General features: G+C 37.2%; 1 protein-coding gene across 2 annotated transcripts; it reads right to left on the bottom strand.

Annotated features, from left to right (window-relative positions):
* Nucleotides 1-54,884: 54,884 nt before the first annotated feature.
* GLRA3 (glycine receptor alpha 3) lies at nucleotides 54,885-222,472 on the bottom strand (the record flags this gene model as incomplete). Of its 2 annotated transcripts, XM_079707061.1 has the most annotated exons (10): nucleotides 54,885-55,163; nucleotides 70,670-70,714; nucleotides 73,014-73,157; nucleotides 90,111-90,325; nucleotides 92,401-92,538; nucleotides 112,639-112,721; nucleotides 124,259-124,482; nucleotides 165,832-165,899; nucleotides 190,302-190,429; nucleotides 222,396-222,472. In XM_079707061.1, 10 exons carry the CDS (start codon nucleotides 222,464-222,466, stop codon nucleotides 54,885-54,887), a joined length of 1,395 nt encoding a protein of 464 aa, XP_079563187.1. The 2 variants fall into 2 exon arrangements, with proteins under 2 accessions (XP_079563187.1, XP_079563186.1); XM_079707060.1 differs by lacking the exon at nucleotides 70,670-70,714 and having other exon boundaries at nucleotides 222,396-222,466.
* Nucleotides 222,473-288,358: the final 65,886 nt, after the last annotated feature.

Genomic DNA, 288,358 nt, shown 5'->3' with positions numbered 1-288,358 from the left:
TTCTAATCAATTCCTTCTTCGTGAGATGCTAACTAACCTCAGATCCAAACCCTGGAATGTGGAGCCATGTGTGGATTGGTTTCTGTCTGGATCACTCAGCCATCCAAGAAAGTATCGCTGTGGCAAGATAAACATAGGATTGCTCTGATTGTCTTGGAACAATCAGGGCTCACCCCTCGAGTTGGAGAGAGGATGACAAAACTCAAATCACATTGCAGCTACACAATAAAGGAAGGACAGGATGGATGCTGCGGTGGCCAACACAAGCTCCACTATAACTCGGTTATAGCCATCATTTCACGTAAGTCAGCTGAGGAAAAGGAGTATTTAAATATGGAAACTGCTGTAACTGTAGGGTACCCTACTAATACAAACAGATGAGAGATTAAACAATAAAGTCACCCACATTCTTGCTCTGCTGTCCTATTAAGAAAAAAAATCAGTCAGATTTCATTAACTGAAAGATAACCAACATATTTTCTAACATTCTTTTCATGCTGTCAAATATTCAAATTTAGATCTCCTGTATCATCATAAATGGCTGGGATAAATTTCAACAAACTCTAAAATACTTGCCTTTTGGTAAGAAAACTCTCACTAATTTGCGAGAGGATTGCTGAGAGCTTTAGTCCCTCCATATGCTCCAACAGCCTTCCCAAAGCCACTGGAAGCAAACATAAAATGTCAGTAAAGGCAATGTACTTTCTAGGCAAACATAGATCCAAGATAAATTCCCTAGTCCCTGCCTTCAAAAAGATTACTGCATGGACTCTTCTTACAAAAAAGTCTGGAATTGTGCAAAGCTGAGGGTCAGGGGTTACACGAAATGCTTTCACATACATTATCACAAACATAAATTTTAAAAAAGAAGGCTGAGGAATTGGCCCAGATCAAGGGAAGATCACGGTCCCAGAGAATGATGAGAATGGACAAATAGGAGTAGCCATGGACACTTAGCTAGGAAATTTGGTGAGGGGTGGGGAGGGAGTCACCCAAAGAGGATAAATGTCTTCTCAATTGGTTCAGAGTATTTGCAATTTTCTCATCTAGAAAGGAAAGAAAGGAGATTGAGGGACTCAGTCTCCTACAAGATACAGACTTCAGATAAATATTATTTCTAATGATAAAGATTATTTCTTTCTCTAGGGAGACAAATTTTATCTACCATAGGAGTTCTTATTGTGCTTAGGTATCCACTTACTTCGAGCCCCCCAAAAAATCTCTGCTAATTTGTATTATGAAAGCGTACCTAATAACGCAAATGTCTTTAGACTACACAAGCATTTAGATACAGATGAAGCACAGAAACATTAATATGGAAATTTGACTAAGTGTTTGCAGTCATTTGCTATGAGATTTCAGTGTAATTCTTCCCCAGATTTGGTGAGGATTTCATATACGCTCTCCTCCTTCCTATATCACACTGGTATCTGTTACTGCAAAGCCACATAAGGATGGTGGCCAGCATTCTTGTGGAAAATATCACAGGACATCCCAGAGCTTTTAAATCGGCAAGGTCCACACAGGCCAAAGTGCACTGCATTACACTCCGCCTCCCTTGAGCCAGATCTATATTGTGGAAAAGTTTGGTGCAATTTTTTTTTTTTTTTTTTTTTTTGCGGTACGCGGGCCTCTCACTGTCGTGGCCTCCCCCGTTGCGGAGCACAGGCTCTGGACGCGCAGGCTCAGCGGCCATGGCTCACGGGCCCAGGCGCTCCGCGGCATGTGGGATCTTCCCGGACCGGGGCACGAACCCGTGTCCCCTGCATCGGCAGGCGGACTCTCAACCACTGCGCCACCAGGGAAGCCCCTAACTGTAGTTTTGACTAGAATATTTTTCTATTAAGAAAAGCCTAACGGGAATCTTTCTATTCAACTAGTGACGCATAAAGGCATTTTAAGCCAACTCCGTGGACTACTGTAAATTTTCATTCCATTCATAAAGGGGAGCCCCTCTGTCGATGTAACATACACTTTGACTTGGTATTACTTTTCCCCATCTCTGCTGCAACTGAACAGAGCAGACCGCCTTCATGCCACATGAAACCTTGTCCTTGCTCTGGTGCTCAGGGTGTGCACAGGGATGGACTGGTCGTTAATTTGGACCCCTGCCCTCTATGCTGCTCCACCGATGTCAAGTCAAAAGCCAGGATGGAGCCGTTCACTGAGGCAGGGTAATACACTTTATTTTTCCTCCAGTGGTGGGATAAAATTATGAGCAAGAGTATGTTTTTTAAGGGGACGTGAGGAGGCACTGATAGGGGATTTCTTTTAAAGTTCTTGTATCTCCCCAGATATAATCAGTTCACTGTCTCATTAGACCATTTAGGTAGTATTACTATAGACACTTATTTAACCTATAGGTATAGGATTTAGATGATAACAAGAACTATTATAAGTAACTAACACTTATGTAACACTTACTGTACACCAAGCATCATCAGCTGAGTTCCTCATGTGACTCTAGGTAGGAAGCATTATGACCCCATTTTGTAGATGAGGCAATGGAGGCTCAGCTCAAAGATGTTTAAATAACCTGTTCAAGGTCACACAGAAGGTAAGTAGCAGGACTGAGATGCAAACTCAGGTAGTCAGGCTCTAACCTAACATGCTATGGTGATCAGTACTCCTTGTAGTGTGTCCCTCTGTTACAAACAGATTTTAAAATAACCTCAGTTTTTCTAGCTGCGGTTTTCAATAATTTAAAACTATGGATTTTATTTATGAGGGCTGGTTCAGCCTCTTAAACAGAAATCATGTTATGTCTGAGGATGTCTGGGAGCTGTACACTTCTCAAGAGATTATCATATCACCATATATCCTATCATCATATCATCATATCACCTCATGGGTGACTTAAGAAGCTAGTTGAAAAGAGAAAATGAAAAGGCAAGTGTGCTGTCTGACCTGAGACATAGCCCTACACAGTCAAAGGGACATTTTCCCTGGTTTCTTAGTGGAATTGTAACTGTTCATCAGAACTTGCTAAGTGCTGGGCATTGCACTAAACACTTTGAGAGTAAGGTATCATTTAATTGGTATCATTTGCAATTTATAGATGAGACAGTGGAGGCTCAGGAGAGGGTGCAATTTGCCAACTCTTACACAGCTAACGAGCGGCAAAGTTAGGATTTAAGCCCCAGACTCTTTGGGTCCAGAGCTTATACTTTAAAAAAAATTGCACCAGGGCTTCCTTGGTGGCGCAGTGGTTGAGAGTCCGCCTGCCGATGCAGGGGACACGGGTTCGTGCCCCGGTCCGGGAAGATCCCACATGCCGCGGAGCGCCTGGGCCCGTGAGCCATGGCCGCTGAGCCTGCGCGTCCAGAGCCTGTGCTCCGCAACGGGGGAGGCCACGACAGTGAGAGGCCCGCGTACCGCAAAAAAAAAAAAAAAAAAAAAAATTGCACCAAACTTTTCCACAATATAGATCTGGCTCAAGGGAGGCGGAGTGTAATGCAGTGCACTTTGGCCTGTGTGGACCTTGCCGATTTAAAAGCTCTGGGATGTCCTGTGATATTTTCCACAAGAATGCTGGCCACCATCCTTATGTGGCTTTGCAGTAACAGATACCAGTGTGATATAGGAAGGAGGAGAGCGTATATGAAATCCTCACCAAATCTGGGGAAGAATTACACTGAAATCTCATAGCAAATGACTGCAAACACTTAGTCAAATTTCCATATTAATGTTTCTGTGCTTCATCTGTATCTAAATGCTTGTGTAGTCTAAAGACATTTGCGTTATTAGGTACGCTTTCATAATACAAATTAGCAGAGATTTTTTGGGGGGCTCGAAGTAAGTGGATACCTAAGCACAATAAGAACTCCTATGGTAGATAAAATTTGTCTCCCTAGAGAAAGAAATAATCTTTATCATTAGAAATAATATTTATCTGAAGTCTGTATCTTGTAGGAGACTGAGTCCCTCAATCTCCTTTCTTTCCTTTCTAGATGAGAAAATTGCAAATACTCTGAACCAATTGAGAAGACATTTATCCTCTTTGGGTGACTCCCTCCCCACCCCTCACCAAATTTCCTAGCTAAGTGTCCATGGCTACTCCTATTTGTCCATTCTCATCATTCTCTGGGACCGTGATCTTCCCTTGATCTGGGCCAATTCCTCAGCCTTCTTTTTTAAAATTTATGTTTGTGATAATGTATGTGAAAGCATTTCGTGTAACCCCTGACCCTCAGCTTTGCACAATTCCAGACTTTTTTGTAAGAAGAGTCCATGCAGTAATCTTTTTGAAGGCAGGGACTAGGGAATTTATCTTGGATCTATGTTTGCCTAGAAAGTACATTGCCTTTACTGACATTTTATGTTTGCTTCCAGTGGCTTTGGGAAGGCTGTTGGAGCATATGGAGGGACTAAAGCTCTCAGCAATCCTCTCGCAAATTAGTGAGAGTTTTCTTACCAAAAGGCAAGTATTTTAGAGTTTGTTGAAATTTATCCCAGCCATTTATGATGATACAGGAGATCTAAATTTGAATATTTGACAGCATGAAAAGAATGTTAGAAAATATGTTGGTTATCTTTCAGTTAATGAAATCTGACTGATTTTTTTTCTTAATAGGACAGCAGAGCAAGAATGTGGGTGACTTTATTGTTTAATCTCTCATCTGTTTGTATTAGTAGGGTACCCTACAGTTACAGCAGTTTCCATATTTAAATACTCCTTTTCCTCAGCTGACTTACGTGAAATGATGGCTATAACCGAGTTATAGTGGAGCTTGTGTTGGCCACCGCAGCATCCATCCTGTCCTTCCTTTATTGTGTAGCTGCAATGTGATTTGAGTTTTGTCATCCTCTCTCCAACTCGAGGGGTGAGCCCTGATTGTTCCAAGACAATCAGAGCAATCCTATGTTTATCTTGCCACAGCGATACTTTCTTGGATGGCTGAGTGATCCAGACAGAAACCAATCCACACATGGCTCCACATTCCAGGGTTTGGATCTGAGGTTAGTTAGCATCTCACGAAGAAGGAATTGATTAGAATCAAACTTGGAACTTTTTTGATGACTGCAAGAAAAGAAGAGATGAAAATGTGGTAGAATATACCCAGCAGTGCCATATTCTTCCAGGATGAAGCCGGCACACCAGGAAGTACAGAGCCTAGAGAATCAATCACAAGGAAATAGCATGTGAACCTTGATCAAGTCATGCCTAAAGTTTGTCCTCCTGGGCTCTCAGGTTCATAAATTAATAAACTACTTGGATTGATTTTTGTTTTTATTATTTTCAAACAAAATGCATCATAGGGGCTTCGCTGGTGGCGCAGTGGTTGAGAATCCGCCTGCTAATGCTGGGGACACGGGTTCGAGCCCTGGTCTGGGAGGATCCCACATGCCGTGGAGCAACTAGGCCTGTGAGCCACAACTACTGAGCCTGCGCGTCTGAAGCCTGTGCTCCGCAACAAGAGAGGCCGCGATAGTGAGAGGCCCGTGCACCGCGATGAAGAGTGGCCCCCACTTGCCACAACTAGAGAAAGCCCTCGCATAGAAACAAAGACCCAACCCAGCAAAAATAAATATTAATAAATTAATAAACTCCTACCCCCAACATCTTCAAAAAAAAAAAAGATTAGGAAACTGAAGTACAGATAGAGATTAAATCATGAGAAAAAAAAAAAGCATCATAGCTGTTATAAGAGGGTATATAGCCAGTGCCATTTTGGTGTACTTTCATAAGAATAACAGTGATATCTTATCTTGGGTGAGGAACTTTGGGATTTGTTTTCAAGAATTTACCTGTTTCTTCATTAATATTTACAGTGGTTGGTGCACAGCAGTCCACAGTTTTGTGATTATCCTTGCTTCAAAAAGAAATTGTGATGCAGAGAAATTAAGCACTTTCTTGCAATTTAATCTATAATTATGTAGAATTAAGAAATTAGAGAAGAGATGTACAGGAAAATAGAGGGGAAGATTTGAAACACACCCAGTAATTTAAATGGGAAAAAAAAAAAGCTTCTCTTGTTACCAAATTAAAGAAAAGCATCTGGGTTAGATCTTAAAGTTGGAAAGAGAACATTTATGTCTTTAGTCTTGTTTTAATACCTTGAACTCCACAGTAATTAAGTCCTTTCAAAGCTTAATATATTGAAGTGAGAAGGAACACACAGAGTCCTAGATGAAAGCTGGATGCAAAGGAGGATTACCAGTAGAATGATAAGATGATAAGCTTATTATTAGTATCTTTTATATTATTCCAATTTTTGGGATTTGTCATGTTCATGTACTATGAATCAATAAGAATGAACCGTACTTTTTTTTTTTTCTAGTAATCAGTTATCTTATTGTAAGTTATTTAAGGAATCCTGGCACCCAGTGGCTTTCCTGCCCAGTTTGGGGGTCTAATCCAGGGGTCTGTTTCTCTAGGATAAACCTGGACCAGGGACTATAGCTACCACCTACCACCAGGTCAGCTTCTAGTTTTTATTTTCAGCGCATGACTAGAGGCACAAAGCTGTGCAGGGTGAATCATTAGCTGATGGTCATTCTGTTGCTAGAATTTTCCATCCTGCAAAAGTCAAAATTAGAGTGCTTGAGAGTCCCAAGAGATTTCAGAATGAGTTTCCAATCAAAGCTCAGCATCTATGTGGATTAACAAGAAGGGAGGTACTCTCCAGAGTACTAAAACATGGGCAGTTTGAGACAAGCAGACATGTGGCATTGTTGGTCTTTTTTCTTAGTTACAAAATGTTGAGCATCTGTTTGCAGCTGACATCATATTGCCTCCTTACTAAGTCTAGCCCTTTATATTATTTGCTCATTTATATTAAGCAGCCTTGTATTTTATGGTTGGTTGTTCAGATTTTCATGAGACAAACTGGGTTATTTAAGGTATTTTTCTTCACTTTAGTACCTCTAAAGTAGAAGGCATTAAAATTTTAAAGACATTAAGACCTTTCATGTTTGGTTATATGTAATATTGAATCGTCATACTAATATTGATTAAACATAGTTTCCAGACAAAGTACTAAGTCATCTATTGCATTCAATGACATTTACCACCTATATAATTTAAGCCCTGAAAGAGACTGGTATTTACATATAAAAGCTTGTGATCAAATTCCTGTATTATTCTCCAAATTATGCCGACACTGTAACTCTTATTTCTGACCTTTACCAAAAAGATTTCATTGTTTTATTCCTCAAGACTGTAGAAGTATTCTGGCGTCTGGTTTTCCTTAATTCAACCTTTTTTTTTTAAATTGAAGTATAGTTGATTTACAATTTTCAAGATATACAGCAAAGTGATTTAGTTATACAAATATATGTATATATTGTATATTTATATATGTATATATATTAATATATAGACAGATATTTTTCAGATTTTAAAAAATTTTATTTCATCTTGGGGTATAATTGGTTTACAATGTTGTGTTAGTTGCAGGTATACAGCAAATTGATTCAGTTATACATATGCAAGTATCTATTCTTTTTCAAATTCTTTTCCCATTCAGGTTATTACAGAATATTGAGCAGAGTTACCTGTGCTATACAGTAGGTCCTTGTAGATTATCTATTTTATATATAGTAGTGTGTATATGTTAATCCCAAACTCCTAATTTCTCACCCCCTTTCTGCTTGGGTAACCATAAATTTGTTTTCTAAGTCTGTGTATTTTATTTTTTAAATTGAGGTATAGTTGAATTATAATATTATATTAGTCTCAAGTATACAACATAGTGATTCAAAGTTTTTATAGATATACTCTATTTCTAGTTATTATTAAAAATGTACATTTCTTTTCATCCAGCAATCTCATTGTAAGCAATTTTTCTTGTGCACATACATGGAGACATTTTCCAATGCACATGTACAAGATATTTATTGAACATAGCTTGTTAAAGAAAGCAATAAAGATGATAAATAGAAATGTCCATCAGTGGGTGAATGGGAAAATAAATTTAATTAATACACCTGTAGAATCCTTTCTAAACATTAAGAAAAAAAGTAGATCTATATGTACTTAAAATACACAAATAAATATTCAGAATATGTATATATATATATATATATATATATATATGTTTTTTGTTTGTTTTGTTTTGTTTTTTGGTGGAGTGAGTGCTGCAACTACTGCTTAAGAATAAAAGAGAAGAGAGGGCAGACAACAGAAGCAAGAAGAACTACAAGCCTGTGGAAAAAAACCCACATTCATAGAAAGATAGACAAGATGAAAAGGCAGAGGGCTATGTACCAGATGAAGGAACAAGATAAAACCACAGAAAAACAACTAAATGAAGTGGAGATAGGCAACCTTCCAGAAAAAGAATTCAGAATAATGATAGTGAAGATGATCCAGGACCTCGGAAAAAGAATGGAGGCAAAGACTGAGAAGATGCAAGAAATGTTTAACAAAGACCTAGAAGCATTAAAGATCAAACAAACAGAGATGAACAATACATTAATCGAAATGAAAAATACACTAGAAAGAATCAACGGCAAAATAACTGAGGCAGAAGAACAGATAAGTGGCCTGGCAGACAGAATGGTGGAATTCACTGCTGTGGAACAGAATAAAGAAAAAAAGAATGAAAAGAAATGAAGACAGCCTAAGAGACCTCTGGGACAACATTAAATGCAAAAACACTTGCATTATAGGGGTCACAGAAGGAGAAGAGAGAGAGAAAAGACCCAAGAAAATATTTGAAGAGATTATACTCGAAAACTTCCCTAACATAGGAAAGGAAATAGCCACCCAAGTCCAGAAAGCGCAGCGAGTCCCATACAGGATAAACCCAAGGAGAAACACGCCAAGACACATAGTAATCAAATTGGCAAAAATTAAAGAAAAAGAAAAATTATTGAAAGCAGCAAGGGAAAAACGGCAAAAAACATACAAGGGAACTCCCATAAGGTTAACAGCTGATTTCTCAGCAGAAACTCTACAAGCCAGAAGGGAGTGGCATGATATACTTAAAGTGATGAAAGGGAAAAACCTACAACCAAGATTACTCTACCCGGCAAAGATCTCATTCAGATTCAATGGAGAAATCAAAAGCTTTAGAGACAGGGCTTCCCTGGTGGTGCAGTGGTTGAGAGTCCGCCTGCCAGTGCAGGGGACACGGGTTCGTGCCCTGGTCCAGGAAGATCCCACATGCTGCGGAGCGGCTAGTCCTGTGAGCCATGGCCACTGAGCCTGCACGTCTGGAGCCTGTGCTCTGCAACAGGAGAGGACACAACAGTGAGAGGCCCGCGTACTGCAAAAAAAACAACAAAAAAAGCTTTACAGACAAGCAAAAACTAAGAGAACTCAGCACCACCAAACCAACTCTACAACATTTGCTAAAGGAACTTCTCTAAGTGGGAAACAAAAGAGAAGAAAAGGACCTACAAAAACAAACCCAAAACAATTAAGAAAATGGTCATAGGAAAATACATATTGATAATTACCTTAAACTTGAATGGATTAAATGCTCCAACCAAAGACACAGGCTTGCTGAATGGACACAAAAACAAGACCCATATATATGCTATCTACAAGAGACCCACTTCAGACCTAGGGACACCTACAGACTGAAAGTGAGGGGACGACGATCCAAAACCTATGGAATGTGGCAAAAGCAGTTCTAAGAGGGGAGTTTATAGCTATACAAGCCTACCTCAAGAAACAAGAAAAATCTCAAATAAACAATCTAACCTTACACCTAAAGGAACTAGAGAAAGAAGAACAAACAAAACCCAAAGTTAGCAGAAGGAAAGAAATCATAAAGATCAGAGCAGAAATAAATGAAATAGAAACAAAGAAAACAATAGCAAAGATCAATAAAACTAAAAGCTGGTTCTTTGAGAAGATAAACAAAACTGGTAAACCATTAGCCAGACTCATCAAGAAAAAGAGGGAGAGGACTCAAATCAATAAAATTAGAAATGAAAAAGGAGAAATTATAACAGACACTGCAGAAATACAAAGCATCCTAAGAGACTACTACAAGCAACTCTATGCCAATAAAATGGACAACCTGGAAGAAATGGACAAATTCTTAGAAAGGTATAACCTCCCAAGACTGAACCAGGAAGAAATAGAAACTATGAACAGACCAGTCACAAGTAATGAAATTGAGACTGTGACTAAAAATCTTTCAACAAACAGAAGTCTAGGACCAGATGGCTTCACAGTTGAATTCTATCAAACATTTAGAGAAGAGCTAACACCCATCCTTCTCAAACTCTTCCAAAAAATTGCAGAGAAAGGAACACTTCCAAACTCATTCTATGAGGCCACCATCACCCTGATACCAAAACCAGACAGATACTACAGAAAAAGAAAATTACAGACCAATATCACTGATGAATATAGATGCAAAAATCCTCAACAAAATACTAGCAAACAGAATCCAACAACACATTAAAAGAATCATACACCATGACCAAGTGGGATTTATCCCAGGGATGCAAGGATTCTTCAATATATGCAGATCAATCAATGTGATACATCATATTAACAAACTGAAGAAGAAAAACCATATGATCATCTCAATAGATGCAGAAAAAGCTTTTGACAAATTTCAACACCCATTTATGATAAAAACTCTCCAGAAAGTGGGCATAGAGGGAACCTACCTCAACATAATAAAGGCCATATACAACAAACCCACAGCAAACATCATTCTCAATGGTGAAAAACTGAAAGCATTTCCTCTAAGATCAGGAACAAGACAAGGATGTCCACTCTCACCACTATTATTCAACATAGTTTTGGAAGTTTTAGCCACGGCAATCAGAGAAGAAAAAGAAATAAAAGGAATACAAATTGGAAAAGAAGTAAAACCGTCACTGTTTGCAGATGACATGTTACTATACATAGAAAATCCTAAAGATGCCACTAGAAAACTACTAGAGCTAATCAACAAATTTGGTAAAGTTGCAGGATACAAAATTTTGCACAGAAATCTCTTACATTCCTATACACTAATGATGAAAAATCTGAAAGAGAAATCAAGAACACACTCCCATTTACCATTGCAACAAAAAGAATAAAATACCTAGGAATAAACCTCCCTAAGGAGACAAAAGACCTGTATGCAGAAAACTATAAGACACTGATGAAAGAAATTAAAGATACCAACAGATGGAGAAATACACCATGTTCTTGGATTGGAAGAATCAATATTGTGAAAATGACTATACTCCCCAAAGCAATCTACAGATTCAATGAAATCCCTATCAAATTACCAATGGCATTTTTTTTACAGAACTAGAACAAAAACTCTTAAAATTTGTATGGAGACACAAAAGGCCCTGAATAGCTAAAGCAGTCTTGAGGAAATAAAACAGAGCTGGAGGAATCAGACTCCCTGACTTCAGACTATACTACAGAACTACAGTAATCAAGACAATATGGTACTGGCACAAAAAACAGAAACATAGATGAATGGAACAAGATAGAAAGCCCAGAGATAAACCCATGCACCTATGGTCAACTAATCTATGACAAAGGAGGCAAGGATATACAACGGAGAAAAGACAGTCTCTTCAATAAGTGGTGCTGGAAAAACTGGACAGCTACATGTTAAAGAATGAAATTAGAACACTCCTTAACACCATACACAAAAATAAACTCAAAATGGATTAGAGACCTAAATGTAAGATGGGACACTATAAAACTCGCAGAGGAAAACATAGGAAGAACACTTGATGTAAATCACAGCAGGATCTTTTTTGATCCACCTCCTAGGGTAATGGAAATAAAAACAAAAATAAACAAATGGGACCTATTGAAACTTAAAACCTTTTGAACAACAAAGGAAACCATAAACAAGACAAAAATACAACCCACAAAATGGGAGAAAATATTTGCAAATGAATCAACGGACAAAGGATTAATCTCCAAAATATATAAACAGCTCATGCAGCTCAATATTAAAGAAACAAACAACCCAATGCAAAAATGGGCAGAAGACCTAAATAGACATTTCTCCAAAGAAGATATACAGATGGCCAAGAAGCACATGAAAAGCTGCTCAACATCACTAATTATTAGAGAAATGCAAATCAAAACTACAATGAGGTATCACCTCACACCAGTTAGAATGGGCATCATCAGAAAATCTACAAACAACAAATGCTGGAGAGGGTGTGGAGAAAAGAGGAACCTCTTTCACTGTTGGTGAGAATGTGAATTGATACAGCCACTATAGAGAACAGTATGGAGGTTCCTCAAAAAACTAAAAATAGAACTACCATACGACCCAGCAATCCCACTACTGAGCATATACCCAGAGAAAACCATAATTCAAAAAGACACATGCACCCCAATGTTCATTGCAGCACTGTTTACAATAGGTCATGGAAGCAACCTAAACGCCCATCGACAGACAAATGGATAAAGAAGATGTGGTACATATATACAATGTAATATTACTCAGCCATAAAAAGGAACGAAATTGGGTCATTTGTAGAGACATGGATGGATCTACAGACTGTCAGACAGAGTGAAGTAAGTCAGAAAGAGAAAAACAAATATCGTATATTAACACATATATTTGGAACCTAGAAAAATGGTACAGATGAACCGGTTTGCAGGGCAGAAATTGAGACACAGAGGTAGAGAACAAATGTATGGACACCAAGGGGGGAATGCGGTGGGTGGTGGTGGTGGTGGTGTGATGAATTGGGTGATTGGGATTGACATGTATACACTGATGTGTATAAAATGGATGACTAGGGGCTTCCCTGGTGGTGCAGTGGTTGAGAGTCCGCCTGCCGATGCAGGGGACATGGGTTCATGCCCCGGTCCGGGAAGATCCCACATGCCGTGGAACGGCTGGGCCCGTGAGCCATGGCCACTGAGCCTGCGCGTCCAGAGCCTGTGCTCTACAACGCGAGAGGCCACAGCAGTGAGAAGCCCGTGTACCGCAAAAAAAAAAAAAAAAAAAAAAAAGATGACTAATAAGAACCTGCTGTATAAAAAAATAAATAAAATTAAATTTAAAAAAAGGATAAAAGGGAAGTTGCCAATTGATGAGCATTTTTCGCCGAAGTCACCACTTTTCCTGGCCAATCTTTGCTGTAAATATCCTGGATTTAGTGGGCCATGTTGCTGTTCCACCCAGATTTCTGGGATACCCTTCTCTGTCTTCTATGTGGGTTGGTAGCGTGCCCTGAGATCTTTCAGTGGCTGGGGTCCCTCTTCAGAGAACTGCCCTGGAGCCTCTGGAGCTGATTTACCAGCAGACGCAGTGAGCAGAAGTGCCTGGAAGCTTCCTACTCTTCGCCCTGACTGCAGGTAAATGATGGCTGTTGAGGAGAGTTTACGAAAGCCCGGCTTCCTTACCTGTGGTTGGAACACCTCTGAGGTGTCACTTTCATTCCCATTGGATGATGGAATCAGGCTGAAGCCTACCCAGCAGTGGGGCTCATATCTGTGGTCCCCTCAATGCTTGGCTTCCCCTTTTTACTTTGACCTGCTTCCCCCACCTCCTTACCCATCTCCCCCAGGAGTCCCTCCTTAAGGAATCACTTGCAAGTGAATCCTGGTCTCAGCATGTGCTTCTGGGGAACCAGACCTAAGGCACTATCCGCTCACATGCTGGTGTCATTCAAGTGCTCCGTACTGCTGTTCTGCCTTCTCTAAAATATGGCAAGACCTTGGGCAATCCCAGATTTCTCTCTTAAATTATTTAATATGAGAAAACACAAGTAGTCAATTCATAGGAGACAGTCAGTGCAACTCTATCTTTAAAGATATATGAACATTATTACCTACCAAGACAAGTTCCAACTTTAGATGTTGGCTTTTTCATGATATAATGCCAAGTTCCCATGAAACGATAATACGATAGGACTGCTCAGACCAGGATATTGGCCTCATGCCTTCCTTTCTTGAATTGCTCAGCCAGTGTATCTAAGATGTAAATGCCTTAGGCCCTTTCTTTGGGCTTTCTCAGCTTTCTCTGCCAAATATGCTTTGGTTGTGTACTGTGCACCATTGTTTATCAGGAACAAATTGAGAACATTTAGTATCAAACAAGTGCCAACCAAACTAAAGTGGATAATGGAATTTGAGGCCCTGTCCCAGCACCTCCTCTTCTCTCCCCATGGATGAGAGATGCATAAATAAGAAGAATCAATTTCGTGAGTCATTTCTGAGCTCTGTCTGATGACTTTTAGTAGTCACAAGTTGAAAGCATGAAATGAGATTAGATCTTAGGAAAAACAATTTTTGCTGCAGCAAACTTAGTGGTCTCTGCTGATGTTCCTTTCATGATTCCAAACATCCTTATCGTAACCATATTTGATAGAATACAAACTAGCACAAGAGCTTGCTGCCTATAAAACATGCTTGAGACTAAGTCAAATACATAATTAAAGTATTTCCATTCTATGGGATTTCCATTCTATGGAAAATTTCTTTTCCATGGAATTTGTGATTTGGGGTGTTTTATGTTCACTACAGAAATTGTAGTGTACACATATTGTACACTGTAACACTGATTGTCATTTCCCACCTATTTTTTCAAGAGAATTCCTTCTCTTCAGGAAAAGAATTTCCCCAAAGGTTAAAGTATGCAATCTTAGGAGTTTTGAAAAAGGCTTACACTCCTGCAACCATAACCTTATCAAGATAAGATGGTACTATTTCTGGAAAATTCCCCCACTCCTCTTCTCTAAGAGTTACCATCCCTCCTCACAACCAGAGGCCACCAATGTTATGTTTGTTTGTTTGTTTGTTTTGCTTGTTGTTTCTACCACTAATTCGTTTATCCTGTTCCAGAACTGCAAATCAATGGACTTCTAGTCCCTTTTGTGTCTAGTATTCGCTTAGCATAATCTCTGGGAGAGCCGTCTATGCTGTTGAATGCAGCAGTAGTTTGTTTCTTTTTATTGTTGAGAAATTTTCCATTGAATGAATCTAGTAACATTTGTTGATTCGACGTGTTGTTGATGGGCATCGGGCTGTAAAGAGCGTTTGGCTATCATGAATAAGGCTGCTATGAACAGTTATTGTGCATGTGTGTTTTCATTTCTCTTGGGTAAACATGTAGGGATGCAATTGCTGGGTCACATTGTAAGTGCATATTTAATTGTATAAGAAATGTCCAAGTCTTTCTCCAAGTTGATTCTACCATTTTACATTCCTACCAGCCATGTATAAAAGTTCTGGTTGCTCCCAAAATAGCATAAGATGTTGTCAGGATTTCCATTTTAGCAATTCTCATCAGTGCGTGGTGGTATTTCACTGTGGTTTTAATTTGTGTTTCTCTGATAACTAATGATTTTGAGTCCTTCCTAAGTGCCTTTTAGCTATTCATACATAGTATTCTTTTTGAAATATGTTAGCCCACTTAAAAATGGAATTTTTTGTCTTCTTAATTATTGGGTTGTAGGAGTTCTTTATATAGATTAGATATATTTTTTTCAGTTTGGGTTTTTATAAATATGTTTACGCATTCTGTGGCTTGCTGGTTCATTTTGTTAATAGAATCTTTTGATGAAAAGATTTTAATTTTGATAAAGTCTATTAATCATTTTTTGCTTGGTGGTTATTACTTCTTATGCCATACTTAAGAAATCTGCATGTACCCACAGATCAAAAAGACATTCTCCTGTGGTTTCTTCCAGATTTGTCCAAGCTGGCTAACCACTGGGAGGAGGGAAACTGAGGCAAGAGGCAGATACCTGGGTCTGGAGAGGGATAGGTTTAGCCCAGTCCCAAAACACCCCTACTCCAAGCTATGAAGCCTTCCTCCTGCAGGGTTGAGGTGTGCAGTGGACAAGAGCCAAGTGGCCTGGAGTGGACACAGCCCATGCCCCTTCCAGGGCGTTGCTCTTTCCCCCCATATTGTGAGGACCCCCTTCTGCCTGAGAGTTTGCTCTTTGGACAGTGCTGGGCCCAAAGTGGCCATGGTCAAGTCAAGTGCTCCTGCCCACTGGCCTAGTTACAGGGACCTTGCTTGGGGGGAGGAGAGCCATGCCCCTCTGGATTTGTTACTATTTTACATTCTTAGCACCTGCCAATAAAGGCCATCTACCCTGGAAAAAGGCATTAAAACAAATGTTTTAATACTGTCCTTAGTATTTACTCTTTGGAGTACTTTTTGCATATCTTATTTCCTAATTTTCCATTGGCTCTTGTCTCATGTTAATACAATATATGTTACGTTATATTTTCTGAGAAAAGAATTAGTGTTACTCTGTTGTGCTTTATGGAAACAGGAGAAGAATATATGTCATGATTGTTGCCGAAACTCGGCCCCTGTTCACCGGTGCCGAATAGAAACTCAGAGACAGAGTTTTGGGTGAAGTAGAAAAGAGCAGCTTTTATTGCTTTGCCAGACACAGGGGGCCACAGCGGGCTAATGTCCTCAAGACTGTATGACCCACCCTGGAGGGGGTGGTGAGGAGTTTTATAGTGTTCAAGGAGCAGGGCGTGATCAGCTCGTGGACCATTCTCGGATTGGTTGGCATCAAGGTGAAGTTTCAAGCATCATCAACCTTCTGGTTCCAACCAGTCTAAGGTCAATGTGCTTGTGGTCAGCAGTTTTCATCTGGTGGGTCGGCTTCCTGTACAAACAACTGAGGAATGGATGTCAGGCCTTTATCTATGTCTTTCATAGATAATGAGCACAATATGGAATTTGCTATCTTCCTCCAAAGTGGTCTCCAGGGTCTAGCATCCCCATGCCAATTCACAGCTGCAACAATTACCCCAAGCTAGTAATTTTCAGCCTCTGTTCAATATTTCCCTCAGGATTACCCTTCACTGGGCCTGGAGTGAAGCCTATTAACATGAGTGACATGGTGCGGAGCGAAGCGAGGAGATGTCAGATGTGGGAGTTGATACCTGCTTGGATCCTGCCCAATTTAGCACTGACTCCTTAAAAATCTCTCTTGGAGGGGGGATCAATATCTGACTTCATTTAGTTGCCAAATATAGTTGACAGTTAGTGAAGGACTGTGTTTAATAGTAAATTGGAAAAAACTTATTAACGAAGAAGAAAATCTCTAAATTCTCTTCTGATCTGTGGGTTTGTTACCGGACAAAACTTGGGTCTGCTCAGCCCATGCACAGTAAAGCCAATCTACCGACACTGGGTTGTGATGAAGGAAAGTGCAGTGTTTATTTTAAGGCACCAGGCAGGGAGTCCAGGACCACTGCTGCTCAAAAAGCCCAAACTCCCCGATGGGTTTTCAGCAAAGCATTTTTCAAGGCCGGGTGAGGGAGGGGAGTCCCAGGGTGTGGGCTCAGCTTGTGCACAAGTCTCTGATTGGTTGGTGGTGAGGTAACAGGGTGGTGTCACAGGGGTTAACAATCCTTAGGCTCCAGTAGGTCTGGGGGCTATGTGCTCATGGTCACCAAGTAGTTAATTTTTTTTTTTTTTTTGAAGATGTTGGGGGTAGGAGTTTAGTAATTTATTTATTTATTTTGGCTGTGTTGGGTCTTCGTTTCTGTGCAAGGGCTTTCTCCAGTTATGGCAAGCAGGGGTCACTCTTCATCACGGTGCGCGGGCCTCTGACTATCGCGACCTCTCTTGTTGCAGAGCACAGGCTCCAGATGCGCAGGCTCAGTAGTTGCGGCTCACGGGCCTAGTTGCTCCGCAGCATGTGGGATCCTCCCAGACCAGGGCTCGAACCCGTGTCCCCTGCATTAGCAGGCGGATTCTCAACCACTGCGCCACCAGGGAAGCCCAAGTAGTTAATTTCTTCCATTTGGTGGAGGGTTTAGCATCTGTAAAACAACTCAGGAAATGTACATCATATACTGTTACCTGGGCCCTTCAGAGAGGACCTACAGCAGAACCTATGGGGAAGGGTCTGTCCTGGGAAATCCCCATAGGGTCCTGGACTGTCTTTTTCAGTTTCCTCTCACCTGATGATGGAGTCCTCTCATCCTGAGGACCATAGCTTCTTTCCTAAAACTGCTGAAATCTGGCCGTCCCTTCAAGGCTTACGCAACTTTGTCAAGAAGCCTTACTGAATTATTCAAATCTTCCCTAGGACTTCTATGCCACAAGACATCTCTACACTTAAAAGGCACCTATCATACACCACTTCTTATTCAAGTTATTAGGAAACATTCTTGGACATTAGGCTCCTGAATGCAGGGTTATGACATGTGTACTCTGGGTACCCCGTAGCTGCAGAAAAATAATTTACACAAAATAAGAATTTATTCAAGGAACTGAGCAGTTTTGTTTTTGTGTTTTTCCAGGGATGGCTGGATGGTTTTTGTTTCACTGTTGTTATAGCCTCTTTATCCTTGCATATTCCTTTCCTGGATTCTGGCCTGGAGTTATCTGTTGGGTAGCTTGCAAGATGAGTGCCACAGAGCAGAGGGAAGCTGACAGACACAGGATCTAAAACTGGACCTTAGCCTAATGGTCTGTCCTCAAACAGATGGAGCTGTGGGGTCATAGTTAAGAGAACTGTGACAAAAATTCTCTCCTTGACCAAACTCTCATATGACTTCTGGAAGCCGAAGACTGTGTCCCTGGGATGACCCACCCCCCTCGAGCTCCTGTCTGGAAAAGCTCAAGGCCACCAAAACAATTTATGGGTTGTTCCAGCTCACACCTGAGGAAGCCTCCTCCACATCTCTGTCTTAGAGCACTTATTAACAAAAACAAACAAACTTATGATTGTAAATTCTTCCTCTGTCCCTTTGGGATGTATATGTATCCCCTACAACCAAGGGTGTCTTTTACAGGGAATTGAAAGCCATTCCTGTGAAATGTAATCAGCAGGAAGGATGGGGCCCCTGTCTCCTATTCTCTGTGGGAGGACAGAACCTTAACTTCAATAAGTGCTAGCTGGAAGGCACAGCTGGCCTCGGCAGCCTTGACCTTGACCTCTTACCCCGTTTTTTGTAATGTTTCACTTCCCTGGCTGTGCTTGGGCCTCTGCTCACCATGCCCTCCACTCCCCCACTCTGCCTTTAAAGCCCCCAGTCACCCCCTCACCAATCCAAAGAGGGCTAAGCTTACTCTGCCCTCTCTCGTACTACAGGAAGTATCACTAAACAAAACGCTTTTACCACCTTGAACTAGTATCCAGCTTTATCTCTGACAGACAGCTGTTGTGTCGTGGAAATCATTTTGCTGAATTGCTGTGTAGGGTTAACGGTAGGGTCCACTGAGAGAGAGCGCCTCCGTTTTGCCCTCTAGTTATTTCATGGTCCTTTGCATATACAAGTGTCTACGATTACCACAGTTTTAAATCTGTTCTGTCATCCAGACATTACTGGTCTAGTTAAAGTTTCTAGTTATGGATTTGCAGAACTCTGAACTGTTGGATGTAAAAATGCTTTCTCTCCCATTTGGTGATCAGCAGGACTCCCGACTGACATTATGTATCAAGTTGTTCTGCACATGGTTTTAAGTTCTGTAAATACTTCCTAGTTTTGAAGCCAATTGTTTAAATGTTCAGACTGTGCAGGTCATTTATTGTACTTACAGGGTAGTTAGGCTGACTATTTCATCTCTAAAACCCAATGAGAAACTATTGCTAAATGTAATAAACTGAGATTTGTTCGGCCAACATATAAATACATCGTTTTGCAATTTTTAATAATATGATCCAAGCAGAATATTTATGTAGTATGTATGTAAGTCTTCACATTTGAGTGTGTTTTGTTTTGGTAAGGAGGTAAGCAGAATAGAACTTTTAAGTTTTAGGATTTACCGTAATAACAGATATTATTTATTATTTACATATTGAGTCAGAAACTTTATGTAGTTTATATTTAATCGTTACAACAGAACTGCAGGGTAGGCAATACTTTTCCAACTTCAAAATGAAGGAAGTGAGACTCAGAAAGCCTTTGTAATATGGAATGTAAACGTCAATCTGTGTTATTCCTAAATCTGTGCTCTTTCTACTATACCATGCTCCCTCCAGACTCACACACAGTTGATAGTTTGGAAAAGAAAGAAGTTTTTGCTGAACTATTGTCACGAATTTGCTCCAGAGTCAACAACACTGCAAAACTGTAAAGGGAAATCCCTGACTGAAACTTGGAGACCAAAGAAATGAGAATTTATGGGCTGTTGCTTAACAAATAGAACCAAAATAATTTAACTGTGTTCTATGATGACTTTTGTTTACTCCAAATTTAGAGTTCCAGGGGACCATGGAGAAAGGTGAAAACTTGGTTGTTTTGCAAACTTAGAATGAATACGTTGTATATATATATTTTTAATGTTGCAAAGAACTTTCCTAGGAGGTGTGTTAAAATTATACAAAGGAAAAAGCTGTGCAAAAGGAAATTGGAGAGAAAATACAATAAAAACAAAAATATCCTCCATAAGTAGAAGTTAAATATTCCACTTGTTAAATTTTACCTCTTTCATGGTTTGTAATTTAATTTATTTTCTTCTCAGACATGGTGCTAGAGTAGAAATAGCTCTCTGCCTTTTTATCTTTCTAGTGTGTTATTACTCATTTTTGCTTCTGCTCCAACTGGCAACCCTCTGTGGTTAAAATGCACTAATATGTTGAGAGAAATTATGACAATAAAATCAGTTTGCCTATTTGATATAAGTGGTCCCTATCCAAAGAATTTCTAGCCTTATGAATAAAATAAGTATTATATCAGGGTTTGCTATAACTCTATAAGGCTAAGTGTGACATAAGCATTTTTTCAATCAGGAACTGAATTTCATATCACTGAAGGCTTCTAAATTACCACTAGACAGGGCTTAATTTTAAGGATCAGATTAAATTTAGAATCCATAGTATGAACTCTTTTAGACTTTAGAATTAAACATAATTCTACACAATTGTGGAATTTCTCATTTTGGCTTTGTTTTTCCTCTACCCATCTTGGGTTCGTTGCCTGGAGCCCTATACATTAAACTGGCAAAAAACAGATTACCAAGAAAAAACATGAACACAATTTTATTAACGTTCATCACGCATGTACACATGAGAGAACTCAGTGATGAGTAACACAAAGGGGTGGTTAGAAGTTGGGTTTATACACCATCCAAGGCTACAGAAAGGGAAAGGTTCTGAGGGTTGGGGATTCTGAGTGAGGAACACAAGTTATAGGCATGTGCCCAGGAAAAGTATGGTAAACAAGGGTTGTTTAGCATTTTTAAGGCAGATTTAAGTCAGAGATTTCTCCACTGATGAGTTAAGAGTCCTCTTCTTCCTGGTACAGGAGAGGGATACACCTTTACAAATGGAAATTTCCTTTACAAAAGGAAACCTTGTGCCCCATTTTTAGAGGTTTTCCCGGATTTGCTGATTCTCATTGGCTTTTAGCTCAAAATAATCTATATGCTAAAGAGGCATATTTTGCAGTGGCATATTCTGGTACCCTTTATGGTAATATCTTTAAATCTCCCTTTTGTCTTTCAACATTTGGTCCACAGAATGCTCTTAGTATCCCCAACTATTTAAGAATAAATCCTTAAATCGTTATTATTATGATTTTTCATTTGGACCCAACAGTAGAATTTCACAATCTCAGAAACAAAAAAAAATTATTTTTGGTTGTTAGGGAATAATCTCTTTAAATAATCCAGAAAATCCAAATTAGTTGTTGTGTTTTCTTTCTGTGCATAAAGGATGGGGCTAATGAGAGGGTCTTTTACCCATCAATGTTTTTTATGGTATTGGATTCACGGGGCGTCATGGCAGCTTGGATTTGGACGTGTAGCTTTGGTTTGAGACAAAAAATACAACTGCGATGTTTTTGCTTCTTTTTCAATAAAAAATTTTCCACTTTATTGTTAATAAAAAGCTTCTGCTTAGTTTCAGCATTCTTCATCTAATGCTTTTTTAGTTTCTCATGCTTTATATCTTCTTATTGTATTTTCTAATCAACCTTTAAAGTGAAATTGTATGGTTAATGCTAAAAAGACCCAAAAAGCTTAAATAATTTTCACTGCCAAGAAGGTTGTTTTTTTCAGTCTTGTTTTCTCCCTCTTACTCTCTCTCCCTCTGTGTCTCCATTCTTCTTTTGCTCACTTCTTTCCTTCTTTGCTTCATTCCTTCTGCCATCTTGACACTTTTTAAAATATATTTCAAATACATTGACTATTAGCATCTTGTGGGCTTTTGACTTCCCCCACCCCGCCCCCTGCCTAAGGAATCTAGTTTCTTTCTGAAGACTTCTCCCAGTTGTCCTATTTCTCATTGCTCTGTTATTCAGCACACGTTATAACTAAAAGAAGTCAGAATTAGAATTGTATGTGATGTAAATCAGCTAGGTCCTCTAATTTGATTACTTAAAATATTCTAGTTTATCTCTGCCCTTGAAATCTTTTCCCTCCTGCCCTTGACCCTATTCTACTCTTCTTGCCTTATGAAGTTGGATATAAACACAATTTAAAGAAGACAACTAGGTGTTACTGAAATCCAAATTAGGAAGCACAGATATTTTTGATAAACTTTCTCATTGTTGTGGTTTTTCAAACATGGAAACAAGCCCTGGTCTGAAAGCCCCAGTTTGGCAGTGTTGGGGGCAGCAGGCCTCTGGGACTCTGGGCTACAGTTTCCATGGGAATGTATGCCCATCAATTCCTAGTCTATCCATTTCAGACTGTGACTTCTTACACTTAATACAACAGAAAAAGTAATTAGAGATGAGCAGGAGTGGGAAAAGAGGGCACTGATAAGAGAGATCAGGGTTAAATCAGGTCTTGAGGGAGGACACTGTGTGGAGGTCAATAGGTTGAACTCTGTTTATCAGAATTCTATGAACATTTTCTACCTTTCTTATTTCTTCTTTCTGAGCCTTTGAGGAATGATGTCATTTGTTTCCAGTGTGTTATATAAGTCTTCTTCACATACATATTTCATTTCTTCTTTTTTCCGATACTTATTTTTGGATTTTATTTGAATATAAATATTTGACTTTATGTTTTCATACTTCATATAAATACAGTTTTATAAACCACAAAGGAATAAATTTTAGTCATATCAAGTGACTATGCAGGTGGGAAACACCTAGACACCTAACTGGGGCCTTTAAGGACCTTCAAAATCTGATCTACACCAACCTGGTCATCTTCCCAATTCCCTTACAGAGAAACTTACTATCTGTTTGAGGAGACAGATATAAATACAAATAGAAGATAAAGATTAATTTAACTCAGACTGACTAAGAAAAAGAAGTGATACTTGAATTGGGCTTTAAGGGATGACTGAAATTTCAGTACGTCTTGGTGGATTAGTACTATCCCAGGAGTAAAAAACAATATGAACAAATTTCTGTATGATGTTTTGGCAAGTTTCCTGGTATGATATCAAGTTTCCTGGTATGATTCGTCTCCAGGGTTGTTGTAGTGGTTGGTAAAGAGAAGTATTTATTATTTTGGGTTAGTCATAGAGAGCCTTGAAAACATGCTCAGAGGTTAAGACATTATTCCATTGCTTCCAGAAGAATCATAAGGTATCTGGAGTGAGGAGAATGATAAGATTAAATCTGTACTTTAAAAAAAAATTGTTTTTTTCTTAAGCCGTACCACCTTCTAAAAGACTATGCAATTTATTTATGTACTAAGTTTATTATTTACTATCTATTTTCAAGTCCACAAGAACAGGATATTTGGTTTGACTTTTAAAAATAAGGCTTCCAAATGGCTAGTATGTGTATGGTTCAGAGAAGATACTCAGTAAATATGTGGTGAATGAAAGAACAGATACACTTTGGGAAGTTAATTCTTGTGATAATGAGAAGGGCATGCACGTTGTCCGGTGATCCTGCTTTTATTCAGTCTCCAACTTGACTGGTTCACTTACTCACTCCTTTTTTTTTTTTCTTTTTCTTCCCCCCCCCCCTTTTTTTTTTTTTAACATCGTTATTGGAGTATAATTGCTTTACAATGGTGTGTTAATTTCTGCTTTATAACAAAGTGAATCAGCTATATGTATACATATGTTCCCATATCTCTTCCCTCTTGCGTCTCCCTCCCTCCTACCCTCCCTATCCCATCCCCTCTAGGTGGTCACAAACCACCGAGCTGATCTCCCTGTGCTATGTGGCTTCTTCTCACTAGCTATCTATTTTACGTTTGGTAGTGTGTATATGTCCATGCCAAAACCATAATTCAAAAAGAGTCATGCACCACAATGTTCATTGCAGCTCTGTTTACAATAGCCAAGACATGGAAGCAACCTAAGTGTCCATCATCGGATGAATGGATAAAGAATATGTGGCACAGATATACAATGGAATGTTACTCACTTACTCACTCTTAAAGTCATATCCTGTATTTCCTTCTTGCTAATCCTCTCCCTTTTACCTGTAGGGTATTTTCTGTGGCCCAACCCTTCTGTTCACCTACTTGAATCTCACCCACGAAAAGGAATAGAGGGAACATTGTACATCTGGCTCCAAACTTTTTTTTTTTTTTTTTTTTTGCTTCCTTAGGGCTGTTACCTCACCTACGTGTAAAATGTGCATAAAAATACTGCTTCAGAGAATTGCTATGAGACTAAAATGAGAAGACTTATAAAATTCCTAGGAAAGTAACCGATATATTATAGAGGCTCACTAAACGTTAGTTTCCTTAACTTTCCGTTCTTCAAGAACTCAAGTTTCGGGCTTCCCTGGTGGCGCAGTGGTTGAGAGTCCGCCTGCCGATGGAGGGGACACGGGTTCGTGCCCCGGTCCGGGGGGATCCCACATGCCGCGGAGCGGCTGAGCCCGTGAACCATGGCCGCTGAGCCTGCGCGTCCGGAGCCTGTGCTCCGCAACGGGAGAGGCCCGCGTACCGCAAAAAAAAAAAAAGCTCAAGTTTCTATCAGATCCTTAAAGTCCTTTCTGACCACCAGAGATCATGGCACCGGCTGTCAGTGCTGAAATACATTCTTCCTCACACACTCGGTGATGATGTCACTTGGTTAGCATCTGGACTCTCTTTTTGACGCAGAGCCCTGCACGGCCATGTATTCTAGCTGTTTCTGAATGTACGTGGCTTCAAAGTGTTACCACATCTGATTATTCTTTGTTGTCAACTAGAGCTACTAGCACATAACCTCATGTACAATGAACCTTCATATTTTTGTGTTTGCCTGCATTGCACTACTTTGTATTTAATCTTCCCCACATTTTATTCTTTCAGTATTATTTACTGAGACCCTGTTGTCTAGGCAATGGAGATAAAACATTTTCTTTACCTCACAAAATTTACAATATCATAGAATAAAGTTTTATTTTATAACAAGTTACTCCTACTAATAAAGTAACTGCTTTGTATTATTTGCAAAGGAGTCTCTGGAGTGCATGCCATGAAATTTCAATAAACCTGAACCTTACTGGGTTTTAATCTGAAGGACAGCATAGGAGAGTTGGGTTGTGCTCTTATCAATTTTTCTTGCATCTATTTGCTGCCATACCATAAGTTCATTCTCTAAGTCTGTGAGTCTGTTTGTAAATAAGTTCATTTGTATCATTTATTTTTTGGTTTCCACATGTAAGCTATATCATATGATATTTGTCCTTCTCTGTCTGACTTACTTCACTCAGTATGACAATCTCTAGGTCCTTCCATGTTGCTGCAAATGGCATTAGTTCATTCTTTCTAATGGCTGAGTAATATTCCATTGTATATATGTACCACATCTTCTTTATCCATTCGTCCCTTGATGGACATTTAAGTTGCTTCCATTATTGGAATATTAATAGTCAATTTGCCCAGAAACTGGGCTTTGCTGTATTTTGGGGAGATTAAAGTGTTTAGAAAATCCTTCTTTTGGCAAAGCTATTTATTTAAGTCTATAGGTTTATTGGGGTCTCAAAAATCTTAAATCTCAACATCTGAATATTGACAACACTTTCTTTACATTTTCTTTTTTTATCACCAATCCTGAGCCACCTTGAGGCAAAACCATGCCTTTGGTAGAATGGAGATGAGGTTGGTAGAAGGAAACGCAAAGGAGAAAAGGCACATTCATCCCGTCCTATACATATGACCAAGCTGTGCTGGGGAGGCGGCCGTGCTGCGAGGGAAGGGGCAAGGTCCCAGGGTCTTCATCTTTTGATAATAGAGGTGAAAGTTCACTGGGGAGCTCTAGGGTGGAACTTTTAGCAGGAAAAACTTCAGAACCAGGAAGGGCTTGGTGCTGCCATAAAGCAGAGCAAGAAAGTCAACTATGAAAAGGAAGCATTAAATCCAACTGAGAAGGGAAGGAAGTGCAATGTCACAGCAGAAGTACTGAAGGCACCCAAGACTTCCCTGAATATTTTAGCTTCCTCTACAACCAGTGACATTACTCATGTGTTTCTCTATGTTGCATCTGCAGAGGGACTTATGAGAGAGAATAATTAGATGTATGGTATTCCTTAAGGATGGTAGGACACTAGGTATACATTGCTAGTTGGTATGATGTTTCTTGTGGTCTTTATATAAAGAAAGTAGGTCAAGAAAATTTAGATTAGGTCTTGAAACCTATAGAATGAAAGCAAACCAAATGATCTAAGTCTTGGGCTTTTGAGCCTAATAGCCTATGCTGAAATTTACAATCAAAAGTCAAAAGATTAAATCCATGGGGAGAAGGTATAATGATGAACACTAGATGACTGTGTTGAAAACTTTCATTTGAATACAGATCATCTGGGGATTTTGATTCTGGTTTGGTCGGTCTGGGCAGGGGCTGAGATTCTGCATTTCTCACAAGCCCCTGGGACAGTTGGTGGCCTTAGTCATGGACCACCTTTGAACAAGACGCTAAAGAAGAGCTCTCAGAGAGACTTGGTTGGCCTACTTGGGTGTCAAAATTGTCCTGGGGGTCCTTGGACTTGTATTTTTCCAAATGAATTTTAGAATTCTCTTATGTAGTTAAGGGTGGCAGAAAATGCCACCCCAAAATATACCACTTGGCATCAGGATTATTTTGAGTTAAAGGCACTTGAAAAACAGCAGATACCAAAGGGACACTCTGCTTGCCTGCTTTCTGCCTGAAAGCGGGAGATAAAACTCCATGAGAGATTCGCCTTCTCTGTACTAGGAGAAAAGAAACATTCTTATCACCAGAGATGCCGAGTTGAGCCTGAGAAAAATCTGTACAAACAGACTTTGAAAAATAGCTCTTATCTTCCGTTAGCCTCCCTCTATGTTTTAGTTACTTTTCTTCGGCTGCCACTCTTTGTTCAGTCTACTAGATAAACATTTGGGTCCTGCTGCTGCTTCTTTGGGTCTTTATTTTCCTATGGGGCTGTGAGGTACATGGAAATATCTGTATGCTTTTCTTCTGTGAATCTGTCGTCTCAGGCCCAAACACAGACCCTAGGAGAGTCCAGGTAAAGCTTTGCACCCCTTACAATAGCTTCATGAAAAATTCCCTGGATATTTTGGTTGAAATTACATTAGATTTGCAGATAAATTTGAGGAGAAACTGAGATACACGTAACATTGAATCTTCCCACTCAGTATTAATGTCTTTCTCCAGTTATATAAATTTTAGTTATATCCATCTATGAAATTTTATAATTTTTCTGTATAGCAGTTTTACTTTCCTTTTATTAATTTTGTTCCTAGAAGCACCATGTTTGTTGCTGCTATCCCCATGTTTGTTCTTATGTTAGTGCTTTTTCTTTTCTTTTTTTTTCTTTTGGCCACACTGCACGGCATGTGGGATCTTAGTTCCCTGACCAGGGATCAAACCCCCGCCCCCTGCATTGGAAGCTCAGAGTTTTAACCACTGGACCGCCAGGGAAGTCCCATTAGTGCTGGTGTGTAAAGACACCACTCACTTCTCCATATTGATCTTTACCCCAGATTTCATGCAGAACCCTCTTATTTGTTCTAACAGGTTGTCTATATATTTTTTTAAATTTTTTCCTGTGAAGGCAGATGTTTACAGATGACAGTTCTGTCTCTTCCTTTCTTCCCTGCTGTCTCTTATTTCTGATACTTCTTTCTTTTTTTGGCAAGGGATTCCAATATGATGTTGATTTTTGTCAATCACAATAGACATTGTTGTGTGTTCTTCTCTTAATGAGTGATACAGCTATTTGTTCTCAGAAAAATTAAAATTATTTCCTACCTCAGGAAACTTTCACCTACCCTTTCCTCTGCCAGAGATGCTGTTTTGTCCATATTCTTCCCAACTCTTTCCTTTAGGTCACTCATGCCAAAGCTGAAATCTCATCTGTGAATAATTCATGATTATATCATGAGTAATGGTACAGGAACCAATGACAAGCTAAGTAACTTAAGCAATTTAGGGGCAATGCATTGGCCTCAAACTGAAACATGCGGAGGTGATTGTGGCTTTAGTCACAGTCGGGATTGGAATTGAGGGCTTCCTCTTTTTCTCTTTCACTTCTTAGACAAATTCCCTGTAGGTTGTAAATGTGACTGAGGCCAGCTTTTTAAAAGTTTAGCAACTCCACGAGATGGGAATGTTTTTCTCTGTTAAAGTATCAGATTCTGACTGCCCTCCTTTGGGTCATGTGCTCATCCCCAAACCAATCCCTGTTATAGAGGAAAAGACACAAGCTTATCTCCACGGTAGGTGGACTAGGCACCTTGGCCAACGGTCTGTCCAAAATTTCTCAGAGCCGAGAATGAATAGCTCACAGATCAGGCTGGATAGACCAAAACATCTGAAGTCCCCCAAAGTCGCTCAGAGGTATTCTTCCTGACACCCGCCCGCATCCTTTAATTCTCTCCCTAAGCCCTTTGTAACCTGTCTATCTCTGATCCTGATTTGGAATTATTTCATTTAGGCATATTTCCTGAACTAGAATATAAGCTCCACAATGGATGGGACACCAGATTATTTGTTCACCGTTGCGTCTCCAGGGTATAGGCTGATGGGGGCCACATGGGAGGAATTCAATAAATATTTTGCTAAAAAGAATGGCTAAACTTTAACTGTAAATATCAGGAATCTGTACTTGAGAAGGATAACCTTCTAATATTTATTGAGGTGACAATACTCAATATTATAGTCTTCTTCACTTTTTTTGAAAAAAGTTGACAAGAGAAAGTGGAACATTAGCTTTTTGCTTCTCATTTTTAAGGAGGTCTGTTGCCAGTTAGATGCCTACTTACGGCCAAGCAGAGCTATGACTCTCACCGTGAACTTGAATGAATGAAAGGCCGATCTACATGAACAATTTATAAGTTCTCTATTTTTCAGAACTACACCTTGCTTTTTACACGTATTGATTATCAGTATGTTATTATATGTGTTCTTGTTATGTTATCTCAGTCATCTTACTTAACTTCTCTAAAAGCCTTCATTATTATGTCTGTAAAACTGGAGTCAATACCTATCTCACAGGATATCAGGAAGATTAAATGAGAAGATATATTTTTGAAAACTAAGTACAATACTTTGCAATAGTGGGAACTAAAAAATGATCATTCTTATTGTAATTGTTTCTGGCCTTCTGGTATAGAGTGTCTTTTTGGGGCAGAATTCTTGTCAACCGCGTTAGAGCTGGCTGGATTCCCTTATAAGCCATCTTTCACATAAAATCTTTGGCAAATATAGCATATACATAGTATTCCTAGTACAGTCCTCTGTCTCTAGGCTAACTGTTTCTTTCAATTCTCTAAAAATCATATGGCAATTTCAGTATTTGTGCCGCCAAAGCAAGCACTAAAAATCGTATTGCAGAGGACACAGTGATTAAGTAGTAAAGAGAAAAGACATCACTGACATCATTTTCTCATTAAACGTCAGTGCTCATGGCAGGCACCTAGGCCTCAGGAACTCACCGATGTTCACGTGGGTGGTGGAGGAGTGGGAGGACGGGACGCTGGGAACTGAACTTCCTGTTTCCCACTGACTATCCTAAGGTCATTCCATCTATGTGGCTTATAAAATGTTTCCTAGGGTTATTACAGATTAATGTAGTAGATGGGTTTTTCATTAAAGACATTGGCTTCCACGTAAAGTCATCTAAAACATACCAAGTAAAAAATGTAGAAACAAGTGCAAATTGTTTCGAGAAGCAGCGTTAGGCTGAACTGTCCAGATATGCTTGATGGACACTTTCCTTCTGGAAGGTCCACTCCTTCACCTGAGCCAGGTGCATTCACATTCTTGTTCCCAGATTCATGACTTAGTTTGCCCTTCTAGAACTTTCCCAGTGAAGACACTAGAAGCAGTTGGGAAGGAGTGCTCAGCCAGAAGGGGCTGTGGGAACTCGATTTTGCAGGGAGACCTTCCTGGAATGTGAAAGCCCTACAGGAAGGTGAAAGATACCTGGAACCACAGGGCCAGAGAGGCCAACAGTATTGAAAGCCTGCATTCAGAGCCAAGACCTGCAGGACAAAGGAGACAATAAGAGAAGCAGGTTAAGGTGTTCCAGTCGATTCCTTGAAACAGGTTTTGTTGTTTCATTACTTCCTCTTATGGGTAAGCCTTGGTGGTGGTGGTGGTGGTGGTGGTGGGGTGTGTGTGTGTGTGTGTGTGTGTGTGTTTGGCTGTGAGGCTGTTTGGATGTGGGTGTGTGCATTACAAGAACCTGGACGAGATAGACACTTATCCCAGCAGTAAGCAAATAGTAAGTCAGACTGAAACATATAGGGAACTACCAGTCATTAAAACCTCAGTCATTGATGCTGGATGCACTTGCTGTCTGATTTTCCAAAGTTTTGTAGATTTCCTATTTTTCTGTTTATTTATTTATTTACTTTTCCCTTTATTTCTCTATATCTGCTCGGATACTTTCCTACTGCATGTTTGAGTGTTTGACGTATCTTCCAGGGACCAATTTCATTTCGCATGTATTTTCTCTTGGTTTCTTCTTGTCCGTTCATATTATTGCCTGCTTTTCAGTTTAGTTATTTTTCTCATTTTCTTTTGTTCCCATGTTTATCCAGATATCGATTTTCTGTTCTTTCTGACCTTCGATGCTCGTAAGTTTTGCCTGTGTGATGACTCACTTCCTGGATCGTGGGACACGGATGGGTGGATTTTTCAAGCCCTGCCGTGGGCAGCCCAAAGAAACCAAGAAGTAGTGTGCGTGGTCCCTGGGGTGAATGAAGAAGGAGAGGCGTCTGCTAAAGGGAGAAGGTAACTGCTTCCCCACACCTTTGGCCCTTACATACTTTTATCCAAATCTAGCCTGGCTGATCATAATTTGTTTGAATTTGTGTACTATCCTCCCATGTGACCTTTCTGTCGCCAGTCTTTGTAGCTCATCTGTCTATCACAAAGAAGCCCTGATGATTCTTTCTTAAAACAAAGCAAGTATGTTCTTTTTTTTTCCCCCTGTGCTATACAGTAGGTCCTCACCAGCCATCTACTTCATGCATAGTAGTATACATATGTCAGTCCCAATCTCCCAATCCATCCCACCCCCTTCCCACCCCTGGTGTCCATACGTTTGTTCTCTATGTCTGTGTCTCTATTTCTGCTGTGGGGAGTGGAGTGGAGAGGGGGAATGGAGAGTTAGTGTTTAAAGGGGACAGAGTTTCAGTTTAGGAAGGTGAAAAATTTGGGAGAGAGATGATGGTGAGAGTTGTACAACAATGGGAATGTACTTAGTGCCACTGAGCTGCACAGTTAAATATGGTTAAAATAGTATGTTTTATATTGAGTCTTTTACCACAAGAAAAAAAACATTTAAAAAAAAGTATGGTTCTCCTCCAATAGCACTTTTTTCTTGCTTTCCATTATCTAAGAGAAAACCCTCTTATCTCTACGAAGTCCAAGCTCGATTATCAGGATCTTCACGGCTTTGCTCCAACACCATCATTCAAGCCTCACCGCCCACTACCCATCACTCTGGTTTCCACCCTGTGGACCTAGACTTCCATCTAACAGTACTTCTTCAAACCATTTGTGTTATTTTCTGATTTTTCAACATTACCTATATTCCCTCGGCCCAGGATAGTTTTCTTTTGTTTCTTCACCTCATCTTTTACAGCTCACTTTCAAAGATCGCCTCTCCTTCCCACACTGACTTTCTGAAATGCTCACTCACGTTTCATGCATTTTCTTTATACCTCCTTTGATAGTTGCTCTTACCCTCCCTCTCCTCCCTTCCACCCTTCTCTTCTTTTCCCTTTACTTCTTTCAACTGTAGACAGAAATAATAAACAATCTATAATACGAATAGAAAAGAGTTTTATGTGAGCCGAATTGAGGACTGTAGCCCAGAAGACAGCATCTCAGATAACACTGAGGAATTGCTCCAGAGAAGCATGGTTTTCAGCACAGTGTTATATCTTGTCAGAACAAAGAATCTCAAACAAGTCAGGTGTACATTTCTTCAAGGTTTCAAAAAAACAGAACAGAACAGGTCAGCACATACACAGCAAGTCAGTGCGGCTTTGGCACCTGGGAAGGAAGTCTTATCACTGAAGGAGTACAAGCTTTGGTGTCAAAAATAAAGTTTGACCTCAAAGAACTCAGTAAATTTGGGAAGATGGTCAAGATAAAGAATAATAACATAGAGAATAGCTGTTTTAATAGATGTATACACAGAGTATTTTGGAAGTCAAGAAAAAGTGTCTCAAAGGAAAGCCTGAGTTTACTATATTCAACATGCTTCTATAATCTACTTGATACTGTTTTCCGAGTATTGTAAGATGATGACATGATATTAACTGCACATATTAGAATACCAAACTCAGAGAACAACAGGTATAAAGGTGCCCCTGACATATGGTAATATTTAGAAATTTTTCAGTAATTTAATATATTTGCAGCATAAGATATATGTAGGTCCCAGCTGAGGGATACAGCTGGAGTAGTGGGATTTCCAGACTGCAAAAGACTATCCAAGTCAGTGATAGAGTTCCACTAGAGAATTTTAAGCAGTGATGTGACATGATCAAAAGTGTATCTTTCTTTTTAGAATTAGCCTTTTGGACTGGTTGAGGATGACTAAAACCTGCAGTATGGAAATTGTTTGGAATCCATATGAGAAAAGATTAAGATCTGAACTATAATAATGGCAGAGGGAACAGATACAAAATTACCAGAACACATAGAGACCAGTAAATCAAAGGGTGGATGGTGAGAGCAAGACATTTCAGATAACTTGAAAGTCTAGGGCAAAACCTAATGATGCTTCTGAGAGACAGAACACAGGAAGTTGTGGTTTAGTTAAGTCTAGCATTAGAAATGAGTTTAATGAATTTGGAACCCAGGTCAGTGAACTGGGCTGTTGATATTGACCTGAGAGTAGTTATCACACGGGTGATAGTTGAAGCTTTTTGTTTGGATGAAATTGTCTGAGAATCGCACAAAGTGTGAGATGAAAAGAGAGCTGGGCATATACCCTGAGAAAACCATAATTCAACAAGAGTCATGGACCACAATGTTCACTGCAGCTCTATTTACAATAGCCAGGACATGGAAGCAACCTAAGTGCCCATCGACAGATGAATGGATAAAGAAGATGTGGCCCATATATACAATGGAATATTACTCAGCCATAAAAAGAAACGAAATGGAGTTATTTGTAGTGAGGTGGATGGACCTAGAGTCTGTCATACAAAGTGTAATAAGTCAGAAAGAGAAAAACAAATACCTTATGCTAACACATATATATGGAATCTAAAAAATATGGTCATGAAGAACCTAGGGGCAGGACGGCAATAAACATGCAGACCTACTAGAGAATGAATGGACTTGAGGACACGGGGAGGGGGAAGGGTAAGCTGGGAGGAAGTGAGAGAGTGGCATGGGCATATATACACTACCAAATGTAAAACCAATAGCTAGTGGGAAGCAGCCATATAGCACAGGGAGATCAGCTCGTTGCTTTGTGACCACCTAGAGGGGTGGGATAGGGAGGGGTGGGAGGGAGACCAAGAGGGAGGGGATATGGGGATATATGTATATGTATAGCTGATTCACTTTGTTATAAAGCAGAAACTAACACACCATTGTAAAGCAATTATACTCCAATAAAGATTTTTTTTAAAAAAGAGAGAGAGCTAAAATTGAAGACAGCTGCTGTTGAGAAGCCCATGAAAATCAAGGCATAGAAGTGTCCATTAGGGTTGACCATATTAAGGTTGCCTTTAGGAGATAAATTTAGTTAGAATATGTGGGGTCAGAGCCAGACATAAGTGTGATATAGATAATAATAATGTATTGACATGTGACAATCATTTTAAAAAATCTTTTATTTTAAGGGAATACAATGCCATTTTGATAAATGAGTAAATTATATGAATAAATATGACAATGATATTGTTTTATGTCTTAGAGATCACCCAATCATTCTCCATGTAAATAACTGAATGACTCTCAAAAACATATGAGTCATATGGGGACAAGAAGTTTTCCAAACGTAAATCAGTATATGAGTGGTGAACTCATATTGGCTGATTTGAGAAGTGACAAAGAACGCTATTTTGGAGATACTCTATATTACAGAAAGAGGACTTACTTCAAAATCCAAGAGTTCTCATAATGATTTGGGTGGAAGAGGTCTCTGCTCCAAAAGAAGTAAAAATTTCCCAGAAGAACAGCAAGTTTCATCAGCTTTCCTGACCAATGAAAAAGTTAATAGATTTTCAAGTGGATGAGGCATTTTTTTTCTTTCCAGTCATAGAATTGGAGTGGAGGGCTTCCCTGGTGGTGCAGTGGTTAAGAATCCACCTGCCAATTCAGGGGACACGCGTTCGAGCCCTGGTCCAGAAAGATCCCACATGCCGCGGAGCAACTAAGCCTGTGCGCCACAACTACTGAGCCTGCGCTCTAGAGCCCGCAAGCAACAACTACTGAGCCTGTGTGCCACAACTGCTGAAGCCCGCATGCCTAGAGCCCATGCTCCGCAACAAGAGAAGCCACCGCAATGAGAGGCCCACGCACCACAAGGAAGAGTAGCCCCCGCTCACCGCAACTAGAGAAAGCCTGCATGCAGCAACGAAGACCCAATGCAGCCAAAACTAAATAAATTAAGAAAAATAAATTTATTTTTTAAAAAAAAGAATTTGAGTGGAATTGCTGGTTGTGTTTCTTGAGTTCTGCTCTTGTTTCTCTTCATGAAACATCCGAGAGCAATAACTATGTTCAAAGTCTCTAATTCATTCCATTTTTTTCTGTTGTCTTAATTCTTTGTTCTAAGCATTTTTTTTTTATTTTTTTATTGGCAGGCGGACTCTCAACCACTGTGCCACCAGGGAAGCCCTAAGCATATCTTTCTTAGTTGACTTTCACATCTGTTTTCATGGAAACTTTTATTTTCTCACGGAATGTCCTGTACACTTAGAACCTTCCGTCATTTATTTGTTCTGCTTTTTCTGATTTTGGATATTATACTGGAACAGATACATGGAACAAATTTCTCAAAGAAAAAAATCTTTGTAGTTACCGTAGTCACCATATCATGAGTAGCATGGCAAGAAAGGGCAAGGTGATTAAAAATAAATTAAAAGATTGAATCCAAAAAACTTAAAGTATAAAGTTTATAAATAGCCTAAGGTAACCTGTAACCAAGTAATAAGAAGACTTAATTGATGGGATATAATTGGATTTACTTTTCTGGACTGATGTTCAAGAGGAAAAATAAATTAAGCATTTATATCTGTGACCTGTATCCTTCTGTATCTCTCTCTAAGCACAACAGAAGTTGTACTTGGAATAATTGCTTTTCAATATTTAATTTCTCATATTTTCAAACAACATAATTTTACTTTCTTACTATATTATACTTACTACAGGAGAAAAGTAAATTACCAAGTTTTGGAAAATTTTTCAGTAGCATTACTCAAATTGAATAGGTTCTTACATTAATACTCAATTTTTAAAAGTCAGATAACAAGAACATTCATCCTCCAAGCATATAGATTGATTACAATTTAACTATGATGTGTATATAGAATACTTGCTTAGTAAATTATGTAATAATTTTAATACATGACAATCATATGTCACTGCCTTAGAATGGTCATATCAAGTAGCAGTGGATATATTTACATCATGGACAAAGTCTAGTACATCTCCAGGAATTAATAAATATGTTTTTAAAAAGTTGAAATGTTACAATCTTGTAATTTGACTAATAATGCAGATAAAACTCAATCCCAAAGAATCTGAGGCGCTTGATGACTGAAGTATGTCCAGATCACAACTGGGAAGACATGTGAGATCCACAGTATCTTAGATTGTTGTCTTATCAACTAAAAGGCTCTGTTTAACAAGGAAAATAAAACAGAACACAATTTTCAAAAATATGAGGAGGTTAAGAATCAACTATTACTGCAGATCTTAGCTTTTGAAGACATCATACCCATTTTGAATGCATTTCTGAGATGTGTGCTCAGTTGAATCAAATTTTGAGCTGCTATTTTTGGAGTCTTGTTAACTGAATTGACTGACCTTTTTAGCCCAAACAGTTGAGCCATGTTTGCTTGTAGATGGCATTTTTACCAGCTATTCTTGGACTGAAAAGTGCTGTGTACTATGTGGTCTCTGCAATTCTGTTCATTGTATTTCTAAATGCTCTTAACAAAAAATCAAAAAGAACTGTTATATTCATAAAATGAACTATCATTCTTCCATAAAAAGGAGTAAAATGTTGATTCATGCTACAACATGATGAGCACGAGAAAAGCCAGATACCAAAGGTCAGATATTGTAAGATTTAATTTATACGAAATGTTTAGAAGAGGCAAATCTATAGAGATAGGTCAGTGGTTGCCGACAGGTAGGGGAGGGATAGGGGGAATGGGGGAGTGACTGGTAACAGGTATGGGATTTCTTCTTAGGGCAATGAAATGTTCTGGAATTAGATACTGATGGTGGTGACATAACCATGAATATACTAAAAGCCACTGAATTGTACTGTTTAATTTGTGGTATGTGAATGATATTTCAATTCAAATTTATAAAAATTAGCTAGATCTTTAAGTCTTCACCTTTTGACTACTAAGCATGGATTAATTTTAAGTGTATTTTTAGCCTGTTTTGCAATTTATTCTTAAAAATGTATTTTTCTTAAAGGTAAATATGTGATGTGATGGATGTGTTAATTAACTCGATTGTGGAAATCCTTTCACAATATATATGTGTATCAAATCATCATGTTTTACACTTTTTATACTTCAATAAAGCTGGGGGTGAGGGAAGAATCTAGTAAGACAAAAGAAAAACGAAAGGCTTAGAAAACTGGAGCTGGAGAATGGAGGATTGGGAAAATATAGATACATGAACAGTAAATAACCTGGTGAAAAGTAATATAAAGGAAATAGGAAGATTATGCGGAGATTTCTTCTATGCTTCTAAAATGCCATCTTAGTTATTAGAGCGTAGGTGTCTTTTATTTTCTCATATTAAAACTTCTCTGCTCAAATCAGAAACATCCAGGGCACTGATTTCACTTTGCTGTACACCTGAAACTAATACATTGTAAATCAACTGTATGCCCATAAAAAAAATTAAATACATGAAGAAAGGAGGAGAGCAAAAACAAACAAACGGACAAAAAAAGAGTATGTTTTTCTTGTGCTGATCGTAGCGTGAATTGTAAACCCTTTAATTAGCCTGTAATTGATGTAGCCTGAGGAAAAACTGAACTTGAGACACACCCCAGGAATGATACCTGGGGTGGTAGTTTTGGGTTAGGATGACCTGTTTCAGTAAGTGCTATTAATGATGTGATGTATGGTTAATGATTTGATTTATGTTCATGTGCAAAATAAAATAGAAGTGCTATATTGAAGTGACCATGGTGGGAGTTTTAGTAGACAAATGTATGCCATAGCTGGATTTAGTTTATGTCCCATGTCTATGTAAATACTACTCCACATTCTGCAGTTGGCTCTGCTTGAAGGACCTGCATATGTACAAGAGTGGATCAGCAAAGGAACAGCCAACCCTTGACATCTGATGCTATTTCCACAAGTTTTTACCTAGTCCCATTTTACTTTGGCGACACAACTGGTGAATAACGGGTAAGTCCTCCTAAATGGATGTTTCATTCCTCTTAAAACTACTCCTGGTGGATGTAATAATTTATAAACCACTCCTTATACTTATACGTTACATATAAGTGGTTGCGTCTCACCAATGACGCTGTTTATCATTTAGTATACTTTTGGGTTTCCCCCCTGTCCCAAGTGAAACCATAATGTTTTATGAATTTGTCTTGGATAAGACAAGTAAGCATTTTGCTGTTTATATGGTCCCTTTCCGGGAGCCTCCAAATGAATGTTATTCTTACGGTCTCCTCAAGGTTTTCTTATACACAGATTGCATGTTCTATCTTTACTATCTCTATACTAGATGACTCTCTCAACTCGACCACAACTAATGAAACCAGAAATGGTTACCTAAACCAAACTAGGTCGAGGTAATAAAGTGGGTGACAAATTAAGACCTAACAGAGATGCAAAACTCTGGCCGCCGACAGCAGACTATATTGGAACGTGAAGGGGTGGACCAGTTAAATTCTTGCTTTTGGGGTGGTTTAACTAGGAGACCAAATGAGGAAGTTGGTCGTTGGTAATGGGAGCGGAAGCTGAAAAACAGTGTGGAGATATGACAAGTCTGGGGCAGCTATTATACATGGAGAAAAAGCTAGGGGAGATTCAGTCGTTATTCATGGGGGGAGTTGAAGTAAAGCTGGAATATGTTTGAATCTCGGAGCCTTGGAATAAGTGAGCCACCGAGAGTAGGAAGCAGCGTGTGCCTGCCGTTGAGGGTGTGACCAAGTAGTGACATACAGCCTGTGTTCTGCTGTGTGTTTTGGATGGCTTCTCAAGGTCTACGAACACTGGCTTTGCAGTGCCTCATCACTATCTATTCCACAGATACTTATCAACTGCTCTATGCCAAGTGCATATTCATTAATGAACAGACGAGCCCTCACCCCTGTGGAGTTTATATTCCAGCAGCTAAGATTATTTTCATAATTTTCTCCATATCTTTATAATAAACCTTTGTCACCTGAATTAATGCAAGTGAGCCTTTTTCCCTTGTAGTCTGAAAGAGTCTAATAAAAATGCTATCTCTTTCTATTTCATTTTCACAGGCATTATTTTAAAGTGTTTTTTTTTACAAATATTAATGCATTAAACTTTCTTGATAATTCTAAAAGTATCTAAATTTTACAGAAGAGGCAATGAAGTGGAAAACAAGGTTTAAAGTTTTCACCTAAAACAAGGTTTAAAATTTTCTCCTACAGGCTTCCCTGGTGGCACAGTGGTTGAGAATCCACCTGCCGATGCAGGGGACACCGGTTCGAGCCCTGGTCTGGGAAGATTCCACATGTTGCGGGGCAACTAAGCCCACGCGCCACAACTACCATTGAGAAAGTTTTCCATAGGATTATCACCTTTGCTACATGGTAAATCTCTAAATTGTTCAGGTACAATTATTTTTTGCCTCTTCTTTAGGTACTTTTATTCTGTGGAATTATGTGAAATGGTTGAAAACATGCAGACGCTTGAAATGATTACACAACCCCGGTTGGCCTCACTCTTGACTCTGCAATTTACAGAAGTGCTGACACAGAACACAGACTGTTATGTTCACACGAAATTACTTACAAACATATTTTGAATATCATCTATCTTCTCATTTTTCTTTCAATTTATTGAATTTCGGTGTCATTCACCAAGATCCCCAAATCTACCCCAGATGTTTTTGATATACACCTAGGAGCCCCAGTGGAGCAACGTTTGTTGAAATTCAAAGTTGAACATATCCCCTTGAAATTCACTAGCGCAAAAGGCTTAAAATGTTTGAAATGCTGCAGGTGGCTTTCAGATTTATTCCCTGAGGCATGTACTGTTACCAAGGAAACCTTTGGCAAATGTTAGTAAACGTCTCACTGACCTGCTTCTTCACGTGTCCCCCGGTTTGTGCACGTGTCCCCCAGTTTGTGCACGTGCCCCCGGTTTGTGCGTGCCCTAAGCCCGTCCTGCTGAGCTCTCCTGGCAGTTTGTATCCTGTTATATTTACAAATATATTTATAAATATAATACTAAGCAGAATTGTCTAGGAGAAAATTCTCCTGGTTTTATTTTCTGTGAGAAAGCAACAAATGGAAGATCACATTGATTGGAAATAGTTTCAATGACTGAAAAACTCTGGAGTGATAGGGTAGGAGGGAACTTAGAGTAAACCAAGCAGAAACGCAAATTCGGCAACTGAAATGGTTACAATATATAAACTAAATCGTACTAAACAATATGGATAGTTGCAAACTTGACTGTTGATAATTTTGGGAACAGTGTGATTAACAGATTAAACATCAGAGTTAAAGTTGACTTTATTGTAATAATATTATTTTCTGTGACAAATAAAAGACCATTATATATATATATATATATATATATATATATATATATATATATATATATATATATATTTTCGGTATGTGGGCCTCTCACTGCTGTGGCCTCTCCCGTTGCGGAGCACAGGCTCTGGACACGCAGGCTCAGCGGCCATGGCTCACGGGCCCAGCCGCTCTGTGGCATGTGGGATCTTCCCGGACCGGGGCACGAACCCGCGTCCCCTGCATCGGCAGGTGGACTCCCAACCACTGCGCCACCAGGGAAGCCCCCATTTTAAAATTTTAAGTGATCTTTTTAATCACATTATGTTTACTATAAAAATTTGCTATTACAGTTTGTGATCCAGATTATCTTCTACCCTCAACTTCCCAAGTTCAAGGTATGTATGAGACCATAAATTCTGAATGCAAAAGATACCTGGTACACTAAAATGCCTTCTTTCATCAATTTTGAAAAGGTAATTTAACTCCATCTAATATAGAGGGACATAAGCATAAAGCAATTTAATATGCCATAGACTGGATTGGTGCTTATATATAGTCAGAATATTTATATTTAATTTTTTAAAGGAAATTATTAAGGAAGCTAGGCTAGGAGCATTCTGACAATTCATTACATGCTTCAGTTTCTATAATAACCAACATTTGGTACTTTGCTTTAGTTCATTAATTTATTTATAAAACAATCATATATTGATTGATCACTTACTAGTAAGTGCTTGATGTTGAGGTTACAAAAGTAACCTATGGTCCCTAAAGAATGCAATTCTAACGGGGACGTGTAAAGAGAGGAATTATAGTCACGTGGTATTGGACGTATGAACTGGGGAGAACATGTGTGTGTTCTATTGATCCTCATCCTCATTACTAGACTTTTAACTCCATCAACAGATTGTAAAGAATATTAGTCTTGTTATATCTGAGGAATAGCTTGCTCGTGGTTTCATGCATGGAATGACACTAGGATTAGGAAAAGGTGTAGGGAAACACATCTAATACTAGGTGGAAGGCTGTGGTTTTCAGCATTTATAACAAAGGCAAATCCACATAGTTTTGCCCTCGAGCACTCTTTTTTCACACCCATTTGTTTTTTTGTGTTTTGGGGTTTTTTTTTTTTTTTCACTAGAGAAGACTAGAGAAAATTAATCTGGCTCAGAGGTGTCTGGACTACTGCTTGGCCACCCCCAGGGTTTAGGGTGCTTTTACGTGGACCAGTGATCTCATTATTGTGGTACATATTGAGCAGGACCCTGAACCTTCTTACTCTCCCCTAAATTCTAATAGCCTGATGATGACATAGGCAGGTATAAATATCGAAGAGGCAGACAACTTATTTATTTTGAAACATTTCAATGAAACTCAACCTGACTTTATTGTAATGGTTTGTAACTTGCCAGAAGGAGTCATATAAAAAATATTTTATTCATTGAAAATTTTGTTCATTGAAAATTCAATAAAAATTGATTTATTTAAACCATAACTATGGTTTGATTTATGTGCTTGCTTTTCAGGTTTTGAAAATGGCAGCTAAGCAGAGTTTATAAACTGCAACGATATCTTAAGGAAATTTTATTAATATATGTACAGAAAGTGAGAGTAGACTCATACTTTCAATCTTACACTGACCATTAAACAAGCAATAAAAATGTCATAGATTTATTGAAGAATAAATACATACTTAAAGAAAGACATAAGGGTGAATAATAAAAAGCACAGAGACACCCAAATTAACTTTCAAACACTAGTTCAATTCAAATAATTTCATGTTTGCTTTCTTCCTCCAATGCATGCTTCTATATGTTACAATTTTAGCAGATTTAGCATAGTATTTCAAGGCTGCTCTCAATTCCTGTGTTTTTAAATTAGTCTGAAGTTGGAGTAGATTATCTGTAATTTTTCTTCTTAAATTATAATTTTACCATGTACAGTAGTGGTTGATTTACAATATATTTTATTTTTCTTTAGGATGTCATAGATAGAGCAGAGATGAATAAAGAAATTTTATCTAAATGCTTTTCAAACCCAAGGATTCATGCATGAGATGAATGTTTTTAATGTCTAATTAAAGTAGTTTTTAATTATTAAATAGAAATTGAAATTAGAAATGAAATTTATCCACGTATTGAAAGCCAGAAAGAAATAGTAAAAGGAAACATCTGAATTAACAAAGTTTTGTTTTTGTGGTTTAAGGAACAATTTAGGACACTATTGCTATTTTGAAAGTATAGATTTTAAATCATACATTGAAACAGGCAAATAACATGACTGATGGTTGGACTAAAACTTGGGCATCTCAAGACATATTTTAATTTTCCATAGATCATATCTCTTAAATATTTGTGGGGTTACATCTTCTACAGTATGAGTGGCCAGTTCACCCAGTCAGAGAAATTAAACCAGTCGTGTCAGTGTTTTAAGATGGAGGTTCTCCGTATGCTGGGATGATGGAGGGACAGAGTAAGAATCTTTGTCTTCTCTCCTTTCCTTTTCTGTCTCTACATGTAGCATTTCCAACCTTTTGGGATCCAGTCGATTGTGGAAGAGTAAGCTGACATGAAATGAAGCACAGAGAAATGGAACATGACTGCTGGGATGTAGATGATGATGACAGCCCTGCATATGTTTTCTCACTTTCAGAAATAGTATATATCCTCAGCAGTGCCGATTCTGTATTATACTTCTTAAATTAGCTCAGGAGCAACTGCACTGCTCCCAGCAAGAATCCCTGATGAAACTGGAATGGAATTAGAAACCAAAATGGGCACCATGGTAGCTTTCCCTCTATGACACTGAAATTTCTCTTCTGTTTCTCTTTCTTATTTGATACTTATTTTAACTTTATATTTCTTTCATGATATAGTTTTCTCAAACTTTATAGTGAAATTGTTCCTCTAGAAAGATGTTAATATTTTTCTTGGAACTTCTGATCCCAGCAGACCAGGGCCCTCTTACCTCAATCAAGATCAAGAACAGGGCCCACCTGAGAGGGTAGCCCTGCAATCCGAAGCATGGGGTAAAATTGCCTGTATCTTTAGGCTCCATTTCATCATTAGAAAAATGAGGGTTTTGAGTAGGTCATCCCTCAAAACTCTGTTTAATAAAGCTGTTAAAGAGTAGGATTATACTGACGTGTATAATTTGTTTTCACTTGAATACACTCTTGTATGCCAAAAGATTGCCCTAAATCATCAGTGAAATGACATTTAAAATTCCCAAACCAATGGGAGGGAGCCATCTTGTGGTTTAGGCAAGTGCAGCTTACATTTAGAAGAGAAAAGAATGTGAAACCTTTGAAAATATAATATATAACAAATATAATATTATATATAACATTATATATAATATAATAATAAATAATAAAAGATAGTTTATGAATGTGATCTAAAGTCTTAACTTACAGGTAATTTAAAAAACCCTTCAATTCTGGGTATGAGTAATTGTTCTTTAGACAATTCTGGGAACTTGTTTGAAATTAAGGGTATATAGCACATACCATGTTGTGATTTATTTTCTTATTTAATGAAGATATTTCAGTAGGTACTGAGTTAGTAGTTGTAATGCTTACTGAAGATGCCAAAGGGGTTTGGCCATCTCACTTAGGAAATAATGCAGAAGACAGAATAATGATATGAAAAAGACAATTGCATATTACCTTTATATTCTGTAATTACTTTTCTGAGTCATAAGAATCAAACATGTTGATCAATTAGAGAGTTAAACATGCTGATAATGGCAGGTGAGATCGCCATATTTTGTTGCTTAATAATACAATATATAACACATACTAAAAGGTATGCAAGTTTAGCATAAATAACACCAATGTAGCAGTTAATAAAAATATGATAATAATATTAAATACTATCACATTAATATTACTTTTTAAAGTTTCCTTTTAGAAACTAATTTATATTGTCTGTTAGGTAAATAAGTTGTATGAACATATTTTCCCTAGGTGCATTTCTTTATATAAATAAAACAACTTTTTTCATTTATCCCAATATTTTCAGTAGTTAACTTTCATAGACAATATGAAAAAAGATATTTCTAACATAACTAATTCAGCATCAGTAAATGGGTGCTGACTTTTCAGATTCAAAGTAAATTACAGAGAATATATTATTTCCATTTATTTCTCATTCTTCCTCTTTTTCATTTAACATGGATAAAAACTGAATCAATAACCTGAATTGCAAAAATATTTTAACTTGCAGGCTTCCCTGGTGGCGCAGTGGTTGAGAGTCCGCCTGCCGATGCAGGGGACATGGGTTCGTGCCCCTGTCTGGGAAGATCCCACATGCCGCGGAGTGGCTGGGCCCATGAGCCACGGCCGCTGAGCCCGCGCGTCCGGAGCCTGTGCTCCGCAACGGGAGAGGCCACAACAGTGAGAGGCTCGCGTACCACAAAAAAATAAAAATAAAAAATATTTTAACTTGCTATATGCTACACATCAATTTAAATTCCATAATTTTAGAAAAGGTTGAGTCTTGTATAGAGATTAATGATTGCTCAGAAATGGTACTCACATAAAGTGTGCATAAAATCAGCCTCTTGTCCACGATACATGGTTCCTGCAGATGTTCTTTTCTTCTTTGCTTTGCTTCTGGAGGTGTAGGAAGCTTTCCTGTTTGCTGCCCCTTGCAGGAGGGACTCAGAAAGATTTGTTGATGGTAATGATGGGAACAAAGGAAGCACCCAGAGATAATATCTCCAGGTAGACTTCTGGTGCCCATTCTGTTGTTTATTAAATATAGTGTTAATAGATTAAAACTATACTTATTTCAAGGGGTTTAATAATCCATTATCAACCTTCTATCAGCAACTTTCTGGTAACTAAAAAATATAAATCTATGCTTTTGGATTTTCTACTCTGTTTCAAATAATTTGGAAATTTGAAAAAATCCACTTTGTTTCCTATTTATATTTCATTCCTTGTTTTTTTGGTTAGTCACTTAGGAAATACAAGGCTACACTTTGAATGATCTTGCATAGAACAAGTATTTCAAGCTAGGTCAATCTGTACGAAATTACTTTTTGGAAGAAATGTAACTGTTTCAAAAAAGACCCTGTAAGTCTAGAAATACAATTATTTCTGTAACTAGTTATTTGGAAGTCATTTTATTTATTTATTTATTTATGTATGTATGTATGTATGCCAAAGAAAATCGAATCTAACATCGTCTCAAAAGATTGAAAGAATGATTTTTTTATGGATGACTTAAACACAGAGACCCATTTGGAAGACCAGGAGCCATTAGGTTACACAAGCAGATGTTGTCATTTGATTTCTAACTAGGATTCATTGTTTGGAGAACAAATCTTCAGACCCTCTTGCCTCATGTCACAGCAGGGATGATGAGTGAGCCCAGCTTCCAGTTTCCAGTGTCCTGAGTGGGCTTTTTGGAGCCACACACTGTTGGGTAAAGACCGCCTACTGAGATAACTTGATAAGACAACACATGGGGTCAAATATTATATAGGGAAAGAGAAAAGCAAAATAGCTACATATTTATAGTATACCATAGTCCAGCAACTATGGTCAAATTCCAAATTACGTTTTCCACGAATGGGTAATTAACAATGTAAATTGTACAAACTTATAAACAAGGAATATATACATAGAATATAAGTTTATCAAGGAAGAAAGCAACAGACAGCAAGAGTAAATTGGGATAAAATACCTAGAGAAAAACAACTAATTTAGTGGTATTGAAATGGTGAATAGAATGAGAATAATGAAAATATTTTAAACCATGAAAATAAACATTGATTTTTTTAAAGTTATAGTTTACCAATAAGTTATGCACATTATGCTTATTCACCTACATTTTGGTTAAGTATCTTTCACCTGTCGATAACTCTAGCACTTGTACTTGTAGATGACCTTGCCTGAGTCTAGGGCAGCATTTCAGTCTAGAGTTTCCACTGACATTATGGGATGAACCATTCAAGTGCAAATTAAGAAGCTAGTGAAGGCCAGCTCATCAAGGAAAACACAGTGCCAATTTAGCAAGGAATTTCCAAGCAATTTTCCTGAACCTTGTGCAGCCAATAAATACATAAAGACATATAAATTATAGGTACTCCAAATATGAGAAGCAAGTTATCATAGACCATACTGCAATATTTTCTTAAATTTCCTATACATTAATTTTTCTCTTATTTCTTTATCAACTATTGTACCGTCACTAAACTCCAGCCTAATTGTGTAAAGTAAAAAAAAAAGCATACCTAAATTCTAAAAAACAACAACAAAAAAAAGACCAAAATTCTATGTTGAAGTGGTCTCTATGGGCAAGTTAAATAAAAGTGGTTTATTCAATAAATAGATTTTAAGAAAAAGACTTCCAAGCAAACAAAAATTATAAAGAACGTCAAATCATTTTTCTACATAGTAACACACCTTCTCTCATTCTATTCTGAGTTGAAAAGTTCCATTCACCAGCCTCCTTGCTGTACTTTTCCTATAATGGAATGTGTATGTTAAGGCTTCTCTGGATGATATATCACTGGGTTTGTAATCTCAGTATAATCCTTTCCATCAGAACAGAAATCTATGACCTTTGTCAGGAAAACAACATAACCCCCTGATAAAATTTGATAAAATGGGACAAAAGAATTATCCATCTTCTTGAAAAGTGTTAATTTTTATTGTTTTTGATCAAATAATCTGCAGTTACATGATAGATACCATATACTATACATGAGTTAATGACTCTGACTTGAGAATTTGTCACTTGCAGAATTGAACTAAAGGTAATACAGAGAGAAACAAGTTGATAAAACCATGCATACAATTTTAAATATATTTTCAGCATAGTTTCCAGAAAAATATGACTTCATCTGGACAGGAAGACAGACAGACATCAAACTCAGGAAGATGTGTTTTAAATGTACAGAAAAATAACACCATAGAATAGCAATACTTTTTTTGGTAGTCTTTTAAACATCTTAACTCACTAATAATAAATTCCTGTTTATGACATTACCATAGTACGTTGAAAATATATGGCACATTTTCTTTTCATTTTGTTTTCCACAGCAGGTTATATAATATTCACAGACGGGCAGGCTACTTCTCTCTATTTTTCCCATATCATCATCTATCATACATTAAAATACAAACTGAAGGAAAAGCCATTGCATAATTCATAGAGATGAAAGTGAAGGCGTGCAAAATTATTCAGGCACGTTCAATACAGTCTCATGCCCGAATCCTTTCCTGGCCTTTGACCCACAGCTTCTTCCTCTTTGCTTACATTACAAGCCAGATTGGATAATGAGTCTGTAGAGGGGTTGCCGGAAGGCACCTTGGCTAAAACCACCACAGAGAAAAAGCATCTATTAAAATAAAACAACTTAAATCACTATATTTTTATTATAGCTTTACTCTAAAAATATTATGTGTGGCTGATAGTTATTTAATTCATATTACTTTGAGGGTTTTTTTAAATAATATATTCATATCATGAAATAGATTGTTAAATACTTAATTTAAAATTATTGTGTCATTATAGGAAGACATTTAAAATTACTGAACGACAGTCTCTAGGTCCATCCACATCTCTACAAATGACTAAATTTCATTCCTTTTTATGGCTGAGTAATACAGAGTGAAGTAAGTCAGAAAGAGAAAAACAAATATTGTATATTAACACATATAGGTGGAATCTAGAAAAATGGTACAGGTGAACCAATTTGCAGGGCAGAAATAGGGACACAGATGTAGAGAACAAACATATGGACACTATGGGGGGGGGAAATTGGGGGAGGGGGAGTGGTGGTGAGATGACTGGGAGATTGGGATTGACACATATACACTAATATGTATAAAATAGATAGCTAATAAGAACCTGCTATATAATAAAATAAAATCTAAAAAAGAAAAAATGTTACTGCAAATGATTTACATAAACATTTTTATTCATTTCTACTTATCGACATAGACAACTTTATATTTCATTATTTTATGAACCTGAAAACATCTCATCATTGTTTAACACAATGTGTATTGATGAGTGGCTTAAATGAGAATAAAGCTAATGATCAGGGATTGAAAAAGTGTATTGATGGAGCCTGCACACGGGCAGCAGATATGAAAAAACACACGATGAGCTGTCCTTAAGGGAATGGAGGAGACTTAGTTGGAATTTATTAAGTAATAGTCATTTCTTGATGAAGATAAACTTTTTTTTTTAATCACTTAAAGCTGTGTCACAGCAGAAGAGGCTGGCTTCAGAATAATGAGATACCTGTTGCTCTAAGAGTTTGAGGAGAATGTGGATAATTTTATATCAGGAATGTACCAGGGATGGTGAAGATTCTGACATTGGAAGGGAAGCTGAACTGAAACAGCTCAAAGGTTTATTTTTAATTTTAAGGACATAAAAGAGAAATAGTTAAAACGAATTTGAAGAAAGAAAAGATTAAAAAGCTTTCAGTGTTAAATCAAGTATTATTAGAAGAATACGTTTATGTACATTTATGTCAATTGTTCTCACTTGTGGAATTTTATCAATAATCCAGAATGTAATGCTTACTCTTGAACATACCTTATTCACTTTTCACTCAGAAAAGTGCCAGGTACCTAGAAGGTGCTTAAGGAATAGTTGTTGAATCACTGATTGAATTATAATCTCTTATGCTGAACACCAGTATGTATACATGTTTTAAAATGTGTGTAAGGGGGCTTCCCCGGGGGCTTCCCTGGTGGTGCAGTGGTTGAGAGTCCGCCTGCCAATGCAGGGGACACGGGTTCGTGCCCCGGTCTGGGAAGATCCCACATGCCGCGGAGCGGCTGGGCCCATGAGCCATTGCGGCTGAGCCTGCGCGTCCGCAGCCTGTGCTCCGCAACGGGAGAGGCCACAACAGTGAGAGGCCCGCGTACCACACACACAAAAAAAAGGGTGTAAGGGATTCTGATGTACAGGTAGGAATCAGAATCACTATTTTTTAAAATACTACTCCACCACCTTTAAAATTCTCTTATTTTGTTTATGTGTGAACCATAAAAAATACTGAGAAAACTGCCTGTTAAGTAAGACACTGTGAAATCATCCAATAGTACTAGTTATTACTGATTGTCTTTTGGAAGAACTGTTTGACAAATATTTAGTCATTCTTCAAAGACAGTCCGAGCAGTGTTTTAGAATTCTATCTTTAATAGTTGGAGAAAATTTGATCCACATAGCTTTTTTCATGAGCTGTTGCAACAAAGTATTATGGTTTCATAAATAAGGGATGGCCAAATCAAATGACTGCCCAGCTCATATTTCCCACCAGGAATCACTGATATTGCAAAACACATCACAGAATTATGGACATTTGCCCAGAAAAGTTGACTTCCTTTGAATTTCCAATTTGAAGAAATTTACCCCATGAACAATATATGATGAGAAGTGTGTGTGCACGTGTGTGTATGGGTGTGTGTGTGTATGTGTAAGAGAGGGAAAAGGAAAGAGATGAAGGCAACATAAAAAAGGTAGAAGAAAAAAATGAGTAAGAGGATCCTAGCAACTGGCTCAGGACTCTCTGTCTTTTGGGCTGATTTCTGGTAGAAGCTTCTCCAGAATATTTTCCCTGCCCTAGTTATTTTCAAATCCTAGGGGGCTCTATTTTACGCATGGGCTCTAAGCATCCTGGTTATGGAAGAATAGGCATCACTTTACTTTTTAAGTAATTAGAACAACAGCTGTCTCCCTATGGAAGTTCAGTATATTCTTATAGAGGAACGGGGGCTGGGATAAAAGTTTAAATTTAAAGTTAATTAACTTAACACAATTCCTATGGTGTGCTACGTATTTATTCACAAAGAATGTATAGAGCAATGAGGATAAAATGGGATTGTTATATTTTATCACTCTTTGTAGTACATAAACCAGAAAACAAAAATCAGTGCATCTGCTGAGGAAGACCGCTCAGGTATTATGGGTGTTTTGTTTGTATTCAACCAAGAGGGAACGTGTGTGTTCATATACACTGTATTTTCTAAAATATTTAATTTAAAACACCCCATTGTCTTACAGCCACAAACTGTAATTCATCTTATCATTTTTAGCATCCTTTAAAATGTCAAAAATGAGTTGACCTCATTTTTTAAGGTCTAAAATGTGTCTTGGAAACGAGAGATGGTGACTGTTTGCTTAGTTAAAGGTTGATATTCAGTGCTCACTGGGATGGACATGATTGTTTCTGCACTGCTATGAATGGTCCCAAGCAGAGGATACAGTAAGGAATTACGGAGGCATTGTGGAGAACAATACTTGGTTGCCATTATATTCAAAATTTCAGTCTTTTATAAAATTATAATCTTCATGGTCATACTTTTCCACTGCCCATTGTTCAGATAGGTTCAGCTAGGGAAAGTGGCGTTGTCAAAAATATTGGAAAAACTGCACCAGAAAGTCCTTTAATGTTGCTTGAGCAAGTTAGACAATTCTGCATACAGTTTTAAGAAATATTAAAATTTGTCACTTTAATAAATTGTGCAGTTTTTGCCACTAAATTCTTCTCTGAAATGCATATGACGCCAGCAAGTTTTCATAGTCTTCCAGAGCTGATGGTGCTAAAAGTTCCAATACCACTACAGTAGTGTGTAACTCAGTCCAAAAGCCAAGGCTAGGCAATAAAATTATCGAGTTCAAAAACTGAATACCCAAATGAACAAGCAAACTGTCGTTATCATAATTGTGCTTAAAAGGTAAGTATAATTCAAAAGACAAGCTTGCAATTATAAAGGTGCAAAAACTATTCTCTGATTCACTAAGACAATTTCCAACTAATCCCCTCAGTGAACCAAGATAATTATAGGTGCATAGACTATATTTCCATTGATGATATTTGCCTTGGATAGACTGTTAAAATTAAAGTGCCTTGAGGTGGAAACCATACTTATTCTCTTAATGTGTTTCAATCAAGTTCATTACTTTGCAGTCTTCACCTTGTCAGCATGAATGAATACGGACTATATAAAAGTTAGTGCTGTGTCCTAGGAGTGGTCTGCTTTTCTTTACTAGGTCAGCATCAACTAGCTGAGAAATACAGATGGTATACCCCCATAAATTTTGAGAGCTTTTGCTATTGTCTATATTTCAAGGTCTGTGAAATCTATTTTAGAGTCGGACACATGACCTCAAAGATTGTTAATGATTGATTGGTCTAAGAACTGTGGCTTATATTCCTTCTGAGTTTCAATCTGAGAGGGCTCTAAGTGGCTGTCAGGGGACACCTGTGGATGTCAGTATTGCCAGCTTCCTACTTTTAATATTGAGAGTATTTTCTATGTTTAATATTGGCAAGTCCCATATTTCCTCCAGTCCATTTCATGGAATGTGTACTTAATAGATGATAGAAAAATTTAGCTGCCAGTATAACATTCAGTCTTCCAAAGTGACTAGCAGGTGAGGTATATCATGTTAAGAATAGAAAAGTATATTTTTTAAATAGGATGAAAGACATTCAGAAAAGGGAATGTATAGTATGGAGGATACACGTATTATTCTGTTAAAATTATAACCACTTAAGTCGCACAGAGTGCTGAAGTAGTTAACATCTTGCTCTCTTCTATAAAACATGTTGGCTTATTTTTTCACATTTTTCCTTAAAATTTCCAGTATCTTCCATAAGATCCTGGGAATTTATAAACCCAGTGTATGTATCTATATTTTAGGGGTATACAGATTTAAAGCATTTATAAATCAAAATTAAAGTAAAAATTGTTAGAATATAGCCATAGACTAGGAGTTGACTGTAGGATAAGATAAGTAGTCATAACAGTCCCTTAAATGCAGCAACTGGGAGTTGGATGGGCTCTTCAGGTGAGTCACTGTTATGCAGAAACATCCAGAAAGTATGGAGAAGTTTTAAAGACCCTTGGCTTTCTTGCTTCTACAGTAACTTTCTGGAATCTCTTTTAAATAGTAAAGAAAGTTCTAGGTCTTCACTGTAATTGAACTCCAGTTCTAATAGTTGGGAAAGAAAGAGAAGGATGGCACACATATACTAAGGTACAAGGTTTCCTAAAAATTCATATGGAACCATAGATGTCAATGGTTGAGATACATAATTATAAAAAAATGAAGTAAATAGCATGTAGAAAAATTACAAACTTTCTAATGTGACTATTTCAAAATGCTTCAGAATATCCATACTAGAATTCCAGCTTATGTGTGGGTACTCGGGGTACATACACACATTTTAATTTTCTCATCATTAATTTCTGGCTGGTTTAGTTTGAAATATTAGGGTTTGACACAGGGCTTATGTAGGCAAATACCATCTCGGGATGTTAATTATAATGTCGTTTTCCCATTTTAAAGGGTCTATGAGAGTTGATTAGAGGGGACAGATTCCTTCAAACATTTTGGATTCAGCTATATTTGCAATGTCACTGTTGCCATATGAGTGAAATGTCAATGTATTTTCTTAGTGTAGTGAGACAACTGTATATACCTAAGCAATGTGTAATCCTTTTGAGATAGGGAGATTTCTACCATACCAACGCCCCTGCTGAAAAAGTTGTTGTGTGGCTAGTATTTTTATATTCCAAGTTTCCGGCTTAAAAAAGAGACATTTTTAATATTCTCAAATATGAAAACAAGTGATGTCCATGAATTTCTTTGGGAGCATAGGTCCATTGTATTTGTGTTTGCTTTTGGCATAATTCACTTGATTTAAGCAATGATGAAGAACTTTAAAAATAAGATGTGTGAAGTACAGAAAAATATATTCAAGTATTTCAGAGACACATTGAGACAATGTAGTTTATCATTAATTCAAACCGACTAGCTTACCTCAGAGAACACCAACAGCATATCTTGGTCTAATCTATCTTGAGTACAAGAATATATTTTCACGGTTTTGGTTCATACAATCCCCAATGAAGAAGGACATGTTTAACTCTGGGGTGCACAGTCCTCAAAATAAGTAAAGTACATAGCAATAACTTCTTTCAGTTGTGGCATTTGCACTTAATGTCAAACATTTTTCTTTCTTAATAGTTTTAAATTACTTATAAAGGAGGGTAATTTGGTCCTTTACTAGCAAAAATTGCTAAACATACATTATTTTTTTAAGTTATTTAAAAAAATACAATTAGATAGACCGAAGTTCAATAACGTTGAGACATTTTAGCTTTAAATGGCAGTTCTGACTTTTAGTTTGATAATGGTTAAAGGGCAGTAACTGGTACCATCTATTTCAAGAACTGGCTTTTTTTTCCCTCTTAAATCTGAGTTAATCGTTTTCTTAATGGTTAAACCTTTCTCGGTCAGTAATCTGGTACGAGTTTCCATCTAGTGAATCTGACCAGTAATTAAACATTTCTAAAAAGCATTCTAGAGCTTTTTAAAAATACAACATTAATGACAAAAATAATGCAAAACTAGCAAAACTGAAAAAGAATCAGAGTCTGGTTCAATTTAACCTAGAACTCTATCATATATTTGCACTTAATTACACTGCTCGAAATGAGTTAATGTCCCATTGTAGTTGAAATAATTCCATGGGGATGCTGATAAATTTTAAGTAAAAATTTTATTTAGAATTATTCACATCTAGTGGATGGCTTATATATTGAAATCATTAATTCAGAAATATAAAATAATCAATCCTCACTTTGTAGACATGACTTATTTATATAATTTAGAATTAAAATCTTCTGTCTTTACATTTGGAGCTAGGAGTTGGAACTCATATAACTTTGATGGGAAAACTGTTCTTATGAAAAAATCTTTCTAAATCCATATTTGTTTTCAGTAAATTCATTTTTATCAAAATGTAAATACTATAATGCCATTGAATTTTAAAGTCTCATTCTAAGCTAAAATATAAAAGTCTTACTGAACTGTATTCAATTATATCAAAACAGTAAACGTAATTACTTACAGACAATTAAGCAACTATTAAAAACCGAACAAAACAAAGATGCTGGCTTGAATTTTTCAGTGTTTGGCAATAATTAAAATTATTTTAAAAATTAAAAATACAAAGCTATAACACTTTTTAAAAACAATAATGTTTTCAGTATACCTACATTCATTCGTAGAGATATAAAGTTATGAAAAGTAGATTTTGTATATAATATGACCGCTTAGGCCATTAAAAAAATTTCCAAAGAGGGAAATTTAATATTTTAAACAACTAAATTTAGTATCTAAACAACAAAATTTTTAATTTTAATCTTCTAATTTAAATTTTTTATTCCCTAAGTTGGTTCTATAGCATGTGTATGTACAATCTTCTATCATTATTGAGTGAGTTTCCCACTGAATTATCTGATTATTTTTCTATTTTGTAACTACAGTATAAGAAAATATTTTAAAGCCTCAAACTACTGATTTTTTATCTTCAACGTTTCCCCTTTCCAAAGTTTTCTGTGCAAATTTTACTTTTGTGATATTTAATATTGAATTAAAAATCAAAGAATTCCAAAGTAGTTTTCACATGTACTATTATGTGATATCATATTAGATACAAACACATTGACAGTAATACTTCCACTTGTATGATTTACTGTGAAAAAAGAGATAATCTTAATAGGAAATAGAATCCCTATAATATATATATTTTGTATCCATTAAAGTACTCAACTGCCTCATGACTTTGCATAGAAAATCATAATAATACCCTTCCATATGCCACATATGACAAATGGTCATCATTTGTACACCACACACACATACACACACACACACACACACCCCTATGGCAAAAAACCTTCCTTCTGAGTTGACAGTCTGCACACTTGCACACCCCCAGAGACTTAATCTTGTTGTTGATGAATATCCTCATGCCTAAGAATTTTATAGATAACCCAGTAGAAAATATTAAAAATCAAGAAGGCTAATGGGAAGCAAGCTCGGGAGATGGTGTCAATCTTCCTGGCCCTGTCAATGAAGACCTTCCTCATTTCATCCAGGCTCTTTGGCATTACCTGGACAGGATGGTTTGGGCCCTTTGGAGTCACACCGTCTTTTGTTTGCAGACACGGTCCCATTCCATAGGCTGTGAAACTGAATCGGCTTCCCCTTACCTCATCATCCTGTCATAAGAAAAACATTAGAAAGCACTTTAACCCTGAGAAAACCATAATTCAAAAAGAGTCATGTACCAAAATGTTCATTGCAGCACTATTTACAATAGCCAGGACATGGAAGCAACCTAAGTGTCCATCGACAGATGAATGGATAAAGAAGATGTGGACATATATACAATGGAATATTACTCAGCAATAAAAAGAAATGAAATTGAGTTATTTATCGTGAGGTGGATGGACCTAGAGTCTGTCATACAGAGTGAAGTAAGTCAGAAAGCGAAAAACAAATACCGTATGCTAACACATATATATGGAATCTAAGAAAGAAAAAAAAAAGGTCATGAAGAACCTAGGGGCAAGACGGGAATAAAGACACAGACCTACTAGAGCATGGACTTGAGGATATGGGGAGGGGGAAGGGTAAGCTGTGACAAAGTGAGAGAGTGCCATGGACATATATACACTACCAAACGTAAAATAGATAGCTAGTGGGAAGCAGCCGCATAGCACAGGGAGATCAGCTCGGTGCTTTGTGACCACCAAGAAGGGTGGGATAGGGAGGGTCGGAGGGAGGGAGACGCAAGAGGGAAGAGATATGGGGATATATGTATACGTATAGCTGATTCACTTTGGTATACAATAGAAACTAACACACCATTGTAAAGCGATTATACTCCAATAAAGATGTTAAAAAAAAAAAGAAAGAAAGCACTTTAGTCATGGAATAGGGCATGTATATCAGGCATTTCAGAACCATAACTTAAGCTTTATCATGATAAATGATAACATTATTATAATGAAAAGGTAAAGCATATAAAGGTGAGTTGCTTTTCTTTCCTATTCAAGTTTTATTGATTTATCCTGCTGCATCATACAGACGTGTTCATTCAATGAAACACTCAAGTGTTATGTTTTAATGGAAAAATTAAATATTCTGATATTGTCTACATATTGCTAGAATATCTAAATAAATTGAGCAACAAAAAAATCTATTTGGACATTATATTATATATGTTCATGTACTAGATTTTTTTCACATCATGTGTTTAAATGTGTGCATATATGATGTCAAAGGGAAAATACTATGATCATAGTTTGAATATTTCTTTTTCATGGAGGCAAACACTTTAATGCTTGTTTCCTACAATTTCATGTTACTTCATTGGGAAATACAATCTAGATTGACAATGCTGCTTGGTTATTGTTATTCTCACTTGATGTTTTATACTAACCCATTTGGCATACTATCAGATGGCCAGATATTCTAGTTCATATACTATTACTTTTAAGGTACATTGGTTTTGTTGAAATTATGAAGGAAATCTGGCAGAAGTTTCATGTTAAAGAAAATTATAACTTATCATGGTCCTAAAAGTATTGTTATTTTTCTCTAAAATGTTGCAAATTGAGAATTCTCCATGTATATATATGAAAAAAACAAAATTTAAAGAAAAATTACTTAATAAAAACATGATAGGGCTTCCCTGGTGGCGTAGTGGTTGAGAGTTCGCCTGCCAATGCAGGGGACGCGGGTTCTAGCCCTGCTCTGGGGAGATCCCACATGCTGTGGAGCAGCTGGGCCCATGCACCACAACTACTGAGCCTGCGTTCTAGAGCCCGCCCGCTGCAACTGCTGAAGCCCGTGCACCTAGAGCCCGTGCTCCGCAACAAGAGAAGCCACCGCAGTGAGAACCCCGTGCACAACAACGAAGAGTGGCCCCTACTCGCCACAACTGGAGAAAAGCCCGGGCACAGCAACGAAGACCCAACGCAGCCAAAAATAAAATAAATAAATTTATTTAAAAAAATGATAAATGAAATGTGTTCATGATGGAAAATATGGTATTTAATCCTTTATAATGAAATTCATTAATGAATAATTTAATGCATTTGTTTAGAATGTAACTGTAGATAACTGCCAATTAATTGGATTTTTGCTACTAAAATTCAATGTTTAAAAGATGACATCTTAAAAAGTTGTTACAGCTCAATTTTTATGAAAGTACTCTGTGATGGTAACATAAGAGTTAAAAGTAATTAATTGGCTCAAACTCTTGAAAATTTATTTTAGGTCTGTGATAGTACAGGCCTAATGAACAGTATATTACAAAATATGAAAGGGAAAAATAGAAATTTAAATGGATTCTAAAATTGAGAAGATAATCAAAGTTGATGTAATAATGTATGAAATAGTTTTTTGGGGAATTAGGAAATAAGGCAATTATACCTGAAAAACAGAAACATATAATTACTGGAATATATCTCCACTGTAAGATGTATAAGCAATTGAATTTTGAGGAAACAAGCCTAAAATAAAAGCTGATAATCCAAATTACATGTAACTGTTGCAATCTTACAAAAATTGGAAATTGGTTTTCTAGTGGTCTTTAACAGGGATGTTCATTTATACTGCCAATGTTTTTAGCCACCATGGAAAAGTTAAGGCCAAGTAACTGTTTTCTTTGTATTGTCTTTATCTTTATGGGGAAATAATTGATACATCACCATATAAATTTAATATATACAGCATGATGGTTTGACTTATACATACTGTGAAATGATTACCATAATAGGTTTAGTGAACATCCATCGTCTTGTATAGATACAATAAAAAGAAAAGAAAAAAATTCTCCTTGTGATGAGAATTCTTAGGGTCTACTCTCTTCACAACTTTCCACTATATCATACATGATACATCTTACAGCAGTGCTAACTCAAGTCATCATGTTGTACATTATGTCCCTAGAACTTATTTATTTAAAACTGGAAGTTTGTACATTTTAACCACCTTCCTCCACTGTCCATCTGCTCTGGAGAATTGAATATTTTCAGACCTTTAGAGAGCCTCCCACATACACACTTGTCTCAAAACAGAGATTTGAGATTTAAGATTTAACATACATAGTGAACAACTATATTTTCTCAGTTGGATCTTTCCAGGGAACTGTGAGTAAAGGGGTAACACCAGGCCTGACTGTTGAGAACTGCAGAGAAAGACCTAGTTTTTCCAGCATGATTTCCTTGAAAAGAGGAATGTGGAGTTTTCTTCCTTTACTGTGGCACCTGCCCTGGGGGAGAAGTTCAGTGGCCTGAAGGCTGGAGGGGCCGGGGGAAGAAGCTCTTGAGTCACTGCTGGACCTCCCCATGAAATGAAGATGCTGTGTCTGGCATGTCACCTGCCTCGCATGCTCCTAGAGGACCAAGTAAACGCAATATTAGGTTAAAGCCTATCGTGTCTGGAGTGTCTGATTGACAGTTTGAACCTAAAACCTCAGTGGTGGTGACGGAAGGTGACCTGGCTTTCAGATCCTTTCAGACTCAATGCAGCCAAAGGTTCTGGGAGGGAGTTCTGATGAGAACATGACCCTGATCCTCCCTGGGTTTGAGGTTGCAAAAGCTCCACAGAAAATACTGGGGATAAACCATACTGTTGGGATATGGATGACACACACATATGCCCTATTGAACTGGCAGGTGGATGATGAGTGAGATAAAACCGAACGGAAACAGAGTCATAAAACTGAGGAGAAAGTGGCTTTGTCTCCTGTTAACTGATTATCTTTGTGCAGCTAAAACCACTTGGGGGAAAGAGAAACCAGAGCAAGCGCATCGAGCAGCTTTGCAGCCTGTGTTCACGATGAAAGCACAAGTCCAGTGGGGACTTAGAGGGACACTGCACTTTGTCTTGATGTCACTCCTCTGCCACCCCAGGCAAATGACACTGGAAACAAGTGACTACAGTGCAGCCCTGTCCAGTGGAAATATAATAGGAACCACCAACGAAAGCTACATGTGTAATTTTAAATCTAAACTTTACATTTAAATTAAAAGAAATAGGCAAAATTAATTTTAATAGTATATTTTCCTTAACTCACTACATCCTAAATATTATTCAAACATTGACTCAAGTAGAAATTAAAGGAGAAATTTTGTGTTCTTTATTGCATACTAAGTCCTTGAAATCAGTGTGCATTTTACATTTATAACACCCCTCAATTCAGACTCCATATTTCTAGGGCTCAACAGCCTCATGGGGCTAGTAGATACCACACGGGACAAAGTAAATAGGATCTGGGCCACTTTGCTGAGAAGGACCAGCAGATACCTGGGTGGTTCACACTTTCCAGGATCTTTAGGTTAATTGACATAAGAGCTGATGATTTTTCTGCATGCTGCAGCTGAAAAACAACGTTTGATGTGAATGCGAACTCCTAACTTGCTGCAATGTTGCCGTTCGGGAATTGCTGGCAGGCTAAATTCAAGGACCCTTTTGGAGTGGGTGAAGCCTGGGGTGATGTGAATCTATGCTGAGAAGGAAAGCGGCCTGTTGTCTTTCTGCTGTGTACTGGAACAGCCCTGAAGAAGACACAGCTCTCTTAAGGGATGTAGCAAACCTGGGCTGGCCATACAGCAATTTAAAAAATAATAATAATAATAATGCAAAAAGAAAAAAAATGAGCCTCCCCAAACCACATGCTCTGACCTAAACTCTGGTAGATACAGTGATTCGGGGAGTCCCCCAGGCCTGGGTTCCAGGCGGCTCTCTTTTGGGGAAGGCAGGAGAGTATATACAATTCATGGACACGATTACTCTTGCAGCTGACATGCTGGGTTTCACTGAAGGAAAAAACAAATCTGGGCCATTCAGAAGAAGGAACTTGGCCAGAGAAGACTCTCTCAGCTCTCTTTATGTGGCTTTCAAGACACAGAGTGAAAAGAGCGAAAACTGACAGGATTCCTATGAAAGATTTCCTGGCACGTTGTCGCCAGCCGGAGGGGAAGTAAATCTGTTCTAGTTCCAGCAGCTGCTTCCCTTAAGGAACCCTGTTAAATCTGGCACTTTCATCTCAGAAGTTATTCCAGTGGTGCCAATGGGAATGCAAACAAAAGGCGCTGATGCGGTGGCTGAATTGACTGCATCTGTGAAGACACAAAGAAGCCTGCCCACGAAGGCCAGGGTCTCCTTGTCCAGTTCTGAGTGGGGTCCCAGGCTGCGTGCCGTGGTTAATGGAGAATGGCCAGGGGTGGTGAACACAGCTCTTTGGGATTGTGGAAGCCAGGGCGCCATGAGCAGTAAGGCTGCTGGGAAGCGAGAAGGTGAAGTTAAGAGCAATGTTAAAAAGCTGGTGGAGGGCTTCCCTGGTGGCGCAGTGGTTGAGAGTCCGCCTGCCGATGCAGGGGACACGGGTTCGTGCCCCTGTCCGGGAAGATCCCACATGCCACGGAGCAGCTGGGCCTGTGAGCCGTGGCCGCTGAGCCTGCACGTCCAGAGCCTGTGCTCCGCAACGGGAGAGGCCACAGCAGTCAGAGGCCCGCGTACCGCAAAAAAAAAAAAAAAAAAAAAGCTGGTGGAGAAGAGAAGAAGGCAGAGTGATGCTGTGTTTGTAGGTATCATGGTTGTAGTGAAAACTGCAGATAGGAAAAGAAGGGACTAAGACGTAGCCAGTAGGTGGTATCACCTTTGGCTAAATGTATAACTGGGAAGGATGTGACCGTGGATGAAGGCCCTTGCCATTTCTGGCATGAGTCTAATCTTGGGCTGCTGTTCCTTAGCCCAGTTGTAATTGGATGTACTAAAATGGGAGCCCTTAGAACTGCCTAAACCTTCCGCTGTAGTAACTATTAAACAGCACAAGATTCCAGGGAGGTAAAGAAAACTCAGCTCTGATTAAGGACATGATGGCAGCAGGGGTGCTACCCCTCGTTCATTTTCTCTGGAATAGTCCTGATTGGACTAGGATAAAAATAAGCAGGTCTTGCAGGCTGACTGCTGACTGCGTGGGTTCACTAAGGAAGTCCCCATAACTGCCTCCACGAGGTGGACGTGGTGAAACCTCTTTAGGAGTTTCAGAACAGAGGAGGCTGGTATGCTTTGGTCCACTTGGCTACATCTTTCCTCTCCATCCCAATCTAAAAAAACCTCAAACACAGTGAGTCTTCATGTGGGGTAAACCCAACTGTCACCTTACTCTTTGTCGCTTAAGGAAACCCGACTTCTCCAACATGTGTCACAACCTGGTTGGAAGCAGTTTGGTCCAGATCATTGTCAGACTAAGTTGGCTAATGATGAATGAGAACTTTCCTCTTGGAGGAGAAAGTCGGGCAAGGTTTGGAAAGCGTAGTCGCACACATGACTAGGTAAAGCTTAAGATTCAGACTACATGCAGCCAAGAGTCAGAGACCAGTGCCATCAGTGAAGTTTCTGGAATAAACCACTAGAGACAATTCACACACAATAAAGGACACACTGCTATTCTCCTGGATCCCACTAAGAGGAAAACAGCTTGCAGCACTATTTGAAATCTGGCAGATACGTTTTGGGTTTCTGTTGGTCATGGTGTACAGAGTGACAGAAAGACAGGCTGAATTTTTTTTTTTGATGTGGACCATTTTTAAAGTTTTTATTGAATTTGTTACAATATTGCTTCTGTTTTATGTTTTGTTTTTTTTGGTCCGAGACATGTGGGATCTTAGCTCCCTGACCAGGGATCGAACCCACACCCCCTGCATTGGAAGGCAAAGGCTTAACCACTGGACTGCCCGGGAAGTCCCAAGACAGGCTGAATTCGAAAGGGGAACAAGGGCCAACTGCAAGACATCTGAGGCAGGCAACAACCCAAGCTGCCTCTCTGAGGCCTTAAAAGTCATCCACTGTAGAGGTAGCTGTTACTAAAACATGCAGACTGGAGTTTCTGGGAAAAGCTCAATAGCACCCTAAGGTGGCTGCTAGGATTCTATACCAGAAAACTCTCTAATGCCATGAGCAGATTAATCTCTTTGAATGACAGCTACTGGCATTCTCTTGGGCTCTGGTAGAGACAGTCCCTAGACTAAAGGAATCTGAAGAGTATCAGACTCTATTTAGGTCTAAGATATCTACCATGTCATGCATGATGTCAAAAAGGCATCTCCATTCAAGTTCCCTGATAAAAATGAAAATGACATATTCAGGAACAAGCTAAGAGGAGTAACTTGGGTGAAGTACATCATATGAAAATGTAGCCTTTTGACAATGGACCCATGATGGAAGCTACCGAGAGTGGTATGAACCTCACGCTTCTCTTCCCACTGAGGAAAAACAGGTCCCTTGGTTCACCAATGGAAACTCTCATATGGATGGTCAGGACCCACAGTGTATCTGCAGTGGAATGAGTAGGTAAGTCTACACAATGGGCTGATTTGAGAAGCACTGAATGTGGCAGTATCACAAGAACCGGTTCTTTATCTCAAAGCTATAGCTTTATATAGCTTTATATCTGATATTCAGGGACTCCTGGGTCCTGGCCAGTGGCCTTGCATTATGGTCAGGCAAATGAGCCCTTAATTGGGCAGTTAAGAACATCTCAAGGGGGCTTTCCTGGTGGTGCAGTGGTTAAGAATCCATCTGCCAATGCAAGGGACACGGGTTCAAGCCCTGGCCCGGGAAGATCTCACATGCTGTGGAGCAAATATGCCCATGCACCACAACTACTGAGCCTGCACTCTAGAGCCCACAAACCACAACTACTGAGCTCGCATGCCACAACTACTGAAACCTGTGTGCCTAGAGCCCATGCTCCATAACAAGAGAAGCCACCACAAGGAGAAGCCCGTGCACCGCAATGAAGAGTAGCCCCCGGTCGCCACAACTAGAGAAAGCCCATGCACAGCAACAAGACCCAACACAGCCAAAAATGAATAAATAAATGAATTTTATATTAAAAAAACAATTTCCTCTTTATAAAAAACATGAAAAAACAATTTCCTCTTGAAGAAAAGGAACATTCCAAGGTGGGAGATGCAATTCCTTATAGAAATCCCAGGGTAGAATTAATTAGGTCATGTAGTCCCCATCTAATTGCCAGCTCAGAAGGGGACTACAGCACCAAGGCACATGTCTTGGATTGGTCTTTGATGTAGTCATGGTGGTGTCCAGGCCATGCAGCAATGGACAGAACATATCCCTCTGTTGTCCAGTGAAGCCACTGATGTGGTCAGAGCTTGTCTGGAATATTAACAAGATAAAGAATTGCTTGAAAATTGCCTTTGAGTTGAATCTCCCGAGGACAAGAGCTAACACACAGCTGGCAGATAGAATGCTTGGGGTCTTTGCCCAAGCCTCTTGGAGGATTCAATGGATTTTAGCAGAAATAGGTGGTCCATATTGGGCTTGTTTACACTGTAACAGAAGCCATAGCTGAAACTACTATTAATGGCTTGGAACAGGCACTTTTATATCAGTCTGGGCCCCTGGAATAGATCCCTTTGGAGAAAGGAACACATTTACAAATGGCTAGTGTATAAAATGGCTGAAGAACACGACATAGTAAGGGCATCTCACATCCCATCAGCTCACAGAGCTGTGGTTTAAACAGAAATTGGAGTGAGCAATGCAAACATTATTACTAAAGACAGGATGGTCAGGACATGAAGGGCTGGTTGGTTCACTGGATGAGTGCACAGACCACGTGGGTATGAGCCACAGTAAGGGGGAACACCTTTACAGAGGTTTCTGGTTTCTGGTAGTGGGAGTGTCGGGGGATAGAGAGCAAGGCTGTGACTTAACTCTGTCCCACCTCACAGGTTTTTCTTTTGTATTACCTGACAGCATAGTTTTGGGTCCACGACTGCATTTGCATTGTCTAGCTGAAAGGATCGTTGCTACTTATGATACTGTATCTGTTTCTTTAGACTAGGAAGCCATGCATGCCCTCTGTAGGTGAGGGAACTAAAAGTCCTGTGTGCTTGAGAAGTTATAAGGCCTCGCACTCAGATGAAGACGCTTTATCTGCTCTCTCTCCTGCTTTTTATCCTACTGTAAAGCTGAGCAAATGACCTATGAGATTAAAGTTTATTTCTGTCGTGCAAGTAAGTTGGCCTCCTCAAACCTGTAATCAGAGCTATGGAGTTATACTGACAAAGCCACTTTACTCTGGATATGTGTTTAAATAGAAAATGACACTTTGAACAATTTAAACTTCATCATCTTCATACAGCATTCGTCCATCATAAAAGCTGGCAACAACGTGTAAAATGACCACATTCTGTGTACATGCAATAATGACAGTCCAGATGAGGACAATATTTCTCACACTGTGGTCCACGCAGCAGCTGTCTCAGCATCGCTGGGAGGGACTGCTGAGACCCAGTTTTCTGGATCTCAGTTGCGGAGATTTGTACTCATTAACATTTAGGATGTCTCAGTAATCTGCATTTCCAAGCTCTCTAGGTGATCATAACACACAATTTGTAGAAACAAAAATTTCCAAGAGGCACAATGCAGCTATCCTAGTTAGCCTGAATTCATGGTGATATAACATTTTTTGAACATCTCTAACACTTTCTAATTTAAATTTTAAGTGGTAGTTTATGAAAATAGACTCTGTAGTGACTTCTGTGTTAGTATTGAGGTATTATTTTATTTTTTAATAATTCCTGTTTTTAAGTAAGGCTGTTTCTCGGAAAGGCTATCTGTAAGGCTATTTATATGACCTGTATCTTTACTCATTTTTAAATTTATGTCAGACCTAGGAATATCTTAGGAATAGACTGTGGACAATTACATTATATAATGTGATTTGGTGCAGTGTTGTTTTTTCAAAAGCATCTGGAATATGATTTCACTAACAAATGTATCGCCAGTGGCTTTCCTGTTAATTTTGGAGGTGAAAAAATAGAAACTTTTATTTTAAGTAAAAATATTTCCCTTATTAAAATGTCTCATTCAAATATTTCTTTCCTGGCAAAGGTAATAGAAAGCAAGATGTTGAAGGACTCTTGTTCTAAAAAATGAAAATAAATTGGGTATCTGCATTATTTTTTAAAAATGTCTGTGCTATAGGAAATAGTTTTTAACTATTTTATATAGTCACACAAATATATTTGATGGTCCAAATTTAAAATCTGACTCAAGATTGACATTGAAAATGCAAATGTTTTTATCATAGTTAAGCAATTCCATGGTTTCATCATTTATTGCCAGGGGTCTGGATAGTTCCAGTTATTTAATTCCCAGATTCTTGGTTTCTTATTCTAGGAAAAGATGATTATAGCACTACATAGCAGATTTTTTTAGGGTGAGAAAAATACATACAACCCCCGATAATGTTGCTATCGTATTATCAATATTTTGTTTGTTATAATTGTATTATTATAGACATCACATAATACACAATGTGAAAGAAAAATACCACTTAAACAATTTTACCATTAGATATTGTAAATCTACAGAAACTAAGCGAGCACTAAAGTTCTGTGTAAAATAGGCCTACCAGTTGCTGACTCCCCAGATGGCCTCACACTTGTAGACTTTTCACTAAAAATTAACTGACAGCATAAAACTAGAAGGATCACTTGGCTGCCTCACTGTCTTACTGTTGTGATGGATGGGCTTTGCTCTACAACTGCTGGGATTCTTGCAAATCTAATTCCTGCAATCAAGGAGGCTTTCGTGTTGTTAGTATGTTCCATGAAACAGCACAAATATTTGGGGTGAGCCCATGGGATGAGGCCCGTGGAGTCATCTTATTTCTTCAGCAACAGGATCTCAGCTCTACTGGACCAGACCCCAGTCGCTACCCCGGAGAAAGGATGAGAGAATCAAGGACCCCTGAACTCCAAAGTGATCTTATGATTTTTTTTAAATGACTGGACTTTGGGGATCTTTTTGAAGGGCTACACTTAAAACAATAATTTTAAGCATGAATATGAAGTTTTTCTATTAGCTCATTATTAATAATAGATTGCTATACTAGAAGGTGCATTAAATTATTTTATGACTCAACTAATTTCTCTTTTTTATAAAACTCAGTCATAAAATTATCCCATGTTTATATATGTTCAGAGGTGCAGTGATATTCTTTATTACAATTAACACTCAAATATTTTTTTGAGATAATTCAATTTTCTGGTGAGGTCTTTAGCTTGGGTTTCTAATGGACTAAAGGCCACAAAAGCAAGGTTTAGACAAACATCTAAAACTTTTGACTCAGACACTGTGTTCAACGTTCATAAAATTAAGCCACTTTACAACTCAAAATATAGACAATAATAAAGATTAAATAGAATGAATTAAAATGAACCAAAGAACGTGGTTGATTAAAAAAGTAAAATTGAAGAAATAGCTTCATTTACCCACAAGTCAATCCTCTTATGCTTCAAGCAAGTTAGAAGGGTAGGCAATAAAAAATATAAAAAGCCATTTTGTTAGTGTATAATTCTTTCTACAGGAGGACCTGTTTTCACTAAATATGGAAGTGAGAAAAATGTTTCAGTAATTAAGCAACAATACCATATTGTGAAACATTCTAAGCGCTTTTTCACTTTATTTAGAGAATTATGCCAAAGACTAACTCATGTAACATGCATATTATAACTAGAATTATTACAGAAAGAAAGTCCAAGGGTAAATATAGTCATTCAGTTGAATTGCTTCATCTTTATCATCAAACATAATAAACTAACATATATATGAAACAAGAATTAATTTCCTATCCTCTTAGTCTTCAAAAATAACAATAACAAAAAATATTATTTGTTTGCAGGCTTGGTGAAAGCATGAAGATTGCTAGTGAGCGGTGACAAAACATTAATTATATAAAACAGCATGAGTGATAGTTAATTATGTGAACTGCTGTGAGATACAACAGCACTAAATATGTTACTTTCATCCTAATGTTTCTTCCCTACTGGATACATTTGAGATGTTCTTTATACAATCAAAATGCTAAGTAAATTATCCCAAAGGTTTTTTTGTGTAAATAATTTTCTGTAACTTTTCATTGTCAAGTAGGAAAATGACAAAGGAAGGAAAAGTGAATTGCTATTAATTCCCATTTATATGATTTCAAAGTGTGTAGATTTTGAAAAAATTACTAATAAACAAAACGGCTTGGTTTTGTTGAGAAAAAATCAACATCACTTAGAAAATTCTAAGGTAAGACGAAGTATGTGAATGAATTAAAAGTTATTTTTCTGAAGTAAGTATCAGCTTAAAATAAAACCCTCAGTTTAGACAACTATATACATTTCTATATCACTTAAAAATGGAAGGCTTAAAAATATATAACTATATATGAGGTTAAAAATACTTTAGACTTGCAAGTCTATTGTCAATATAAAATTCCTTGAAATCCCAGGGGAACCTTGCATTTCTTATAGATGACATGAATTAATTATGAATTAGCCAAGTTTATGCTTGGCATATTGAATTTAGATTCAGAATGGTTTGGAGATTATTGAATGGTAAAATGTAAGCTTAAAAAGATGAATATTTTAGATGAAATATTATGAAAGTAATACATATATTTTGGGGAATTGCTGAGAAGTCAATGAAATATTGTTTTTAAATCTGTACATCTATTTCTATTTAATGTGCTAGATTCTTTCATTGCCAACTCATAATTATGGGGCAAAATAAGATACTATATTACAGTGGACAGCATATATAAAAAGCAGTGTATCTTTTTTAGTTAACTTTGCAATGGAAGTCACTAAAGTGTCACTACATTAAGTAGAGATTATATTACTTTATTGAATATTATTTTCCTAAAGAGATACTTCAGAGGGGATATAGTTCTAAGAAATAGTCGTGTTTAACATAAACTCAAAATATTTGTTGGCAGGAAATAATTAAATTCTTACAATTTTTGTTTTACTTGAGAAAATGAAATTTCTAACCCCTGTGTATCAGAGTCACTCATATAGAATTTACTTTGAAATTATTGAGAACCTACTTTTTTCTCAGGTATGTATCAAAGAAATTTGTAGGAAGTTCTTACCTACTGAAAGAATATCTTCTACTCTAGAATATAGCATAAACTGACCTCAAATGGAAACTTTATTGGATAATTTAGTGTATATGGGTACCATGTTGCTTCCGAGCATGGAGCCTCATCCCTTCAACCAAAATAGTACACATATATATTTGCATTTGTCCTAAGACTGTAGAGCTGACAAAAGTACAAGGCAGAAAAATCAATTATTTGTTATTCTTAAACGTTACCTTGAGTTATTTTTGAAGTAAGATAGGATATAAATACATACATAAATGGAAGTTTTTGTACAGATAGTCAAAATGCAGTCAATTATTTAAAAAAGATAACTATCACACCTAACAAAATACAAACTTGGTAATTATTTTTTGAATCTAGAACTAGTGGTCCATTCTTATTCCATTTGTGTACACAAATAATAATTAATGTACAGTAATAAGTAGGAAGATAGAGGTACTAGAACACCGTGTGTATGTGTTTTCACTCAGCAAACCATTGCAGTATTCTACTGCAATGCAGAAGCTGCATGAAATGCATTAAAGCAATCCCATATCATCCATATTGCTCAACAAATAACATGTTCGGAAATATTTTGAAGGCTTTATAACCCTCCAGGACTCAAGTAATAATATCATACACGGGAAGAGCAACTTCTAACCAAAATACTTTCGTATCATGCATACACCCACACACACAGCCCCGGGGATAAGCATTTATGACAAGGTGCAGCGGTGGGTGATCAGCACGCAGCAGGCTACGACAGTGTGGGGTGGGGAAATTTGGATACAAGAGTGAATGTGCATCCTTTCACAGCATATAAAAGGTTCCCTGGTACCTTCATAGAGGAAAAAGTAAGGTGTAAAAGATTGTATGCAATGCCTAAGCCAATGCTGAACCAACTTAAAACTTTCCTTGGAATACCATGTACATCAGTGTACAGCCCTCTGTTGTGACCAAGCTTTCTCTAAGGGGGTGATTTTATTTATTGCCCCTTTTGCCAAACTAAAGTACTAAGAAGAACTCATGCAAGTCAGTACTCATGAAAAAGGGCGTGGCGTCCACCTTGAGCCTCCTTTTCATTATATTGATTTAAAGATTTTGATTGCTCAGACTGTTTCTAAGCAAAGTGCATAGTTTTTTTTTTTTTTTTTAAATTGAGGAATTCATTCAGCCCAGAGGGCTATTACGTTGACAAAAATCGTTTTCAAAGAGTGAAAATGATCAACCCCAAATTTGCATGATGATTAGAATATTATAAAACTAAATGGCGTGCACAGATTTCTAATCAATGTATTTGCATTTAATGTATTTTAGAGTGTGTTTGTATTTTCTTAAACGATATGGTCAAAAATCATACTGTTTCTTTTTTTAAAAATAAGTATTTATTGACTGTTAGTGAAGGAAATCTGATTTTTTTCATCAGAGCTCTTTTTGCATTGTTTTGTAAGGCAATATTTAATTGAATACATGTATTTTATACTAATGCTACTATATGTATGAACTGTTTAGTTACCGAAAATTTAAATATGTACCTTTCCCAAAGAGGCTACTATGGTCTATTATGCAAATTCAAGGCAATTAATTTTTTTTTAATTACCGTTAGGATAATCAAGGAAAAGTAATTGGATCATGTGAATTTTTTTCCACCAGGGATGAAAACTGAAGAAGTAGCTAGCTATGTTGGGAACAACTATGCAATTTTAGTAGAAAAGAAAAATAGTTCAGTGATTATTTAACTAAGGTGTGTAGTAGAATCTTCTGGGGAGGTTTTTTCGTTTTATTTTTGTTTTTTGTTTTTTGATATGGACCTTTTTTTTTTTTGAAAGTCTTTATTGAATTCGTTACAATATTGCTTCTGTCTTATGTTTTGTTTTTTTGGCCATGAGGCATAGGGGATTTTAGGTCCCCGACCAGGGATCAAACCCGCACCCCCTGCATTGGAAGGTGCAGTCTTAACCACTGGACGGACCTCCAGGGAAGTCCCTGGGGAGGTATTTTAAAATACACCGTATCCCAGAAATTTTAATTTAGTAGACTGGACTGTTTGTATATGATTTCCCAAGCTAAATTCTTGGCTTTTGGTATGTTTAAAATTTTATCACTGAGTGCTGTATTATGGATCTCCAAGTCAAGCTACTGATATGCTCTACTGTAGATTACCTTTCTAAATATTTAGCCATTATAATTGGACATGTGTCCTTGTGACCTCTTTTTAATCGAACATTTTCGAGGATGCTATCAAAACCAAAATCATTCATTTACTCTAAAGAATCTCAACATGCTTTAACATTAAGAAAGGATGCTAAAGATACACAGGCTGGACAAAGCATTTTATTTTTGCCTTATTTTTAGGTCTCTATTTTCTGGCAAGAGGGACTGTTTTCAGAACTTATTTATATAAATAAATTTCCCATTTATTTTGAAACTAATTTTGTCAAGGTATATGGTTATTTCTTCTATGGAGACTATTATAAGAGACATGTGATATTTCTGTTTAATATATATTTTAAAACCATTTTGACCAGTTTGGTTAATAGGATGAAACACAATATTTCAATATCTTTTGATTGAGTGAGGGAAGACAAAGGGAATTGTTAGAAAAACAGAGTATCCTTAGCTGAAGGGGGTTGGTGGTGGTTCAGCTTTGAGTGTGCAAGGGGCTGTGTTTCCCCACCAAACACTGCCTGAGTGCACAGTATGCTGTCTGCATTTTTACCAATGACCACATTCCTCTACTTAGAGTTAAGAAAGTGAATTTACCGTGTCTGAGAAACGGTAAAACTTCTCCAATGCAAAAGCTTCTGTCTGTGGGAAGGTAAAGTGGACCAAAAGGGATTGAGAAACCAGAGATAGATGATTAAAGTCATAGATGATTAAATATAATTGCACAATTGGTTTTAATTGCATAGATCATCTTAACATACATATGTATCAATTAATAGATTTTCACATATGCAAGGTATCCACCCCCCCAAAGTATGAAGTGAGCTTAAAAAAAAAAAAAATGGATTTTTATTTTCCTGCACTAAATCTTAATTACAATATTTGCCCCCTGAATATTTCAAGTAGTGATTAGAAAATAATCAGGAGTAACTATTTTTCCATTTTGATACTTTTCTAGAGTGCCAATCACTAGAGACATTAATCTTGCTGTCTTTCTGTGAGCCAAAGAATAAGGGGTGTCAAATATTTTTATCCCAATACACTTACAGGTGGTAAAATTGGATGAAGAGCTGCTTTGGTAAGGATTTTTTTTTTTAAGGAGAAATCAGAATTGAGTATCTAAACTTGTAGCCTGTTATGTTACCCATTAGCTACTCTGACTGCTGGATGTGTGGTGGGTGCAGAAAATGTCTGAGCTCTCAGACCTCCCTTTGGACACCACATGTGAACGACTTCCCATTTCTGGTGTTTGCAGCACGTGGCTGATCCATACCACATGTAGGAAGGAGAAGAAAGGTAGAGAAATGAAAAATAAATGTAAAAAAGTGAACCAAAATTAGAGGGGGAAATGTGTTGCTTTACTTCTGATTCATGTTAGAAGGAAAAAATAGTCTTAATCAGTCATTAATGGGAAAAAAAACGACAACAGCTTCACCCTGTGATACAGAATGCTTTGTTCTGTTACAGTGCTTCAGCCTGGGCCAGGTATCATATGAAAGAGAGGAGCAAATAGGCAGTAAGGGAGGGAGAGAGAAGGAGGAAAGAGAGAGGGGGAGGGGTGGGCAGAGTGAGAGAAGTATAAGGAAACCAGCAGACTTGGAGAGGTGGGGGGCAGGAGATAAAGAAAAGTTAATCTCTCCATGAAAATATATGTTAATGTATGAATGACGGGCTTTAATATTTATAAACATTTGATCAAATGCAAGCCCTGGCACTGTTTCTTCTGTCCACCGTGTTACCGAGAGTATTGCAATGCTGAAATTCCTTCCATGCTACAGTGAATTGGGGTATTTATTGGAGCAGGTGATGATTCTGGGGAGTCAGTTAGACATGATTGGATAAGTTACTGCCTTAGAATATGTTTAATACTGAGTAGGCTTAGCACTGGGAGATCATGGCTTATAGCTTCTTAAAACAATTTATAAAATATATAAATCACAGTCAGTCATTCAGAAACCATAAGAAATTCCTTAAAAAATTAAACCCTTAAAAATGCACACTACATATAAACCAGACTATTAATTTTAAGAATTGAGAATGTTTTGACTTAAATATTTCAGTATTTTGGATTCTGGCCACAATTTCTCCTGTAATATACAACTTTGATATTTCTCTATTGATTAAGAGACCATTTGCTTTCAAAATGTCAGCTGGCACATTCACATTAAAAGTAAACTCAAAGATATGCTGGTTGATAGAGACTCTCCCTTGCAGAAAAGGAAAGGGGTTCATTGAAATTATGTAAATATAAAGAGAGATGACATTACAAGTCTTAACAGAGGGGAGCAACGCCATCCTGTACTTACAAATCCAATTAGGAGATTACTTCTACAATTTCATGTGGTCTCCCAATGATGCTCTAAATAAAATTTCTTCTGGGTTTGACTTATCAAGTGATAGCAAGGCAAAAATACACCTTATTGTGTTTCGAATGGGGATTCAGAAGAAATGTCTTAAAAACATAAAAGTATACATAAAAAGGAGACCACAGAGTTTTACATCAACATCATAGTATTAATAAATAGGTGATATTTGATGGAAACAATTAAAGGAATTAGTTCAAAAAAAGGTACAACTTTAATAGCTGTATTTGTTGACTTATGTCAAGTAAAACCATCAGAAACACTGCAACCTTGCAAATAAGAAATGATAGATTTTGTTAGTGGAAACAAAAACTGGTGTCGTTCCAGGACGTACATTAGAAAGAAGTTGATAAAACTCTCATGTCACCAGATCTGCTGTGTAAAGTATAGTTCGATGTTACCATTTTCTCCCTGAGGCTATTTTTGACAATGTAAGTTTCAGCTGGACAAAACCAAAGGGACATCCTTTCATTTAGTCCCCGTCCCCATTTCCTCTCTGTACCTCCCTATTAAATATGCCAAATTCACTTTCCAGGGAGAATTGTATCCCAGAGAACTTAATGCATTTAATCGCCTACCCTATTCTTTCTCTTTCGTCGAAATCTCAGAAGTTCTTTATGTTGTCTCGATACAAAATTGACAGCTGCATATTCCAATAGTGCTGAAAACACGAAAAGGAGACACACTGCCATCCAAATGTCAATAGCTTTGACATACGAAACCTAGCCGGGAAAGAAACAGCGAGAAAATTGACTTGTTACTTCCATTGAGCACAAGAATGGCCATCTGAATTATACCATTTATATACCAGCTTGGAAAAAAAAAAAAAAGCAATGAAGTAACATTTCTTTTTTTTTTTACTTAAAACGTTTTTTTTACTTAAAATTTTTTCAGAAATTAATTCTGCAAGTTTTATGTTTTAGTCATACATTAAAATGTGTATTTTTTCCTAATAAGTTTTTTCAAATGAAGCGCTAGACCAAATGTATGATGAAAGAAAATAAGACGAAATGTAATTTTACCTTCAGGGTAGAATAGTATCATGCTTGGTAAGTGTGCAGTAACATTGAAATATACCTTTAGGGTAGCAGAATGCTTGAAAAAGTATGAAGTAATACTGAAACATAGATAATGCTGTTGAACTTGTAGCTCCTTATTTTCTTCATTAAAAAAGTTTTTTATTTTGAAATAATTTTAACCCTACAGACACTTTGCAAGAACAGTAAAAAGAACTCCCACGTTCTGCAGTTGTTAACATTAAGTTACATTTCTCTCCCTCCCTCCCTCCTTCTCTCCCTCTCTCGCTCCCATCTCCAACTTTATACGCTTTTCTGCCTGAATTATTTGAGTGTAATACGCAGACATGATGCCCTGAAACTTATGTGTTTTTTCTAAAAAAAAAAAAAGGACACTCTCCTACATACACCCAGTTAACCCTTCATGTCTCAAGTTAAACTTCACCCAAATCCGGTTCAGAATCCCAGGAAACCTGTGCTTACCTGAACACATTGCATTGTAATTGCTTGTTTCTTGTTCTCTTTCTGTTTAGAGTGTGAAGTCTCTGAGGACAGATGGCATTTGTTTTGTTCTCCACCACAGTGCTGTTTGACCCATGTGTGCATATTTGCTGAGTGAATGGGCAATAAATGAAGGTGTAAAATGTCAAAACACGGGGAAAAGTGAGCCACGGGTGATGATTCATATGGAAATTCACTTTCTGGAGTGACACTCTGGTAATACCTTGGAATTAATTGATTTTTTTTTCAAAAGAGGTGTCAATTTACACCACATCCAATGATGTCAACTTACATGTGAAATATGCCAACAAAGGGACCCTCTGTATCTCCTCCTGCATCTTTTTTTTTCTAACACCTTTATTGGAGTATAATTGCTTTACATTGTTGTGTTAGTTGCTGCTATATAACAAAGTGAATCAGCTATACATGTACCTATATCCCCATATCCCCTCCCTCTTGTGTCTTCCTCCCACCCTCCCTATCCCACCCCTCTAGGTGGTCACAAAGCATAAGCTGATCTCCCTGTGCTATGCAGGTGCTTCCCACTAGCTATCTATTTTACATTTGGTAGTGTATATATGTCCATGCCATTCTCTCACTTCGTTCCAGCTTACCCTTCCCCCTCCCCGTGTTAGGTCGATTCTCTATGTCTGTGTCTTTATGCCTGTCCTGCCCCTAGGTTCTTCAGAACCACTTTTGTTTTTCAGATTCCATATATATGTTTTAGCATAGGGTATTTGTTTTTCTCTTTCTGACTTACTTCACTCTGTATGACAGATTCTAGGTCCATCCACCTCACTACAAATAACTCAATTTCATTTCTTTTTATGACTGAGTAATATTCCATTGTATATATGGGCCACATCTTCTTTATCCATTCATCTGTCAATGGACACTTAACTTGCTTCCATGTCCTGACTATTGTAAATAGAGCTGCAATGAACATTGTGGTACATGACTCTTTTTGAATTATGGTTTTCTCAGGGTATATGCCCAGAAGTGGGATTTCTGGGTCATACAGTAGGTCTATTTTTACTTTTTTTAGGAACCTCCATACTGTTCTCCACAGTGGCTGTATCAATTTACATTCCCACCAACAAGGCGAGAGGGTTCCCTTTTCTCCACACCCTCTCCAGCATTTATTGTTTGTGGATTTTTTAATGATGTCCATTCTCACCAGTGTGAGGTGTTACCTCATTGTAGTTTTGATTTGCATTTCTCTAATGATTAGTGATGTTGAGCATCCTTTCATGTGTTTGTTGGCAGTCTGTACATCTTCTTTGGAGAAATGTCTATTTAGGTCTTCTGCCCAGTTTTGGATTGGGTTGTTTGTTTTTTTGATATTGAGCTGCAATGAGCTGCTTGTATATTTTGCAGATTAATTCTTTGTCAGTTGCTTTGTTGGCAAATATTTTCTCCCATTCTGAGGATTGTCTTTTCATCTTGTTTATGGATTCCTTTGCTGTGCAAAAGCTTTTAAGTTTCATTAGGTCCCATTTGTTTATTTTCATTTTTATTTCCATTTCTCTAGGAGGAGGGTCAAAAAGGATCTTGCTGTGATTTATGTCATAGAGTGTTCTGCCTATATTTTGCTCTAAGAGTTTTATAGTGTCCGGCCTTACATTTAGGTCTTTAATCCATTTTGAGTTTACTTTTGTGTATAGTGTTGGCAGTGTTCTAATTTCATTCTTTTACGTGTAGCTGTCCAATTTTCCCAGCACCACTTATTGAAGAGGCTGTCTTTTCTCCACTGTATATTCTTGCCTCCTTTGTCAAAGATATGGTGACCATATGTGCGTGGGTTTATCTCTGGGCTTTCTATCCTGTTCCATTGATCTGTATTTCTGTTTTTGTGCCAGTACAATAGTGTCTTGATTACTCCAGCTTTGTACTATAGTCTGAAGCCAGGGAGCCTGATTCCTCCAGCTCCATTTTTCTTTCTCAAGATTGCTTTGCGTTTTCGGGATCTTTTGTATTTCCATACAAATTGTGAAATTTTTTGTTCTAGTTCTGTGAAAAATGCCATTGGTAGTTTGATAGGGATTGTACTGAATCTGTAGCTTGCTTGGGTTACTACTTGGGTTACTAGTCATTTTCACAATGTTGATTCTTCCAATCCAAGAACATAGTATATCTCTCCTTCTGTTTGTATCATCTTTAATTTCTTTAATCAGTGTCTTATAGTTTTCTGCATACAGGTATTTTGTCTCCTTAGGTAGGTTTATTCCTAGGCATTTTATTCTTTTTGTTACAATGGTAAATGGAAGTGTTTCCTTAATTTCTCTTTCAGATTTTTCATAGGAATGCAAGAGATTTCTGTGCATTAATTTTGTATCCTGCTACTTTACCAATTTCATTGATTAGCTCTAGTATTTTTCTGGTAGCATCTTTAGGATTCTCTGTGTATAGTATCATATCATCTGCATACAGTGCCAGTTTTACTTCTTCTTTTCTGATTTGGATTCCTTTTATTTCTTTTTCTTCTCTGATTGCTGTGGTTAAAACTTCCAAAACTATGTTGAATAATAGTGATGAGAGTGGGCAACTTTGTCTTGTTCCTGATTTTAGTGGAAATGGTTTCAGTTTTTCACCATTGAGAATGATGTTGGCTGTGGGTTTGTCATATATGGCCTCTATTATGTTGAGGTAAGTTCCCTCTATGCCTACTTTCTGGAGAGCTTTTATCATAAATGGGTGTTGAATTTTGTCAAAAGCTTTTTCTGCATCTATTGAGTTGATCATATGGTTTTTATTCTTCAATTTGTTAATATGATGTATCACATTGATTGATTTGCATATATTGAAGAATCCTTGCATCCCTGGGATAAACCCCACTTCATCATGGTGTATGATTCTTTTAATGTGCTGCTGTATTCTGTTTGCTAGTATTTTGTTGAGGATTTTTGCATCTACGTTCATCAGTGATATTGGCGTGTAGTTTTCTTTTTTTGTAACATCTTTGTCTGGTTTTGGAATTAGGGTAATGGTGGCCTCATAGAATGAGTTTGGTAGTGTTCCTCCCTCTGCTATATTTTGGAAGAGTTTGAGAAGGATAGGTGTTAGCTCTTCTCTAAATGTTTGATAGAATTCGCCTGTGAAGCCATCTGGTGCTGGGCTTTTGTTTGTTGGAAGATTTTTAATCACAGTTTCAATTTCAGTGCTTGTGATTGGTCTGTGTATATTTTCTATTTCATCCTGGTTCAGTCTTAGAAGGTTGTGCTTTTCTATGAATTTGTCCATTTTGGATATCTTTACTATCATTACTTTGAATTCTTTTTCAGGTAGACTGCCTATTTCCTCTTCATTTCTTTGGTCTGGTGGGTTTTCACCTTGCTCTTTCATCTGCTCCATATTTCTCTGACTTCTAATTTTCCTTGCCTTACTGTGTTTGGGGCCTCCTTTTCGCAGGCTGCAGGTTCGTAGTTCCCGTTGTTTTTGGTGTCTGCCCCCAGTAGGTAAGGTTTGTTCAGTGGGTGTAGGCTTCCTGGCAGAGGGGACTGGTGCCTGTGTTCTGGTGGATGAGGCTGGATCTTGTCTTTCTCTTGGGCAGGACTGTGTCCGGTGGTGTGTTTGGGGTGTCTGTTAACTCAGTATGATTTTAGGCAGCCTCTCTGCTAATGGGTGGGGTTGTGTTCCTGTCTTACTGGTTGTTTGGCATAGGGTGTCCATCACTGTAGCTTGCTGGTTGTTGAGTGGAGCTGGGTCTTAGCGTTGAGACGGAGACCTCTCGCTGATTGATAATACATGGGGCCAGGAGGTCTCTGGTGGACCAATGTCCTGCACTCGGCTCTCCCACCTTAGAGGCTCAGGCCTGACACCCGGCCAGATCATGAAGACCTTGGCAGCCACATGGCTGGCATGACTTCGGAATTTGAGAAGCTGGCCTGCAGTGGCTGTCCTTCTGCGCTGCACATTAGAATCACCTGCTTCTTCCTTGTTTTGCCCCAAAGGCAGTGTTCCACAGAGAAGAAGATTAGCCTTGAAAATAGTCACAGCTCTGTGATGGTTTTTTTTCCTCTTTGTGCTTAGTCATGTTTCACTTGCTCACAGGGGGCCACACGCAGAGGCCTTGCACCCGGCTCTTCTGACCGGAGTTACTAGTGCGGAATGGCTGCTGCCAACAGCTCAGCTCAGGAGGGCCATGTCAGTCCTCCTGCATCTTAAGTGTGACTTCTACTGATCAGAATGACCTCTACTGAGCAAAGAGATGTATGCCTTCAATTTATTCTAGTGCTGTGCTGAGTGTCCAGCTGTTTGTAAAGTGTAGATTTAAATCTCATGAGCTCTGCAATTATATCAGAAATGTCTGGCTGCCCTCAAATACATACAGTTCTGGAAGATATAATACAGCTTTCAAAGGCACAGTCTCAAGCTACACCCTTCCTGGAAGAATATAACTCATAGAGTGTGTGTGCATTTTTTAACAACCTGGATCTATAATAACATGACCAAAGATATTAAATCAGATATTTAACTTCCAAATGAACCCGATGACTGTTTTCAATGACAACAGACCTATGCAAACATCATCTGTGCAGCCAGCCTTCTGCTGCCTGTGATCTGTACCTGAGCGTTGAGCCTGAAAAGTCTGTTTTCCTCATCCTCTCCTGACTCCCATCACCAACTTCAACTCTCTTCCTCCTCCATCGTCGCTGCCCCTCCGTGGACAGCAAGCACAGGCCCTGGGAAGTTTGGAACTCTAGCGCTAGTAACTTCAAAATAAAGCAGCAGTTCCTACGCCAACACGTTCACGATGTATTCACAACACACGACACACTCCCTCTGTGACTCAGAATATCACCTTCTGTCCACCCGCTGTCACCTCTGTCCTTTGAGGCAGTCTCACTCTAAACCAGCCCATCCCTCTGGACCACCTTGCTGAAGTCCCATCGTCCACCGCGCTGTTGGAACCCTGACTCTATTTTAAGCAACCATCTCTCCTCAGTGTGACTCCTTGGACCTATGAATATGAGAAAATGAAACCTGAATACTTGCTAATTAGATGCACCAGGCAGGAAGACTGTTCTCTTGGAAACCAATCCAAAGCCACGTGTGGAAGACCACCTCCTTCTCAAAGAACGCTCACCCTGTGGCTCCTTGACCCACATTCTCCGGGTTTTTTCCCTCCACCCCACCCGACTTGGCTCCGCGGGCCTTTCCTCCCCTTCCTGAGATCCTCAGAGACATGGCCTGTGCCCCTTCTATTCTCACACTGACACTTCTCACTTCTAGTCCTTACCTGTTTCCATGGATTCAGTCCCTCCTCTGTGCTCAGGGCCTGCAAATCTCCATTTCCTGACTGAACCCCTCTCTAACCACGTTCTTACCTGACAGTAAATTTTGGATGGCACATGCACCTCAGACTTAATCTGACTTAAAAAGAAGCTATGAATCTCTACCAGACTCAGCCAAAGGAACAGCAAACACACACAACGGCCTCTTCCTCCTGGTGAAAAGGCGGCATGCTGTTCGTGGTTGCTCACCTCCAAATCTAGGATCCTCTCATATCAAAGACCCAAGCCTGGGAATCCTACCTTTTTGCTATTTCTCAAATGTATCATTTTCTGTCCTCTCCTACTGCCATCGCATTGATCTCCACCACAATAACCTGTTTCGCAGTTTCTCCTAGTGCTGAAGTTACAGAGATGAGGACGACGGACAAGATACATCTTTAATTGAACCTACATTCAAGTGGGGGAAAACATACAGTAAAAAATAATCACATAAATAAAGATAATTTAAGAGAATTGCAAGAATGAAACTGCAATAGGGTAATGGGAAGAGAAGGACAGTACGAGGGGGGCTGTATTAGTTGGGGATGATCTGCAAAGGCCTCTCTGCAGATCTGACAGTTACCATCTCAGGCCACTTTCTTACTGGCTTACTGTGCTCTACTTTCCTTCCTTCAGTTCTGGGCACCTGAAAGCGATTGACAAGCTCCATCCTGACTCAGCAGCTTTGAGCTCCTTGCTAACTTCTGTCTGGAACATTCCTTCCTTTGTGTAACTGCTGGTTAATCCTTCAGGTCTCAGCTTAAAAACGACATTCTCAGGGAAGCCTTCTACAAATGCCCAGAACCGTACAGCCCCTTCCTGCCCTCCTACCTCTGCTTTGCTCCTAGAACCCTTGTCTCAGGTCACTCATCACAGTTGTAACGATGTTTATCCATGGGTAGTTCTTATAAGGTGACTGCTGGGTAGCATCATTTAAATGTCCCCCCTTCAGATAATGACTCTGTTCCACAATCCCTAAGGGCTATTTTCCAAAAACTTGGTTAGGAGGGTTCAAAAATGAGTATGTTCTTGAGGATTTCAAGGTGAAAGGTCTATATTGATATTTTAGCAAACTATGTGTTAATAGCAAACAACAAATAATCCATCTTATTATTGACCTGGCCCCACTGTACCAACATTATCCATTTATGTATCTTTCTCCTTTTAGGCTAATATATCTTGTGAGCTAAGACGAGGGCCAGATCTTATTTGCCTTTGTATTTCTAGGACCCAACACAGTGCTCGTCATACTATGGGCTCTCAGATAATATTCAACTGATTGAAGCATGTGAAGTGACTTGCCATCATTGGCCATTTATTATTACAGAAATAATTACAACTAACATGCCAAGAATGTTCTTAGTAGTGTCCATAAAACTACTGAGTATTCTTAGTAGTAACACTTTTAATCCCCACAATGGTTGAGGAAACTATTCCCATTTCAAAGATGAGGAGACTGAGACATGTAAAACAACTTGTCACATAGCTACTGCTATAGACTGGATGTGTCCCTTCAAAGTCCCAGTGTTGAAATATAACCCCCAAAGTGACGGTATTAGGAGGTTGGAGCTTTGAGGAGTGACTAGGTCCTGAGGGTGGAGCCCTCATGAATAGGATCAGGACCCTTAGAAAAAGGACCTCAGAGAGCTCCCTTGCCCCTTCCACCATGAAAGAACGCAGCTAGTAGATCACCAGCTATGAACCAGGAAGCAGGCCGTCACCAGACACTGGATCTGCCAGTACCTTGATCTTGAACTTCCCAGCCTCCAGAACTGTGAGAAATAAGTTTCTGTTGTCTATAAACCAGCCCTTCTATGGTATTTTGTTATAGCAGCCTGAACAGACTAAGGCAGCTACCAAGCTGCAAAGCTAGGATCTGAAGACAGCTAATCTGGCTAAAGAGCCATAAACTCAACTACTATTGTATCAATATATCACCTGGTTATTAGGCTGCTTCTATTGAAGCTACCGCCGTAAGTTAACAACTGTGAACACACTAAATAGAAATAACTCTCTGTATCTTAATATTCCAGCCTCTTCAACTTTTATCTGAGAGTTAAGAGTGAAGTCAGTACATAAAATACATGCTGTAAGGTCCTGTATGTTTGCTGGTTCTGATCCTAAAATCTAGCAATCAGCTTCCTCAAAGACAATGTAGAAAAGGAGTTATGAGCACGTAATTACCGCATAAAAACAAAATAGTTGCTCTGCAGAAGCAAAACTAGATCAGGGAAACATTTTATCCTCAGAAATACAATGAAAGTCTCTGCAGCAACATTCTCACATTAATTATAATGAAGTGTTTTTATGAGCCGGGAGACCATTGACTACTTGCTATGTGATAATCTGGGACCAGATTAGCTTGATAAATTACCATTTGAATGTGCAGAGCTGGTTTACTGCAAGGCTTTATCTTTTTCATTCTAAAAAATAAGTTTTAGGGGGGCTTCCCTGGTGGCGCAGTGGTTGAGAGTCCGCCTGCCAATGCAGGGGACACGGGTTTGAGCCCTGGTCCGGGAAGATCCCACATGCCGCAGAGCAACTAAGACCGTGCACCACAACTACTGAGCCTGCGCTCTAGAGCCCACAAGCCACAACTACTGAAGCCCGCACGCCTAGAGCCCGTGCTCCGCAACAAGAGAAGCCACCGCAATGAGAAGTCCGTGCACCGCAACGAAGAGTAGCCCCCACTCGCCTCAACTAGAGAAAGCCCGCGAGCAGCAACGAAGACCCAATGCAGCCAAAAATAAATAATTTTTTTAAAAAATAAGTTTTATAATGTAGGGAAAGGAATATAAGCATCATAGGTTCTGTAGACTTTTTTCCAGAAGAAAGATTTTTTTTTTTCCAGAAAAATCTGCATTTATCCTACTTTGCAATGTTATCATTAGAAAACAGAGAAAGTCTGCTTCTGGTGTCCTGAATATGTGTATATTGGATTTTATCATGATTAATTATCCTGGTTATAAAGATTGGAATCCAGTGCCCTTGGCCCTGGGAAGCAGTCGTGTTCAGGGAACTTGCCTAAGCATGAACTTCTTTACAAGGAAGTGGGCTTCAAGCTGTAAGGAGCTTTAGTAAGTAAGGAGGATTCAAGCTGCGATTTGATAACAGTAACAAACAGCCCCCAGATCTCACTGGCTTGAAACAGCAAAGGTCACTCTATGTCTACTTGGAGTTGAATGGTGACTCAGGACAAGTGTTGTCATTGTCATCCTCACCATGACCTCAGCTCATGGGGTGGTCACCATCTGGATCACTGGTGGTGACCACAGCAGAGGAAGACCAGGGCACAGATGGGTCTCACATTTGGTTACAAACACCCTGAGCTAGAAGTGGCACAGATCACTGTGCTCAAACTCGTTAGCCAGAACTGTTTACAGTCAGTCCGACAATAAGAGACCTGGCAGGTACAACCTCATCCTGTGCCTGGAAGGGAGAGAAAGCCAGGAGGAGGGACAGAGGGAGTGGGGGTGGGAAAGGATCTACTCTTTGTGCTTCTGGGACAAAAACAAGGATCCCTACAAGCCCAGGACTGAGGACAAGTGTGGATTATGATCTGATCACTGTGACATCTTGAAGAGAGAAGAAAAGCAGCTTTGTTAAAGGGCAAAACTCACTGCTTTATAGAAAGAAGCTGTTAATTAATGAGAGCATGACAAAGAAAAAGAAACCTCTCCTGATCTTCATCCCCAAATTTGTTCAAACCATGTCAGGTCAGAGTTCAGTAAAATCAGTTGTGAATAGGACAGGTAATAGATTATTTAGATTATAAAGATAGGCAGGCTGCAAGGCAAATTTGGGCATGAGAATGGGTTTGCTTGTACCGCACAGGATCTCAGAAAAGAAAAAGACTGTGCTTCCAAGTATGGACTGCACCTCACCAGTTACTACTCATTCCATGTCTTATTAGTTTCACCAGACCCGACTTTGTTCACTTATTTGGGCATACGTCCTCTGAAGTCATTTGATTTTGTGCTCTCTGATTCAGGAATGGATGGCTTGCATGTATCTCAGGCAATTCTTCATAAATCAATTTAATTTTATGCCAGTTTAAGGTAAGATAATTGACTAGCAACAATTTTAGATTATATTCCTTTAGAAGGTCATTGGGTGAACGATATTGTAAGTATGGCACCATATGCTATAGTTGAGAGGCTTGTCAAGATACATACCTTTATCTTACTCCACACAGAGATGGTCAAAAGGATTGCCTTAGGACAAATACTGCCCTAAACTATAGCTGGTAGATGACAATGCACTAATGGGTAAATATTTATTAGATTATAACCCAGACTACTAAATTATAGTAAATTACACTGACTAAATTATGAGTTATAACCCAGACTACTATTAATCAAGAATGTTTAGAAATAGAAATGTACAATGCATTTATAAGCAGCACAGCTTTGAAGAAGAAATTGATTAAATGAGAACCTGGAGTTTGAACCTCCAAATCTCATGCAAACCAACATGTAGGCACTCTACATGGTTAATATCCCAGGAGAGTGAGTAATTTGTCAATTCTTTTCTCAATCCAAAGTTGCTTTTTATTTGAGAAGGAGGTATAACAAAACATCACAGTGTATTGCTTTTGATTAGCTAAAACAGCCCTTTGAATTGGGTAATTTATTCTCCATTGGTGATAATCAATCCTGGTGAATTCTCCCAGTCCTCAAAATTGTCAAATAAACTGTGATGAGTAATTCTGGCTGTGGAATGGGCAAGCAGCTCAATGCCTTTTCTCTGAGTTATGCTGAAAAATTTCCTGCTTGTGTCATGGCTTTTTTCCTAGGGTCTTTCAGGTCACATTGACTATTTACCTTTGGATTTGTCAAATCCAAACTGTAGTACACTTAATCCTTCATTTCCTCCTAGTGTAAAAGCTGTATAAGAATTTTGCATTTTTTAATGCTTATAGGAAATATTATATTAGTTTCAAAATTATTTTGAGCTTCATTTAAGACTTAAAGCCAGAGAGATAAAGGAATAAGAACAAAGGAAAACAACAACCAATGTTTTAAAAACTGGTGCTAAAGTAAAATGAAGCTGATATTGAAAAGGCAAACGAGGTGTCTGCAGGACTGTTTTCTTGGAACACTAGGTAGTGGATCACACAGAGTTTTGTGAGCTTTGCCATTTATCATCCTGGAGGGCAACTCACAACCGCAGAATCCTACTGATCTCATATTCATACTGATTATGATTAGTAAATGATTGATGCTTTGAACACAATATTTATTTGCCACATAAAGTTTTTTAAGAGATGAAATGTAACAGAGAATCATAATAGCAGAACTGCATTATTTCCAAAGTGATGAACTTGATCAATCCATCCAGTCATCAGTTAAGAAAAATGCAATTAAAAAGGCTAAGGTATCTTGAAAGGTCACCCCGTTGTCTCTGACTTTTGCTTCAGTTATAGGAGCTTTACCATTGTCTTTTCTATAGGACATGATTCTTGTGTTTTAACACTTAAATGAATCTGTAAAATCTAGATGTCACTGGAAATGCTTTTTAGGTGCATGCTGTTAGTTACTGGCATTTCTTAATACAATATGTTATCTTTTTTTGACCTACTCAAGGAAAGTTGAATTATATTTGTGATTTCTCTCTTCCTTGTATTTTTGCACTGGAGGTTTTGTATTTCTATAAGATCATCTTTATTATACCCATATACCCTCCCATTCCCTTTTTTTCCAAGATCTGAGACTTTCATTTATAACTTCAAACAGGAATCAGGAAGACAGATAAAACCTGTAAGGTGTTTCCAACACTGACTTTGGGACCAAATTCTTTATTCCCGTGGCAAAGGGCGAGTTTTACATCCAATTTTATCTGTCAGGAGGTTCATGGTATGATTCTAGGATTTATATGAATATGGTAAAGGGCGTTTAAGACATTAAATAGGTAAAATTGTCTCGAAGTTGCATATACACCTTTTGTTTTTAACTTCATTTGATGTCAAAGCCACTGTATTATGTCATTTCAAAATTTTTTAAACTTTAGCATTTGATCATATACTTTCTCCAAATTGTGCCATCACATTTAAGAATCCATGCAGTGGCTCTGTCTCTATGTCAGCTACAGAGGACATACTTGATAATTATTAAATTCAGCTTAATGAGACCTAGTAAGCCTATTAATTGTAGGTACTAAGATCAAATGTAGAACCAGAGATGTCTATCAATTTCTATTCTTATTATAGGATCCACCTATGTTTAGGAATTATCTATTTACTGGAGACAGAAAAAAATACTAATAAAATTGAATAATATTCATATGCATTATATCTTTTGATTTTAAAAGAAATTTTTTATGATTCTTACATAAATGATTTTTCATTTTCTTGTGCCTTTTTTCTTTTTCTCTCTTTTCCCTAAGTGAATATAATATGGAAGAAAATTATTAACATATTCACTGAAAAGTCTTTAAATTATTACATCAAATATTGTATCATAAAGTTAAATATACTTATTAACTATTTTGTCTCATTAATGAATTAAAAATGAGCCCACTTGCATCATATTTGTACTGAACTTGATTGAAGTAATTTTAGTTAACTATACTTTGAATAGACATTAGAATCTTTTATTCAATTGGTGAGGATCAAAACATTATTTACAGTAATAGTTATCAATAGGAAAACCTGATTACTATGCAACCCCGTCGCCCCATTTAACTACAGCTGACATTTACAATTTACTCTCCTTTAAAACTGCAGGGTATTTTTTTTTTGAGAAGAATGAGAGCTAATTAGAAAAGAACACAGTAGTGAATACAAATACTTCATTTTCCTTCCCATCCTGTCTTTTCAGTGTAATGTCATGTAGACCTTTGTGTGCCCACACAATCATGGCATCCAAATATAAATATAGCTGTTAGATTTATATGTTCTAACAGCTGTAATCACTTCTATAGTTGGTGTCTTTATGAAGAATAAAAACTTAATATCAGTGCTTTGTGACCATCTAGAGGGGTGGGATAGGGACGGTGGGAGGGAGACGCAAGAGGCAGGAGATATGGGGATATATGTATACGTATAGATGATTCACTTCGTTATACAGCAGAAACTAACACACCATTGTAAAGCAATTACACAACAATAAAGATGTTAGAAAAAAAACAATGTGAAAGCTATTGTTATGTTTTCTAAGAACCAATGTTTTTATTATACTGTATGGTAGATACATGGCAATATTTAAATTCTTTTTCATTAAGTTGGTGATTCTCAGGGGAATATATGATTCTACATAAGTAAAGAGTAATTCAATTGAGTTTTTACATTCTTTTTGAGAGAGATGAAAAAATGGCATATTCTTCCTTTTCAAGTTAACTATGGAGTAAAGTTTAAAAGCTCACACTGTCTTTAAATATCTGCATGACATTTACTCAACAGACCCATATCATGTACTGATTTAGGCTCTGAGGATAAAAATATGTAAAAGATAGTTTGTCCTCTCAAAAAGCTACTCCTGGTGGGTTTCACAAACAAACTGAATGGGGAAAAATATTGCTGTATACCCAGATCTTCCCAGAGTTCCCTAAAGCAATTCTTTCTAGAATCATAGTTTACAAATTAAAATGATATTTTGTCCCTCCTATGATTTCCTCTATTCCTACCCATCCCTATACTTAATAAAAAATATAATTCCCTCAGTGCCAAGATCTTAACTGTGTATTAGTGTAAATCAAATATATACTCAAAAATAGTTCAGTGACTAATACTATCCTCTCTTTGACCCCTGACTAAAATCTAATTCTCCCAAGGAGGATTGCTTTTCACATCTAAAACAAAAACCCACAAAATGTTGGGAATCTCAACGAGTTTGGGAGAAAAGTTTTGTGGTGAGTGGGTCTAGCTTTTAACTGAGCTGTCTAACCTATTCTGCATGTGGGGGAGAGATGGCCCTAGAAGAGGAAAGGAGAGAAGGGACTTTGTATATGCAGGTCCATTTCCAACTGGAGGAGGAGGGCCAACCACAAATATATCTTCTTTCCCCCTCTTTCTGGACTTTCTTTTACTCTGAGAAGAACCATCTCTGGTCTGTTTCCCTATGCATCTGTAGTTTACTCCTTGAAGTCTGAGGCTTGGGTGTCCTTTCTGATGATTCCATGTGACCGTCATAAACATCTCAAACTTAACATGTTCAATCATAGAACTCTTACCTCCCCCAACCTTCCCCATGAGTAACTATTACCACTACTTGCCCAGTTACTCAGCCTAAGGCTACCCTTGACTCCCACCTTTCCCTTACTCTTCAAAGTCCAGTTCATAAGCAAACCCTGTCTATTTCATCTCTATTTGAGATTTTCTCCAAAAAAAATCTACCTCTTTCTAAATCCATCTGCTACTCTCCGTCTCTGCAACTACCAATCTAGCCAGACCATCCTCTGCTCTGAGCTATAGTTTTCTTGGAAGTATCTCTGCTCCCATTTTTACCTCTTCCTATTAAGATTCTTCCAAACGCCATCCAAAATAAACTTAATCCTTACCAACTTCTAAAAAACTCTCCATGATATGGCTCTATGATCACTGCCATTTTTTCTCACTCACTCTCCTGAAAATACGCAATGTTAGGGAGTGTTCCTAAGTTTTGCAACTTTGAAAAAATGCTGGCTGCGGGATGCATTGTCACCCTCTTCTGGCCACCTAATGCAGGCACTGTGGAAATGTCAGATTGCTCCAAGTTCCAAGAAATGAATCACAGGAGTCTTCTTGCTGTGGGCTATTACATGCCTGATTCATGACACCGCAGAAGCCAGTGCAACAGGAAATATCAGCGAGGAATCTCAGGTCTGTAGTTCACAAGGCGTTGGCTCAAGTATATTCTCTGAGATTTTCTACTTTGGGTCTTACTTGACCAACTTCCAAGCCCCTTCTTATCTAGAGGAGATGCATTGGCAGAGAGCCTGGACAGAACACTAAGCGGTTATCATAAATTAGTGATTTATTGTTTCTTCCTCCTGTGTCTGATAATCCCCTATTGTTTTCCTGAATTTAATTTTGTTTTCCTCCTTCCCGGATGAGAATGGTGGATGTTTCCATGGCAAGATTTTCAGGCATCTGAGGGTTCTTTTGTGAGGTTGAGAATAGCAGATCTTAAGGTACGTGGTTTCAGGCTCCTATTCCTAAATGCAAGTGTGAGCCCTCGCCCCTTGCCTTTCCAAATCGCAGAATCAAGATTGCATTTTTCAAGAGAATTCTACTCTTTTGAATGATCTCATCCAATAGTATAATTCTTGTTTATTCTGGGACTTCAGCATCTGTCATCCTGAATTCTAATGTACATAACTTCTGTACATAACTCATTCCTTAACTATCACAAAGCCTAAGATGATATAATCACCAACTCTTAAGATATCTGTTTGCTAATCAGTTCTTTAAATCTGTTATCATATTTCCAGTGTCTCTATGATCTGAGAGATGGAGAGGTTTTGTATATATCTATGTGTGTATTTGAGCTAATGATTGAAAATTTATTCCTTCCCTGAGATCACGGTGAAATTAATGCCTTTAAAAAAAACTTCTTGAGAAAAACTATGAAGTCATCTCAGACCTTTCCTTAAAAAAAAAAAACAAAAAAAACTTCCTGTCTCTGTTCCGTTTTTTTAATTTATTTCTGTTTCCTCCACCCAAACCTTCATGCTCTCCCAATTCTGCCTTCATCTCTGTATCCAGATGCCTTTTTGCTCTGCCTCACAGAAACTGTAATTTCCTTAAATGAATCACTAAGTGCCCCACTATCTGGGTAACAACTTATGGAAGGAATGAGCTTTCATTTCTGTTTAGCTCATGGAGAAAAAAATCGATGAGTAAACTGGCAATTTCATTTACAAATTGACTATGGAACTTCAACTATTACTCAGAGCCCTTGAGACATTTATCTGCATATAAAAAAGCACTTAATCTTATAAACAGATTTACAATTTTCATTTGGACGATATTTTATAAAACACTAGTTGATATAGATCATTTTGAAAATACAATTATGTGTTAATAAAAGTAAACCTTATTTTGAAAGACAACAATTAAATCTTAGCAAGGCACGGTGAGCATTGTTAAATATCAAGCTCTTCCGATAGTAAGTACATTTTTAGTGATAAAATATCCTGCCATCAACTTTTATTTATTTAGACATTTTAATTGAATAAATTGAGCCAGAGAATGCAATTCATAGTAAGGGGTAAGGAAGCCATGACAGAAGATTTATAATTTACTTGGCATGGCAGGGAGATAGCATCAAATGTACCAGGAAAGTGAATATGATTTTATTACATTAACGTACATCATTGTAATGAAAAGAATAGTGAAGCTTGTTGGAGGTCAGACAGGATTACTTAATTTAGACAGTAGAAATTTCTTTCTTAGAAATTTTTTCATTTAGAAAAAGAAAATAATTTTCTATTGCTATGTTGCTAAATGCATAAAAAGGTATTCCTATGTTTTATTTCAGCACATCTTTAAAAAACACAAAGCATATTTTATAATAAAGTGTTGACTGTCACATGTAATTTATTGAATATTGTACTGACCGTGGAAAACAGAATGGTTGTCTAGGTACAGAAGGCTTGTGAGTGTATCATTGTTTACCCTCCTGATCACGTGGCTGACGGGAACTGTAGCTGCCACTGCCCAGCATCATGAGAGCAGATACCACACATCACTGGCCCAGCAAAAGATCAAAATTCAAAACTCGAAGTGCGGTTTCTACTGAATGCCTATCACTTTCACACCATATAAAAGTCAAACAAATCATTAAGTCGAACCATGGTAAATCAGGGACCAACTGTAAATACTACTGAAAAAGATCTGGCCAAAATGGATAATGATATATATACATATTAGTGCAAATATGAGTGTGTGCCCATTTAGCACACTTACCTTTGGTAAGGAAGCTCGTGATCCTGAACTCTGTGTAGTCATAGTCAGCACGGTGGTTATGCCCAAGGCTACCCTGGCTGGAGCAGCATCCATATTGATCCAGAATGAAACCCAGGAGAGAATAACAATCAGGAGACTGGGAATGTACATCTGGATCAGATAGTAGCCCATTTGTCGTTCAAGATGGAATCGCACTTCTATACATGTAAACTTTCCTAATTGGTTGTGAAATAAATGCAGTAATTGGTAAAAAATAGGTCTTTGTTATTGCAGCAAATGTCACAATTTTGTTTTCATCATAATTTTGCCCTACACCTTTCTGTATAATTGTACAATTATAATGAAATTATATAACTATTATTTTCATATAATTATAAAGTTATAATGAAATGGGATCCCAAATCATATATGCAAATTGTTTTCTGAAAAATAGATTTCTTATTTTTCTGTTAGCACCTAGAAGCAATGTAATAGAACAGTGTACTATTTCAGGAAATAATATATAATCTTATTACTTCACATTTGATTAGCACTTCATACTTGCAAAGTACTAAAATGTCTATTATTTCACTTGATTCGTGTCTGCTTTTATACCTTCTTTTAAACACTGTACCTTGAGGTTCTAGCCAGGGTAATTAGGCAAACAATTAAATAAAAGGCATTTAGACTGAAAAGAAAGCAGTAAAACTATCTCTATAAGTAGAAGTCATTACCTTGTATTTAGAAAATCCTAAAGAATTCACTAAAAATCTACTTGAGCTGAAGAGTTCAGCAAGGTTACAGGATACACTATCAGTATACAAAAAACAATTGTGTTTCTGTACACTAGCAATGGAAAATCCAAAAATTAAATTGAGAAAACAATTCCATTTACAAGAACCAAATAAAATAAAATATTTAGAAATAAATTTAACAAAAAAGTGTAAAACTTCTACACCAAAAATTACAAAATACAGTTGAACAAAATTAAAGAAGATCAAAATAAATAGAAAGTCATTTTGTAGTCATTAATCAGAAGAGTTAATATGGTTAAGATTGCAATACTTCCCATATTGGTCTACAAATTTATTGCAATTTCTATCAAAATCCCAACTGGCTTTTATGCAGAAATTGACAGGCTGATCTTAAAATTAGTATGAAAATGCAAGGAACCTACAATAGCCAAAATAGCCTTGAGGGAAAAAAAGAACAAATTTGGTGAACTCACACTTCCCAATTTCAAGACTTGCTACAAATCTACAATAATCACAAAGTATGGTACTGTCATAAGTAAAGATATACAGATTAATGGAATAGAATTGAAAGTCAAGAACTGATCATTTATGGTCAATTGACTTCAGACAAAGGACTAAGACTATTCAACAGGGAAAGCATGGTCTCTTTAACAAATGGTACAGGGAGAACTTTGCTTTTTGGAACTTTTTGGAATTTTTTTCCCAATATGTTCAATCCCCAGTTGGTTGAATCTTTGAATGCGAGCCCATGGATATGGAGGGCTGACTATATAGTGAAAGGTCAGGTCACAATTCTGGAAATGTTGAGCCCAAGAAAAATCATAGTTACTATAAGGAAATAATAAGAGCAGCCACAGATGCTAGTGGGAGGCCACGCGCTCGCCACTTTGGAGTGATGCCTCAACTGTGGGCAGTTTAAGGGAACTTGTAGATTAGGCAATTAGAAGAGATATTATGGAAATAGCCAGTTCCAGTTGTGAGAGAAGTGAACAAATAACATGAATGTACAAGTCTTACAGTCCTTGATGTTGATGACTGTATCTGATATTTTTTCTCAAAGGTAAAAGGCTACTGTGTCAATGTGAGTAGTAGGTGCTTAGTAACAATATCTTGAAATGCATGACATTGTGGCTAAACTAAAAATTTAGGCAAGTGAAGCCTTAAAAAAAAAGCGACCTCTTTCATTTTTTAAGCAAACACAATGTTTACAGCTACAGGACAGTTAAAAAGTACATTTTATCGCTCACATAGAAATTAAAGGAACTTTTTTGGAAACATCATTACTATGTACCTATAGGCATTTCACAAAAAAAGAAATTAGTTAAATATAATTGAACACCAGGCATTTCTTGTGTTCCATACAAACCAATTATATAACAAGATGTGATGAGTCAAAGCTTCCATAAGTTTCAAAGACATCCATTCTCTGCTCTATGACTATAAAAAAAATTCAGCTATAAATTGTTAAAATAATTAACCTAGCGCTATAATTAAGAAACATCTGAATATCATAAAACCACAAGTCATAAGTGTAATGAAGAACACTCAACTCCTACCTGTGTTGTAATGTTTAGTGCAGTATCGTAAATCTTTCTCTTCTTTCAACAGAAACTGGGGCAAAGTGAGTCCTTCTGCCACTTGTACAGGTGCCTCATCTTGCCATTCAAAAATGAGATCATTCATTGTGTACCCAACTAGGCAGAACATAATAAAAATATTTAGAGCGAAAAGGGCATGCAAAGGAGTGAAATTTAAAATAATCACTTGTAGTGTTCCCATAGGATGGGAACACCAAACCGTGTCACCTTAACTCTATTGATTGAGCTACGCACGGCACAATTCCAGTCTACTGAAGTCTCTTCATACAGAATATTTTTCAAATAATGTAAGAAAATGTAGTAGGCTAATAAGTATGGCATGGCATGTAGGAACCTTAAAGAATAGGCATATACATTCTTGCCTTGGGATGGGCAGCTACTACATTAACTCAGCAATTAATTTTGGTTCCACTGCATTGGATCTCTCCTCACCTTTTCTCAAATTATTCAGGACCCTTTCAACAAAAACTGAAATCGTCACGGGTTAGGAAATGATCTAAACTATAACATCCATGGCGGGAACGAACCAGAGCTGATACCTTTCTTGGTTTACTCATTAACTATTTCAGTTTATGGCATCTGCTTCTATGTCCCGAGTCCCAAAATGGACAAAAGGATATTTTAGATAGAAATGTCTGCTGTTCAGGGAAAATCGGTATACAAAGAAAATCCACGTTTGTGGAGGGATAAAATCTTGCACATAGCATGAGTGAATTCTGACTAGAATTCACGAATATATTTTGTAATAAGCCAGCGTCTTTTAGCAAATTAAAATGTCATCTGTCTATAGGAGTGGTATCTAAGGAAAGCAGAATTTGATCTTTTTCTTCCCTCTGAATGAGAGGCTGTTGAAAGGTTCACTTGAAGGCCGTTGCAGAGAAGGAGTCAAAGGGAACGTCACCTGCGGGGAAGATTGCAGGTGGTCAGAGTTCACAGCTGCCCTGGAGGTAGGAGGAGAGGAAGCACAGTCTGGCCTCTGAACTAAGGCAAGGGGCCAGATAAAGGAAGCAGAAGCTCTAGGTGCATGAAGCAAGCGGCAAACAAGGGAAAGTGTCCCAAACAAATTCTCTGGTAGCTAATGTTGTCGACAAGGGGCTGTGTGCATGATTGGAAACAGCTGGGGCGGGCCAGGTTAGGCTGAGCAGGGCGAGGTGTCTGGAAGGGAACTGATCACCTTTCTTCCTCCCACAATACCTGGAAGACATCTCTGAAAGAGCTGAATCTGATCCAGCTGTGGTGATAGTGACTGGAGCCAGATGCCCAGCCCACCCTCCTGACCCGTGGGCACACCTCACGACATCCACTCCACTGGCTACGGGGGAAGGTGGCTTTAGCAGCAGCAGCATCCGTATGATGGCTCATTACGGAAGCAAGCGCTATTTGGTAGAGGTTGTAAAGTCCTCTAGACTGAAGGGGACATGCATGAATTCTGGTTACAGGACAGATAAGAAGACCTGCAGGACTGTCCTCTAGACTATTGGACTTAGCACAGCAAGGACTTATGTTTGACTTGCTTGCACTGGAATACATTTCATTGAACCCTGCAATTAATGATTTGGTGGCTAATAATAGAAGGCTTTCATTTTATTTGTAAGCCTTTTGGTATATCCACTGTCTATACCATTTTACCTAAAGAGGAAATAGATGCACATTTCTCAAGGATAAAAAGTAAAATAGGCACTGATTCTTATTTACTTCCAGGTAAGACAGGTACCCTATTCTTCCATATGTGCAATCCCTGAAGACAAAAATATGTGAGATATTTCCCAATTTAGACAGATAAATGGAGAAATGAACTGCAACCCTGTTTTGTTTTCATGTTGTAAGTTTTTCTTAGGGTTTTCTGTGAAAAGAAAGTAGCTCTCTGAAATTCCCTCAAAGACAAGGCTTAGTCAGTCTCTGATGCAATTTATAGACAGCATACTCAGCTTGCTCTTGTGTCAAATAATCACGCACACTAAGTGATTTAGGCATGGGCATATCCTAATCAAGCTATGCTATTTCCTTAAGGTCCATAAAATATTTAAGTTTGAAACCAGAAGGAAAATAGTGAAACGACAATTTTAGGCAGTAATGCTTTTATTCTAAGTAACTAAGTGGATGTTCAAGGAAATTAACTAAATGGTAATTTTGCCTCAATAAGCCTTCAAACATAACTTTAAAAAAAATCAGTACTTTTCTACACAGTTCACAGTATTTTAGCATCCTTATGCTTTTGGTTGGCAGAACTTTATACAATTCTGAGAATTGCCAAGGTGAAGAGACTGGCTAATGAGATTGAGGCTGTGAGCTGAATGGCCTTGTACCATAATGAGTTCCAAAACAAGGAATACTTCATTGAAGGAACAAAAGCATTAACCCTACCTTCAGCCAACAATCTCATAGGGTAGCTGCAGGGAAACGTGTAAACAAATGACTCAATGCAAGCAAACACTTGTTTCTTCAAGTATTTATTCAGCATAGACCATATGTAAGGCATCCTACTGGGTTTCAGGGGATGTGAGGTGCTATTACCAGGTAGAAAATAAGTGGCACGGGAGAGGTTCAAAGTGCTATGTATGTGCTTTCAGAAGAGGGATCTATAATAGCCATTTAAGCCTCATTTGAGTTGCACCTTGAAGAAAGGCAAGACCAGCATATAAAGAATGTGAGAGACAGTGAGGCACTCAGGCAAAGGAAATAGTATAATTGTTTGAAATAAACCACAAACTCCCAAGGTTTATAATAGGAATAGCAATAACTTTATCTAGAGCCAGTTTGCATGAAGAAGCATATGGAATGAAAAGATGAATTAATGTAAGATTATGTAAAATTTACACTCCAGGTTGCAAAGTTTGATTTTTTAAAATTCCCTGTGGGCAATGATAAACAATTGAAATCTTTTGAGCAGGGGAGTAACATGACAAAAATTGTGCTTTAGAAACATTACTCTAGGAGAATCTTCTCATGGGATTCACAAAATCCAAACTGCTTTCATATTCATAAGACATTATCTGCCTTTTTCATTGTGTTGACATTGGTCCAGATGGTGAAAACACAGTAAGTAAAACTTCTAGTGCTTTAGAATAAAAGTGGTGGCTGCAAACTGTGCTAGTGGTTATTGTATTCTTTACTGCCGTATCTTGCAGTATAAACAATGCCATTTTATTTAAGAATGTCCTCAATCCTTGATGAAACAATAACAATTATAATCTTAGTAAATTTTGACCCTTATATAAATGTCCTTTTAATATTCTGTGTATCAAAATGGGAAGTACGGATAAAGCACTTCAGCTGCACGTTGTAACACGACGGTTCTTCTAAGGGAAAGCACTGGTGTGATTGATTTGCAAGTAAGCCAGCTGGTTTTGCTTGAAACACCATTTTTACTTGAAAAAAAAATGACTGGCAAACTGCGGTTATTACGATTAGGTATATGGCCAATCATTTTCTTGAAAATAAAGGAAGTGAGTGAACCTATCGTGTTGAGGGAAACAACTGACAGTATTTGTTGTCAATGGTGGATTTTGAGCTTTCTATTTAACATTAAATTTTGGAAAAATTATTTTCCCAATACTTAAAGATTTTTTGATGAGCTCAGTGGTGATATTAACAGATGTGACTTTTCAATATTGTATAATGTCATGTGTCAATGTTTGGAATATCTGAATAACTCATTAAGCTAATGTTTTCCAAATGATCAAAGCATGATGTTAAAAATCATGCATAGGCAAAAGATCCATTTAACGTTCAAGACACAAACAGATTTTAATTTACAAGAGCATGAAGAGTTCACTGAAAAATATACAGTGAAGTGATTTAGTTATATATTCATATTTTTTTCAGATTACTTTGCTGTACTTTACTATACACCTGAAACTACCACCATATTGTAAATCAATTATACTTCAACAACAAAAAAAGAAGAGTTCATTGCTATGGTTTCCAATCTCACATTGCAACCAAGATTTAAGAAACTACCACCTTCAGAAACTAAGGGGTTTTTCCCCCCATATTACAGAATTTCCTTCTTTTTAAAGGCTGAATAGTACCCCACTGTATGTATATATTACATTTTTTGTCCATTCGTCTGTCAATGGACATATAGCTTGTTCCCACATCTTGGCTACTGTGAACAGTGCTACAATGAACACAGTAGTGCTAGTATTTCTTCAAGATCCTCGTTTCAATTCTTGTGATAAATACCCAGAAGTAGGATTACTGGATCACATGGTAGTCTTATTTTTAGTTTTTGTGGCACCATGGATGAAGCTCAAGGATATTGTGCCGAGTGAAATAAGCCAGTCACAGAAAGACACATACAGCATGACTTCACCTGTATGAGGCATCTTAAATTATCAGATTCATAGAATTAAAGAATGGAATGGTGACTGTCAGGGGCTGAGGGATGGGGAAATGAGAATACTCAACAAGCATAAAGTTTTAGTCAAACAAGATGAATAAGCTCTAGAGATCAGCTGTATCACATCATACCTACAGTCAACAATAATGTACTGTACGCCTAAAAATCTGTTAAGAAGGTAGATCTCATGCTAAGTGTTTTGAACACAATAAAATAAATTAAATTTTAAAAGGTTTATTTGCATTCTTGAGAAGGTAAAGAAAAAATTTTCATTCTTCCTCAATGGTTCTTCAGGAATATAAGGTAGAGGTAATACTTCAGTAGATCATTTTGTCAAAATTGGAAATTAATTAAATATATAGTTAAGGGAAAACAAGAAGTTAAAGAACTTTTCAAAGTTTCAAGTCTAAGTCACTGACAAGTAGCTATGCCACAGTCTTTGCTTACATGTCATGTCAGTAGAGTAACCTTCCCTGACCACCTTACAAAATACTTTTCTTCCAATGAGTCTACATTACCCTTTCCTGCTTATTTTTTTCCTTTGAACTACTCTTTACCTGCCATGGTATATAGTCATCAAGTTTTTATTTTGTTTATTTTTTATCTAGCATCCTGGAATTTAAACTTTATAAAAGCAGAGATTATTCTATTTTAGTCACTGATATATTTTTCCAGTACCTAAAATAGTATGTAACATGTACGAGGAGGTTGACTGTTTGAATTAGAAAGAGATAAAGGGAAAGGAGGAAGATGTGCTTGTGTGTTTGTATCTGATGGGTTTACTTGGGGGTACACTGATTTTAAGATGCTAGCAGGAGATGCAGGTGCTGCTAACAAGTTTGAACATTGATTTATATGTTGAAAATTGTTGAAATCACAGACCTATACATTGAAAGTGAGATCAGGATTGTAGTTATAAGTTTGAGAGTCACCTATCTAAGGATGATATTAAAATTGTAGACTATCTGAAATTATCAAGGGAGATAATATATAAAGGAAAAAAAGCTATAGGAAGGATCAGAGAATTTTCACCTTGGAAAGACAAAGGTGAAGACAGAAAAGTAACAAACAAAATAGGAAGTTCAAGAAGGCACATTTCAGCTAAATAAGTGTAAGTGAGAATGTTCTAAAAGAATTTCACAGTGGAATTGGTAAGGTAACAAGCTTCCCTCAAGCAGAGGCTAGGAAATGATCGTCAGGAATGTTATGAGACCCTTAATCATTGTGTTAGTTAAAATAGATGAACTCCAAAGCCTTTTCCAGCCCTCTGATTTTATGATATCATTGAATATAGCCTTATAAATCTAATTAAAATACACTATAAAAAAAGAATAGGACGGCTTCCCTGGTGGTGCAGTGGTTGAGAGTCCGCCTGCTGATGCAGGGGACATGGGTTCGTGTCCTGGTCCAGGAAGATCTCACATGCCGCGGAGCGGCTGGGCCCGTGAGCCATGGCTGCTGAGCCTGAGCATCCGGAGCCTGTGCTCCGCAACGGGAGAGGCCACAACAGTGAGAGGCCCGCGTACCGCAAAAAAAAAAAAAAAAGAATAGGATTAGTTACTGTTAAAGAAACAGACAGGCTGATCAAAGGAATCAAAGATAAAGTGTAGAAAGCTATCTAAGCATGTATAAACATTAAAAACTTGTGCCAATTGCCAGCGGCACTATACCTGGGGGGAGGAGGGTGTAGAACGTCAAGCGGACCATAGCAGTGTGAATATCTGTGGCGCGGGAAAGTAACACGTAGGTGTAATCTTGAGATGCAGAAAAAGCTTCTGGAGCCTGAACTTCTTGAGTGGTACCTCTGGGGCTAGTCTTGAGTGGTACCTCTGGGGCTAGTCGAGTCGCAACCCAATGTTCAGCATCTAGTAATGACATTGATGTCCATGAGGAGAAGCAGTGGCCTGGCCATAATAGCCTCATAGACTTTGGTTCAAGACTCACATAAACCCAGACACTGTTTCCTAACACTACGAAGCAGGGGGCGTCCTGAAGAATTTACGATGTTGGACTTCTCATCAACTTTGGCGAGTGGAGAGCTTGAAATGGATGCATGCAGAATTTTTTTAAATGTGTATAATTTTGTGCATGCAAATATCTTAGAAAATACACTCCTGATACATATTTAAATAATGAATCATAGCTTGAAGCACAAAAAAATGGGTTAAATGGATATGCAATTAATATGCTGTGGAAGTTTACAATATTTGAAAGAATTGTAATTTTTCCTTGAGATCTTTCCCAGTCCTCTGAAAAAAAGCATGCAAATTCCCAATTTCTCTGACATTAGATAAGAAAATAGTTTTTAAAAAACTCTAATTAAACATAAGAAATGGTAGAGGGCTTGTATAAGATATCAGGAGATATAAATTTATAATCTTTTAAAAAATTCTTGTATGTCATTAGAGAATTTCATATTAAAACAACAAGAAACCAACACACCTATAAGAATGACCAAAATCCAGAATACTGACAACACCAAATACTGATGAGGATGTGGACTAACAAGAATTCATTGCTGGTGAGAATGAAAAAATGGTACAGCCACTTTGGAAGACAGTTTGGTGGATCCTTATAAAACTAAACATACTCTTACCATATGATCTAGCAATCAAAATGAGTTGAAAACCAAATGAGTTGAAAATATGTCTACACAAAAACCTGCACATAGAAATTTATAGCAGCTTTGTACATGCCAAAACTTAGAAGCTACCAAGATATTCTTCAGCAGGTAAGGGGATAAGTAAACTGCAGTACATCCAGATGATGGAAGAGTATTCAGCACTAAAAAGAAATGAGCTATCAAGCCATGAGAAAACATGGAGGAAACTTAAATGCATCTTACTAAGGGGAAGAAGTCAATCAATCTGAAAAGGCTACAACTCCATGACATTCTAGAAAGAGCAAAACTATGGAGGCAGGAAAATGATCAGTGGTAACCAGGGATCTGGGGGGAGGGAGAAGGGAATAGGCACAGCACAGAGGATATTTAGGGCAGTGAAACTATTCTGTACGATACTACAATGGAATACATGTCATTACATATTTGTCGAAACTCAGACAATGCACACCACCAAGAGTGAACCCTAATGTAGGTCCACGGATTGTAATAAGTGCACCACTCTGGTGTGGGGTGTTGACACTAGCAGAGGATGTGCATGTGCGGGGTGGGTAGGGAAGTGTAAGGGAAATTGTCAATTTCTGATCAATTTTGTTGTGAACCTTAAACTGCTCTAAAAACTCTATTTTTAAAAAATCTCATCTCTAAAAATATTCAAATATTGCCAATAAGAAAAAATTTTATTACCAAAATGTTGCCCTGGAATTAATTTAACTAGTTCATTAATTTAATAAATAATTGTTGAGTTCCTACCCTATATAAGTACCTAGGTAAACGGCTGGCACTGTAGAATGACCTGGCTCCAGTCAAGGTGCTCGTAGAATAGTGGCAGCTGACAATAAAACAGATAAACTAACAGATTGTGAAGAGTCTGACAGAGAATAAGCAGAGGTCTATGTGAGTGCAGAAAGGGGTCTAAACTAAGCTGGAGTACAGGAGCAGAAGGAGAATCAGATAAAGTCTTCCAGAGGAAAGACTGTAACAGTTATTCGGGTGTAGCAGTGTTAAATTAAATATTTACTATTCTCAGATGTGAAAAATAGAGGGGTGTTTGTTTTCAATTATTTACAACTGTTTGTATCTTAATATGACGCCTCCATCCCATCTGATTGGGGTAGACTTAAAGATGACTCAGGGACCTCCCTGGTGGCACAGTGGTTAAGAATCCGCCTGGGGACACGGGTTTGAGCCCTGGTCCGGGAAGATCCCACACGCTGCAGGGCAACTAAGCCTGTGTGCCACAACTATTGAGCCTGAGTGCTAGACCTCAGGAGCCACAACTACTGAGCCCGCATGCCACAACTACTGAAGTCCACGTGCCTAGAGCCCGTGCTCTGTAACAACAGAAGCCACCACAATGAGAAGCCCAAGCACAGCAACGAACAAAAGCAGCCAAGATAAATAAATAAAATAAATTAATTTTTTTAAAAAGATGACTCAGGGTTTTTTTGAGAGTTTAGTGTCTTAAGAGAAAAAATATTCAGTCTTTCAGGATTTCCCTTTTTCTTCCTTTCTCTTAGTAAAGGAGTCACTTGGTTATAAGAATTCTAACCATACATCTTGGTTTGCCAAAACAGCCCTAGATTACCTTTTTTTTTTCCCCCTATCCTCTCTGACTTATCAGTTGTTCTAGATTCTTCATTTTTAGATTAGGTGTCATTATTAATCATTGTTTTAAAATACATCATTATTAGTTTGGTATCTCTTCAATTTTACTTCTAGATTCCTCCATAGTATAATAGAGTATGAAATATTAGGTTAAACCTGTAAAACAGCCCACTTCAGCAGTGGTCCTTCTCTCTTTATCAGACCCCTTCAGTAACTAACATTTCAAGGGCAGCTAACTCCTGATCGCAGCAGTGGCAGTAGTTTTCACTTTTGTTCCCCCTGCAGGGCACTTGGTGTACAAACCTGGGACATCTGTGAAGTGTCAAAGTGCCTAAGTGTCACAGAAAATTATGTTAGTTGTAACTGAAAGCTGAGTACTGCTTAGTACTACTAGCTTAGTACTGCTAAGGATCATATAGGAAGTAACCCGAATGCTTTAAAACCTACATTTATTTTATTATTTGGCAACACTCATATTTTGTAATAAACTCTCCTAGCAGCAATGGCTAAAAGAATTCAATATTTACTGAAAAAGCAAGCACCAAATTTCCATTTCACACAAAAAGTAGATGGTGAAGGTGCAACTTGAACAAAATGTTGTTTATATTTAACATTCACGAAAGGGGCTACAGGATAGCACTGTCCACATAAAAGCCACAAGACACAAATGAGCTGAAAACATATCAGCATCTATTTCAAAAGATACAGTCATTTTTGGAATACTGCCCAAAGATGATCATTTGATAAGTGTGTTTGCAGGGGGAGCATTTACGTATCACTCTATGAAAACTGAATTTTTATTTAGATCGAATGCTTATTTTTCTGAATTAATTCCACTCTTTTTTGACTTCAGGTTTTCTTGGAAAAGCACATAACAGGAAATTTGCAAGCAATTAAATGATGGCAGTTTTGTTTCAGTATCATTTCCTGATTCAAAGAGAAAATTGGTAAAAATGATTTTAAATGAGTTTGATTTTTAAATCTAATTCTTTTGGAATTACATGTGTTGAGGATGAAGTATGTGATGTCACTGTAAATTCTATTGTAAAGTCTGTTAAATTCATTTAAAAAGTTCAGCATTGAAAATAAATGTCACTTGTTTGTGATGGACTTGAATAAAATATTTGTTGGAACTCATCACCATGTTAAAAATTACGTTCTCACTAAATTGAAAAATCTATGGAGATGCAATATTCTTGAAATTAGTAACGATGCATATATGATTTATTTTACATCCATAAGCTCTGCTCCATTCCATCAATTGAAGAGAAGTTATAGTTGTTAAAGTTTACATTTTTATAGGAACGTCGAGTGAAGTGAACTATAATTCTCTGTGTGACAAAGCTGATGTTGAATTAAAAATTATATTTCATCATGGCATAACACGTTTCTCTATTTACTGCTTGCCATCAGATAATTTTTTTTTTAATTTGAACATTTGAAAGTACTTTAAAAATGAACTTATATATTCTGTAATGGTATTGAACTCTCAGTAAATAGGTTCTCTAAATTTCGGTTGCATTTGTTCAAAATCAGTTGAAAATATTTAATCAAATTATGTTATGAATGGAGCACCAGAATTTTAGATTCTGAAACTTTTTATCAGATAGGAATTATAAATATGATGTTTCTAAACAGGTACACATTGAGATTAATCCCTACAATAGTAAGGGAGAACGGTGAGATCTCAAATGCTGCACAATATTTATTTATTTATTTATTTATTTAAGAACTGTGCTTTGGAATATCTTAACTTAGGAGAAACTTATATTGATGGACTGCTTGTTTTTAATTGGATAACTTATATTGAAATTCAATGGAATTCAGAAGGCCTATTTTCCAGCGTGTGAATTAGGTGAAGAATTTTAAAAGATTCCTAAATAAAAGCAACTATTTTGACTGAGTTTTGTTCTATAAAAACATTTTTTTGATAAAAGGTACTCAAGACAAAGACAAAGACAATATCTGTAAAAATATATGGGCTGAACTAGTTACCTATTTCAATACAAAGAAAAGTAAAATTAAGCTCTAAAATTATCAAGTACTTTAGCTATCTCAACTGCATACAGATTATTTTCTTAATAAAACCATTATAGTCTATATAGCAAGATCCACTAACGGTGTCAACAATTTCAAATTTAGTACCAAAATTGCAGCTTTAAAGATGATTCCAAATTAGTTTGGTTTGATTTAGGAAGGATTATATTTAAAAACCTAGAACTATACTCATCCACTAATATAAAAATCATGTCAGTTACTAAATATATATTACAAAGATATAAAAATTTAAATACATGTGGTGCCCTTCATTTATTCTCCTAAGTGTCCCCATTTTGATGATAAATTATATGGTCACCCCTGTCATCAGCTATATTTTATACCAGGAGGAAATCGTAAAAGTAATACTTATTTAAAGAGAAAATGTGGGCTGCGCATACATTTAAGTTCAAAACAAGTTTGAGATTTATTAGTAAATTATAGATTCACATTTAGTTTTAAAAGTGAACTGGAATCATATTTGGTCCAGCTTCCTCAATTGGAAGAGAGACAGAGAAAGAGACTGGGATTTCAAATCTTGTGTTCTTAAGGAACAGGTGGAATTTAAAAAACAAAAGGAAGAAAATGCTCACACTTGGCGGGTGCTGGCTGTCCATCTCCAGGAGAGATATTACTGCAGTAAATTTTATTAACCTGACAAGGAACAACTGCCATGTCAAAATGTATTTAACTAAAACACTGTAATTTATAATTTGTGCATTTAACTTGAATAATATTACCATAAACCAGGTTGTTACATGCGGTTTCATTTAAGTTCTTAGGTCCGCTAAATTATTTTCTTAGTATTTACACTTTCTCTAAAACTCTCTGGTGTAACTAACCTATCACCATTAATCTACTAGTACTTTGGTTACATTTCTCTCTGAAGACCTAAAAGACTTTATCATAGACGGTCAGTGTAACCTTTCTCCCTCTCTCTCTCAGGATAATGGTGGAAATAAAATTTGTGACTCCTAATTGGTCTCCTCAAATGACAATCATGCTGATAACATTGTTCACATTTTTCAAAACTTCACAAAATTACCACACCTTGAATGTACAGTGTTTTAAAGTTCATGTGAGAAATCTCAACTAAAATCAGAAAAGGACCTGATCTTGAACCCATTTTAATGAGGAAAGTTTGCAACATCTAAATGTTGTCTAAAGTTTGAGTAGAGACCAGGAAGGTACTATAATAATCTTTTGATTTGTCCAAGGTTTTTTTGATGCCTGATATTTCAGTATAACTAATCCTTTACAAGAACCAAAAGCTGGGTTAGTCCTAGAGAAGTCCTACATGATATTAGCAAGAAAACTCAATTCAAAGTCTTATTTCCAGAAGGATTTGAAGAGTGTCATTACAAAATAGCAGAAATTTTAACATGACTGGATAAACACTAGAGAATAAACTTATAAATTTTTTTGTTCAATTTCTTTTCAAGGTGAAATATTATAAAATGTCTATCACTACAATACTTTCATTGAAGTAATCAAGAGAATACAATTAGCATTATGGTAATGAATAGATTTCAAACATTGAAATTCACATATCATACATAGAGCAAGAAAAACGGGATGATAGAAATGCAGATGTTGCACTTCATTATTTATTATTTTACGATTTTCCATATAAATAAACCACATTGTTCTTCTGTCTCATGGCATTTATATATTTTTTCTATTTTTAAGTATTTTTTTACTTATTTTTAAAACTTTAAACAAAGAAGAATATTACCAACTGAAGCAAAAAATAGCTGATATTTTATACACAACAAAAGCCTATATGTAAAAGGATTTCAATCTAAAATGAAATGAAATCAGATGATATGAAATGGAGAATCTCATGCACGAACCCTCTGGAAGGAGCTTAAGGACAGTAAATGCCTGATTTACAGAAATGGAGACATCTCCTGACCAGCAAACGTCCAAGAACATCTCCCTGTTCTCAAGCCAATGAACTTCCTGCTTGGACTCTGTCTGGACTTGCCCCTCTTTGCATTCCTTGCCAATAAGTAGAGTCCACCTCAGACCCTCAATGGACATGCCAGTAGCTTGCTACAGCATGCATTTCCAGAATTGCATTTCCTCTGCTATTCCGGAATAAACTCAATTTCTGGTCATTTGAGCTTCCCTCCACTTACCTCTTTATTTAGGTTGACACCTATAACGTCAAATATACCTAAGATGAAAGTGACATTTGTGCAGAAAACTATCTGAATAACGGAAAGCGAACAACTTCAAATTATTCTGTTTCACCGCAAATAAATTACGTGGCAAAATCAGCATTGACTCACAAAAGGTAAATTTATAGGAATCTTAACATACTGTGGTGAGAGTTTGCAGTAATAAAATTTCACCTAAGTTAGTATGTTTCCAAATGGGATGTCCTTTTGCTGGACTCATCAGAACAAGAAGTGTTGAGGGCTTTACTATTTGAAGTTGTGCGTGTCTTACATTGCTCATCACAAACGAACCAGAAGTTTAAAGCTCTACTCAGTTGGCATCATCTCTCTATTATTTTAGGCAATTAATATTTGTTAGATATTTAACACCATTTTGCTAAATTATTCAATTTTATTGTAATTCACACTACCAGGATATTTTTGTGTTCTAAATCACAACTTGCTAACTAAATGCTGATTATTTCAGGTAAATGTGAAAAGCGAACTCCAAGAACAGAGAGTTTTTGCATCCAGGGGATTATATCATGGCTATTTTCTAATGGAGATGACAGAAACAGTGATCATGACAGGCTGATGATGAAGGTTTGATCACAGATGAGAATCTTAACTACATCAGAGCAACTTTCAGCAGGGTCTGTGTCCAGACTACTCACAGATATATTCCATCAGTTTCAAAAGAGCAATGTTAGAAAAATTGATGAGACTTTTGTTAACTTAGGGGAAAAAAGTCACTATTCCTAGAAAATACTGTAACTTCTATTGATGGCATATTTGTATCATATTAATACATAAAGGGCATATTGCGGAAACCCCTCACATTTATGAATTCATTATAACTATTATCATTATAATTTTAAATCAACAGTTCTCCAGCAGGTCTGGGGACTGGAAATGGTATGAATCCTCCTTACTCCTGACAAATGCTCACAATTCAATAGTGGGTTTTTTGTTTTCCTTTTCGTTTTTCAGATTTGCATCTGGACTTTCCACTCGGACGCAGAACGCAGAGAAATCAACAAACTGCTAAGAACCAGCAACTACAGATGGAGGTATTTTGTGAAGCAATACAAGGTCACTTGGGATTTCAGTGATCCCAGAAATTTGACTAAGCATTCTATAAATGCCTTAAGGGGCTTTAGAATCTCCTGGAATCTGAGCAGGATACTTACGACACTAGCAAGAGTCCATTCACAGTGATCCATGACCATAGCTGCCTCAGAGGAAAAAGTGTAAATTTGTCAGCCATGGCCATTGCCATCACCACTCATAGTTCCTGGGTTTTGACCTCAATACTGTATTAAAATACTTCTGAAGCCCATCTCACCAGTTTATTCATGTCAACTCTTTAACCACGCTCTTGAGTTCCTTTAAAAAAATAAATGATTTTCTCCAAAGTTTCATTATAAATTTTTTCTTTCTTTCATATTTTCATTTTCTTGTGTTTTAGTTTGGTTTGTTTTCCTCTTGATTTTCATTACAGATAATTCATGAAATTATTTTTGTTTACTGTTTGTTTCTTTCCTTGATCCTTTTTGCAGATACACCATGGTTTCTAGATGCTGTCTATAATGTTACATGTCAGATTTATGGTCTTCTACATTTAAAGAATTTATGGAATCCTAGATTGGAGGGAACCTTTGTTGTCATCTAACATAGTTCTCTTATCTTACAAAAGAGAAAACTGAGTCTCTGAAAAAATAATAGAACAACATAGTTTATATAGTTTCGTAATAAAAGACTTAAAGTTATAATGCATTTTCTTGAATTTGTTCTCTTACATAGGTAACATCAATGCACTGCATAGTTTAAGGAATTATTGAAATTGGACACGGGGCATCCTCTCGGGAAGGGGCTACCCAAGTTCTGAAAGAGAATACTCTGGAAAGATCATTTGAAGCAGGTGGCAAATATGAGGGCTGAAGGAACTGTGGTTATTGAGGGGATTAATTAACGAAGAAGGAAAATGGTGACAGCTCTGAAGAGTAAATAACAAACAGCAGGATCCCAGAAAAACGACATCATGCTTTAAATTACAACTGATCTTGGGTGTTCTAAAAGGACTACTGACACTCACACCCATTGGGATGGCTACAACCAAAAAATGTAGATAATAACAAGTGTTGTTGAGGATGGGAGAAATTAGAACCCTTGTGCACTGTTGGTGGGAATGTACTACAGCCACTAAGGAAAATGAGAGGGGAGTTCCTCAAAAAATTAAAAATAGAATTAGCCCATGATCCAGAAATTCCACTTCTGGATATACAGCCAAAAGAATTAAAAGCACGGTATTGAAAAGATAGTTGTACACCCATGTTCATAGCAGCGCTATTTGCAATGGCCAAAAGGTGGAATCAACCCAAGTATCCATCAACAGATGAATGAATTGCATGTATATCACATGCAAAACATGGCATACAATGGAATATTATTCACGCTTAAAAAAGAAGGAAACTCTCATGCATGCTACGACATGGATGAACCGTGAGGGTATTATGTTAAGTGAAATAATGCAGTCACAAAAAGACAAATACCGCATGATTCATTTTTGTGAAGTTTCTAGTGTAGTCAAATCCATAAAATAGAAAATAGAATGGTGGTTCCCAGGGGCTGCAAGGAGGGGGAAATTTGGAGTTGTTTAATGGGTATAGAGTTTGTCTTACAAGATGAGAAAGTTCTGGAGATTGGTTGCACAACAATGCGAATATAAATATTTAACTCTACTGAACTGCACATTTGAAAATGGTTAAGATGGTAAATTTTATGTATATGTATTTTACCACAATTAAAATTAAAAGTTAAAAAAGAAAAACTACTGAAAGTCTGGGAGAGAAGAAGAATGAGGAAAGCATAGCTTACAGAAGACCTTAGTGGTATCATGGCATGAGTTGAAAGTAGAGCCTGGGAAAATACAATGAGTTAGCCTCAAGGCATCTTCCCAGTTACTGTGGGTAAAGAGGGCACTTATTCTATGGAGCAAATTGACGATGTCTTTAAAGAATACATGGTTTAAATATGATCACAGTGGGCCACATTAACTGCTCTATGTAAGATATGCACACATGGTTGACTGTAGTTAAGAGAAAGAGATTATCTTAATTTTCACCATAATTTCTGGGGATAATAAACCATAAACAGGAGAGACAATTTCTCTGTCCTTCAAGGAGGTTAGATGTAGTGCGGGGGGAGGGGTATACAATAAATATGTAAACAGAGAAATTTAAAAAATCATTTCAGTTAGTGACATGTATTATTAAGGAAATATAAAAATATAATTGGATAGGAAGCAACTGGGGAGCCGACAGCCAATTGAGAAAATGTCGTCAGAAGTGTCCTGAAGAAATGCAAAGCTGTCAAGAGATTAAAGCTGAGAATATATTCAAGTTTATTAACAGGTAGACTCTGTGCATTAAAGATAAAGGACAGGAATAAAGATGAAGACATAGAGAATGGACTTAAGGACATGGGGAGGGGGAAGGGTATGCTGGGACGAAATGAGAGAGTGGCATGGACATATATACACTATGAAATGTAAAACAGATAGCTAGTGGGAAGCAGCCGCATAGCACAGGGAGATCAGCTCAGTGCTTTGTGTCCACCTAGAGGGGTGGGATAGAGAGGGTGGGAGGGAGATGCAAGAGGGAGTAGATATGGGAATATATGTATGCCTATGGCTGATTTACTTCGTTATACAGCAGCAACTAACACAACATTGTAAAACAATTATAGTCCAATAAAGATGCTAAAAAATAAATAAATAAATAAAACAGTTTAAGAAAAACACCTTGAAGAATTTGACTTCAGTAGCCTTTACTTTGGCAGGATTTTCTTAGCATCTGCTAAAAGAGTTTAACAAACAGTATCTCTATTGTGAGCTAAATTAATTTCTAATAAGGGGGCAGGAAGTGTTTAATGACTGAAATATGAAAGGGATACTTGAGACAGTCTAACAACTCTTGATAAAGAAATTAAGAAATAAGGCGGGGTTTCCCTGGTGGCGCAGTTGTTGAGAGTCCGCCTGCCGATGCAGGGGACACGGGTTCGTGCCCCGGTCCAGGAAGATCCCACATGCCGCGGAGCGGCTGGGCCCATGAGCCATGGCTGCTGAGCCTGTGCGTCTGGAGCCTGTGCTCCGCAACGGGAGAGGCCACAAGAGTGAGAGGCCCGCGTACGGCAAAAAAAAAAAAAAAAAAAAAGAAAGAAAGAAAAAAAAGAAAGAAGGCGGAGGCAACAAGAGGCTTTGCTTTCCCGCACTGGGTTTTTGATTGATTGGAAATGTTCTGGGAAAGGCAGGAAGACGAAAGGTCTTGTTACATGAGCATGTGTGTCTGCAAAATAGTCCAGGATGCTTTCCTTATTCTAACGAAGTCCAGTGAGCCAGCTGTCCTTAGGCCCTGTACTCTCTCATCTGTAATAATGAACGTTCATGGAACTATGGATTTCACTCACTGCTACCACTTGCTCATCATGTTCCCCCTTTTTCTTAAAAGTTTTTGGAATCCAGCTTTGAGCCTCATCATTCTAATCACATTTGTCTTTATCATCAATAAAAATGACTTTTTTCAAGTACTTAAAAAAAAACCCACCATTTCACAGCACTTGATGCTCTTAAACAGATCTCCTCAGCTGCCGCTTCTCTTTTGAGATTGCATGATTGCGATTTTAATTTGCTATCTATGACAACCCCTTGACTGGAATTCCTTCCAACAACCTCGAAATGAAGGCCTTTGTTAAGCGTTGGCTCTTCTTTGTGTGTTTGTTTTTGTCTGTGCATTCTCTCTGTTAAAAATTTCGTTATGGTTGAACCACTCTGTAGATGGCTGTTAATAGTATTCAGGTCTCACTCTTCCCTTTGGCTTTATATCTAAATTTCCTGAACTTCAAATACATTAAGATTGGATTTTTCAATATTCCCTTCAACATTTACTTATTCTATGTTTTCTTTCTCTGTCAGTATTTCCAAAACGATTCTACCTACGGAAGCTCTTTAGCTCTGACTCACTCATTCCCAGAGCCTTTGCAACCACTTTGTATTGAAGTGAATGAAGAATGGTGGAATATGCGCCCCCCGAATATGCCACTTTAGCAGAAGGATTATTTTGAGCTAAAGGCACCTGAAAAACAGCAGATGCAAGAAGACCATTCTAATCTCCCCTTTTCTTCCTGAAAACTGTAGATAAAAACTCCCATGTGAAAGATGTGCTCCCCGTACCAGGAATCAAAGCCAAGAGAATTCTGTACACACAGACCTTTTTAAAATAATTCTCATCTTCCTTTAGTTTCCCCACACAGTCTAGGTACTTTTCCACAATTGCTTCTCTTTGTTCAACCTGGTATAAGAGCATTTAGGCTTGGCCACTTCCTTGACTAGTCATCTCCCTATGACAGACCCCATGTTATGTAAAACTTAACATTAAATAAACGGGTATCCTTTTCTTCTGTTAATCTGTCCTATCTCCATTTAATTTTCAGGCCCATCCTGAAGGCGTTAAAGATAACATTTTGCCTTCTCTACAGCATCAGCCTGTACTGTTCCTACCTTCCACATTGTTCCTTTTTGTCCCTACTTTTATTCTTTTTGTTGGAATATTATGAAACCTTCTTAAATAACCTTGGTTCCTCTGGCTGAGAGAATCTTGAACAGCATAATATTGACCAACTCATTTTCTTGCTCCTACATCTTGAATAGCTCCTCACTATCGGATAACATCCAGCATCCTTGGTTTAGTAATTAGGGAACCAGTGTGTCTTAGACTATTTTTCATACGATTTTTTTTTCTCGATACTCTCCCGTGTACCTAATTTTGCAACCAAGAAGCCTGTCCTCAGAATGCCTTCCTGGGGACTTCCCTGGTGGCACAGTGGTTAAGAATCCGCCTGCCAGTGCAGTGGATATGGGTTCGAGCCCTGGTACGGGAAGATCCCACATGCCACGGAGAAACCAAGCCCGTGCGCCACAACTACTGAGCCTGCACTCTAGTGCCCAAGCGCCACAACTACTGAGCCCGCGAGCCACAACTACTGAGCCTGCGTGCCACAACTGCGCCTAGATCCCGTGTTCCGCAACAAGATAAGCCCCCGCAATGAGAAGCCCACACACCGCGATGAAGAGTAGCCCCCGCTGACGGCATCTAGAGAAAGTCCGCGCGCATCAACGAAGACCCAATGCAGCCAAAAATAAACGAATTAATTAATTAATTTTTAAAAATGCCTTCCTGGAACAGTTAGAAATGCACACTGCTGGGAATCCTGTCTTGCTCCCCACCACCACCCCGCATTTTTTGCTAAATAGCTCCCCCAACTAAAACTAGATTTTTATTTTCCTTTCACTTAATTTAGTAATTTGTCCATGAGTATGATTAATATTTAAGAACTACGTATAAAAGTAACGCATTTGAATTTAACAAGAAGGCGATATTATCAGAGAAACAGGTATTTCCACTTCGTCACTTTAATAAGAATCATCAAATGTGGAGGGCGGGTTGCATCCCCCCACGACATAGGCCCGCCATCTAGTGGCAGCTCCACCGCACTACAGACCTGGCCTCTGAGGCCTGCAAGGCTGAAGAGCCACCTGCAAATTTTTTCTCAAGGAATATATCAGACATTTTTTTTCTTGATATAACATAGCATAACAAGAAAAATATTGCATAATGTTTACTTTCTGTATGGCATTAAACACTGAAAACCAATTAAGTTTGGGCTGATTCTATAGATAAGTGCAGAAAAACAGAAGGACCTTAAGTTTTCGTGTGTTAACATTTAATCCGTGATGCACACGGATCCACTTTGAAAGAAGAAATTTAAAGAAACGCCTATAAGCTTGGATAAATCTCTGATAAAGTGTGAGAAATGTCTTTTCTCCAGAGATAACACACAACACAGCCAGCAGTGTACTCTCTGAGTAAATACTGAGGGGTCAACAAAACGGTTCAGAGCAAGCATAGCCTTTGAAGCCAGATGGTTCGTTGTTACCACCTCCATAAATTGGGGCAAAATCACTCAAAGTGACCATTTGCATATGTGGAAACATGGGGATAACAACATCTTTGTTGTATGAGAAATAATATATTCAAAATGCTTGGACTACAACAGACACTCCATTAAAAAGAATGGTAGTTTGTCTTTAATGGTTATCATCCTTTTTATCTTTGATTTGTATAGAGAGAATAGCTGTTTTTCAAGCTTAAAAACTGGTATTTCTAGTCCTGAATTTACTTCTTTATCACAGTATAGAGTGCATGTGCTGATAGACATCATTCCTTTCCATACTATGTAGAGGATAACATGCCCATTTAGTAAATGTTAGACAAAAACAATGACAAAATAAATTATCTATATAACCCATCAAATATACATCTACTCTCTTTTTTTAAAGTATTCAGAAAAAGGAAGTTGTTCCTACTTACAGCTTTCCATTTGCATAGTACAGGTTTGTACATCCATTGGAAAATTCTTGAGATCCATTGGACAGGAGAGCGTTAATGTCAATCTGAAAGAATTCAAAGTAATAAATTTTAAAAGAAATTTATAATATCATATTAATATTCTATTGTTCAAGGTACAATTGGAAAACCATGTTGCTTTGGCAATGACTAACATCTACTCAAATAAAATTTGCTCCAGCTTGGGTATGTTATTTACTCAAGACAATGGTATCCTTTTAAATCAATCTGGTCTGGGGGGAAAGAAAAGCTGTATATATAAACGTGCAATCACGTTTATTTATTTATCTATTTATGTTTTCCTTCAGAGAGGACTAGAGGTGTCTGAGACCCTTAAAAAAGATAATTGAGTGTGAGTTTTATAAAACGAATACCAAAGGCCAGAGACACACTTCTCCCAAATCACTGGGACAGCACCCCTGAAGAGGGAAGGAGATCCAGGGTTTGGAGTATAAGTGTGCAAAAGGCTGGGTGCAAGGGAGCAGTTTGTCTGACAATTTTCATCGTCTTTGTAACTACACTGAAGAACTTCTCAGTGAACACCCAGAGTAAAACACTCAGAACCTGGAGGTCTCCAAAATTCTCGGTATTAGAGAGGGCTTCCCTGTCATGGAATTAGAGCATTTCACCAGATCTTATCAGGGCCACGAAATAGCCCTCTCCAATACGTGGGACACAGTTCCATGCTCAACAATTGAACTTCTGATATGGCTTCCCAAAAAGTGAGATGACCTGATGGCCACCCCAGCGCTCCACCCACTTTTCCCCCTTCCAGAAAGCATTAGTATGTCGGCATTCCAGATAATTCACTACTCTTGAATGTCTTTTTCTTTGAAAAGTATAAAACTGAGATATCTTCAAGGATTACCAAGAATTTGTAGTTTCCGGACGTGAGAAAAAGAGGCCCAGATCCAAACAAACCTAAGTTTATTCAAACGAAGTTCTTTTCGGAGAACTCTCTAGCCAGCCCCTTTTATTGAAAGTTTTCCCATTGAAATGAAATCTATTAGTGGGCACCTAGGCTGAGTCATTCACATAAACTCTGTGACCATAGAGTTTATGGTCTCAGGTCACTTCATTTCACTCTATTTCAGTTTTCACATCTCCAAAAGGAAGATAATAATAGTACTTACTCTGGAGACGTGTTGTGACCAATACATGAGTTAATACATGTAAAACGCTCAGCTGAGTGCTTGACACATAGTAAACACTAAATCAACATTAGTTATTAAGGATTACAAGTACATTCTCCCAACCCCAGACTTCCCCATCTTCTCCTCCCCCAAATAATACAGGATGCACACAAAGATGACTGAATTAAATCACTGATAAGAAACTATTTAAAGCTTGAACAAAAAAATAGCCATCAGCTCCACTAAATGTAACCACATCCTCCAAAGTGACATTTTTATGTAGCCCATAGACATAAAGTTATAATGATGTATGTTTGACATTGAATACTCTCGGTGGGGCCCCAGCGACATCATTTGAGAGACATAAATGGACAGATGTGAAGCTGCTGGATTTTTAAGAGTCCCAGGGGATCATCTGACAATTCATTCAAGTCAGAGTCCAGAGCACACTAAAATAATTCACAGAATTTATTCTTCAAAAGCAGTTTTCTCCTAACTCAGCTAGGTTAAGTGATCCTGTAGGAGTGATCTTGTCCATTTGCAAAGTTCTCTCTTCAAAAGGCAATTGTAAAATCATTTGGACACAATGTTCTCTGTCTTATAAAAGGGTTTATTAGAAATGTGTGAACAAATACATTTTGAACGTACACCCATTAATTTTCCAAACATCCAAGGCTCTCTGGCCAACCAATTTCAAATGTTGGCTTAGAGAATTAATTCTGTGACCTTTTGTATGGAAGTAAATAGCATTCTCAGAATCTTTTCCAGATCTCACCATGCTTGTGATGTCAAATTCATATCCTAGCTGTTTTTCTGGCGTAAAAAAAGAGACATTACATAATTCTTAAAAAAAAAAAAAAAAGACCCCGGAAGGAATTATTTGGCAAAGAAAAACACTGTTTGTAGAACTTCTGTCATAACTCATATCCTGAAAAAGTCTATTTATTGACTTTCTTTTTGTTTAAGGTACAATACAATTGCTTCTTTAACAGCACACGGATGAAAAAAATGTGTCGCCTTGGTGACTGTGATCCTGAATTTCTTTATCAAAACATTACATATAAATTAAAGATTTGTCCTGACCACATCAAAAGAAAACTAAATCAAGAGGTAATTAATCGCATTCTCCTGTTTTGGAAATATCTTCTTGTGTAAGAGAGGACACAGAGTTCTCTTTTCTGAGACAAGACACACAAACAGGATGTGCGTTTTTTTAATTTTCCCCTTAAAAATTCTTGGCTTAGTGAAGCAGTAATGTTAAAAAAAGATGACTATTATCTATGACAAACAATTCACCTCATTAAAATCAAGGTATTACCCATTTGCAAACAAACATTGCCCAGAGTATGCTATCTCAACCATTAATTGAAGTATTAAAAAAGGCTTTCTGACTCCACTTTAAGTTCCTTATGCAAAAGATAAGTATTTTAATAGTTTTTAATATTTATAAATTTAGTGTTATAAGGACAATTGCCTCTTAGCCACCAGCTTTGAAGTATTATCTGTAATATCATACTAGGTAATACAGCTTTTGCTTACTATGTGGTAGGCACGATTTTAAATACTTTCTATCTGTCTCAACTCATTTATTTCTTAACATGAATTTATAAGACAGGTAAGCTACATTACCTTTATTTAGAGATGAGGCTATTAAGAGGTTAACTCACCTGATATTACAAAGCAGAAATTGATAGAGCTGAATTAGATGCTCTGGGGGTCTAGCTGTCCATTCTATGCCCTTAACTTTTAAGTCTACTGCCTTTCAAAGGCATAAGAACATTTTTCATGAAAATGAGTTATCTAATTAATATGACGTTTAAAATATATATTTCTATAACACAAGAAATGATACATTTCACACACTATTCGTTATTAAATTTAAAGTAAAAGATACATAAATGATTCTTCCCCCCAAAATCAGTTAACTTTAGAAAATATAAGGAATTTGCCCATGGATTTTACATATTTGCTTGAGTGATTTGATATTTTATCATGAATAATTCTACAGAGTACATAATTCTCAGGAGAGATGAGATTGTTGGAGCACTAGAAGGAACATTGGTACTAGCGTTCTAATTGGAGTTTTGTTGTCATCCGATGATAGAGACGATCATAAAGCTCATTAACCCAGCACAGTGCAAACTCAGTATTGTTGATGGTCCCTTCAGGAAGCTGATAGAAGCTGTGGACCTCTTCAGAAAAATATATATAAGCACATATATGCAGAAATCTCCTTACAACATATATTTTATGGCATTGTAAATTGATTTCCTTTGAATAAACAGCCTCTTAAAAAGCATCTGTTGAAATCAGTTTGCCTTGTCTTTGAAAAAATTTATGTGTCAAAGTTAAAAAAATAAGTACGTATTGTACAAGGAAACTTTAATTCTTTTCACAACTGAATTTCAAAGAAAGTGGTTGTATTTAGCTTAAGTAAAAGTTGAAATTGTGTAATGATCTTTGACAACTCGCCGTGTATGGTATTTTTGATGTAAAATTTCTTCCTGGTATTTATTTGACGGTCAATGCAGTAATGCTTCTGCACTGTAAGTAGTAGGGTTGGATGTCCTGGTACATATTAGTAGTATCAGTAAATGAAGCAGCAGATAATATTTAACTGCCCGTGATGTGTTTCCATTATCTTGTGGATAGGATGTTACCATCCCCATTTTCAGTTGATAAAACCAAGGCTTAGATAGATTGATAATTTGCAAGAGTCCTCAAATTTGCTAATTTATGGATTCTGGAAAAGACCAGAACTTAAGCTTTTTTGGGTTTTGTTTTCTCTTTGGAAAGATAAAAATTAAAATCTTTAGTGCTAATTGTACACCTGGCACTATCCTGAGTGTTTTACATAGATTATTTCAGGCTCAAGGTGATTAGTATTTTCCCCATCACGCATGTAAGAAAAATGAGCCTTTCATAGGTAAAGAGACCTGCCCCAAATCACAGCTAGTAAATCACAGATTTACCTCCTGCTGGGTCTACCAAGACAGTAAGGCCCTGACAATACTTTCACCTGAGCCATTTCTCATGGCTGTTTGTGTAGCTGCTTATTTTGAGAGATGAGATAACATTCCACTGGACAAAGAGAAGATTTGCTTACAGCTTGCTATAAAAGCGGTGGATTCCCCACACTCAGTGTTCCACAGCTGTGAGGCAGACACGCAGGTCTGTTGTGCCCACCTGAGCCTGATGTATTGTTCCCACGAGACCTGAGGATGATGGGGAATTTGAGCAAAGACCCTGAGGCTCCTGCTGCTTGCTGGCAATAAGGAATAATGGCGCTGGAGTCCTGTGTCTGCAGTCAGCACTCATGAAATATTGGGTTGACCAAAAAGTTTGTTCAGGTTTTTCCATAACATGTTATACATACATACATATGATGCATAATAGGCTAACTTTATAAGTAGAATAAAATCAAATCCCAAACTTGACGATCTAGAGTCATGTGTCTCACCCCAACACCCTCACTTGAAAAGCACTTCATTTAAAAAATATCAGTATAATTCATGGATATCATTTAGAAGTTCAGACAGTTATATAAAACATACCAATATCAGCTGTACCTTTGCCCTTCCCATCCCTATCCCCAGTTCATTTCCAGCTCCTCAGAGGCAGCCTTCTTTAGATATGTGTCTGCAATTTACATTCACATATTTAAATTGCTATCATGTTATGCTTGATTTTTAAAATTTGTGAAGGTGTCTATTAAATTGCTACAAAGGAAAATAAGAATTTACTGCCCTTATACCACACTCTGTGTACACAACTCTCCAGCAGAATTTGAAATTCAGTTATGTAAACATTAATGGTTAAATTAATATGCAGTGTTTACATGTTGTGAATATGTAATTACTGTTGATGGTGAAGATTAGTCATTTGCTGTAATTACAGTTCTTGGATAGAATTTTGTTTTCCCTAGTGTTAACAATTGTCTCATTTTAATCATCTCTTCCGTTTCTATTCCCTACTATTACTTCACACTCAACAAACTCCCTTTCAGAACCAAATCCCTCCCAGTGATTAAACAGAGCAGGCAATGGATCAATTCCTTGCTTTTCATAGAAATCTTGTTTCTTTTTCTCATCTTCCTTTCTGGTCAGATATTGATACTCTGATTTTCATATCCTTTCCTTCTGATTTCCTATTTCTTAATATCTTGATTCTACTTCTTGGCAGATTTCTTCACTTCATTTGTTCTTTGCAAGAACAAATATTTGATTGATGTTTTTTCCACTTTGGTTTACTATTTGCACTTTCTATGCTCTGAATGACTCCGTTTCTCCTTTCCTAAATGTCTCTTATTTCATGCCTGCTGTTGCATCATCTGTCCAGAGATTTTTTTTTTCTTTATGGCCTTTTCTGCTTCCTGAATTTTCCCTTGAGTCATTTCTTTGTTTGTTTCTTTAATTTTCTTCTCTTTGCTCTTTATTTCCTCTGCATGTGTATTCTGGCCTCTGCTTCTTTTTTCATTACTGGTCCTATTGCAGGGTGTCCTCCAATATCTGTTTATATTGAAGAATGAGGCACTAAAAGCTATTTGGAGTGCAACTAACAGCAGATGATTCACTGAGTAATGGTCTTCACCTTAGGATGGCTGCCCAAATTTTTCACTGGTGGTTCCCCAATTGTCTGTACATCTTTCCTCTTGGGCATTTTAGGGGGAATAGGAATATCACCATTCAGTGTGCAGAACTCACAGAACCCTCATTTTCTTGGGGTGATGCTTCACCACAGATGCCAGTTGTGCCTGGAGTCCCTACTCTCCAGAAGTTTTTGGCCCAACTTGTGGAGGTTTTCTGTCCTCCTGCTTTCTGCCCAGTTCAGAAGGCAAAAAGTTAGATCCTAGTCTGAAGAACACAGGCAAGAAAATCAGGATAAAGGACTCACCATCATTCCTGCTTAGGTTACATCAACTCTCTTTCTTTATCTCCTTTCTAGCCCCCATTTTCTTATTTATTTATTTAGGCTGTGCCAGGTCTTAGTTGCAGCATGTGGGCTTCTTAGTTGCAGCATGTGGGCTTCTTAGTTGCGGAACGCATGCAGGATCTAGTTCCCCAACCAGGCGCCCTGCATTGGGAGTGTGGAGTCTTGCACACTGGACCACTAGGGAAGTCCCCTAGACCCCATTTTCTGAAGTCCTACCTGCCTCAAATTTCTAAAAGTTTGAGGATATTATTTTCTTCCTTTTGCATTCCCCCACTTCGGCTTAGGTTTTGGTTATCTCTGTGAAGTCAGTTTTCACAAGTGCATTCATTTTCAAGTTTCCTAACATATCTTGTCATCACTCATCTGTCACTGTTTTCTTTCCCATGATTTTCATCTTCCTGTGTGTTAATGTCATTTCATTCCTTATTCAGTTTATTTCTTTGTTTTAGTGGCTTTAAGAAGGAAGTACATCAGCCATAAAAAGGAAAGAAATTGGGTCATTTGTAGAGATGTGGATGGACATAGAGAGTGTCATACAAAGTGAAGTAAGTCAGAAAGAGAAAAGCAAATATCATATATTAATGCATATATGTGGAATCTAGAAAAATGGTATAGATGATCTTAGTTGCAAAGCAGAAATAGAGACACAGACGCAGAGAACAAATGTATGGATACCAAGGGGGAAAGGGGTGGGGTGGGAGGAATTGGGAGACTGGGATTGACACATATCCATTATTGATACTATGTATAAAATGGACAACTGATGGGAACATGCTGTATAGCACAGGGAACTTACCTAGTGCACTGTGGTAACCTAAATGGGAAGGAAGTCCAAAAGGGAGGGGATATCTGTATGTGTACGGCTGATACATTTTGTTGTGCAGTGGAGGCTAACACAACATTGTAAAGCAACCATGCGCCAATAAAAATTAATTTAAAAAAATAATTAGAAAAACATTTTAAAAGGAGAAAAGAGATTTCAAAAAGTATAATTACAAATTATACTGTCTCCAGATGATTATCAATTGAAGTAAATTGGCCTCCTAATGGTAGTTCAAGTAATCACAGATTAAGCTAAAATGCTATCACCAAGGTGCTAGGAAATATGAAGAATTTTAAGGCAGAGAAAATGAAGAAATAAATGTGTACAAAAAAAAAAAAAGAAGGAAGTAGTGAGAAATGGATAAGTTCAATAGGTCAGGTTTGCCAGGATATTTTGCTTCTTTCTTTAAACAGGCAGGAAAGCAGACCTCTCATGAAACATCACAGATGCTCCATTTGTAAACTGAACAAGATTTTTTTCCTAGCACAACTTTTGTTAACAAAGAAACTGTTTGCCATTTCAAAATTTCAAAGTCCTGTGAGATTTCCAAAAACAACTCACAAAAAAATGAATTTAGTCTTTGATCATGTGAGCCAGGAGAGAGCAAACAAAAACCAGGGGCCAAGAGACATCATCAGTTTCATCTGAACTCATACTAAAAGATGAAAAATGCAATTCTGAATTATTCTATAACTTTTCTCAAAATATTAGAAGAAATGTGGGAAATTCATAATGGATGGCACCATTTTCCAAGTCCAATGACTTGATATAAACAACTAAATAGCCATAATCATATAGGATACAATAGAATATACAGACACATTGTATTTCAATTCTATCAATGGAAATCTTCTAGACACTATTATTTTGCAGAATGATTATCACATGTTACCTGGTGATATATTCTTGCAACCTATGACACCCAAAATCTGTCTGAAATGAAAAGGTACCTTACAATTAAAAATAAATTATACCTTTCACAAAGTTAATTTTCAAATTAGCAGGAAAGGAGGTAAATTTGCTTTGTTTACACCTGGCATGGATCCCCTGATAGCCATCAGAAATCCACATCACAGAGGAGTCAAGGGTCGTGACTTCAGGTTAAAAGCCTCTGTCGCTTAAAACATATGTATTTAATTCATAAGTAATATATAACTCTTACTGAAAAAGTCAAACAATATTAACTTACATATAGTGAAATCTGTAGTTCATCTTTATTTCTACCCAAGCTTTACAGCTCATTTCCATAACTGGCTATTCTTAACCAATTGTGGGCATCCTTCTGCACTTCTTGTGTGGAGTTAGATATACGTGTACCTTTCCATACACTTCTAGGCTTACATATATAGAATGTTTTAAACAAAAATAAGCATGAAACATTTCTAACCTTAAAGATATTTTGGAGGCTTTTTCTTATGAATACATTTAGGTCTATCTCACGCAGGGTACTCCTTGATGTTGGGCTATCATTGTGTTCTGCCTTGTTCTCCTTTGTGAATATATAGGGTCTTTTCTTTTGTTGCTATTTCAGTGGTGCAGCGGGCATCTTTGTAAATGTGTCTTGTGTACATATGAACACATAAGTAATGTAAATTCCTAGAAGCAGAATTGTTGAGTTGAAGGATAAGTGTATTTTATATGTTTATATATACTAAGAAATCATCTTCCCAAACAGTTAATTTCAAGTCATATGCCTACAAAAGGGTATTAGACAATGCTGACTATTACATCTTGTTAATTTCTGCCAATATGTTTATTAAAAATGTTTTATTATTTATTTTTCATTTTCCCTTACATCAATATTATAATTTTTGCTTCAACTGTCAAATATAATTTAGAAAACTTAAGAGGAGAAGAAAAGTCTATTATATTTGCTCATATTTCTGATGACAGTTTCCTTTCTTCCTCTTGACGTTCCAACGTTTCTTCTTTTATTATTTCCTTTCTGTTTAGAAAACTTCCTTTAGCTATACTTTCAGGGAAGGTCTACTTGTGACAAATTCTCTTAGTTTTCCTTTATCCAAGAAGGTCTCAATTTCCCCTTCATTTCTGAAGGATATTTTCACTGGGCACAAGATTCTAGGATGACAATTCCTTTCTTTCAGCATTTGAAAAATACGTGTCACTTCTTTCTGGTTTTTATCATTTCTGATGAGAAATTTTTTATCATTTCAATTATTTTTCCCCTATAGATAAGCTGTTGTTATTCTCTGGATGTTTTCAGGATTTTTATTTAGTTTTCAGAAGTTTGTGTATGATGTGACTTGGTATGAATATCTTTGGGATTTAATTCAATATCTTGAATCTGCAGGTTTATGCCTTTTGCAAAATGTATGCAAGTTTCAGTCATTAATTCCTCTAGTATTTTTTGTAGCTCTATACCCTATTCTCCTTCTCCATCTGAGACTCTGATGACACGAACGTTAGACTTTTGTTATACTGCCAGAGGTCCCTGAGGCTCTGTCCTCCCCTGGCCCCCAATCTATCATTTCTCTGTTGTTCAGAGTGGGTAATTTTTTTACTATTCTTAGGGTTCACTGAATCTTTGTCCTCTCCATTTTTCTACTGAGCCTATCCACTAGGTTTTTATTTTAACTATTGTATTTTTCAGTCCTAAAATTTTTATTTGGTTCCACTTTATACCTTCTATTTCTTTGCTGAGGCTTTCTATTTTTTTTGTCAGTTTCAAGCATATTTGTAAGTGTTCACTGAATCATTTTCGTCATGGCCACTTTAACGTCTGTCGATAATTTTAACAACCTCATCATCTTGTTGTTGGCATCTGTTGATTGTCTTTTTTCATTCAGTTTCAGGACTTTCCGGTTCTTTGTATGGTGAATGATATTTGGTTGAAGGCTAGACATGTTTATAATATTTTATGAGACTCTGGATCTTATTTAAACTTTCTGTTTGCACTGGTTTTCTCTGACACTACTCTGTCAGGGCAAGGGGGTGTGGGTGCTATCTTATTCCTTCCAGGTAGAGGTAGAAGTCCAGTTCATATCCTAGTCTAAGATTTGTAAAGAAAAAATTATCCCACGAATTCACTTCCATGTTGTTTCTTGGGTTCCAAGGTCCTTACTCAGTCAATGTTATTATGTCTACCATTGGGAGTCTCCCCAAGTTTGTGATATACATAGTGTCTAGGGTTTTCAGTTGTACTTGGCAGAAGAAATAGGGAAAACTATATCTGCTCCATCTTCCCACTATCTTTTGATACTTATGCTTTTTAGTAATTTTCCAAAAACGTTCAAAATTCTCTTGCTTAGACCTAGGTTTCACCATTAAGCTATTCATTCATATGGGAGTACAGGGCTTAATTAGTGAATGAGACCTGAAATCTTCCTTTATGTATTATGCAACAATTAATGATTCAGGATTATATTAACACATATTAGCTAGTTTTCAGAAATCTGATGAAAGTGTCAATTCACAATAAAGTGATGTCACCTTGCCATTCTTAGGAAATGATAAATGTATTGAAAGGAAATTTGTTCATATGGAATAGAAAAATATGCAAAACAGATATAATATACTGGGATAAAGACATTAGCATTATTTACAAAACCACTTTGTAGAAAAAAAGTTTTCAAAATCACTAAGCTACTAAGATTAAATTTTCATTCCTGTTATTTCTATTTTATACTATTACCTGGCAAAAATAGCAACTATCCCTGATATTGAACAGATGAATTCAAAATCAAATATACCCATTCCTGACGAGAAGAAAAGTTAACAAAAGGGAAAATAGAGAGGTAAAATCTAAGGGATTAATATTCAGGCTACAGCTCCAATATTAAGTTTACCTTGATACCTTTAAAACATGTTACTGGTGATACAAATATTTTTGAAGCAGTTGCCTATTGCAATAAATAGAGCATATTGTATCTTCTAAGAAATATGACATGAATTCTGGTCCTAACTTCCTGGGTTTTTTTTAAATTGAACTAAGTGATAAAAATAACTATGGAAAATTTAAGATAACCATTTTATTTTAGTATGTTTAGAATAGTTTTCAGATGGCACACAAGTCATCAAGTAGATTAGTGTAGCTATTTACTGAATTTATACCTGTTTGCTATTAAATGAACAGCCAAAGCTGAATGAGTTCTAAAGTTCAACTGTCAAGAAATGTTATTTTTTGTGTTTATATTTTGGTATTATTGTTATGTTTTGATATTAGCTTTAAAAGGCTACATGGTCTTCTGAGAAATGTATAATAAATAACTAAAATGTAAATAAGATCTTTTTCTAAAGGATGACCACAGAAGCTCAAGGACATCTTAAAAAATACATACACCTGATAAATAATTTATGGGAAATGGATCCCAGACAAGAAAACTTAAATATTTCTTCACGTATAAATATTTAAAGGAAGTATGCATACATAAAAATACAATCACAACATATGATTCAGGCTACGTTCAATTTGCCTTTAAACCACCCACTAACTTGGCTGATGTAAGAACCTGGGCCATTTGTTAAAAAAGTGGATTTCCAAGAGTTACTCATATAGTTCCTGGATCTGGAACTTGGTGTCTTACTGTTGATTAAATATATTTGGGAAATGGTATAGTGGAAACTTAAGTGGAACAATGAAAGCACTTACTCAAAAATTTTAAAACACTCACTAACAACTAAAAAAAACCCTGCTACTCTGTTTCACTGAAATCAGGGATTTAAGCCTATGGCTCACCTTATTGAATAAAGAACATTCCCATTCTTGAAAATTCTTAACAATTTGTTGTCTGTAGTGACTTCATGAAAGTTGGCTCCCTTTTCATTGGCAAAGAACAAATCAGGTTTCCAAATGGAGTCCAACATGGAAGGGTCTAGGTCTAAGGAGTCATCAGGATATTCACTATATGCAAGTCGAGGATCGTTCCATTTCTGACGAAGAAAGATATTCACTCTGTAATCCTGTGACGAAAGAAAGGGTGAAAAAAGCCTGGTTTAAAATATTTAGACTTGTATGTGTTAGTCTTTGGGCTTCTCTGAATTATAGCAAAAGCCACTGACATCCTTGTGAGCTTTCCATACCCCTCAGTCCTCACTTGTTACCACCAAGAGTCACTCTAGTTCTGAGGATTTGCCCAGGTTTTTTGTGATCTATGTGCCTCCAAAGAAAAGGCCACAGAAGAGCACAATTTTATCATGCTTGTATTTTGCTGTTCCATTAAAATTTTACTCTCCTGGCTTGTCAGAATAAAATATTGGATTGCTATTAAACACTCAGAATAAAATATTTTCAGATTTGCATTTATTTTCTAGAACCATTTCTTTTAGTAGGTATCCATTAGCATCCAGAATGCATTTAGTCAAATTTTCTTGAAAGCTATTTTCTAAAAATGAACATATGTACTTCTTTACAATAAAGGCACATTTTCTCATCTTTAGTATAATATGTAAGTTCTATGAAATTGGTGATTTGGTAAAAATAAAAGGTGGTTTTCAAATAATAAGGGATGAAAGCTTTTGCTAGGTGTCCCATGTGTTTTCCAAAGTGACAAATCCTTTAAGATTTGACTTAAGAGATTTCCCAATTAGACCTTTCATAATTAAATTAAAAGGAGAGTCAATGATTTCAAAGTCTTGCTCACAATTTCTGGACTAATGTATAGAGTGACAAAGATTGACAGCTATGTGTATGTGTGGTATTTGTACACAGTATATGAGTATAAGTACTATCTCTGATGTTACAAATACAATTTTCCCCTTAGACTTTTGAAACGAGCAAATAAACATGCAGACTTCATTATAAGTAAAGTGAACATTTTAAGAAAGCTTCATTTCCACAAAAAATAGCCAGGGCTGGAGATATTCAGAGAAACTGAATATCAGTTTTCGTCTATTTTTTCATTCCTTGAATACCAAATTACCAGTAGTCAGAATAGAGTGACCAAGCAATCACAAAGAATGCTTCTGTAATATCAGACCCGTAGACTGGTTATCTTGCAAGGAGGTCAGATTCAGAGTTTGTAGTGAATGTTAAAAATGTATATGTGGCCTTGATCATTAGTTGTGCACTGAGATCCCTGTCTTCTAACTGTAACTAAGGTTACATACCAGAGAGTATTTCTTCTGCTTGCTAGGTGCCCCATGTATTTTCCAAAGTGACAATGGAGCAGAGGTCACTTCAGCTTTCTACCACAAAGCTCACGATAATGTGGAAATCTCATCAGCCTCGAGGATCTGCAGAACTTATAAACGGGGATACATGAACAAGTTTCTACCAGCCAAGGACGGGTCATCCTCTCCTAGACTAGGGTTCAGAGCCCCAAGAAGCACAGCTCCATGGCTGGTGGCCAGTTCCTGCATCTCTTGCTGTCCTGTAATCTGTGCATCCACCCTAACTACCACCAAACACATCAATGATTGGACTAAAGTCAGTTTCCCTCTGCCTGACCTCTAGGGAGGACTAAAGCAAGACAAGCTATAATGATACCTGCCAGGAAAAATAACTGACTCGTAAAGAATTTCCTTTTGGACTGATTCTTAAGACATATTTTTAAAGATGAAGTATTTTTATGCTGTAACAAATTTATTGATTGAGAACACTCTGTGATGCTAAAATAAAAGTCCTTCTAAGCTGCAGCCTATGTGATAAAATTTGGTAGACTCTCCTCATCTTTATGTTATTGGTTTAGTGATAAACTTTATAGACACAGTCTCAGATCTTCCAGGAACACTTTTTGCTCCAAGAATGAGCTGAAATATGACATCAAGTAGCCTTCAGTTTCTGTTTCTAAATAACACAAGGAAAACATCAACTGTCATCTGTCACCAAGGCCGAATGTTATCCTGTATCCATTGTGCTCTTTTTGTGAATAAGCAGGACTATCTTTGTTTACTAACATGTTGAGGTCTTTGGTTTAGAGCCAAGGTTCAAAGCAAAACTGAAAAATGACCATTTCCTGAAAACCCAGAAACTTAGGTTTCAACACACAATTTGGGTTTTGACCTGCCTGCAAATGAACATTGTAATGGGAAGCTTCCCTATCAAACAAATTCCACTTTTCAAAAATAAACTTTTAAGCTCACCTCCTCATAGCCAATGTATCCCATCTGTGCTCAGCAACCGATTATATTATTTCTGAATCCTGATCATAAGTGAAAATGTGCAAAGAAAAGGGTATAAAAAACATTCAAATAATACCACTCTAAAAGAAGTCCTTGTAACTCAAGTTGAAATAACTTGCTTATAATAAAAGGCCATGGACCAAAGAAGGAAACAGCTTTGCAAAACAGAGACAAATGGATGTGTATGCAGCATATGAAAAAAAATGTCAAGTGGACTTACTAAAGCCAGATTAAAAATTCAGTCATTCCTTGGACATACTTAAAGACTAAGTGTTTCTGTTTGTTTGTTTGTTTTGGGGGGAGGTTTCTGTTTTATTTATTTATTTATTTATTTATTATTTTTACTAACAGTGTTGTGTTAGTTTCAGGTGTAAGTGTTTTATTAAAGGAATCTTCCCTGTTCGCCCTAGCTATGCTTCTATAAGGGTGAAAATGTAGAAAGCTTATATGTGAGTAAAAAAAGAAGACAATAATAAGTATGAGATAATACATCATGAGAATGAAATCAATATTTGTATCTCACATTTCTAAAATCTACCCATGTATTGAATTCATTCATAAGTCTTATAAGGCAGCTGAATTGACATTTACGTGTATGGAATCATAATATTTTAGAACAGAGACATTAATGATTCTTTTTCCCTAGAAACTTCTTTTGTAGTAATATACATTTTTGCAAACCCTTCAGAAGTTAATTTTATTTTTTCATCATTTTGCATGTTACACAATTAATGAGTTATTTTAAATGTTATATCAGTGTATTATTAATCTTGTACAACAGTGATAGAAATGTAATCATTATTTCATAATATAGAAAGACTAATTTTGACATTTTGGAAGTCAAATTTTATTATTATTATTAGAATAGAGTGTATCATGCTATTCTAATCACTTTAAATTAATTGTGTAGGAAAATATTTTGTTGACCAAGTAAAATTATATATCATGTTTGGATTCGAAAATAAGTATCCATTAAAATGTGGTTTAAATTCCATCTGTATGTCACACAGTAAGTAATAGAACCACACTACATTTTCTGACCTAGTATTTGAAATTCTTACATTATGAGGTATAAATAAATAATAATTCTATTAGGTGAATATTATAATGATTATAATATTATAATATACCAGGCTCAGAAGTAAGTCTTCTTGGGATCAAATGTCAGCTCTCACAGTGAATAGCTTTCTAATCTCCCTGCACCCTGTTTGTTCAACTGTGAAATAGGGATGATTATAACAGCACATCCTCTGATAGAGTTCTTGTGAACACTGGATTGATTCACATAAAGTATTTAGAACCACACTCATTAAGTGTTAGACCCCCAAAATTAGAAGCCATATTAGATAGAAACTTGCTTGCATTTTCTGTTTCTAAATTAGTTTTGAAGTACTAGGGGCATTTTGATTTGAATTTGGGATAGTTGAATTTGCCATTGATAATTGTAATTATCAATGTAACATTGATAATTGTAATGTTGAAATCTGGTAAATAATATCTTTGAAAATTTGCAGAACTATTATGATAAGCTTATCATTGACTTCTGTATTTTAACATTTCTGCATTTTTATATTTTGTCTTTAATCAATTGCCCCCCTCCCTCTTTATATATAAACATACATACATCTACATATTAAATTTGTTTGAGTATATAAGGCCCTTTTCCATCGTAGCAAATACAGCTGTTCATGTTTCACTTTGCGCCAGATGTTATGCTAGGTGCTTCATGGGTTACTTCTACTATTCTCATAGCAAATCTGTGAGGCAGGTGTGATTATTAGGTGTGCTTAGCTTCACAGATGTGGAGAAAGGAGCAAAGACACATTAAGTAATTTCAACGGGGTTACAGAGCTAATAAATGGAAGAGCTATAATCCAGACCACAAGTTCTGATTTCAGCATTTTAACGATATACTGACTGCGTAATACACTGCCATTCATGATTGCCTTGTATGTAAACCAAACATTTTATAAACTAACACAGATTCTGGTTTATGTGGTTTAGGGTGGGGTCTTTTGGTAAGGAATTTGGGGATTTACCAATCAACGTGCTCGCTGGTGGGAAATTACAAGCACTAAAACTGAGTGTTCCCAGATTAAATCGAATTGTTGCCACATTGTCATTTGTCCATAGGGGTACCCTGGTGGGAGACCAAATTTAGTAGAGAGCACAACCCTATGTATCAGCTAAAATGACATATAGAATATTATTTTCATCTTTTGCCTCACAGGGAAGCATAGGATTGCTAGAAATGAACTGAAATGACCAATTAGAAAAAAAGTAGAAAGAAATAATCACCTAAAGTTAACAAAGAAAGTTAAGTACTTCTCTTTTCTTTGGTCCATAATTCAGTTAATTTTTCAATTCCTTAGTGTTTTCAGGCAATTTCTAATCCAGTAGCTAAGCCCACCCCCAAACCCTTCCCCCTTCCTCTTCTCCCTGCCTTCTCACTCCCTCATTTCTGCACTTTTCTGCCCTTTCCTCTCCTTCCTTCTCTATTCCTTTCTGTTTCTGTGTCTCTGTCTCCCTCTCTTTCCCTCCCTCTCTCTTTCTCCCCTTCACTCACACACCTGCGCGCAGCACTCCTGCCCCCTCTGCCTCTTTAAAACCTGCTGCCAAATTATTGTTTTGTTGTTGTGGGCAAGTGTTTTTACATTGTATTGTTACAGATCAAAGAAAATATATATCTACAATGCTGCCACCGTTGATATCTTAATACCTTTGTTTTCTTTTCTTCCTACACATTTTCACACAGTTGAAATTTATCATACCTGCTCTTTTGAATCTTTCATTTCACTTAATGTATTTTATGCACTTCCTGGTAATCCTCTTAATCATCATTCCAGTGGCTATAGGATGCACTTTTCTTACACAAATACTTTTTCATATGATTGAATAGGGTCTAGTGCATATGGAATTACGCAATTTGTGAAAAACTGAAATGTGTTCGTTTATTTTCAATAACCAAATATATTTTTTTGCTTTATGTCTCAATAAATCTGAGCAAGAATTAGGAGTATAAAGTATTTCTAAAAAAGAATGTGCCAGGCATATAATCAGAAGGTAATATGTCTAAAACAAGACTCTTTGAAAATGGCACTGTAAAAATAATCATCACAAAATAGCACAACAATAACCACCAAGTACAGTATTTTTTCTGGACCACTTGAATGCTTTCCAGTTGATTGTAAAAATTTTCATCTAAAATGGGGTTTGTAGTGGCAATTATCACTGCCTTTCTTATTTATAATTTGATCTAATGAGAATGGTTTTACGAATTCAACATTCAGTATACTAATTAATCTTTTGAAAAAGATGCTCTTTCCCAGGTTAAAGAATTCAGTTTCTACCCCTATTTTTAAAGTTGTTGATGATACTGTTGAAGCTATTGTTAGGAAGTGGTACTTAACCTTATTAAATTATTGGAAATTTATTTGAGAGTCATGTGATTTTTAACTTGATATAAATTTTGCCCCAGTATATCATTATTCATTTACTGTCTGTAAAAAGTAAGATGTGAATACCTAATGGTATATACATATATTGGAGCACGTGTATATTGAAAAGTTGAGATAGATTATATTTATTTTAGCTAAAAACTCAACAGAATTTATTCAAATTAAAAATATTAAAAGATCAATATTATTCTCAAAGTTATTTAGCATTATGCAGCAAATGCTTATTTTATCATATATTGCCAACCTGGAATTTAGTTTAGTGTTGATAATTCAATAGTGAATGATAATCTCTGCTCTCCAATTGCTCACTATATTGTAGAAGATAGCCTGTAAACAGATAATTTTGTTCACATTATAATTGCTATGTTGGAGGCATGTACAGCAAGCTAGGGAAACACAAAGAAGGGCTAGCTAATAGGGACCAAGGTGGAGAGGTTGGGGAAGACTTCCTGTGGAAAATCTAATTGGGCTTCGTTTTCAAAATGAAATAAAATTTAGCTGGGCAAACATTGGGGCCATAATAAAACGTGTCCTGTAAAATACTGGACAGAAAATCCAGTAACCACTATATTTTTGTATGACTAATATAGGAATTTGGCTGAACCTTAATTATTGTAATTTATTATTTACTTCATTGGATATTTATTGAGCACCTTCTGTGGAGCAGGTAATATTCTAAGGGTTATAAAGTTGAATTATGCATTGTGTCTATCATCTGGAGTCTAGGTAAGAAAAGGAGATGGAACACATCATGAATAAAAGCAGGGAATGTGGAAGGAAGACACTATGAAAATAAGAGCTTTGCTGATTTTCACCTGGTGTTAGAGTCTTATTTTTCTAAAAAATAAAATAAAGAGTGTGAAAAAATAAGTCTTAAAGATATATATATATAGGGCACTAAGACTGCAAATTATTTTCTGGATGAAGGTACAAAATATATATACTTCTTAAAAGTATTGCTGTCTTACAAGACAAGAAGAGGATTCTTCAAAGACAAAAAGAGTAACAAAAATAAGAGTGAGCTAAAGCCAAAGGAATGAGAAACAAACACAAATGCCTGAACTGGGAGACGGAGCCTTGGGCCACCACAAGGTAGAAAAACAGAACTTGTGACTGAGGATTAATTAATTAGACCCTCAACATTATCATAGATTAGGTTCAAACAAATATGAGCTCATAACAATGACAATATTTTAACTAAAGACAAAAGAAACCAGGCATGAGCAGACATGGACTGCAATGGAAATACCAGATCAAGAATAGGAAATAAACATGTAAAATGTATTTAAAGAAATAAAAGATAAACTTGATAATAGGAAGCTATAATACCAGAGATATTTTTTAAATAATCAAATTGAATAATAAATGAAATGAAAATATAATTGTTGAAATTAAAAGTTTAATGAATATGTAAAAGCATATAAGAATCAGTTGAAATGAGAATTGAACAGAATGTACAGCTAAAGAAATATCCCAGATTAAAATAGTGGGAGAAATGGAGAAAGAAAAAAATTTTTTAAGTTGAGTCTTTAAGGATAAAATGGAAAAACATAAAGCAATCTGCATCTAATTAGGATCCCAGAAGGATGAATTAGAGTAGAGAAAGCCAATAGTCAGAGAAAATGACAAGGATTTTCAGAACAAACATAAGAAACTAATGCTCATTCAGAGAACTCAAAATATATCAATAAAGGTATGTAAAAATAAGTTTATATGAACACATTATATGAAAACTGCAGAAGAGCAAAGGAAAAGAAAATACCTTTTAAAAAAATTACCTTTCTATTGCCAAATAATATTTCATTGTGTGGAATATCACATTTCATTTATTCATTCATCAAAAAGGAATGGAGTACTGACACATGCTACAACATGAATGAAATATTATGCTAAAGAGGCCAGTTACAAAAGACCATGTATTATATGATTCCATTTATAGAAAATGTCCACATCAGACAAACCTATGGAGACAGAAAGTAGATTCCTAGTTGAGGGGAAACAGGGAGTGACATGGATGTTAGGTAGTGATAAATGTCCAAAAATATTTGCAATGATGGTTGCGCAACTGGTTACGCAGTTAAGTCTATAATTAAAAATCATTTAATTATAGACTTTAGCTAGATTAATTGCATGGCATGTGTACAGTAAGTACTTATCACCTATACTGGAAAATACTTAGACTGGCAGCAGACTTCTCAACATCAATAATGAAATTCACAATATAATGGGTCAATTTACTCAAAATACTAAGAGAAAATTACAGTGAACTTTGAATAGTGTACTCAGTAATATAATCTTTCAAAACTGAAGATGAAAGAAAGTTATTAATGAAAAATACACAGCTTAATCTTGAACATTTATAAAGTGGACTTCTAATCAATTTACTTCAGAAAGACAGAAAAAAAAAAAAAAGCCACAGAATCCTGTTCCGAAATGCAAACAGAAATGATGAGAAACTGATTAAAGTGGATATAAATTCAACTAGTCTTCCTCTATATAAAAATGTTGCTATGAATGCATAATTTATGGGGTTTAAATGAACTGAAAAATTGGAAAGACAATATCATATACTAAGACTAAAATCATATGTAGAAATACATCCAAACTATGTTAAAGGCTTTTATGCAGAACATTTTATAATTTCTTGACAGCATAAGTACTTAAGTGGAGAGAGATGCCATGATTATACAAAAAATATTATAAAGGGAGCAATTGTTTCCAAATTAGTTGTTAGATTTAGTGCAATTTTTGTCAAAGTCCAACAAATTTTTTGAGGAAATTGACAAGCAAATCTTTAATATATATTTATATTAATCACACAAATTATAAGCTTCAGGAATAGCCAAGGCATGCTTATAAAAGGAGAACAAAAGTAGAGTGACTTCCTGTAATAGATACTTAAAATGACTAAAATGCTGTAAGACATTATGATATTGGTGCAAAGATAAACTGACCAATGGGACAAAATGAAGAGTCTGAAAACAACCCTTATTTGATATATAAAGGAAGTAGTTTGCAGATTAGCGTTGGGTGCTTAATAAATGTTTCTGTATATGACAAAAAGTTTACATTCTATCCCAATGTGACACCACTCAAGAAAGCAAGTTTGGGTAAAAGTTCAAGTATAATAGTAAAATTTTTAAAAATAGAAGATATAGCAGAGTATTCTATGGCCTTGAGGTAGGGTAGATTCTTTAATAAATTCTATGATGTCAAAATTAAGAAATTCTATTCATCAACAGGCCACTTAAGGAAAATGGAAAAACAAACCACAGTGGAAAAAGATATTTGCCACACAGGTATAACTGACAATTGGCTATTGCCAGGCTATAAAAAATCTCATACCAATGGATGAGAAAAAGACAAAAAACTGAGTAGAATATAGTCAAAAGAAGAAGACGTGTTTCACTGGGCAGAGACCACAAATGTCCAACAAATATGTGAAAAAATGTTCAAACTCACTGGTAAACAAAGATGTGCTAATTAAGATATTGAGGTAGTATTTTATACCCATTGGGTTATTAAAAATAAGAAGTTTGATGATACGCAATTTGGCAAGGATATGGAGCAAAATGATAGCTTATATACTGCAGCTGAAAATAGAAAAAGTGGGAAAAATTGACATTGTATTATAAATTTGATATGTGAATACTCAAGATACAAAAATTTTAGTTCTAAGTAAAAATCTTAAAGAAACCCTTCCACATGTGCACCAGGTGACATATACAAAATATTTATAGCAGCACTATTAGTGATAGTGAAAAACAAAAGCAAAACAAAACAAAAACTGGAACCAATCCAAACATTCATTGGCGGGAAAATGTATAATACATTATGTCAACAAAATCAGGTACCATATAGCTGTGAAAATGAATTAACACTATATTTGCAATGAGGATAAATCTTAGAAATGTTCAATTTAGTAAAAAAAAAAGTGTCAAAAATATGTTATAGCACCATTTTCATAAAATTCAAAACTAAGCGATCCCTCTCTCTCTCTCTCTTTCTCATTTATCTGTCTATCTATTTCTCTTTCCCTCTCTCAAATAAAATTTTGAGGGCAAAGGAATTATAAACACAAAATAGTTGACAGTGGTTACCTAGGGAGATATTAGGAGAATGGGATTTGATGGATTATACAGGTATGTTTAATATTGGTAATATTTTAGTTTTGAAATTAGGTGGTGATTTCAACAGCGTTTGTGTTATTAAATTATACCTTGTCATTTACATATATTATTTATGTAATTACATACCAAAATATTATGTCTGAATATGAAATTAATCACTGGAAATGCTCATTGGAACCACCCTATTCATTCATGGGAAATACCCTACACACTGTAGTGTTTTGCCATTTATATACTTTGTGCAATATATTTTATGATTTATAACACGTTTTTATTAGCATCTTGTTATGCCTTGCAGACGCCTTGATTTTAGCCCAGTAAAACCCATTTTGCAGTTCTGACCTCCAGAATTGTAAGAAAATACATCTTTTGTGGTTTTAAGCCACTAAGTGTGTGGTAATTTGTTACAGCAGCAATAGGAAATAGATACATATACCTCTTAAAATTGATTTGCATACATTCTCATTCTCATTTTTTGAAAAAGTTTCTAGAACAATAGTTTTGTCTTTTGTTTTTTGTTTTGCTAGTCATTCAAGAGGGTAGAACATTTAAGGCAAAAATCACTGGATTTACAGACAAATGGGAAAAAATAACTCAGAATGCTTCCTGTTTGTAGGAGTACTACTCAGAGATCCTGACTAATTTCAAAACGATCAGAAAATAACTTTCCTTGCTCAAAGAAACAAGGATAAAGTGCAAACTTCCTAAAAAATGTTGCGCTGGTTTAATGTTATAAGATTTTCTCACTCCGAAGTACTGTACAACATAGGTTGCTGTGCTTCACAAAGTGCAGAACACAATAGTCAATGGCGGAGTTATTATTCGTAATGTCAGCCCTTGTTGCTCCTACCATCTGCTCTACAAACTCCACCACAAGGACGGTGGTCGTCTGGGTCCACTGATTCTGAAATAACAGCCCATTGGGAAAGCCCATTTTCCATTCTCACTACACCAACAGGGAAGAAAGCAGTTTTATAAGAACAATTTAGAGGTTCAGAAAGATTATTTCAAATCTCCCCTTGACATCTTCATTATCTGTGTGTTTAATTATTCTCTAGAAAAGGGCAGAATTATTTTAAAATTATAATTTTTGAGGAAACTTAATTATGTACCAAAGCTGGAAACATAAAGTTAAGAATTCCCAAGAACTGAGTCGACTTTCAAAGATAAATGGAAAATGAAACATAAAATCAATCCCTGTTTTTCAGAAGTTGAGAGCTTTTTTCTTATAAGAATGGTATTTGGGATGTCCCTGGTGGCGCAGTGGTTAAGAATCATCCTGCCAATCAGGGGACACGGGTTTGAGCCCTGGTCCGGGAAGATCCCACATGCCGCGGAGCAACTAAGCCCGTGCGCCACAACTACTGAGCCCACGTGCCACAACTACTGAAGCCCGTGTGCCTAGATCCTGTGCTCCACAACAAGAGAAGCCACCGCAATGAGAAGCCCGTGCACCGCAACGAAGAGCAGCCCCCACTCACGGCAACTAGAGAAAGCCCTCACGCAGCAATTAAGACCCAACTGAGCCAAAAAAAAAATGGTATTTAAAGGAAATAGTTATATAAATTCATATGATTTATCACGATTGATCAGAACATGTGTGTTGAGTGAGTGAACTAACACTCTATGTTATTCATTCAGTAACCTCTGTTTAGATGTAAGATTTGTCTTAGTTTGTTCAGGCTACTATAACAAAATACCATAGACCGGGTGTCTTATAAACAACAAAAATTTATTTCTCATAGTTCTGGAGGCTGGAAGTCTGAGCTTAGGGTGCCAGCAACAGGGTGAAGGCCCTCTTTCTGGTTGCAGACTTCTCACTGTGCCCCCACATGGCGGAAAGGGCTAGGGGCTCTGGGGGATCTCTTTATAAGGGCACTGATCCCACTCACAAGTGTTCCACCCAAAGTTCCTACCTACTACTACCATCACCTTGGGGTTTCAACGTATGAATCTGTGGGGCACACAAACATGCCGACGATAGCGAGATTGAAAATTAAACCACTGGCAAAAACAATAAAAGGCTACATTCATTTAGAACACTGCCTGTGCTTACACTCCAAAGGTAGAAATTCTGGTGAGGGAAGCTTAGTCCATGGGACCATTCTTCCGAAGTTGATGGAGGTTTATTCCAACTAATATAGTTCATCCAGTTTGGGCGTGCCGGGCTTTAGAGATAAAGACGACACAAAGCCACTACTTCCAGTAGCTGCTTCCTTTCAATGAAAACCAGTAATTTATGTTGCTCTTCGTTTGTAAGGTAACAATGATCCTCTGCCTTAACGTGCTCCTAGCTCCACAGGCTCCATCCGTCCAGCGATGCCCTTCTGCCTCCGGTGCTCACTTGCCTTCCTACTCGATTGCCCTGTGTCTGCAAATTGTTTGCCCAGGGCTCAGGCGTCCCACAAACTGGGCTAAACAGTCAGGTGGAATGCTTTCTCTCCTTCACTGCAAGTTTTGCCAACAAACCTATAGGTAGGGGGGAAAAAATGGCACCATTTCCTGCCTCATCTTTCTGCCCAAATCATTTCATAATGTCTGTTCACTCCGTTTTATATTATACCAAGTAGGAAGAGGAAGTTTATATGTTTCTTGTGGTTGAAGCAGCATAGACGTGGAGATTCTGTCACTACCACTTCCATTCATGACCCCAAGTTTGTATCAAAATGTATACCCAATGTAGAATGTGTTCACTTGTTTATTTCTACTTAATGCTAATCACATAACTGACACGTTAAAATGAACCTAATCCTTTACACATAGCACTTATTAATTTTCAATTTGTATATTGAATGACATGTGGGCAGTGATCTGCTTATTATTTATTTTTTTGGACTTCCAGTAAGTAATTGTTCCACTACTGGAATGTATGATTTGGATCACAAAAAGCGCAAAGTCTCTTGGAAAATGAACTATTATTTGGTCTTCAGAACATCCTATGGTCAATCAACACTATAAGAGCTCCTCAAATCAAGAAATTCTAAGGACCCACTATTAGGAAGAAAACTTTTCTGAGGATAGCTGAGAGACACTTCACAGTTTAAAAGATGGATAATAGCACCACATAATAATAATTTTTTGAAGATTTTCCAACTAGTGTTTCCTTGAATGTCAGATGTGAACTGTGTTATATTTTGTGTCTTTTTCTTTAATTTAAATTGTGGTCAAATACATATAACATTTACCATCAGTGACTTTTAGTACATTCACAATATAGTGCAACCATCCCACTTTCTAGGTCCAGATAATTTTCATCACTTAAAAGGAAACTCTGTGTCCATTAAGTGGTCACGTCTCATTCCCCCTTCCCTCCAGCCCCTGGTGACTGCCAATCTGTTTTCTATCTCTACAGATAGGCCTACTCTGAATATTTCATATTAATGGAATTATACAATATATGGCCTTTTGTATCTGGCTTCTTTCACTTAGCATAATATTCCCAAGGTTTATTATATGGGTGTTTTTAAAGTGTATTTAAAAATACATAGACATCATCTGTTTAATTTACAGAAACTTGAAGAGTCTCATTGAGATAATTATACATGCAAGGTGATATAATTTTAAAGATGTGTTTTTAGAAGAGAATGCCATATATATGCCATATATGCCATATATGCCATATATATATATATATATATATATATATATATATATATATATAATCAAAATCCACAACAACATAAAAGATGAAAACAATAAGTATTATTAATTGAATGATTACTTTCAGGCTTGAAACTAGATACCTTAAATAAAATTTGTAACTGAAAAAAATACTGATTAAAATCTGCCTTGTGTATAAATTTTCAGGAATATATTTAATCTTGTAAATGACTAACAGCCTCACCTTGCATTACAAGTATTTTTCAGTGACACTGATATCATATCATTAATATTGAGTATGATAGCAGAGTCTGACACTAACAGAGCATAGCTTCCCGCCAATCAGGTCTTAATTTACTACCATCTGTAATTTGGGATTAATGTTACAGAACAGACCAACAAAGGAAGATTTATTCTGAACCTATATAACATCAAACATCACTAAAGTAAATAAATTATGCAAATCCTTTCTTTACCTTAAGGTATTCCCAGTTTAAATACAGATTTTTTAGTTATACACTAACATAATTTTTAAGTTTAATCTATTATTTTGCAGCAATGTTCACACTTCCCTTCATAATTTTAATGAACTTTTAACACAGCTGGGATTTGGGAAAAGACATAGTTTAATAAATAAAAACAAAGGAATGCATATTATTGGCAAAGGATTTTTATTTTGTGTGCTTTTACATTTGCCCTCAGTAGAAAAATTGGTCATGTAAACAAATTATTCTAATAAATGTCTTCAATATTTTTAAATTTTTAACACTGAGGCTTAAAATATAACACTTTTATATTTTAATTGATATTTAAATTTTCAGTGGTTTTTCTGAAAAAAATCCTTATGACCTTTGGAAATCTTTTGATTCATGAGGGCTTATACTGTATATTATTTACTATGAAATGGTAGAGGTTGAATATTAAAAGAAAAATGTTCCACTTTGGAAAAGTTTTAGTGAGCTAAATATTAAGTGTTCAAGATGAAATTAAATTATATTTAGAATGATGTTTTCCTTCTGAGCAATCCAGATAACTCTCGACTAGCTGTTTGTTGATTTGGAGATTGGCCAAGATTGGCCATTAGGCATTTTGTTTCAGAAGTAAAATTTCATTATTTTAGTTCCTCTTTTTATTCTCAAATTTTGCCTATTTGGAGCATAGTTTCTATGGTTACCCTAACCTGAAGCATAGTAGCAAGCCCATTACATTATAATGACTCTTACAAAGCCAGATGCCCAAATACCTGTAAGATCCATTGTAACTTATAGGCACATCTAGCCTCTATTCTAAATGTAAAAGCAGTGCAAATAACTGTATTTAGAGTTCAAATATTGAATCAATTCTTTTTGCTGTGTAGAAGACCACCTGAATCTTAGTGACATAAAATCATTTTATTTGTTCACAATTCTGGGGATCTGAAAAATGGACTAAGATCCTCTGGGGATTCTTCTCTTGCAATTCTATAGTCATTTGGCTGCAACTGGGGCTGGTTGGTCTAAGATGCCTCAATCACATGTCTAACAGTTGCTGACTGTTGACTTAAGCACCTTGGTTCTGCATCACATGGTTTCTTATTGTTTATTGGGCTAGAAAAGTCTTTACTCAGTGGTCTCCAGGTTCTAGGAGGGAGAAGGAAGCTGCAATGCCTCTTGAGGTTCAGGGTCAGCAAACTGCAGTGTCACTTTTGCCACATTCTTTTTGATTAAAGCAAGTGACAAAACCAATCCAGGTTCAAAGAGAAGAAAAATAAGATTCATTCTCCCTTTTGATGAAAGGAGCAGGAAATTCACATTTCAAAGAAGTATGCAAAGAGGTATGGAAAGTTATGGCAGTGATCTTTGCAAATCATCTACCATAAGGTATCAGGGCAATGGATGGAAAATCATTATAATGAAAAGACCACAACAGGTGAAAGGAAAAGCTGGCCTGTATTTCTCTCCAACATGCATACCTCACAGAGATATCACTGCTTTAAGTCATAGTAGTAAAATATTTTTAAAATATTATTAAAGAAAATTTATAAATTAATCAGACTTGTTCTTAAAAACAGCAGATTGACTACTTTTCTTTTTTCTGACTTAGACAACTTTCTCACGAGTAGAAGGATCACATAAAGTATTTTTAAAACAGAGATTTCTTGTTCCCATTTATATCCTAAAAATCACAAATACATCATAATTAAAGGATATGTAGAAAAAAACCTAGGGAGGGCCATATAACAAGGGTATTCTGTATTTTGAATTTAATAAAATATTACTTTAAAACTACAAGAATGATATCTTTTTATGATGCAGAACCTAGGTAGAAGAGATCTAACACTGCATGAGGTAAGAGATTATTTGCTCATCTCTGAGTTTTGTTCAGCTTTGATCCAAATAAATAAAATTTTTCTTTTTTCAACACACATCATAATTGGCATGATCTAGAAATTTCATAACATGTTTTTGTAAAACTAAAATTAAAAAAAAACAAGTATGACAAAACATAATACAGCTCAGCAATTGTCTTTTTAAAAGAGAAAAATATGAAGAAAATATTTTAAAATTTTAAGAAATATTTTTTGTTAGGGCTGACAAGCCAAAATTGAGTCATATTTGCATTCATATTGACCAGGGGCATATCTAAGTCATTTGGGGCTAAGAGAATGTATTGTTCAGTGTTTTTAATATATATGAAATATTTTGAGAAATCTGATTTGAAGAGTAAGAGCAATAAATCTTGCTTCGAATATTGAGTTGGTCAGAATGAATTAAGTTTTATAATATATTCCACAATAACTGTTGTACTAAAAATTGTCAAGAGCAAACAATTTAGCCTTAATAGGTAATAAGAAATAGAATCCCCAGAAAAGAAAGAGGATTACAGAACTATATTGCATTTCGAATCTAATAGCCACTGGGCTTTTAGGGGGCAAGATACTGCTTCAACTGATGCAGAAATTTAAGAAGGTAAAGTATCTATCCTTTTGTTTGAAATGTTTGCTTTTTCCTCTCTGTTTCAAGAGAAGAGAAAAAAAAAAAAGGTAGAAATTCAGACTAGCAATATGTCATTTGCAAGTTGTAAAGTTGCCATGATCACAGCAGACAAAGGACAGCTCTTACAGCCATGTCATCATCTTTCCCAGAAGGACATAAAGTACTAGAAGAGAATTTCTGTGGATACATCATTCCTCTTCTTAAGATACTCTGGTCCTTATGAAACCCAATCTTTATCCTAAGGAGTGGAGCTGATGGGAAGGGATGATGCCACAGAAGAGAGATGGCAGATGACTGAAGGCCCAAGCTGTGGCTCTTTTGTTTTACTTTGCCCTTCTCATTTCACAGCAGCAAGAAAGAACCACCTGTGTGATTACACAAACCTCCAAATATGTTGTGGAACAAAAGCATTTCTTTGGGAAATACAGAAATAAGGTATTTCCTCCATTCTAATTTTAGACTTGCTGACTTACACAAATAGTAGAGAGTTCCTGTATCCTCCTGACCCAGCTTCTCCTAATGTTAATATCTTATATGACAATAGTATAGTGTTTGGAACCAGAAAATTAACATTGATATGACACTATCAACTTACCTACAAATCTATTTTAAATTTCACAAGTTTTCCCTCTAATGTCTTTTTTTCCTTGGCCTAAGATCTGATGCAAGATCTCACATTGCATTTAGCTGTTCACTAGCTCCAATCTGTGACAGTCCCTCAGACTTTTTTGTCTTTCATATCCTTGACGCTTTTGAAAAACACTGGCCAGTGATTTTATAGAAGGTCCCTCGATTTAGTTTTTGTGATGTTGTCTCACAGTTAGATTGGTATTGTTCATTTGTAACAAGAATATCGCTGAAAGGATACTATTTTCTTCTAAGTATATCCCATCAGGGGCAGACGAATTTGACATACCTCATTATTGGTGATATGAAGCTGGATTATTTAGTTAAGGTGGTATCTGCCATGTTTATTCACAGTGAAGCTACAGTGAAGTTTATTTGTTACTGTTTGCATTATATTTGGGGTCTGCCCACCCCAAATCCTGGCTGATTTCAATCATTTCTCTGTTTTTGCTGAGGTAAAACCTTACCATAGCTCTATAAGTCAGAGCTATACAAAATTATTCCCAGAGATCCCTAGGGCATTTTAAAGACTTTTTGTTATTTCTGAAATTTGGATGTTTCATACAATAGATGTTTACACTTAAGTCAGTATTTCCATAATTTTAAGTCGAAGAACTCTTATTCAAACAATGGTGTGGTTTAAAAGTGACAGCACCTTAGAATGACAAGTGAACTCACAGGAAGAATGGAGCCTTAAGGTTGAAGAAGTTAGGTCTACCTCAATTACGTTCAGAATTTCTATTTTACATACTCATAACCAAACTACACATGCTATAGGTCCTATTGTGATATGTTCTATTATTAGTCACCCAATATTCTTGCTTTTCTCTTTGTGGCTCTTTCTCTGAAGCAGAACTGTACATCCCTGCCTTCTGAACTCAGGAATGGCCATGTGACCTAAGAGGTAAATATGAGAAAATTAGACAGTGAGGTGGTAGGGGCAGCACTAGAGGGAAGAATAGCTGAGGAAGGACCAGAAATGCAAAGGAAGAGAGGCAAGATAAAATATGGCGCCTGGAAAAGGTGAATGTTCCATGGTTTATCCGGAATGCAGAGTGGGTTAGGAGTTGGGATGGAGAGAGAGATGGGGTGGGACAGGTTATATAGGCTACAGTAAGTCAAAGGCATTTGAATTTTTCTCTAAGAGCAAATAATTGGGAACCAATGAAGGAGCGGAAAAATGACAGGATCTTATTTGAATTTTGAACGATCCCTGTAGCTTCAGGGCAGAGGCTGGACTGGCAGTATAGCAGGCGCCGAGTTAGATGCTGTGGATGTGACTGTCATGGCAGTGATAGATGATCTCTAGAGTGGTGGAAAAGCAACAGATTTGAAGAAATATTTGGGAAGTGGGTTACTGAGACTTTGTGATTCATTAGATATTGGGGTACGAGAGAGGAAGAAATGGATCCTCAGTTTTCTGGCCAACGCAATGAGATAGCCAACTCAGGAGACAAAGCAGATTTGGACACGGTGATCTTCAGGGTTTTGTGCAATTGCAGAAGATACACAGCTCAGATATTTGAGAAAAACTTATTAACTAAAGTGCAGTATTTGTGTACAATTCATTTAATCTTTGCTATTACAGCATATGTACAGGCTAGTTCAAATACTCTGTTCCAAAGTTATTTATGTTTGTTCTTTGTTTTCCCATCCCTTTCACGTAGAGACAGGCTACAGCTACTGAGATAAAAATTACCACTACATGTGTGGATGGCAATTAAAACCAAGGGAGAGGAGTAACTCACATAGAGAGGATGAATATAGCAAGGAAAGGGCCTGTGATTGAACCCTGAGAATGACCAGCATTCGGAAAACAGAAGGAAGAAAAGGTGATACATTTATTTGGGAAGTAGTGGTCAGAGTTAGAAAAGCAGGAAACCAAGGCAAGAGAGTTTTCAGGAAGAACAGCATGATCAATAGTGGCCAGTTTGCACAGAGGTCAACAAAGTCAAGAATTAAGCAATTTATTGTGGTTATTGAATACACTGGAAATAGGAGTTTTAGTGAAGTGATTGGTGAGAAGCCAGATTGAGGAAAGAGTACTAGATAAGGAATTGGAGAATGGGATCTTGTACGACCACTTGAAGTAATTCAGCTGTTAAAGGAAGCAGAGAAATATGGGAACAGCCTGAAGTAGATACGTCATCCAGGGAAAGGTTTAACTTTAAGAAGACAATTAGCAAATTGAAATGTTTAATGGAGGACACAAAGAAGGCAAGATCATAATGCATTGATAAGACACTGAAAGTGGTCCTGGAATACAAACGACTTCAGGATTTGATCTAGAAAAAAATGGGAATCAGTCTTATGTGAAAGGAGGGAAATATGCCTCAATATATTATCAGGAACATTGGTGTGGATACAGGCTAGCTCTTAGGTTTGGTGGCAGGTAGATAAAGGGGTTTTGGGTGCTGGTTTCTACTTTTTCTGTGAAGACAGAGGGAAGGTCCTCTGTTCAGAATGGGCGGACAGGTTTGGAAGTTTGACTACAGTTGTGGTCTGCGTGGAAGACCCACACTCAACCTCCATTTGACCCTTCTTCTAATGCATCTGCCTGTGCTGCAGACACCAGAAAGATAGAACATTAAAGCGAGGGATCTTTAGACAGGTAGACAGATATTAACAAAAACTGTATGTGTTTAAGGTGTACAACATTATGTGCAGCATGTATATACATATACATAAAGAAATGATTACTTCAGTCAAGCTAATTAACATATCTCTTCACAGAAGTTACATGGAGATGTTAATTTTTTTTTTGTGACGACAACACCTAAAATCTACCCTCTTAGCATCTTTCAAGTGTTCAACATGGTATTATTAACTATAGTCATCGTGCTGTACAAGAGACCTCTAGACTTATTCATCCTATACAACTGCAATTCAGACCCTTCGATGAATATCTCCGCATTTCCGCCACTGCCTACTCCTGGTAGCCACCATTTTACTCACTGCTTTTATGAATTCAGCCTTTTTTTTTTTAAGATTCTACATAAAAGTGTGATCACACAGTATTTCATACAGTATTTGTTTTTCTATGTCTGGCTTATTTCATTTAAAATTAGCCATCTTGGGAATTCCCTGGCAGTCCAGAGGGTGGGACTCAGCGCTTTCACTGTGAGGTCCTAGGTTCAGTCCCTGGTTGGGGAAACTATGATCCTGCAAGAAGCCACATGGTGCAGCCCAAAAAATAAATAAACAAAAATTTTAAAAATTAAAACAAAATTAGCAATCTTGATGTCACTTATGTCTCACCATTCAGGTGCACTTCTGGCTTGACCACAACCTGCTCATTCTGAGTTTCTGGGGTTGTGATAGCATTGACTTTTTCTGCAGCAGTATCAGTGGAGTCCCCATTTTTTGTCACTAGTTTCATTCTTGTTGAATTGGGTCAACAGTGCATATCTATTAGTTCGTGGTGGCTTGGTTGCTGTGATGGTTTCCTGAATCCTATATTTTAGCAGACAGTGTGATCCTGGAGCCTCCTAATTCACCTTCCTTCTGATTCATCATCTTGACAGCAGCTTTGCTGACAAGCAAAATCTGTAGTATAATTCTTCTTCCACTTTCCAGGAATTTTATAGGCATGTGATTCCCAGGAGTAAATCCCTTTCTGTGAAGTAGTTCCTGTTACAGCCACTGAACACCAACTGGATCAGTATTTGTCACCAGAAGTAAGTTGCAAGAATGGAAACCATGGACTCTTCAATTGGCCTGTTTGTCTTTGAAGACCATGCTTACTTCAACCACAGAAACGAGAGGACACTAATAGTGCATGAAAACCAGTGGGAAAATGATCTGAAATTTTTAACCAGGACCATCCAAAGTGAAGTGTATGAAAAATGTAAGGCCATAGGATTCAAGGAAAGAGAAGTGGGCTGCTTGCTTCTAATTGTACTGGGAGTTTAAAGAAAAAAATATTCAGTTCAGGAATTTAAATCCTTAGGTGAAGGCATGGCTGGAGAGCCAGAGATTTCTCATGATTTTCTTCACAGAGTGTCTTATCTTCTGTAGCTTCCTGGGTGAGGATCGTATGGCTGAGAACTAGATGCAAAGGATGAATCTGTGGATTACTAAACCAGAAAGCACTTTCGATCCACTTCTTTGCAGGGTGGCATATGTGAATGTGAGGGCCTTGACTGGGAAGGGGTGAAGCTTCAAGCATTAGAATGGTAAACATTAGGAAGATTTGGAAACCTCCAAGTATCCTGAGCAGCAAAACTCCACTGCTCCTGTGTTTGCAAAAGCTTCTTCTTCTGGCCAGTGTGATGAGGGGTATGCCTGTTCTCACTGTACTCTACCTCAACCAACCATCATTGCCCCCAGACTTATAACTAGGATTAGATCTCAGAAAGCAGCCAGTGAGCCAGTTACAGGCAATGCCAGGAGGAGAAGTTTTACACCCCAACGTATTGTTAGATGTTCCTAATTTATATGTGCATAAATATTTATACGTGGAATGGATTCTGAGAGTACTAGACCATGGAGTGTGAAATGAAATTTTAGAATTGGTTAAATTTATTGATCTGGATGCCTTTACTGAGATTCTGGATTTAATGTGTTAGCGCAGGGAGCTAGGAGTTGTTCCAGTTGCTTGCTGATTTGGTTAACTGAAAGCTGGAACCAGCAGGGACATGTGCAGAATGAGGTTGGTATACTATTCATTTGTTAGTCAATGACAGAAGATATCCAAAGACTTAGGAAATAAGAGACATAGAAATGGATTTAAAATGTGTGACCAGTTTATTCACTCCTCCCAGCTCAGTACCCTGAGAGGGCTTATTTACCAAGGCTTTGAAAAATACACTGGAGAGTGACAGAAAAGCATCTTTTTAAAAAGCACTGCGATGGTTGTCCTTTGAAAGCAATTGCCATCGTAAGATATTGCCACTGAAATGTGCTCCTAGATTTTAGTGGTGAGATAGATAGTTGCCAGGGTGACAAATATCACTTAGCATTACTTACTTAATCCCAGAGGCAAAATAGACATAGTTCCCATAACTGGAGCAGAGTTGGAGTGCCTATTCAGAATATGTGAACCACAGTGATCTTTGATGGTAGGTGGTTGATCATGGGGTCAATACGCTTGAAATATATGGGTAACTCATTAAGGAAGATCCTACTTGTTCTGAATAATCGAAAGAACTCTAGGGCTGACAAATAGAGAATTTACGCAGGTTACCAAGAAACACAAACTTCATTTAATTAGAAGACGTGAGTTCACAGAGTCAAGCTCCTTTGGAGAAGGACCCTCAGTACATCACAAATGCATGCTGTGTTTCTTCCTACAGGACTCAGAAGCAATGTATTATGACTGCATGCTGAGAAACAGGAAGTACAAAGATCAATCCTTCTGAAAACGTTGGACCACAGATCTTAGTTAATCCCAGTTCCTGGACATACGAAATACTACTATTGTCAACTGGTCAGAGTGGAAGGTTATGGGAGAGTTAGATAGTAATTAAATTTTGACGAGAACTTATCTCACTTTGGTTTCAATGATTCTGTGAATCCATTCTGTTTTATGTTCCCATTTCCTAAATGAATGGCTGGAGAGTTTATATATATAAAACCCCACCAACTGCAGAATCCTCACATAATCTCTTTGACCTGTGAAGTAAGAATTATTAAGATGAGAAGACTCACATGGAATTCTCTGAAGCCCTTTTCTTCTCAATACAGCAAATGAAGAGTAGTGTTGAATTCCTGGGAGAGCCAATGAAATGAGTGACTCCTTCAAAGACTTGCCATGATGGTGGGGTAGTGATTCCCTTCACATCTCCATACAACTTTCCTTTTGGCCTATGCAGCAGACACTTGAATCTTGAAAAATGATGATGGACTATTTTAACTTCATTCAGCTATTCTTCAATTACAGCTGTTGTTTCATGTGTAATCCCTTTATTGCAGCAAACCAATAGTACTGTCACCAGCACCTGGTTTATGACTGATGCATTAAATACAGTTTTCTATATCCTAAAGCAGAGAACATCAGGATCATTAGCTTTCATCTGGTATAGATATCTCTGCTACTTTGCAAAGAAGAAATGGATCCAATTCTGCAGCCTAGTGCCATAATTGTCTATGAGAACATTGATCACCCAGTTTCACAAGACATCCCACTGTTTGGCTATATTGAAGATATCATGCTGTTAGAGTAGGTAAGTAGAAGATAGCAGGTGCCTTTAGAAGAGCCAGAGCATAGGAGATAAGCCCCAGGAGACTTCAGCAATGTTTTAGGGCATAGAGGGATTGGAGCATGACTGGATAACTCTTTAAAAATGAAGGACAAGCTTTTTCCTTCCCCCTAAGAAAGAGAAACAATACTGACTGGGCCTTTTTGAATTATAGCAACAGCATATACCACATTTGAGTATGATGTTTTGCCCTATTCATTAAGTAACCATGAGAATGCAAATTTTGAGCGGTAATCAACCTACTAACACTTCCAACACTTTTATAACTCTCTTTATCTTTGCACTGTATCCATTTCCACATAAAATAACTAGAGTGTGTTTTGTTTTTATGCAATTCGGTGCCAAAAGACAGGAGACAAAGAGATCTGAAATTAACATCAAAGCTTGATATTTTTGAATTTGTTCCAACTTTGGAGGAAATTTCATGTTTTGACCAAGTGCTGGTCATCCATAGCGATGGATGATGGAAGTTAAGTAAAAAAGATGTTTATTGAAGGTGAGCTCAGGGGCATGGAGAGGTTGGATGCTCCACCTACTTAGAACTAAGGCCGACCTGGAGACGGAGGACCAGCTGCCAAAGTCTTAAATGCATAAGTAGAGTGACCACAGCCCCGGTGTGTGACAAGCCTACTCAGGGAAGGAGTGTGGATGGTGGAAGATAGTAGGTTCAAAGCCGAATTGAAGAGGAAGGGTCGGGAAGTGGAATAAAGAAGTAAGGAGGACACTGAGATACTCCCTGACCTGGGCTTCGTGAGTGATGGAGGCTGAGTGACCTGCTCTTCACAGGTGACGGAAGTAATGGAGAAAGCCCTCCTTCGGTAACATCAAGAAAATGCAGCTACTCTTCATGGGCAAGGGTGTGTTTGTGTGTGGTGGGGAGGCAGCAGCAGAGGAGCAGGTAGGAGTAGGAAGAAGAAAGCTGTTAATCGGGAAACAGGGCTTGTAGAGGGAACCGTGGGCACGTTAAGGAGGGAGACAAGACGTGGGAGGAGGGTCAGAGGCGAGGCTGAGAGTAACAGTTTACTCCAAGCGCTGTGAATGAAAATATGTGGAATGTGAAACATGGCATCTGGGACCAGCATCAAGCTGTTGACAAGATGAACCCTAAGCCCCATTCTGGTTAATGGGGATGGAAGGGAGAGGAGGACAGGGGCCCATGACTGGGCCCTGGGCATCTCTCTGCTGAGGCTTTACTAATAAGTGGGTTGATCTTCAAGTTCTTAAGGAAGTTTTCAGGCCATTCTTAAAAGTGACTCATGAAGCACTTTCCCCTCTGTGACTCTATTTCTGTTTTATAAATAACTTCATTTGTACCATTTTCTTAGATTCCACGTGTAAGTGATATCATATGATATTTGTCTTTCTCTGCCTGACTTACTTCCCTCAGTATGTCAATCCCTAGGTCCATCCATGTTGCTGCAAATGGCATTATTTCATTCTTTTTTTATGGCTGAGTAATATTCCATTGTATATATGTACCATATCTATTTACAAAAGAGAAATAGAGTCACAGATGTAAAAAACAAATTTATGGTTACTTGGGGGGCAGGTGGGGGAGGGATAAAGTGAGAGACTGGGATTGACACACGACTATATGTAAAACAGATAACTAATAAGAACCTGCTGTATAAGCACAGGGAACTCTACTCAATACTCTGTAATGGTCTATATGGGAAAAGAATCGAAAAAAGAGTGGATGTATGGTATGTATAACTGATTCACTTTGCTGAATAGCAGAAACTAACACAACATTGTAAATCAACTAGACTCCAATAAAAAATCAATAAAAAAAAGAACTTTCTCCTCAGAGATCTACTAAGGTACAGTGTCTTCCTAGTAAAAATTACTCTTATAGCAACTTAACAAGGAAAAAGAGAAGCTTATCTATCTATCTATCGATCGATCAATTTATTTTTGAGTAAATCACGCTTTTCTAGAAACTTCCTCTAGCTAAGCCATGATAGTAACGTTATATGTCATATGTACCATGTGTGTTTCACAAAGATCTGTCGCCACTGGAGCAGGCATGAGGGATGCACTCCATGGAAAATATTTTGAGAACAATTTTATAAAATAGTGAAAGATATGATGCAGCGATGTTTATATAAGTGAAGTCAAAACACAAAATCATCACAGAAGCAGAAAAGGAAATAAATTGGGCCCTTGTGTCAGTCATAGAAAGTAAATTTGAAACAAATCTGAACGTATTTACAATCTGTAAAGGGGTGTGTGTGTGCAAGCACACATATCATGTTTGAAAAATAACCTTGAAAGAAGAAGAAATTCATACATTAATAAAAGGGAGACTATAGTTTGGCCTCCAGTCCATATGTATTAACAGTTTTGTAAACAGATAGCGGCATAAAAATGTATCCATTCCTCCTCAGAATCCCCGGTGTTTCTGCCCCATTTTCTTCTGCTGTTCCATATCCACCAAGCAACTAGGAGATAAATATTAGCCTTGGGCAGTGCACTCATGGGCACCCCCGTGAATACATACTTTAGAGAACACATTCTCAACAAAGACAATATTGCTCCCAAGGGAACAAAAATTGGTTTAGTGGGTGAAAAAAACTTAATCTTTTTATGTATAATCCAGATATATACACAAAGTATATAAACAGATATACAGTATATCTGAATTATTAAAATTTCCTGGGGAGGACAATTAGGGGAAAAGATGTCTAAAAAGTCTCCTTAAGGAGGCATAGTGGGGAAAAAAGGTTGAGAAACACTGCCTTTGAAAAAAATAAAGAGAAAAAGTGATACAGAGCATATTCATTTCTTTTTGTCTGCTGTCAAGTTTTGATTAATCACATTTAATTATAGTGCATGGGTGAGTAACAGTAATTATATTTATAGCTCGTTAAAATATGATAAAGAGTAAAATACATTCAGAATCTGAATTTTTAGCCTTTTTAGTAGCTGCTTCTTGGGATGTGTATATAACAAGCATATAATACAGGTTATGTTAGAATGGCCAATGATTATTGAAAGATGGGATGAGCAGAAACCATGGGAAGACCAGATGCAGATAAGAAATGGCTCTAGGAAAGAGAAACCCAGTGAAAGAACAACCTAAAGCAGACAAAATAACTTCCACCAAGGAAAGGGGTTAAATTTCATCTCATCAGCTTGGAGAGGGATCTAGCTGCTCTCTTATTACCTCTGGGGGAGAGTCATGTGCCCAACTTCCTGGAAGTCTGGAAGTGAAACAACACCACTTCCCAACACCGTTAAAGAGAATGGAGGCTTTCTCAGGGTATATGCCTAGTAGTGGGATTGCTGGGTCATATGGTAGTTCTATTTATAGTTTTTTAAGGAACCTCCATACTGTTCTCCATAGTGGCTGTACCAATTCACATTCCCACCAGCAGTGCAAGAGTGTTCCCTCTCCAGCATTTATTGTTTCTAGATTTCTTGATGATGGCCATTCTGACTGGTGTGAGATGATATCTCATTGTAGTTTTGATTTGCATTTCTCTAATGATTAATGATGTTGAGCATTCTTTCATGTGTTTGTTGGCAGTCTGTATATCTTCTTTGGAGAAATGCCTATTTAAGTCTTCTGCCCATTTTTGGATTGGGTTGTTTGTTTTTTTGCTATTGAGCTGCATGAGCTGCTTATAAATTTTGGAGATTCAAAAAGAGACATGTACCAAAATGTTCATTGCAGCTCTATTCACAGTAGCCCGGAGATGGAAACAACCTAAGTGTCCATCATCGGATGAATGGATAAAGAAGATGTGGCACATATATACAATGGAATATTACTCAGCCATAAAAAGAAACGAAACTGAGCTATTTGTAATGAGGTGGATAGACCTAGAGTCTGTCATACAGAGTGAAGTAAGTCAGAAAGAGAAAGACAAATACCGTATGCTAACACATATATATGGAATTTAAGAAAAAAAAATGTCATGAAGAACCTAGGGGTAAAACAGGAATAAAGACACAGACCTACTTGAGAATAGACTTGAGGATATGGGGAGGGGGAAGGGTAAGCTGTGACAAAGCGAAAGAGAGGCATGGACATATATACACTACCAAACTTAAGGTAGATAGCTAGTGGGAAGCAGCCGCATAGCACAGGGAGATCAGCTAGGTGCTTTGTGACCGCCTGGAGGGGTGGAATAGGGAGGGTGGGAGGGAGGGAGACGCAAGAGGGAAGGGATGTGGGAACAGATGTATATGTATGACTGATTCACTTTGTTATAAAGCAGAAACTAATAATAATAATAAAAAAAAAGAGAGAATGGAGGCAAGTCCAGTGGAGAGACAGGGAGATAAGAGCTCAGTAGGATAAAGTAGGGGGAATTCTTCACTAATTCCAAGAAAAGAAGAGTCCCAGTTGGGCTGGGAGATTTAAGGAAGAAGCAAGCACTCCCACATGTCTTCCCTACCCTAAGATGAAAAACAAGACTTCATTATCATCTACAGAAAAATTAAATGGGTTTTGCAGATGATGGCGGCCCAGGACAGATTGTGAATATTTGCACTTTATCTTCTTAATGTTGATATATGTTATAAGTTCATTTATGTGAATTAAACTTCTTAATACACCTTTGTGGCAGGATTATTTGTTTTATGCTTTAGCTAGTCTCTGGAGTGTTGGCAATGTTCCAAGAAACTACTAAGGAGGTTTTCTAAAAGTTGGTGCAGATTATAGTAATACATACGTGCTAATCAATCTGTGCTTCTTCTCCCGTAGGACAAATAGTCCATTACCAAGCCTCCTTGACGAGATTGAGAGCAAACGATTGCCCTTGTATTTTAAAAACCAAATCTTGAAGTACTAAACTCATTTGGGGGATCTATACACATCATTGTTGAGTGGGAATTTTCCATTTTCTAACTGACTGCCCAGCAACATGAGCTACCTGACTCTGTTGCCTGATCTGGTGTATCTGATAGGACACTTGCGGCATGGCCCCAGGTCCCTGTCAATCTGGACTGTTTGAAGCCCACCTGAAGCATAGTTAGTTGGCTTGTTGTTTTTTTAAATTAGGCTGTTAGTTTCATTCCAGCAACAGAAATGTGTCGTCTAACTGGTCTAGAGAATGTCAGTGTTAACCTTAACTCACTCATCTGTCGGAGATTTAGCATCACAGCTGAAGAGCTATTTGCAATTTAAATTGATTGCCAAGTACTTAACATTAATTTACATGCGAAATCCATGACTAAGTAACAAATTACGACTATGCCAATCATCTTAGAGAACACAATTCCCCATCTCGCTGCCCATTTTGTATTTAGAGGTTGAGATGACATTTTGGAGTGTATTCTTTCAGAAAATCAAATTCTCTTAGAAAAAGGTTCATGATGATAAAGGCTCTGAAGAGGAACACCATTGCTCTGAACCGTTTATGGACTCTCAGATCATTTCTACGTCTTGTTAGGTACCTAGGCCAACAAAAGTGCTTAATTGATCTGGTAACAGTGAATTCTAAAAAATGTTTTCCTCTAGAGAGGACCCCATGCAAATAATAGTCACTTTCCATTACAAATTAGTTTTACAATAAGGTAGAGAGACCAGAGTTAAATTAAATGTATACATCTTTTTTTTTTTTTTTTTTGCCTCTCACTGCTGTGGCCTCTCCCGTTGCGGAGCACAGGCTCCGGACAGGCAGGCTCAGCGGCCATGGCTCACGGGCCCAGCCGCTCCGTGGCATGTGGAATCCTCCCAGGCCGGGGCACGAACCCGTGTCCCCTGCATCGGCAGGCGAACTCTCAACCATTACACCACCAGGGAAGCCCAAGTGTATACATCTTTGATACTACATTTACCCCTAGAATCTTCTTCATTTTTTCCCCACCTCAAATATTTCACATGCCTAAACAAAATACAATTTTTCAATCTACTCAGCCAGAGTAAAAGACAACTCTACAAAGATATATATTCAAATAAAGGAGAGAAGTTGCAAAATATGTGAGCGACAACTACCCCTCCCCCGCCCCCGCATAGAGTTTTCTTTCTGTTTTCTTGTCATCAGTTTCTTTCTGGCACTTTCCCCCCATAGAATTGGAAATGTGCTTTCAAACGTTGTGTTTGTTTTAACAACACTGTAGCACAACTAGACAATTGTACTCTTTGTTATACCCTTTATAAGAAAATTTATCTGGGTGAACAAGATCTGCAGACTGTCTCTTTTTGAGACACAGTGATTATAAGGATGGCGTTGAGGATGACTACACCAGGCAGAGATTTATTTCTGTTTCTGACGGGGTCACCAGGATGTGTAACCTTCACGCATACCTATCTTTCTGCAACCTCTTCCATAAATATGCCCTGTTTCTGATTCATGCTTATAAATGAGAGTGCAGAACACATTCATGCTGCCAGTCACTGGTTACTCATGCTTGAAATTAAAAATCTTTCAGACCAATGTTGCCGTTATATTTGGTGAGGCTTTGCCTATGACTCAAAGTAAGAAAAATAAGACAGAGAGGATAAGATGTTAACAGATATAATGTGGAAAAGATAGCAAGATGCTTTGGGGTTATTCTGAAAGTCAGTGAAATAGCATCTATCTAATCATATGTTATATTAACGTTATTAAATTTAGAAATATGAATTAGACAGAGCTAGTCGCTGAATACCATTATGGCACTCATAAAGTCAGTTCTTTTACAAGAAGTGAATTGTTTGGCAATAGATACAAAGGACCCATGTCTCATGTGAGGAAAAGGTTAAAAAAGGACAGAAAAAATGGACTTCAACTTACACACATTTCTTCCCAAATGTCATGAAGGAAACATTACTGTGAAACCTAACTGATACCTGAAATAAGTGCATCTTAATATTTCTGAGTTTTAAACATTATTCTTCAGTTACCATAAGCACTATATAATAGCTCTAATTTCTTATCATAGAGAACTACCCACACAAAATTTTAGCATTCGTAATGAATTTATCTCTCCATCAATACAGCTGAAAAAAACACTTTTTGAGGACAGATTTTAAAATCCCACGGGAAGATTTGAATTAAAAAGACAAGTTCATTTGCACAATATGAGCCCACATTAACTTGTGTACAATAGTTACTTAGCTCCTGTTTTAGCAACTGTAGCACCAATTTAAGGTGGTGACAAAGACTCAGATGGCAAAAACAGATCATGCTGCAAAGCAGTAAAAATAAGATTATCCACGTGTGTCAAGTACACAATAGCAAAGTTCTCTTTTCAGAAACAATACTTTTGGTTAGCCTATATATATATAGGCCAACAAAGAATATACATACATATATGTGTGTGTGTATGTGTATATTCAACAATACATATTTAAGAGCTACTTTGTGCTAAGATTATCCTAGTTATTAATGATATAATGATGAATTTATCAGAGTGGACTGCTGCTCCATGGAGCCTATTATCAAAAAATTTTAAATAAATGCCCATAGAGTTAAACAAAATATTAAAAAGGAAAAGATAAATAGAACGTAAAAGTAAATTTGGTTAAAATAATAGGATGTCAATGAAGTCTATTCGATAGAGCAGTACAAGGAGTTAAATGCCTTCCTCACAGAGACAAATAAAGTAGCATAAAAAAATCATCATCATAATGTGTGAATGAATTGCCTTTATGTAAGTTGTTTGAGACTCATATGAATTCCCTATAATTTACTTATTAATGACAATTCTTAAAGACAGGGTATATGCAGAGGAGAAATATAAAAGCTAGAAACTCTGATGGAGGGAATGAGATATAGAATATCCAGTGTAGTAGGGTTCACAGAAAGAACAAATGGAGAAATAAAAGTTGAGAAGTATTATTCTTAGAAGAAGATTAATATTAATCATAGATTCAGAAAGCAGTGAAAATCCCTTGCAGAATAAAAATCCATATGTAAGCTAATGAAGAAAAAAAAGGAGCTAAAATTAAATTACCAACAAGAGGAATGAAAACGCAGTCATTACAAATATCCCTCAGATGAAAGGATGAGGTATTGTAAATGTTTATGTCAATAATTTGAAAATTTTAAGGAAATGGACAAATTCCTTTGTTTTGCAAACAAAACGTTTGCAAAATGTACACAATAGAAAAACTGAATAGTCCTATATTTGTTCAAAGAATGAGATCTATGATTTGAGACTTTTCAACAAGTAAAATGACTGACCCAGAAAGCATAATTGGTGAGTTTTACCAAATACTTATGGAAGAAATAACACTGGTTTTACACAAACTATTTTAGAGAGTAGAGGAAGAAGGAACACTTCCTAATTTTTTGAACTATCATAATATTTTTACCACACTCTGCTCTTAACATTGTAGAAAAAGAAAATTATAGTTCAGTATTCAGAGTGGACATGGCAAACCAAATATTAAAAAATTAAATCCAGCAATATATAAAAAGATAATCAATTGTGATCAAATGCGGTTTATCCAAGGAATGCAAGATGATTTACTATTTGAAAACCAACCCATATTTAATTTATTTGTATATGGTCCATAACATGAACAGAATGAAGGAGAGAAGTCAATCATTTCAATGAATGCTGAGATAGTACTGAGTAAAATTCAATGCCTCTTCATGATTAAAAAATAGCTAACACAACATTGTAAGGCAACTATACTCCAGTAAAAATTAAACAACAACAACAACAAAAAAAAACCCTCAGCATCCAATTAATGGAAGAAAACTTCCTCAATCTGATAAAGATCATTTAGGAGAAACCTAAAGGTATTACTCTTCTTAACTGTGAAATATTGCATGCTTCTTAACCAATATCAGAAAAAAAGACAAAGGTGGCCATTCTCCATCCATTTGTTTCAGCATTGTACAGGCGTTGTGAACTAGTGCAGTAAGATAGGAGGGGAAATGAAGAGAGGACAAGGAGGAAAAGGAGAAGGACAGGGAAAGGAAGAGAGATATAAAACATAAAGATTGGAAAGGAAGATGTACAACCGTCTTAACAGTTTGCATGAACATATTCATAGAAAATGCAATGAAACTGGCAAACTACTAGAGCTACTTGTTACCAAGTTCTTAGAATATATGACAATATTCCAAAATATATTGTCTGTCTAAAGATTCATAGAAACAATTGGAAAAAGTTTTTAATTATAACATTTACACACACATACACACACACACACACATTTCCGAGCTCTGTCTGCTGAAAGGGCCTAGAAGCAATGACACTTCAGCATCAGTGAGCACACCTAGTACCAAGATCTGGGTTTCTAGTACCATTCTCTAATAAAAGGAACTGAGGGTCCTTGGAGAAATTGCTGATCCTAGGGCAGGAAATATACAAGATGAGCCTGGAATATCCTATACTGGCAGAATCCAAGGAAGCACACAAAAACCAAAATGATGCAGATATATCAAAGGGACACAGGAGCCAACAAGATGAGCCAACCCAATGGCCAAAACTAGAACAATTTGTACAACAAAATATATAGCGTAGCACTGAATTACAACCCAAAATACATACTGATATAAATAAATTATTGAACAAATAAATAAATTGAAAGGAATAAATAAATGTCCTTTATCAAAGAATCCCAAATAATGCATAGATATGACCCCATAAAGGAGGTGGAGCATAACTCTCCCCTACCCTTAAGTGTGGGAATAGTCACAGTGACTTCTTTCCGAAGAATATAGCATGAAGAAGATGAAAAAAAGGGGTCAATTTACAATGGAGTAATCTGACAAACACTTACCTTGACCATGTGATCAAGCTTAACACACTACCCTAACTGATAATGCGTGACTTTAATATGAAGTGATGAGAATGGCACTTTACCTCTCTGGTCCTCCTTCAAAAATCTCATGATCCCAGTCTAGTCAAATAAAAATCTTCAACTGAGAGACATTCTACAAAATATCTGATCAGTACTCAAATTGTTAAGGCAACACAAACAAGGAAAGTGTAAGGGAGGCATGACAAATAAATACAATGTATGAGCCTAGATAGATTCTGAGACAGAAAAAAGACATTAGTAATTACTAAGGAAATCCTAAAAATGTAGAGACTTTAATTCATAATACTGTATCAAATATTTGTTCATTAGTTGTGGCAAACGCATCATACTAATATGAGATGTTAATAATAGGGGAAACTGGGCAGGAGGTTATAAGGGAACACTCTGTACTAACTTTGCAAGCTTTTTGTGGATCTAAAACTATTGTAGAATAAAAATTATTTTAAAAATTTAAAAATATAACAGTCATAACCATACATCAATACTTAGAAATAAATTTAACAAAATATATGACAACTTCTGAAAAATGTAGGTGAAAGGACCTGTGGAAGACAAAACATTACAATATGTTCATAGATTAGAAGACTTAATACCTGTTTCTGGTTGGTTTTGTATTTAATGATTTCCATGTTCTGCAGACAGTGTGGTGAGTGGGAACTTTAAAATCTGATAAAGGATATCTACACCAAACTCAAGCAAATACCATGTTTATTTTAGAAGTATTTCCTTTAAAGTCAGGAACAAAATAAATTTCACTCAGCACTGTTTTTGCTAAAACAGCAAGACAAGAAAAAGATATAAAGCTTATAAAGACTGAAAGGAAGGAATTAACATGCTAATATTCCTAGACAATACGATTGCAGGAAGGAGCTATATATAAAGTATTAGGCCTGAAGTGAGAGTATGTATATTAGGGCAATGTGAAAACAATCATGTTCTTATATGTCATCAATGAAGAGTTAGAAAATATTACTAAAATGTTGTAATTTTTTAAATATATTTAAAAAATAAGGTGGAAATTGTCAAATTTAACAGATACATAAGAAATTTTTGAAAAGTTATATGCCTTTGTTGAAAGATATTAAATAATACTTAAGTAAAGGGCGAGATATATTGTATTCATGGACGGGAAGACTCAATATTTTAAGATGATAATTCTTTCAACACTGCATATTCAAGTTTATTTTGTGGAATTGACAAGATTCTAAAATTTATATGAAGAAGCAAACTTCGAAGAATAGTTAAGAATACTTTGAAAGAAAATAAAGTGTCTGTTTGGGAAGTATTAAATATCAAGTCCAATTTAAACCTATATTAAAAAATGTGTCATTGGTACAGGCATAGACAAATTGATCACTGGCACAGAACTGAGAACTTTGAAATAGACTCATTCAATTTAGGAATATATATGTCAGAGGTATAGTTACAAATTATTGAAAATAATTATTCAGGTGTGAAACAAATAAAAATTAATGCATCCTGCACATCATACAAACATATAGAACTACACAAAATTCCAGGTTAACTAAAACCTAGAGAGGAAAAGCAAAAAAATTTTTAGAAGAAAATATAAGAAAATGTCTTTATGAATTTGGGTGAAAGAAGGATTTGCTAAGACAAAGAAGCACAAACCAGTAAGTAAAACAAGTTTAGATTTTGTAAATGAAAATTTAAATTATTTATACATTCCAAGACACCATAAACACATTGAAAAGAGCAGAATGGGTATTTTAAAATACCCATTCTGCTCTTTTCAATGTGTTTATGGTGTCTTGGAATGTATAAATAATGCATGCAACGACAAAGTATTCACCTTCAGAATAATACATGTATGTGTGTGTGTGTGGGAGGGTTATTTTGTGTGTGTATAATAAAAGCAAACAAATATAAATGGGGAAGCAACACAGAGGCATTTCACAAAAAGGACACCAGAATGGCTAAAAATCATTCAAGAAAAATGCATAACCTCACTATTAATCAAGGAAGTACATGATAAGAAGCAATTAAAACCCAAGTGGGACTTGATTGACTATTTCCTTTCCCATATTAGGGAAGTTTACAACTATAATCTCTTCAAATACTTTCTCAGTCCCTTTCTTTTTGTCTTCTGCTCCTGGGACCCCTATAATTCCAATGTTGGTACATTTAATGTTGTCCCAGAGGTCTCTGAGAGTGTCCTCAATTCTTTTCATTCTTTTTTCTTTATTCTGATCTGCAGTAGTTATTTCCACTATTTTATCTTCCAGGTCACTTATCCGTTTTTCTGCCTCAGTTATTCTGCTACTGATTCCTTCTAGAGAATTTTTAATTTCATTTATTGTGTTGTTCATCATTGTTTGTTTGCTCTTTAGTTCTTCTAGGTCCTTGTTAATCGTTTCTTGTATTTTCTCCGTTCTATTTCCAAGATTTGGGATCACCTTTGCTATCATTACTCTGAATTCTTTTTTAGGTAGACTGCCTATTTCCTCTTCATTTGTTAGGTCTGGTGGGTTTTTGCCTTGCTCCTTCATCTGCTGTGTGTTTCTCTGTCTTCTCATTTTGCATAACTTACTGTGTTTGGGGTCTCCTTTTTGCAGGCTGCAGGTTCGTAGTTCCCGTTGTTTTTGGTGTCTGCCCCCACTGGCTAAGGTTGGTTCAGTGGGTTGTGTAGGCTTCCTGGTGGAGGGGACTAGTGCCTGTGTTCTGTGGATGAGGCTGGGTCTTGTCTTTCTGGTGGGCAGGTGCACGTCTGGTGGTGTGTTTTGGGGTGTCTGTGGCCTTATTATGATTTTAGGCAGCCTCTCTGCTAATGGATGGTGCTGTGTTCCTGTCTTGCTAGTTGTTTGGCATGGGGTGTCCAGCACTGTAGCTTGTTGGTCATTGAGTGGAGCTGGATCTTGGCGTTGAGATGGAGATCTCTGGGAGATCTTTCGCCGTTTGGTATTACATGGAGCTGAGAGGTCTCTGGTGGACCAATGTCCTGAACTCGGGTCTCCCACCTCAGAGGCACGGGCCTGACACCCGGCCAGAGCACCAAGACACTGTCTGCCACATGGCTCAGAAGAAAAGGGAGAAAAAAAGAAAGGAAGAAAGGAAGAAAGAAGGAAAAGGGAAAAGAAAGTTATTAAAATAAAAAATTTAAAAAAAATTTAAAAACTAAAAAGTAATAAAAAAGACAGAAGAAAAGAAAGAAAGCAACAAACCAAAAAACAAATCCACCAATGATAACCAGTGATAAAAACTATACTAAAAAAAAAAAAAAACCCAAAAAAGGACAGACAGAACCCTAGGACAAATGGTAAAAGCAAAGCTATACAAACAAAATCACACAAAGAAGCATACCCATGCCATTCAGAAAAAAAGGAAAAATATATATTTTTTTTTTAAAAAGGAAGAGAGCAACCAAATCAATAAACAAATCTACCAATGATAATAAACTGTAAATACGAAACTGAGATAAACATAAAACCAAAAACAAATTAGATGCAGAAAGCAAACCCCAAGTCTACAGTTGCTTCCAAAGTTCACTGCCTCAATATTGGGATGATTCATTGTCTATTCATGTATTCCACAGATGCAGGGTACATCAAGTTGATTGTGGAGCTTTAATCCGCTGCCCCTGAGGCTGCTGGGAGAGATTTCCCTTTCTCTTCTTTGTTCGCACAGCTCCTAGGGTTCAGCTTTGGGTTTGGCCCCGCCTCTGCGTGTAGGTTGCCTGAGGGCATCTGTTCCCCCCCACCCAGACAGGATGGGGTTAAAGGAGCCGCTGATTCGGGGGCTCTGGCTCACTCAGCCCGGGGGCAGGGAGGAGCATGGAATGCGGGGCGAGTCTGCGGCGGCAGAGGCCGGCGTGACGTTGCACCAGCCGGAGGCGCGCTGTGCGTTCTCCCGGGGAAGTTGTCCCTGGATCACGGGACCCTGGCAGTGGCGGGCTGCACAGGCTCCGGGAGGGGAGGTGTGGAGAGTGACCTGTGCTCGCACACAGGCTTCTTGGTGGTGGCAGCAGCAGCCTTAGCGTCTCATGCCCGTCTCTGGAGTCCACGCTGTTAGCCGTGGCTCGCACCCGTCTCTGGAGCTCGTTTAGGCGGTGCTCTGAATCCCCTCTCCTCACTCACCCCGAAACAATGGCCTCTTGCCTCTTAGGCAGGTCCAGACTCTTTCCCGGACTCCCTCCCGGCTAGCCGTGGTGCACTAGCCCCCTTAAGGCTGTGTTCACGTAGCCAACTCCAGTCCTCTCCCTGGGATCTGACCTCCGAAGCCCAAGCTTCAGCTCCCAGCCCCCACCCACCCTTGTGGGTGAGGAGACAACCCTCTCGGGCTGGTTAGTGCCGGTCGGCACCGATCCTCCGTGCAGGAATCTCTCTGCTTTGCCCTCCGCACCCCAGTTGCTGCGCTCTCTTCCGTGGCTCCGAAGCTTCCCTCCCATTACCGCCCCCCACCCCGTCTCCACCAGTGAAGGGGCTCCTAGTGTGTAGAAACTTTTCCTCCTTCACAGCTCTCTCCCAGAGATGCAGGTCCTGTTTCTATTCTTTTGTCTGTTTATTCTTTTTCCTTTTGCCCTACCCAGGTACGTGGGGAGTTTCTTGCCTTTTGGGAAGTCTGAGGTCTTCTGCCAGCGTTCAGTAGGTGTTCTGTAGGAGTTGTTCCACGTGTAGATGTATTTCTGATGTATTTGTGGGGAGGAAGGTGATCTCCATGTCTTACTCCCCTGCCATCTTGAAGATCTCTCCCTACCTTTACTGTTTTTATTTTGTAAAAATAATTTATTCTGTGGGCTCTGATGAAAAGTCATGGTTCATTGAGTAAATATTGACTTAAGGCACACAGCAGAGCAATTCTCTCTCCAGCATATGTGTAACAAGATGGAGAGCCATCTGTTTGCTGAAGATAGGACGTTACAACAATATATCCACTTTGAAATACTGCTCTATATACACACCCTAACTGCTACTTAGGTATATATGACTTTAAAAAGTCCAATTTACAAATGCTGTCACCCCAGAATATAATCCTTATCCACAACACACCACAGGGTCGCAGGAGTACGATTACTGAGAGTCACTTAATGTGGAGATATTAAGCTTCACCTCATTGTAACAATAAAAAAAATTATGTTCCTTTTGTCACCACCATTTTAAAAGACAGGATAGATGCACCTCTCTCACCAAGGCCACGTTGCAAAATGGAAGAGTGACTGATGATGGTAAACCAGTTTTTATTTTTAATTTAATCTTTTTAAGAACTGTGGTTTCCAACAGTTGTTGAATCATTATCTGCTGAAGAAGAATGTGAACTTAGGGTAATGGAGGCTGAACAAATCCTTAGAGAACCCCATTATATATAATGATGTATGATTCAAACGTGAGGGAAATAGGGAAGTTTAGCATTTCCACAACATACTTAGAAAATTCTTGATGACTATATGTCAAGAATAATAAAATTGTACTCAAGTGAGAATGGTTGGCACTACATTAAGTTAATTAGACAAACACTGGGAAAGGATGAGTTTAACAGCTAAAAAGAAATTTAAGCTTAAGCTACTGGGGAAAAAATGCACATAAATATTAAGAAAAACAAAGTTAGTGCAAGAAGAAGATGCAAAATATGTTAAAGATTCAAATTAACTTAATTTTCAAAAAATGACTGAAGTAGAATATCTACTGGAGTTACTTTCTCAAGAATCAAATAATTACCTCAAATGGGACTAAAGCTTATTTTAAAATGGGGAGAGATACAATAGGTTAGAAACTAGACCAGTAGAGGGAGCATAATATAGTTGGTCAACGAAGACACTGAGCATGGTTAAGATCTCTGTTCAGCAAAGACATAAAGATTGGGAGAATTATTCACTTTTATTTTAGATATGAATTCTCAGATGCAAAGATATCCATTAATGATTGCAAGTAATTTGAAATTCCATCCTCTCAATTTAATACATTGCTTCAGTTGAATTCAGTTATTTGTATTGTAAGAACAAAATTAAGTATATTCGTAAAAAAATGTGAATGTTAGAAAAATAAATGAAAGATTTTGTAAAAATAAATTAACTTAATACTATGGCAAGTAAAACAATGGGGTAAAGTTTAGTTGCAGAGCTGTGATGGTGGAAACTATGAATAAAATACATCAGAGTAATCAAGTGGTAGCAAAATATTTTGATTCTTAAGATTAAAAAAATAATAATCTAATTTTCTCTATGCCTATGTAGATGGACACCATATTGCAGCTATCCTATCTGATACCAGTAAAATTTTTTACAAATATTGGATCTGATTATGTGAACAGAAATAATGTCACATGTTTATGAGTTTGGAAGGTTAAAAAGAAAGATATCAAGGTGGACTTAGTTAATTTTATAATACTTTACCTCTGGGGTGTTTGATTAATGTTCATTGATGCTGCTTGTGACTCTGAAGAAGCAAGTGATAGATGCTAAAAATGATTTCAAAAGGATACATTATGATGGAAGATGAAGGAATGGAAAGGATTTCTATGCTGGAGAAGGGAAATAAAACTGAGTGAGGTCCCTGGGAGGGTGTATTTGAAATATTCTGCAAGCTTTTGGCATAATATTATTCTGCAAAGGAAGTCTGTCTAAAATTATTAAAGGTAAGAAATTTAGCAGGTGTAGTCGTCATCCTATGGAGTGTGTGTTATAAGCACTTAGTGGTAGTCTGATGAACTATGTCATAAAAAGCAGCAACCTTCAGGAACATGACAATCTTTGAGGTTTTAATGAGGAAATCCGACCATGTCTTCTCTTTTTTCCAAATCCCTTCCTCTACTCCACAAAGACAAGTCAGGCTAGAAACCTTTCCAACTATTGCTGTTGAAACTGTTTCACGGAAGTGATCTTGCAAAAGAGAAAGTATAAGCATATGTCCAGGTTTTCAGGATGATACAGTGTTGTATAGTAGCAATTAAAATGAAATTGTCAGGGCTAGAAATATAATTTGGGAGGTCTAGGTAGAAAAAAATCCAGTAGAGATTCCTTTTTCTATAAATATGATTTGAATTGGGTCTGTATAAATACAGGGGATAAATCAGGACCAGAATAAATAAATAAAAGTCATATGAGCATCCTAAAAAAACAAGAATCAGGACCAGATATTCAACCAGAATCCAGAATATGTCAACTTCTGAAACAGGATTATAGTGACTTCAGGGTCAAAATTGCACCAGAGCCACACTGTGCTTACGCTAGCAAGTCATGTCATTTTCTCTGTGTTTACACACAGGTACACACATTAGTGTTAATTTATATACTGCAGTGAAGATAATTCTATATAATGCCCCCAAAATGAGTTCAGTTCTTCTCCACTGAGGCTTTTATTGTAATTATAGTATATTGAGTTTGAATAGAACCACAGAGATGCTGCTAAATGACTAAATATTGCATACATGGGGAAAAGAGCATTTAAAAAAAGTGGTGCCTGAATAAAGTCTCTTCCTGTTGAGAAAGATCCTCTACACACACACACACACACACACACACACAAATCTACACAGCCTCCCACATAATAATTTACATATTGGATTTTTCCTTAGAAAATTCGTTATCAAGTCATTCTGATATATGTAAAATAAGAATAATTTTCTTACTTAATAATGGCTTTAGAAGCTCATAAATCTTTAAGCTTTTCATATCCTATTTTAGGTAAAATCAACTTTGAAAATTAATGCACATTATACTTGCTAAATTTAGGAATGGAGTATAATTCTAGGTAATTTAAGAACCACAATACATAGTTTCAAGTTTTTTAAAAATGTTCCTAAAAATAATAAAAAATAAAATTAATTAATTAAAAGTTCCAGCTAGACAATCTTACAGATATTCAGTGGTTCATGTGTCTATTTTATTTTAGCTAAAATGTACAATGAAAACTATAAGGCAAAGAAAATATACAACATGTTCTTTAGAGAAAGTTATAAAATTTGAAACAGAATACATTTGGTTTGGAAATGATAATATTTTAGCTTTAATAACTTGATTATGTAAAATGTTCTCAATTACACAGTGATGAAGTCTCAGTTCAGTGAGTTTAGTTAAATTAAAGCATATACCACAATTTGCAAAATATTTATGATATTTGATCAAATATATTCATTTAGAAAGGTAATCAGAATACTTAAAATAACATTATAAACACATTTATAAGTATACAAAATAATTAAATGTGGCATTATTTACTCCTATGTTTATGTCTGCTTATTAAAGAACATTGACAATAAATAAATAATTCATAAGGTAAAGTTTTAGTTTTAATTTGAGATCTAATATTTAGTTACTGAAATGAGAAAAATCAATCTTGTTTTCACTTACCATCTCTAAATGAAACATTGCCTGCAGTTGATTGTAATTTAATTATACTATTAAGTTTATCTTTTAAAATCTCACTATATGAATTTTGGCTTTCAATTACATAATACCAGCAGAAAAATTGCCATGAACATGATTACAAATTACCCCAGTGTGAAATTCATTACGAAGTCAACATGCCTACTTACCATGGTTGTCTCGGCGATCGAACCAAAGCTGTTTATGAATATGTTGCATGTGACATTAACTGGAGAGCCTGAAAAAGAGATTAAAACAGAAAGGCTGTTTAGATACTGATCTAAAATATTTTCAAGTAGCTCCATGCCTCTAATTTGTAGTTAGAAAAAAAAAAAGAATTCAAAGCATTTCATTATCTGGCTACAAAGCTTTGTCATTAGACTTGATAGCTATACAAGTAAAAAACACTGAAATATTGTGTGGTAGGGGTTAAAATAACTCAGTTAATCTCTGCCTAAGCTAGTCAGATAAAATCACACGCAAAAGATGATATCTAAGCCTAATTTATTTTGTTTGTTTTTACATGAACATAATTGAGTCACTTAATTTTACAAGGTTTGCTACAAAGAAAGACAGCAGCCCCTTCCCCTATACCCCCACTTAATCCCTCCCTAGAGATGATCACTTCAACTCACTTAAACAACTCTTCAGGGGCTTCCCTGTGGGCTTCCCTGGTGGCGCAGTGGTTGAGAGTCCGCCTAAGGATGCAGGGGACACGGGTTTGTGCCCCGGTCCGCGAAGATCCCACATGCTGTGGAGCGGCTGGGCCCGTGAGCCATGGCCGCTGAGCCTGCGCGTCCGGAGCCTGTGCTCCGCAACGGGAGAGGCTGCAACAGTGAGAGGCCCTCGTACCACAAAAAAAAAAAAAAAAAAAAAAAAAAAAAAAAACCTCTTTGGGTGTTTACCTCGATTTCTCTGAAAAATAAGTTTATTTTACTCCTTTAGATGTTTTCATTTTAGACATATGTTCTGACGGCCACAGCAGAAGGTAAGGATTTCGCTTTCTTTGACAACTTATTCCCACCCCTGCTACCTTACACCTTTTTTCTGTCCTCCCATTACCCAAATACAGCTACACTGTCACTGTTGTTAGATCACTATTCACTTTCTACTTTATTATGACAAGGTAAATGTTACCTCCAACTAACCATATAATATACTATGATCACTCTTTCCTGCAGAACATGTTCCTGAGGTCGATGATTGTTTTATATATTTCACAGTTTCCTCCATAGGTATCATTAACTTATGCACAAGTTCTGAAATGTCTAAACTGTTGCCGAATCAGACTCATCAGATACTCTATTAACTTTCTCTTCCATCAGGCTTACTCCATTCTAGATTTGTTGTCCTGGAGCATAGCCATCATCTTATGCTTTCCCATAGTCCTCCTACTGGAGATGCTCATCCTTCTCCTTTGTGGGACCTCTTTTCATGGTCCCCATTCCTTCTTCTTTCTTGGCCCATTTCTTCATTTTAGTGGAACATGTCCTTCAGTAATTTTTTGAGAAATGGTGCATAAGGATGTGAAGCTTTTCAGAACTTGCTTGTTTACAAAAGTTCTTTTTTATGCCCTCACACTTAATTAACACCTAGATTTGGTACGACATTTTAGGCTGGAAATTGTTTTTTCTTCTGAATTTTAAAGACATTTCTTCATTAGCTTCTATTTTCTAGTATTGCTGTTGAAAGGTCCAAAGCCATTCTGATTCTTGATCCTTTGTCAAGATAAAAGGGATGTTCTCTTTGTACCAATATTTTTATTCTTTATAAAAACGGCTTCATTTGTTAAAATAGCTTATCACTCAAGGTTTTTTTTTTTTTTTTTTTTTTTTTTTGCGGTAGGCAGGCCTCTCACCGTTGTGGCCTCTCCCATTGCGGAGCACAGGCTCCGGACGCGCAGGCTCAGCGGCCATGGCTCACGGGCCCAGCCGCTCCACGGCATGTGGGATCTTCCCAGACCGGGGCACGAACCCGTGTCCTCTGCATCAGCAGGCGGACTCACAACCACTGCGCCACCAGGGAAGCCCCTCAAGGTTTTAATTTACATTTACTTAGTTACTGGTGCTCAAGTTTCATCTTTGTTTTTCTACTCATTTTCCGATAGCATTTATCTTGCCAGAATGAGGTACAAAAAAATTATTTAAAAATAAAGTCTATCCATAGGCCTATGAATTCTATGTACATGGAAATCATCTGGTGATCTTTAAAAAAGATTGATACATGATTCTTAACTTCTAATTTAGTTGGTATGACATGCAACCAAGGCACTGGTATTTTTATTTTTTTATTTTTTTTATTTTTTTTAAATTTATTTTTTTATTAGTTTCTGCTTTATAACAAAGTGAATCAGTCATACATATACATCTGTTCCCACATCCCTTCCCTCATGCATCTCCCTTCCTCCCACCCTCCCCATCCCACCCCTCCAGGCAGTCACAAAGCACCCAGCTGATCTCCCTGTGCTCTGCGGCTGCTTCCCACTATCTATCTACCTTACGTTTGGTAGTGTATATATGTCCATGCCTCTCTTTCGCTTTGTCACAGCTTACCCTTCCCCCTCCCCATATCCTCAAGTCCATTCTCAAGTAGGTCTGTGTCTTTATTTCTGTCTTACCACTATGTTCTTCATGACATTTTTTTTTCTTAAATTCCATATATATGTGTCAGCATACAGTATTTGTCTTTCTCTTTCTGACTTACTTCACTCTGTATGACAGACTCTAGGTCCATCCACCTCATTACAAATAGCTCAATTTCATTTCTTTTTATGGCTGAGTAATATTCCATTGTATATATGTGCCACATCTTCTTTACCCATTCATCCGATGATGGATGCTTAGGTTGTTTCCATCTCCGGGCTATTGTAAATAGGGCTGCTATGAACATTTTGGTACATGTCTCTTTTTGAATTATGGTTTTCTCAGGGTATATGCCCAGTAGTGGGATTGCTGGGTCATATGGTAGTTCTATTTTTAGTTTTTTAAGGAACCTCCATACCATTCCCCATAGTGGCTGTACCAATTCACATTCCAACCAGCAGTGCAAGAGGGTTCCCTTTTTTCCACACCCTCTCCAGCATTTGTTGTTTCTAGATTTTTTGATGATGGCCATTCTGACTGGTGTGAGATGATATCTCATTGTAGTTTTGATTTGCATTTCTCTAATGAGTAAAGATGTTGAGCATCCTTTCATGTGTTTGTTGGCAGTCTGTATATCTTCTGTGGAGAAATGTCTATGTAGGTCTTCTGCCCATTTTTGGATTGGGTTGTTTGTTTTTTTGTTATTGAGCTGCATGAGCTGCTTATAAATTTTGGAGATTAATCCTTTGTCAGTTGCTTCATTTGCAAATATTTTCTCCCATTCTGAGGGTTGTCTTTTGGTCTTGTTTATGGTTTCCTTTGCTGTGCAAAAGCTTTTAAGTTTCATTAGGTCCCATGTGTTTATTTTTGTCTTTATTTCCATTTCTCTAGGAGGTGGGTCAAAAAGGATCTTGCTGTGATTTATGTCATAGAGTGCTCTGCCTATGTTTTCCTCTAAGAGTTTCATAGTGTCTGGCCTTACATTTAGGTCTTTAATCCATTTTGAGCTTATTTTTGTGTATGGTGTTAGGGAGTGATCTAATCTCATACTTTTACATGTCCCTGTACAGTTTTCCCAGCACCACTTATTGAAGAGACTGTCCTTTCTCCACTGTACATTCCTGCCTCCTTTATCAAAGGTAAGGTGACCATATGTCCATGGGTTTATCTCTGGGCTTTCTATCCTGTTCCATTGATCTATCTTTCTGTTTTTGTGCCAGTACCATACTGTCTTGATTACTGTAGCTTTGTAGTATAGTCTGAAGTTAGGGAGCCTGATTCCTCAAGCCCCATTTTTCGTTCTCAAGATTGCTTTGGCTATTCGGGGTCTTTTGTGTTTCCATACAAATTGTGAAATTTTTTGTTCTAGTTATGTGAAAAATGCCAGTGGTAGTTTGATAGGGATTGCATTGAATCTGTAGATTGCTTTGGGTAGTAGAGTCATTTTCACAATGTTGATTCTTCCAATCCAAGAACATGGTACATCTCTCCATCTATTTGTATCATCTTTAATTTCTTTCATCAGTGTCTTATAATTTTCTGCATACAGGTCTTTTGTCTCCTTAGGTAGGTTTATTCCTAGATATTTTATTCTTTTTGTTGCAAAGGTAAATGAGAGTGTTTCCTTGATTTCACTTTCAGATTTTTCATCATTAGTATATAGGAATGCCAGAGATTTCTGTGCATTAATTTTGTATCCTGCAACTTTACCAAATTCATTGATTAGCTCTAGTAGTTTTCTGGTATCATCTTTAGGATTCTCTATGTTTAGTATCATGTCATCTGCAAACAGTGACAGCTTTACTTCTTCTTTTCCGATTTGGATTCCTTTTATTTCCTTTTCTTCTCTGATTGCTGTGGCTAAAACTTCCAAAACTATGTTGAATAAGAGTGGTGAGAGTGGGCAACCTTGTCTTGTTCCTGATCTTAGTGGAAATGGTTTCAGTTTTTCACCATTGAGGACGATGCTGGCTGTGGGTTTGTCATATATGGCCTTTATTATGTTGAGGAAAGTTCCCTCTATGCCTACTTTCTGCAGGGTTTTTATCATAAATGGGTGTTGAATTTTGTCGAGGTTTCTCTGCATCTATTGAGATGATCATATGGTTTTTCTCCTTCAATTTGTTAATATGGTGTATCACGTCGATTGATTTGCGTATATTGAAGAATCCTTGCATTCCTGGAATAAACCCCACTTGATCATGGTGTATGATCCTTTTAATGTGCTGTTGGATTCTGTTTGCTAGTATTTTGTTGAGGATTTTTGCATCTATGTTCATCAGTGATATTGGCCTGTAGTTTTCTTTCTTTGTGACATCCTTGTCTGGTTTTGGTATCAAGGTGATGGTGGCCTCGTACAATGAGTTTGGGAGTGTTCCTCCCTCTGCTATATTTTGGAAGAGTTTGAGAAGGATAGGTGTTAGCTCTTCTCTAAATACTTGATAGAATTCATCTGTGAAGCCATCTGGTCCTGGGCTTTTGTTTGTTGGAAGATTTTTTATCACAGTTTCAATTTCAGTGCTTGTGATTGGTCTGTTCATATTTTCTATTTCTTCCTGATTCAGTCTTGGCAGGTTGTGCATTTCTAAGAATTTGTCCATTTCTTACAGGTTGTCCATTTTATTGGCATAGAGTTGCTTATAGTAATCTCTCATGATCTTTTGTATTTCTGCAGTGTCAGTTGTTACTTCTCCTTTTTCATTTCTAATTCTATTGAGTCTTCTCCCTTTTTTTCTTGATGAGTCTGGCTAATGGTTTATCAATTTTGTTTATCTTCTCAAAGAACCAGCTTTTAGTTTTATTGATCTTTGCTATCGTTTCCTTCATTTCTTTTTCATTTATTTCTGATCTGATTTTTATGATTTCTTTCCTTCTGCTAACTTTGGGATGTTTTTGTTCTTCTTTCTCTAATTGCTTTAGGTGCAAGGTTAGGTTGTTTATTCGAGATGTTTCCTGTTTCTTAAGGTGGGATTGTATTGCTATAAACTTCCCTCTTAGAACTGCTTTTGCTGCATCCCATAGGTTTTGGGTCATTGTGTCTCCATTGTCATTTGTTTCTAGGTATTTTTTGATTTCCTCTTTGATTTCTCCAGTGATCACTTCGTTATTAAGTAGTGTATTGTTTAGCCTCCATGTGTTTGTATTTTTTACAGCTCTTTTCCTGTAATTGATATCTAGTCTCATAGCATTGTGGTCAGAAAAGATACTTGATACGAGTTCAATTTTCTTAAATTTACCAAGGCTTGATTTGTGACCCAAGATATGATCTAACCTGGAAAATGTTCCAAGAGCACTTGAGAAAAATGTGTATTCTGTTGTTTTTGGATGGAATGTCCTATAAATATCAATTAAGTCCATCTTGTTTAATGTATCATTTAAAGCTTGTGTTTCCTCATTTATTTTCATTTTGGATGATCTGTCCATTGGTGAAAGTGGGGTGTTAAAGTCCCCTACTATGATTGTGTTACTGTCGATTTCTCCTTTTATGGCTGTTAGTATTTGCCTTATGTATTGAGGTGCTCCTACGTTTGGTGCATAAATATTTACAATTGTTATATCTTCTTCTTGGATCGATCCCTTGATCATTATGTAGTGTCCTTCTTTGTCTCTTCTAGTAGTCTTTATTTTAAAGTCTAGTTTGTCTGATATGAGAATTGCTACTCCAGCTTTCTTTTGATTTCCATTTGCATGGAATATCTTTTTCCATCCCCTTACTTTCAGTCTGTATGTGTCTCTAGGTCTGAAGTGGGTCTCTTGTAGACAGCATATATATGGGTCTTGTTTTTGTATCCATTCAGCCAATCTGTGTCTTTTGGTGGGAGCATTTAGTCCATTTACATTTAAGGTAATTATCGATATGTTTGTTCCTATTCCCATTTTCTTAATTGTTTTGGGTTCGTTATTGTAGGTCTTTTCCTTCTGTTGTGTTTCTTGCCTAGAGAAGTTCCTTTATCATTTGTTGTAAAGCTGGTTTGGTGGTGCTGAACTCTCTCAGCTTTTGCTTGTCTGTAAACGTTTTAATTTCTCCATCAAATCTGAATGAGATCCTTGCTGGGTAGAGTAATCTTGGTTGCAGGTTTTTCTCCTTCATCACTTTAATTATGTCCTGCCACTCCCTTCTGGCTTGTAGAGTTTCTGCTGAGAGATCAGCTGTTGTCCTGATGGGGATTCCCTTGTGTGTTATTTGTTGTTTTTGCCTTGCTGCTTTTAATAGGATTTCTTTGTGTTTAATTTTTGACAGTTTGATTAATATGTGTCTTGGCGTATTTCTCCTTGGATTTATCCTGTATAGGACTCTCTGTGCTTCCTGGACTTGACTAACTATTTCCTTTCCCATATTAGGGAAGTTTTCAACTATAATCTCTTCAAATATTTTCTCAGTCCGTTTCTTTTTCTCTTCTTCTTCTGGAACCCCTATAATTCGAATGTTGGTGCGTTTAATGTTGTCCCAGAGGTCTCTGAGACTGTCCTCTGTTCTTTTCATTCTTTTTTCTTTATTTTGCTCTGCAGCAGTTATTTCCACTATTTTATCTTCCACCTCACTTATCCGTTCTTCTGCCTCAGTTATTCTGCTATTGATCCCATCTAGAGTATTTTTTATTTCATTTATTGTATTTTTAATCGATGCTTGATTCATCTTTAGTTCTTCTAGGTCCTTGTTAACTGTTTCTTGCATTTTGTCTATTCTATTTCCAAGATTTTGGTTCTGGGAAATAGAATCTTGGATCATCTTTACCATCATTATTCTGAATTCTTTTTCAGGTAGACTGCCTATTACCTCTTCATTTGTTAGGTCTGGTGGGTTTTTATCTTGCTCCTTCTCCTGCTGTGTGTTTTTCTGTCTTCTCATTTTGCTTATGTTACTGTGTTTGGGGTCTCCTTTTGGCAGGCTGCAGGTTCGTAGTTCCCGTTGTTTTTGGTGTCTGTCCCCAGTGGCTAAGGTTGGTTTAGTGGGTTGTGTAGGCTTCCTGGTGGTGGGGACTAGTGCCTGTGTTCTGGTGGATGAGGCTGGATCTTGTCTTTCTGGTGGGCAGGTCCACGTCTGGTGGTGTGTTTTGGGGTGTCTGTGGACTTTTTATGATTTTAGGCCACCTCTCTGCTAATGGGTGGCGTTGTGTTCCTGTCTTGCTAGTTGTTTGGCATAGGGTGTCCAGCACTGTAGCTTGCTGGTCGTTGAGTGAAGCTGGGTGCTGGTGTTGAGATGGAGATCTCTGGAAGATTTTCGCCGTTCGATATTATGTGGAGCTGGGAGGTCTCTTGTGGACCAGTGTCCTGAAGTTGGCTCTCCCACCTCAGAGGCACAGCACTGACTCCTGGCTCCTCAATTTGGGATGATTTGTTGTCTATTCATGTATTCCACAGATGCAGAGTACATCAAGTTGATTGTGGAGCTTTAATCCGCTGCTTCTGAGGCTGCTGGGAGAGGTTTCCCTTTCTCTTCTTTGTTCTCACAGCTCCTGGGTCTCAGCTTTGGATTTGGCCCCGCCTCTGCGTGTAGGTCGCCGGAGGGCGTCTGTTCTTCGCTCAGACAGGACAGGGTTAAAGGAGCAGCCTCTTTGGGGACTCTGGCTCACTCAGGCCGGGCGGGAGGGAGGGGCACGGAGTGCGGGGCGAGCCTGCAGTGGCAGAGGTCGGCATGACGTTGCACTAGCCCGAGGTGCGCCGTGCGTTCTCCCAGGGAAGCCGCCCCTGGATCCCGGGACCCCGGCAGTGGCGGGCTGAACAGGCTCCCGGAAGGGCGGTGTGGACAGTGACTTGCGCTCGCACACAGGCTTCTTGGCGGCGGCAGCAGCAGCCCCAGCGTCCCACGCCCCTCTCTGGGCTCCGCGCTTTCAGCCGCGACTCGCGCCCGTCTGTGGAGCCCCTTTAAGCAGCGCTCTTAATCCCCTCTCCTCACGCACCAGGAAACCAAGAGGGAAGAAAAAGTCTCTTGCCTCTTCGGCAGCTCCAGAGTTTTCCCAGACTCCCTCCCGGCTAGCTGTGGCACATTAGCCCCCTTCAGGCTGAGTTCTCGCCGCCAGCCCCAGTCCTCTCCCTGCGCTCTGACCGAAGCCCGAGCCTCAGCTTCCAGCGCCGCCCGCCCCGGCAGGCGAGCAGACAAGCCTCTCGGGCTGGTGAGTGCTGCTCGGCACCGCTCCTCTGTGCGGGAATCTCTCCGCTTTGCCCTACCCAGGTATGTGGGGAGTTTCTTGCCTTTGGGGAGGTCTGGGGTCTTCTGCCAGCGTTCAGTATGTGTTCTGTAGGAGTTGTTCCACGTGTAGCTGTATTTCTGGTGTATCCATGGGGAGGAAGGTGATCTCCGCGTCTTACTCTTCCGCCATCTTACCCGGAAGTCGGCACTGGTATTTTTAAAAGCTCCCTACATAATTCAGATGTGCAACATAAGAAATTCCAGAGTAGGAAACAGCTGTGGCCATTAGACCACAGGACTAAAGTGAATTGGGGTTTTATTAGAGATGGAGAAAATGAGAGACGGGAGTCAGGACTTAGAATGTTAAAAATGCAAAGCTATTCATTTTAATAAGGGAGTTGACTATTATAAATTTGGTCAACCTGCTAACAAAACATGGTGGCTGTTATGTACTTAGAAGGAGCCCAAATTCTACTGTGTCGAGATGCCTAGAACATAACATTCAAACAGATATAGAGGCTATATTGTTTGAAATATAAAGGATGGACATTTAAGAAAACCTCATAAAAGTTCTGAATCCTGGAGGTGCTATAATTAGTTATTACTAGCAGAAAGGGTTTCTTTTTTAACTTTAAAAACTTTTTTTCAAAATGTTATTTCTAAATATTAACAATTTTTTTAAAATGTGTAGGATGATAGAAATGTCTTGTCACTATGTAAGAGAAGAGAAAGCACAGGTATTGTACTCCACGATTATTTTATCCCACCATAAGAGAAGTATGAAATCACAATTAACTGTTAGAAGATACATATATATATGTGTGTGTGTGTATATATATATATACATATATATATATATATATATATATATATTTTTTTTTTTTTTACTTAATATAAGTCTAAGGTGGTGAATTCTAAAATATATACACAGCCTGACTGGAATCTTGAAAAACTAAAAGCCAATCTTTGATATTCTCTAGGCTATTCTCTTTCTTCTTGAGAACTCTAAAATTCTGCTATTTTTTTTTTTTTTTGCTGTGAACAGCAACATGAATCTGGGGAATATCTTTTCCCTCAAGATAAATTCTGTCATGCTTTATTGACTCAAATCCATTGGAGGAGGGAAAACGCAAACGTTTTAGTATTGGGTTAATTCATCTTCCAGTAAAATGAAGCTAGAGGTACATCCATGTTGGGGAAACACGGCCCTGTAAGCAGCTGCTGCTACAGAACTGCCTGTGATCTCTTTGGCTGAAATTGGAATAAATAAAAGTGGGGGGATGAATTTCTTATTTTAATTCAGCAAGGGGCAGAGTTTTTATTTTTTAGTCTCATCTTCTAAATTTAATCATTATGCATAGAATTACAGATAATATTGGTGAAAAATAGGATGAAGGTGAAAATTCAGCATAGGCTTCAGTGACCTGAAGTTAGTAATGTCTGTTCTGATGCATTTCAGGGTCCCTTGGGAGCAGGTGCTGTACAGCACATCCTAATGGTTCCAGAAAGGTTCTGAAAGGGAACAGTATGAAGTACTGTGCTAGGAGGAGGACTCCTCTGATGCATTTGTTTTCTCCCTAAAATGACATGTTTCCGTAGAAGAGCAATGGTCCCAGGAGAGGGGGCTACTTTAGGCTTTCACTAGCAGCTGGGAACATGATGCCTCACACTGTATGAACCAGACTCCAGCGCTTGCTTCTCCAATGCCTCCCATCAGGTGCAGAAAACTCTTGCTAAGGGCAGAAAGTCAGCCTGCCCTAATCTTTACTGTCTAAGCCATCAGTTACCAGATGTGTTCCTCGCCTGGTTATTAGGACATACAAAAGTGCTATTTAGTTTCCATTTTACTACTTATTTGTATGTATTCTCTTCTTCAGCATAGTGAAAGGTGAATGGATTCAGGCACCAAAGCACTCACTTGAAAGATATATATATAAGATATATACTCACATGAGATGTGTGTGTGTATATATATATATATAAAATACATATACATATATAGAATTTATTTTATTTTAAAGAAATTTAAAATATATTAAGGTATGAAGCAATTTGGAAATAAAGTCTACTGTTTTTAAAGATAGTCTTGGGCTAGATCATAGAATTTCTTCAATGTAATACCAAGGTATTTGGAATTTACTTTATGAACATGAAGGAGTCTTTACAGATTCTTGTTCATGAGAGTGTAGTAAACCAACACAACATGGTGAATGGTTGAATGGATATCAAAAGCTTAAACATAGAGAAAGCAGGAATTTATTTTAACAGTTTAGATGGGAAATACAATGGCCCTGACCAAGGACAGTCACAGTGGAGATAGAGTACAAGGAATGAAGTGGATACAGTTTATAAGGCAGTATATTCTACACTTTAAGATTCTGATCCGTGTCAGATCAGGGGAGCAGTCTTGGAGTAGTCTTTCTACCCTCACTATTAATATATATTATATATTCAAAAATTTTGTAGGGAATGAAGCTCAGAGAGGATTGTAAACCTTCTATTGCCATTACAGAGAGCACCTGTTTAGCAGTCACTGGTCAATCTGGTACTTCTCTGTGCCAAAGCAAAAAACTGTTATATCCATCTAATATACTGCTATGTTTAGCAACAGAGCAAATAACGGCTATAGCATCCATATGGCAAATTGTGCTTTAAAATTGTTCACTGCCTTAGCCATCGTTGGCCTGAAAAGCAAATGACAGTAGTTGCAGATGTTTTCAGCAGCATGTCTTCTTCTAGATGCCTCTTAAAGAAACAGAACATGGTTTTTAAGCTCAGAGATGGACAAAGGTATAATGGCAAAGTACAATGCAAAGCCTTGGCAGTTACATTATTGTTATTCATGTTGGGGAAAAATTGTTCACCAGGCAAATCTAGAGCAAATAAACAAAGAGACAAAAAATAACACAAGTGTTCATGAAAATGACTCTAAAAAACTTTTACTGTAATGTTGCTTTAAAGCCACACCCTTTCGAAAGACGTAAGAATGCAATCAAAACATTAAATTTCAAAAAAATCTGTTTAGTGGTTTGTTTTTATTTTAGATAAATATATATATTTATGTAGTCAGGTGATGAGGAAAGATATTATTTTTATTTTTTAATTGACAAAAGCATATTTGATTGCTGTGAATCCATATTTTAGATTATTTTTTAGATACTTGAAAAAAGGTTTGAAAATTATGGCATAAAAATAGGATCCAATTTATTCTTCCCTTTCCCTTCCCTTTCCTTCTTGAAAATGCAGCCGAAAGCCATTCTCTCAGGCAGTACAAGATAGGCTTCTGTGCTGGGCATGGCTGTGGGGAGTGTGGACAACTCCAGCAGGGTGAGAAGGACATCAGCGGGGAAGGATTTCACAGCATGGGGTGTTGGAGCCTGAGTGGGGCAGCCTTGCATGGGGAGTGAGAGTCTGAACAGGACCCTGAGGAATCTGTGCAGGAGAGGGAGTGGCAGCAGACAAGGGAGATTCATTACATATTGATCAAATATGTAATTATATTAAGGATAATGGGAGCCTTAATGTCAAATGAGGGAGTTAAAATATGGAGACTCAGAAACTAGAATAAACCTATGGTAGTAGAGCTACCAGGGAGAACTCATGGTTTTCAGCAGATAGAGAATTAAATACATAGATGTAAATGAATATATATATATGTGTGTGTGTGTATATACACATGTGTGTATGTGTATGTATACTTATGCTCATACATGTATGTATATAGATACATTCTGGCAGACACCAACTTAGCCAGTTAATCAAAGTGAACATCATCAGTCATGGTAAAAATTAACATCGTCCACAATCTAATAAGATCCAATTAGAACACAGTATCACTGCTGTGATATTCCTATCAAGATGCATTACCTAAATTGAATCACGAGGAAACATGAAACTAATGCAAATCGAGGAACATTCTGTTAAATAAAGGACTAATAATGTCTCTTTAAATGCCAAGATCATGACAGTCATAGGAAGAATAAGGCTCTGTTTGGACTGAAGGAGACAATGAGAAATGACCTGCAAGACACAAGACATGATTCTAAACCGGATTCTTTTGCTATGAAGCCATTATTTAGATAATTGATAAAATTTGAATGGGAGCCTGCAAATTAAATGGTAGCAATATATCCATGTGAATTTGCCTGTTTCAATGATTAGACTGTGGTTATCTAAGAGAATGTTCTTTTTGGCATGATACACCCAAGAATTGGGGCATCAGGTCAACAACTAACTTTCAAGTGGTTTGGGGAAAAAAATAGTTTGTGCTATACTTGCAAATTTGTTTTAAAGTAAAAAAAGAGAAATAAGTACTACAGAGAGAATATATTAGAAAATAATCAGGGGCGGAGTCAAGATGGTAGACTAGGAGGACATGGAATTCTCGTCTCCACACAACTAGGGCACCTACCAGGCACCAGTGGGGGACCATGGACACCTAAGGGGACGGGAGGAACCCCCAGTGACCAGGTAGGACGTGGAGTGTGGGGGGAGTGAGGGGAGGAGAAGTGGAGGCGGGACAGGACTGGCGCCCCTGAGGGGAGGCTGGGGAGGGGAAGGGATCCCACACCCGAAGGGGGAAATTGGGGGACGAGTGGGAGGGCAGAGTATCAAAAGGGAGCGTGGCCAGGTTTCCCCTGCCCACTTGGGCCCCCAGGAACCTGCTGAGATGCCAGGCATGATCCTCTGCCCACCTAGGCCCCCTCCAGCTGCGTGGGTCCTGAGGGAGTGGGAGGGAAGGGGGAGCAAAAGTAAAGGCTGGACCTATGGGAACAGCCCTTCTGAGGGGCGGCTGGGGGAGGGGAGGAGTTCCTACACCCAGCAGGACCCACCCACGGTTAGGGGTCCAGCAGCGATGGGGGAGACCCTGGGGGTGATGGGGGAGGGGCACAGAGGAACAGAACAGAACGGAACGTGGCCAATGCCTTCCCTGTCCACTTAGCTCCCAGGCCTAATCCTCTGCCCTCGGAGCCTCCCTCCTGCCACGCAGAGCTGAAGCCCTACCCCTACACCCCCACCCAGGGCCCCACCTCTACACTCAGAGACCCCCTCTGAGACGCCCTCCAACGCACTGGGCCTAAACCCCACCCACACACCCTCACCCAGGGCCCTACCTCCAAACTCCAGAACTCCACACTCCAGAGGCCCTCCTTCCAACGCGCTGCCTCTTCCCTTCCACGCAGGTCCTAAGCAGAGGCCCTGCCTCACGCTCAAACGTCACACACACAGATACACACACACACACACACACCCCGCCTAGGTCCTGCCCCACCCTAAACCCCACCACTGCCCAAGTTCCACCCCCTACCTAAACTCCACACCCATAGGCAAGGCTTTTTTTTTCTTTTTTCCTCTTTTACATTGGGGCTCTGTTTTACCTTGTTGATTCATTCTTATTGATTCATTTATATTTTCCCTAATAAATCTTTTATTTTTCTAATTTTATTTTATTCTTTATACTCTATTCTGTCCTTTTGGCTTGTTCCACATGAACCCCCATTTTTTTTCTCTTGTGGTTTTATTGTACGTTGTTGCAGTTGTTTCAATTATGTTTCTAGTTTTCCTAATATATTTTTGATCTTTCTAATTTTATTTTGTTTTTTATTCTTTGATATTATACTGCTCATTTTTTTCTTTCTTTTGTGTGTGTGTGTGTGTGTGTACCACACCATGCAGCTTGTGGGATCTTGGTTGCTCGGCTGGAGGTCAGGCCCAAGCTCCTGTTGTGGGAGCTCTGAGTCCAAACGACTGGACTAACAGAGAACCTCAGACACCAGGGAATATTAATCAGAGTGAGGCCTCCTGGAGGGCCTAATCTCAGCACCAAGACCCACCTTTATCCAACTGCCTGCAAACTCCAGTGCTGGATGCCTGGGGCCAAACAACCAGTAACACAGGAATACAGCACCACCCATCAAAAAAAAAAAAAAAAAATGAAATGACAAAAAAATGTTACAGACGAAAGAGCAAGGCAAAAACCTACAAGACCAAATAAATGAAGACAAAATAGGCAACCTACCTGAAAAAGAATTCAGAGTAATGATAGTAAAGATAACCCAAAATCTCAGAAACAGAATAGAGAAAATACAAGAAATGTTTAAGAAGGATCTAGAAGAAGTAAAGTGCAAACAAACAGTGATGAACAACACAATAACTGAAGTTAAAAATACTCTATAAGGAATCAATAGCAGAATAACTGAGGCAGAAGAACAGATAAGTGAGCTGGAAGATAAAGTGGTGGAAATAACTGCCAGGGAGCAGAATAAAGAAAAAAGAATGAAAAGAATTGAGGACAGTCTCAGAGAACTCTGGAACAATATTAAATGCACCAATATTCGAATTATAGGGGTCCCAGAAGAAGAAGAGAAAAAGAAAGGTACTGAGAAAATATCTGAAGAGATCATAGTTGAAAACCTCCCTAACATGGGAAAGGAAATAGTCAATCGAGTCCAGGAAGCACAGAACTCCCATACAGGATAAATCCAAGAAGAAACATCCCAAGACATATATTAATCAAACTATCAAAAATTAAATAGAAAGAACAAATATTAAAAGCAGCAAGGGAAAAGCAACAAATAACATACAAGGGAATCCTCATGAGGTTAACAGCTGATCTTTCAGCAGAAACTCTGCAAGCCAGAAGGGAGTGGCAGGACAGTTTTAAAGTGATAAAAGGGAAAAGGCTACAACCAAGATTATTTGCCCAGCAAGAATCTCATTCATATTTGACGGAGAAATTAAAACCTTTACAGACAAGCAAAAGTTAAGAGGATTCAGAATCACCAAACCAGCTTTACAACAAATGCTAAAGGAACTTCTCTAGGCAGGAAACAAGAAAAGGAAAAGACCTACAATAACAAACCCCAAACAATTAAGAAAATGGTAATAGGAACATACATATTGATAATTACCTTAAATGTAAATGGGTTATGCTCCGACCAAAAGACGTAGACTGGCTGAATGGATACAAACACAAAACTGGTACATATGCTGTCTACAAGAGACCCACTTCAGCCTTAAGGACACATACAGACTGAAAGTGACGGGATGGAAAAAGATATTCCATGCAAATGGAAATCAAAAGAAAGCTGGAGTATCAATTCTTATATCAGACAAAAGAGACTTTAAAATAAAGACTATTACAAGAGACAAAGAAGGTCACTGCAGAATGATCAAGGGATCAATCCAAGAAGAAGATATAACAATTGTAAATATTTATGCACTCAACATAGGAGCACTTCAATACATACAGCAAATGCTAACAGCCATAAAAGGGGAAATCGACAGTGACACAATCACAGTAGGGGACTTTAAAACCCCACTTTCACCAATGGACAAATCATCCAAAATGAAAATAAATAAGGAAACACAAGCTTTAAATGACACATTAAACAAGATGGACTTAATTGATGTTTATAGGACATTCCATCCGAAAACAACAGAATACAATTTCTTCTCAAGTGCACATGAAATATTCTCCAGGACAGACTATATCTTGGGTCACAAATCAAGCCTTGTTAAATTTAAGAAAACTGAAATTGTATCAAGTATCTTTTCTGACCACAACGCTATGAGACTAGATAACAATTACAGGGAAAAAACTGTAAAAAATAGAAACACATGGAGGCTAAACAATATACTCTTAAATAACCAAGCGATCACTGAAGAAATCAAAGAGGAAATTAAAAAATACCTAGAAACAAATGACAATGAATACATGACGACCCAAAACCTATAGGATGCAGCAAAAGCAGTTCTAAGAGCAAAGCTTGTAGCAATAAAATCCTACCTCAAGAAACAAGAAACATCTCAAATAAACAACCTAACTTTACACCTAAAGCAATTAGAGAAAGAAGAACAAAAAAACCCCAAAGCTAGCAGATGGAAAGAAATTATAAAGTTCAGGTCAGAAATAAATGAAAAATGAAGGAAACAATAGCAAAGATCAAAAAAACTAAAAGCTGGTTCTTGAGAAGATAAACAAAATTGATAAACCCTTAGCCAGACTCATCCAGAAAAAAAGGGAGAAGACTCAAATCAACAGATTTAGAAATGAAAAAGGAGAAGTAACAGCTGACACTGCAGAAATACAAAGGATCATGAGAGAATACTACAAGCAACTATATGCCAATAGAATGGACAACCTGGAAGAAATGGACAAATTCATAGAAAAGCACAAACTTCTGAGACTGAACCAAGATGAAATACAAAATATACACAGACCAATCGCAAGCACTAAAATTGAAACTGTGATTAAAAATCTTCCAACAAACAAAAGCCCAGCACCAGATGGCTTCACTGGTGAATTCTATCAAACATTTAGAGAAGAGCTAACACTTATCTTTCTCAAACTCTTCCAAAATATAACAGAGGGAAGAACACTCCTAAACTCATTCTACGAGGCCACCATCACCCTGATATCAAAACCTGACAAAGATGTCACAAGGAGGGGCTTTCCTGGTGGCGCAGTGGTTGAGAGTCCGCCTGCCGATGCAGGGGACACGGGTTCGTGCCCTGGTCTGGGAAGACCCCACATGCCGCAGAGCGGCTAGGCCCGTGAGCCATGGCTGCTGAGCCTGCGCATCCAGAGCCTGTGCTCCACAATGGGAGAGGCCACAACAGTGAGAGGCCCGCGTACCGGGAAAAAAAAAAAAAAAAAAAAAAAAAAAGATGTCACAAGGGAAGAAAACAAGGCCAATATCACTGATGAACAGAGATGCAAAAATACTCAACAAAATACTAGAAAATAGAATCCAACAGCACATAAAAAGGATCATACACCATGATCAAGTGGGTTTATCCCAGTAATGCAAGGATCCTTCAATATACACAAATCAATCATGTGATACACCATATTAACCAATAGAAGGAAAAAAACCATAATGATCATCTCAATAGATGCAGAAAAATCTTTTGACAAAATTCAACATCCATTATAAAAAATCTCCAGAAAGTAGGCACAGAGGGAACCTACCTCAACATAATAAAGGTCATATATGACAAACCCACAGCCAACATCATTCTCAATGGTGAAAAACTGAAACCATCTCCTCTGAGATCAGGAACAAGACAAGGTTGCCCACTCTCACCACTATTATTCAACATAGTTTTGGAATTTTTAGCCACAGCAATCAGAGAAGAAAAAGAAATAAAAGGAATCCAAATCAGAAAAGAAGTAAAGCTGTCACTGTTTGCAGATGACATGATACTATACATAGAGAATCCTAAAGATGATACCAGAAAACTACTAGAGCTAATCAATGAATTTGGTAAAGTAGCAGGATACAAAATTAATGCACAGAAAATTCTTGCATTCCTATACACTAATGATGAAAAATCTGAAAGACAAATTAAGGAAACACTCTCATTTACCATTGCAACAAAAAGTATGAAATACTCAGGAATAAACCTACCTAAGGAGACAGAAAACCTGCATGCAGAAAACTATAAGACACTGATGAAAGAAATTAACAATGATAGAAACAGATGAAAAGATATACCATGTTCTTGGATTGGAAGAATCAAAATTGTGAATATGACTATACTACCTAAAGCAATGTACAGATTCAGTGTAATCCATATCAAACTACCAATGGCATTTTTCACAGAACTGGAACAAAAAATTTTACAATTTGTTGGAAACACAAAAGACCCCAAATAGCCAAAGCAATCTTGAGAAAGAAAAACGGAGCTGGAGGAATTAGGCTCCCAGACTTCAGACTATACTACAAAGCTACAGTATTCAAGACAGTATGGTACTGGCACAAAAACAGACATACAGATCAATGGAACAGGATAGAAAGCCCAGAGATAAACCCACACACATATGGTCACCTTATCTCTGATAAAGGAGGCAAGAGTATACAATGGAGAAAATACAGCCTCTTCAATAATTGGTGGGAAAAACTGGACAGCTATAGGTAAAACAATGAAATTAGAACACTTCCTAACACCATACACAAAAATAAACTCAAAATGGCTTAAAGACCTAAATGTAAGGCCAGACACTATAAAACTCTTAGAGGAAAACATAGGCAGAACACTCTATGACATAAATCACAGAAAGATCTTTTTTGACCCACCTCCTAGACAAATGGAAATAAATGGAAATAAAAACAAAAATAAACACATGGGACCTAAAAGCTTTTGCACAGCAAAGGAAACCATAAACAAGACGAAAAGACAACCCTCAGATTGGGAGAAAATATTTGCCAATGTAGCAATTGACAAAGGATTCATCTCCAAAATTTACATGCAACACATGCAGGTCAATATCAAAAAAACAAACAACCCAATCCAAAAATGGGCAGAAGACCTAAATAGACATTTCTCCAAAGAAGATATACAGATGGCCAACAAACACATGAAAGGATGGTCAACATCACTAATCATTAGAGTAATGTAAATCAAAAGTACAATGAGGTACCACCTCACACCGTTCTGAAGAAAAGGGAACCCTCTTGCACTGTTGGTGGGAATGTAAATTGATACAGCCACTATGGAGAACAGTATGGAGGTTCCTTAAAAAACTACAAATAGAACTACCATATGACCCAGCAATCCCACTAATGGGCATATACCCTGAGAAAACCATAATTCAAAAAGAGTCATATACCACAATGTTCACTGCAGAACTATTTTCAGTAGCCAGGACATGGAAGCAGCCTAAGTGTCCATCGACAAAGGAATGGATAAAGGAGATGTGGCACATATATACAATGGAATATTATTCAGCCATCAAAAGAAACAAAACTGAGTTATTTGTAGTGAAGTGGATGGACTTAGAGTCTGTCATACAGAGTGAAGTAAGTCAGAAAGAGAAAAACAAATGCCGTATGCTAACACACATATATGGAATGTAAAAAAAAAAAAAAGGTTCTAATGAACCTAGGGGCAGGACAGGAATAAAGATGCAGACATAGAGAATGGACTTGAAAACACAGGGAGGGGGAAGGGTAAGCTGGGACGAAGTGAGAGAGTGGCATGGACATATATACACTACCAAATGTAAAACAGATAGCTAGCGGGAAGCAGCTGCATAGCACAGGGAGATCAGCTCAGTGCTTTGTGACCACCTAGAGGGATGGGATAGGCTGGGGGGGAGGGAGACGCAAGAGGGAGGGGATATAGGGTTATATGTACGCATACAGCTGATTCACTTTGTTATACAGCAGAAACTAAGACAACATTGTAAAGCAATTATACTCCAGTAAAGATGTTTAAAAAAAAAAGAAAAAAATAATCAAACAAAATCTAAAAATATAGGGTGCAGAATTTAAATCTGTGAACATTTCAGGTGTTCATCTACAGTTTTAGAAAGCTTTATTTTTTTTTGAAGTTTTCAACTTTATTTTATTTTTTAACATCTTTATTGGAGTATAATTGCTTTACAATGGTGTGTTAGTTTCTGCTTTATAACAAAGTGAATCAGTTATACATATACATATGTCCCCATATCTCTTCCCTCTTGCATCTCCCTCCCTCCCACCCACCCTCCCTCTCCTACCCCTCTAGGTGGTCACAGAGCACGGAGCTGAGCTCCCTGTGCTATGCGGCTGCTTCCCACTAGCTATCTATTTTATGTTTGGTAGTGTATGTATGTCCATGCCACTCTCTCACTTTGTCCCAGCTTACCCTTCCCCCTCCCCGTATCCTCCAGTCCATTCCCTAGTAGGTCTGCATCTTTATTCCCATCTTGCCCCTAGGTTCTTCATGACCTTTTTTTTTTTTAGATTCCATATATATGTGTTAGCATATGGTATTTGATTTTCTCTTTCTGACTTACTTCACTCTGTATGACAGACTCTAGGTCCATCCACCTCACTACAAATAACTCAATTTCGAGAAAGCCTTATTTTTGAAGAGATTTTTCTTGTTAAAATGACCTTGTATTACATAAAAATGAAAATAGAAAATACAGTTTTTTCAAAAAATAACTGTGAATTTTATTCAAGAAGCATAGTGTCTGGATGGATAGGAATAATTAAAATGGATAAAGAAGAGTCTAACAGTTTCCCTGAAAAAAAAATATGGGCAGAAATGAGTAATAGGTACACATTCCATTCTGGGGATAGAATGAGTTATAGCAGAAGAGACTGTATGAAAATTGCATTTGTGATGTGGGAGAAAAGGATTAATATAGAGAAATATTACAGATGAAAAGACAGAAATCACAGAGACATAGTGAAGGCGAACAATGTTATTTCTAGATAAAGAGAATGGTCATTGGAGACAGAATGAAAAAACCTAACGAAAATTCAATAAATATATAGGAGGAATACACAAACAGGCGATTGCTGACAGACTACTTTCTGCCTGAATCCAAATTAGTTTTAAGGTTATCAAAGACCAACTGAGGGCCTAAACAATAGAGTCAAAGGAAAGAAACAAAATCTAGAAAAAGCTGGTAGATAGTCTAGTGAAATAATATTTTATTGTCTATGGATGTACTTTTATTTTCTATTCAATTGCTTTTTTTCTGTTAAACTGGTTTCCAGTTTCCAATGATTCCTGGAAACTTCTTTTTCAGGATGGAGGATCAAGCATAGTTTTCTTCTCTCCGAATGCATAAAAATGATATTATTGAATAAAAATGAGACTAGATATATCACACCAAAGAGAACGAGAGGAAAGTCAGAATTGGTTTAATCACATAAAATATAGAAGGCAGAAGAAAATGGTTGACAGACAAAACAGAGAAAAGTCTAAAATAAATGATGATTAGAACTGCATGGAGAAGGAAGCTAAGTGCTAAGAGGCACAAAGTTCAGGGTCATCATCCACAGGACAGGAGGTGGGTAGTTAGGTGGGGCAGCAGGGGAGGCCATGGACGCCTGTCTCAGGAAGCTCCTTGCTCCCTTATTCATAGTCCCCTAAAGCCGGGATGGCCTGGAATTTCCACGGGTTTGAAGGATGCACATAACTTTTTTTTTTCCTTTTGCAAACATAGCTTATTAAGGTGATTGGAAATAATATGATTCTGTAAGCAATGCTGACTTTTTAAATGTTTTCTTTTTCCAGCTTTATTGAGATATAAAAGGCATACAACATTGTGTAAGTTCAAGATGTACAACGTGTTGATTTGATACACTTGCATACTGCAATAAGATGATGACTTTAGCATTAGCTAACACCTCCATCGTCACATAATTACTGTTTCTTTTTTGCGGTGAGAACTTTTAAGTCTATAATACAGTACTGTTAACTGTAATCTCAAGGCAATACATTAGATTCCCAGAATTTATTCAACTTCTCTTTGCAAAAAAAAAAAAATAAGTGACTGGGGAAAACAGGGTTCCTGCCAGTACCTCAAAATGAAAGTCATCGCTATTCTGGCATTTGGAGAACCCCAGACCAAAGCCTCGCCACTCAACACTCACCTAAAGCAAAGCTGTGCCCAGGGCAGCACCACCTCTGTCAGATTTCCTTTCCCAGAGAGAGAAACAGCAGAAAACTATCTCTCTCCATACACAGCAGACAAAACATGTATCAGCACCCAGGCAAATCAACTCAGCCCTTCCTCAACGACAAAGCATTTCCATCACATGCAAGAAAACTAATGGCTTAAAGACAGTGAACAAGATGAATAAACATAATTATTCCTGCAGGAAAAAAAGAGAAATTATTGGGCAGAAAAGAAAAACAGAAGAGGTAGAATGCAAGAATGGAGGCATCCAATTAGCAGTCTAGTTAGTGCAAAGAACTTTCATAGCAACTTCTTTGTAAAAGGCCTGGAAAGCCATCAAAGAGATTAAACAGATGCTCACTGGAAGTAACCAATTTTCCTTTTGGAGTGTTTGTCTCAAAGAAGTAGAATTGTGCTGAAGGTCTGTTGAGGCTATTCATCACTAATATTTTTGGACAATTTAATTTTTACCCAATTCAGGTACACGATTTTTACTATTATCATAAAACAACAAACAGATAAACATACAAAATAACACCCGCCTAGCAATGTGCAACACAACCTTCCTGTAGTTTGTGTGGCTTATGCCTGGTACTGCAGTGTTTTTTTCTCAAACAAATAGGATTTTTAAAAGATGTACTTATTTTAGAGAAATGATACAAAATAGTACAAATAAGTATCATAATTTTGTTTAAAGAAAAATGTCTACATCTAGAGTTTTTCAAACTTAGCAGTATATAAAAGAGCAAATACAAAGTTACATTTTAATAAAGTCATTTTATAGTTTTTTAATAATTGTTCTTCTCTATGATCTGGAAGGTAAATTTTGTTTTAATGTAAATGTACTTGTGAAAACAATCACAAACTTAAAATCAGTATTCCAGAAATAAATTTTATAATAATGTGTTTGAGACTGAAATAATTATCAATAATATTATTGTTAAATGTTGATAATTTGAAAGGTGAAAATGCTGTCACATTATTATTATAATTTACACTTCATTGATTGTTAATTAGGTTGAATATTCTTATTTATTTTCTGCAAATTGTCTGAGAATGTCTCTACTAAGATTTTTTGTTTTCCTCGTACGAAATTTATAAATTCCTGAAAGGTCAAACATACAGGTTTTTCTCAATAATTTTATATTTTCCTATTGTCTGATCAGTTATCTAGGTATTTTCTAGGTTTCTTTTTTTTTCATTAAGATTTTAATCCATGTCCAGTGGTCAGGACTCTGCGCTTCCACTGCAGGACATGGGTTCCATCCCTGGTCAGGGAACTAAGGCCCCACATGCCTCACGGCACAGCAAAAAAAAAAAAAAATTATTTTAACCCACGAAGAAGTGAATACTAAATCATTTAAGTTATTGTAATATATTGTCACATCAGTTTGGCAAATTTCTGTTCCTATTCTTTTTTTTAAATATATAGTTAATTTTGCTCATTTATTTTTTTCAAGAAAACTTAGACTAGTGGAATATCACATTATTGACAGACATGCCCCTAAAATTTCACAGTATTAATTCCTGGTTTTTGACAAATTGGAAGGGAAAGCATATATAATACCCACTTTAAATTAGTTCATTTGATTCAGTAGGCACATTTTTTAAAAGAGAAAGAAAACAGACAAGGGAATAGAGGGGAAGATGGTAGGGTGATGATCGAAATAGGTGAAGGAGATTAAAAGGTATGAACTTCCAGCTGTAAAATAAATAAGTCAATGGTGATGTAATGTACAGCATAGGGAATATAGTCAACAATGTTGTAACAACTTTGTATGGTGACAGATGGTACCTAAACTCATTGCGATCATCATCTCATAATGTATAAAAATATCAAATCATGAGGTTGTACACAAACTAATGTAATGTTGTATGGTCCAAAGAAGACTAATTGTGAGAGCTATTAACATGAGAATATATTTCTTCTTTCAAGACATATCTTTGACCAATATAGTGCTTGGAGGATTATTGGAAATAAGCTTTAGAATTTGGGGGTAAATCAATATGAAAATTTATCTTGTTTAATCATCTGTCATACAGAGTGAAGTAAGTCAGAAAGAGAAAAACAAATACCGTATGCTAACACATATATATGGAATCTAAAAAAAAAAAAAGGTTCTGACAAACGCAGAGGCAGGACAGGAATAAAGACGCAGATGTAGAGAATGGACTTGAGGACATGAGGAGGGGGAAAGGTAAGCTGGGATGAAGTGAGAGAGTGGTATGGACATATATACACTACCAAATGTAAAATAGGTAGCTAGTGGGAAGCAGCCGCATAGCACAGGGAGATCAGCTCGGTGCTTTGTGACCACCTAGAGGGGTGGGATAGGGAGGGTGGGAGGGAGGGAGACACAAGAGGGAGGAGATATGGGGATATATGTATATGTATAGCTGATTAACTCTGTTATAGAGCAGAAACTAGCACACCATTGTAAAGCAATCATACTCCAATAAAGATGTTAAAAAATAATAAAAAATAAAACACATGTCATATATTGTAGTAAGCAAAACAATTACCTTTAAAATTGGGCCTGATTCTTGCATCATACCCCGACGTCCTTCCCATTAATTTATCCAGAAAGTCAGAAGGTGACATTGGGGCACTTCGAGACCTTGCACTATCTGTTTCCTTTGTTGCAACCAAACTGCAAATGAGAAAAAATAATACAGATTTTACCCAAAGAAAAAGTCTTCCTAACAGTTGTTACCTAGAAATATAAAATAAAAATGCTAAGCAAAAAAAAAAAACTTTATTTACATTCAATAAAACAAAAAAATACAGTTTGGGGCTTTCCTGGTGGCGCAGTGGTTGAGAGTCTGCCTGCCGATGCAGGGGACACGGGTTCGTGCCCCGGTCCGGGAAGATCCCACATGCCGCGGAACGGCTGGGCCCGTGAGCCATGGCCGCTGAGCCTGCGCGTCCGGAGCCTGTGCTCCGCAACGGGAGAGGTCACAACAGTGAGAGGCCCTCATACCACAAAAAAAAAAAAAAAAAAAAAAAAAACCACCACTTTGAAAACAATAAAACAAAAAAAAGGTTTACATACTGTATAGTGAATATTATCATAGTGACAGATAGGTATTTATAGATTTACAGTCAGAATTTATAATTTTTCACATGTATTCAGTAGTGACAATATTTAAGTCTGGAAACAAAGCCACTCCAAATTATTAGGATTTCAAAATTTGTATTTATCCAAATTTGATTTCTGATTGCAATTTTTAGCTAAAATTATCCTAAGTTGTTCAGACATAAGAAAATATGAAAGTTCAGCTGTGAAATACAATTCTTACTGCTTTTATAGAGGAAAAGAACATCACCTTTCAAGTTCTGAGAATTGTTCTCAACGGTAATAAAACTCCGGTCCTATAGATTAAACATCAATGTTCTTTTCTTCAATTAGAGTGAGTGCTTCCTATATTAGTAACATACTCAGCTAAATTCATTCTGCTTTCACTTGGTGTCATTCATATACAGTACATTCTGTTCAGACCTAAAATTTGTGCATGGAGTTTGAGAAATTACCATAAATGTGGTCTGTGCAGTCGGCTATTATGGGATGAGAACCTGTGTCCAGGAAAGTTAAAGGGTTATTGTATTTTTTTTCATTCAAACATTTTCCTTTTTCTGCAGCTGCTCATCCTAGAAGCCCACAAATGACTGAACCCCCGACCAGCTCCTCATTTACCTAGGTTGGTCCCCAGAAGGTCTAGGCCTACTTGCTAATATCAAATGATTCTTTTTATCCACAGAGTTTGCTCAGAAAAGTGAAGCAGGCTTTCTGAACACATATCTGTTTGAAATATTTATATTCAACCTGATGTTACTTCCTGGTGATTGTCAGTCATCACATCCTCCCAGCTTTGTCACTCAACTTAGAGCATCGCCAATCCCTGAACCTTTGTGGTCACTCTCCGCAGTATCAAGTTATTAAATTCCTCCTGCCAGAATGTTTAATAAGAAGGGAAAATAAACCTTAGAGCCATCACCATTAAATCGTCTACCACACACATATATTCGGTAATTCATAATCACAACGGTAAAATCCAATATCAATGGTAATGTGAGAACAATATTTCTGAAATTATAGTATCACAGTTAACAGCACCTATTAACTTTTGCCCTGTTCTAGAGGATATATCTAGTTCTGGACATTCTAAATCACTTATCTTCTCAATAACTTTCATTCTGTCTTTCTTGCTTTCTCTCTAAACAGAAGCTTCTTCTCTCCCTATTCTTCTGGTTCCATATTACTTTGTAAGCCTTTATCTCTGATTAAAGGAAACTCTACTCAATATTCTGTAATAACCTAAACGGGAAATAATTTGAAAAAGAATAGATATATGTATACGCATAACTGAATTACTTTGCTGTACACCTGGAACTAACACAACATTGTAAATCAACTATACTCCAGTATTAAAAAAAAAATTCTTAAAAGGAAAACGACTCAGGTTGGGGGAGGCAGTAAGAAGAAATCTAAGTTGCATTTAGAGTGGATTTTTTGGGGGGTTTTTTTGTTTTAATGTTTTTTTTTTTTTTTTTTTTTTTGATGTGGACCATTTTTAAAGTCTTTATTCAATTTGTTACAGTGTTGCTTCTGTTTTATGTTTCGGTTTTTTGGCCCTGAGGCTTGTGGGATCTTAGCTCCCAGACCAGGGATCGAACCCGCAACCCCTGCATTGGAAGGAGAAGTCTTAACCACTGGACCGCCAGGGAAGTCCCTAGAATGGATTTTGGATAAGAAACTTCATTATGAAGTCCATTTTTTTTTTGTCTAAACCTTGTCTTTCAACATATTTATAGCAAGTTACTAAGTTGTTAGCAAATGACTCGTGATAGTACTTTTGAAGGAAGCATCTTTGGATATTTTAGAAGTCTTTTATTTATGAAAATATCAAAACAATCTCTGCACGAATTTGCCTGGCTCCCACACTTGGCTTGTCTTTTCTACGCTGTAGCAAGTACTGAATTTACCATTAACTTTCTTGGAAACTCTAAGTGGGCTCATACACATTCCCATCAATGAACACATTTTTCACTTAAGAATCTTATATATTCTTATTTTTATAATGACTTGTCACTTGAAAGTTAAGAGACTTCAATTTCTGAGAGACTGGCAGAAGCCTATTTTTTTAAAGCATTAAAATCAAATATCAAAATCCATCAAAAAGATAAGTCCCTGCCCCTCCCCTTCTATCCCCTCCCTTCCTCTTTAATGAGACAAGAAAGTAAAATATGTCCACTTTTGGAGGGCATAAATAACTACTAAATAGAGATGCTGTAAAGATGGATTTAATATAATTGTCCATACTTATTTCACTCTGCTGAATGCACCTTAAAATTGAGAGAAAATATGAAAGCTGTAGCTAGGAAACGTAGTATGTGTTTGAGATGAGTCTTGGCACGAGGGCCACAAATCTCTGTGCATCTAGTTTCATGAGTTGATTTGCACAGAAGCACAGTGACTTATGGGGAATAAATCAGTGCCCAGACTCTTGAGGCAGAGAAGGTTTGAGGTACAAGGGGGAAAGACAGTTGACTATGTATTCTCTAGCTTTATAAACCAGTCCTATGGGGTTACAACTCTTAGTGAAAAAAAATTGTCACAGTTATTATTATTTGGAACTTTCTGAGCTGCAGACACAAGCAGTTGATATTTCAAGCCCACAGTTTGAAAAATAAAACCCAGAATTGAAGAGATGAGCATCCTTTCCAATTCTTTATGGCTTTAGTCTCTTTATGGGAGAACTAAAGAGGAACTGAAACATCTGAGAATACGTGATGTTTTGAGAATTTCACGCTAAAGCATCCTGCCTCAGAAGAGGACGAATTGTTTGCCATGATGACACAGGCAGTGAAGCAGGCTTTAAGTTGATAGTTTGATATTAATTATTTTAAAAAGAGGCCAAAGTAGAAGAATATAAAAGGACTAGTCTAGAATACCCTTGGAGACTCAGAGAAATAACTCAAAATTAAAAGGGTACTGAGATCTTGATTCTTCCCACTGTGAGCAATGTGCCAGTGAAATATGATTATCATTTCAAAGTGATCTCATTTCTCTCTGCAGTTTGATGAGGCCTGGGTTATTTTAAATTCACCTAACAATAAAAATGGTAGTTGCTTCCTGATCTCTCAGGCACAGGATTTGTGTATATATATGATATCATTTTATTCTCATAACAACTTTTCTAGTTAGATATTATTACCTATGTATTACAGATGAAGACACTAAGGTAAAGAGGTTTTTTCCCAGGCCACTCAGATATTAAATTTATAAGCCGATATTTTATTTTTATTTTTTAATCTTATTTATTCTATTTTTTAAATTAATTAATTAATTTTTGGCTGCGTTGGGTCTTCGTTGCTGTGCACGGGCTTTCTCTAGTTGCGGCGAGCAGGGGCTACTCTTCGTTGTGGTGCGCGGTCTTCTCATTGCGGTCGCTTCCCTTGTTGCGGACCACGGGCTCTAGGCACGTGGGCTTCAGTAGTAGTGGCACGCGGACTCAGTAGTTGTGGCGTGCGGGCTCTAGAGCGCAGGCTCAGTAGTTGTGGCGCACGGGCTTATTTGCTCCACGGCATGTGGCATCTTCCCGGACCAGGGCTAGAACCCGTGTCGCCTGCATTGGCAGGTGGATTCTTAATCACTACACCACCAGGGAAGTCCCTATAAGCCAATATTTTAAATCAAATTAAACTTTCCACTGAAAACACTAGACAAGGTTAAAAAGAAAACAAAACTGTGCATCAGAGAGCTAAAAACACAGTGAAAAGTCACATGGCTAAGATCTAAGACAAGGAAACTTACAGAAGTGAGTTTCCCTTAAGGATGGCAATAAACTTCGGAGTACCAGCTGAGTGGTTAACAATCTGTGTACAAGTTTTGAAAGCTTTATGGATTTTAGGGGGACAAAAAGGCGTGAACTCCTATGAGTTGGTCTGAGATCACAAAGAATTACAGCTGCTGAGTAAGAATGAATCAGAAATATACAAGTCTTAGCAGGAAGCTAAGCATAGCTTGGAATTGTCTCAGTTTCTGAAACTGGAATACAATAATCACAGATTGCTAGCAACCTAGCTCTCTGATAAAAGCAAACATACATCAAACTCCTGCTATCCCCACACAAGCTTGTTTCTCTTCCATTCCTTTCAAACTTGGTTAATGGTAACAAAATCTTTACATTCCTCAGGTGGAAAATCTTTGATAACCCTTGACTCCTCTTGTATTCCACATATCATATCCTTCCAGTTGGTCCTACCTTATAATTTTATCCATAATCCAACCACATCTCACCATATCCTCTTCAGCTCCTCTGGTACAACCTACTGCTAGGCATTACCTTTGGAATACTCATTGGTCTTCTATTCATTTAATTAAATTCTACTTATCTTTGTGATCTTGGTTTAAGCATCATTTCCTCAGGAAGCCTTACCTATTCCATCTCACTTTGCAAAATCCTGTTACAATATTTATCAAATTTGTATCTCATTAACAGCACTTGTTACAATTGTAATTGTATTTTTAATAAGATTAATCCATCAATGTCTATCTCTGACTTTATAGGATCTTCTATTTAAGCAAAACTCATGACTGTTGCATGTGTTTTAACAGCCCCAGAAGTAATCCAGAGCATCTACGTAAATAACTGGGTAAGTATTTTTGAAATGAATTAACTAAATATAGTGATGGAGAGGTCAAACATTATACACCAGAGAGTGTCCAACATTTTCATCCTTCTGTCCTCCTGCCCAAGTTAGGAGTGATGCTTATGAATAATCAGGGAAGAACCTAGAACAAATATTTAGACACAGGGAAAAATCAGGATATAGAAATCTGAAAGAGAACATTAAAGCAAAGTTATATGTCTGAAGATCATCATTTAATGGTGGAACTGGAGAGTTGTCAGTTAGAATGTGATGGCTGCTTTTTTAACCAGACCTGATTGCAGTGGTGTCTACATTCAGGGCTTACATAAATTAGGACTTAGTAGGTGATAAGTTACATATTGTTTGCGTGTTTGTATATGAAGGGTTAATATAGGGTTATAGGTGAGGGATAGGAGGTGGAGGGCTAGGATAGGTGGAGAAGGAGGACTCCAGTAAAAGTAGATGACAGGGATAGATAGTGTAGTCATCTGAGGTTTCTTAACTCTCATCTTTATACAAGTTTGTTCGTTTCATCTACAAAATTTATTTTTATCATAAAGTCACTCATTTTTACTAAATGCTTTCAAAATGCTGTGCTCAAAACTCATGCTAATTGTTATAACTTCTACTATAACTTCTATGGAAACTGTCTATTCTCATGGGTAATAGTTTACTTCTTTATAGTTTTGACATCAGCTTATTTCAACTGAAAAATCTAAAAGGCCATAACACAGCTAATTAACTCACTGATTTGTAGCTTCATAATGACTTATTTTAAAGAAAACTAAGCATTTCAGAAACATTGAAAATTACTTAGAATAGACTCAATAGTTCCTATTATGTGTCCAGTGCCCAAGATAATTAAATGAAAATCATCATAGTAGAATGGTTGAAGCTCCAGATGGACAGCCAGGAGGCTTACATTTTGTTCTAGCTTTGTCATTAACTAGTTGTTTCATGTTGGGCAAGCCAGATATTCTTTAACCAGTATAAAAATGGAGACTTAAAAGTGGCACACATTTTTCACAGAAAATTGCAGTAAAACAAACAACATATTCTACACATACGTTTCAAAAAATGTCAAATTCTTATGCCAATGTTTGGATTTCGCCTTTGATAACATGACTCTTTTGGTCAGGGATATTTTTAATTGAAATAAAGAGAAATTCACTCAAGCTAATTAATGTAAAAGGGCCCTAAATGGTGTAACAGTATATCATGAAATCCAAATGTAGAAAATACCAACAAACTCAGGAAATACTGAGCACCATAAAGAAAAAATCTGATGGACCCATCCTAGCTTATGAATTCAATTCATGGTTGAAGGCACCTTAGTAAGAGAAGTTCAAAGTCATATTGCAAATATATAATTATAGGGGCCCTAACTGACACACTTGTTTACCACTCTTCCTTAAATAACTTCTTATTCAGGACATTTAGTTTTCAGAAATCAACTACTGAATGAATATTTAAAGCAATTCTGGTTTTATATTGTCTTTAGTTTAATAGTTTTATTTCAGTTCTGGTATTCTAGCAAGATTTTAAATAATCAAAAGAAGTCTATCAATTTGTGTAAATTCAGTGAACACTCCTAGGAGGAGGGGCTGCTGAAATAGTAGTCCAGAATTTCAGGCAGAAAAAGACTGAATAGACATACAAGAGAAAATATCTTAGAACCTGTGGTGTCATGGGAAGGACAGAGACTAAAGGAATGTTAGTGTGTCTGGAATAGAGACAGAAAGTGTCAACGTAAAAACAAATGAGGCTGGAGATGGCTGTAGGTACCCAATCATGCAGTGCCTCATGGATCACATTTTGGACTTTTGTCTTTACAGCTCCCATTTGGAAACAATTCCTGCGGTCCAAGTGAGAACTGAGGATAGTGTGAGTAATTTTGATCACAGTGGAGTTGGAGAGAGTAGAATAATCTAAGAGATATATATATCACTGATAAAATCCACAAAGTTTAGTGATGGTTTGGTACTGGTTGGGAATGGGGAAAATGTTTCAAGTGTGATTGCAATGATTTTAAAAATGCTTATTTAAATTTTTGACACACCTCCCTTCAAAGGGTGGAGCCTAATTTTCCTCCTCTTGGATGTTGTCTACACAAAGTGAATTCTTGATGACATGAATTATGTAGTTTGATCATAAAATGCATTGCTACTTCCACCCAGCTCTCTTTTGGGTCATTCACTCTTCCCTCAGCCACTCAAGTAGCTACATGGAAGAAAGCGAGAGCTTCTACCAATAAGATTCACGAAGTTGCCAGTCATTTGACTGAGCCAACTTGAAATCAGATTCTCTTCACCAGTCAAGCCTTCACGTGGCTGCAACCATGGCTGACATCTTGACAGTAACCTGATGAAAGATTCTGAGCTAGAACATCTACTTAAGCTGTTCCTGAATTTCTGACCCATGCAATGAACATTCATTGTTGTTTTAGCGCACTAAATTTCAGGATAATGTGTTATGCATCAGTAGTTAAGTGATATCGACCCAGCTTTCTGGCTAGAGCAACTGTATGGATGGAAATATCATTCACTGATATAGGACAGTGGGAAAAGGGGGACCAGCTTTGAGAGTTATGATAATGCGTTCAATTTTGGACCTGTTGAATTAAAGCATGGTTTTAAAACATTTAAGAGACACATATCCAATATCATAGGCTATCTATATTGAAAAACAAAAATTTGCAATATTTTACTGGATGGTTTCTTTGAAAACTTTTAGTAAGTATGCTGGCACCTAAGGGCCATCACACCTGCCACCCCTTCTGCCTAAACCAATCTCCTCTAGATCCCACTGCATGGCTCCCTCGTCACCTTCAAGTCTTCACTCAAAAGGTCTCCTTGAAAATGTCTTCCCTTCTGCATATACACACTGCTATATATAAAACAGATAACTAATAAGGACTGACTGTATAGCACAGGGAACTCTACTCAATACACTGTAATGACCTATACGGGAAGAGAATCTAAAAAAGAATGGATGTATGTATATGTACAACTGACTTCCTTTGATATAGAGCAGAAACTAACACAACATTGTAAATCAACTATACTCCAATAAAAATTAATTAAAAAAAAGAAAATGTCTTCCCTTCTCACAGTTTCTCTCTTCCCTGTTTCTGCTTTACTTTTCTCCATAAAACATATTATTAGATAAAATACTATTCATTCACTTATTTATTTTTATGTTTTCCTCTACTGGAAGATAACTTCATAAGAGCAGGGATTTTTGCTTATTTACTTTTTTTTTTTTTTTGCGGTATGCGGGCCCCTCACTGTTGTGGCCTCTCCCGTTGTGGAGCACAGGCTCTGGACGCACAGGCTCAGCGGCCATGGCTCACGGGCCCAGCTGCTCCGCGGCATGTGGGATCTTCCCAGACCGGGGCATGAACCCGTGTCCCCTGCATCGGCAGGCGGACTCTCAACCACTGCGCCACCAGGGAAGCCCTGCTTATTTACTATTATACCCCCAAATCCTGGAACACTCATTGAGATATTATATAAATATACTGAGACATTATATAAAATCACTGAGATATTATATAAATATTTTTGGAATAGAGCAGTAAAAATAGTACTTGAAATATATGATGAGATGGATAAACAACGTATTTTTTTAAACCAGGAAGATTTGGAACTGAGTAAACTTCAATAGATCATATAATTTATTATTGTTATTTTCATGGAAGTTAGGTCTTCAAGAGAGTAGTCCAAGTAAAGATGTGTTTCCCCAGTGATGTTACCTGACAAAGTCAGTGATTCAAATCTTGCAACTTTAGTGTAGCTCCAGAGAACAATAAAACCACCCTTTATTTGATTTAGAATATCACTGTCTCTTTGGGCACATAGAGTCTTTGTCTGGATGCCACTTCATATTTTCTCTTAGAGAAAAAGATGTCTTCCTTGAAAAGGTCAGGTGCAAACTACAGCAAAGACTTCTGAAGTTCATGTTCTTATTCCATTTAAACATTTAAATCATTTATTTTAAACTGAGAAGTTCAAAGATGTTAATCAAGCATTTACAATAATTAGGTTTAAAATTGTAAACTTAAATCTGTAGCTTCGTACACATACATCATTACACTGATAGCTGTATGAATAAGCATTTCCTTAAAAGTATGTTTAATTCCCCAAAACAACAACAAAAGCAAGTTTTTAAAAATCTAAGAATAAACCAAACAAAAAATTTCAAAATTCCTATGGAAGAGTAAAATGAGCAGACTGCCAAGATAAGACAAAGAAGAGTGTTTGTTCTTCTATATGTTATTTAATAGCTAACATATATATGTATGTATATATATGAATAGATATATGTGTGCACATATATTATTTATATGTGTATCCATATACCTGAATATATACACATTTATATAGATTTATATACTCATGTATATAGATACACATATACATACAAATCACATATTTCTGTGCTCATTTAGTTATATGTACATGCTAAAAAACAGTTACTTGAAGACACTAGATGCAGTAGGTAAAAATACCAATCAAGTCTCTGTGGGCAAGGAATGTACAATATGGTAGAAGAAACAGACAGTAAAAAACAAACACATAAGTAATCAAGATAACTAGAGATTGTTCTATGTTCTCAGGAGAAAATAGCCTGGATGATGAAAAAAAATAAATGAGAGAGTCCATGTTGGATGGGATGGTTGGTGAAGACTTTCTAAGGAATTGAAATGTGAGCTGAGTGGGAGCAGAGGGAAGGACATCCTAGGCAGAGGGAACAGCTACTTCAGACTAGCGGTGCTGGGACAACCAACAATCTGCTGGCAAAAATAATATAAACTTGATCTATTTCATAGCCTGAATATAAACGAATTTCAGATAATTAAAGCTCTAAATATAAATATGGAAATAATTAAATGATATATTTTAAAATAGTTCAAGAGCAAGCATGTGTATTTATTTCCTCTTTCTTGCAACGTTCATTAAAATAATATCCAATAACAAAAGAGGTATAAACTTTAATTAAAAGACAACAGGAAGGAGATGTCAGCAAATTAGAGATTCTTACAAGTTCTGGAAGATGAGAAGAGAGGACAGAATAGAAAGACAAGATGGAGAGAGAGCCATGGAGGAGAATTTTCAGAAATGGATAAAAACACATATTTTCAAAGTGAATGAGCCCACTGAGTTCTAATAGAGAATTATGTCTAGAGCTATTATTGCAAAATTGCCAAACATTAAGATTTAAGAGACGATCCTGAAGGATTTTGAAAGAAAAAGGAAAACACAAAAGAATGAGACCAGACTGGTTTTAGGCAAATGGGCATTTATGCATGCTACAAGACAACAAGAAAAAGCTGTCAAAGTTCTCGGTGAAAATGGTTTTTCTTCCATATTTCCAATCCAGTGGACCAGCCAATCTATGAATCAAAGGAGAAGTTATTAAGCAGTCCCAAATTCAAGTAATGGAACAGTCTACCTGCATAAATGCTTTCTTGGGAAAATCATGGAGAATATACTGTAGCAAAATGAGGAAGTAAACCAAGCAGTAGAATCCTGGAAGGAGCTGATACAACTTAGAAAGTAATAATGGGATTTCCTCAGATGAGATCTATGCAAAAAGGCTCAGAAAACAAACATTTTGTTTTGATCAGAAGAGAGAAATATAGTAAGGCCATTTTGCTGTCAGGGGCCATGAAACTTAGAGTATATTGCATAGACAAAATGGTAGGATTAAGAATGTGAGGGGAAAAAAGTGAGTCTGGAGAAGCATTTAATGTAAGTAAAGACAAAATAAGACAATTAGAAAATTGAAAGAAAACAAAATGTAAAACAATAATAATATAAGAATATTATTCAGATGTATGGAAAAGACCTTCAGAATAAGAAAAACACACAGACATTTAAAAATTGTTGCTCTTAGGAAGGACAGCTAAGTACAGGGAAGATGGGATTGAGAAGGGCTAAGGACAGTGTTAAAGCTCTATACCATTTGTTTATTTAATCCATAGGCAAAGTATACTTTGAAAAAGGATTGCAGTAAAGGATTAAAAATATAAAAGAATGTGTTTAAAATTTGTCATAGACAAGGCAAGACAAAAAGGAAAGGCTGATTTACTTAGTACTCACACTTACTCTTTTTCTTTGTTAGATATTGAAAATGTACAACATGACAAGCATTGTTGTGGGGGCTTGAATTCAGCAACAAATGAAACAGACCAAAATCCTTTATCTTCATGAACTTACATTCTAGCAAAATGGAACATAGTTAGCAAGATCTGAAACAAATTAGTAAATTATGTACTATTTTGAAAGAAAGGAGAATTCAGAGCAAAGCAAAAGATAATCAGAAGTGATAGGATGTGAGGGTTAGCATTATTTTAAGTAAGTAGTTAGGGTAAGCTTCACTGAGAAAGGGATGCTTCATCCAGGTGTGGAAGGAGGTCAGGGAGTTGGCCACCTGAGTACCTGAGGAAAGAGTATTTATTCCAGGCAGAGAGAGCGACCAGCGCAAAGGTCTAAGCCAGGAGCATGCTTGATGTATTTACAGAACCAGAAGGGACTAGAACCGAGTCAGCAGGGGGGGATAATAGTGAGAAATCAGATCAAAGGATTAAGTGGAACAACAAATCATGTGTGGGCATGAGTCTTTATAACGAATTTGCTTTTAGTTTGAATGAAATGGAAGTTTTTAAGGCATTGAGTAGATCCAAGGAGTGGCTTGCCTTTCATTTGTAAAGAATCACCATGACTGATCTGTTAAATCCAGACTAAGGTGGGGCTGGGGTGGCTGGCAGAGACCAGTTAGATTACTGTCATAGTCCAGGTGATGATTGCTCAGACTGAGTTGCCACCTTGAAGGTGATGGGAACTGGTCATATTTTGGATATATTTTAAAGCTTGAGACAAGATGATTTCTTGACTGATTAGAGTAAAAAAGAGAGTGTTCAAGGAGAAGTACATGCTTTTTGGCCTAAGTAACTGGAAGGATAGATTTGATTAACCAAAATGGGGAAAACTGTGAGAGGAGTAGGTTTGGGGCAAAAATCTGGAGACTGGTTTCAGGCGTGTGCAGTTTGAGATGTCCATTCGATGTTCTAGATGCTGAGTATGTAGATAGTTCTATGGGTCTGAGGAATGACATCCTTTTTTTTTTAATTGTTTAAGGCACAAATTTGGAAAGTACTATAGACATATAGATGGTATTTAAAGACTTGAGACTGGAGGAGGCCACCAGGGAGTAAGTACAGATAGAAAGGAAAAGAGAGGGAGGAGGAGAAAACAGCAAAGCAGACTGGGAAGAGTAGCCAGTGAAGTAGGAGGAAACCCAGTAGAGTGTCGTGTTCTGGAAACCAGTTAGAATAAGTACATCAAGGAGGAGGGAGTGATTGACTGCTAAAGGCTGTGGACTGGTTGGTTAAGATGAGAACTGAGAATTAGCCATTTCATTTTGCCAGGTGGATGACAGTTATGACCCTGACAAATGCAGTTTTAGGGAACTGGTGAAAGTGAAAGCCTAATTAGAATGGGTTCAAGGAGAATTAGAAAGAAATTGTGGCTGTGAGCATAGCTCTAATGTGCAGATCTTTGAAATAATGCATCAATATTAAAAACTTATGCACAACAAGAAGCACCATAACAAACTGAACAAGCAAATTAAATAGTAGATAGCTAACAAACATTAACACCTGAATTGTATAAAGGACTCCAACTAATCATTTAGAAACATGGTAATCCACTGGAAGAATGGGCAAAGGATATGAATAAGCAATTCATAGAAAAAGAAATAGAAATGTACATTTAGTATAAGATAGTTTGCTCAAACTCAGTTGTAATCAAGAAATGCTCATTTAAATAGAGACTAGATAACCATTACAATTGTCAAAATTTTAAAGTTTAGTAATGTCAAGAATTGATGAATATACGGATAAAAGATACCTCTAAATGCAATTTATACACTGAAGGGTGGCACATATAGCCATTTTAAGGGGGTATTTTATGGTCTATATTTAAATTATTAAGACATCTTCCTTAAGACCCAGCACTATTTGATGTACAATTGTTGGTATTAATAAAAATAGAAAATTACCTACATAGCTATCAATGTGTTTTTTTTAATCTCTGATATGATCCTACTTTAGATTTGTACAGCAGTAAACAAAATAAGGTTATTCTACGTGTTCTGAAGTAGAAAGTAAAGAAATACCATTGAGTGAAACAAATAGCAAGTACAAAATAATACTTTTAGTGTACTCTTGGGATGCCAGGGGCTTCAAAACCAGCATCCTTTCCTCAGCTCCCTAAAGTATGAAACAAGTTGAGAAATTTTTTCAAGAGGGTAAAGGATTTGGATCATAACATCATCTTATAACTGATTTTATAAAGCTGATTTGGGGGAAAGCACCCGATATCTGAGGACACATTGGCTTCCTAATGTTGAATTGAAAACACAATCATGTGTTACCTAAGTAATTATAAATAAGTAAAATTAATTCACATAAATACTTTGAAATTGATTTTAATTAAGTGCCTATAATGGTTAAATTCAAAATTATAAATACAGATTTGGGGGTTTTAAACATCAATTGTTATAGCAGTTGCATACATAAGCTTTTCAAAAAGTGCTAGTTACATTCTGAATCCTGATAGCAACATTCAATGGGAAATATGTTATCAATATCACCTTTTCTTTGTCAAATCAGTGAAATAGCACTTGCTTTCTTCAAGCCAATCATGAACTATAAAATGTTTCTCATAAATATTGTTGACCCTCTCTTCCTTCTAGGAATGGATATTCTTTCTTTTTCTCTCTGACTTATCCAAAAGACTTCCTCCTTTAGCCTGATTCTAGACCATAATGTCTACAGACGATCTTCTGAAACCCTCTTAAGTTGTGTCCACTCACCACACACACACACACACACACACACACACACACATTCATACCCAGGAGGTGTAAAGTACTTCACCACCTCTAAACATTTTTTTTCCAATTGAAAAATGATCAGGGAATTTGATCTGACTGTGGAGCACAGTGTGCTCCTGGACAATAAACTTAATAAAAACGTTGAACCATCAACAAAACCAAAATTAGAAAGGTAAAATCTTCTCGGAAGAGTAGACTTTACCTTTCCTTCAGTCAGGAGAGACTCAAGGCACTCTAGGAGTCTCAATGGCAATCGTTCAAAACCCAGAATGTGCCCTAATTACATGTTTGTCTTAAAGAATTTTTAGAGTTATTTTGCTTAAATGCCATGTCCTCCACATTGCCTTTGTTTGCGTGTCTGGGGGGGAAATGATCTCTCCTCCGCTGAATTCTTAGAGCCCATTTGGTTCTATCAATCACTGGTTTCCATTGTTGACACGTGAAACTGACATGCCATGATCTCCTCTGCTAGCTGGAAACGTCAGGGCTGAGGCAGAGGCTATGTCCTATCACTCACCTCATTGGAATTAAATCAACAAATAGCACTAATATACTACTTTGATGTAATTTCTAGTCTTTCTAGAGCTCAATTTGATAAAGGGTGAATAACCTGAAATTCAGTTCAAGAGCACTTTGTTCCTTATATTCCAAATATACCTCAACCAGTTTAACTTGTCCAAAAATCATTGAGTGTGGTTTCAGAACTATTTTTCTAATGAGAGTTAGGAAATGATTACATCAAACCAATGGGGGGAACGTTGATTAAGAATTGGGTTGCCCTCCTGAATCTTATTTGACAAAACATCACTTAGACCTTTAAAATGTGCATAAAACTTTTTAAAAAACACATTCTCTAAATCTATGTGCACTGTACCAAAAATTTCATAAAAATACAGTAAAAATAAGGGGAAAAAAGCACCGTAATCCCACAAGCCAGAAAAGAGTGATACAGAAATCATTCTTTTACTTGAGATGTTTAACTGAGTTACATTTACAAAGGAAACAATACAGCAGAAGTAGTCTGCTTTATTTTGATCTAATTGTGCTTGCATGAATGCTTACTAATAAAATGGATTTTTATAAATCCCCAAATCAATAAGACTGAGGGCATAAAACCATGATATTTTTAAAGCACCAGTCTCTGAGTCTCTGAACCTGAAAAGAAATGTACACAGAATATTAAAGTGGAGCCATGCTACGGTTTTTTTCTGTAATAATATTGAACCAGCAGAGCACCGACTTATTCAGATTATGGTAGATATTCCCTTTTGTGTGACTACAAATGTTTATGTTAATGTCACCTTTCAATGGAATGTGTTCTGACTTAAGCATATTTGAGTTATTGGACATTTTTCTTCCTGTGGTGCAGGAAGCCCTACATTTGTCTGTTCGTTACATTCCTTTAAGGAGAGAGGAATGGCACAGAAAAAGGAAGGGAATCAAACAATAAAGCAAAAAGGAGTTTATAATTGGAAGTGGTAAGGAAAGGTAAATATAACAGTGAGTATAGTGTTGTTCAATTTCCCTCTAGTGAACATTAGACTACACATCAAGGTTTTTATTGGATTATATTCTTTTTAAAAATTAAGAGTGAGAAGAGCTTAGCAAGATACAATCAGTGACTGTACATCATACTTAAAGCTAATATTCATCTATTCTTTTTTTTTTAAATTTTACCATAGTTTCTTTATTTTTAATTTTTTTTTTTTGTGGTATGCGGGCTTCTCACTGTTGTGGCCTCTCTCATTGCGGAGCACAGGCTCCGGATGTGCAGGCTCAGCGGCCATGGCTCACAGGCCCAGCCGCTCCGCGGCATGTGGGATCTTCCCGGACCAGGGCACGAACCCGTGTCCCCTGCATCGGCAGGCGGACTCTCAACCACTGCACCACCAGGGAAGCCCCTCATCTATTCTTTATTCTCTATTCTTTCTTCCCCTTTCCACCTTCCTTCTACTTAGGTGCCTAAACTATTTGGGGCAAGACATTTACAGTTTCCCAGGAAACAAAAGGATCGTAAAAGCTTCTGGATTATACAAGTTATTTCCTCTTCCTGTAAGAACATATGTTTCCCTTTAATCAAGCATAACAAAATCTCTGGAGATAATGCCTCCTAGGAAAAGACTACCTATTTTCAAGATGCAAAAGAAACGGGTCAGAGATGTGAGTGGACACACCTACACTGCCACACATGGTGTTCATGTATAGAACCCTGAGAAGAGCAAAAAGTTTGAAACTGGATCTCATTCTTATAGTTTTTGATGAAACTATTCATTAAAAAAAACTTACTGTGATTCTAGCTGAACGAGTCACATTTCACCTTTTAAAGAATGATGTGATCGTTCCTTTTTCTACTGTAGAAGAGCCTAAATCACTGTGCTCTTTTGGACAAATAAGCAGTTAATTTGAATTAGGTGATGTGGGTTCTACCTCTGACTTTGCCACCTAAATGAGCGAGGCCTGAATAAAGATCATGTCCTAGGCTTCATCCCGCTCCTCTGCAGAGTGGTGGGGGCTTTTGCTCTCACGGGGCTGGACCGACTCTTCCAAGAAAGCTGGGAGCACAGCCTGCCCAGTACCAGAGGTAATGTGGACTTGGCTATATTCTGTGTTTTGTAACCGTTAAATCAGCCTAAACCTGTCTGCTTCGTTGTTCATGTTTATCTCGACTAATGACCTTGTCTCCTACCTCAAAGACATAACTGAGCACACAACTGAATAACAAAATCACAATTCCCAGTCTCTACCGCCTGCCACATTCTGCCTCCGGTCCCAGAGAAAGACTTAGGACTTCTGGTTCAAAAGCTACCCTTCAACGACTGCTCTTAAAACTCTTCCTTTTCACCTCATCAGTGACTTTGCCCTTTCTCTTCTGAACCTCTCTTGTGTTTTCCTAAGCATTTCCTAATCTACTGACTTCTTTCTTCCAGGATGTGAGCAAGCTCAAATCTCCTTTCATTGTAAAAGCAAAATTAAACAAGCAAATGAAGAACTGCCTGCCACATCTGTGTCCACTGTTACTTCCTCATGCAGTAGCCTCTTTCAAAAAAGGGAATCTATATTTTTCTTTAACGCACAATTCAATGTTCTAACATAGTTGTACATGCATTTTTCCACCAAAAGGCTACTTATAATCTTCCACATTTCTTTTGGTTTTTATGGCATTTGATATTATTATCGTATTATTGATCATTCTTTTATTTCCAAAACTTTTCTTTTTGGTTGTATGACGCACTCTGTGTTAGTTTTCATTTTTCTCTTATCATAATCCCCATTCTTTTTTTTTTTTTTTTTTTTTTTTTGCCAGTACCTCTCCTTCTGCTCATCCCTTAGAAGCTGGTGTTTTTAAGACAGTGCTTTTCAAATCTGAATGTGCGTTATGACTCATCTGCCGGGCTGGATAAAATGCAGATTCTGACTCAGTGAGTCATGGTGGGATTCAGAGTTTGCAGGGGTTTTTTTTGGTTTTTTTTTTTTTGTGGTACGCAGGCCTCTCACTGTGGTGGTCTCTCCCGTTGCGGAGCACAGGCTCCAGACACGCAGGCTCAGTGGCCATGGCTCATGGGCCCAACCGCTCCGCGGCATATGGGATCTTCCCAGACCGGGGCACGAACCCGCGTCCCCTGCATCGGCAAGCGGACTCTCAACCACTGCGCCACCAGGGAAGCCCTAGAGTTTGCAGTTCTAACAGCCTCTCAGGTGATGGTTATTCTTCTGGTTAAAGGACCACATTTTGAGCAGCAGTGCCCTCGGCAGGGAAGGACTTTTTAACATCTGCAAGCCCCAGTGGATTACAGGTGTGCTGTGTTAGCCACAGCTCAGCCTGCAGTGTGTGAGATGGGGCAGCTAGAGCCAGGCTTGAGGACTGAGAGTCACCAGGCTTATTTGTTTGTACGATGAGATGAAACATCCATGTGTGCTCAAGTATTTAAAAATGTAGGAAAATGTTGCCCCAGAATTCTAGCCATCCAATCTTATCTAGTCCCAGGTCTTATGTTCTCACCTCTGTGCTGAAGTTTTCCAGCAACTGGATATCCCATAGGCATTACATTCACCATACATATCTGGAACTTAACTTATAATACTTTTCTACATAGCTATGCCTCTGCTTTTATGCTCTATTCTTGTCGTGGCACTATTTTTCAGCCAGTTACTAAAGGTATAAATATGAGGCTTATCCTAGACCATTCTCTCTTGATCCTCCACGTCCAAGCAGCGGACAAGACTTTTTTTTTTTTTTTGGTCATTTCTCATATTGCTCCTTTCTCTCCATTTTTGGGATGTCCTATTGCATTAACCGTTTCCTATTCTCCCTGAGGCCAGTTTTCCCCCCCTCACTGTGAACATACATTCTATTAAGTTCTCCATATTGCTTCCTTTTTTTGGATAATAGTTATACTTTATTTGTATACTGGAATATTTATTCTTATCACAAACATTCAACCATTCTGCCTGAATATAAGCAGCATGTGTTGTAGAAAAATAATAAATTTCCCCTTTCTCTTGAGAAAAATCAAGGTAATGGTCTCAAGTTGTGTATTTTTCTGCAAATATTAGGATTGAAAAAATAAGAAAAGGGGGTAAAAATAAAAATAATGCTAAACACTGAAAATTAGAAGAGTCAACCATGATATCTACTATTTAGAATAAGCTGATGTTTAGAAACATTTGAAAAAGTCTTGGAGATTTTCAGAGGTCTGAAGTTTTCTTCAGTGTTTGCAGTAACTTGAACTAACCTGCAAAATTATCAAAGTGTTCCCTTTTTTCTGTATAATAATTTGGAAATGATTCATATTATAAAAAAGAAAGATATACAACCCCAATTTTAAAAATTAATATTTGGAAAACAATTAATTTTGGCAAAAAGTAAAAGGTGGTATAGTTGAAACATTTTGAGAAACATTTTAAAATGGAAACTTCTTGGGACTTCCCTGGTGGTCCAGTCGTTAGGGCTCGGTGCTTTCACTGCTGTGGCCCTGGGTTCAATCCCTGGTTGGGGAACTAAGGTCCCACAAGCTGCATGGTGTGGCAAAAAAATAAAATAAATTAAATAAAATGGAAACTTCCCTTTATTCTGGAAAATTATATAAAAAATATGACCTACATCCTCTCCAGCCTCTCATCCCGTGCCTGACATATAATGTAGCTTCCAGCCACACTGAGCCAGCTGTGGTTCCTACATTTTTCATGCTGGTTTGTGCATACATCTTTGCACAGGCAATTGATTCTGCCCAGACCACCTTTGCTTCTTACTTTGGCAATTCAATTCAAGGACCACATCTTTTGAAAAGTTGTCCTGCCTCCATGCTGCACCCCCCCACTAACAATTATGTGCCCTCTTGTGCACTTAGTGAATCCTATGTTCTCATTAAAGCAGTTCTCTCTCTCTCTCTCTCTCTCTCTCTCTCACACACACACACACACACACACACACACGTATTATCACCACTTTCCTGTGTATCTCTCCTCTAGACAAGTGCTCTCCAAACTTCTGTAATTGCCCACTCCAAAACTTAAAAAATACCCAAACATGCACTTCCAATAAATGTATACATTATTACATATATGCTTGCATGTATACGTATTGATAAATATGTTCCTTGACAATATTTCACTCATATATATGCATATTACTAATAATCCATATATCAAATTTGCCTGAGGCTTATTTTATTTTTATCAATTTTTATTTTTTAAAACATAGTGATTCAATATTTTTATAGATTGTACTTCATTTGTAGTTATTATCAAATATTGGCTCTATTCCCTGTGCTGTACATTACATCCTTGTATCTTATCCATATTACTTCTTTAGTGATATTTCTGAGACACAATCTGATCATGCTCCTTTCCTACTTGTAATAATTCCCTTTGGCTTCACTTGAAAGACTGAGTTCCATAATGGTGAATGTAAACTATGAGCTGGAGCCTCTGGACCTCCCTTCGCATGCACTTCCAAAAAGCCAAACATGCCACTTCCATTTGCAACTTAGTGGCCAGAACTTGGCCACATGGACACTCAAAGCTAAGAGTGAAACTGAGAAATCTTTAACTTATTGGAAATGCCTTTAAAGATAAGCCTCTTCTTCTCTTCTGATAGCTGGAAAGCAGCTATGATTTCTGAAATCAGAGCATCTATCTTGGATCTCAAGGAAGAAATCTTACGTTAAGAATGACAAAACAAGAAGATAGAAAGATCAGTAAACTCCCATTCCAGATGTGGTCTGGTTGCTTCCATGGTTTTTCTTTTTCCTTTTTTTTTTTTGAAAGAAAAACAAATATTTCTTAAACCAATATTATTGTGCACTTTCTATCAGTCACAAATGAACCTAATCTGAACTAACACAGATATAAAGGGCTAGTCTGTTTATCCCTTGTTTATTTTCCTGCCACTCAACATCTTTCACATCTACCACTACAATGGATTTTAGAAAAAAAATAGATTCTTTGAATAAAGGCTACTGATATTAGGTGAAGTGAGAAATTATAGCTGTAATCCTAAGTACATATTTTCTCTTAAGGAGAGAGTAGTGCGTTTCTGACTGTGCTCGTTTAAAAAAAATGTATTCCATAGATGGATACAGCTTTATCCATTACATTTTTAAAGTAGCATGTTAAGTACAATCACTCAGTGTATAGAAAAGCCACGCAGCCCTTCAAAGACAGAGCTGAGATCTGACCCTGAGTCTTCTTTCTCTAAATTCCTTCTTGTTTTCACATGTGCACACAAGTGCATGCACAGAGAAGACTGAGGCAAGAAAAGTTAGTTTAGAAACCATCTAAAATAAACTAGCTCCTTCCTGTAGAGGGATAAATCTCATCTTCTTTTTACTACTGTATTTTTGAGCTTGAATTTTCATATGTTCCAGGAATTTGAATCTTTTTCATACTGATTAAGCTTTTCCGATGTAATTTTTGCTGTAAGTTGACCTATATAACCGTACAAAGGCACACAAAGAATGTCATACACTTTGGTCTTTTGAAGCAGAGCAAAATTTTAAGTTTACATACTATTATTTAGGGGGAGATATTTAGGCTACACATAAAACTAATTCTCTATATAATCTCAGGAGGCACCAACTGAGGTCTGCAGTAGATTCAGTGCCTTTGATGATACGTACCGTATTTAAGATTTGTAGGAAGAAAGAGATAAGCCCAATTTCAGGAATTTAAGAGGGGAAAAAAAGATTTCATAACCTTTTAAAGGGTTTTAAAGTTGTTAGAAAGAAGCAACATGAGGCAGAAGGGAGATTTCTAGTGGTTTTATCCATATAATCTTCTGCTACCTCTATTCTTCCCAATAAATAAAACAAGAGACAAGAGAAAAACACGGAAGGTGCATTTCTTCTTACTAGGCAGTCCTATACAAAGTTGGGTCCCTTAGTGTTTTAATAGACTAAAGGTAATTCTCTTCTTAAATAGGAGCAATTTAAGAACTGGTGGAAAATATCATTTAATGCATATTAGAGTGTTTTATTATTTTATAATAAGAAAGGAATTTATAGAGATAGATTGCTTTTAAGTTTTTCATTACGATTTTATCATGTGTCATTCTTCTTTCCCTTGTCAGGAATGTAATTGTTTATAAAACAATGAAAAGTCATAAGTCTCTCCTTTTCCGGGATTTTTGTTTTATTTGATCTACTAATAATTAAGTTTCAGTGCTCAGACTTTGGACACACATTTAAATGATACAAATTAACAAAAATATATGTATAGTGATATCAACAGAACTAGTGAATACAAAGTAGCTTATGTGAGTATTCTCTTCCCTCATAAGCAAGTGATAACAATGAAATATTTTGTTTAGAAACAGAGAAAACTATTATTGGAATAAATATTTGCGGATGTTTTCTAACACCCTACAATAGTCATATAGATTTTCCCCAGGAAGTTAGTTCTAAAACAACATAAAGCATGAATTTATTAGTCAGGGAAACTTGGGGGGCCCATGGTAGAGATGTTACTATGAAGTTTGCCGTATCCTCCATTTCACATGGAGACTGGCCCGTTGTCTTTTCTAAGGATGCTTTTTCTGTCTGAAACACTCTTCCCTCTTTCCTGCCCACTCACATTCCATCAACTGTTCATGGTCCATTTAAATTCCCTGCCTCTTTATAAAAATTTTATACTCCTTTGCATTCCAAAAAAGATATTTTCTTTTCCCAATATTTATAATTTTTACTATTTTTGGTAGTTATTCATGATTACATTTTCAACAATTGCCAGCAAAAAAGAAATTGTCATTCAACCACCCTTTATAGAGTCTCTTGGGCTTAAAACGTTAAATGTATACGAGTAAACAGATTAAAGGCAAAAACAAATATTCTGTGATATCAATGGTTCTCAGTTTATCTAGGGAATTGGAAACATATCAGTGATTCTGATCCCAGAACTGCGAGAGGTGCCATAATAGAAATTCAAACATTATGCATTGAGAATATGCATTATTTATTTGATTATTATTTAGAATGGTCATTTAATTATGTCTTCTGTTTTCACTGCAGAGATCTTACAAAAAGTAGATAATTAAAAATTATATGTTGCTTTAAAATATATTTTATATATGTATATATACATTTTATATATACATGAAATAGTTATTTGCTACAACCATTTTTATATTAAGTGCTATTCCCTTTTTCCAATGTTTAAAAGAAGAAGCTATCACGACATGGAAGCTCAGTACTGCTTCATTTTGTAGAGGTGGGGATAGATCCCAGATAGGAACAAGTGAGACATAGGTAAGTAGTGAGGAAATGGAAAAATGTAGAAGAATATTTTCTGTGAAAGAAAAGAGAGATAAGAGGCAAGTGGGTAAATATATTACCACAGACAAATAAAATTGGGAATAAAGAAAAAAAAACAAAGCACCAAATCTCTCACTAATTTTCCTCCTAAATGCTAGAAGGAAAGAAAGACAGCATAGTATTTTTATTTATGCCTAGAATTATTTATTTGAAATTGTAAATCTGCTTTGGCGGGGGGGAGTGTTTCATTTCAGAAATGAGTGAGCCCTGTCAGTGTGCAAGACACTCTTTTAAGCCCTGGTGATAGAACTAGAAATATGTTACTGCCCCTGCCCTCCAGGACTTCATGGTTTGAACTAGAGGCAGTATTCAGGCCACTACCACAGCCCTGGGACATATACAATAATAAAGGTACTGTATTCCTGGAAGCACAGAGGAGGTATCCTCACCTAGACTTGGGGGAGCTCAGAGAAGGATTCTGCGAGAAGGTAAAGTGAGTTGAGTAGAAATTAGCCAGACAGATAGAATGCATATGGTCCTCCCAGGCATTTGATGCATGGTGTTTGAGTGGTTGTTTCATCAACGTTCACATCATTTATCTTCCCCCAATTCCCCACCTTAAGTATTGTATGGCCAATATGAACCAAAACAAACCAAAACCAAACAGCAAGATAAACATCGTTTTCTGATGATTTGCTGACACCTTACTGCCAATTAATAATCATTCCTACTTTCTTTTCTATTAGTAGCATTTTAGTTGTTACTCTATTTTCTTTCAATCAGTTTTTTGTTTTATGTGGACCGTTTTTTTTTAAGTCTTTATTGAATTTGTTACAGTATTGCTTCTGTTTTATGTTTTGCTTTTCTGGTCGTGAGGCATGTGGGATCTTAACTCTCCGACCAAGGATCAAACCCGCACTCCCTGCATTGGAAGGTGAAGTCTCAATCACTGGACTGCCGGGGAAGTCCCAATCAGTTTTTATTTTAATGGTAACATTACTCTCAGCTTTTTGTACATATCCCTGAACTCCTGAATTGAAGAATATCCAGACCTTATGTCAGTACTAACTGTTGAGATCCTTTCTATAACAACAATAAATTTAACTTTAAAAAGGAATTTGAACTTTTTCATTTATCTTACTTTGAAAACAAAAGAAAGTCAACAGAGTCTAAATCATAGAAAAATAAACTGTAAATGATATTATCTCCAAGATTATTTTTTAAAAAATAGTTTCATGAAATTATGAAAGTCATTGAACAGTGATGTTGGTAGAGGCAGCTGTGATTTGAAATTTACTGATGGAAGCCTATGGCTTCTGGGAACTTTATGTATTTACAGAAAAAGATGTCACTAAAGTTTCCTAATGCTTTTAGGATTAAATTATCTTAAACGGTGTCAATAGATAAATGATTGCTTTACTTCTAGGTCATGACTCCAAACAATGAAACTATACAACTATAGTCTAAGTATCATAAAAAGTAGCAACCTTTACAGCATGCATTCTCAAGAGGAGTGTTATCACCCCCAGGAGGGTGGGTGAGAGTTTTATCTTGGGGGTGAAAAATCTTATTTTTCTTACATATAAAGCACAGATCTATCTCTATCTCTATGTATCTAAGGCTATATACTACACATGAGCAAATATACAATGTACTGTGATATTACAGTTTCATGCAGCCAATTAGAAAAAAATGTCTAAAAATATCTTTAAAGGGCTCCTTAGGAGGCAATGATGGGGAAAATAGGTTGAGAAATAATGCATTATACAATAGAAATTTCAATTTCTCATGGTGATAAGGAGAAGCAAATCTATCACTTTTCCACTGGGAGCTGCCAATTTATGTCTGTTTTACAACTTCTCAGAGCCGGTAACATCTTCTGAGGCAATTTATTTGATCTTATAGCCTTTATGATATCTTGAACACAAGATTCCCTTTCCACTCCCAGTAATAACACAGGTTGAAATAAAATTCCAATCTAGAGTTATAGATAGATAAACAGAGATGACAGGTAGGTAGGTGTCATCTCAGTGCTGATCTGTTGTTTATCGAGCATCTACTCCACGCATGACATTGAATTAAATATTATGGCAGTAAAACAAGATCAGAAACAATCCTATCCTCATAGGATGACAGGTAGGTAGGTGTCATCTCAGTGCTGATCTGTTGTTTATCGAGCATCTACTCCACGCATGACAGTGAATTAAATATTATGGCAGTAAAACAAGATCAGAAACAATCCTATCCTCATGGGAGTTACAATCAAGAAGGAGAGACAAGACTTGCATGAAAATCTAAAACACACATTTGAAGGTGATGTCACATGTCCCCACTCTACGGTGGCATATCATAGAAAGTTGAGATTCTGCTTCTCCAGCACTTTGCACACTGCCTGGAAATGCAGTCATTGCTCCACAGACTTTTATAAAGTTACAAAGAGATTCAGGTAGACTGTTACAGGCACCCTGCAACTGGAGCATACAAGCTTCATGCATGGAGCAACCACATGGAAAACATTATCAATTCAAACTGTGTCTCAAATAAAAACCACACTCTCCACAAGCAGGATTGTCATTTTAAGTGAAGAAACAAGCATAAAAAAAAAGGAAAAAAATACAGAAACAAATATTTGGGGAGGGGGAGCACATGTGCCCAAAGGAAGTTTCCGATGTCCAGGAGAAAACAGAATGACATTTTGTTTTTTATTCATTAAAATGGTTTGATAAATATTTTCCTTTTCAGGTAAAAAGGTCCTTATTGCTGGAAATTTTAACATTTACAGGATGACTACCTGTTATAGATAGTTTTGAGAGATTTTCAAATTTAGGTACAATATTGGATGGACTAGTTACCTCTAATGTAAGCCCAACCATCCCATATTGGCAATGTTTGTAAAGTAGTATCAGAAATATCTCAGGGTCTATAAATCCTAATTGGTTATTTTTGTCAGTGTGCAAATTTTGCATGCACTCCTAGAGAATGCTTCATCGTTTGCATTGGAAGTTATTCCATGCAATAAACTATCTCAGAGGATGTTAATAACCTTTCCATTTTATGCTATTCTTTTTTTTTTTTTTTTTTTTTTTTGCGGTATGTGGGCCTCTCACTGTTGTGGCCTCTCCCGTTGCGGAGCACAGGCTCCGGACACGCAGGCTCAATGGCCATGGCTCATGGGCCAAGCCGCTCCGCGGCATGTGGGATCCCCCCAGACCGGGGCACGAATATGCTATTCTTAATTGTACCACTGAGGTTACTGCTTCTGTGCATCAAATTGTCTGAGAGGTACTGGTAATACTTCCTCCTAAAAAACATCTCTAGTATGGAGATCCTGAAAGAATTTCAGAAATACACTGTAACGGAGTTGCTTTTTTAATTTAATTTAATTTTTTGTTATTTCTTCCTCTTCTGACAACATCTGAGGATTTCAAACTCTGTTTCTTAAAATGTGTGTGGTTGCCATGCAGTTGTTAGAATAGCTTCATTTTCTGGGGCTAAAGAGCTCATTCTATTCACACACTTTGTTTGTTACTAAACAGTTGGTCCTGTCTTAGAATGCCTGCCTTCACTCCAGAACCAGTTCTCGAAGCTAACTCACTTATCTCTCTTCTTGATGCATTTTTCCAACAAGACAAAGCTACAGCTTTCTTCTAGTGGAGAAAGACAAACCACCCATGTTTCAAAATGGACATCTGCATACACAGGAGTTCATTTTCAATAAATACAGTTAATCCAAGTATAACGCTAATCATTTGGCGAGGAGTTTAAGAGACAGGTTTGGTGGGAAAATCAAGGAGGATTCATCCAATATGCTTCACGTAGTAAGGAAAAGTTAAAGATGCATCTTCTCCAAAAGAATTCTAAAATAATTCCCTAAAAGTCTCCTGAGAAAACTTAAGTTTTTAGTCATCCGTGATTGTGGACTAGTTTATGAGATTAGTTGAAATTATAGCATTCAAAGGCTCTATAGAAAAGGGATAGATATATGCTATTGATAAGAGCAAGTCCTTGGGATCGACAGTATAAAATTATGATAAATCTATGACTTTGTCACTTGTTTATGGCCAGTCGCACCTCCACAGTTTAGCTCATGACTCTGAGTGCGTCTCTGTGCCCTGCTCTAAATGTTCTACCTTCATCTCATATAAATATTTTTTTGTTTTTTGTTCTTTGCGCACAGTGTGATCACCTTTGTAACAGTTTAACTGTTCAGTCTACAGTTCAAGCATTGTCTCTGTGTTCTCAGCTGACAGCAGGATACCCATATCTACTGCTACCATCTCAAACTCAAAACCCCCAAAACCAAGTTCACTGTCCCCTTTTCTTCCAACAATCCAAATCCTCTACCTGATTTTCTTTCTTTAAAGAGATCCTATTTGGATGAAAAATGCAAACATGATCTCCAAACTCTAAAACAAGCAGATTGTCCTTTTCTTCTAGTAGTCTTGTCATTGTTGTCTGTTTACATAGTTTTTTACTATTACTGATGATTATTAGCAATCTTATGATTAATTGTAATTTTGAGGTAAACTCTAACTCTGAAAGAAAGGGATTTATAGAGATATTTTAAGCCAAGTTACCAGACCATTCCTATAACGATAACTGTCCAGTTATAGTTAAATTATTTGCTTCTAAATTTCATCCATATTCCATTATGAAAGGAAGCTGCAACTCCACATTTCGGCTGGTTTACTATTGTAGTCAGCTCAATAGTTGTTGCTAGCAGAATATGATTTTAAACCATAAACTGGAAATCTTTCAACTGAGTTTTACCGTCACCATTCCCTTAGCACATTATAGGCTTGTATCATTCCTATTGCATAGAATATTTTCTTTATATCTCATTTCTGCCCATTGAACAAGCATCTTGTAAGATCCAGCACAAGTAACAACCCTCTGGGGAACTTCCCTATTTCACATTGCCTAAAACATTGCTGTTTCTGTTTTTCTTTTGTCACTTGGCCCTTTGTATTTTCTTTCCTGCTAGACTCTAAGTTCCATGATAAGAAAGGTGATAATTTCCCAATCATCCATAGCCAAACTGTACCTAGCACAAACATGTGTGCACAGCATGTGACGATGAAATCTTGTTGAATTGCTTAACATTACACATTAAACACATATTTGGTGATTGACTTGCCTCAGTACATAGTTGTGTGATCAAGGGAGAGAAAAATTACATACAAGAGGAAATATTTAAAAGCTGTTTCCTGAATCTGCAGAGCAAATTGCTTGAGGCATTGACTAGAGAACTGGGCCACGATCCTTCTATACTTAGGAAAGCATATGATTATTTATAGATACAAAGGGAAGAAGCATATATTATGTGTACCATATTTTAAAAACACTATGTAGAATCCTGCTACAGTACCTACATACAAGAAATCATCAAAATAATGACTTTATCCCCTGAGGTGAATTTTTCTTCAAAATCTTACATAAGAAAATAGACCCAACATTAAAAAGAATTTTCCCCATCCTCCAAAACGTACCAAAAGCAAAAAACAAGAAATTCTATGCCAAAATATTTTTCTTAGGCTTTGAAGTAAATCAAGAAAACATTTTGTTTGTGATTATAAAGTATGAAATTCATACATTCAGTGTTTTGACACAATATACCATAATTTATTCAAATAGCAAGTCTGTGTTGGTATCAAACTATAAAGATGAAAAACAAAATTGTATGTTGTGAAAATAATTAATTTAGATGAAATAGTTTTGGCAGTTCTCCTGCTTTTGGAATTTGTTCTGCAAGCTCTTCATAATCATCACTTATTTACATTTCAAAGAAAGCTGAACACTGGTGTTTTGTTCTTTATTTTGTTAGTATGAGAAGTAGAATCCAAAAGCCATAGGAAATTTTTTTCAAAAAACAGCAATACCTGAGCAAAATGTGAAAATTTAAAAAACTTCACTACTAGGAAATTTAGATTTCTTATGTCTGTGTCTGACTTGTATTTATTAAAAGAATTCACCTCTTTAATAAGTTCCCTTTAAATATTACATTTCTAATACCTGATGTATTCTGATAATGAATACTCCTAATTATACTATAGTAGTAAATGTTTTTGTTCTGCTGTTTTTGCCTTAATAAAATTCATTTACTTGGGTTTCCCTCGTGGCGCAGTGGTTAAGAATCTGCCTGCTAATGTAGGGGACACAGGTTCGAGCCCTGGTCCAGGAAGATCCCACATGCTGTGGAGCAACTAAGCCCGTGTGCCACAAGTACTAAGCCTGTGTGCCACAACTACTGAAGCCCAGGCGCCTAGAGCCCGAGCTCTGCAACAATAGAAGCCACCGCAATGAGAAGCTCGCATACTGCAATGAAGGGTAGCCCCTGCTCGCCACAACTAGAGAAAGCCCACGTGCAGCAACGAAGACCCAACACAGCCAAAAATAAATAAATAAATTAATTAATTAAAAAAAATAAAGTGGTACTGACTTGTAGAATCTCTGTGGGGAGAGAAACTTCCTAATTAAAAAAAAACTCATTTACTAAAATGTAGAAATTATGCCATGATAGAAACTAAAATATCATCTGTGGGCTTGCAATAATAGTCAATGAAAGCGCTATAAATTTTTATAGTAATATTGCACTGATCAAATTTTGTACTAATAATAGCAATAGGAACTCTCATATATTACAGATAGGAGTTTAACTAGGTACAACTAACTACCTTAGAAAACTTGCAGTATCTACTAAAGCTAACCATACTCATATCCATTCTAGCAATTCCTCTGCCTAGTGAAACTCTTGGACCCAACTCATATAGTCCCCAAAATGCATGTATTCACATGTATTCACCAAAAAAAGGCATGATCAAGGAGGTTCATAGCAGCACTAGCCAAAACCTAAAAATTTACCCAAATATTCCTCAGTAGGACAATGGGTAGATTGTGATGTCTTCATATAATGGAATACCATACAGAAATGAAAATAAACAAGCTATTGATACATGTTATAACACAGATAAATCACATATGTTTCATAAAAATAAAGCAGACTCAAATAAGTATATAAAGTTCAAAAGCAGGAAACACTTTTATTGTTGCATAAGTCAGGATAGAGATGATTTTGGGGCAAAGCAGTGCTTGGGAAAAGATATGGTGGTAAGAGGGGGCATGGTGAATGCTCGTGTGATGCTGACAATTCTACTTCTTGATCCGTGGTCTCTTGACATGGTGTTACCTTTGTGCCACTTTATTTGGAACTTTGTTGTTTGCACATTTTTCTGTGTGCATTTATATCTCAATAAAAAAATTTAAAACCTTAAACCTATGAAAAAACACTTCTACTAGGATGTTATTTAATTAAAACTTCATATATGGTTTCTGGTTGTTGTTCTTACTTCCAAATTTCCCTGGAAATAATATTTTTAAATTAAAAAGATATATTTATGAATTTAAACAAAATACTTTTTTGACTTTAGTTTTTCCTTTACATGTTTCCTTTTTTGCTCAATACCTCACGAATAGGCTTAGCGAACAAAAAATGGTCTCCATAAAGAAACTGTATTTTGCAAGATACTTCCAGTAGAGGGACCTTCACTTTCTAAAGGGAATTTCTATAGAAAATTTTCCTTCAAGGACCATCACTAAAAAATAAAAATATTTAATTTTTTTATGTATGATTAAAGTTCTTCATAGAGTGATGAGCTACTCTCATCTAAGACCAGTCTAAGATAAAGAAAACTTTTTTTTCGATTTGTGAACGAAAAAAGAAAAACTTGATGAAGAATATATGTATCACCAAAACTTCTATATTGGGTATGTCTTTTTCAAGTGATTACATTTTTAGACTATTCATAAAAAGCATTTTAAACTAAATTATTTAATATTAATGAAGATAAATTCTAAGAATATATTATAACAAATATCATGGTGATTTGCCATTACACAAATTTGACCTCTTCGATCAAAATATTTTAGTTATTAACATTAAACTTCCTAAACCTAAGTATCTATCAACCAAGCTCTTCTGATTTCTTTGAAAAAAATAAATATGTGTATTATCTAAGATATTAAGAAATAATTATGGCAAAATAATCAATTTATCTTATGACATGAATTTTGTACTCCTTTCCATACAATTTACATCAATGTAAAAGCTCTACATTCTTTGCTTTCATCACTATGTATGAAATTTGTAACAATTGTAAAGTTACAAAAATTTACTGTCATTAAAATATTTTTCACTGAAAATATCCTGATTTACAATGGTTTCAACACCTTACTTCAGAAAAAATCGATAATTTCAGAAATATAATAACCTTCACAACTAGTTCCTGTTACTAAAGGTAGTTATTATGGGATACGTTATGTTTTTCTAACGTGCCTAACGATGAAAACTTGACATAGCAACCCAGAAAAGAATATTTACATACTTCAAATGGAAATCATTATACGAATAACTTAGTTACTCTCATTATTTGATTTCAATCTTCTTGAAAGTCTTGTGAGCCATAAAATTGAAATTTTAAGGTAATTATAATAGTAAAGTAAAATTTATATTGTTGGTTCAAAAATCCATATGAGCAGTATCTTTCTTATATATTGTTTGATGAAGAATGGGGGTTAAATTACTTGATCTGTGTTTAGTCTCTCTTCTTTTTTAACTAAAAAGAAAAAAAAAGAAAGTCTACCAAATATGACTGGATATGATAAGAAAATGACACATCATAGAACAATTTTACCATTCAATAGGTTTCTTATTACTTTCTCCAAAATAATTATTCTTGGCATAGAACATATCTGGTGATTTATTCATTATTTTGCCTCCATGAACCAGGCTCTTTAGAAAATAGTACTCACAAGGCCTTTATTATTCTATTCATTTGAACTTAACCTCTAGATATATCAACAATGTTCAGAATATCTCTGATCACTAAATGTTTATGTTCTAGATTTTTTTTGTCTTTTAAAAAGTAAGTAATGTTCCATTTCTAATTACTAAATGTTTTGTAACTTTCAAAAAAGAGAGTAACACCCAGAATTTATAATTCACTTAGAAAAAAGAAACACTTAAAGGAATTTGAGAAGACCTAGGCTTTGGAAATATTTTTTTGCTAGGGTAACCTCAGCTGCAAATAATATAAGATGCCAGTTACTAAAATACATTAATTAGTGAAAACAGAGCAAAGTTACATGTTGTAGAGGTCTCAAGAGATAGACTGCTAGATACCTTTAGATAGAAAACAATACGATTTAAGGGACACTTTCAACAAGTCAACTTCAAGTTGCATTCTTGGTTTCATCCATGACAAGTAGTTGCAAGGCTTGAATGAGTTCTCTCCAACTGTTAAATACAAGTGGACTCACCTGAGTAGCAGTGCTGCTTCCCAGAAGTAAAATCCCGAAACCAATGTCCGAAAGTGTCTCACGTAGGCCATGATACGGAGGGAAGGATTCACGACTCTGAAATGAGTCTTAGCCAAGGCATGGGGAAGGAGAAAGCCAGGAATGAGAGTGTGCAGTCTAACTGCGTGCGGTGGTGGTGGACAGCAACGCCTGGAAAGCTTCAGCACCTGAGACAGCTCCCCGCGATCCACGGAGACCCTCTCTTTCAAACACTTGAAATTCCCTTTCGACCCCTTCTCTGAGCAGAAGCTGAAGGGAGATTCACAGGATTACACATGTGCAGGTGATTTATACAGTGACAGCGGAATAACGGATGAGATGAGAAGTCTGAGGTGCCTAGGTTCTGGGCAGCAGTTCACGGGAGCTCTAGCGGCAAAAGAAGAATGCTAGTCCTTTCCTGACTCAGACCCACGACTGGATAAAGAAGAGCAACAGCGGGAGCAAGGATGCGTCTGCACCTGCTCCAAGCGCCGCCCGCCCGAATCCCACTGTCCACCTTTGGGTAAACCCCGGGCCACTAGCGTGGCAGAGGGAAGCGGGGGCGGGGCCAGACGACACGGTCTTGCCAGCCAATCACAACCGCACAGCGGGGCAGAGTGACAGGCCACTCACGACGGTAGGCGGTGCTTAGCTCGCCAGGCTTTAAAAAAAAAAAAAAAAAAAAAAGCGTTGAGTAACTGGTGCAGAGCCTAAACCGCAACTGGAAGTAATTGGGGGAGGGGAAGCCTCTGCGTTAAGAACTGGGGGAGTCAGCAGCATTTTTGGATTAGGTAGCAGAATCGCGCTAGAGGGACCCTCCATTGTTCCCTTCCGGGAGAAGGTGCAATTTAGTAATAAAAGGTCTTTTCGGATGTGACCCTGTCTCTTTGACCTTACATCAAAATGCAAGAGTCAACAGTTAACTCAGACCCTTGGAGAGGTCTAGGGAAGAGCAGAGATTGTGGTGCTGAAAACCAGAGGAACAGGAGAATCAGCTGCTTCTAGAATCGTCTCACAACGCTGGCCGGCTTCTGGCCGGGAAGCGTTATTGACTAGAGTCAATGGAGTTTCCTTCAGTGACAATACGGGTTCTAAAAAGATGAAGGTGGGGAATCTAAAGAGATGGCTTCTGAGGGGACAACGCTACACACCCGTTTTTTTCTTCGGCGTTTTCCATATCTTAACATTAAGCTCCAGGGAGAACGACAACGAGGTCATATGGTTCATCTTTTCTTCTGCCATCCAACTCTCTCCCTCGTCCACCCCTCCCTAACCATTTATGTAGGGACTGGGATTGGAAGACTGGAAAGGGAAAGTGAGTGTGCGTGTGTATGAGAGAGAGATCGTGCACACGTTTCTATGCTTCTTCATGTACCTCAAAATAATGGAATTTTAAATCATTAAATCTTAGGCTATTAGATCTTTAAGTGGCTTTTATTTACTATCAACTAGGATCAAAATATTCACTCCTTGAATCTTAGCTTTTCCCCAAAACTCCCTCAGGTATTTATTCTGAAAGCCCTACTTTAATCTCTTACCTTTCTCAATGACCAAACTACATGCCAAGAATGTCTTTCCTTTCTCACAAACGTTTTCTTCTTAATTAAATCCAAGAGCAACTGACATATCAATTATCCCATAATTCTCTGTTTAACTGGAAAAGTATGTCACTAATTTTTACCCTCCAAATGAGGGCACAGTGAAAAAAAAATCTTTCTCTTTACTCTTTAGTAGACAAGATTATTTATATTCCGTGTAAATAAAGAAATTTTGGATTTATTTCCATACATTATTATTAAACCTGTCTCTTTTCACATTTGGTTTTCCGACTTAAATCACAAACTTCCAGAAGCCTCTTAAGGAATATCATTGATTCTGCCCATGAATGTTTCTGTCTTGAGAAGTTTCATATAATTTTAATTAACGCTGTTTTTCGGTGAATCTTTTGAAAGCTTTCTAAGTGCAAATGCTTTTTAGTTGGTCATTCTTTGAATAGCAGTAATTGTTTTAAAAACCACACACAATCAAAAAACAAAACTTACTATATTTCAAGAAGACCTGGGTTCCTTGCTTTGCTTCATCACTAACTATCTTTGGAAAAGTAATACATTTTTTAAAATACCTTTACTTAATATATCTTTAAAAAATATATTTATTGAGGGAACTGAATGAAATGACCTCTGAGATTTATACTCTGGCCCAAAGGAGACAGCCAATGAATGTTTGTTTAAGTGAGCAAATCAGTGGATAATATTTAAAGCTCTGTGTTTACATTAATCTGGATAATTATGTTACATGATAGCTTAAAAGGCAGGATAATTTTAGCTGTTTCATCTCATCATTAACATGAAAACATAGGAACGTTAGACTTTATCAAATTTATATAGTCAATCAGTTTATTGAATATAATGTCATATAGGAGGATGGCTGGAATCCCCATATTACTTTTCTATTTCTTTTTTTTTTTTTTTTTTTTGGCTGCACCCTGAGGCATGAGGAATTTTAATAGTTCCCAAACCGCAGAACGAACCCGTGCCCCTGCAGTGGAAGCACGGCGTCCTAACCACTGGACCGCCAGAGAATTCTCCCCATATTACTTGTTTTTCACAGCATCATGATTATTTCCTTCAAATTACTTATGGCAAGCTATCATTCCCCTCATTTATTTGCCTTTTCCACCAGAGTGAAATAATGGCTGTTATTTAGCATAGCACCTAGCATATAGTTGACACTCAATGTTTGTTGAATGTGTCAATGATCATACTAGAAATATGATTATTTTTAAATTAGTAAACGAATGAATTTGTTACAGTGTGTGGGGTACTAGATTAACTTTGATTAAATAATTAGAAATGAGCCAAAGTGCGTTGTACTGTCTTGTTTCTTTTAACATTTGATGATTAATTTCCCAGTGCTTCTTTATGGATTTTTATGTTGTTTATTCTTAATTTCTATAAAGTCAAAATAAATTTTATGCAACTACATATTGTGGTAGCCATTCTTGTAAATTTTACTCTTTGGAGAATAATTGTCCTGACTGTGGGTAGGTGAATGAATGTGTTTTTGGAAAAAAAGACCATTTTATGGCTGATGAGCATCTGACTAGCATTCATGTAAAGTTAAGCTGGATTCTGATATAGCCAAATCTCTGCTCTTCTTCTTCAGGCCTTTATTATTTCCTTCTTGTACTAATAGATTATTTTTCACATTGGACAAGACAAGGCACTTCTTAGCTAAATGAGATATTAATCTTCCTCATATTTAATATTTTCCTTTTACAAGGAAGGAATTGTAGCCCAAAGTGGTTAAGTGATGGTTACTAACCTTCGTATTCAGCAAGTTGAAGATATCAAAACTGAATGTGGTGCTTCAGGTGCATCGTCCAGTATTTTGTATACTACCACAGAGCTGTCTTTAATGTTGTATTTTCACTATTGTCTCAAGATATATGCATATTACTTAAGCTACAGAAAAGTAAATCAATTTCAATGTAAAGATAAAGCTTTTTTCATATGCTCAATTGTTACCACCAATGAGCTAAACATATATAATATTTTGTACATATTGCTAAAATGATTTGTTATTTAGTGAAAATTTTACTGACTTTTTTGAAGTTAATGTAGTATTGGGTTAACAACTATTTACTGAGAGTCGATCAGATTCAGTAGCATTGGGTCATTCTAGCCATCTCATCAAAAGCTTGTGTATGAGTCAAAATGTCAGTTTTAAAACTTATAAAAAGCAATGTCACTTTTGGAATAATTAGAATAGTCACATCTTTGAATTAACACTCTGGGAAGATTGAAACAAAGCTTTAATTTAAAAATCAATCAGAAAGTCACGTGTTTAATACAAATTAGGCAGAGGAGAATTAATCCTATGGCAGTGATAGATATCATCACCAAGTATGTGTGCCTAGTGAATTTGTCTTTTGCATAGGGATCTACATACTGAACAGACTACAATAATAATGACATGTTAACTGATCAGGTGACCCTCCTTTTTTGAAATAGTAGCAGAAATATCCAGTGATTTTTCTTTTTTTTTTTTCCAGGCTACAAAATTTCTTACATGGATCTCAGCAACAGCCTCCTAAGTTTTTTTCTTGCTTGCTCTCTTATTCCCCTTGATTAACCCTCCACTGTGAATATTAAGGGGTTTTTGTTTGTTCTTTGTTAGTTTTAGTATACCAAATGATGTCACTTCTATTCCTAAGACCGTTCAATGCCTTTCCATTGCAACAGATTGAAATCCACATTCCTCTTCACAGCTGGCTCTAAATGATTTTCCACTGACAATCTCCTCAGCCTCATTTTTTTCTAGTGTGCTTTTCCCCCATAATGCACCAGTCACATGAGCTGTTTCTTATCTCATGATTTCTCTACTTCAAACTTTCTTCCTCTGTGCTTCTTATGTCTAGTCTCTTTCAGCCATTAACTCACAGTATAAATCTCTCTCTTTCTTTTTTCAACAAGATTTCCCCTAAACCTTTATATTAGGATTTATTTCCTTCAGAAATCAAACTAGAATTTGTTTGTTTCTGTTTGAATACTCCTGGAAGGCAGGGGAAATGTGCACCCTTATGCCTGGCACATGTCTGGCAGATGGTAAATGAGCAAGAAATATTTGTTGAATGAATGAACAAATGCAGAAACTTTCTCTGCTCTTTAGTTCTTTCTTTTCAAGATTCCATTCTTACTAATTTCTTTTAACCTATTCTTTCTTCATAAAATTGTTTAGATTATAGTGTTCTTTCCAGGCCAGATATATTCCTTAGCCATCTAAAAGTAACCTTTGAGTTTATATGTGGGTCTTCAGTTCACTCTGAGAGTGACTTATTTATAAATAAGATTAATATAATACACTCTATTATGATATTTACTTTTTTAACTCTCATACTGTCATCTTTTCTCCAAATTGCAGTGATAATTTGCCATAATTCCCTAAATGACTTCAAATAGTGGGATATCTGAAGCACTTAATTCACTGGGTATTTTGTTCTTTCTCTGAATATTTGGTCTCAAGTAGGCTCGACTTGTAAAAGTACTTCCAAATTATTTCCTTAAACAGTTTCTTCACCAACAAAGATAAGGTTTATAATATGCACCATCTTGGGAGCTTCCTGAGATATACATGTGAATGGGAAACAAATCTTGTCCTAGAGGAACTATAATACACATAGTGTGTAAGGTGTACGTGAATATTCATAGTACCTCATAGAATGTTAAGTATTGAAAGAAGCAAAGAGAAATGCTATGGGAATTCAAAAGCATTACTTCAAAATAGAAAGCACGAGTAGATTAGAAAATGTTGATAGAGTGGGGAATATTCAACAAAGCTTTGAAAACAGTTCATGGTTCATTTTTAGAATTTGAATGAGTGGGAACTATAGCAGAAAAACTTTGTAGGAGGGTAAAAAAAATCTTCAAAAGCTTAGAAGCAGAAAAAAGTGGGGCGAATAGGATTTGAGTAACAATATTTGTGCAGTTAACTACTGTATTGGATATTTTACATCTTATCTTAATTTCTGCTCTCAAGATTCTAAGGTATACATATTTCTGACCATGTTTGAATAATGAGGAAACTGAGTTCCCATGATTTTAAGAAGCTTTTCCAATATCACACTATTATTATTTTAAGGCAGAAATGACCTTCAAATTTTATCTAACTTCTGAACAATTTATCCTATTGGTATGAAAAAAAGGATGACTGAAGGAAAATAGTGGTAAATAAGTTTGAGGCATATCACGGAGGACTGTAAATACTGGGTCAAATAATGAACAAATTTAAAAATTGTTGCTAAGTTTTCTGGTTAGTTGACAACATGTAAATGTGGCTGTAATGTCAGGAGATACCTTCACCCACTTGTTAATACACCAAAAAATAAAACCTCCATTTCATATTTACATTCCTCAGGAGGTTTTCTCATCACGTAGGTTTTTTTCATCACAGGCCTCTTATATAAATATAAGAAATATAAAAAGCTTTAAAACAAACAAAACCCCAAACACCACAACCTTAACTGATGTTCTTTTCATTTTTCACCTGAGATGAATTATGAGTATGATACTCATTCTCAGTATCATATATGTGTCATGATATGCTAAATTGATTATGGCAGTCAACTACAGATTGGAGTATATTGCAATACGTTATTTTCAAAATGAGTAACAACACTACTTCCAAACAAATCCAATAGAATATTTTCTCTAAAACTCTGATTTAATTAGAAAATGAAGAATATTCATATATATTGTTAAATATCCAGGTTAGAAAAAAACTGAAAATTTCAGCAATCCCTTAGCCTTATCATACTTTATATATTCATATTGATTATCACTAAAATAATATTATTATCTTCATTCATAGGTCAGCCACAGGACATGTACTACTACTAAACTTTAATTACTTGTGATTTGAAGTCTAAATATTGCAATTCTATTATTGTTGGATAATACATAATAAGGCATATATCCATCTACACAGCTTTTGTCAGAAACAAAGTAAGAAGATGATTAGGGTACATATACAATCATCAGAATATGTAATGATATGCTATAAAAATTAATAATTTACCTCTATAGAAACAATTATAATCCATGAATTGATATAACTAATAAATATTCTATGATTTTGACTATTAATTTCTAATTTCTGAAAATGAACAAATTTATATGTATTTTACAGGAAAACTATCACTCCCAACTTTCTCCAAAATTTCTTTAAGATTTTCTTAATGATTTATTTTTAGTATTTTTGACAAACTTAAAAAAAAAAAAAAAGCCCATTCCCCAAATACCTAAAGTACTAAGAAAAAAGAGCTCATCCCCCAAATACCTAAAGTATGAAGAAAATACTTGTTTAAAAAACCTAAGTGGTAAGCTGAGGTTGCATAGAAATCAGAGGCCCAAACTGATGAAAAGTCAGGAAGCTAAAAATGCAAATGAGAACTAAAACTGAAAAGATTCCAGTAGTAACAAGCTGATCCCTCTTGGACTGGAGTTTCAGTGTTTACCAGTTGCCCACTGAATTGAGACAAGAACTAGAACTCAAAGACCTAAAAGACTTGTTTTTTTTAACCAGAAATCCCTGGAATTGATAACCACAAGAAGCAATTGAGAAAAACTATCCACATCCCAAAGGATTCTGAGAAAGAAACTTGTCTGTCCCAGCTTTAGCTTGGAATGGAGGAAAAAAATCTCATTGAAGAGTTATTTGCCCAAAACTAGCTCACACACAGTTTTGAGCCAGAATTAACACCACATGTGGCCACATAAATGCAAGTTACAAATGTGTATTTAATTGGTGCTGTCATTGTAATATCCTTAGAAAACTGGCAGAAACAACTATAGTTACTTCCTAGAGGAATATATCTTAGGAACAAGTCTGAAACAATTTCCTTAGATAAAAGTCCAAAGGACATGGGCTTCCCTGGTGGTGCAGTGGTTGAGAATCTGCCTGCTAATGCAGGGGACACGGGTTCGAGCCCTGGTCTGGGAGGATCCCACATTCTGTGGAGCAACTGGGCCCGTGAGCCACAACTACTGAGCCTGTGCGTCTGGAGCCTGTGCTCCACAACAAGAAAGGCCGCGATAGTGAGAGGCCTGCACACCGCGATGAAGAGTGGACCCCGCTTCCCACAACTAGAGAAAGCCCTTGCACAGAAACGAAGATCCAACACAGCCAAAATTTAAAAAATAAATAATTTTTTAAAAGTCCAAAGAACATATGCTCAATATCAAACACAAAACACATGAATAGACAAGCACCATGAGTTATAGTCAACAAAGCAGTTAAAACAGAATTACAAGTGCAAAGATTGTAGGCATTTGAATAAATGGCTACAGAATATTAAAAAAGTGCATTTAATATGTGAAAAGAACAAAAATATGACTAGGACTATAAAATTGGCCAGGTAGTTGTGAAAGATAGCCAAGAGAGTATCTAAAAGTAAAAATTACAATAGCTGAAATTTAAAAAGCATTTGATAGCTGAAATAGTGGATTTAATATGATGAAATATAATGAGTGGGTTAGAAGATAGATCCAAAAATTTACACAGTATGAATCATGCAGAGTAAAAGATATTCAAAACAGGTTTAAAGACACAGCGAAGAGATTCATAATTTTTTACAAACATTAGATTGGTGTTCCCCCCAAAAGAAATATGTGTAAATTAAATGGAGCATAAGTAAAATATGAAAAAATAATAACTGGAAATTTTATCAGAATGATTAAACACGAATTCTCACAATATAGAAGTGCAAAGTGTCCCAGTAGGACAGGTGGAGAGAAAACTACAACTAGAGTCATCTTAATACCGTTAAAGAAAAAATATTCAATACCAATTGTTACAGCACAGTAAGGAAGACTTTATTCAAGGGGGCAAGGGGACTATCACGATAGGCAGAGGACCACTGAGATGGAATTTTGCAGTGGGGGAGAGAGATTAAACTCAACTTCAAGTACAGCATGGGCAAGTGGTAATTTATAGCCAAGGAGCATGGTGGGGGTGGGTGACTAGAATATTACTAAGAGGAAACAGGGGTAAGGGGAGATTCTGGCTAAACCAACCTAACAAGATTCTTGCTATGGGGCAGGCCAGCCAACCTTGGGGCTGGTGGAGGATGAGGAACTTGATGAGATATCAATGGTCAGCAGATATTGAAGCGGGGAGGGGATTCTGATTTAAATGACTTAGCAGAATTCTTGCTAAAAGTGGACAATGCATAGATGAACACAGAAGCCAAAAGTCAGGCCAAGTTGGCAAAGAGTGCAGGGGAGGCTGAGAAAATTTTGTCAATACAACTATGTATTACTAAAGATAAATAGAAGGTCTCAAAATCCACTACAGAGAAAAGACAGATTATTTTTTTAAAATGAAAATAAAGACTAACAGCTATATATAGTTTATAAGAATCAGGAATAAGCTAAAGGCTATCTGGAAGGGTAAAACTAAGAGGGGAGAAAGTACATCAGGTAACTGCTAACCGGAAAAAAAAACAAAGCTGGTGTAGCCCACTAATTTTAGACAAAATTACTTATGTACAGAGAAAGAGGGTCTTTATATAATGAAAAAAGTTTCACCAAATAGATATGAAAACTAAATTTGTATGCACTTAATGAATAATACAGCTTCAAAACTGTAGAGCAAAAAACAAAAAAACAAAATCCACCACTATGATGGGATAGTTTAATATACTATTCAGTAGCTGTTAGACCAACCTTACAAGAAAATCAGGATATGAGTTTTGAAAAATTTCTTTTCAATGTTTTATATATAATATATATGTAATTAACAAATTTGTTCTAATGAATAGTTATACAATATTACATCCCAACATTCTGTAATAAGCATTCTTCTTAGACATGCATTGAACATCTATAAAAATTGAACATAATAATGTGGGCTATAGATAAGCTTCAACGAATTTAAAGAAGTAGTATCATCTCAGAAAATGAACCCATGACTGGAATTCAATAAAATTAAAATGAATAAACATGCATTAAGAAATCTGTGGATACAAGCAATGATATAAATAATAATTAAAATTTAAAGATAATAAAAATACTACATATTAAAAGAAGATAAACCTGTGATTAATTAGAAATGTGTAGCCTTAAATGGTCATAAAATAAAGGCTGAAAATTAATAAGATACAACTTATGATGTTGGAATGAACAAATGAATGAATCTCATAAATGTAGAAAGAAAGAATAAGAAACATAAGAACAAAAATAATTAAATGGAAAACAAATATGAAATAGATGATCATGAAAGCAAAATGTTGTTTTTGAATTTTATATTTGACAAATTTAATAATAATATTAGTCAAGTACTGGTAGGCAGAGTATTTCTTTAAAAATCAAGAAGAATAAAGACTGACAACCCAATAGAAAACAAATATGGAAAGATTTCAGGAACAGGAATTTTAAAAAATAGGTCATTTATAAAGTTAAAGATGTTAAACTTTATTTGTAGTTAAGGAATGCAAATTAAATGAGACACAATTTTGGAGCCAACAGATGGGCAAAGTTAAGTTTAATCATAAGACCAATTGTCCCAAGAATGTGGATCAATGTAGAACTTATACAGTGTTAATGAAAATATACATATTATACCAATTAATCTAACAGTTGTGAGCACACTGTGTATTTTGTTTGCAAAAGGAAATTGTCTATTTTCTCCTTTTAAATTAAAATTCTGTAAAAAATTATTTTGAGTGGCATATTTTAGAATATTTCTTTTTTAAAAATTTTTATTGGAATACAGTTGTTTTACAATGTTGTGTTAGTTTCTGCTGTACAGCAAAGTGAATCAAAGAATATTTCTTTTTTAAAGTCTATTTAGCTAAGAAGTTAGTAACTATCCTATTTAACAAAAAGTGACATTGTTTAAAATGATTCACTGTTTCTTTTACTCTTGAGTCTTCAAACTAAAGCTTCTTTTCCTTTCTGTAATTTTCCCTGCCTTTCACTAAACTTAATTGAAACGTAGGCTATGAGTTGTTTTACTAGAGAGGGTCCCACTTGACACTTAAATAAAGTGATTAGACTTAAACAATGACAAGTTCTTAAGCCCATTAGTTACTTTTCTGCTTTAAAAAAAGTGTATTGCAAAGGCAATATTTTATGCTTTTTTGTTCACTCAAGTGAAAATGCAAATAAATTACCCAAAAGGTGGTTTATAGACAAGAGAGTTTGTAGTAATAATGCCTTTGAGTGTTTTTATAAATGCTCATTTATTTTTCAGCTGGTAATATATAGGATGAACATTTGAAATTTTAGTTTCTTATGATATTCGTCTCTTGGCTCTCATGATCCCCTCAGGTCTTTTGGACTAGAATCCTTTTATCATTCTATCTGCCTGAAGAATTTTGTGTTGCAATATGCCTACCTTAACAGCATCTGAGGTCATCACCAATCTAGAGCTTAATTAATATATTCAGTAGAGTCTCAGGGATAGACAGTTGACTTAAATATGGCTATTGTGGGTTGAACCATATCCCCTGAAAAGAGACATGTTTGAAGTCCTAACCCCCAGTACTTCAAAATGTGACCTTATTTGGAGATAGGGTCTTTATAGAGATGATCAAGTTAAAACGAATCATACATTAGTTTGGGTTCTAATGCAATATGACTGGTGTCCTTATAGAAAGGAGAAATTTGGACACAGAGATAGACAGGCTTAGAGGGAAGATGATGTAAAGAGACACAGGGAGAAGATGACCATCTAACAATCCAAGGAGAGAGACCTGGAACCAATCTTTCTCTGTCAGCCTTCAGAAAAAACCAACTCTGCCAACACCTTGATTTTGGACTCCTACACTCCAGAACTGTAAGACTGTAAATTTCGGTTGTTTAAGCCACCCCATTTGCATTACATTTCTATGGTAGCCCTACCAAACTAATAATATGGCTCTCTACACCTTTTCTCCAAATTCCTGACTACCTGTCTTCTCCAAGTCAAACTGCTGTTGAAATTGATCTATATCTGGGAACAGGTGAAGGTTTAGGCTCGGAGGAGATCTTGATGGAGAGAACTGGTCCAGACTCTTTCTTCCTTGGGATAGAGTAAAGTTAACCACAATCTTGGAAAAACCTGGCACAGAGATTCTTAGAGGAAATTTTGACATTGATGGAAGTATGTCCAATGCGTGACCTTAGGGACTACGGGGGAGCTGGACTAGGTCCTCCGCTCCTGAAGTTCAGAATAAGCTTGGAGACCTGGGAACGGGGAAGATTTAGCCTGCTACTCAGCGGGGGACCTGCAGGCCCTCCGCCCCACGCAGCTAGCTCAGTGTTGCAGAAACTAGCTCCACTTGTTTACTTCTACCACCAGATCTAAGGGCTAACAAAGAAAATAACAAACCATCTAAGGGATTCTAACAGCCAGAGGGAGGAAGATCCAGTCAGTACAAACACATCTCATGCCAGCAAAGTAGAGTTGCTGTAAGAGACAGAAAGCCACTTGAACAAACAAATAACACAAACACTTAAGGAAACTCAAGTGTATCCCAATCACTTGAGTTTGTTTTGAGGAACTATAACTGAATTAAACATTTTTAGGCCCGTTTCCTTGTCAGTTATTAACAGAGTTTTTCTCATTTTCTTCAAATTATGAAAAATCTGTTGACATCAGCCAATCAAATTAGTTTTTGCCACATGTACAGTTTTGTCAGAGTTTTGTTCCCTCATGTTTACTGGTGCTTGAAAATTTAATACTTACTATGTCACATAGAAAATTGCTGTTTGAAAATTTGTTACTGTGTCACATATATAATGTTTATGATATTAATTCTGTGGCTAAGAAACAATATGATATTTTATGTGATTTATGGGTTACCATTAGAAATTTTGATTTGTTAATATTAACTTAGCCTCATTCTATGTAGTGTTTAGGAAAATGAAGAAGAGAGTTATAAGAGAACAAAATTGTTAAGTCCTGTGAGTTATCCTTATTATTTTTGGAATTAATAAACAGCTATTACGTACTTAACTCTTTCGTCCTCAATATTTGAATTATTCTCAGAATATCATGCTTTTTGTCTTTATAGTAGAAATACTTATTTAAAGATGTTATAAAACATTTATCTTAATAAGATTATGTATACTATATATTTCTTTTGAAATAATTTTTCCTATTACTATATCATTTATGTTTTATTTTGGCATTCATAATTTTGCTTTTAGGCAAAGCATTTTATCATAATTTCATTACAAAAGATTTTCTCCAGTCAGATTATTATATTTTCCAGTTAATAATTTCTTGTTTTTTTCTATCTTAAAATAGAATTTTCCTATATGCTTAACTTCTTCAAACGTATTAACTAGTGTATTAGTTGAAAACTACTATAATATCAGAAGAATTATGATAATTTGCTTTGCAAAACTTCAAATGAGTCCCAATCTCTTTAAGTGTTCTGTTTTATACATAATATATGATCTGTTTTGGGGATAATGTGATTCATTACACTTATGCATAATTTTGTGCTCTTACTTTTCTGAAACTATACTGATTTATTTTCCTATGAGCACAGTAGTTAGGTTGTAGCTGAGGGCTGCTTTTTTTTTCTTTTAAATTAGTCACCACGCTATACTTTATATCCCCAGGATTTATTTTATAATTGTAAGTTTGCATATTTTGACCCCCTTGACCCATTTCACCCACCCCCCAACCTCCACCTTTGGCAACCACCAATCTGTTCTCTGTATCTATGAGTTTTGTTTTGTTTGTTTGTTTTTAGATTCCTAGAGAGATCATACAGTATTTGTCTTTCTTCTGTCCAACTTATTTCACTTAGCATAATGACCTCAAGGTTCATCCATGTCATTTCAAATGGCAGCGTGTCCTTTTTATGGCTGAAAAACATTCCTTTGTATGTGTATATATGTATTTTATATTATGTATGATATATATATATATATATATATATATATATATATATATATATATATATATATATATATATAAAACATTTTATTTACCAATTCATCCATCTATGTACAATTAGGTTGTTTCCATATCTTAGCTATTGGAAATAATGCTGCTATGAACATGTGGGTTGCAGATATCTCTTCAAAGTAGTGTTTTCATTTTCTTCAGATACTTACCCAGAAGTATAATTGCTGGATCATATGGTAGCTCTATTTTTAATTTCTTGAGGAACCTCCACACTGCTTTACATAGTGGCTGCACCAATTTACATTCCCACCAACACTGCATGAGGGTTCCATTTTTCCACATCCTCGCCACAACTTTTTATTTCTTGTCTTTTTGGTAATAGCAATTCTAGCTTGTGTGAGGTGATAACTCATTGTGGTTCTGATTTGCAAATCTCTGGTGATTAGTGATGTTGAGCACCTTGTCATGTACTGGGGCTTGCTTTTTACTTCAAAACTGGAACAGCTGCAGCTTTAATAATTGTCACAAATTTATTTCGGAAAAGGAATTCTTCTTAATTGACAAACTTTAACACCTCCATCCATCTACCCACTTAATAGATTTAGATATCCCTCCTCTATACTGTATGCTTATATCAATTATAGAATTCATTATATTTCAAATTTTTATTTACATGCTTGCTTCTTCAACTGAACTGGGAGTTCCTTTAAGGATAATATTGTCTTTGGTTTACATCACAGCCTTGAAACTTACTTACATACCTGACACAAAATACAGGCTAAACAAATGTTTAGAATGAATGAATGAGTAAAGTGTGTATTTTTATTAACAATTGATGTAGCATCTCTTTTGGTTAAGTTGGAATTTTTAGCCAGAGTGATTGATCTGCCCTCATTTAATATTAACAGAACTAATAAATGGTCTACATATCAATTCAGTCTGTTTTCATACCAAAGGATATTTTTCATATTAAACAGATACTACTGAAACAGATGTTCCTCAATTAGGTGCCCCAAACAAATGAAACAGAGCTCTGATGCCACATATACAAACAAATGTTTCACAGTTGCAGTTTCAAATCTGTGGTCACGATGGTTAGTATTCTATTTGTGTGCAAAAAATTTTTATTTATCATTTTCTGGACATGTTTGAAATGCTAAGTATCTGAAATACTTAATATGCATTTTCCCTTTCTTATGCCCTGGAGGAGATTTGTGAGAAGTGTAAATATTTTAAGAGGATTAATTTTTAACACCTTATAGATTTTTTATTATTTGCATTCTAGAAATATAATTTAATGTGAGAAAGATATTTATTTGCTGAGACACTGGAATTTTAAGGAAACTTCAAGACCAAAAAAGATTTTTAGCACTGGATATAACTGGCCTGAATTCAGGTCCCAGAATTGTCACTTAACCTCCTTGTTATTTTGGACGAAATCCTTGTTCTAACTTAGCTTTAGTTACTTATTATAAAATTAAAGTTATAATGTTTTATATATTTTCCTTTCCTCTTCAGTTTCTCCAAATGTCTGACTTCTTTAGAAATTCTCTTGAAACGTCCATAATTATTAACTGAAAAGTTTGTAACTCTATATTCCTATTTGATTTTATCTACTTAAAAACATTTTAATGTATAAAGATATTTCTATTCTATTAATTTTTAAAATAATAGCTTTGGGGCTTCCCTGGCAGTTCAGTGGTTAAGACTTCACCTTCCAATGTGGGGGATGTGGGTTTGATTCCTGGTTGGGGAGCTAAGCTAAAATACCACATGCCTCGTGGCCAAAAAACCAAAACATAAAACAGGAGCAATATTGTAACAAACTCAATAAAGACTTTAAAAATGGTCCACATCAAAAAAACTTTAAAAAAATAAAAAATAATAAAATAGTAGCTTTATTGAAATATAATTTACGTTCACATTATACAAATTCACTCTTTAAAATTACCCTTTAAAATGCACATTCCTCCATGCGCATTTCAGTGGTTTTTAAGTTTATTCATATAACTATGCAACCATTCCCAGTATCCGATTTTAGAACATTTTAACCACTCAAAACAAAACAAAACAAAAACACATACCTATTAATAATCACTTCCCATTTTCCCCTGTCTTCTGCCCTTGGGAACCACAAATCTACTTTCTGTCTCCATAAACTGACCTATACTGGACATTTCATATAAATGGAATCATACAAGATGTGTGCTTTTGTGACTAATTTCTTTCATTAGCATAATGTTTTTCAGATTTGTTGTAATTCATTGACCCTGATACCCTAAATTAGTTTGATGTCTAGCAAACATAAGTACTTATGGTTCTATTTTGTTTTTATCTAATAGACTTTATTTTTTTTAAAACAGCTTTATGGGGCTTCCCTGGTGGCGCAGCGGTTGAGAGTCCGCCTGCCGATGCAGGGGACACGGGTTCGTGCCCCGGTCTGGGAAGATCCCACGTGCCGCGGAGCGGCTGGGCCCGCGAGCCATGGCTGTTGAGCCTGCGCGTCCGGAGCCTGTGCTCCGCAACAGGAGAGGCCACAGCAGTGAGAGGCCCACATACCGCAAAAAAAAAAAAAAAAAAAAAAAAAAAAAACAGCTTTATGTTCACAGCAAATGAGAAGACACAGAGATTTTGCATTTTCCCCCTGCACCTACTCATGCATAGCCTCTCCATCATCAACATCCCCAGACTAGTACATTTGTTATAATTGATGAGCCCACATTTGAACATCATTATCACCCAAAGTCCATAGTTTACATTAAGGTTTACTCTTGGTGTATCACATTCTATGGGTTTGGACGAATGTATAAGGACATGTATCCACCATTATAGTATTATACAGAATAGCTTCACTGCCCTAAAAATCCTCTGTGCTCCACCTATTCATTCCTCCCTTCCTGCCTCCAAACCCCGGGCAATCTCTGACCTCTGTCTATAATTTTGCTTTTTCAAGAAGTTCATATGGGTAGAATCATACAGTATGTACTTCTGACTGGCTTCTTTCACTTAGTAATATTCATTTAGGTTTCCTCCATGTCTTTTTTTTTAAGATTTTTTTTGATGTGGACCATTTTTTAAAGTCTTTATTGAATTTGTTACAATATTGCTTCTGTTTCATGTTTTGGTTTTTTGGCCACGAAGCATGTGGGATCTTAGCTCCCCAACCAGGAATCAAACCCACATTCCCCACATTGGAAGGCGAAGTCTTAACCACTGAACTGCCAGGGAAGTCCCCCTCCATGTCTTTTAATGGCTTGATAGCTTATTTCTTTTTAATACTGAATAATATTCCATTGCCTGGATATACCATAGTTTATCCATTCACCTACTGTTTCAATTCCATTTATTTCTTCTCCAATTTTTCTTATTGCTTTTGTTTTGCATACTGTGGATTTAACTTGCACTTCTTTTTAGTTAGCTAAAGTGGAAGCTTAGAGTATTGATTTTAGATCTTTCTTCTTTTCTAATATATTCTTTCAGTGTTATAACTTTCCCTATAAACACCGCTTTTGCTGCATCCCACAAATTCTGATAAACTGTGTTTTTATTTCCATTTAGTTCAAAATATTTTTAATTTCTCTTGAGATTTCTTTTTGACCTGTGGGTCATTTAGAAGTATGTTGTTTATTCTTCATGTATCTTGGGATTTTCCATTATCTTTCTGTTATTGATTTCTATTTTAATTCCATGGTGGTATGAGAAGAGATATTATATGATTTCTATTATATGTTAAGGAGTGTTTTATGGCCCAAAATGTGGGCTATTTTGGGAATTGCTTGATGTGAACTTGAGAAAAATGTGTATTTTGCTGATGTTAGAGGAGATAGACTGTAGACGTCCATTATATGCAGTTGATTAATGGGGTTGTTAGTTCAGTTATGTCCTTACTGATTTTCTCCCTGCTGAATCTATTCATCTCTGATAGAGGTGTGTTGAAATCTCCAATTCTGATAGTGGATTCAGTTGCAGTAGTGGAACTGGTGTAAAAAGACTGTAGTAATGCCATGGTGAGGTGCGGGCGCGTTACACATTCCTTTGCTTAGTTCTCAGTCTTTTAATCAGCTTATGCCCTCTGGGTGGTAAACTTCACCAATGCTTCTCAGTTGTTTCTTTTTTTTACCCCTTAGGCAGTACAAGATGGCTAGAATGGTCTGGAGTTGGGTATTCTCTTCCCTCAGGTCAGTTAGGCTCTGATAAAACCCAAGCAGTTTAAATTAGGTGGTAGTTAAATGGTTTCTCCTGAGGACAAACCTTGTAAAGAAGAACAGAATGCGCTGGTGTCTTTAAAAAAGGCTTCTTTCCAATCTCCCTTCTGGAAGTATGAAAGGAATTTTCTCTGCTATTCACCCTGAGAACCTGGTAGAGCTCCAGGATGTAAAACTCACAGAAGTGTGGGACCCACTCCCATGATTCTGGATCCTCTGGAGTTTTGTTTGTTTGTTTTCTATAGGTGCTCAATTTTAGTAGATGGTCAACTTCAGTAGTAATTATGGAATTCCAATGAAAATAAAAATGAAATATTATTGACCTCAAATATACTAGCAACAATTAACATCCTTAGCATTACTAAGAAGTGGCATTCATCGCTTGTGAGAAAGAAAATTCAAATAATCACAGAGAAGAGCAATTTGGTAATATCTATCAAAACTAACAATGCATGTACAATTTGACCCCCGAATTAGTCTACTAACTATACATCCTAGAGAAACTCTAACACATGCAGGCAATGAGATGATATTCATGACAACACTATTTTAAGCCCCACAAAATACAGAGAAAACTTGTGTCCATCAATAGGAAAATGAATTGTACTTTTTAAATAATAAAATATTATACACAATGCTAAGTGTATGAACTGGAGCTCTATGTACCAGCTTGGAAATAATAAACAAACTTTTACACAAAGAAATAAGCTCTACCCCAGGATCTGGCCCTGCCAATCATCAGTTAGATAGATAGATAGATAGATAGATAGAACATTCTGTCCAAAAGGTGCAGAATACACACTCCCTTCAAGTAACATGGAACATGCCCCAGGACAGACCACATACTAGGCCACAAAACAAGTCTCATCAAATTTAAGAAAACTGAAATCATATCAAGCATGCCCCCCGACCACAATACTACGAGACCAGAAATCAACTGCTATGCTGTACACCTAAAACTAACATAATATTGTAAGTCAATTATATTTCAATAAAAAACAAGAAACAAGTTGCAGAAGAATATATGTAGTGTTACAAAATTTAAAGTCAAAAAAGAAAATAGGGGCTTCCCTGGTGGCACAGTGGTTGGGAGTCTGCCTGCCAGTGCAGGGGACACGGGTTCGAGCCCTGGTCTGGGAGGATCCCACATGCTGCAGAGCAACTGGGCCCGTGAGCCTTGGCTGCTGAGCCTGCACGTCCGGAGCCTGTGCTCCGCAATAAGAGAGGGCGCGACAGTGAGAGGCCCGCGCGCCACGATGAAGAGTGGCCCCTGCTCGCTGCAACTAGAGAAAGCCCTCACACAGAAACGGAGACCCAACACAGCAAAAATGGATAAATAAATTAATAAAAAACTCCTACCCTCAACATCAAAAAAAAATTTTTTTTTAAAGAAAATAATTTGTTTAGTAATGCAGTTATATGTAATAAAAGTTTACATGGGAATGATAAATAAAAACTTGAGTACCATAATTAGTTCTAGGTAGGAAAGGGATTGGATATTATGGGAGTGGAATACCAACCAAGGGGTCTTCAACTGCATTTTTTTTAACATCTTTATTGGAGTATAATTGCTTTACAATGGTGTGTTAGTTTCTGCTTTATAACAAAGTGAATCAGCTATACATATACATATATCCCCATATCTCCTCCCTCTTGCATCTCCCTCCCACCCTCCCTATCCTACCCCTCTAGCTGGACACAAAGCACCAAGCTGATCTCCCTGTGATATGCAGCTGCTTCCCACTAGCTATCTATTTTACATTTGGTAGAGTATATGTGTCAATACAACTCTCTCACTTCATCCCAGCTTACCCTTCCCTCACCCCGGGTCCTCAAGTTCATTCTCTACTTCTGCATCTTTATTCCTGTCCTGCCACTAGGCTCTTCAGAACCATTGTGGGGTTTTTTAGATTCCATATATATGCGTTAGCACACAGTATTTGTTTTTCTCTGACGTACCTCACTCTGTATGACAGTCTATAGGTCCATCCACCTCACTACAAATAACTCAATTTCATTTTTTTATGGCTGAGTAATATTCAAATGTATACATGTGCCACATCTTCTTTATCCATTTATCTATCGATGGACATGTAGGTTGCTTCAATGTCCTGGCTATTGTAAATAGAACTGTGATGAACATTGTGGTACATGACTCTTTTCGAATTATGGTTTTCTCAGGTTATATACCCAGTAATGGGGTTGCTGGGTCATATGGTAGTTCTATTTTTACTTTTTTAAGGAAGCTCCATACTGTTCTCCATAGTGGCTGTATCAATTTACATTCCCACCAACAGTGCAAGAGGGTTCCCTTTTCTCCACACCCTCTCCAGCACTTATTGTTTGTGGATTTTTTGATGATGGCCATTCTGACCAGTGTGAGGTGATACCTCATTGTAGTTTTGATTTGCATTCCTCTAATGATTAGTGATGTTGAGCATCCTTTCATTTATTTGTTGGCAATCTGTATGTCTTCTTTGGAGAAATGTCTCTTTAGGTCTTCTGCTCATTTTTGGATTGGGTTTTTTGTTTTTTTGATATTGAGCTGCATGAGCTGCTTGTATATTTTGGAGATTAATCCTTTGTCAGTTGCTCCGTTTGCAAATATTTTCTCCCATTCTGAGGGTTGTCTTTTCATCTTGCTTATGATTTCCTTTGCTGTGCAAAAGCTTTTAAGTTTCATTAGGTCCCGTTTCTTTATTTTTGGTTTTATTTCCATTTCTCTAGGAGGAGGGTCAAAAAGGACCTTGCTGTAATTTATGTCATAGAGTGTTCTGCCTATGTTTTCCTCTAAGAGTTCTATAGTATCTGGCCTTACATTTAGGTCTTTAACCCATTTTGAGCTTATTTTTGTGTATGGTGTTAGGGAGTGATCTAATCTCATACTTCTACATGTAGCTGTCCAGTTTTCCCAGCACCACTTATTGAAGAGGCTGTCTTTTCACCATTGTACATTCTTGCCTCCTTTCTCAAAGATAAGGTGACCATATGTGCGTGGGCTTATCTCTGGGTGGGTTTGGGGGCACTGGTTTGCCCTGTGACCTCACTTCTCTCTTATGAATTTAGAAAGAGTTGTTGATTTTTCACTTTGCTTACTTCTGTACTTGTTAGGATGAGTGGCAACTTCTGCTGGACCAGAAACCTGAAGTTTCTGATAGTCTTAAAGTATTTTAAAAGCCTGACCTGATCTTAATTTTTTGGGATTTTTCACAGCTTTGGGATTTCTTGTCTTTTTTAATTACTGCATATTTTGGTCTGTAAAGACGACTTTGATTGAGACTAAATCATATTTATTTTAAGATGCAGGCATATTTAGGGCATTTCAAGAAGGCAGTAGGGTCTATGTACATGTATAAGTGAATACTAAGGGGGAAAACTTATTTTAAAGTAGAGTCAAGTCATGTAAATTCAATGATAAATTAGCCTCATTTCAGTTCCTCAGTATACTTAAATATACTTAACTCTCTCTTGCTTAAAGAATTTAAATTTGTTCTTGCCTCTAAATTGAATAGTTACTCTCTGCATTATTAACTCCTCTGGTCCTTCATGCCTCAAGTTGAATAATCACCAAGGAAGACCTTCCTGACCAGCCTATGTAAAGCAGGCACTATACCTATAAGTTCTTATTACATCATCCATTTTATGTACCTCACAGGTGATGATGATTTATTTTATTTTTTTTTTAATTCTCTGTCTCTCCTCCCCTAAGGTAAGGTCCAAGAGGTAAATACCTTCCTTGACTTCCAATCTGCATTTCCTGTGTCCTAAGATGCAAGAAAGAGAGAATGAAAAAGAGAGACAGATAACAGAGAGAAGGGAAATAGGTGTTTTTCTATAATGTAGGATATGAAAATTTGAGAAGTCAGATCAGAGACAACATTTATGCTGATTGATGAAGACCAAGGTGAAAAATGGCAAATTTGGGAGTATTCCTGGCCTAGGCTGTGGGTCCTCAACATTATAAGTCATCAGTAGTTGGTGCAAACATCAGCACCGAGGTCAGCTCCTGGGGCCAGACATTTGAATCTGTGTAGCAGCAGATGCAATTGAGTCTCCAGTAGGTATTTGGTAGCACAGTTGACACTTGGGGGATAGCAACAACTGAGATATGCAGTGAGCAAAAGAAGAAAGAGAAAGTGCTAAAATACATGCAGTAGTCATGGAGACAACTCACTTCTTGGAGCACTGGGTATGACACTTTCAGGAACCTCTCAAAATTATCTAAGAAGAAACTGGGGGAGGCTGGATTTCCTGAAGAATAAATAAGAACATGCAGTACCAGAGAAACTTTACTTTGCAGACTTGTTTTTAATCTTTTCGTATTGTCAGATGAGGTCTAAGAAATAAAGGTTTCCTTCTGCAAATAATTAATTTTATTTATTTGTCCCTTTGAGAAAGAAATCAGGACAACAAAAAAAAATCACCACCTATCTCTAAGGATTTTCTGTACATAAGAGAATATAAAAATCTAAAACAAGTAATTGTTCTCTTTTTTTAGCCATATAAATTAGGGGGAAAGTAGATATTTAGAATAATTAAATTGGTTTTTTCGAGTGCCTTAAGTTCAAAGCCACGTTCTCTGCAACTTAATGTAGAAAAACATCATGACAAGTATTATTAACCCACTTTTCCAAATGTCCTCATATCCCAGTCATGCTATGTAAATTCCCCCCAGGATAAAGCACATACAAACTTTTTATTTGAGTGTCATCTTTTCTGTAGCACAAAGTGAAATTTCTAGCAACCCAGTATTGGCTATGAATGTGGGCATTGTTCTTGTCTCCACTCCTAAACAATAGACCACTGGTGGTTACTTAGGTTTTGTATGCCAGTTTTTCACAATTGTGAGAAAAGGGTTTCAGCTTGGTCACAGAGTTTCACAAATAAATGTTGAGTAGATGCTACCTTGGTCATTGCTCTTAAATTTTTGTTCCTTACTTTGTGTAAATACCTGTGGTGAGTAAGGGTGTGAGTTTTCTTGTGTCTTACACTAATCTATATCATATAGAATATATTCTTTCTTACAATGACTTTAATATAGTTAATGTGATCCACCATTTCTCTCTACAGAGAATCACTTCAACAGTACTTGAAGATCATGCATTACCTTCAAGGCCTAGGATCACATGATGTTGAACCATAATTTTTCATCCAAGTCTTATACCTTGCACCTAGATAGTATTAAAATTTCATATTTTCTTAGAAGACCTAGGGGCTGACAAAACCTTAAAACAGTTTCAGGTAAAATTATGTTTTATGTTTATAGATGAAGCCTAAAATCAAATTTATTGTTAAATCTTGACATTTATCTAAGAGGAGATTTAATTTAGAAATAGCTAAAGGGGGGCTTCCCTGGTGGCACAGTGGTTGAGAGTCTGCCCGCCGATGCAGGGAACACGGGTTCGTGCCTCGGTCCAGGAAGATCCCACATGCCGCAGAGCAGCTAGGCCCGTGAGCCATGGCCACTGAGCCTGCACGTCCGGAGCCTGTGCTCCGCAACGGGAGAGGCCACAACAGTGAGAGGCCCACGTACCGCAAAAAAAAAAAAAAAAAGAAATAGCTAAAGGGTATTTCTGAAATTAGAGATGAGATTTGAGGGTCAAAAACAAAGAGGATGCCTTTTATCTTTCAGTCATTTTCTTTTTCCCAATGTTGCTCTAGGTAAAACAGGTGCATATTATAGTTACTGTTGGATTTTCTCCAATTTATGACATTATGTATTTTACATTCCTGTAAAACTGTCTGTGAGAATAGTGATTTTATATCTAGAAAGTAAGAATGATATTTATAAATCTATAAGGCAGGACCTATAAACTAATATTTCTTGCTCAAAAAGATCTCATAAATTATATACAGCAGATACATGAATACTTATTTTCTTTCCTTTCAACTATGCTCACATTAAAACATGAATCTTTAGCCTTCTTTAATTTTTCCTCAAAATATATATATATATTAATATATAAATGCTTTCAACTTTTCGAGCAAATATAGTAGCATAATATTACGCCTATGAGGATAAGACAGTACAAATATCAAAAGAAATAAATGAATTACTGTTTATGTGCATAGCCACATCTTTTAGGACAATAGACAGTCACAATATAAATTTAAATAAGTGATCATGTCTCATATCAGAACTGTTTTAGCCTGAAGATTGTGATGCATTGTCATTTACAGTAACAACTGCTTCCTTAACAAACTGAAAGAAATTTTATTTTTTTCCTCCTCAATCAACAGAAAGTCATGGATCCAAAAAGAAATATACACCACGAACTGGAAATCATGACCTGTATGCCATGTTCCTGGAGTTGGAAGTTTGGACAGATCATATTTTCACAGCAGGAGTGCTGTCTGTCTGAGAGTCCTTGGCTCAAGTGGAGGTTTCAACATACCCAATTCTCAAACTACATGCATGGCAATTCTACAGCACTGCATAGCAGCAAGCCACGGTCTCCTTCCTCTTAATGGACCTTTACTGCTCAAAGTCTACCACTCCCAAGACCTGTGTTTGGGATAACTGTAGCCCCAAAATGTGTTCATACAAGCACTGAACTACACAGTAGGTGTCCTGTCTGCTTGATGGACTTTTTGCCTGAACCTCTTGATCTTGGCTACCAGTGTCATGTCTTGTTAAAACAACAACTTGATCACAAACTTCAAACCACTTGAATTTCTCAAACCACTTGAATTTCTCAAACCACTTGAAATCCAGCCCTAATTCATGCATCCCTCTATAACAAATTTGACTAAATGCTTCCAGACTTTTACCCCACTCCCTGAGCCATGTCTTTTTCCAGAATTTTTTTTCATGTTTTCAGAGAATATTTATTAAATGTTCATGACACTTTGTTAAATAGAAAAACGTGAGTTACCAGACTGTGTGTTTGGACTAAATGTTTCTATTCCTCTCCCCACAACCAAAATTCATATGCTGAAGCTCTAGCTCCCCAGTGTGATGGTTTTGGAGGTGGGGCTTTGGGAAGGTAATTAGGTTTAGATGAAGTCGTGAGGATGGGGTCCCATGCTGGGATTAGCACCCTTATAAGAAGAGGAAGAAAGATCAGAACTCTCACATTGCACCACGTAAGGACACAGCAAGAAGGAAGCTATGTAGTAGCCAGAAAGAGGGTCTTCGCCAGGAACTGAATTTGACAACACCTTGATTTTGGACTTCTCAGCCTTCAGAACTGTGAGAAACAAATGTCTGCTGTTTAAACTACCTAGTCTGTGGTATTTTGTTACAGTAACCCAAGCAGACTGACATAGTATGCATACTGTGTTCCCATGTTCTTCCAGTATTTTTTTGCATGAATCTTCATCTAGGATGCCTAGATTAGAACTCCCTTTGAATCCTAGCTGCTTAATCCACTGATGCCCTGTGTGACTGACTTTAAATTTTTTCTCTAGAAGGTTTTTAAAAATTAAGAAATCTCGGGCTTCCCTGGTGGCACAGTGGTTGAGAGTCCGCCTGCCGATGCAGGGGACATGGGTTCGTGCCCCCGTCCGGGAAGATCCCACATGCCGCGGAGCAGCTAGGCCCATGAGCCTTGGCCGTTGAGCCTGCACGTCCGGAGCCTGTGCTCCGCAATGGGAGAGGCCACAACAGTGAGAGGCCCACATACTGGAAAAAAAAAAAAAAAAAAAAAAATTAAGAAATCTCTACTTTTTAGGGTTTATTCCAAAGACACGTGAACCTAGCTAATATAAAATTAGGACATTTGCATTATGGTGGGAAGCATCATAATCTTAACACATACTCGATAAACTATTTTTAAAAAAGCAAACATTAATTGTGTGTGTACTATATTTCAGGCACTGAGTTACAATTTCACATACCTTATCTCAGGTAACTCTATCAAGAACCCATGAAGGAGTTGCCAGTATTGTTTCCATAATATAGAAGAAGAAACCAAGACTTAGAAATGTTAAAAACAAGACAGCAGACCCAGAATGGAGTTGCTTATGCTAAACCCTATGTCACCAAGTTAAGACTTAACCTAATTACAGTTTCTGCTTCAACGGAATCTTAAAACCAGTCAATCAGAAATCACCTGATCAACACTAGTTAATCTGCCTGATAGACCCCTGCCAACCTCCAAAGGAAAGTACCCTTGCAATAACCAACCTGCTTTTTGCTTATTATAACTTCCTTGTTCCTGCTCCATTCTGACCATAAGTCTTTCACTTTATACAGCTCCTTGGCCCCCCTTTCTATCAGCCAGATTAGATGCTGCCCCATTCATGAATCGCTGAATAAAGTCAATAAAATCTTTAAAATTTACTCAGCTGAATGTTTTTTTTTTTAACAGAGAGTTTATGTAACTTGTTTATGGCCAAACAGCGAGAGCAGATATGACTCATCCCTATGGCTGTCTGACTCCAAAGGCTATGTTCTTACCTACATCTCACCAACATTAAGATTTAATGTTAATTAAATCTTATCCACCTCTGAATGGAAGGCTGAGGAAGATGATCTGATTTCTTGTTGCTTTAGACAGGGTATACTGCCTTACCTATGAATATATTTTAGAGTCATGAAAGGTGTAATTGAAATTTTTTGTTTTAAAATTATAGTCAATGTTTATGATACTCTATGGCTGGTTAGTCAGGTTATAAGAACTATGCTGCTAACGAATTTTCATTTCAAGTTGGTGTTTTGCTGGCCATTCACAGACACATTTAATTGGTTTCAAGGAGCTCTAAGGATTAGTGTGAGTCCATCACCAAAAACAGAAAAAAAAAAAATAGCAAAAGCTGGTGTCCTAGAATATGGTAGTAGTTCAAATGACTTCATGAATCAATTTTAATTTTACTTTTAATAATAAATAATTGAGTTTTAATAATATATAGCTAACCATTATGTTTATCATGATAAAGTTTCAAGATAAATGACAGCACCTCAGTATAATCTACATATGATACATGGACATCATGAAATATTATCAATAAATTGAGAATATAAAGGGAAGAGAATTTTCCTGTTTTTGTAAATGATTTTTTGAAACTAAAAATCTTAAATCTAATTGGTTAGTAGAATGCACCATTTTACCTGCCAAAAGCCTTGAGAGAATTTCCTCACATTAGAAAGTCTGGGCCCATAGAATCTAGCACCATCTCAGACGATTGTGTCCCCAGGATGTTTTCCTCTTCCTGGCACAGGAGAAGGAGACATGTTTACAAATTTAAATTTCCTTTATAAATGTAAATTTCCTTTACAAAAAGAAAGTGTCTGCTCTGTTTTTAGAGCTTTTCTTGTGTCTGCTGTTCCTCTGTTGCCTTTAGCTGAAAATAATCCTTATGCCAAAGTGACATGTTTTAGTGTTGCATATTCTGGTCCCCTTCTCTGGTTAACCAGCAGGTAGGGTAAAATCTCAAACTGTTCACAGTTCTTGATGGTTTTATCTATGGAGGGGGGCTGCTGAAAGAGGAAGGACAATGACCTCACACTCTGAGATCAGCGATATGATTACCTGGAATTCAGTAGGGAGTGTTGTCACCCACCTGTTGGATGGGGGGAGGACTAAGGGACAGCAGTGCCCTGCCTGTTAAAAAAAGTTTAGAGGCTGAGTGGTGAGAAATATGACTGAAAAAAACTGGTCAGATGGTGCCTTGGTCATTTTCACTCTTATTTGGGTGAGCGGAGGAAGAGGTATTATCAGGAAGATGGGGTGGCCATCTCCACAGTCCCATATGAAAGGTAATGCCATTGTGGCTACTGAGCCAGGGAACTCCTAAGCTGAAATAATGTTGGCAATGAGGACCTTGCTCTACAGTATGGAAGTCTGCATGTACTGAAAGCATTAGAAGTTCATCTGGTTGAGTAGAAGGATGGAAGAGATTGGAGAACCAAGATGGCGGAGTAGAAGAATGTGCTCTCACTCCCTCTTGTGAGGGCACCAGAATCACAACTAACTGCTGAACAATCATCGACAGGAAGACACTGGAACTCACCAAGGAGGATACCCCACATCCAAAGACAAAGGAAAAGCCACAATAAGATGGTAGGAGGGGTGCAATCACAATCAAATCAAATCCCATAACTGCTGGGTGGGTGACTCACAAACTGGAGAACACTTATACCACAGAAGTCCACCCACTGGAGTGAAGGTTCTGAGCCCCACGTCAGGCTTCCCAACCTGGGGGTCCAGCAACAGGAGGAGGAATTCCTAGAGAGTCAGACTTTGAAGGCTAGTGGGATTTGATTGCAGGACTCTGACAGCACTGGGAGAAACAGAGACTCCACTCTTGGAGGGCACACACAAAGTAGTGTGCACATCGGGACCCAGGGGAAAGAGCAGTGACCCCAGGGGAGACTGAACCAGACCTACCTGCTAGTGTTGGAGGGTCTCCTGCAGAGGTGGGGGATGGTTGTGGCTCACCGTGAGGACAAAGACACTGACAGCAGAAGTTGTGAGAAGTACTCCTTGGCATGAGCCCTCCCAGAATCTGCTATTAGCCCTGCCAAAGAGCCCAGGTAGCCTCCAGTGTTGGGTTGCCTCAGGCCAAACAACCAACAGGGAGGGAAAACAGCCCCACCCATCAGCAGACAAGCAGATTAAAGTTTTACTGAGCTTTGCCCACCAGAGCAACACCCAGCTCTACCCACCACCAGTCCCTCCCATCAGGAAACTTGTTCAAGCTTCTTAGATAGCCTCATCCACCAGAGGGCAGACAGCAGAAGCAAGAAGAACTACATCCTGCAGCCTGTGGAACAAAAACCACATTCACAGAAAGATAGACAAGATGAAAAGGCAGAGGGCTATGTACCAGATGAAGGAACAAGATAAAACCACAGAAAAACAACTAAATGAGGTGGAGATAGGCAACCTTCCAGAAAAAGAATTCAGAATAATGATAGTGAAGATGATCCAGGACCTCGGAAAAAGAATGGAGGCAAAGATCGAGAAGATGCAAGAAATCTTTAACAAAGACCTAGAAGAATTAAAGGACAAACAAACAGAGGTGAACAATACAATAACTGAAATGAAAACTACACTAGAAGGAATCAATAGCAGAATAACTGAGGCAGAACGGATAAGTGACCTGGAAGACAGAATCCTGGAATTCACTGCTGCAGAACAGAATAAGGAAAAAAGAATGAAAAGAAATGAAGACAGCCTAAGAGACCTCTGGGACAACATTAAATGCAACAACATTCGCATTATAGGGGTCCCAGAAGGAGAAGAGAGAGAGAAAGGGCCCAAGAAAATATTTGAAGAGATTATAGTCGAAAACTTCCCTAACATGGGAAAGGAAATAGCCACCCAAGTCCAGGAGGCGCAGAGAGTCCCATACAGGATAAACCCAAGGAGAAACAAGCTGAGGCAGATAGTAAACAAATTGACAAAGATTAAAGACAAAGAAAAATTATTGAAAGCAGCAAGGGAAAAATGACAAATAACATACAAGGGAACTCCCATAAGGTTAACAGCTGATTTCTCAGCAGAAACTCTACAAGCCAGAAGGGAGTGGCATGATATACTTAAAGTGATGAAAGAGAAGAACCTACAACCAAGATTACCCTACCCAGCAAGGATCTCATTCAGATTCAATGGAGAAATCAAAAGCTTTACAGACAAGCAAAAGCTAAGAGAATTCAGCACCACCAAACCAGATCTACAACAAATGTTAAAGGAGCTTCTCTCAGTGGGAAACACAAGAGAAGAAAGGGACTTACAAAAACAAACCCAAAACAATTAAGAAAATGGTCATAGGAACATACATATTGATAATTACCTTAAACATGGATTAAATGCTCCAACCAAGAGACACAGGCTCGCTGAATGCATACAAAAACAAGACCCATATATGTTGTCTACAAGAGACCCACTTCAGACCTAGGGACACATACAGACTGAAAGTGAGGGGAAGGAAAAAGATATTCCATGCAAATGGAAACCAAAAGAAAGCTGGAGTAGCAATATTCATATCAGATAAAATAGACTTTAAAATAAAGAATGTTACAAGACAAAAGGAAGGACACTACATAAAGATCAAGGGATCAATCCAAGAAAAGATATAACAATTATAAAAATATATGCACCCAACACAGGAGCACCTCAATACATAAGGAAACTGCTAACAGCTATAAAAGAGGAAATCAACAGTAACACAATAATAGTGGGGGGCTCTAACACCTCACTTTCACCAATGGACAGATCATCCAAACAGAAAATTAATAAGGAAACACAAACTTTAAATGACACAATAGAGCCGATAGATTTATAGGACATTCCATCCAAAAGAGGATCCAGGACTTGGTGAATTTGGAAATCCTCACAAGTTCAGATGGCAAACGATGCTGCAGTTCAGGCATCACTTCTGAAATCTTGGCATAGGGAAAAAGCCAAGGATGGTGACAACATAAACTTCTGCTAAAACTTCAGCAAAAAAGTATCTATTTTCTCACAAAAACCTTTGAAAAGATTAAGGGTGTGCCTCTTAGATCCTCTTAATCAAACCACAGGCCTCCAGGAGGCTTAAGGGCACTGACCCTTATCCGTCTCCACAGGAAGCTAAAACAGAGAAGGCAACAATTTGGAAAGATCTGTAGAGATGGATTTTGTCAAATGGAGTTAACTCAATTGAAGTCCAGGGAAGTTCTACAAAGTTTTTAAGAAGTTTATTTCAAAAAAAAAAAAAAAAAGAAAAAGAAAAACAACCCACTGATCATTGGACTGAAAGGGGCAGAGAGAGTGTAAGATGAAAAGAAGTTGTCCTATCTCCAAAATTCTGCTGGCAGGAAGCAGACTGATAAAATTATTCAGCTTGAGAAGTGTGCAACCTTCTATGACAAAGGAGGAAGTCAAAGACTGGAGCTGAATGACAAGGGAGGGTTAACCCCAGATTTTTAAAACTAATCAAGAAATGCGGAAACATTTGCCCAGCTGTATTTCAGAACTGCTGAACCATTGGCCCATTTGTACCTCCCAGTGTCCCTCCTTTTTGACTGTTGATGCATAGCAGAATATGCCACCCCAAAACATGACTTTCTGGCATAAGGATCATTTTGACCTGACTTTTTTGAAAAACTGCAGACACAGGAGAAACTCTGAAAACAGAGAGGTTACCCTTTACTAAAGGAAATCTACATTTATAAACAATTTTTACATTAGAAAGGGGTTCTCTACTAGGAATGAAACCGAGCAGGACCCTGTGAGGCTCCTGGGCATGGAAGCCTGTCTGTGTCCCCCATTTCTTGTTTTTAGGGAACAGACTCCAGTCTCCATGACCTCCCCTGAATTCCAAAGGGCAGATTCAAACAGTTTCTCATCAGGGAAGGGAGGGGATGCAGAGACAAGGGAGGAGCAGTCAAGAAACAATAGTGCAGCCCTGGGGCAGGGTCCTGGTTCGCCTCAAGGGATACACATAACAATATCTTTGAGTTCATCTGCAGAACTAAAATCCCCACCAAATGGAAGATGTTAGCATTCTTCATTCCAGAGAAGACCACCTGAGGCCAGATTAAAGAAGTGTAGGCCCTGCACACACCCTAATCCTTATCAGCAACCCCACCCTTGAACCATTGCTGTAGAACTCCTCACCAAATCCCCCCAGGTTGGGACACACAGTTTTTGAGGGAAGGAGCCCACTGTGTCCCCCTTTGCCTGACAAAGCATTAAAGTTATTCTGTTCTACTTCACCCAAAACTTGGTCTCCAGGATTCGATTTGGTGTCGGTGCACAGAAGCCGAGTTTTTGGCATCAGGAAGACAGCTATTAACAGAGGTAATTTTTTCACCTGAGAGACTTATCTGCAGGGCAGGGCAACCTTTCTTTATCAAACATTTTCTGCACTGGCCTTCCCTTGAATTTCCTCTCCCCTCCCCCTTTTTCTTTCTTTTGTCTTTAGCTGAAGATGATATTTAAGCTGGTGGCTTGGGCCAATTCAGGGAATTAGTTTTCCTGGGTATCTCCCATGTATACATGAAGTATACATGCTAATAAAACTTCTATTTATGTTTTCTCTTGCTAATCTCTCTTTTATTATGGGGGAGGGATGTCACAGAACTAAAAAGAGTAGAGAAAAAATTACTTTTTCACACAGTCTTTAGCTCTTATTCTATGTTATTCTCACCATTTTATATTGGTGTTCTGGATGTTGACGGCTTGTCTCTAGTTTTGCAGGTGCACAGATGGAGAAGAATTATGCCCTAGGAACAAACAATTACCTCACATTACAACCAGGAGTCTCCTCTGCACCTGGACCTTATTTAGACGATGAGATTTTGGACTTTCGGTTTGATGGATGAATAACAACCTTGAGGCACTGAATGTATGTTGCATGTAAGGAGGGACACAAATCATTGAGGGGCAGAAAACAGACTCTGGGAGCACAGACTACAGGATGGCAGCTCACTCAATAATTCCTTCCCCTTGGTGTACATTCCCCTGAATAATCTTTTTCCATTGATCATGGGCATTGTGACAGCAAAAGTGATGTCATCCCATAATTATTTTACAACCCTATATGGCAAAGGTGATGAGATATCACTTCTGTGATTATATTGTGATATCCACATGTTGCTGGCCTTGAAGAAGTGAGCTACTGTGTAGCAAGGAACAGTGGGTTTTTTTGTTTGGTTGGTTTTGGCCATGCCACAGCTCGTGGGATCTTAGTTCCCCAACGAGGAATTGAACCGGGGCTCCCCGCAGTGGAAGCATGAAATTTTAACCACTGGACCACCAGGGAATTCCCAGGAACGGTGGTTTCAAGAGCTGTGGGTAACCTCTAGTTGCTGAGGTAGTCGTAAGAAACTAAAGTCCTAGTCCTACAGCCACAAAGAAATAAATTCTTCCAATGATTTGAGGGATCTTGGGTGCAGACTTTCCCTCAGTCAAGCCTCTGATAATACCACAGCCCTGACCAATACCTGAACTTCAGCTGATGAAACCCTGAGCAGAGGATGTTAAGCCATGCCCAGAATCCTGACGTATAGAAATTGTGAAATAATAAGTGGCAGTTGTTTTAAGCTGCTAAACTTGTAAAAATTTGTTATACAGCATAGAAACCTAATACAAGGGTGATGAAGGAAGGAAAGCCTCAGTGTTTTGCGAGGGAACACCACAGACCCCAAGAGAGAGGGAGAAAAGAGGACATTATTTTTTTTTATCTTTCTGACAACCCAAGGAACTTTTCTTATGAAGAAAAATGCCTTGATATGCTCTGTGATGGTTAGTTGTATGTGTCAACCTGACTGGGTCAGGGGATGCTCAGACAGCTGGTAAGACATTACTCCTGGGTGTGTCTGTGAAGGCATCTCTGGGAGAGATTACCATGTGAGCCAGCAGACTGAACAAAGGAGATGCCCTACACACGTGGGTGGGCACCATCCAATTGGATGAGCATCTGAGAAGAACAAAAGGGGGATGAAGAGCAAGTTCACTCTCCTTGCTTGTGCTGAGACACCCATCTTTTCCTCTCCTTGGACATCAGTGCTCCTGGTTCTCAGGGGTTCAGGCCTTCAGACTTGGACAAAGGTGTCACCACTGGCTCCCCTGGTTCTCAGGCCTCCAGGCTTGGACTGGAACTAAACCCCCGGTTTTCCTGGGCTTCCAGCTTGGTGATGGCAGACTGTGGGACTTCGCAGCCTCTATAATCATGTAAGCCAGTTTCTCATAATAAATCTCTTCTTATATATCTCTATATATCCAGTTGGTTCTGTTTCTTTAGAGAACCCTAACACTTGTTCTCACAGACTGTTGCTAGCATCTTAAATTTTATTGACTGCTGGGAATTCCCTGGCGGTCCAGTGGTTAGGACTCCAATCTTCCACTGCAGGGGGCACATGTTCCATCCCTGGCCAGGGAACTAAGATCCTGCAGGCAATGCAGCTCGAAAACTTTTACAGACTGCTAGGTCTACGAATCATCACCAGGTGACAAACACAATTTGATCATCAATCTCGTTGATAATTCTACTGAAAACCGCAGAGGATGGCTCTAGACCCTTTACCTGCTTTGGGGTAAGTAATAGACTGTCCATCATTTCCGACTCAGGAATCTTGTGCCTTCTGTCTGTATCCATGAAGTTGTGCCAGTCTAACCTCTGAAGTTACAAGTAGGGAAGACTCTCAGACCTTTCATAGTTCTCAACAAGGTGATACGTGTCACTTCTGGGCCAAGACAGAGGAGAAAATTGTATGCATGTTCTCTCCCTCCGCACCCCCCCCCTTTTTTTTACCTCTATTAGGCAGAAGAATGCAATGAAAGGAACTGTTTCTCTCAGTCACTTCATGAAAGACAGCCCCCAGCATAACAGGAAAAATTGGTTGTTCTGTTAGATAAGAGAGAAATGATTTTTAGTATACTAACTCACTGAAATATTGGGATTTATTTGTGATAGTGGTGGGAGGTGTGCATTAATTTGACCAAAAAATGACAGATTGACAAATGTGAGTGGCTGGACAGTACACACATGTGGACTCCTGAAAATACTTGTGGAAACCAGCAATGATGAGTGCTTAAGGCAGTCCATTTTAGTAGGCGCCCAAAGGAGTGATTCTGTTTACTCATCTGCCAGGTTATATAAGCTGTAATGTCAAGGCCTAAAACTTCCATAGAGTAAAGGGTGTGGGGAGAGGAACCAAGAAAAGACAGGCTGGAGAACGATTTCTAAGAAAGAATTTTGGCATGGTTCCTGGTACTCTGAACTGGCTAGAAGCAAAAACCTTCCCAAGTCATAGGGAATTTTATCGCCGAAGAAACCAAATCCCAGCATAGAAAGCCTTTGACATTTGTTCCTTAAACTGCCACCAGATCCCAAAACTTACCTAAGCAGAAAGCAGTCTGCCAAAGTTACCAGCATGGAGTATATAAGTAACATTCACCCTACCTGTGACTCTACAGGAAAACGAAGAAGGAAAAACTGTGCAGAACATAGTCAAGGTTCATAGAGAGTCAAGTTCTGGGTCATTAGTTTCCAGGAGCAGAATCGTGATCTAATCAAGTGAATTTTCCACCTTTATCAGGGCAGGTCTTTGGGGTGCCTTCCCACAGGATTCGCTTCTCTGAATGTCCAGGTTTTTTTTCCATATAATGGATCTCTTGTCCTTGCTCTGTAGCTGTACAGTGGATGGGTGAGGGGTTAAGGGCATATGATTATACCTGACAGCAAGATCCTGGATTTTGAGCCCAGAACAGACTGTCTGAGCCAAAATTTAGAAGCAGTCTGAGTGCCTGAATCATCAAGTGGAAGAAAGAGCCACATGAATATATTTGTGAGAAATGCAGTTCTATTATGTTAAGACACTGAAATTGGACATTTATTTCTTACAGGACTAGTGTTACCCTAAGTTGGTGATTCTCAAACTTATTTCATTTTCAGCCCGTAGGAAGCTTTTTTTTAGACTTTTTTTTCCCTAATCACAGCCTCTGCATTAAATTTAACACCATAGATATAATCTATATCTGTTTACTTACTATATGTATATGTCACTGTGCTTTACAGAGTTAAGATTCACCTCCTTCCCAACCCAGAACCAATTTTTGTCCCCTTGGGGGCACTGTTGCCCTGGTTGAGAACACATGCCATAAATGATAGTAAAGTGTATCTGTCTCCTGTTCATCTCTCTTACCTCAAATTTCCCTCCTGTCCCTGCATACTGATCATTTATTTTAGCCTTTTTTCAATTCCTTGAACATACCAAGCTCTTCTGAACCTTAAAAACTTTTTTCCTGGCTTCTTTTTTTTCCCCTTGAAAACTCAGTTTCAGGATGCACTGCTGCCTTCCTCTAATTTTTCATAATATTTCTTAGCATTTTCTTAAATGATACTTTTGCAGAGAAACCTGCTTTTAAAGTGGTTCTCACATTTGTCTCTTAGTACTATTGTTTTCTTTAATACCACTTATGACAATTTATAATAATATATTTGACGGTTTTGATACTTTTCTCTCAGCACTGTTGTTTTCTTTTAATACCACTTAGGACAATTTATAATAATATATTTAACTGTTTTGATACTTAACGTCTGTTTCACTCACTGAGAGACACTCCATATATACTCAGCACGTAGTGTTGAAATAGATTTCTAAGCCCAAGATAGAGCTGCTCCTACCCGGGGTGCTGTGTCAGAAGACTGAAACGTAGGTAACTCTAGTGTCCCTCCCTGTAAATGCTCCCCTTGACTAGAAATGCAGTGCGTGTAACCAGGCAGCCGATCCCCAACTGCCAAAAATCTGTAATGATTTCCTGGTTCTAAATAAGGTCAGATATGCAACCCCAGCCAACCAACTTAAACCAAATACTCTCTTATTTCCTGATTGGCCTGCTAGCTTTTAAGGAAACCCCTGACCTCCTAGCCAATCACGCCCTGTTTCTGCATACCACTTCCAACACTTTACAAAGCTCACTCTTCCTAAATATCCAATGACAAATTTAAATTATGAAGGAGTGATCACAGTTCAGGCGTACAAAAATAGAGTCAGGCAGCCACTGAGGATCTGGTCTCAGACACGCCTCTGCACCACAGAGAACTTGAACTTTCTCTGAACTGTACCACGTTCAAGGACACCACCAGCTGTATTCAGAACACCTGCCAGCTGCAACCTTGTGGTCTCAAGGTCTCCCCTTATAACTATGGAAGCTTTTCGGACCCCAACCAATTCTTTCTTATCCAGCATCCCCACTTCTTGCCAGATCCAATTATAATTCTTGGTAAACAACTCATGTAACTCTCTGTAACCTTGCAGGTTTTTGCCTTTATAAGCCTCTCCCATTTTGTAGTGCGAGGGAACACAATTCAAGTGCTTCTTGAGTCTGTGTTTCCCATGCTACAATCCTAACAAGCCTCAAATAAACACCTTTTAATTTCAATCAGGTCTCTGTTTCTGAAATTTTGGTTAACACATCCCTTGGGAATGCTCCAGTGCTTGTGAGGCACTGTACTCACCCAATCCATGGGTTTTCCCTTGAATAAAGGACATCAAACTCATTACGAAACTGAGCAGGACCTTGTGGGATCTTCCTGGGTACAAGCCCCTCCATGTCCTCCACTGCTTGTTTGGCTTTCCCCAAGTTCCAAAGGGCAGACTCAAGCAATAAATGATTAGAGAAGTGGAAAAGGCAGAAATGAAGGAAAGCCATCAAGCAAGAGAAGTAATAATAGCTTGAACAATAGTCACAGGACTCCTCCTAGTTCCTCCTGAAGGGATATAAATATCAATCTGATGCATCTCTTTGAGTTGTTCTGTGAGACTAAGACCCTCACCCAGTGGAGGATGGTGACTACATGCAGACCACAAACATGTAGACCCCAGACTGGTTGGAACCAGAAAGTCAATGATTAATATTCTCTAAACATCACCCTGTTACCTCACCACCAACCAGTCAGAAGAATGTCCATGAGCAGATCACACATGCTGCAACCCTCACTCCAAATCCTTCCCTGAAAGCCATTTGGAAGTTCAGGTCTTTTGAGCATTAACTACCCATTTTCCTTGCTTGGTGCCCTGCAAATAAATGCTGTACTTTCCTTCACCACAACTGGTGTCAGTAGATTGGCTTTGCTGCCAAATCTGGACCAAGTTCAGTTCTGTAACAATTTCTAAAAAAATTTTTTGTTATTTGACCATAGCTAATTAATATTGAAGAGTGGATATAAAAAAGTATAAGTGAAGAAACAAAGGCAGGAAGGAAGGAGGGATAAGAGGAAGAAAAGAGATCAACAGCAGGTCAATTTCATGCTTATTTTTATAACCTTCTTCTTCCATTTTCTCTTTGCTCTCTGGAGTTCAAAGTTCATATCTTGAGTAGGGGAGGAGAAATAATTTTCCCTCTGCCCTTCTGAGCTCTTGGCTGAGACCCCCTGTAATAAAAGACAGATTAACAGAGAAAAACAAAGAGAAGTTTATTAACATGTATAACTCATGCATACACAGGAGATACTCAGGGAAAGTGCATAAGTCCCTGAGATGGCCCAAGCCACCCACTTAAATACAGTCTTTAACTAAAGACAAAAGAAAGAAAGGTGCGTGTGTTTGGGGGCCGCTATGGGAGGCTACAAGGAAAAGCAAGGTAAACAAGGCAAACATTTGTTATGCAGTTAAGTCATTGCCTTCTCCATTGATAAAGAGCTTCAGGTGTTATAGAGCTAATTCTTCTCCTGGTACAGAGAGGGAGAAACACTCAGAAATGGAGATTCCTTCATAAATGTAAATTTCCCTTACAAAACGGCAACTTCTATTCTTGTTGTTAGAGCCTCTCTTGTGTCTGCAGTTTCTCAAACATGATAATCCTTGTGCCAAAGAGGCATACTTCGGGGTGGAATATTCTGCTACTCTTCACAACTTATGGTGGTTTGTCGCTAATACTGCAAAAACATATGACGTGATGGGTCTAACAATAATCAATACATGCTGGACAGTTTCAACCACATAGTCATTTGATGTTTCACAATCAGACACTCAGCCTCCAACAAGGCCCCCAATCCAGAGGTTGTACACAAGTGATATGCAGTTCCCTGCTGAACATGGGAAGGTCAGATTCCACAACCCTAGTGGTCTGTGCTGTGACTCTCTTATTAAATTATTCCAGAAGGGGGTGGAGCCTGAGGAGAGTTGTGAGAGATGGGTCTGCGCCTGGCCGGGTGGATGAAAGGCTCTTGGTGCTGCAGCCAGGAGTTAGTGCTGTGCCTCTGAAGTGGGAGAGCCAACTTCAGGACACGGGTCCACAAGAGACCTCCCAGCTCCACATAATATCAAGCAGCGAAAATCTCCCAGGAAGCTCCATCTCAACACCAGCACCCAGCTTCAGTCAACGACCAGCAAGCTACAGTGCTGGTCACCCTATGCCAAGCAACTAGCAAGGCAGGAACACAACCCCACCCATTAGCAGAGAGGATACCTAAAAACATAATAAGGCCACAGGCACCCCAAAACACACCACCAGACGTGGACCTGTCCACCAGAAAGACAAGATCGAGCTTCAACCACCAGAACACAGGCATTAGTCCCCCCCACCAGGAAGCCTACACAACCTACTGAAACAACCTTAGCCACGGGGGACAGACACCAAAAACAACGGGAACTACGAATCTGCAGCCTGCAAAAAGGAGACCCCAAACACAGTAACATAAGCAAAATGAGAAAGCAGAAAAACACACAGCAGGTGAAGGAGCAAGATAAAAACCTACCAGACCTAACAAATGAAGAGGTAATAGGCAGTCTACCTGAAAAAGAATTCAGAATAATGATAGTAAAGCTGATCCAAGATTCTATTTCCCAGATCCAAAATCTTGGAAATAGAATAGACAATATGCAAGAAACAGTTAACAAGGACCTAGAAGAACTAAAGATGAATCAAGCATCGATTAAAAACACAATAAATGAAATGAAAAATACTCTAGATGGGATCAATAGCAGAATAACTGAGGCAGAAGAACGGATAAGTGAGGTGGAAGATAAAATAGTGGAAATAACTGATGCAGAGAAAAATAAAGAAAAAAGAATGAAAAGAACAGAGGACAGTCTCAGAGACCTCTGGGACAACATTAAATGCACCAACATTCGAATTATAGGGGTTCCAGAAGAAGAAGAGAAAAAGAAAGGGACTGAGAAAATATTTGAAGAGATTATAGTTGAAAACTTCCCTAATATGGGAAAGGAAATAGTTAATCAAGTCCAGGAGGCACAGAGAGTCCCATACAGAATAAATCCAAGGAGAAATACGCCAAGACACATATTAATCAAACTGTCAAAAATTAAACACAAAGAAATCATATTAAAAGCAGCAAGGGAAAAACAACAAATAACACACAAGGGAATCCCCATCAGGTTAACAGCTGATCTCTCAGCAGAAACTCTACAAGCCAGAAGGGAGTGGCAGGACATAATTAAAGTGATGAAGGAGAGAAACCTGCAACCAAGATTACTCTACCCAGCAAGGATCTCATTCAGATTTGATGGAGAAATTAAAACGTTTACAGACAAGCAAAAGCTGAGAGAGTTCAGCACCACCAAACCAGCTTTACAACAAATGCTAAAGGAACTTCTCTAGGCAAGAAACACAACAGAAGGACTATACCTACAATAACGAACCCAAAGCCATTAAGGAAATGGGAATAGGAACATTCATATCAATAATTACCTTAAATGTAAATGGACTAAATGCTCCCACCAAAAGACACAGAGTGGCTGAATGGATACAAAAACAAGACCCATATATATGCTGTCTACAAGAGACCCACTTCAGACCTAGAGACACATACAGATTGAAAGTAAGGGGATGGAAAAAGATATTCCATGCAAATGGAAATCAAAAGAAAGCTGGAGTAGCAATTCTCATATCAGACAAAATAGACTTTAAAATAAAGACTATTAGAAGAGACAAAGAAGGACACTACATAACGATAAAGGGATCGATCCAAGAAGAAGATATAACAATTGTAAATATTTATGCACCCAACATAGGAGCACCTCAATACATAAGGCAAATACTAACAGCCATAAAAGGGGAAATCGACAGTAACACAATCATAGTAGGGGACTTTAACACCCCACTTTCACCAATGGACAGATCATCCAAAATGAAAATAAATAAGGAAACACAAGCTTTAAATGATACATTAAACAAGATGGACTTAATTGATATTTATAGGACATTCCACCCAAAAACAACAGAATACACATTTTTCTCAAGTGCTCATGGAACATTCTCCAGGATAGATCATATCTTGGGTCACAAATCAAGCCTTGGTAAATTTAAGAAAATTGAAATTGTATCAAGTATCTTTTCCGACCACAATGCTATGAGACTAGACATCAATTACAGGAAAAGATCTGTAAAAAATACAAACACATGGAGGCTAAACAATACACTACTCAATAATGAAGTGATCACTGAAGAAATCAAAGAGGAAATTAAGAAATACTTAGAAACAAATGACAATGGAGACACGACGACCCAAAACCTATGGGACGCAGCAAAAGCAGTTCTAAGGGGAAGTTTATAGCAATACAATCCCACCTTAAGAAACAGGAAACATTTCGAGTAAACAACCTGACCCTGCACCTAAAGCAATTAGAGAAAGAAGAACAAAAAACCCCCAAAGTTAGCAGAAGGAAAGAAATCATAAAGATCAGATCAGAAATAAATGAAAAAGAAATGAAGGAAACGATAGCAAAGATCAACCAAACTAAAAGCTGGTTCTTTGAGAAGATAAATAAAATTGACAAACCATTAGCCAGACTCATCAAGAAAAGAAGGGAGAAGACTCAAATCAGTAGAATTAGAAATGAAAAAGGAGAAGTAACAACTGACACTGCAGAAATACAAAAGATCATGAGAGATTACTATAAGCAACTCTATGCCAATAAAATGGACAACCTGGAAGAAATGGACAAATTCTTAGAAATGCACAACCTACCAAGACTGACTCAGGAAGAAATAGAAAATATGAATAGACCAATCACAAGCACTGAAATTGAAACTGTGATTAAAAATCTTCCATCAAACAAAAGCCCAGGACCAGATGGCTTCACAGGCGAATTCTATCAAACATTTAGAGAAGAGCTAACACCCATCCTTCTCAAACTCTTCCAAACAATATCAGAGGAAGGAACACTCCCAAACTCATTCTACGAGGCCACCATCACCTTGATACCAAAACCAGGCAAGGATGTCACAAAGAAAGAAAACTACAGGCCAATATCACTGATGAACATAGATGCAAAAATCCTCAACAAAATACGAGCAAACAGAATCCAACAGCACATTAAAAGGATCATACACCATGATCAAGTGGGGTTTATTCCAGGAATGCAAGGATTCTTCAATATACGCAAATCAATCAATGTGATACACCATATTAACAAGTTGAAGGAGAAAAACCATATGATCATCTCAATAGATGCAGAGAAAGCTTTCGACAAAATTCAACACCCATTTATGATAAAAACCCTGCAGAAAGTAGGCATAGAGGGAACTTTCCTCAACATAATAAAGGCCATATATGACAAACCCACAGCCAACATTGTCCTCAATGGTGAAAAACTGAAACCATTTCCACTAAGATCAGGAACAAGACAAGGCTGCCCACTCTCACCACTCTTATTCAACCTAGTTTTGGAAGTTTTAGCCACAGCAATCAGAGAAGAAAAGGAAATAAAAGGAATCCAAATTGGAAAAGAAGAAGTAAAGCTGTCACTGTTTGCAGATGACATGATACTATACATAGAGAATCCTAAAGATGCTACCGAAAAACTACTAGAGCTAATCAATGAATTTGGTAAAGTAGCAGGATACAAAATTAATGCACAGAAATCTCTGGCATTCCTGTACACTAATGATGAAAAATCTGAAAATGAAATCAAGAAAACACTCCCATTTACCATTGCAACAAAAAGAATAAAATATCTAGGAATAAACCTACCTAAGGAGACAAAAGACCTGTATGCAGAAAATTATAAGACACTGATGAAAGAAATTAAAGATGATATAAATAGATGGAGAGATATACCATGCTCCTGGATTGGAAGAATCAATATTGTGAAAATGACTCTACTACCCAAAGCAATCTACAGATTCAATGCAATCCCTATCAAACTACCACTGGCATTTTTCACAGAAGTAGAACAAAAAATTTCAAAATTTGTTTGGAAAAACAAAAGACCCCGAATAGCCAAAGCAATCTTGAGAACGAAAAAAGGAGCTGGAGGAATCAGGCTGCCTGACTTCAGACTATACTACAAAGCTACAGTAATTAAGACAGTGTGGTACTGGCATAAAAACAGAAAGATAGATCAGTGGATCAGGACAGAAAGCCCAGAGATAAACCCACGGACATATGGCCAACTTGTCTTTGATAAAGGAGGCAGGAATGTACAGTGGAGAAAGGACAGCCTCTTCAATAAGTGGTGCTGGGAAAACTGGACAGGGACATGTAAAAGTATGAGATTAGATCATTCCCTAACACCATACACAAAAATAAGCTCAAAATGGATTAAAGACCTAAATGTAAGGCCAGAAACTATCAAACTCTTAGAGGAAAACATAGGTAGAACACTCTATGACATAAATCACAGCAAGATCCTTTTGGACCCACCTCCTAGAGAAATGGAAATAAAAACAAAGATAAACAAATGGGACCTAATGAAACTTCAAAGCTTTTGCACAGCAAAGGAAACCATAAACAAGACCAAAAGACAACCCTCAGAATGGGAGAAAATATTTGCAAATGAAGCAACTGACAAAGGATTAATCTCCAAAATTTATAAACAGCTCATGCAGCTCAATAGCAAAAAAACAAACAACCCAATCCAAAAATGGGCAGAAGACTTAAATAGGCATTTCTCCAAAGAAGATATACAGACTGCCAACAAACACATGAAAGAATGCTCAACATCATTAATCATTAGAGAAATGCAAATCAAAACTACAATGAGATATCATCTCACACCAGTCAGAATGGCCATCATCAAGAAATCTAGAAACAATAAATGCTGGAGAGGGTGTGGAGAAAAGGGAACACTCTTGCACTGCTGGTGGGAATGTGAATTGGTACAGCCACTATGGAGAACAGTATGGAGGTTCCTTAAAAAACTAAAAATAGAACTACCATATGACCCAGCAATCCCACTACTAGGCATATACCCTGAGAAAACCATAATTCAAAAAGAGACATGTACCAAAATGTTCATTGCAGCTCTATTCACAATAGCCCGGAGCTGGAAACAACCTAAGTGTCCATCATCGGATGAATGGATAAAGAAGATGTGGCACATATATACAATGGAATATTACTCAGCCATAAAAAGAAACGAAACTGAGCTATTTGTAATGAGGTGGATAGACCTAGAGTCTGTCATACAGAGTGAAGTAAGTCAGAAAGAGAAAGACAAATACCGTATGCTAACACATATATATGGAATTAAAAAAAAAAAAAATGTCATGAAGAACCTAGGGGTAAAACGGGAATAAAGACACAGACCTACTTGAGAATGGACTTGAGGATATGGGGAAGGGGAAGGGTAAGCTGTGACAAAGGGAAAGAGAGGCATGGACATACATACACTACCAAACGTAAGGTAGATAGATAGTGGGAAGCAGCCGCAGAGCACAGGGAGATCAGCTCGGTGCTTTGTGACCGCCTGGAGGGGTGGGATGGGGAGGGTGGGAGGGAGGGAGATGCATGAGGGAGGGGATGTGGGAACAGATGTATATGTATGACTGATTCACTTTGTTATAAAGCAGAAACTAATAAAAATAAATAAATAAATAAATAAAAAAAATAAAATAAAATAAAATAAAATAAAATCATAATAAATTATTCCAAAGAGTCTATGCAATATTCTTCTCTATAGCAGGGGTCAGCATACTCTAGCCCATGGGCCAAATCTGACTCAGAGACTGTTTCTGTAATTAAAATTTTATTGGAACACAGCCATATCATTTATGTATTGTCTGTGGCTGCATCTGCACTACAACCATGGAGTAAAGTAGTTCTGGTACAATAACAGGGTTAAATAGCTGCACATCAGCAGAATTTAGTAGTGGCCACAGAGACCCAATGGCCCTCAAAGCCTAAAATATTTACCAGTTGGCCATTTGCAGAAACATTTGCTGACTCCCGCTCTATAACATCATCGAATCCGCTAGATCACATGACCCAAGTGGTAGAGCTCTTTGTACTGTAGCCCAGTGGTCCCCAACCTTTTTGGCATCAGGGACTGGTTTCGTAGAAGACAATTTTTCCACGGATGGGGGTGGGGGTGTGGGGGGCATGGTTCAGGCAGTAATGCAAGTGATGGGGAGTGGCAGATGAAGCTTTGCCTACTCACCCGCTGCTCACCTCCTGCTGTGTGGCCTGGTTCCCCAACCCCTGGCATCGGTCCACAGCCTGGTGGTTGGGGCCCCCTGCTGTTGCCTACATCTGATGCAGCACCTTCTGCTCTGGACCCCACTTGAAATTGGCAGCCTTCTAAGTCACCCTATAAATGAATTAGAGCAATATACCTAAGTATGGTATACGCTCTTCCAAAAATCCAAAAATATCTACCAAGCACAGTGACTCTTTCTTAGTGGCAGAAAGTTCCAATGTCTTGGCATGTACCAGATCGTCAAATCCTTCAGAAGTTTTATGAATGTGGCATAAAACTTCAAAAGTTTTATGAATGTTTTATGAATGTGTCTCGCAAGCCCTCAACTTACCAAGTCATACAGAGTATTTACTACATCTTGCTTACTAAGTTCTCAACAAAGAATCAGAGAGATGTCCCACAGAATGTTCAGATAATTGAGACCCCCTCAGACTACACTCTGACAGAATGCAGCAGAGTTAACACAGTCTAGAGCAGGATTGTTTTCTTTCCTGATGGGGAATGAAATGAAGTGCAGATTATGTAGATGAATAGCTACTGTATTAATTTTCCATTGCTGCTATGACTAATTACCACAGACTTGGTGGCTTGAAACAGCAGAAATTGTCATCTGTAGATCAGAAATCTGACACAGATGTCACTGAGCTGAGATTAAGATGTCAGGTAGAGGGCATTAGAGGAAATTCCTTTACCTTGTCTTTTCCTTGGCACGTGGCTCCCCCCTTCCACATTTTAGATCCAGCAATGTTGGGCCAAGTTCTTCTCACTTTGCCGTCTCTGTGATTCTGTCTTCATCTTTGCTCTTGTACTTTTAAGGACCCTTGCAATTACATTGGGTTACTCAGATAATCTCCCTATTTTAAGATCTGCTGCTTAGCAAACTTAACTCTCCTTTGCCAGGTAACCTAACATATTCACAGGTTCTGGGGACACAGACATCTTTGTGGGGTCCTTATTTTGTTTCCCACAGCTAAAAATCAAGTGCAGAATCTATGTTGCTCTGCTCTAGGAAATATACCACATCTGGCACAGCAGCTGTGAGAATGGGTCTGTCTCTTGGTTAAACATGTGAAACTCCACTGTCACCTGCCATGACCTATTTGAATTTTCTTGTATGTGGCTTATTGGTGAATTCCATGAGGATATAAATGAGGATCACAAAACTTAATTTTTTAAAGTCTTTTGAGTTTGGCATTAATTTCTACCGTTTGGCTTGAAATGCAGTTGTGCTTCTGATTTACTAGCCTGACGAGGAAGAGACAGTATCAAAGATTTCTGCTTATTCTTTTCTTTCATAATGGTCCTCATTCTGATGCCGAAAGCTCAGCCTCTGTACACCGGTGCCAAATCAAATCTCGGAGACAGAGTTTTGGGTGAAGTAGAAAAGAATAGCTTTATTGATTTGCCAGGCAAAGGAGGCCACAGCCAGCAGGCTCCTGCCCTCGAAAACTATGTGTGCCAACCCAAGGGAGTTTGGTGAGGAGTTTTATGGCAATGGTTCAAGGGTGGGGTTGTTGATAAGAATTAGGATGTGTGCAGGGCCTGCACCTCTAATCTGGTCTCTGGTAACCTGATGAGTTTCTGTGGTTCCTTTAATCTGGCCTCAGGTAATCTTTTTTTTTTTTAATAAATTTATTTATTCATTTATTTTTGGCTTTGTTGGGTCTTTGTTGCTGCACGCGGGCTCTCTCTAGTTATGGTGAGCGGGGGCACATGGGCTTCTCATTGCGGTGGATTCTTTTGTTGCGGAGCACGGGCTGTAGGCACATGGGCTTTAGTAGTTGTGGCGCACGGGCTTAGTTGCTCCGCAGCATGTGGGATCTTCCTGGACCAGGGCTCGAACCCATGTCCCCTGCATTGGCCGGCAGATTCTTAACCACTGCGCAACCAGAGAAGTCCTCAAGTAATCTTCTTGATGAGCCTCTCTGGTTCCTTTAGTCTGGCTTCAGGTGGTCTTCTCAGGTATGAAGAATGCTGACATCTTCCTTTTGCTGGGTTTTAATTCTACAGAAAGCTTAAAGACATTGTTATGTGTATTCCTTGAGGTGGAACCAGGATGCTGCCCCAGGGCGGCACTACTGTTTCTTGCCTGCTCCTCCCTTGTCTCTGCATCCCCTCCCTTCCTGGGTTAGCAACTGTTTGAATCTGCCCTTTGGAACTCAAGGAAGGTCATGTTGGCTGGAGTCTGTTCCCTACAAAAAACGGGGGACATGGAAAGGCTTCTGTGCCCAGGAGCCCCCACAGGGTCCTGCGCGGTTTCAGTCCCACACACAGAGCAGGGAACCAATAGGAAGGTTCTCTCAACTGCTTAGCATATTGATGTCAGCACACTCAGGAGCCATGAGGATGACCACAAGGGTCTGCTGATCTACTGCTGTATATGAACTGGATCCAGGCATGCAACATCTGGCGTCTATGCCCTCAACCCACTTTAACGGGTTTTTCTTTGGCTGAACTTAGCTCAGACTTTATTTCCAACGGCTCTAGGAAGATCTTCAAATTCCTCTTTCTACAATATACAGTTACTTTGCATATTGGATGGAGGCCACTTAGGGAAAGACTGGGAGACTATCTCCTGTACATATTTATTGTGGTATTAGGATCCTTCAACCTAAGGACCTGATTTGCCTTTCAAACTCCATTAATAAAACTTCTGAAAGGGAGGTAAACTTGCTTTGTCAAGAGCGGTATTTCTCTATAGAGACATTAGTGTTGCAGAACACATTATTAACGATAGACTTTGTGGTAGGCAGAATTCCAAGTTGGTCCCCAAGATTCCTTCCCTCTGGTGCACGCATGCTTATATAATTCCCTCCCCTGAGTGTGGGAGAACCTGTGAATATGATGGGATTTCACTCTTGTGATCAGGTTCTTATCAGTGGACTGTGAGTTAATCAAAAGAGAGATTATCTGGGTGGACTTGATCTGTTCAGGTGAGCCCTTAAAAGGGACTGAGAAGTTCCTGAATTCAGAGAGACTGGAAGTATGAGCAGGCCTACGGAAGACCTGAAGGCAGCATCTACAAACTAAGAGCAACCCCGGGCCAACAGCAAGGAAGAAAAAGGAACCTCAATCCTGCAACTGCAAGGAAATAAATTCTACCAACATCTGAATGAGTTTGGACAAGAACCCCTAGATCCTGCTGAGAACCCAGTCCTGGCAAACACCTTGTTGTCAGTCTGTGGGGACCCTGAGCAGAGAACACTGAATTTATGGTAATTTGTTATGCAGAAATAGAAAATGATGAGTGCACATGTCATTCATTTAACAAATATTTATAATATTCTTGCCAATAAACTAAACAAAGTGTTGCAAAATTTTCTGCTTAAATTAACCAAAATGAGTCTGGCACTCTGTATTGTTAAGAGTGTGTGTGTGTGTGTGTGTGTGTGTGTGACAGATATTTTAAGTACTTTTCTATTTATGGGAAATCTTTTAAAATTAATATGATTGCTATAGTCTGAATGCTTGTGTCCCCCTAAAATTCATATGTTGAAATCCTAACCCTCAAAGATGATGTTGTTAGAGGTGGGGCCTTTGGGAGGTGTTTAAGTTATTAGGGCAAAGCCCTCTGGATGGGATTGGTGCCTCGTAAAAGAGGCTCCAGAGAAGTACCGAGCCCCTTCCACCATATGAGGACACAGCCAGAAGGCATTCACGGTGAATCAAGCAGAGGGTGCTCACCAGACTATGACCATATTGGCTCCTTGGTCTTGGACTTCCAGCCTCCAAAACCATGAGAAATAAAATTCTGTTGTTTATAAACTTCCCAGTCTATGGTAATTTGCTATAACAACCTGAATGGACCAAGATGATGATCATAATCAAAACCATTGGGACATTTCTTTGTGGTGGTCTTTATGAGCATATGAAATACTTGGTTTCTGTTTACATTTTCTTTTTACTCATATGTATCTAAAGTAATAATGTTTGAAGATCTATTTTATATTTTAATTGCCAGCATTTTCCTGTACAATGAGTGCAATTTTTTTTTTTTACTGTTATGCTTAACTAGGAGTCTGAGATAAAAATGTCAACTTCTTGTTTCAAGGAAAATATTTTGCCTTCTCATCTGTTACACACATTTCAAAGAAAACCTGGTGTTATTTTATTTGTTCTAATTTTAGAAGTAAATATATAATATTTTATTTGTATTAATTTAAACATATAATTTCCATTCTATGCTCTATTTTTATTTTTGGTTTTTTAAACTTTGCTTGCATTTTCATAAAAATTTACTTTTAGACTATCTTTTTATCTTTAAAGATTGCTATCACCGATAAGAAGTAAGAAAGGAATATTTAAGGCATCCACTGTACTCCTTGACTTCCCCCACGAAATCTCCTGCCTGGTGATAATTGGAGTAATATTGCTTCAGGTGACTTGCTAAGGTAACACAGCGAGTCAGTGGGAGAACCAGATTGTCTTAAACATAGTTCACTACTTTTGACCATATCAATGGCTTTTTAAAAATAGAAATGACACATATGACAGAGAAAAATTAACTTATCTGTCCCTAATAGTCAGCATGCTATATAAAATAAATTGTCCTTTAAAAAGTGAGATGCTGATGCAAGGCATCGCAAAATAAAACAAAACAAAAACAAAATTTTGAGTTTCCAGCTAATAATTCAATCAGACCACATCACGTTAAATACCTAGGTATCCTGTAAGCTCAGAAATGTTGAATATTAAATATATGGAGTCTCTCTCATAGCTTATAATTCACTATCCGCTACATGTATTATATGCAGATTTTTCTTACTTCACCAAGGATAACAAAGTAGGATGAAGCATCACTATCTTTAGAAAGTACTTTACTCACCATCCTTAAGGGTCTAGGCATGCTGGACAGAGGGTTTGCCTTTGGCAAGGGATTTCTGATGTCTATCAAATGGAGGTGCCCAGGGAATCTGAGCCCCGGGTGGCAGCAACTCACTGGAAGCAGAGTAGTTGAATCAGTGGTGTGCTTGGGCAGGCTCATCTTGGCTTGCAAGAGCTGACTGTTACATTTTCAGAAATACTGTGAACAGGTTGTTAAACTGTGTGTATCTGTGTGTGTATTTATATGAGTGTGTTATAAATATATACATGTATATATAATATGCATATTATATGTTTATCTGTGCTATGTATATATAACATATATGTGTATCTATCATATATGTTTATATATAGCGTATATATGTATAAATAGTAAATTATATTAAAAACAAAGAAAACAATTTGGAAAAAAATTCCTCCCTCTATGATACTAGGCAGAAACATAGATATAAGCAAGAACATATATATATATACACACATATATATGTATGTATGTATATATATATATACATATATATATGTATAATTTGTTTTGCTGTGTCTCAGATAAGAATTCCTATAGCTGAGCTTTTATAGATGCAATGGCAGGCAGTGTAGAATTGAACAGGAAGTATTGCGAGAGAAGACCTTCACAAGAGGAAATACATAATTCATGAAGGAACAGATGGGTTTGTAAAGTTCAGAGAAAATAAACAGCTTTGTTGACTTCAGTGAGAAAAGAGGAAAAATCAGGAAATAAGAAGAGATGAAATTGTTTAAGTAAAAGTACATACTAGAGTATGTATTTGATGAAGGGCTTGAATATTTAGGCCATTTAAAGTATCCTCCAATGAATAAAATGTAGACTATTTCTCTAATACTCAGATAAGCAGGTGCAAACTGGAAAGCAGGAGGGGGATTTTAAAAAGTTACTAAAAAAAATAATTTTCCCTCATTGTTTATTCTAGGTTCCTATCTCAGCTGTTTGTTTTTTACCAGATGATTCAAACGTATACAAGGTAAGCACATCATGGATGGTGGGAATGGGGTTTGCAGGTTGGGTGTGGTTCTCACATCAGGCCCAGCAAACTGCGGGAGGGTACCATCTCTAGAGCCCATCTTCCTGGTTCCTAATGCCAGGTTAAGCACCTATTACAGTAAGTCTCCTACTTACGAACTTTCAAGTTGTGAACTTTCAAAGATGCAAACTTGCACAGACAAAGGACAGAGAGACAAGAGGAAGAAGTAACTGAAGAACCGAAGAGATTCACGATGCAGGAAATGGCATGGGGATTTTCTTGATTGGAGGAGGCACTGTGAGTTTTTGAGGCACAGGACCTGAACATAGAATGGTACACGAAGGTTGCAGCAGCCGTTCAGAATGCAATCCACTGTTACCGTTCTATCTTCAACAAGAAAAAAAGAGCTACTACCCAGACATCACTGGATTTTTTTTTTCAAGGTTAGACAGCATTGAATCCAGCAAAGAGCCAGAACCTGCGCCATCAACGTCAGGCGTGAGTGAGATTGCAGCCTGCCCTCCATCTTCTATTGCTGACCATCCTTCAGCTCTACCATCTCCCACCTCCCCTCCCTCCTCCAGTCAGTAACTCTTCTCTCCTGTTCACTCCATGCCAGCCCCTGTATGCCAGCTGTTGTATTGTACTACTGTACTTTTCAAGGTACTGTACTGTAAGGTTAAAAATGTTTTATTTTTTGCCTTTGTTTTTTATGTATTATTTGTGTGAAAAGTATTATAAACCTAGTACAGTACAGTACAGTACTATATAGCCGATTGTGTTAGTTAGGTACCTAGGCTAACTTTGTTGGACTTAACGAACAAATTGTTCTTAACGACGTGCTCTAGGAACGGAACTCGTTTGTATGTAGGAGACCTACTTGTAGTGTCTCAGCTGGGGAAAATTACTTAACCTTTCATTCCTTGTCTATAAAATGTGGATTGTAGGATCTACCTCTCAGGGTTATTGTAAGGATCAAATGAGATAATATCTTCAATGCCTGTAAAAGAGTACCTGGTGCATATTAAGGTCCATATGAAGATGTATTAAGTGAAAATAACTTGATTTGCTGCTTTTACATTTAACAGACCCCGTACTGTAGCAATCACCATATCACCTTCCCAGAAAAGGAACAATATGAAAGTTTTGGAAAGGTCATAAGACTTGAAATAACTCAGTATGAAAGTATGAAATTAGTTAAATAAATTTGTGAAATGTGTCATAGTTATTATATAGACAATAGTAAATGTACATTAAGAGAGATACTATAAGGAAAGGAAACATAATCATACCAAACCTGGTGGTACTAATCCGGTTTACCATTATTTTATACTCTCTCCTAAGTGCCAAATATATATACATAGATGGAGATGGTGACCTCCATCACATTAGCTGAACAATTTATAATCATTATAAGCAAGTGACATAAAATATCAGCAAAAAACAAAATAAAAAAATGAGGGGCTTCCCTGGTGGCACAGTGGTTGAGAGTCCGCCTGCTGCTGATGCAGGGGACACAGATTTGTGCCCCGGTCCAGGAAGATCCCACATGCCGTGGAGCGGCTGGGCCCGTGAGCCATGGCTGCTGAGCCTGCGCGTCCGGAGCCTGTGCTCTGCAACGGAAGAGTCCACAGCAGTGAGAGGCCCACGTACCGCAAAAAAAATAAATAAATAAAATAAAAAAAATGATGCTTACCCAGTTGTTTGATCTTCTTTATACCAAACATACAAATACTGTTAATATCTTTGCGTATGTCTATATTTTAAAGTTATCTCACATTTTGACAAAGTATAGAGACAAACATTGAGAGCTTTGCAAAATTACAGGGATTTGGGAGTTAAAATAATTTCTGAGAAGTGTTCCTACTATTAACAATTGTTTGGCATCAACACTAAACCATACTCAATACAAAACAAAGATTTAATCATAGCTCAAGACTATAATCTTTATTAAAGTTCCACTAATGAGCAACTGCTAAGGTAATATTTCATTCCCAAAACAAGAAAGTTCTAGTTTGCAATTTAAATGCATTTAAATTAGCATGTAAATGTATCTTATAAACATGTATCAGGCTGAGATATTATTCAGTATGATCACTGTTGTGGTGATTATTATGTGCCATTTAGTAAACATTCACTGTGTACTTGAAGCCTTGCTAAATACAGTGTGTTTAATTCTGTGGATTTCTGATGACTTTTTTCCCACAGGACCACAGAATACATTATAACATCTCCCTTCAAGCATAACACATAGTGTTAAAAGGTTAAAGGAAACTGATGTATTTTTTATTTTTGTTTCTTAACAGTTTTGTCTATTCACTGGAATTTAAGAACTCAGGAAAATTTAATATTTTAAAATTATAACTAATTGGCTGCCTGGCTTGCTATATTTCTTGTGAATTTTATGGATTTTATTCTGAGACTATATCTTTTTTTTTTTAATTTTTTATTTATTTATTTTTTTTAAATTAGTTTCCGCTTTATAACAAAGTGAATCAGTCATACATATACATCTGTTCCCACATCCCTTCCCTCATGCATCTCCCTCCCTCCCACCCTCTCCATCCCACCCCTCCAGGCAGTCACAAAGCACCCAGCTGATCTCCCTGTGCTCTGCGGCTGCTTCCCACTATCTATCTACCTTACGTTTGGTAGTGTATATATGTCCATGCCTCTCTTTCGCTTTGTCACAGCTTACCCTTCCCCCTCCCCATATCCTCAAGTCCATTCCCAAGTAGGTCTGTGTCTTTATTTCTGTCTTACCCCTATGTTCTTCATGACATTTTTTTTTCTTAAATTCCATATATATGTGTCAGCATACAGTATTTGTCTTTCTCTTTCTGACTTACTTCACTCTGTATGACAGACTCTAGGTCCATCCACCTCATTACAAATAGCTCAATTTCATTTCTTTTTATGGCTGAGTAATATTCCATTGTATATATGTGCCACATCTTCTTTACCCATTCATCCGATGATGGACACTTAGGTTGTTTCCATCTCCGGGCTATTGTAAATAGGGCTGCTATGAACATTTTGGTACATGTCTCTTTTTGAATTACGGTTTTCTCAGGGTATATGCCCAGTAGTGGGATTGCTGGGTCATATGGTAGTTCTATTTGTAGTATTTTAAGGAACCTCCATACCGTTCTCCATAGTGGCTGTACCAATTCACATTCCCACCAGCAGTGCAAGAGTGTTCCCTTTTTTCCACACCCTCTCCAGCATTTATTGTTTCTAGATTTTTTGATGATGGCCATTCTGACTGGTGTGAGATGATATCTCATTGTAGTTTTGATTTGCATTTCTCTAATGAGTAAAGATGTTGAGCATCCTTTCATGTGTTTGTTGGCAGTCTGTATATCTTCTTTGGAGAAATGTCTATGTAGGTCTTCTGCCCATTTTTGGATTGGGTTGTTTGTTTTTTTGTTATTGAGCTGCATGAGCTGCTTATAAATTTTGGAGATTAATCCTTTGTCAGTTGCTTCATTTGCAAATATTTTCTCCCATTCTGAGGGTTGTCTTTTGGTCTTGTTTATGGTTTCCTTTGCTGTGCAAAAGCTTTTAAGTTTCATTAGGTCCCATGTGTTTATTTTTGTCTTTATTTCCATTTCTCTAGGAGGTGGGTCCAAAAGGATCTTGCTGTGATTTATGTCATAGAGTGTTCTGCCTATGTTTTCCTCTAAGAGTTTGATAGTGTCTGGCCTTACATTTAGGTCTTTAATCCATTTTGAGCTTATTTTTGTGTATGGTGTTAGGGAGTGATCTAACCTCATACTTCTACATGTCCCTGTACAGTTTTCCCAGCACCACTTATTGAAGAGACTGTCCTTTCTCCACTCTACATTCCTGCCTCCTTTATCAAAGATAAGGTGACCATATGTCCGTGGGTTTATCTCTGGGCTTTCTATCCTGTTCCATTGATCTATCTTTCTGTTTTTGTGCCAGTACCATACTGTTTTGATTACTGTAGCTTTGTAGTATAGTCTGAAGTCAGGGAGCCTGATTCCTCCAGCTCCATTTTTCGTTCTCAAGATTGCTTTGGCTATTCGGGGTCTTTTGTGTTTCCATACAAATTGTGAAATTTTTTGTTCTAGTTCTGTGAAAAATGCCAGTGGTAGTTTGATAGGGATTGCATTGAATCTGTAGATTGCTTTGGGTAGTAGAGTCATTTTCACAATGTTGATTCTTCCAATCCAAGAACATGGTACATCTCTCCATCTATTTGTATCATCTTTAATTTCTTTCATCAGTGTCTTATAATTTTCTGCATACAGGTCTTTTGTCTCCTTAGGTAGGTTTATTCCTAGATATTTTATTCTTTTTGTTGCAATGGTAAATGGGAGTGTTTCCTTGATTTCACTTTCAGATTTTTCATCATTAGTATATAGGAATGCCATAGATTTCTGTGCATTAATTTTGTATCCTGCAACTTTACCAAATTCATTGATTAGCTCTAGTAGTTTTCTGGTAGCATCTTTAGGATTCTCTATGTATAGTATCATGTCATCTGCAAACAGTGACAGCTTTACTTCTTCTTTTCCGATTTGGATTCCTTTTATTTCCTTTTCTTCTCTGATTGCTGTGGCTAAAACTTCCAAAACTATGTTGAATAAGAGTGGTGAGAGTGGGCAACCTTGTCTTGTTCCTGATCTCAGTGGAAATGGTTTCAGTTTTTCACCATTGAGGACGATGCTGGCTGTGGGTTTGTCATATATGGCCTTTATTATGTTGAGGAAAGTTCCCTCTATGCCTACTTTCTGCAGGGTTTTTATCATAAATGGGTGTTGAATTTTGTCAAAAGCTTTCTCTGCATCTATTGAGATGATCATATGGTTTTTCTCCTTCAATTTGTTAATATGGTGTATCACGTTGATTGATTTGCGTATATTGAAGAATCCTTGCATTCCTGGAATAAACCCCACTTGATCATGGTGTATGATCCTTTTAATGTGCTGTTGGATTCTGTTTGCTAGTATTTTGTTGAGGATTTTTGCATCTATGTTCATCAGTGATATTGGCCTGTAGTTTTCTTTCTTTGTGACATCCTTGTCTGGTTTTGGTATCAGGGTGATGGTGGCCTCGTAGAATGAGTTTGGGAGTGTTCCTCCCTCTGCTATATTTTGGAAGAGTTTGAGAAGGATAGGTGTTAGCTCTTCTCTAAATGCTTGATAGAATTCGCCTGTGAAGCCATCTGGTCCTGGGCTTTTGTTTGTTGGAAGATTTTTTATCACAGTTTCAATTTCAGTGCTTGTGATTGGTCTGTTCATATTTTCTATTTCTTCCAGATTCAGTCTTGGCAGGTTGTGCATTTCTAAGAATTTGTCCATTTCTTCCAGGTTGTCCATTTTATTGGCATAGAGTTGCTTGTAATAATCTCTCATGATCTTTTGTATTTCTGCAGTGTCAGTTGTTACTTCTCCTTTTTCATTTCTAATTCTATTGATTTGAGTCTTCTCCCTTTTTTTCTTGATGAGTCTGGCTAATGGTTTATCAATTTTGTTTATCTTCTCAAAGAACCAGCTTTTAGTTTTATTGATCTTTGCTATCGTTTCCTTCATTTCTTTTTCATTTATTTCTGATCTGATTTTTATGATTCTTTCCTTCTGCTAACTTTGGGATGTTTTTGTTCTTCTTTCTCTCATTGCTTTAGGTGCAAGGTTAGGTTGTTTATTCGAGATGTTTCCTGTTTCTTTAGGTGGGATTGTATTGCTATAAACTTCCCTCTTAGAACTGCTTTTGCTGCATCCCATAGGTTTTGGGTCGTCGTGTCTCCATTGTCATTTGTTTCTAGGTATTTTTTAATTTCCTCTTTGATTTCTTCAGTGATCACTTCGTTATTAAGTAGTGTATTGTTTAGCCTCCATGTGTTTGTATTTTTTACAGCTCTTTTCCTGTAATTGATATCTAGTCTCATAGCATTGTGGTCAGAAAAGATACTTGATACAATTTCAATTTTCTTAAATTTACCAAGGCTTGATTTGTGACCCAAGATATGATCTATCCTGGAGAATGTTCCATGAGCACTTGAGAAAAATGTGTATTTTGTTGTTTTTGGATGGAATGTCCTATAAATATCAATTAAGTCCATCTTGTTTAATGTATCATTTAAAGCTTGTGTTTCCTTATTTATTTTCATTTTGGATGATCTGTCCATTGGTGAAAGTGGGGTGTTAAAGTCCCCTACTATGATTGTGTTACTGTCGATTTCCCCTTTTATGGCTGTTAGTATTTGCCTTATGTATTGAGGTGCTCCTACGGTTGGTGCATAAATATTTACAATTGTTATATCTTCTTCTTGGATCGATCCCTTGATCATTATGTAGTGTCCTTCTTTGTCTCTTCTAGTAGTCTTTATTTTAAAGTCTATTTTGTCTGATATGAGAATTGCTACTCCAGCTTTCTTTTGATTTCCATTTGCATGGAATATCTTTTTCCATCCCCTTACTTTCAGTCTGTATGTGTCTCTAGGTCTGAAGTGGGTCTCTTGTAGACAGCATATATATGGGTCTTGTTTTTGTATCCATTCAGCCAATCTGTGTCTTTTGGTGGGAGCATTTAGTCCATTTACATTTAAGGTAATTATCGATATGTATGTTCCTATTCCCATTTTCTTAATTGTTTTGGGTTCGTTATTGTAGGTCTTTTCCTTCTGTTGTGTTTCTTGCCTAGAGAAGTTCCTTTAGCATTTGTTGTAAAGCTGGTTTGGTGGTGCTGAACTCTCTCAGCTTTTGCTTGTCTGTAAACGTTTTAATTTCTCCATCAAATCTGAATGAGATCCTTGCTGGGTAGAGTAATCTTGGTTGCAGGTTTCTCTCCTTCATCACTTTAATTATGTCCTGCCACTCCCTTCTGGCTTGTAGAGTTTCTGCTGAGAGATCAGCTGTTATCCTGATGGGGATTCCCTTGTGTGTTATTTGTTGTTTTTGCCTTGCTGCTTTTAATATGATTTCTTTGTGTTTAATTTTTGACAGTTTGATTAATATGTGTCTTGGCGTATTTCTCCTTGGATTTATTCTGTATGGGACTCTCTGTGCCTCCTGGACTTGATTAACTATTTCCTTTCCCATATTAGGGAAGTTTTCAACTATAATCTCTTCAAATATTTTCTCAGTCCCTTTCTTTTTCTCTTCTTCTTCTGGAACCCCTATAATTCGAATGTTGGTGTGTTTAATGTTGTCCCAGAGGTCTCTTAGACTGTCCTCTGTTCTTTTCATTCTTTTTTCTTTATTTTGCTCTGCAGCAGTTATTTCCACTATTTTATCTTCCACCTCACTTATCCGTTCTTCTGCCTCAGTTATTCTGCTATTGATCCCATCTAGAGTATTTTTTATTTCATTTATTGTGTTTTTAATCGATGCTTGATTCATCTTTAGTTCTTCTAGGTCCTTGTTAACTGTTTCTTGCATTTTGTCTATTCTATTTCCAAGATTTTGGATCTGGGAAATAGAATCTTGGATCATCTTTACCATCATTATTCTGAATTCTTTTTCAGGTAGACTGCCTATTACCTCTTCATTTGTTAGGTCTGGTGGGTTTTTATTTTGCTCCTTCTCCTGCTGTGTGTTTTTCTGTCTTCTCATTTTGCTTATGTTACTGTGTTTGGGGTCTCCTTTTTGCAGGCTGCAGGTTCGTAGTTCCCGTTGTTTTTGGTGTCTGTCCCCAGTGGCTAAGGTTGGTTTAGTGGATTGTGTAGGCTTCCTCGTGTTGGGGACTAATGCCTGTGTTCTGGTGGATGAGGCTGGATCTTGTCTTTCTGGTGGGCAGGTCCACGTCTGGTGGTGTATTTTGGGGTGTCTGCGGACTTTTTATGATTTTAGGCCACCTCTCTGCTAATGGGTGGCGTTGTGTTCCTGTCTTGCTAGTTGTGTGGCATAGGGTGTCCAGCACTGTAGCTTGCTGGTTGTTGAGTGAAGCTGGGTGCTGGTGTTGAGATGGAGATCTCTGGAAGATTTTCGCCGTTCGATATTATGTGGAGCTGGGACGTTTCTTGTGGACCAGTGTCCTGAAGTTGGCTCTCCCACCTCAGAGGCACAGCACTGACTCCTGGCTACTCAATTTGGGATGATTTGTTGTCTATTCATGTATTCCACAGATGCAGAATACATCAAGTTGATTGTGGAGCTTTAATCCGCTGCCTCTGAGGCTGCTGGGAGAGGTTTCCCTTTCTCTTCTTTGTTCTCACAGCTCCTGGGTCTCAGCGTTGGATTTGGCCCCGCCTCTGCGTGTAGGTCGCCGGAGGGCGTCTGTTCTTCGCTCAGACAGGACAGGGTTAAAGGAGCAGCCTCTTCGGGGACTCTGGCTCACTCAGGCCGGGCGGGAGGGAGGGGCACGGAGTGCGGGGCGAACCTTTTGGGAGGTCTGGGGTCTTCTGCCAGCGTTCAGTATGTGTTCTGTAGGAGTTGTTCCACGTGTAGCTGTATCTCTGGTGTATCGACTATATCTTTTTTAAAAACTGAAACATTTTAAATACTTTTATCTAGTTATTTGATTAGTATTCTCTGTACACAATGCAATTTGTTTTTATCTTATATCTATTATTTATATTTTACAATTTTAATTCAAATATATTTTTATTAATTTTGAAAAAAGCACACTACAATTATTATATAATGTTACTCTGCAAAACACTATTGAATATCATAACTGGAACAGTATTTTGTGTATCCAAACTGCTTTTTATTTTGATTAAATTACAGGATATTTTGGTTGGTGATCTTTCAGTGCTCTCCTTCAGTTACTTGGATATCAATGCATTTGTTTAGACAAAACCTCACTGAAGAGCTGAAACAACCACATTCAACCACTTCCCTTGTTCCTGTGAAAGTCTTTAAAAAAAACAAATTGAGAAATAAACAGTCATCACAGAATTAATGTCACTGAATACCAAACACTGTTTAATATTAAATATTGTAGTTGGAAGTATATTAACTTGGACATTTCTTCAAAGTTAGGAACTTCGCTAACGTCAAATCATTTGACTGGACTCATTATCTTTCAAGGGTTTTGTTTAAAAAAGAAATCTTTCAAAACCTAGCTGTTGTGAATCTTCTCAGTGAAACAGTGATCACATGGTTCATAAATAAAATATTTTGTGGAATGAAATGTTAGGCTAAAAATCCACAAATTCAACAAATAGCAACTCAGTAAGATACAGAATTGTGTTACACTTGATCATCTTGTAAGTAAAAATCATTTATCACTGCATTAGGGTACATTTCTTTTTTTATATATCAATGAAAATAAATAACACAAATGTATAGGAAAAGGCATTATATACTTTCATTAATAGCTGTTTTGCACTTTGATATATGAGTGATTTCCTATTATAAATTCATGATGAATTCCACTCCAAGACAATTTACTGATAGTAAAATAAGTGTTTACCAAAAGCTTTAGTGAAAATTTAAACATTAATAACTACATCAGTGTTTATACTAGTTTAAAAAAATTATTTATCTTTTATTTACACACAATTAGTTTTATAAACTTTGATAATAAATGTTTATTTTTAACAATTGCCATCTTCAATTAAGGGAATTGAAAAAATTAAGGTTAAAAATCTCTTCGAAACTTGAAAAATTAAATAAGTAAAAAATAAACATATGTAATTAAGTTTTAAATGATTCCTGTGTAATTTATAGCATTTATACTTTTGAAGATATTAAAGCTGAAAACAGCATAAGATTTTGGGAGCCGTCTTTACCTTTCTATTATATATACATTTTCTGTAAATAGAACTTCTACCTGAAAGTGGATAAAACTCCACAAAATTGATATTATCAGGTGCTTCTTAAATATTATCTAGATAACTTCAATATGCATTTTCAGTTGAAATTTTTGAGATAATTGAAGATTCACATACAATTGTAGAAAAATAAATGAGAAGATCCCATGTTAGTTTACCAAGTCCTTCCCCCCACACCCTACCACCCCCTCCCCCTCCCCCAACCCCATGGTAACATTGTGCAGAACTGTGATGTAATATTACAACCAGGACGTTGACTTTGATACACCTAACTATCTCATCCAGATTTTCACCAGTTTACCTTTTACTCATTTGTGCAGGTGTGTGTGTGCACGTGCACAGGCACTCGCATGTGTGTACTTAATTCCATGCAATTGTATCACATGTGTAAGTTCTTGTATTCATACCACATTCAAGATCCTTAACAGTTCCAGCATCACAAGCATCTTTTGTGCTGCCCTTTTATAATTAGACCTGCTTCTCTTCCATTCCCAGTGGGCTACTCTTTCCCAAAAGCATTTCAAAAATGTTATATAAATGGTGTCATACAGTATGTAAATTTTGTGGATTGGCTTTTTTCACTCAACATAATTTCCTGGAGAGTAATTTGGATTGCTGTGTTGACACTATTTTTTGCTAAGTAGCATCCCCTGGAATGTGTGTATCAGATTTGTGCGAGGACTATTGAAGGGCATCTGGCTGACTCCAGTTTTTGGCTATTTATATATTACACATTATAAAGCTGTGTTAAAAGATGAAATGAGGCATATTGAAAATATAAAGAGTTTATTGGAGCAAAAAATCAATTCAAATTGCGCAATGCCAAACCAGAAGTGGTTAGGAGCATGCCATCAACCGGAGTTGGGAATGACTTAGAGGAAAATGTGGAAGTAAAGAAATTATTTAATTGGCTCTAGCTTAAAGCCTAGTTGGTTGTGATTGGTTGTCCTTAAGTTTTGATTCCGTAATCTTGAGGCATTTACAGGCTTAGATTTTGGTGTACTCACAAAAGCCACCAACGCATTAGAGCCACCTCAGTTTAATGGCCTCCTTGTTTAATTAATTTAACAATTCTTCCTTTTTGGTCATTTTCTCATACATGAGAGATTGACCAAAAATTTGGTATTAGTGTCACTCCCAGTCACTATCAGGTTTAAGTTGTTCTATCATGAACAAAACAATAATTAATATTCCTGAAAAGAGTCTTACAAGGATAAAATCAAGATGTCAGCAGGGCTGTTTCCTTCCAGAGTCTCCAGGGCAGGACACTTGTCCTTGCCTCTTCCAGCTTCTAGAGGCTGCTGGTGGTTCCTTCCCCCACTGTCAAGGCAGCTGGGCAGCATTTTCTGTTCTCTCTGACCAACTGCTATTTTTTACAAGGACCCTTATGACTACATTGGACCCACCCAGATAATCCAGTCTGGTCTCCCAATATCAAGATTCTTAAACACACCAGCAATCCTTTTTGCAATATAAAGTAACATTCACAGGTTTTCCATGGATTAGAATGTGGACATCTTCAGAGAGACATTATTCAGTCTATCCTAGTTATAATAGAGTGTCTTTCCTTCATTTACAGAATGTGAAGCAAAATGCCTTAGTAGTACATGAAAAAGCTGCAGACATTTGTTTTTTATTTAGCATCCTCCAACAAAGGGAAATCGTCTTTCTCCCTGCATATACTGACCTCCAAACAAAATTATTCCGTTTTTGAGAAGCAATTTACTTCAATTTTTCACGTTGAACTCTGTTAGCTTCCCTTTTGTTCCTAATTTTTGATTAGTAGGTGGTAGCAATGAAAGCAGAATGGAGAAACTGTGTGTGTATCTGTGTGTGTGTGTAAAGGTCACACTCGTTTTTAGCCTTCTAGGACGTAAGCAGGAAATATACAGACATACCTTCAGTGATAGATCATAGAAATAATGTTATTTGATATAATTCCCGTAACTGTGTTCAGATTCTAGATGACTGCCAGCACTATAGATTTATGAAGCTACAATTTTGTCATTTAGAAGTTGCTATGGACTGAATGTTTGTGTCTCTCCTAAATTCATGTATTTAAATCCTAACCCCCAGTGATATGGTGGTAGAGGCTTTGGGAGATGCCTAGGTCATGAGTGTGGAGCCTTCATGAATGGGATTAGGGCCCTTATAGAGAGATTCCAGAGAGCTCCCTTGCCCCTTCTGCCATGTGAGGGCGCAGAGAGAGGACAGCTGTCTGTGAACCAGGAATTGGGTCCTCAAAGACACTAAATCTGCCAGCACCTTGATCTTGGAATTTCCAGCCTCCAAAACTGTGAGAAATAAATCTCCGTTGTATTTAATAGTAGCCTCAGCTAAGACAGGAGGTGAAAATAATTGGGCAGACTACAGCATGTGATAGCATTGACAATTTCATTACTATACTGTTTCACCTAATTTCTGCTCTGAACAATCTGACATGCATCTCTTGTTGATTCTTTTTATGTCCCCAAATATCAAGGTTAAATATCAAGTTTAAAGAAAGTGAAAGACTGTGTAATCTATCATTCCTACTCCATGTAAAATACAACAATAGACTTGGTTCTTTACACACAGCAATCAAATATATTTTATACATAGTCTTTATTAACACACCTGAAGAGATCAAAGAAATGTTTTCACATTAAAATTAGAAGAATAAAATTATGTTAACAGCTTTCTTTAGAAGTCCTTCTGATTTCAGACTACTTTTGCTCATCAGTTGCTCAGATATTCAATTCATGGGGTCTCCTTTATGCCAAATGAGGCACCCGTGTTTCTTGCCCCTCTCATGACTGTTCATTCTTTGCACTCTCTAATGATTGTTCATTCTTCACACTTGGGGTCATCACTGAAGCTGTTTTCTGGATCTACTCAAGATTCACTGTTGTTTTTCCCCCCTATTATTTCCCCACAAAATGCTGTCTGATATCCTTTCTTTTTTTTCTTCCAATTTCTATAATCAATACTTTAGCCTGTTGAAACTGCTTCTTGACTGTGTTTCCTTCTTTCAGTATCAACTTCATTTACCAGTTTGATTACTCCTTCTGGACCTGTATAACTTGTGAAGGCCTCTTCTAGCCTGTCATAAGGAGCTTTGATCTCAGTGTTCGTAGATTTTCGTGCCTATTGTAGTAATCATGAAGATTTAGTTATAGTTCAATAGCAGTGGAATTTTTCAAAACCTTGACTAAATATCAAAGGATATAACAACTCACTACTAAGTTGTCTGTAGTCATCACATGTAAATATATAATAATAATGTAACAGGTGAAGTTACAACTTGATGTTTGGGGATTGACTGATGGATATGCTGCATTTCTGGTCAAGTGGAGCATTCATAGGGATATGAAAGTTATCTAAGTTTTGGTTTGCTGATGTGGTACCTCTGGCAGAGGTGGTTCCATCTTGGGCCTAGGAAGTTATTTCAGCAGATACAAGCTAAATGCCACGTTAATTACTGAAGGCTGCTTAAGGCAGAATTTTGTTTTTGCAATTTAATTATAATGCTGTGATTGATTTGACTAGTATAGTTGCAAAAATGTAGAGTTTATTTTGTAATGTTTTCTTATAAACTTGTATAGAGTGATTTTCTCATAAAAGTGGAGAAAATGTATTTCCTATTGGTGGGAAATTTATTTAGAAGAATTATGTAAGACTCAAAAACTTAACATAAAATAACTGCTTTAGGTAAATAATAACTGTACTTTGTCATATGATAAAGCTCAACTTATTCAAAGTATGTTTAAGAAATTATTCATCGAAAATTCTTATAGATTAGAAAGCATATCTATAACATAGAACTCTTTTGAATTAGACCTTGTAAATAATTACTAATGGTGACAAAAATAAAATGATAAACTTGAAATGTTTTACATTTCTCTGCACATTTTGTAAGCTCATTTTACATTTTGAAAGTTTATTTATCTTTGCTTGCACATGAAAATTATTATAAGTGACGTAAGTTATTACTCTGCAATACCTCATAAATTATTGAACAGCTACAATTAATAAATTAAAGGTAAGAATAAGAAAATTTTAAATAGATTATAATGTGTCAATAGATGCTACTCTTTCATATTATAAATTTATAATTATTTGATTTCAACATAGAAACCTATAATTAACTTCTATTTATTATTTTTTCATGGTATAACTTTTTTTATTGAAGTATAGTTGATGTACAATATTATATGTTACAGATATACAATATAGTGATTCACAATTTTTAAAAGTTTTACTCTGTTTGTAGTTATTATAAAATATTGGCTATATTCCCTGTGTTGTACAATTTATCCTTATAGATTATTTTATACATAGTACTTCGTACTTCTTATTCCCCTACCCCTATATTTTTCTTCCCCCCTACCTCTCTCCACTGGTAACCACTAGTTCATTCTCTATATCTGTGAGTCTGTTTCTTTTTTGTTATATTCACTAGTGTGTTGTATCATTTAGATTCCACATATAAGTGATATCATAGAGTATTTGTCTTTCTCTGACTTGTTTCACTTAGCATAATACCCTCCAAGTCATCCATGTTGTTGCAAATGGCAAGATTTGATTCTTTTTTATGGCTGAGTAGTATTCCATTATATATATATATATACATACACACATACCACATCTTCTTTATCCATTCATCTGTTGATGGACACTTAGGTTGCTTCCATAACTTGGCAATTGTAAATAATGCTATGAACACTGGGGTCCATGTATCTTTTTGAATTAGTGTTTTTGTATTCTTTCAATATATACCCAGGAGTGGAATTGCTGGGTTGTATGGTAGTTCTATTTTTAGCTTTCTGAGAAACCTCCATACTGTTTTCCACAGTGGCCGCACCAATTTACATTCCCACCAACAGGGTACAGGGGTTCCTGTTTCTCCACATCTTCAACAACATCTGTTTTTTTTAATTTTATTTATTTTTAAGTTTTTCTTTATCTTATGGCTGTGTTCGGTCTTTGTTGCTGCCCACAGGCTTTTTCTAGTTGTGGCGATCAGGGGCTACTCTCTGTTGTGGAGAATGGGTTTCTCATTGTGGTGGCTTCTCTTGCTGCAGAGCAAGGGCTCATGGGCTCTAGAACACAGGCTCAGTAGTTGTGGCACACAAGCTTAGTTGCTCCATGGCATGTGGGATGGTCCCGGACCATGGATTGAATGCATGTCCCCTGAATTGGCAGGATTCTTAACCACTGCGCCACCAGGGAAGTCCCTTGCCAACATTTGTTATTTGTGTTTTTTTGATGATAGCCATTCTCACAGGTGTGAGGTGATACTTAATTGTGTTTTTTTAAAGCATCTTTATTGGAGTATAATTGCTTTACAATGTTGTGTTAGTTTCTGCTATATACAAAGTGAATCAGCTATACGTACACATATATCCCCATATAGCCTCGCTCTTGCGTCTCCCTCCCACCCTCCCTATCACATACCTCTAGGTGGTCATAAAGCACTGAGCTGATCTCCCTGTGCTATGCAGCTGATTCCCACTAGCTATCTATTTTGCATTTGGTAGTGTGTATATGTCAATGTGACTCTCTCACTTCGTCCCAGCTTACTCTTCCCCCTCCCCGTGTCCTCAAGTCCATTTTCTACATCTGCATCTTTATTCCTGTTCTGCCCCTAGGTTCTTCAGAACCCCCTTTTTTTAGATTCCATATATATGTGTTGGCATATGGTATTTGTTTTTCTCTTTCTGACTTACTTCACTCTGTATGACAGACTCTAGGTCCATCCACCTCACTATAAATAACTAAATTTTGCTTCCTTTTATGGCTGAATAATATTCCATCGTATATATGTGCAACATCTTCTTTATCCATTCATCTGTCGATGGACACTTACGTTGCTTCCATGTCCTGGCTATTGTAAACAGTGCTGCAATGAACACTGTGGTACATGACTTTTTTTTTTTTTTTTTTTTTTTTTTTTGCGGTACGCGGGC

Source organism: Hyperoodon ampullatus, assembly GCF_949752795.1.
Source record: "Hyperoodon ampullatus genome assembly, chromosome: 6".
Lineage (NCBI taxonomy): Eukaryota > Metazoa > Chordata > Mammalia > Artiodactyla > Ziphiidae > Hyperoodon > Hyperoodon ampullatus.
This window is presented reverse-complemented; position numbering and strand designations above follow the sequence as displayed.